The sequence below is a fragment of the Megalobrama amblycephala genome, linkage group LG22 (assembly GCF_018812025.1).
Source record: "Megalobrama amblycephala isolate DHTTF-2021 linkage group LG22, ASM1881202v1, whole genome shotgun sequence".
In the NCBI taxonomy this organism is placed as follows: Eukaryota; Metazoa; Chordata; class Actinopteri; order Cypriniformes; family Xenocyprididae; genus Megalobrama; species Megalobrama amblycephala.
In genome coordinates, this window is record NC_063065.1 from 31,616,155 (window position 1) to 31,904,512 (window position 288,358).

The window sequence follows — 288,358 nt, forward strand, 5'->3', positions numbered from 1 at the left end:
TAGTTTTGTGCATTAATAATAGATAACTACACAGCAGATTATTTGATTATAAGATTCCTCTGATTCTCTTTAAAATCACTTTTTAACTTGTAATAAAATCATTAAAGATGCCCTAGAATTGAAAATTGAATTTACTTTGGCATACTTAAATAATTAGAGTTCAGTACATGGAAATGACATACAGTGAGTCTCAAACTCCATTGTTTCCTCCTTCTTATGTAAATCTCATTTGTTTAAAAGACCTCCGAAGAACAGGCGAATCTCAACATAACACCGACTATTACGTAACAGTCGAGATCATTAATATTTACGCTCCTAATATTTGCATATGCCAGCTCATGTTCAAGGCATTAGACAAGGGCAGCCAGTATTAACGTCTGGATCTGTGCACAGCTGAATCATCAGACTAGGTAAGCAAGCAAGAACAATAGCGTAAAATGGCAGATGGAGCAATAATAACTTACATGATGCATGATAACATGATATTTTTAGTGATATTTGTAAATTGTCTTTCTAAAAGTTTCGTTAGCATGTTGCTAATGTACTGTTAAATGTGGTTAAAGTTACCATCGTTTCTTACTGTATTCACGGAGATCAGAGTCATGTTGTTATTTTCATTATTAAACACTTGCAGTCTGTATAATTCATAAACATCTTCATTCTTTATAAATATCAGTGTGTAATGTTAGCTTTAGCCACGGAGCACTATCAAACTCATTCAGAATCAAATGTAAACATCCAAATAAAGAGTATACTTATGCGATTAGACATGCTGCATGACGAACACTTTGTAAAGATCCATTTTGAGGTTTATATTAGCTGTGTGAACTTTGTAAATGCGCTGTAATATAGTCGAGAGCTCGGAGGCAGGGAGCATGAGATTTAAAGGGGACGCGCGCTGAATCGGTGCATATTTAATGATGTTTCAAAATAGGCAGTTAAAAAAATGAATTAAAAAAAATCTCTGGGGTATTTTGAGCTGAAACTTCACAGACACATTCAGGAGACACCTTAGACTTATATTACATCTTGTGAAAAACATTACTAAATGATTCCATTTTAAATGAGAATTAATTCAAAATATTAATAAAAACTATAACAATGCAAAAAAAAAAAAACACGGTTTAAAGTCCCTTTGTAGCCAATAATAGTATCCCTTAAAAACTCATCTTTGATCATGAAAATAACATATTTAAACATTTTTTCCTGTGATTTTTTTTTTAATGCATCAAAATAGCATGAATGTAACTCTACACTCTTGCCTCATTTATTATACCCAGATCTATGAATATGCTAATCAGCCCCGCCTCCACTCACTCACACAAGCTCAGAGATCCACTTGGTCAACTTTATCGAAGTAAATGGCATCGCTTTTTACAACATCGAACACATGACGGTAATTAATATAATTAGCCTTTTGCTTGACTATGTTATCAAACAGCTTATAATGTGTTGCTAATGATACACAAACCATGTTCAATTCTTCATCTCAGAGTCAGACAGTGTCTTCTAACAATCAGTATCCCTATAAAAGCATGTAGTTCATCATAACATCGTAATATACATCAAATACCTGCTATATTGATAAATCTACATGATTTTTCACATCAACAGAAAGATATACTGGGATAACCTTCTCTTGAGACTCCGTTGCATGGTCAGTTAATGATATGCAAAAGCCCGCCCACACATTGATGTGATTGGTTACAAGGTAGTTTGTGATGTCAGAAACACCAGCTATTTCAAACCACATTTTTGAAACAGTCTTTTTTTCACTGCAGTTTTAAAGAGGAAATACTCACAAATGATGTTGATCATGATGAATTTGCACAAAGTTTGTCTTAAAGCATTAAAAACACCTCATAGACATGCTGTATAAACAACAATAAAACTTGATTTTCACCACAGGCTGACTTTAAGACGAAACAAAAGCTTAAAACCTATAGATTGAAGGTTATATAAAATTGTATTGATGTAGCTTGAAACGCAGAGCGAGTTGCAGAAATTTTGGTCTTGATTTAGTTTTTAGCATTTTGAGATGTTGGTTGATGGTTGGAAATTACTTTAATGGTCAATCCAATCATAGTAATTATTAAGGACACATTCCTGACTCAAAACGCAAACAAACACATTCTTACTGTGGAGTTTGAGCAGATGTGAAGGTTCCTGTGGATTTCAGAGGGATGATTCAGAGTTGAGCCGAGGCGAACAGTAAGGAAGCGTTCAGTGTGAATGTGAAGTTCGAGGTCATCTTGAGTGTAGCGATGGTGGTTTCTGTTCTCACAGACACAGTGATGTAAACATGCATCTGTATTTCCCTCACTGAGCACCAGCACTATCCTGTGTCCTTCGTCTTCAATCACTAACACATTATCATGCCTGACCTCCACAGACACCCCGTCCAAAGTCCCACATGCTTCTTCAATCTTTTATTCACATTTACATTCATATTTCATTTTTTTGTATTGAACCAGTTTTAATTGGTTTACAAATCTGAATAATTCTTTTATAAATTTGACTGATCTGGTTCACAAATTTTGGTCCGTTCATCACACAGAGCGACTGTATGACTTCACAAACGTATATAAAATGAGTGGAAAATTCTCATTTTGTGTTAGATGGAAAAATTCACAGGTTCAAAACTAAATGAGGGTAAATAATGACATGCTCAACCATTTTTGGGTGAACTGTTCCTTTCAAACATTGTTTAAAAAACATGCTGCATCATTTTAATCAATAAATACTATATTTAGACCCCAGATTTACTCACTTCGGCATTTCAATTATGAACAGTAAATGTGTCATAGATGCCTGACATCATGATGGATGACATTTGTGGTTCCCATGATTTCTGAAACACTGGGGACATTAGTCAATGAGGAAACAATAACATTTGCTAAAGGCTGAAAATAAGCTCTGGTATGAATTAGACAGATAGGAAGTCACTAGTAGTTTGCCATCGGTGTGAGACTCTTATGCTGGACCACATTAACCGCTTAATGCTTGTGGTCACTTATCTTGCAAGCTTCCTTGCACATTGTGTTTCACACAAATGTATTCTTCCTGCTCATGTTCCACATTTAAGCTTGTTATAATGGACATTTCATTGTGATAATGCTGTTTGCTCCTCTACAAACCTTAGAAATCCAATTTCAAGGCATTTTATTAAAGGGGTGGTTGATTGATTTTTACTTCTTTAACTTTAGTTAGTGTGTAATATTGCTGTTTGATCATAAACAACATCTGCAAAGTTACGACGCTCAAAGTTCAATGCAAAGGAGATATTTTCTTTTACAGAAATCGCTTTTTAAACGGCTGGTAGGGACTACAACGAGCTTTTTCCCGGGTTGGTGACATCACAAACCCTAATATTTACATAAACCCCGCCCCCGAGAATACGCAACAAAAGGGGCGGAGCCATGTTGGGCTGCTTTAGAGAAGAGGAAGAGTTGTTGTAGTAGAGTGTTGTTGACATGCCGTCATTTTACGCCGGACTGCTTCACAAACGAGGGTCAATTCAACACAAAAGATGAACATGACGGCACATGCTAGTGGATGAGTTGAATCAACTCCACAGCAACTACATCAATTTATCCACTAACCATTCAGAAACGTCTAAAAGTTGTAACTTCTTCCTGAGTCTCTCCATCAGTGTCGACTCCGGTTTGAACAATGTAAGGCTGAACACTTTCGTCATTTTGGCTGCGTGAGATTCTCCAGCTTTGTTGTTGTTGAGCTGTTAAAGCTCCGCCCTCTTCTGGAAAGGGGGCGGGGAGTTGCAGCTCATTTGCATTTAAAGGGACACACACAAAAACGGCGTGTTTTTGCTCACACCCAAATAGAGGCAAATTTGACAAGCTATAATAAATGATCTGTGGGGGATTTTGAGCTGAAACTTCACAGACACATTCTGGAGACACCAGAGACTTTTAAGATCTAAAAAGATGGAGAAGATCCTGCTAGACTGCTCAGACCTGTAAATGTGTAGTAAGAGTAGTTTGAGTTTAAATTACACACAATATTAAGCTGATGTGATGATCACTCAAAATAATGTTTGCATGGTTGTTTAAATAAAACAATGAATTAGAATGTTTAACTTGCAACCATGCATTTTTTATTTATTTATTTTTTTTAAGTTGTGGTGACCTGAATTTCTTTTCAGAGTCCACACCAGAAATACATGATTGGGATTTTTCTCTGGTCTTTTATTTTCATAATGCCGTGGCAGATCATCATGTTCTCCAGCGTTTCAGCACCTGTGCATGCTCCCAAGTGGGCGGATGATGAAAGATCTCGGATGTTCGTGCAAAAGATGGAAATTCAGTCCTGAGTAAAGGTGACACATAACTGCAGACTTACTGAGATCTCACACACTTGTGTCCTGTGAGAACTGTGAGCGAGTGTTTTCTTAATGATGCGTTTGCGCAGCGGCCATCTGATGATGTCAGGGAAACTGTCTTTTTCTCAAGAACTGACATTCACTTCCTCTTTTGGTCAAAGTGGCTCAAACTAACCTACTTATGCTGTATCACATATTACACATAGTATTGCAATAAATGTAAATGGTAGGACTTATATTGCTCCAAACCTGTGTGACTTTCTTCCTTCTGTGAAACATTAAATAGGATATTTTTGAAAAATCTCAGTTTTTTTGTTACATTTTTTATATATTCCTTATTACTAACACTGAAAACAGTTCATTACAGAATTATGTGTTTTCTGGAAGACGAGGATCAAGTCGAGTGATCGCCGTGTTCTAGGTCACTTATAAGTGCTGTTCTTTTCCAAGCGTGCCACATGTGGCTGGATGCAGTATAGGTCATAAACCCCGCCCTCTCCATGTAATCTAATGGGACGCGAGACAAACTAAACAATCAAATTACACTTCAAATGATTTTCCAAAGATGGTTTCTGTCATTTTATGTCGTTTTTATCATGCTGATGTAAGTTCGAGTGTTCGTTTTTTAAATAAGTTTGGTTTTAATTAGTTATTTGATGTTATAAAAATGGGGGTGTGACGTCATGATTGACAGCTGAGATTGACAGCTTCCCTGAGATTCTTTTTCTGAACTTTCAGGAGGAGCTTCAACTAATTTCTACATTTCCATAACTGTTTATTTCATACCGAGTTGTTCTGCAGTAAACTGTACTAACCGATTCTGCAGATTGGGGTGTTTAAAGCATGGCAGTGATGGGAAAAGCCATGTTCCTGAATGACAGATCCTAGGGATTTCATGTAGATGGAGAAGAGAAGAGGTCCCAGCACTGAGCCCTGAGGTACGCCAGTAGATAGATGTTGCGACTTAGACACCTCACCCCTCCACGACACCCTGAAGGACCTACTGAGAGTCAGTTTCTGAGATGGAAGCTGCTCTTGCCAGTATCAGAGCTTCAGTAACCGAGAGCAGGGCAGTCTCAGTTGAGTGGCCACTTTTCCTACTGATACCAAACTTTTGTATATAGATGGTTTCTTTATTTGTTTATCAAGAAATTGTACGACCAGGACATTAACTGATGAAATCCTTCAGCAATATGATCACATTTATTATTATCATATAAAAATATACATGGGAAGTGTTACACACATACTTTAAGACAGACGGACGGACAGACAGGACACAGTAAGGCCCCTCCCACAATGCTACACAGCTGCCTAAGCCAAATAATACTGATTGAAACAAGGGCCCTTAATGTGGTGCAGACAGAAACACAACATGACAATACAACACATTCTGTAAAAACACTGTCAATCATGCAGGCATTAGCTTTAAAAATGACCTTATCATCAGAAACATCTCAAAATAGAACATTTTGCTTCTCTTATGAACATAAAGGTTTTGTTTTTGCAATACTTCATTAAAAAAAAAAAAAAAAAAAAAATCTATACACATACATTTATTTATATATATAAATTTATAAGCAAGGCATATTGTGTTTACCACTTTACGGATAAGCAGTACGATTGTCATATTTGTTTACATGGCTGGGCTCCTCATTTTGTATTTTTTTAATCAACATTACAGGAACAATAAAATATTTCAAACAATATATCATATTAAAAGAAAAAAACCTTTTCCTCAGGCCATTAGAAAACCGTGAAGCTTGTTTCTGCCACGGAATTTTAAAAAAAATTGCGACTTTTTAACTCACAGTTCTGACTTTTTTCTCGTAATTGCGATTTTTATACTCATATTTCTCACTTTTTTCTCGCAATTGTGACTAACTCAATTCTTGAAAATGCAACTTTTTTCTCACAATTCTGACTTTTTTTCTCATAATTGCGATTTTTACACACAATTCTGACTTTTTTCTCGTAATTGCGATTTTTATACTCACAATTCTGACTTTTTTCTCGTAATTGCGATTTTTACACAAAATTCTGACATTTTTTCTCGTAATTGCGATTTTTATACTCACAATTCTGACTTTTTTGTCGTAATTGCGATTTTTACACACAATTCTGACTTTTTTCTCGTAATTGCGATTTTTACACACAATTCTGACTTTTTTCTCGTAATTGCGATTTTTATACTCACAATTCTGACTTTTTTCTCGTAATTGCGATTTTTACACAAAATTCTGACTTTTTTTCTCGTAATTGCGATTTTTATACTCACAATTCTGACTTTTTTCTCGTAATTGCGATTTTTACACAAAATCCTGACTTTTTTCTCGTAATTGTGACTAACTCAATTCAGATTTTTTTTCTTGAAAATGCAACTTTTTATTTCACAATTCTGACTTTTTTCTCGTAATTGCGATTTTTACACAAAATTCTGACATTTTTTCTCGTAATTGCGATTTTTATACTCACAATTCTGACTTTTTTGTCGTAATTGCGATTTTTACACACAATTCTGACTTTTTTCTCGTAATTGCGATTTTTACACACAATTCTGACTTTTTTCTCGTAATTGCGATTTTTATACTCACAATTCTGACTTTTTTCTCGTAATTGCGATTTTTACACAAAATTCTGACTTTTTTTCTCGTAATTGCGATTTTTATACTCACAATTCTGACTTTTTTCTCGTAATTGCGATTTTTACACAAAATCCTGACTTTTTTCTCGTAATTGTGACTAACTCAATTCAGATTTTTTTTCTTGAAAATGCAACTTTTTATTTCACAATTCTGACTTTTTTGTCGTAATTGCGATTTTTACACACAATTCTGACTTTTTTTCTCGTAATTGCGATTTTTATACTCACAATTCTGACTTTTTTCTCGTAATTGCGATTTTTATACTCACAATTCTGACTTTTTTCTTGTAATTGCGATTTTGAAAACGCATTTTTTATCTCACAATTCTGACTTTTTCATGCAATTCACTTATGAATTTTTCCTGCAATTGCGACTTCAACTCACAATTTTGACTTTTCGCAATTGCGACTTTTTAACTCTCAGTTCTGAAATATAATCTCAGAATTGCAAGAAAAAAGTCAGAACTGTGAGATAAAAAGTCGCAATCACCTTTTAAATTTCTTCATTCCATTGTGAAAACAGGCTTCCACAGAAAGCTGATATGTGCTTGAGTAATTGGGTCCGTGAGACATCTAAAAGCAGCAATCGTCTGAACTCGACATCTGTCTCTTGCGCTCCTGTTTCTTCCATTTCCTGTTTCTCTTGACCTTGCGAAACAGCTTCCTTTTGAGAAGGTCCATAATAGTGGAAAAAACGTCCATCTGCTGATGCTGAATTTGATTGTCCTTGACAGTTTGCAGCGTAATCGTCATCGTCGACTGGAACAGTTTCCTGTCAGGTGACCTTGGAAGGTCAGAGGTCAAACAGGCGGTAGTGTTGCGAGGCAACGGGTTAGGAGGAAAAGGGGGTCCCTGTGAAGGACAGGAGGAGAGAGGAGAAGAAGACACAGAGGGAGAGAGAGAGGGAGTCGGCCGCCGCGAAGGTGATGGTGGAGAGCTCGACCTCCGAGTGCAGGAAGGCAGACAGAGGCACGTGGGACACCAGCGTCGGGCTGCCGGAGTTGATGAGCGAGTCGATCTTCTCTGCCTCTTTACTGCAAGCTTCAATCTGTGGATACACAGGAGACCACAGCACACACATCTTTTAGTTCGACTGGGCAGAAATAGGGCATTAAGTCCTTGTAGACAGCTTTAATATTTTTAGGCAAATTGGAGGAACATCTGGAGCACATGATGCAAGCGCATGAAAGCCTGCGCCGGGGAGTGGAGGAGGGGAAAACACAGACGCTCACTAAAATACTAGTGTTGTGCTTGTAATGGACGGCTGAATGAGAACACTGGCTACGAGAAAAAAATGGTGTTAAACAAAGAAGTGCCTAAAATATTATGTGATAAGTGAGATTCATCCAGACAACCGTCATTTTTAAAGGTTAGATCTAAAAAAAAAAAAGAAAAGAAAAAAAGAGGTGGTAAGAGAGTGAATCTGGATAAATTGGGACACTTTTTGAGAAGACTAGAAAAAAAGTCCCAATTATCCTGAATTAACCTCTATAAGTTATTGGCCAAATTAGAGATTTTTTTGTGTTAGAAAATTTTATATTGGTTGATATTAAGTATTCATTTGATTATGCTTATTTATTTATGCTTTTTACTTTTTTGTACTTTAAAAACTAATAATTAATAACACTGTTCAATGTAATCTTTAGCAAACTTCAAAATGAATATCCATTTTTCATACTGTAGATTATAATTTTGTGGTGCATAAATTCACTTTAGCATTTATTTTTTTATTTTTAAAATTATATTAATATCTTATTTATTAAATTAAAAATATTATTGCATTATTTAAACATTTAAATAATTTTTTATTCATTAATTTATTTTGAAAAAATAATATAGAATCAGCTTATTATAGGTTATCCGCAGGGCCTAAAATAAATAAATAATAAGTAAAACTCGGTGTCAATCGCCAGTTGGCTGGTAACATTTTTATGAATTCTAACAATGCAATGTTATGAGAACATTAAAAAACACGGACAACGCTCGGGACAGTTGACGGGTCAGTTCCGCATCATCACGAAAGTTAAACCCTTGACAATTGGAATATTAGTATCAGTATACTGGATCTGTGCATCGGCTCTTAAAGTGACAGCAGCCTAATATTCCTGCTGCCGTCTGTGTCCTTAATGTTTATCAAACAACAAAAGACAAAGAAAAATCCCTCACTGCTCTTGACTGAATAACTTTTGTAACTTTAATAAAGATTAAACTATATTTAATTTATCCAGTGAAGACTATTTTACATTTGACTACTTTATTACATTTCTGTACCAGTTTCATGCTTTGTAAAAATTATTTATGGCCGGTAAATTTTCTTAATGGCCATTGGCAGATGTGGCACAAATTAGTTTAATTAAAATACATTTTACAGCCCTTATTTTCACATTTATAGTAAATACAGCAAGATAGAGTGTGTAAAATGGAATATATGAATATTAATTGCTAGTTTTGGGATAGTCCTGGATGCTGATTGGCCACTGTGCACTAGTTTTTAGCGCAACTCACAATTCTGACTTTTTTTCTCAATTGCGACTTTTTAACTCACAATTCTAGCTTTTTTTCTCACAATTGCGATTAATTCAATTCAGATTTTTTCTTGCAATCTCAACTTTCTCACAATTCTGACTTTTTCTCGCAATTGCGACATTTTAACTAAAAATTCTGACTTTTTTCTCACAATTGCGACTTTTTAAATCACAATTCTGACTTTTTTCTCACAACTGCGACTTTTTAACTCATAATTCTGACTTTTTCTCACAATTGCAACTTTTTAACTCAATATTCTGACTTTTTTCTTACAATTACGACTTTTTAACTCAAAATTTGGACTTTTTCTCGTAATTGCGACTTTTTAACTCACAATTCTGACTATTTTCTCACAACTGCGACTTTTTAACTCACAATTCTGGCTTTTTTCCCACAATTGCGACTTTTTAACTCAAAATTCTGACTTTTTTCTTACCATTACGACTTTTTAACTCAAAATTCTGACTTTTTCTCGCAATTGCGACTTTTTAACTCACAATTCTGACTTTTTTCTCACAATTGCGACTTTTTAAATCACAATTCTGACTATTTTCTCACAATTGCAACTTTTTAACTCAAAATTCTGACTTTTTTTCTTACAATTATGACTTTTTAACTCACAATTCTGACATTTTTCTTACAATTATGACTTTTTAACTCACAATTCTGACATTTTTCTTACAATTGCGACTTTTTAACTCACAATTTTGACATTTTTCTTACAATTGCGACTTTTTAACTCACAATTCTGACATTTTTCTTACAATTATGATTTTTTAACTAAAAATTCTGACTTTTTTCTTACAATTTCAACTTTTTAACTCACAATTCTGACGTTTTTCTCACAATTGTGACTTTTTAACTCAAAATTCTGACTTTTTTCTCACAATTATGACTTTAACTCACAATTCTGACGTTTTTCTCACAATTGCGACTTTTTAACTCACAATTCTGACATTTTTCTTACAATTATGATTTTTTAACTCAAAATTCTGACTTTTTTCTTACAATTTTAACTTTTTAACTCACAATTCTGGCGTTTTTCTCACAATTGCGACTTTTTAACTCAAAATTCTGACTTTTTTCTCACAATTGCGACTTTTTAACTCACAATTCTGACATTTTTCTTACAATTATGACTTTTTAACTCACAATTCTGACATTTTTCTTACAATTATGACTTTAACTCACAATTCTGACGTTTTTCTCACAATTGCGACTTTTTAACTCAAAATTCTGACATTTTTCTTACAATTATGATTTTTTAACTCAAAATTCTGACTTTTTTCTTACAATTTCAACTTTTTAACTCACAATTCTGGCGTTTTTCTCACAATTGCGACTTTTTAACTCAAAATTCTGACTTTTTCTCACAATTGCGACTTTTTAACTCACAATTCTGACATTTTTCTTACAATTATGACTTTTTAACTCACAATTCTGACATTTTTCTTACAATTATGACTTTTTAACTCACAATTCTGACATTTTTCTTACAATTATGACTTTAACTCACAATTCTGACGTTTTTCTCACAATTGCGACTTTTTAACTCAAAATTCTGACATTTTTCTTACAATTATGATTTTTTAACTCAAAATTCTGACTTTTTTCTTACAATTTCAACTTTTTAACTCACAATTCTGACTTTTTTCTCACAATTGCAACTTTTTAACTCAAAATTCTGACTTTTTTCTCACAATTGCGACTTTTTAACTCAAAATTCTGACTTTTTTCTTACAATTGCGACTTTTTAACTCACAATTCTGATATTTTTCTTACAATTATGATTTTTTAACTCAAAATTCTGACTTTTTTCTTACAATTTCAACTTTTTAACTCACAATTCTGGCGTTTTTCTCACAATTGCGACTTTTTAACTCAAAATTCTGACTTTTTTCTCACAATTGCGACTTTTTAACTCAGAATTCTGACTTTTTTCTTACAATTTCAACTTTTTAACTCACAATTCTGACTTTTTTCTTACAATTACAACTTTTTAACTGACTTTTTTTATACTATTAATATTAATGGCTAGTTTTGTGATAGTCCTGGATGCTGATTGGTTACTGTGCACTATGTAGAAGTACCCTGTTTTCTGCAGAACTGCTTACACTCAAAAAAAAAAAAAAAAAAAAAAAATGCTGGGTTAAAAACAACCCAAGTTGGGTTGAAAATGGAAAAACCCAGCGATTATTTTTGCCCAACCTGCTGGGTAGCTTTAACTTTTTAACTCACAATTCTGACTTTTGACTATTAATATTAATGGCTAGTTTTGGGATAGCCCTGGATGCTGATTGGTCACTGTGCACTACATATAAGTAACCTTATAGTCAACACAACCTCTCTTCCTGCGTTGCTCAATTCCAGTGCGATACTACATTGAGATATATCTAAGATGACTTCTAACAGCCCATCATTCAGCACACACAGAAAGACTGCAAAGACAAAAGCTGCGTGATCAGTTGTGATGGTCACACACACCTGCAGTGGCGTCGGCTGCTGATCCACCGGCACGATGAGGATGATGATCTCGGAGTCGATGCTCAGATAGCCGAAGATGTCGCACTGAGGAACAGAGATGTGCAGCCGCAGGATCTTCAGGATGTCATGCAGCGTCACCGGCTGATTTCGGTTCAGCTGAAACACACACACACACACATATGCAGTGTCAACATCAACACAAATACAGACTAAATATAAATATGCATTCATCTCTTAGCACATAAACACCTTGAAAAAAAAGATGCAACTATTACCCACAGTAGGGTAAATTTCATACAGTTTGTTCGTACACTGATCCTATTCATCCTACTGATAATATGGTTTTTGGAGGGAGGCCAGAACCCAAATAATAACATTCACTGATAAAATTTAATAAAAGCAAATATAACACAACGCTTAAAGAGCATAAATATACTAGGTTTGGAGTTTGTGATGAAACCATGTTGTTAAGAAGAAATTAATGTGCATGTGCTGCAATTCATCCTCCAAAAACACACGTAAATGATCAATACTGCCCCCTGCTGACTGACTGATGTCACTGCAACTGAAATCCCTTTAAAACACCAGAGGAGATGGAGTGACACATTTACCTTGGCGAAGATGTTCATCTGCGCTTTGTTCCAGAGGATCTGCAGCATTCCTGCACACACCGGACAGCAGGCGCCTAAAAGAGTTCAAGGAGATTATTATGGATTTATTTCACTTCATTTATTCCGTTTTAGTTTCTTACACAAATGAGAAGTAAACTGACAATCCAAAGGTTTGAGATGAGTGAAGCGGCACTGACCCGGTGGAGTGACGGGACGGCAGCCGTCGGTGGACAGAGGAGCACACGGTACGGCGTTACAGCCCGAGTCAGACGTGAACTCCGACACGGCCCCGACCGCATGACAGCGGCCCTGATAGTCCACGGCCACACGGTCTGAGAAGGCTTCGCACACCGTACTGTAGGTCTCTCCGTTGTGGCCGCACACTTCCCTGGACCTCCTGCAGGCGTCCTGCACACACACACACACACACATACACAACCCATTAAAAGTCTGTTGAACCAATGGGATCACTCAGAGTCCGATTCCTAGAGGGACTCGATTTCTCGACACACCGGCAGTCACAGCCTGCATCTCAAAGTGCATACTATCCATCCTAAATAGTATGTGACATTAGTAATATTCAATACTATTTAGGGCGGATAGCATGCATATTGGGATGCAGGGCCAGTCTTCAGCGTGTCTGCGCCCCCTGCTGGTCATGTGTGACAGTTACTGTGATCACTGCTGGTTACACTACATGTGATGAGATACTGTACTACTGTTCGTACCATCAGGGAAATGTTCAAGAAACAGTGACTAGCAAATGCGATAAATGGATATATAAGCTCAGAGTTCTGTTAAGAGCGGACTTTACATCTCTCAAACTCAATTTTAATACGACTTGAGAAAGAATAAATGCCACATAAGCTTAAACAGGTCACACCTGCTGTATTAGAACAATATCATACAAAACACATGCGACTGCCTCCACCGGCGTCAGTCAACATGAAATGATATTCCACTTCAAGAGTGTTGCATATTTTTGACCTTGCAGTGAAAATAATTAACATTAAACTTAAATCAACAGTCTACATGTCATGTTAGTTTTAAAACCAAACAGGGAATGTTCTGAGAACTTAACATCAGTTATCTGGTCTTTAATAATGTTCTCAAAACGTTATTTATACATCGTTCATGGAACATTTTTTTTCTGAAATGTTTTAGTTGGACGTTTGTTTAACATTTTTAAATGTTGCTACTTGTTCAGAGAACATTCAAAAGTAACATTCCCATAATGTTTGCAGAACGGAATGTTTCCTTAACGCTCTCATAACCAATAAAAAACGTTTAAAGGACGTTATATTTAAAAAACTGAATGTTTTGAATGTTCACGGAACTTAAAGGGTTAGTTCACCCAAAAATGAAAATAATGTCATTAATTACTCGCCCTCATGCAAGTCATCGCGTAAGACCTTCGTTCATCTTTAGAACACAAATTAAGATATTTTTGATGAAATCTGATGCATAGCCAGCAATGACATTTCCTCTCTCAAGATCCATTAATGTACTAAAAACATATTTAAATCAGTTCATGTGAGTACAGTGGTTCAATATTAATATTATAAAGCACGAGAATATTTTTGTGCGCCAAAAAACACAAAATAACGACTTATATAGTGATGGCCGATTTCAAAACACTGCTTCAGGAAGATTCGGAGCGTTATGAATCAGCGTGTCGAATCAGCGGTTCGGAGCGCCAAAGTCATGTGATTTCAGCAGTTTGGCGGTTTGACACGCGCTCCGAATCACTGATTCAACACTAAAGATTCATAACGCTCTGAAGCTTCCTGAAGCAGTGTTTTGAAATCGGCCATCACTATATAAGACGTTATTTTGTGTTTTTTGGCGCACAAAAATATTCTCGTGGCTTTATAATATTAATATTGAACCACTGTACTCACATGAACTGATTTAAATATGTTTTTAGTACATTAATGGATCTTGAGAGAGGAAATGTCATTGCTGGCTATGCAGGAGCCATCGGATTTCATCAAAAATATCTTAATTTGTGTTCTGAAGATGAACGAAGGTCTTACGGGTGTGGAACAGCATGGGGGTGAGTAATTAATGACATTATTTTCATTTTTGGGTGAACTAACCCTTTAATGGGAATGTTATAAACGTAGTAAATGTTCTAAGAAGGTTTTGCAAAATTACGAAGCAGACTTTTACGAATTTGCCACCAAAATATAAAATAGTTATGAATTTTCCTGAGAGTGTTGGTCAATTTAGTATCAACTTTAACCCTGTACAGCTTGAAATAATAGTCAGATTTTTTTTTTTTTTAAATGGAACAATTTTTATTTGATACATTTATGGCTCATATAGTCTGATATAGTGAGAATATGGAGGAAAAACTGTGCATTTTATTCAGAGACTCAAATGGAGCAAAAATATGCTGTTTGCTGCAGATGCTGATATTTATATGAAATCCTGATGCTTGTAATGTAAATCAACGAGATCTGATATAGCAGATACTCTCATAAAATGCATATAAACATCAATATCTGTCAATAACATGTCTTAGTAAGATGATAGTTTTATGATCAAAGCTCTAGTTTTAAAACATACAGTATTTGATATATTTAATATATTTGATAGAGATGAAGTCACATCTATCTGATCTGACCTGACAGTGTCCGCTGTACGCCAGGCTCTTGCTCCGCAGCTGCAGCAGACACAGGTTGGCGTGCTCCAGGTTCTCTGTGTCACAAACCGGATCCAGCTGGTTCTGGTCACAGCCGGACGGGCGGGTCACACACTCGTACTGTGGGCAGGGATAGTCTGACAGGTCCGTCAAACACACCTGACGCTTGGGGATACACCTGTGAACACACACATTTACTGTCATTCTGCTCCTGCTCTTCATTTTATTATCCCTGCCAACATAAATATGTTCTAAGAACGATTCGCTTACGTTCCCATTACGTTATGAAAACGTTCGAAACATTCCGTTTTTCAAATGTTCTATGAAAGAACTTTTTGGTTTTGCAAACGTTCCGTTCTTCAAACGTTACTTTTGAATGTTCTCTGAACGTTCTGAAACATTTAAAAAACGTTTCAGAAAAAAACATTCCATGAACGATGTATAAATGATGTTTTTGTGCAAACGTTTTGAGAACAGAGAGTGCAGATAACTTTAATGTTACTGGAAGAATGTTTGTTCATAACGTTCTGAGAATGTTATAATACTTAGGCTGAAATGACAGTTATTTGAGCTGATTTGTTTTATGAATCCACCGTGCAAAAGTCGAGAGATCACAGTTAACTCAGATCCGCAGAAGTCTGGTTCGCTGAAGTGAGCTCTGCGTCATGAAAGCACCTCAGTCAGATGTTTAACATCAAGGGTTCGCCATTTTATCATCTTGTTTACAAAAGAACAAACATTTCCTTTGAAAAGTGGGCCAAGCAGATGTTACGCAACACGTGTTACATAAGACAGATGTGGAAAGACCTCTGTGGAGACCCTGAAAATGATGAATCTGTGAATTTAAAAGATGCTTTCTAGATGTCTTCAGAGACGAAAATGATCAAAATATCATTATTACTTTTATTAATCATTCACAACAGTTATTTCAGTCGTAGAAATTAATACAATGTTATTTCTGACACTGTTCCTTATTTTAAAAGTCATTTTTTTATTTTTTTAAAACAGTTATTATAAATAGTTTCGTTATATTAATCAATTTGAGTTATTTTAGTACATTAAGGTAAACTAAATGAGAATGAGAAATGTTTAACTACCTGAAATAACATGTTTTTTAATATTTTATTTCAGTTCATGTTTATTTTATTCTAGTTTTAGTGTTAGTTGAAATTTGCAACAATTTAGTTGCAATTAACCCTGATTTTTTAAAATTTCTTATTACTAATATTTTTATCATTATTATTTATTAAACATTGGAGTATTTACATTAATCTATATTTTAATTATTTTTAATGTATTCTTATTAAACTGTAGCATCAATGATTATTATTTATTAAACATTTTTGTCTTTCATCATATTGTTTATGTTAATTTACAGAAATACAGCATGTTGCAGGAAAATTTTATTCAAATACTTTATTATTAATAACTAATGTTTTAATTTCATTATTAATAACACATTGATTAATACATTTTATAATTTTTATTTTATAATTATTTTTTTTAAATTAAACTGGCATTTTGTATAATTTTGCTTGTATTCATTTATTTATATTAATGTGGCAATTTGGAGAAATAAATTATTTTATTTTATTTGCAGTTTGATTGCTAATATTTTAATTTAATATTAAAAATTCATTGACTAATAAGTTTTTTATTTCTATTAACTGTACTATTATCAGTTATTTATTAAACATTGGAGTATTTTATCACATTTATATTAATTTATTTATATTATTGCAGCAATTTATGAATATTAAACCTTATTATTACAGTTATTAATGATTTAAATATTGTAATTTTATTATCATTAATAGTTATTTGATTAATAAATTATTAGATACATTAACCTATATTTTTATTATTTTTAATGTATTCTTATTAAACTGTAGCATCAATGATTATTATTTATTAAACATTTGTGTCTTTCATCATAATTTGTTTATGTTATTTTACAGCAAGACAGAATGTTGCAGGAAAAGTTTATGCAAATACTTTATTATTAATTAATTTGATTGTTTATAACATCTTGATTAATAAATTAAGACTTTTTATGTTTTTTTTTACATGTATTAAATTAAACTGGCATTTTGTATAATTTTGCAAAAGTGGCAATTTGAAGAAATATTTTATTTTATTTACAATTTAATTGCAAATATTTTAATTGTAATATTAAAAATTAATTGACTAATAAGTTTTTATTTCTACTTATTCAAACTGTACTATTATCAGTTATTATTATTATTTATTAAACACTGGTGTATTTTATCATATCAGCCCTGTTAAAATCACAGCCTTTTGATTTAATAACTGCATATTAATTAGATTAATCACACTAATGGATTCAGAAAGTGCGTCTGCAGTCAGTGATGTAAGACGTGTCTCACACAAACACTGAGACACCTGAACAAACACGAGTCCGAGCGGAAGCTGAGAGGAAAACAGAGCTCAAATCCTGTCCAACTCACAGTTTCACGCCGGCAGAACAATGCTAAAGAACGAAGCGTGACGTACCTCAGGTTCCTCGGGCAGGGGTTCGGCAGGCAGGGATCGATGCTTCTGCACGAGCCGAACACAAACTGATTGTCTCTGAAGCCGACGCAGCGTGCCACACACGCGCTGGGATACGTGCGCCCGTTCCCGGCACACACCGGCACAAAATGATCCGCACAGCCGCAGGGAAGACCTGAGGATGAGAACCATGTGCTTCTACAATCATTCGATTTCAAGATCATTGCTTTATTTACTCAAGCTGTTAATAGTGTTACAACCATTTCAAGGCAAAGCTGCATTTATTTGATCAAAAATACAGTAAAAACAGTGAAATGTTACTCCAATTTACTGTAAAACAGCTGTTTTCTGTGTGAATATACAGTCAGTTGTGAAAACCATGATTTATTAATACTTTTATTCATCAGAGACACATTGAATTGATCAAAAGTGACATTTATAAAGTTATAAAAGATTATATTTCTAATAAATGCTATTCTTTTGAACTTTCTATTCATCAAAGAATCCTGAAAAATAAAATGTATGACAGTTTCCACATAAATATGTTTGTTTTCAGCATTGATAATAATCATAAATGTTTCTTGAGCATCAAATCTTCATATCAGAATGATTTCTGAAGGATCATGTGACACTGAAGATGCTGAAAATTCAGCTTTGATCACAGGAATAAATTACACTTTACTATATATTCACATAGAAAACAGCTGATTTACATTGGAATAATATTTCAATATTTTTAATGTATTTTTGATCAAATAAACACAAATACTTCTTTAAGAAATGTTAAAAAATATTAATCTGACTGGTAGTGTATTTTAAAGTTTTATTTGATAACTTAACTGTATTTTGTCTCTGTTATTGTGTATAATTGCTAGCATTATGAACTGTATTTGGATTAATAAATTATTAGATACATTAATCAATATTTCGTACTATTTTAATATATTCTTATTAAACTCAATTTATTATTTATTAAACATTTATATCTTTTATCATATTGCTTATGTTCATTTATAGTAATACAGCATGTTGCATGAAAAATTTATTCAAATACTTAATTATTAATAACTAATGTTTTCATTTCATTATAAATAACACATTGATTAATAAATTTAGAAATGTAGAAACAGCTCACACCTGTGAAGAGCCGGCGGTCCTCGTCGGAGCCGTCGGAGCGCAGACACTGGCGGGACGAGCAGATGCTTTCGCCGGCGAAGCAGGAGCAGGGCTGACAGTCGAGCCGGAACGACGAACCGTGAGCTGAAACATGAGATCAGAACGATGAGTGTGTGTGTGTGTGTGTGTGTGTGTGTGTGTGTGTGTGTGTTCAATACAGAAGAGCACAGGACACCTGAGACGGTGTTTTCCTCATAACTTCACTGATCAGATCTCAAGTTATAAGAATACAGCATGAGCTACTACACATTTTGTTTTCATACAAATAAAAATCTGTGTTGAAAGCAGATCGCTCGACAGCACTGTAAACATCTGTCTCAAATAAAGCTTCAGAAGAGGAGTAAAAATAAACATGAGAGAAAAGCCAATAAACTCATTCAGGTTCAAACCAACAGGCGTAAAATGAGCCGTTCACAAAAGAGAAACGCTAATAAAAACAAGAAAGAGAAAAAAACAAAAAGAACATTTTGCAAACGATGTGCTTTTATTCTAATTAGAAAGCATTAAAAGTTTGATTTGATCTTTTGTATATATATATATAACCCTGATTTTTATTTAAAAAATATATTTCTTATTACTACATATTAATATTATTATTATTATTATTTATTAAATATTTTATTACATTGTTTATATTATTGCAGCAATTTATGAATATTAAACATTATTATTACAGTTATTAATGATTTTAAATATTGCAATTTTACTATTAATAATAGTTATTCGATTAATAAATTATTAGATACATTAATCAATATTTTTTACTATTTTTAATATATTCTTATTAAACTGTAGCATCAATGTTTATTATTTATTAAACATTTTTGTGTTTTATCATATTGCTTATGTTCATTTATATTAATACAGCATGTTGCAGGAAAAGTTTATTCCAATACTTTACTATTAATAACTAATGTTTTCATTTTATTATTAATAACACATTGATTAATGAATTTAGACATTTTATTTTATGATTTATTTTTTTCTTTTTTACATGTATTAAATTAAATTTTGGCGTTTTTTTATCATTTTGCTTATAATATTTATTTATATTCATGCAGCAAGTTGGAGAAATATTTAATTTACAGTTTAATTGATAATATTTTTATTTTAATATTAAAAATTCATTGACTAATGAGTTTTTTATTTCTACTTATTAAACTGTACTATTATCAGTTATTATTATTATTTATGAAACTTTGCTTCTTTTATATTTTATGTTGTGTGTGTGTGTGTTTCCTGTTAGAGTTTCTGTGTGTAAAACATATATTGAGAAAACAGATTTGATGAATTTGTAACTCATGCATCATCACACCAGCAGATGGCAGCGTCCACCTTTCCATAGTCTCAGTTTTCTGCCTCATTGCTCAAGTTAAATTTGCAATAATAATTAAATAGAAACAAACAAAAATTGTATGTGTCTGTAATGTAAAATTATGATGTAAAATACATACAATTTTGAGATTGATACAGTAAAACCGACACCATCGTTACTGTTCGTATCACTGACAGCTGAAATTCAGATATGATAATGAGCGTTTGGTTTCTGACCAATCAGAGCAGAGCAGCTGTCAGAGAGGCGGGGTTTAGAGAGACCGAATCCCTGATGGAAGCGTTTCAGACACTGAGAGAAAAGAGCTGATGCTGCAGTGGATATTATGAGAGAATTAAAGTGTTTTTGATCTTGGATGAACGTGAATCTGCTGTAGGAGAAAACAAAACTACATCAGGAAGCTCTAAAAGCCTCTTACTCTTGCGCTGTCCTGCGATGAGGCAGGTCTTGGTGGTGTCGAAGCATGGCATCTCAGCGCAGTTCTCCAGCCGGCCGCTCTGACCGCAGGTGCAGACCTCGTAGCAGCCCACCTGTCCGCTCCTCGTGGGCACTTGGATACGGGCGTCCATGGGCACCAGGAACTCCGACGCTTCCCCGAGTTTACAGCCTTCGAAACATACAGAAAACACATCTCTTAAATAACTAAATGACTAAAACGAATAAAATAAAAATAAAATGCTGAGTTAAATAACAATGTTAAAATATATAACATTGTTATTCAAATAAAATGAATTAATTAATTAAATAAAAAATATTAATTAAAAAAAATAAATAAATAAATAAAAAATGACTAAAATTAATTAAAAAAATTACTCCAATGAATAAAATAAATGATTATATAAATAATGATTTAAATAATGTTAAAATATGTAAAACTCATATTAGAATACAAAGAATAAATAAAAATGTTGATTTAAAAAAATGTTAAAATATATAAATGATATATAAATTAAAGCTTTTTGATTAAATAAATAAATGATTAAAATGAATAAAATATATTTAAAATAATTAATTCTAATAAGTAAAATGTTGATTTAAATAATGTTAAAATATATAACAATGTTATTCAAATAAAATTAAAAAATACATAAATTAATTAAATAAAAATATTAATTTAAAAACTATTTTAAAATATATAAATGAATGTTTTTTATTAAATAAATGACTAAATTGAATAAAATAAAAAAATTAATTAAATAAATAAGATGTTGATTTAAATAATGTTAAAATGTATAACATTGTTATTCAAATAATATGAATAAAATAAATTAGTTAATGCTTTTGACTAAATCAATAAATGACTAAAATGAAATAAATAAAAATAAATTAAATAAACATATTAATTTAAATGAATAAAAAAATAAACAAATACTAAAATAAACAAATAAATAATTGTGAATGAATAAAAAAAAATTTAAATAAAATTTTAAGTTAAATAATGTTAAAATATATAACATTATTATTCAAATAAAATTAATTAACTAAATTAAAAAATATCTATTTAAAAACAAAATCTTTTTGATTAAATAAATAAATGACTAAAATTAATAAAATTAATAATAAATGACTAAAATGGATATAATAAATAAAAAATTAATTAAATAAATAAAATGTTGATTTAAATAATGTTAAAATATACAACATTGTTATTAAAAGTACATTTTTTACATCAAAATTAATGCTTTTGATTAAATCAATAAATGACTATAAATGACAATAAAAAAATAAACATGTTAATTTAAAATAATAAATAAATAAAAAATACTAAAATAAACAAATAAGTAATTGTGAATGAATAAAAAAGAAATAAATAAAATGTTGAGTTAAATAACAACATTAAAATATATAACATTTTTATTCAAATAAAATCAATTAATTAACTAAATGAAAAAATATTTATTTAAATTTTCTTTAAAAAAAATCTATAAATTCATCTTTTTGATTAAATAAATAAATGACTAAAATTAATACAATTAATAATAAATGACTAAAATGAATAAATAAAAAATAAATTAAATAAATAAAATGTTTATTTAAATAAAACATTGTTATTAAAATGACATCAATTACATCCAAATTAATCCTTTTGATTAAATCAATAAATGACTAAAATGAAATAAATAAATAAATAAATGTTGATTTAAATAACCAAATAACTAATAAAAAAATATATTAAAATAAATGATTAAATAATGCATCTAACAGTACAGTACTATAGTGAGCAAAACCTTTCAATAAAGTAACAACAGAAAGAAAAATGTTTATAATATGAATTTTTATAGTATGAATTCTGTCTTTAGAGATGAAAATAGAATTATTTTTATTTAATTAAAATTTCAGGATTGGGGTCCCTCGCATCTATTAGACTGAAAACCCCTGTCTCAATAAATCACACATCTGATCATCATCTCAGTCCATAAGTGTTTACAGTACCAGGCACGCAGAAGTACGGCAGGCAGTCTTGTCCGGGATGGCAGCCTTTCCTGTTGACCTCGCAGAGGTGATTGCTGGGACACGGGTTGGGGTTGCAGGGATGGATGACTTCTTCAATGATGTTGTCAAAGGGACTGGGAGCTGCAGAACCAGTAAAGAGATCAGATCACATGGACACAATCAGACACGGGGATCGACGATCAGCGCTCACTCACTGAGGTATCTCTGCAGCGGGATGCAGCGCTCCGGATCGTCGGTGGGCGACAGCAGGTCACAGATGCGCTCCGGCGTCTGTCCTTCATGGAAGCGCTTCCGGTCGCCGCACTGGCTCAGGATATCCACACAGTCCGACCTGCACAGATTCAGATCATTCTTGTTAATCAGGGAATATTGTAATTGAGTCATCGGTGTTCCTGATAATCTGGAATCAACTGTGTGACCCTTTATACCTCTATACACCTGAGCTTTTACTTCATATATTTGTGTTGTAATATCAGGACGGCTCTTCAAAGGCAGGATCATAATTCATCAGTGTGTCTGGAATATGTTGGAAGATCATGAAAGCACACGGCGGTGTCACTCCTGATCACGAACACTCATTACCTGAATCATCTTGTGTACTTTAGTTGTAAATCGATGTATTTCTCCCGGTGTCAGAGGCACAGAACGAGGCCAGAGCTCTTCTCTGAGCGTCTGCCAAGCGTGAAACTGTCGTGACCTTTGCCCTCAGACAGAGGAGATGAAAGCGCGCTTCCTGTTGACTGTACACACCATACAGAGCCTCGCGCTCGCAGTGCTTCAGGACCGCTTTCAACTGCCACATGTCCATATGTGCCGTTCTCGTGAGAGGCTTGATGTCCTGCGGCGTCTTTTCCCATTCCAGACATGAATTTGTTGTTTCTGCTTCACCCACAGTGACAGAAACATTTGTACTGTTTTGTTTAGCAGCACATTGTAAGACATTTAACTAGAACACTACTGCAGGAGACGTCTGAATGACAGGAATAAAACAGAAATCAACTGTGTGTGTATATATAATTCATTTATATTTATAAATGGTAGTAACAAACTGCATAGTATGTGTTTCACTAAAAAGAACTGGTTCATTAGAGTCATTTGTTCAGGAATCAGACTATAGTTTTTGTATCATATAGTTTTGATTCAGTAAAAAGAAGTGACTCATTTGAATCATTTATTCAGGAATCAGACTACACTGGTTGCACTATAAAGTTCTGATTGACTAAAAAGAACTGGTTCATTAGAATCATTTATTTGGGAACTGGACAACAATCGTCACGCTTTCTGTTTCATTCACTGGCTGTAGAGTCACTAATGTTGTATAAGCATGACTGAATAAGTTTTATATTTTTTAGTATTATTTTTTTCCCTCACTATTGGAGGAAGAATGCATGTGCGAGAGCTTTCTACAGCGGATGTGTGATATGTGTTTGATTCACTAAAAAGAAGTGGCTCATTAGAGTCATTTATTCAGGAATCAGACTATAGTTTTCGTGTCATATGGTTTTGATTCAGTAAAAAGAAGTGACTCGTTTGAATCATTTATTCAGGAATCAGACTATAGTTTTTGTGTCATATAGTTTTGATTCAGTAAAAAGAAGTGACTCGTTTGAATCATTTATTCAGGAATCAGACTACGCTGGTTGCACTGTAAAGTTTTGATTGACTAAAAAGAATTGGTTCAGTAGAATCATTTAAGGAATTGGACAACAATCGTCAGGTTTTCTGTTTCATTCACTGGCTGTAGAGTCACTAGTGTTGTATAAGCATGACTGAATAAGTTTTATATTTTTTAGTATTATTTTTTTTCCTCACTATTGGAGGACGAATGCATGTGCGAGAGCTTTCTACAGCGGATGTGTGATATGTGTTTGATTCACTAAAAAGAACTGGTTTGTTAGAGTCATTTGTTCAGTTTTGATTCAGTAAAAAGAAGTGACTCGTTTGAATCATTTATTCAGGAATCAGACTACGCTGGTTGCACTATAAAGTTCTGATTGACTAAAAAGAATTGGTTCATTAGAATCATTTATTTGGGAACTGGACAACAATCGTCACGCTTTCTGTTTCATTCACTGGTCACTAGTGTTGTATATGTGTGATTGAATGTGTTTTGTATTTCAGTCTGATTTTTCCTCACTATTGGCGGAAGAATGCATGTGCGAGAGCTTTCTACAGCGGATGTGTGATATGTGTTTGATTCACTGAAAAGAAGTGGCTCATTAGAGTCATTTATTCAGGAATCAAACTACGCTGGTTATGCTGTCTATTTTTGATTCACTAGAAAGAACTAGTTCATTAGAGTCATTTGTTCAGGAATCAGACTATAGTTTTTGTGTCATATAGTTTTGATTCAGTAAAAAGAAGTGACTCGTTTGAATCATTTATTCAGGAATCAGACTACACTGGTTGCACTATAAAGTTCTGATTGACTAAAAAGAATTGGTTCATTAGAATCATTTAAGGAACTGGACAACAATCGTCACGCTTTCTGTTTCATTCACTGGCTGTAGAGTCACTAGTGTTGTATAAGCATGACTGAATAAGTTTTATATTTTTTAGTATTATTTTTTTTCCTCACTATTGGAGGACGAATGCATGTGCGAGAGCTTTCTACAGCGGATGTGTGATATGTGTTTGATTCACTAAAAAGAACTGGTTTGTTAGAGTCATTTGTTCAGTTTTGATTCAGTAAAAAGAAGTGACTCGTTTGAATCATTTATTCAGGAATCAGACTACACTGGTTGCACTATAAAGTTCTGATTGACTAAAAAGAATTGGTTCATTAGAATCATTTATTTGGGAACTGGACAACAATCGTCACGCTTTCTGTTTCATTCACTGGCTGTAGAGTCACTAGTGTTGTATATGTGTGATTGAATGTGTTTTGTATTTTTTCAGTATTGATTTTTTTCCTCACTATTGGAGGAAGAATGCATGTGCGAGAGCTTTCTACAGCGGATGTGTGATATGTGTTTGATTCACTGAAAAGAAGTGGCTCATTAGAGTCATTTATTCAGGAATCAAACTACGCTGGTTATGCTGTCTATTTTTGATTCACTAGAAAGAACTAGTTCATTAGAGTCATTTGTTCAGGAATCAGGCTATATTTTTTGTGTCATATAGTTTTGATTCAGTAAAAAGAAGTGACTCGTTTGAATCATTTATTCAGGAATCAGACTACGCTGGTTGCACTATAAAGTTCTGATTGACTAAAAAGAACTGGTTCAGTAGAATCTTTTATTTGGGAATTGGACAACAATCATTACGCTTTCTGTTTCATTCACTGGCTGTAGAGTCACTAGTGTTGTATAATGCATGACTGAATAAGTTTTGTATTTCAGTCTGATTTTTCCTCACTATTGGAGGACGAATGCATGTGCAAGAGCTTTCTACAGCGGATGTGTGATATGTGTTTGATTCACTAAAAAGAACTGGTTTGTTAGAGTCATTTGTTCATTTTTGATTCAGTAAAAAGAAGTGACTCATTAGAATCACCATTCAGGAATCAGACTACGCTGGTTGAACTGTAAAGTTATGATTCACTAAAAAGAATCGACTCATTAGAGATCAATTGAACATATGCACGGTTACTTCCTGGTTTTTGTTAAGACAGCATGGGCATTTCCGTTGAACTGTTAGCTGTCATTCTGTACTCGCTGTACATCAACACAAACCATTAATGGGTGACTTTTAAATGTTGTATTTATATTTTAATGCAGTTATCACACTTGCCTAATTTGCCAATAAACAGTTTTATTGATCGCAATAAAGATGAAGCTAATGGGAACGTTTGAATAAGAAACGCAGTGTAATTAGACACGAATACACAACATTTTTCCAGCACTTCAAATGTTATTTTTAATGTGATGACCAAAAACATTATTTGTTCATCCTTCAGAGATTGTCTATATTTGTAAAACTGAACGTTTAAAAATGTAGGAAATTCAACATTTGATAGAAAACACTTTAATAATTACCACTTTAACCAGCAGGTGGCAGCAAAGTAGCATTTATTTGCACATATATTAGCCATTTCCTCGAATCATTTTTCACTCAGTTTCACTTTTGAATAAACATTATAAAATCCCTAGGTTTAAAAAGACATTTTGTCAGGACATTTGTCAACTTTTCTTGTGATTGAATTACACAGAAAACGATTGATGATTCAATAACCAATGATTTTGATACATTTTATTCAATGAATCTAACTAAAGTACACAATACATCTTTAATTTACAGTGTGTTGACACATTTTTTCCACACGGAAGTATGAAAACTGATGGTTGAATTGAATTTTGCAGAGGAAGAACACTGAGAGACACGTCTTTTTTATGTCGTCTTATGTTTGAATAACTAAATTAACACTAGGCCTGACTATTTAAGTGACTATATTCTGATTATAAACTAAGTATTACACTATTGATGATGTTAAATCTACCTCAGGACAGTGAAGATACCAACACACCAACAAGTGACATTTCACCGGAAGTTTTCCAGCTGGATTATATTATTACGTTCTGTGCATATGGTCCATTAGACTACAGTATAGTGCAGGCAACATTGTTGGAGTATTTTAATACAGTGTTCACATCCACATTGGCAGAACATGCGGGAACTGTTACCAGAACACTATTCGGATGGGGATTTTTTTTTCAAAAATGGCAGCCCTAATTTTGACCTGCATGTTATTTTCCTTACAATGCAAGCATGGAAGCCTGCTGGAACAGGACCTGGAGGTGTCGGATCACGTGTGACGGTTTCAGGCTTGACTGATGAATCGTGGGTCGCGCCCTGCCATTACTCTCAGTCACAGCTCTTTATTGTGAGCATCACTGATTCTCCTGCAGAGGTGCGTGAGGACGCCTGATCCCCACCGGACAAGAGCGCACGTCTGGCTCTATTCAGAGCAGCGCCATGCAAAGCAAACAGCACCTCATGAACACCAGTGACTAGGCTCTTTCTGATAAGTTTTGGCTCAACTAGAGTGTTTCCAGTGTTTGAGAAGAATTGCACTCTGAGTCAAAGATTTATAGTGCCCATAATACGTATAACATTCAATTCAACCCAACAGGCACTTCTATTTCATGTAATTGGCCACAAAAGATTTGTGCAAAAGCAACATGCTGGTTTAGATCTCACAACCCATCATAAGACAACCTGCAATTACCTGGATATGTTTCACATTCACTGCATTAAAGAAATCTGAACACTGTGAGAGAACACACACGAATCGCGCCACAGAAAACTGGCGTCAACAGGCTGTTTGTGGACAAAAGCGTGGATTACGTGACTTTTATATGGCAACAAAAAGTTTTTTTGGTCTAGTGCATAAAAAAAGATTTCACAAAACCTGCCAATAACAGAACAAAACAGCAGAACAAAAACATTAACTCTTTCCCCGCCAGTGTTTTTTAAAAAGTTGCCAGATACGTAACAGCACCCCCTACTGTATAACAGTGAAAACATTGGCATAAAATTCCATCAATGGTGGGGAATGAGTTAAAAAAACTGGGTTTTGTAAGAAAATGAAGGCCTTTTTAAGGATCAGCAGGATTTGTTGAATTATTTTCATGACAATTTAGCACATTTCCCCCCCAAAATGTCATCACTCTAATGCAAAAAAACTCACTTTAATGATAAATAAATAAATAAATAAATAAATAAATAAATAAGTGCTTAATTATTAAAGTATATTATATATAATAGCTGCAAAGTATTTTACATAATATTATAGTAATATATAAAAAAATACATCTTTTTACAGACTGATTTTACTCTGATTTCATGGTGCAATAAAAATAAAGGGTTCAAAAGGACATTTTTTTGCATAGAAGAAACATTTTTGGTTCCCCAAAGAACCTTTCAGTGATCAGTTCCTAAAAGAACAATTTATTTAGTAGTTTTAAGGACATTTTAATGATGTAAAGAAGCTTTTGTGTAATGGAAAGATGTTAAAGGTTCTTCATGGACCCATGGATGTGTTTAAGAGTGTGTGATGTGTGGAGATGAACACACACCTGCAGATGACGCTCCCTCTGGACTTGCTGTAGCAGGGTTTGATCTGCAGGGCACAGGCTACAGCCTTCCACATCTCCGGCCGGCATTTCCTGATGTCCAGCACTGGGATGTTCATGAAGGGCATCTTGATGGTTCCGTTGGACCAGAGTTTGAAGTCATTCATGGCGCCCTGGTCTGACTGAACGTTACAGCTCCGAAACAGCTCAGTCGGCCTGAGAACAACAAACCCAGAGAGATGTGAGATGTGAGCGCTTACAGCCTTCCATAAACTCTCTCACAGTATGTCAGACATTGATTACATCGATTTACAGAGCAATACAAAGGACACAACTTTGAAGACACATAATTACTGGACGCAACAATAATTATCAAAACGCGAATGAATAATGAATAAAGAATAATAAATGTTTATGGTTTAATCCATTAAAACAACCCAATCGCTGTGTCAAAACAACCCATTCGCTGGGTTAAAACATCCCAATCTCTGGGTTAAAACAACCCAATCCCTGTGTTAAAACAAACCATTCACTGGGTTAAAATAACCCAATCGCTGTGTCAAAACAACCCAATCTCTGGGTTAAAACAACCCAATCTCTGGGTTAAAACAACCCAATCTCTGAATTAAAACAACCCAATCTCTGTGTCAAAACAAACCATTCGCTGGGTTAAAACAACCCAATCACTGGGTTAAAACAACCCAATCTCTGGGTTAAAACTACCCAATCCCTGTGTTAAAACAAACCATTCGCTGGGTTAAAACATCCCAATCTCTGGGTTAAAACAACCCAATCACTGGGTTAAAACAACCCAATCTCTGGGTTAAAACAACCCAATCCCTGTGTTAAAACAAACCATTCGCTGGGTTAAAACATCCCAATCTCTGGGTTAAAACAACCCAATCACTGGGTTAAAACAACCCAATCTCTGGGTTAAAACAACCCAATCACTGGGTTAAAACAAACCAATCTCTGGGTTAAAACAACCCAATCCATGTGTTAAAACAAACCATTCGCTGGGTTAAAACATCCCAATCTCTGGGTTAAAACAACCCAATCACTGGGTTAAAACAACCCAATCGCTGTGTCAAAACAACCCAATCCCTGTGTTAAAACAAACCATTCGCTGGGTTAAAACAACCCAATCGCTGTGTCAAAACAACCCAATCTCTGGGTTAAAACAACCCAATCGCTGGGTTAAAACAACCCAATCGCTGTGTCAAAACAACCCAATCTCTGGGTTAAAACAACCCAATCTCTGAATTAAAACAACCCAATCTCTGAGTTAAAACAACCCAATCGCTGTGTCAAAACAAACCATTCGCTGGGTTAAAACATCCCAATCTCTGGGTTAAAACAACCTAATCCCTGTGTTAAAACAAACCATTCGCTGGGTTAAAACATCCCAATCTCTGGGTTAAAACAACCCAATCACTGGGTTAAAACAACCCAATCTCTGGGTTAAAACAACCCAATCCCTGTGTTAAAACAACCCAATCTCTGGGTTAAAACAACCCAATCTCTGAATTAAAACAACCCAATCTCTGAGTTAAAACAACCCAATCGCTGTGTCAAAACAAACCATTCGCTGGGTTAAAACATCCCAATCTCTGGGTTAAAACAACCTAATCCCTGTGTTAAAACAAACCATTCGCTGGGTTAAAACATCCCAATCTCTGGGTTAAAACAACCCAATCACTGGGTTAAAACAAACCATTCGCTGGGTTAAAACAACCCAATCGCTGTGTCAAAACAACCCAATCTCTGGGTTAAAACAACCCAATCTCTGAATTAAAACAACCCAATCTCTGAGTTAAAACAACCCAATCGCTGTGTCAAAACAAACCATTCGCTGGGTTAAAACATCCCAATCTCTGGGTTAAAACAACCTAATCCCTGTGTTAAAACAAACCATTCGCTGGGTTAAAACAACCCAATCGCTGTGTCAAAACAACCCAATCTCTGAATTAAAACAACCCAATCTCTGAGTTAAAACAACCCAATCTCTGAGTTAAAACAACCCAATCCCTGTGTTAAAACAAACCATTCGCTGGGTTAAAACATCCCAATCTCTGTGTCAAAACAACCCAATCTCTGAATTAAAACAACCCAATCTCTGAGTTAAAACAACCCAATCCCTGTGTTAAAACAAACCATTCGCTGGGTTAAAACATCCCAATCTCTGGGTTAAAACAACCCAATCACTGGGTTAAAACAACCCAATCTCTGGGTTAAAACAACCCAATCCCTGTGTTAAAACAAACCATTCGCTGGGTTAAAACATCCCAATCTCTGGGTTAAAACAACCCAATCTCTGAATTAAAACAACCCAATCTCTGAGTTAAAACAACCCAATCGCTGTGTCAAAACAAACCATTCGCTGGGTTAAAACATCCCAATCTCTGGGTTAAAACAACCTAATCCCTGTGTTAAAACAAACCATTCGCTGGGTTAAAACATCCCAATCTCTGGGTTAAAACAACCTAATCCCTGTGTTAAAACAAACCATTCGCTGGGTTAAAACATCCCAATCTCTGGGTTAAAACATCCCAATCTCTGAGTTAAAACAACCCAATCGCTGTGTCAAAACAAACCATTCGCTGGGTTAAAACAACCCAATCCCTGTGTTAAAACAAACCATTCGCTGGGTTAAAACAACCCAATCGCTGTGTCAAAACAACCCAATCTCTGGGTTAAAACAACCCAATCCCTGTGTTAAAACAAACCATTCGCTGGGTTAAAACAACCCAATCGCTGTGTTAAAACAAACCATTCGCTGGGTTAAAACAACCCAATCGCTGTGTCAAAACAACCCAATCTCTGGGTTAAAACAACCCAATCACTGGGTTAAAACAACCCAATCTCTGGGTTAAAACAACCCAATCGCTGTGTCAAAACAACCCAATCCCTGTGTTAAAACAAACCATTCGCTGGGTTAAAACAACCCAATCGCTGTGTCAAAACAACCCAATCCCTGTGTTAAAACAAACCATTCGCTGGGTTAAAACAACCCAATCGCTGTGTTAAAACAACCCAATCTCTGGGTTAAAACAACCCAATCGCTGGGTTAAAACAACCCAATCGCTGTGTCAAAACAACCCAATCTCTGGGTTAAAAGAACCCATTTGCTGGGTTAAAACAACCCATTTACTGGGTTTGACCATTTTCAACCCAACTTGGGTTGTTTTTAACTCAGCATATTTTAGAGTGTTTTGAAGACATTAGAAAAACTATCATGAAATCAGTTCTGTTTCTAATTTAAAGCAGAATTTAGTTGTTTTGTGGAATTGCCTTCTTATTGCACCCAACTGTTCACTACCATTTGTCACTGAATAAACACACTCCAAAGCTTTGGGAAGAGGGACTTCCTCAGGAAAGCTGATGCAGAGGGAACCTTTCCCCCCACTTTTTATTCCTTCTAATGATCCGGCTCTTTTTATAGAGCTCCAGCGTAGGATGGGTGGGGTAATTGTCGGGTAAAGACCAACGGTTCTTTCAGGGCTGAGGCTGCTGGATGTGGTTAGAAGCTGATTCCTGGTCATTTGAAGGTTTGTTTACAGCTTTTTCTTTTGGGTGTGGTGGTGGATTTATAACAGAAAATAAGAGAAAACCTTGACCAAAAGGAAAACCTTGACAATGATTCATATATATAATCATATGTGTGTGTGTGTGTGTGTGTGTGTGACTTAAATGAAAAAATGAACATATTTTCTACTGGCTTGAAATAAAGGTTCACAAAATGAATAAAATCAACTCATGCTTTTTTGTATGCTATACATGAATCATTCTGTCAGTGAAATAAAATCAAGCCCTGCTGATAACCTCGTCTGGTCAGGATGAAGTTATGTCTTCTGCCCTGGTGGGTCTCAGCACACAGGCTGGTTTATTTGTGTTGAGGTAAACACTGCAGGGCGGCTGCAGACCTGCTGTGATCTGCATCAGGGTAAGTATACAGCACCGCAGGCGTGCTTGACACTCAGGGCTGCGTCTGTCCCCTCCGCTTTCTTCCGTATTTGCCTTTGGCGCTCTTTGAAATCTGCAGGAGTGCCCGCCACCCAATCATCCCCAGGAATCCTTCAAAGAAATCAAAGCCAGCGGTTGTTTTCCTGAACTCCAGATCCCATCATCGAAGCAGGGGTGCCATCATCTCTGGCGCTGCGATTCATCAGACTCAGCCAAAGAAAACAATACCCAGAATATTTCACATTGCACTGGATTCCTTCCTCGCCCTGGGGTTCACACTCACTTTAAGGGATTTATCTATCTTATTTATTTATTTATTTGTCGTCGTGACAAGCCATTTCATCATCTGACTAGGCTTGTTATGACTCTTTCACGAGCTCTTTGTGTAAGTCGCACTCATTGTTTTAAAGGCCTGAATCTCTCTTCACTCAAACTTTTGAGAGGGCTCATGGGATTGACGAGTGCAGTGTGTAACCGTTGGTGGGAAACCAGCAGTCCTATCATAGTGACCCATGCCTTTTTGACCTGAAAACAACGCTGTGTTACTGCTGCCATCATAAATCATGCTGTCTGCATCTGTAACCCACAGAGAAAATGGGTCGGCCGGAGAGAAACAATATGACTGCTGGATGTTCATTTTTTCATGTAACATAGACCTTGTGTTCGGTTACATAATAGCATTCGAACTTATGAACCTACTGAACTCCTGTTTTATAACAATATTACTGGATCAGAAGATATACCTAAACATATGTTCATTAATTATATGCCTATTTATTTTATATAATAGTCCAATAAACAAGATGTTAATATTAAGTAACATACAATTTAGACTTTTTTGCTCCGCAATGAAAACAGCCAACAAAACAAAAACATCTCAAACATAGCATTGTGGTGTTTTGTTCCTGAATGAATCAATGTTCTTGAACAAATTTGTCAAGTAAATGATTCAATGACTCACTCATAAAAATAGTCACTTTTTTGTTCCTGGATGAATCAAAATTGTTGAATCAGCATTTAAGAACAAATCGGTTGAGTAAATGATTCAATGACTCATTCCAGTGTCGTTATTGCAAACTAAAACAGACACTACTGAAAACAGTTTTCATTAATTAAAATAAAGCTGAAATAAAACGTTAGATGGAAAACAATTAAAAAATAGAAAAAATTTGAAATGCTCCCTTGGCAACTAACAAATATAAGTTGACGTTCTAAATAAGCTAAATATAAAAATGACAAGCTACAAGCTTATTCAAAATATAAATAAATACTACAATAACATATAAGCAACACTAAAATAACACTAACTCTTAAAGACATTAACTTGTTTTGTTCCTGAATGAATCCATTTTTTTTTTTTAACAAATCTGTCAAGTAAATGATTGTCCCTTGTTTTGTTCCTGGATGAATCAGCAATAGTTTGAAAAATAGTTTTCATTAATAGTTTTCATGAAATAAGGCTAAAATAAAATGTCAGATGAACAACAATAAAAAATTAGAAATGCTGCCTTGGCAACTAACAAATATAATAAGTTGAAGTTGAAGATCTAAAATGACTAAAATGGAAATAAAAATAAATTAAAGCCAAATATAAAAAAATGACTAAAACTTTAAAATTAAAACTGAAAATATAAAAATAAAAGCTTATTCAAAATATAAATAAATTCTACAGCAACACTAAAATAACACTAACTCACTCTTAAAGACAGTCACTTGTTTTGTTCCTGAATGAATCAATGTTTTTGAATAAATTGGTCAAGTAAATGATTCAATGACTCACTCATAAAAATAGTCACTTGTTTTGTTCCTGGATGAATCAAAATTTTTGGACAAATCGGTTGAGTAAATGATTCAATGACTCATTCCAGTGTTGTTATTGCTAACTAAAAAAGACACTACTAAAAAGTTTTCATTAAATGAAACAAAGCTGAAATAAAATGTTTGATGAAAAACAATAAAAATGAGAAAAAAAAATAGAAATGCTGCCTTGGCAACTAACAAATATAATAAGTTGAAGTTGAAGTTCTAAAAATACTAAAGCTGAAATAAGAATAAATTAAAGCTAAACATATATATAAAAAAGACTAAAACTTTAAAATTAAAATTAAAACTGAAAATATAAAAATAAAACCTTATTCAAAATATAAATAAATATTACAGCAACACTAAAATAACACTAACTCACTCTTAAAGACAGTCACTTGTTTTGTTACTGAATGAATCAATGTTTTTGAACAAATTGGTCAAGTAAATGATTCAATGACTCACTCATAAAAATAGTCACTTGTTTTGTTCCTGGATGAATCAGCATTTTTGGACAAATCGGTTGAGTAAATGATTCAATGACTCATTCCAGTGTTGTTATTGCTAACTAAAACAGAAACTACTGAAAAGTTTTCATTAATTGAAACAAAGCTGAAATAAAATGTTAGATGAAAAACACTAAAAAATAAACAAAAAAAATAGAAATGCTGACAAATATAAGTTGAAGTTGAAGTTCTAAAAATACTAAAGCTGAAATAAAAATAAATTAAAGCTAAATATATATATATATATATATATATATATATATATATATATATATATATATATATATATATATATATATATATGTTTTGAACAAATTGGTCAAGTAAATGATTCAATGACTCACTCATAAAAATAGTCACTTGTTTTGTTTCTGGATGAATCAGCATTTTTGGACAAATCGGTTGAGTAAATGATTCAATGACTCATTCCAATGTTGTTATTGCTAACTAAAACAGAAACTACTGAAAGTAGTTTCATTAATTGAAACAAAGCTGAAACAAAATGTAAGTCACTCGTTTTGTTCCTGAATGTGTCAGTATTTTCGAACGAATCAGCTGAATGAATGATTCACTCAAATAGTCAGTCACCTGTCACCACAGTCTGTCTGGAACAAACACGGAAAAGCGGCGTGACATACGCAGATTTATAGCCAGAAAGGGTTTCCAACCTGTTGTTGAAGTTGGTGCAGTAGGTCAGATCTTTGCAGCCTAACTGGCACGGCTCCCTCACGTCAGCCAGGCAGGTGATGAGGTCCATCTCAACAGGGTTATATTCACAATGCTGGTCAAACTCCTGCCATGTCTGAGTGCCCCAGTTGGTGCTGATCTCCAGACACATATTCCTAACAAACAGTGAAGACATGAAACGCATTAGCCTCAGCACAATGCTGTTCCCCTTCAGAAGGGCTCGGCTGCTGACCTGCAGTGGGATGTGTTGGCTTTCGAGCAGCAATGCAGTTTAGCGCAGTCCATCTTGGCGATAGGTGGGGATTCGGGATCGGTTTGGGTGGGAGGGTGCGCGCTACCCAAGAAGCACTGCCACAGCGGGTCCTGCGGGAGCGGCTGACTGCCACATTCTGTGATCAGACCCTCCATGATCTCCTGCTCGGTGGTCATGGTGCGCAGGATACGCTTACAGGCCATCTGACAGTGAGCCTCCACCGCCCGGTCACAGCAGTACAAACCTGAGAAAAGACACAGAGATACTCAGCAAAGGTTAATTCTTATGTTGCATACTAGCGCCATAGTATGCGAATTGGGATGCAGCCATGCGCGACTGGCGAACAGTTGTTGTGCTTACTGTCGATAGGGCTTCTGATTGGGTAGGATTTGGTGTAGTTGGCCACACAGCCGATGAGCTGCGGACTGATGCTCTGGCAGTACTCTTTGACAGCGTTGATCTGCGAGACCGTGGGCGATGAGTCTGTGCGGAAGATGGCCTGGCAGTATTCACGGCAGTTCGTGTGTCTCCCTGCGTAACTGCAGCATACTGAGCCCACTGCAGGACAAACACACCGAGAGAAGCGCCTCTGAACAACCACCAATAAACCAATGACTGAAATGATCATGATCACATGTTTAAAGATATCCACACATGTGCAGGGCGGTATGAATACAAATAAGCACTTCATTATGCTGTGAGCTTCAGCAGGGTAAAGGTCATAAAGGTCATGACCTTGCCTCCCAGGCACTTAAACAACTCAATCTCATTTCCTGTTAATACTGGAGAACTGACATCATCTGGCAGGAAATGCATCAACTGAGTGACTTTATTACTGATGATCTTCTTATGCAGTTTTGCTTACTTTCATTTTTGGTGATACAGCTGTAGAGTGGCTTCTGCAAGAGAACAAAAAATTAATTAGAATATTGCAATGAAGTTTATGAAACAGTATTTTTTTCTTTATAAAAACAAACATTTTTTTGCTTGTTGATTTCAAAAGACACAAACATTTCAATATCACCCAGTTTTTTTTAAAGACTTAAATATTGTTAGTTAATATTTTATTTTATGTTTATTCTTTTTTATATTGTATTTTATTTTATATTTTATTTTATTATTTTATATTTAATTTGATTATTTTATTTAATATTTTATTTCATTTATTTTATTCTTTTTTATTATTTTATTTTATTCTTTTTATTTATTTTATTTTATTTATTTTATTCTTTTATTTTGTATTTTATTTTTTTTATATATATTTATATTTAATTTGATTATTTTATTTAATATTTTATTTCATTTATTTTTTATTCTTTTTTTGTTTATTTTATTTTATTTTATTTTATTATTTTTATTCTTTTTTATATTTAATTTAATTTATTTTATTTTATTTTATTTTTATATTATTTTATTATTTTATATTTAATTTGATTATTTTATTTTGTATTTTATTTCATTTTTTATATATTTGTTTCATTTTATTCATTTTATTATTATTTTATTTTATTTTATTTATTTTTCACGCAAAGCTGTGGTTTGCACAATGGAGTAATGTTGACTACTTTTTATGAAAATTGTATTTTTTCAATGCACTGTCCCTTTAAGACTGCTTCTCCAACAAAAACATTAGCCATTGAATGCATCAGATACTTCCATCATGATGTGGTATAAAGAGGTTTGGGGCATCTGTAGAAAACAGGCTTTAACTGAATAAACACAAATAAAGCCTGAGTCACATGTCAGACTGAAAAGCAGCTAGACAAACAAACTTAGAGTCATATTGCGCAGCGAGAGACTCTTTGATGGATTCAGAGATAAAGACTCCCTTCATCTGAACATGGATGGAACAGTTGATGAGAGAAACATTCACTGCATCTGTGAGGATATGTGTAGCTGACTGTACTTTAAACTAGATTTATGCCGTTACTTAGGGAACGGACAAACCAAACCGACCCTGCTGCAGTTCACTTAACGGCCACCAGTGTCACTAATAACAAGGGTTTCTCAAATGTATTATGGGTACAGACACATTTTCATTCTGTCTTTAAGCCTGATTCTACATGGAAGTACAAAAATAAAACTTAATTCCTCATGATTGTAACTTGTGTGAAATGTGTGAAACTCACAACTAATATTTTTTTTTCAAAATTACAACACAAAGGCATCTTTATTTCTCACAACTGTGACTTCCGATTTCACACACACATACAAAAAAAAACATTTCAAACTATAATTAGCGATTTTTTAGGTGGAAACTGTTTTTTAATACACACGTTATACAAAAAACACCAACATTTGTGAACTCCATGAAGTACTGACTCTCACCTCTGTGTCTTTCTTGCATACTTTTGTGATGTCATTTTTCGACGATGCCTGAACAGAAGAGAAAAGCATTAAAGAAGCACTGTATTCTCTACATCTGAGCGTATATATTCAGAGCCGAGAGCGTTTATCGGACCTGTTTGCAGTCCTTGCGACACTCGCCGGAGATGGCCAGCTCACAACAGCCCAGCCCGACCCAGCCATCCGACTTCTTTGACGCCCCTGAAAATGTTCAGAGTCACAGTGACCTTTACTATAGATTGAACGAAATACAATAAACGCACACGCTACTTTACAGACTGTCGAAACAACAAGGCATTAATTTCATCTTGACGTGCTTTTCATGTTCTCAGCTTCAAAGCTCTGGAGCCGATTTTAATGGCCATTGCAAGGTGTAGTTTGATTGATGTGAAGTATGATATTTTTGCATCTGGGAGGCATTAGGTCTTCAGAGACTCTAAATCCTCTCTTGTTCTTTTAAGACTGGTACAGGTTGAGAAGACAGGTGGGTTTTGCAGACATCTGGGCTCACGCCTTCACATACCTGGTAATGTGCTGTTGATGCAGATCCAGAGTTCAGTCTGCAAAACAACAAGGAGATGTTCAGCATTACTGAACTGAAAACACCCTCAAATTCTGTCATCGTCGACTCACTCTCATGTCCTTCCAAAGACTTTCTTTTCCCATGGAAAACACAATAGCAGATCATGATTCACCGAAAACTTGTGTCAAAAAACACGAGGGAGTTGATGATAATGTTCATTTTCGGCTCCGCAAGTCTGAGAGCGGATTTAAAATCTGAGGCTCAACATGTCAATATTTGTTTGATTAATTACAATAAAGTTTGAATATTTAAACATTAAATCAATAAAAAACTGATTAATTGAGCACTTAATCTCTTGTTTAGTTAAACTTTTTACTCAAATTGTTATTTATAATGTGTGATCATTTAGCGAAAATGTATTAAATAAGAAAAACACTAAACAAACATACACTACTGTTCAAAAGTTTAGGACCAATACTATTTTTTCAATGTTTTTGAAAGAAGTCTCTTCTGCTCACCATTCGTTTGATCAAAAATACAGTAAAAAAAATGTGAAATATTATTCCAATGTAAATCAGCTGTTTTCTATGTGAATATATAGTAAAGTGTAATTTATTTCCTGTGATCAAAGCTGAATTTTCAGCATCATTACTCCAGTCTTCAGTGTCACATGATCCTTCAGAAATCATTCTGATATGATGATTTGCTGCTCAAGAAACATTTATGATTATTATCAATGTTGAAAACAGTTAAAAAATGGTGATTCTTTCAAAAGAACAGCATTTATTATTATTAATGTAATTATAAATGTCTTTACTGTCACTTTAGATCAATTTAATGTGTCCTTGGTTAATTAAGTGTAATAAAATCTGACCCCAAACAGCTCTTTGAAAAGAAAATATTTGGATCTCCGGTCGCTTCAGTATTATTAAAGCTCTTATTATGTGCAATGGTGATTTTTTACTCGGTGGGGCTCCAAGGAACCTCCTAACATGACTCAGTTTTAATTAAAAGTAGATGCTCATAAGAGCCACAAAATGCATTATTGAGAGCATAAAACCCTTGCGGTGGGATGGTGTCGGATCAGAGCGCTGGGCAGGGAATATCTGAGGGAACATTCGAGCAGAGCCTGGGCTTTGACAAGATAATCAACCCAACAAACAGGATATTATCTGAGACTCACATTCGGCATTAATGTTCTCTGGCGTACGCAAAAACAAACCCTTCAAAAAAATTGCAAGGAGCATAAAAACACTGCGGTTTGTGATGCATCCGAGTAAAAAAAAGTCGAGTTTGAAAAGCTTTCGAACACATTTAAAAGGCTGCAAGAGATTTTCTTTGCTTCCAAAATCCATTTGCATCCATTTGGGCGAATTAGCGTCCAAATAAAATAGGCCTGAAGGCTTCCACTGTGGCTAATTAGAGGCTGGATGTAATTGCATATTGCCGGTGATGGCATTCCAGCTTTGTAAGTAAGGGAAAGAGGGTGGAGGACGTCCATCCCGCCTTCATCCCTGCTTCCTCTGACTGCCAGGTGAAACCACAGCACCAAACAGGAAGCAGCAGCGCTCTCTCAGTTTAAGACTTCCTGTGCTGGCGGGGCGACAGCTTTAATGTAAACAGAGATTTGGAGAGTTGAGGAAATGCCTTACCAAAGACTCCGGGCAGTAACTGGGCAGACGCTGGAGAAGGTGCTTCAGACGGGATTCGCTTCTGATGGTCGAGAGCTGCGGAGAGACAAAAACATGCACATGTAACAATATCTGAATGTTTTTAACTCTACAACATCATGTGACCACTGGAAAACAGCAGATCTGAAAGCACTGAAAGACTCGCTCTGTTTGTATTTCTCAATTTCTGGATACCAATGTATGAACGTCTCCAAATGACGTGACGGGTCAGAATCTGGCAGCCCAATCGTGTCATTCTGTCTGCCGTAAACAAAATCAACTTCTCGAGCCTGTCTTTGGGAGCACGGTCCAGAATGATCTGTTCAATATTGTCGGCAAAGAAGCCGAGATCAGTTCCAGTTAATTATGCTTGTGCAACATTTTACAGAACGACCAGCGTCTGAACGAGGCGCTCATGGTTTGGTCAGTGTTTGCTGAAAGATTCCCTCTGTGATGAAGGAGAATTAGTGACAAACAGGGAGAGAAAATGAGAAAAGAATCTTCATTTTGGCTGCGTGAGATTCTCCAGCTTTGTTGTTGTTGAGCTGTTAAAGCTCCGCCCTCTTCTGGAAAGTGGAGCTCATTTGCATTTAAAGGGACACACACAAAAACTGTGTTTTTTTTGCTCACACCCAAATGGGGCAAATTTTCGCTACTTTTTTTGTAATATCTATTCAATTTTTTTATCATCTGCCACAATAATGTCTAATTTATCTTCATTATTTGGCTTTGTTTATAGCAAATATTTAATTCAATTGCATATTCATGCATATTCATTTGATTACATAAATAATATTATAAATAAACATGCATAATTCCAATTAATTGAAATATATTAATTGGAATAAATTAATTAATCATCATATAATGCAATTAATTTGATTTCATTAAATAAAATAATTTAAAATCAAATTAACAGTTCGACAGCAATATACACTATTAATAACAAATTATTTTTTTGAAGGATTTTAATAATACTCCACTTACAGTAGTGTGCAAAAGTGACGTCGGGAGGGGATATTACTTTTTAATGACCCTATACATTAGATTAAATCATCAAAATATGAGGAAAATATTTCATATTTTTAAATATTTTAAATATAAGGGAAGAACAAAACACTAAACTTGCATGAGTTATTTATCTTACAAAATTATTTGGAGAAAATCTACAGCTACAGGTTTTATTTTAACATAATCAGTTATTAATATTTTGTTGGTTCTCTCTTATTTTTTGCATGTGTTCATAATTTCTTTGTATGACAGTCTGGACAAAAATTATGTTGCACAATGTTTCATTGTGTTATTATTACACTAATAAAACATATTATATACATTAATAAAGCACAGCTACACAATATGGCAACAAAATCTTTAACACATTCTGAATAATATTTGAAGATGTCAATTTCATCATCACTTTTGACCACCACTGTATATGATCCTACAGGATATGAACTGTGGTAAATGCATGCTCACAAGAATATTAAATACTTTATTTAAAATCGTCATATGTCTACGTCTATTTGCATGTATTTCTATAAGATTTAATGTAAAGTTTGCATTGAATGTTTGAACATTGTAATAACTGTACGCTCAGAAGCAAGAACAGCTGCTGCCGCTGCATCAAAGGAGAGCTCTGACTCCGCCCACAAGAGCTGCGACTCCGCCCACAACACAAAGAGCGGCCTCTGCAGATAAACCAACCGTCCAATCCGTTTGGAAAAGTTTCTCTTTTTCACTCTCCTCATGTTTTGTTTTGAGGGTAAATCAATGGCGGGTGCCAGCAGGACTTCTAAAGGAGAGCAGCCTCTTCTCAAAGGGTTGAAGGCCTCGTCTCTTCAAAGCATCGGCCGTCCATTAGGATGAAACGGCCTGGCGATTACCATCCGCGCGTTCCCTCCTCGCTCTGCCTCTAACAAGGTGTCATTATTCTCTCCTCCTAATCTCCTTTTTTATAGCCCCGTCTCCCATCTGATGGGCTTTTAGCTTCCTTTGGCTGGTTCTTTGACACTCCTGCTGTCTTTAATGCCGTTATCTGTATGTTTTGATCATGTGGTGTCGTCTGTGGTCACTGGCAGGCCTTGAACAGGACAGTGTTTCTCTGAGGCGCTGGGTTAGAGAGGGTTAACGCTCGAGCTACTGACTGACCCGTCTTAACTTCATCAAAAGCTCCATTCAGACGTGTGTTTCATGTCCTTGGAGCTCCAGAGTCTGTGAAAGTCGGTTTGGGACGAAGAGCGAGAAACAGGCCGAAAAACAAACACTCCTCACTAGAAGAGACGCCTTTTATTTATTTATTTATTTATTTATTTATTTATTTTCATAATAACCTGGTTGTCTGGAATTATTTGCTCTTTTTTCCATCACTTTCAGAGGAAGAACATCTACTCTAAAATATGCTGGGTTAAAAACAACCCAAGTTGGGTTGAAAATGGACTAACCCAGTGATTGGCTTGTTTTAACCCAGCAAATTGAGTTGTTTTAATCCAGCTAATGTGTTGTTTTAACCAGTGATTGGGTTGTTTAAACACAGAAAATGGATTGTTTTAACCCAGCGAATGGGTTATTTTTAACCCAGCAATTGGGTTGTTTTAATCCAGCTAATGGGTCGTTTTAACCCAGCGATTGGGTTGTTTTAATCCAGCTAATGGGTTGTTTTGACCAGTGATTGGGTTGTTTAAACACAGAAAATGGATTGTTTTAACCCAGCGAATGGGTTGTTTTAATCCAGCTAATGGGTTGTTTTAACCCAGCGATTGGGTTGTTTTAATCCAGCTAATGGGTTGTTTTAACCCAGCGATTGGGTTGTTTTAATCCAGCTAATGGGTCGTTTTAACCCAGCGATTGGGTTGTTTTAATCCAGCGATTGGGTTGTTTTAATCCAGCTAATGGGTTGTTTTGACCCAGCGATTGGGTTGTTTACACACAGAAAATGGGTTATTTTTAACCCAGCGATTGGGTTGTTTTAATCCAGCTAATGGGTTGTTTTAACCCAGCGATTGGGTTGCTTAAACACAGAAAATGGGTCGTTTTAATCCAGCGAATGGGTTATTTTTAACCCAGCGATTGGGTTGTTTTAATCCAGCTAATGGGTTGTTTTAACCCAGCGATTGGGTTGCTTAAACACAGAAAATGGGTCGTTTTAACCCAGCGATTGGGTTGTTTTAATCCAGCTAATGGGTTGTTTAACCCAGCGATTGGGTTGTTTTAATCCAGCTAATGGGTTGTTTTGACCCAGCGATTGGGTTGCTTAAACACAGAAAATGGGTCGTTTTAACCCAGCGATTGGGTTGTTTTAATCCAGCTAATGGGTCGTTTTAACCCAGCGATTGGTCGTTTTAACCCAGCGATTGGGTTGTTTTAATCCAGCTAATGGGTCGTTTTAACCCAGCGATTGGTCGTTTTAACCCAGCGATTGGGTTGTTTTAATCCAGCTAATGGGTCGTTTTAACCCAGCGATTGGGTTGTTTAAACACAGAAAATGGGTCATTTTAACCCAGCGATTGGGTTGTTTTAATCCAGCTAATGGGTCGTTTTAACCCAGCGATTGGTCGTTTTAACCCAGCGATTGGGTTGTTTTAATCCAGCTAATGGGTCGTTTTAACTCAGTGATTGGGCTGTTTTAATCCAGCTAATGGGTTGTTTTAACCCAGCGATTGGGTTAAATGTTTGCCCAACCTGCTGGGTAGTTTAATTTAACTCAACTATTGTTTAAAAATTACTGTATTGTTGCTTAAAATGAACCCAAAATATGTTGGAAATTAACATCTATTAATAAATTTAATGAATAATAATTAAACGATAAACATTTATTAAATTGCTTATTAATAAATGTTCACCTTTTCATTATTATTGTTGCCTCTAATAATTATGTGTCTGATTTATACCAATACCAACATATTTTGGGGTTCATTTCAAGCAAGCAATATAGTCATTTTTAAACAATAGTTGAGTTAAATAAAACTACCCAGCAAACATTTAACCCAACCGCAGGGTTTGTCCATCTTCAACACAACTTGGGTTGTTTTTAACCAAGCATTTTATAGTGTAACCAGCAATTTCATATGAGCACACTGACAGTTTGTTTCAACACAGATTTGTCCTTGAAAGGTCTGAGATAAAGTGTAAACTTTTTTCACATTTCCATTTGCAGAAGCCTTTCTCTATATGGCCAATGCTGCATTAAAGTCTTCATGTGTTTTGGTGTGAATGTTTTGTACCTGTTCACATGCTCCTTTACACTGAGGAAAGAGTTCTGCAGCATGATGGCAGCAGGAGGGATCTGAGAGAGAGAGAGAGAGAGAGAGAGAGAGAGAGGGCAAGTTTAGTCCATTCGATCCAATGTACTCCCAACATATTTCACTTTAAGCCCTGCTGACGGAGAATACCTTTTGTCGGCACTTTGTATTCACCCATAAATAGTCAGTCTACTGTGTAAGTATCTTGAAATGGGCAGTTAGCAGTTAATCATTATGGGATTTCACTTCTCCTCACACTATATATGGACACTGTGGCCTTACTGAAGCTCTGCTTAGATTTAAATCAACATCAATGAAAAGTCCATAAAAACGGCACAATATTAACACGAAGAAAAGTTCTGTATCCATTTCACAGGTGTTTTACCCATATTTTGAATCATACATGGCACTGAATTTTCTGCCAGGATATATTATTTACACTTACAAGCACCTTTTTCATTTTTTGCTTTTCTGCTGATTTTTTCTTACAGTGTATGAATTTCCTGAAAACTCCAAATAAAGATAGAAATGTTCTTCATACTGGTGCCACAAAACTACAGGAGAAACATCCGTTTGACGAACCCAGTGACAAACTTCCTACTACACTGTAAAACTCAGTAAGTTCAGAATACTCAAAACATTTGAGGAAACTAACTAATTTTTTAAGTTAGTTGAACTGAATTTTTTTTGTGGCAAGTGGGGCAGGGCTGAGAGCCAATCTTGTGCAAAAACACACAAAATAACACTTGATTTCAGCATTTATTTATACAGTCTGATGCAAAACATGCTGGAAATTAGAGATCTGCTGCAACTCAACTCAATCATTTTAAGATCAGCTTGCTACAATTAAATTTTGAGTTCACGCATCTTCTTTCTATTAAGTACAATGAACTTTCATTATTATTTGAGCGATGCAAACTCATTTCATTTAATTAATTTCAATGTTTAGTTTTACAGTGAACAATACAGAATGAGACCTGAAGTCAGAATTTCAATATAGAGCAGTTACGAAGCAATTTGACCAGCGTGTGACGTCACATAAAACAGCTGCTTTCAGGCAGATGTTCACAGATAATGATAAACCTGCAATTCAAATATACTAGTGTTGAAAAGTTTGAGGTCAGTAAGATCTCTTTTAAAGAAATGAATACTTTTATTTATCAAGGATGCATTAAATTGATCAAAAGTGACAGTAAAGACATTTATAATGTTACACTCTAAAAAAATGCTGGGTTAAAAACAACCCGAGTTGGATTGAAAATGGACAAACCCAGTGAATGGGTTGTTTTAAGCCAGCGAATAAGGTGTTTTAACCCAGCGATTGGGTTGTTTTAACCCAGCGATTGGGATGTTTTAATCCAGGGATTGGGATGTTTTAACCCAGCGACTGGGTTGTTTTAAGCCAGCGATTGGGTTGTTTTAACCCGGCGATTGGGATGTTTTAACCCAGCGATTGGGTTGTTTTAACCCAGCGATTGGGATGTTTTAATCCAGGGATTGGGATGTTTTAACCCAGCGACTGGGTTGTTTTAAGCCAGCGATTGGGTTGTTTTAACCCAGTGACTGGGTTGTTCTAACTCAGCGATTGGGATGTTTTAATCCAGGGATTGGGATGTTTTAACCCAGGGATTGGGTTGTTTTAACCCAGCGATTGGGTTGTTCTAACTCAGCGATTGGGATGTTTTAACCCAGCGACTGGGTTGTTTTAAGCCAGCGAATAAGGTGTTTTAACCCAGCGATTGGGTTGTTTTAACCCAGTGACTGGGTTGTTCTAACTCAGCGATTGGGATGTTTTAACCCAGCGATTGGGATGTTTTAATCCAGGGATTGGGATGTTTTAATCCAGGGATTGGGATGTTTTAACCCAGGGATTGGGTTGTTTTAACCCAGCGATTGGGTTGTTCTAACTCAGCGATTGGGATGTTTTAACCCAGCGACTGGGTTGTTCTAACTCAGCAATTGGGTTGTTTAAACTCAGCGATTGGGATGTTTTAACCCAGGGATTGGGATGTTTTAACCCAGCGATTGGGATGTTTTAACCCAGCAATTGGGTTGTTTTAACCCAGCGATTGGGTTCTTTAAACTCAGTGACTGGGATGTTTAAACTCAGCAATTAGGATGTTTTAACCCAGCGATTGGGTTGTTTTAACCCAGCGATTGGGTTGTTCTAACTCAGCGATTGGGATGTTTTAACTCAGCGATTGGGTTGTTTAAACTCAGCAATTGGGATGTTTTAACCCAGCGATTGGGATGTTTTAACCCAGGGATTGGGATGTTTTCACCCAGGGATTGGGATGTTTTAACCCAGGGATTGGGATGTTTTCACCCAGCTAATGGGTTGTTTTAACCCAGCGATTGGGTTGTTTAAACACAGAAAATGGGTCGCTTTAACCCAGCGATTGGGTTGTTTAAACCCAGCGATTGGGATGTTTTAACCCAGGGATTGGGATGTTTTCACCCAGGGATTGGGATGTTTTAACCCAGCGATTGGGATTTTTTTAACCCAGGGATTGGGATGTTTTAACCCAGCGATTGGGTTGTTTTAACCCAGCTAATGGGTTGTTTTAACCCAGCGATTGGGTTGTTTAAACACAGAAAATGGGTCGCTTTAACTCAGCGATTGGGTTGTTTAAACTCAGCGATTGGGATGTTTAAACTCAGCGATTGGGATGTTTTAACCCAGCGATTGGGATGTTTTAACCCAGCGATTGGGATGTTTTAACCCAGGGATTGGGATGTTTTAACCCAGCGATTGGGATGTTTTAACCCAGCGATTGGGGTGTTTTAATCCAGGGATTGGGTTGTTTTACCCAACGATTGGGATGTTTTAACCCAGGGATTGGGTTTTTTAACTCAGCGATTGGGTTGTTTTAACCGAGGGATTGGGTTGTTTTAACCCAGCGATTGGGATGTTTTAACTCAGCAATTGGGATGTTTTAACCCAGCGATTGGGATGTTTTCACCCAGGGATTGGGATGTTTTAACCCAGGGATTGGGATGTTTTAACCCAGCGATTGGGATGTTTTAACTCAGCGATTGGGATGTTTTCACCCAGGGATTGGGATGTTTTAACCCAGCGATTGGGATGTTTTAACTCAGCGATTGGGATGTTTTCACCCAGGGATTGGGATGTTTTAACCCAGCGATTGGGATGTTTTCACCCAGGGATTGGGATGTTTTAACCCAGGGATTGGGTTGTTTTAATCCTGGGATTGGGTTGTTTAAACCAGTGGCGTAGCCAGAATTTTATTTTTGGGGGGGCCCATCTAAAAATGAGGGGGCCGCTATATTATATATATATATAGGCCTATATATATATATATATATATATATATATATATATATATATATATATATATTATATATATATATATATATATATGACACTAACAATGACTACAATGACACTAATAATTCTTATTTTCTAAAAGAAATGCTAAATCAATCGGTAGTTATTAATAGAATAACGAGACACAAACCTTTACATTCAATCGCGTTTGGTCCCATTTATATTTGATCACAGTGCATACTACATATACAAACTTTTACTCTCAAAGTGCGCACATTTGTAGAAATACACGTTTACCTCAGATTTCATTAGATAGAATTTATAGAACACGTACGCAGGGTTTCATAATTACCGAGGTCATAAAATGTAGTTTGCTAGGGGGGTACGGGGGCATGCTCCCCCGAGAAAATGTAGATTTCCCTGGTGTACATATGTGCATTTTTACGACGTTAAGACCAACAAATTGGATAACAATAGCTTTAAAACCATGTCAACAAATACATGCATGCATGCACAGTTTTGAGGCAGCTTTAATCGCATGTTTGGCAATTTCATTTTCAAACGACGGTCATTGCTCGTAGCTTCTATTGCGCTTTATTTTAGCTATAATAAAGTAATTATGCAGCGCGCGCCGGCGCATTTGCGCATGCAATTCTTGAGTGCGCGCCACGAGCACAGTATAATGACTGATTGGACAGTCGTGTTATTTTTTTCTGAGTTTTACCGACATAGCCTGACAACATCTCATCTGACCGCAGTTCACTGTTGTTCAACTGAAGCTCCCTCGTCGTCACCTGCACCTTTTCCGCGCTCGTTTGACTTGCGTCTGGCGCTGAGGCGAAGTCGGAATGCGCGTCTAAAAAGTGTCCCGTTTGTTGTGTCGTAAAGAGACAGTTCTATATAAACGCAGCGTTTTACTTGGCAATGTTTTAAAAAAACGATTTTTATTTTTGGTATTTTATATGCTCTGTTGGTGGTTTGTGGAGTAGCATCACCCGGGAGGGATATATTTGTTTTATCCCCACCAGGGATAAAGATAATTCAGCAGAGGCAGGGATACCTAGACCAGACCATAAACCATTTATAAATTAATTTTAAACAATAAAACATTTTATCAGAACCTAAAGTAAATTATTCCTACATATTGTTTTGTTTGATTGTGTAATTTGCTTTTTGAACCGTGGAAAAACCGTTAATTCTATTCTAAAAATTTTTGATTACACTCATGCTGATATTGTACTATTTGATGATCAGTAGTGGTTCGCTAAATATAATAATTCAATAAGCATTTAACTTTTAATATATAACTTTAAAAATATATATTAAATAGATAATAAAAATATCTAGATAGCTGGCTGACTAAAGTAGGCTAAGTTTGAAAATGATATCATTTGTACATGGAGTTATTATATAAAAAGATACTTAATTTCTTTACAATTTATAGGTGTTGTTTTAACAGTCAGTTATGTAAGTTTGATGATTAATAGCTTCTAGCAACATTAAATCCAGGAGAGAAGACAATTCTAGAGAAAAAGCATGTTTGATTTACATATAACAAAGTTTAAAGGGCGCACAGCCGCGCACGCAATATCTGAGCGAGAGCAAATACGCCACGGAAACTGCCTCAAATTAACTATAATGACGAGAAGAAAGCTGTGTGCGCTGCAGTCAGAGGTTCTTGATTCTCTAACGACTTTTTATTGGTTAAAACGAATGGAGAGTTAGGAGCCCGAGCACCCACCGGATTTCACTGCGCGTCCTGGAAACGGGAAGCCTCGGGTGCCGCTTCACATTGTCACTCACCACATAATAACGAACTCTCACGCGCAAAGATAATAACAGCAGAGGCTACGTGCAACATGTGAAATAATCAAACCAATAAGTCTAAAAACAGCTGTTGCATTTTACCACGCAGCATATGCATCAGTGTAACAAATCAACGTAAAAAATAAAAAATCGCTCAGAAATCTGGGGGGGCCTGCATGATAATGAGCGGGCCTAGGCCCCCTCAGACCCCCCATGGCTACGCCACTGGTTTAAACTCAGAGATAAGGTTGTTTTAAGATTTGCAGAAACAGGTGCAAAATATAGTAAATTACCCCCTCTTTAAAGACAATAAAAACATAAATGTCTTTTTTGACAGTCAAAGCCAGCACTAACACTGCCATGTTGTTTTTGAGCAGCAGGTGAAGGAATGTCAGAGATATCAAGCAGGAAAATGTCTCTGAATGCATGTGAGAATGAGATCAGACTGAGCTTCACTCGTATTGTGTTTGCTTATAATAATCACAAGGGAGAGCTGTGGCTTTGAAAACGTAAGAAAAACATATTCTCATCTGTTTATGCTCCTCCGGAAAAAATCATTATCAAAATGAAGCACTTTCATCTCAGCCCAGACTCATCCAGACTCGTTCCTTTCATCAGTGTGATTTGATCTGTTTCTTCTCGTGAGCCGTGTGCACTGTTAAGTGCTCTTCTTCAGTGCTGTAGTGTGCTTCTCTGGATCATCTGCTCTCTGTCTCAGAGCGTCTGGCTTTCAAATGAGCAGAAGTGAGATTCACCAGCACGCCTCTCCTTTCATCCTTCCCTGCGTTTATCGAGATGACACCAGTGCTTTCTTAACTCGTGGAACAGAAGAAAGACGCTGAATGAAAGCAGTCATCTGAGTGGACGGTTTCACGATGTCTATGTTGTGTGTACTGTAACGTCAATGGTTCATTTAACTAAAGAAGCATTTAGTGCATGAAGGTAGTGATCTATTAGAAGAGAACATTTACGTCTTCTTTTGTTCCAACATGGCTGACAGCGGGGCTGTTTGAAGCTGCTGAGGCTGAAGATGCTCATAGATTGGACTGTATTTGTAAGAAGAAAACTTCAATGTCTTCAGTGGGTTTGTTTCCTGTTAGATCGAGTAAAAAAATCATAAATTATTAACTCAAGAATATCATTAATTTTGCTTAACCAAATTACCTTTTACATACTAAACTAACCATGCCTTATCATAAAAAGATCAAATTATCTGATATTTATCTGATGATTATCTTATTGACCTTTAGACACAGTCTATGACATCATTTCCTGTGTTTGCATGTTTCTGCATGTTGGTCACTCATGACTTTGATTAAGCAAAGCTTTTCACAAATAAGCAGTCAGTAAATCAGTTTTATTAAGATTATTTGTAAATATTTGTAACAACAACAATAATATTTTTACCTTTTAAATGTTTTATTATTATTATTTTAAATAATAATAACAATAATTTGTAACATTTTTAAAATTGTATTATTTATAATAATAATAATAATAATAATAATAGCTTTTTAATTTATTATTGTTTAAAAACATATTTTTAAACATTTTAAAACTATTATTTAAAACAATAATAATAATTTATAACATTTAAAAATTATTATTATTGTTGTTTAAAAACAATAATAATAATAACAAGTTTTAACATTTTAAAACTATTATTATTTAAAATAATAATAATAATAATAATAAGCAACATTTTTAATTTATATGATTTAAAATGATAACAATAATAATACCTTTTTAATTTATTATTAGTGTTGTTTAAAAAATAATAACAAGTTTTAACATTTTAAAATGATTATTTAAAATAATAACAATAATAATACCTTTTAACATTTAAAATAATAACAACAATTTGTAACATTAATTTAAAATATTTTTTAAATTATTTAAATGTTTAAATTATTAAATATTTGTAATTATTTGAAATAATAATAATAATTATTATTATTATTATTATTATTATTATTATTATATATTTTTAATTTATTATTGTTAATATTATTTAAAATGCTAAATAATAATAGCAATAATAATAGCAATTTTATAATAATAGCAATTTTTTACATTTTTAAGTATAATAATAATAATTATAATAATAATGCCAAATTACTTTTATTAGTTTTTTTTTTTTCCTCTTCTTTTTTTTCTCCTCATTATTTTAATGATAATGATATCAGGACAGTAGCATCACCCTGACATTTTTACTTTATGCCCCATAAAAATCTATATTTAAAAACAAATTAATGATTTAATTAAAAACATGCTCATCATTGATGAGGTGCATTTAAATTACCGTATATATGAACTGCATTTTTATAGATTTTTTTTTTTTACTAAATAAATAAATAGGATGAAATTGAGCATCATAACAGTGACCCTTTAGCCCAGCCTGGATCGTTGGGAACAGATCCCTCTCCAGCATTAACACGTGTGAGTATTCTGAGCTCCCTGTGTTTCTGAGGAACAGTAATAATGCCACATCAAAGGCATTCCTCTCCTCACTCCTGAACATCCACTTCACCTACAGATCACTAACATCCACTGCTTCTGTTCCCAAGTGTACTTCACTCCATCCTTCTCCAGCAGCGGAAAGGTAAAGCCCTCGCCTCCTCGTGCAAATGGTGTTTGTGAAAGTGCAGAGACACCAGGATCTCTGGCAGGAGCTGAAGACAACTTGAAAGGAAGGCACTCTGACGGCCTCAACCGAGGTGATCAAACTCCAATGAGAAGCAGACGAGAGGACCGGTCATGAGTATGTGAACTGAAGATCCCATGAGGATCCCATCAGGTTCAAAGACTACTCACACACAACTGGAACCAGTCCTGTAGTGCATGAAGGTTGTGGGATCGATTCCCAGAGAATGCATGAACTGATAAAATGTGTTGATTGAGCCAGTTTGCAAAGTAGCCCTCATTCGGATTCATAATCTGTTCATGATTGACTTTTTCAGTATAGAGAGGAGGACAGAATGAGGGATGTTAGTATTTAAAGGGCCGCCGCTCAATTCCACTCCCTGCTCTGGCAAGAAAAGAAAAGCTACTTGAATTCCTTCACAGTGTTTTTGGTCAAAGTGTCGCGCCCTTCAACAATAACAGAGAGGAAGCAGAGCTCTAGTAGACGCATGTGATGAACTAGCTTTGTCATTATTTTCTGAAACTCTGGTTAACCAGAATAAAACTGGTTATTGCTGAGCTTGGCAGCGAGTATATGCTGACATTCAAGCACATGGTCAATGAATAATACACCACTTTACCACATTATGACAGTAATAGCCATTACGATAATACAGTTTTGTGTGAAAACAATTTCTGTTTTTCCTAACATTTAGATTTAAACTTAGTTGACACATTGAGTCACTGACATTCAGCATAAGAGTCTCCAAAATAAAGAACTAAAAGAAAAGGTTTTAAAATACAGTTTTAAAACACACTTGCCACATTCTTAGAAATGTTCTCTTTTTTTAACCTGTTTAAGGTCAAAAGTATTCAAGCTTGTTTCCACCACTAAATAAAGAATAAAAAAGGTAATTGCGGCTTTTTATCTCACAATTCTGGTTTCTTTTTCTCGCAATTTTGAGATATAAACTTGCAATTCTGACTTTTTTCTTACAATTTTGATATAAACTCGCAATTTTGACATCTTTTCTCAGAACTGTGAGAGAAAAACTTGCAATTCTGACTTTCTTTTCTCGCAATTTTGATATAAACTCACTATTCTGACTTTTTTCCTCACAATTTTTACTTCTTTTCTCAGAATTGTGAGATATAAACTTGCAACTGTGAGAATTAAAGTCTGAATTGTGAGTTATAATGTCAGAATTACGCATTATTATCTCACAATTCTGACTTTTTTTCTCACAATTTTGAGATATAAACTTGCAATTGTGAGAAATAAAGTCAGAATGTCAGAATTATGAGATATTATCTTACAATTCTAACTTTTTTCTTGCAATTTTGAGATAAAACTTGCAATTCTGACTTTTTTCTTGCAATTTTGAGATATAAACTTGTAATTGTGAGAAATAAAGTCAGAATTGTGAGTAAAAATGTCAAAATTACGATATTATCTTACAATTCTAACTTTTTTCTTGCAATTCTGAGATTTAAACTTGCAATTCTGACTTTTTTCTTGCAATTTTGAGATAAAACTTGCAATTCTGACATTTTTTCTTGTAATTTTGAGATATAAACTTGCAATTGTGAGAAATAAAGTCAGAATTATGAGTTATAATGTCAAAATTACGAGATATTATCTTACAATTCTAACTTTTTTCTTGCAATTCTGAGATTTAAACTTGCAATTCTGACTTTTTTCTCGCAATTTTGAGATAAAACTTGCAATTCTGACATTTTTTCTCGCAAATTTGAGATAAAACTTGCAATTCTGACAATTTGTCTTGTAATTTTGAGATATAAACTTGCAATTGTGAGAAATAAAGTCAGAATTATGAGTTATAATGTCAAAATTACGAGATATCTCACAATTCTATTTTTTTTCTTGCAATTTTGAGATTTAAACTTGCAATTCTGACTTTTTTCTTGCAATTTTGAGATATAAACTTGCAATTGTGAGAAATAAAGTCAGAATTGTGAGTTATAATATCAGAATTATGAGATATTATCTCACAATTCTAACTTTTTTCTTGCAATTTTGAGATTTAAACTTGCAATTCTGACTTTTTTCTTGCAATTTTGAGATATAAACTTGCAATTGTGAGAAATAAAGTAAGAATTGTTAGTTATAATATCAGAATTATGAGATATTATCTCACAATTCTAACTTTTTTCTTGCAATTTTGAGATATAAACTTGCAATTGTGAGAAATAAAGTAAAAATTGTTAGTTATCATATCAGAATTATGAGATATCTCACAATTCTGACTTTTTTTCCTCGCAATTTTGAGATATAAACTCACAATTCAGACTTTTCTTGCAATTTTGAGATATAAACTTGCAATTGTGAGAAATAAAGTAAGAATTGTTAGTTATAATATCAGAATTATGAGATATTATCTCACAATTCTAACTTTTTTCTTGCAATTTTGAGATATAAACTTGCAATTGTGAGAAATAAAGTAAAATTGTTAGTTATAATATCAGAATTATGAGATATTATCTCACAATTCTGACTTTTTGTCTCGCAATTTTGAGATATAAACTCACAATTCTGACTTTTTTCTTGCAATTTTGAGATTTAAACTTGCAATTGTGAAAAATAAAGTCCTAATTGTGTGTTATAATGTCAGAATTATGAGATATCATCTCACAATTCTAACTTTTTTCTCACAATTTTGAGATACAAACTCGCAATTCTGACATCTTTTCTCACAATTTTGAGATATAATCTAACAATTACGAGAAATAAAGTCTGAATTCTTGACCGGATGCCTGTTTCTTACGGCAAATGTACACTGCACAGGTGGCACAGAAGCACTTCTGAAGTGGCATTAGGTGTCTGTTTAATGCAGCTCAGAGGTGGCATAAATGCATTTACACAGCAATTTTACATAAACTTTATACAGTGCTTAAATACAAGAGGCTGAGGTGGAATAATGAGGTCCAGCGGCATCAAGTCTTTACACAGAATGTTGAAAGGTGGATCTTTCCTTCAGTTCAGACTTCTAAAAATGTTGATGTTACAAAAATGCACATGTGATGATGCCATTTCCCTTTAAGAATTTCAAACTGTTAAAGTTGTTCTCAAATTAGCATAAAATGAAGTCCACGCTGTGGTTAAAGGGAAGGAAAGCAGGGCAATTTGTGGCCTCTTTGTGAGGGTCGCCGGGGTCCGTTAACAAGCTGGGACTTTAATGACACAGTTGAAGGTGCACTGGAGCATTCAGAGTTACAGCTCCGTCTGTGGCCTTTGTGCTCGAGGAGAGGAACGCAAGACATTCAGCCCAGACCATTGCTGTGGAAATTGATAAAAGCCATGGCAACTACAGGAGTGTCCCTGCGTCCCTCGTGGAGAAAACACTGCGTCTGTCGCTTATTGAGTTGAGCAGGGCTTTACATTATACAAGGGGAGGATGAATTGTGCAGTGAACCATACTGCGTCTCGCAGCGAGACCTTTAATGAACAATGACAGTTACACTCAGGCCGGCCGGGATCATAACGCTGAGAGGACTGTATATAATGAGACGCGGCCCATTAGTGGAGCCCGAGCCGCTGAACGTAATATCGGGGGTTATACTGAGTAAAGCAAGCAAAAAATGAAGATATGCTATTCCTTTAGATTCTAGAAGTGTAAAACAGAGCTACGGATCATCATCCAAATCCATAGGAAGAAAACAGGAGCTTGACAGAGAGGCGTCTGGGGTCCAGATGTGACCAAAACAGGCCGTATGGATCTCAGAGCGTCCCAGGGAAGAATCAAAAGACCTTTTTTTCACAGTGATTACATAGAAGAACCATTTTTGGTTCCCCAAAGAACCTTTCAGTGATTGTGCATGATTCAGTGAAAAATGCATGAAATGACGACCTCTTTAAAAATGACAGAAACAGTCCAAGGAAGCAATGAAGTTAGCTCAATATGCAAAAACACCATCACTATTTATTAAAGATATTATTACACTAAATATTCATCACAGTTTATTGCAGCAGGTTGAGGCAGCATCACTTATTTACCAATAAACCAAAACAATAAACACACAGCGGCACAGGGGAATACTAGAACGCAGGAGAATCACAATATATAAACAAACCAAAACGGAGACTTTTGAAAACGATGGCGTGGCTGCCCATGTTCGAACTGCAATCTTTGCTGGCTTTGTTGTAATTATTAACAGGCATGTGGGGTTAAACTAATATTTTTAATACTGCAGCTACCTGCATGCACAAGATTCGCACATGCCCAGTGAGCATTAGCGGTCATGTGACATGCGTTTTCGGTCATGTAGTGTAAACGGAGATTGTTTCTGAAACGCTGTGGAAACGCTAGTGTAGACGAGGATCGTTTTCATTTTAAAATTTTCCTCGTGAAAACGGGGCCTAAAGGGCTAAACAAGGAACAGGTGAATCAAATCAATCAAACAATGAGTCGCTATGGCAACAAATGAGAACATTCTAGAAACCATGGAAACAAAGGCCACATACACACTGCAGCTAAATTCAGTTGTCAGTTCACCTTTTAGTGCATAATCCTGTTCTGTTCACACACGGTTCAGTGACAACCGCATTCAACCACCAAATTAACTCCCAGAAAATGTAGGTAGTGACAACCATAGATATAATAAATACATAGACGCCATACGTCAACGAGTCCGCCATATTGCTCTGGGCAAGACTGCTCAATAAACAAAAGCAAGTAAAAAGCCTTTCTGGACAAAAAGCACAATAAAGTTTACATTTCTCAACTGATTTCGAATACCAAAACATGCAATACGCCAATATGTTGCTATGGTTACCACGATGTCAATCATTGTAGTTTCGGGATTTAAATGCATTTGTCACTCAATGTTACAATATTACACAGTTTATCAAATTAACTGAAAAATGGCTCCATACTAACATACAGTATGACAGTATTTATGCGCCAATGCACTTACAGCGTTCAAAATCTTTAAATGTAGCAAAGGTAATGAGGATGGTTTTAAATGTTCATGAAAAACTGAATTATGACTTTGATGGTGCTAAAATATTTATATGGACCTCTTGCAAGATATGTCCTTTCAAAAGAAAAACTTTAGGAGAAAGTACAAATCAATCAAGTCCATGTTCTCACTGCCGTCTCTCTCGGTTCAGCGTGAGTTTGTTACGCACTTACTTGAACAATGTCTATTGTTAGAGGTCATTAGCGTGAGCAGATGATGTCATAGACCAGCAGTGGCTCAGAGGCCTGAATCTGCATCACATTGACGGAGAGCATAAGGCCTGCTGCCTCTATAGTGCCACGGATGGAGGGGAGTCCTGGATGAGCTCGAAAAATAAACAATGACCAGAATCAACAAAAGCACTGAGTGACAGAGGCCGGCGCGGGGCCTGCCGTAATCCTTTCAAGCTGTAAAGAAGCATGTGCTGTCGCCCAGCGGGGCTCCGGCGGGACACAATACAGCAGCGGACAGCAGAAAAGAGCAGGCTGACTCCGGGTACAACACACTCGCTGAGAGCATGCGGACACACACAGGAAAACCACTGTAGACTTTGTTCCTTGACAGGGTCATGGAAAGACTTTGTCCAGGAGTTCATGCTTTTCTGTGCAGTTTAATGAAAGTAAGCTGTTAACGACAGCCCTGTGCTTCTTTCTCGTGTGTAACGGAATGGATAAAAAGATGAAAAATAAAATGTACAATTCATTGATGCAATTATTTGAATACACCTGTTCTATATTCTACATTATTATATATGTATATATATAGTGCTGGGTAGTAACTGATTACATGTAATCTGGATTACGTAATCAGATTCCATAAAAGTACTTGCAATTATATCATATTATGTTTGCAATTATATTATATTAATTATATATATTATGATTATATTATGTTTTTAAATACTCATAATCACACTTTTTATTGATTATTTTATTGACATGACAGTGGCAGTAAATTATTCATAATTCATTGATTCTCCTTACTGTTTTATTTTTATTGTTTTTAATTTAAAATGATTTATTTTAATTTTAAAAATTTTAATTATTTAATTACTTAATAGCTTTTCATTAAACTCACAAACCCCAATCTGAGAAACCCTAATGTGATATTATATTTAATGCATAAAATATAAATAAATATAATATAATAATTTTGTCTTTTTTTTTATAAGTATTTTTAAATCAAAATGGTATAAGATTATCCTATTCAAATCAATGTTATAAACGAGTTAGGTCAAAAGTAATCCAAAAGATTATATTACCTTCAATGTGTAATGTAATGGATTATGTTACTAATTACAATTTTTGTCATATAATTTTTCATACAATTTGTAAGTAATCTACCCAGCACTGTATATATATATATATATATATATATATATATATATATATATATATATATATATATATATATATATATATAAAATTAAAATTAATAATAATCATATATTATTATAATATATAATCATAATCATTTTTTTAATGATTAATAATGAAATATGATTATATATAAAATTAAAATTAATAATATTCATATATATATATAATAATCATATTTCATTATTAATGATTAAAAAAATATATATATTAAAAACAGAATAGCTGCTTTCATACTTATTAATATCTGTATAACTACAGAAAGTACAAAGAAAATAAATTAATAAAAAAAATCAATGAATGAAACAGGAAATTTATATGATATAATGACTGTGATATATGACTGTTTATTAAGTTTGATAAGTCTCTTAAAAAAATCTGATAATTTGAGATTTTTTATGACAAGGCAAGGTTAGTTCAGATTGTAAAATATCATGTGGTGCAACTGCCCAAAAATACAATGATATACAAAATCATGAAATTGATAAAGAATACTTTATCATATTTAAAAATGTTTTCTTGAAAATAATGATTAAGTTGTGTATACTCACACGTATTCAAGGTGCGAGTAAAAATATGACTTTTTACTTAATGGTTACACCACATGACATTTTTAGAGTCATAAAAACAATATTTTCTTAAAAAAATAGCATTGCAAAATCATATCAAACCAACTTGAACACAAAAAGGAAGTCTCTAAGAACTTGGCACGTGTTATATAAACTAGATTCTTTTTTATCGTGGACACTCTCCTGTGGCATATTACTGGCCACGCCAAAACCACAAAAGAATCTTCCTCTTCCCAAAAACTGCACGGGTGGCGAGTGTTCAGTAAAACTGTACAGTACACACTTTACAGAGACGCATCTCTTCTTTAAGCTCCTCCAGCTCAGCCTGTGATGCCCACATGGAGGACGGCTATCAATCAGGCGGACCGACGCAGGACATCTGCCACAGCAGAGCCTGGCGGTTCCTCCCGGAGCCGGACACACAGAGAGACACTCGGATCTGAGAGCTCGGCAGATGCAGTCTGAGATAAGACTGATTGCAGATCAGGGCTAATTATGATGAAGTCTTAGAGGAGCACAAGCAATGGACAGGACAGAAATACCCATTAGGATTCATTTCAGAACTGATCGGAAGGTTTACAAAATGCCAAAACGAGATGTTAAAGTATTGAAGAAGTTTGTGTTTTAACTTTAAGATCAAGTTCCACGTTTCGGATAAAAAGTATCTAATTAGCAACTAACGTAAATCATTTGCATATTTTAGGTACTTCTACAAAACTGTTCAAAAGTTTGGGGTCGGTAAGATTTCTTAATGTTGCACCAAGGCTGCATTTATTTGATCAAAAATACAGTAAAAACAGTGAAATATTATTCAAATTTAAAACCAGCTCTAAAATGAGCTCCTTCCTAATATCGTGTTGCTGCCAAAACAGCCCTGACCCGTCGAGGCATGGACTCTTCTAGACCCCTGAAGGTGTGCTGTGGTATCTGCACCAAGATGTTAGCAGCAGATCCTTTAAGTCCTGTAAGATGTGAGGTGGATCCTCCATGGATCGGACTTGTTTGTTCAGCACATCCCACAGACGCTCAATTGGATTGAGATCTGGGGAATTTGGAGGCCAAGTCAACACCTCAAACTCATTGTTGTGCTCCTCAAACCATTCCTGAACCATTGTGGCAGGATGCATTATCCGTTTCCGGCGGAGGACAGGGGTCAGCATGGACACCCAGACTGGTCTGCAGCTCAATACGCAACAAACTGATGCACTGTGTATTCTGAAACCTTTAGTTTTAATGTAACAAGCAGAGAACTGTGTGCATTTCTGACAGAATAAAGTCCTTCACGGGAGGCCCCAAAGTAAGGAGTTGAGATTATTCATGCTCAAAATATGGAACGTGTGAATGATTCATTTCAATTCCACTGCCAAACAGTTTGGTAACGGACACTCCCTTTGACTCGGCCTCGTGGTATGGAGACTAAACGCAACATTAGCGATGCAGTGTCCTTGGGTCGTCCTCAAGAATCATCCCTCAGTTCCCACTGGACAAATGTTATGAGCTTATATTAAATTATGTAACCGCAACGTTTGGCTACTTGGGCTTTCGTTGCATTAAACAGCTCATTTCTGAAAACTCATGCATCTGATTTGCATGCAGTGATATTTGTACAATTGTTTGCTGGTGAACTGGTGAAGTCTACACAGTCTACGCTTCCTGCCAGTTCACTTCGGCTCAGAAGCTTGTTTTCTTTCACAGCCGAAGCCGTCTGTCCAGTGAATGCAGGCTGTTACCAGATATGTTTCAACAGCACGGCTGTGAAGAAGACATCACCCTTTGCCCCGTCTTTACAATTTAAGGGGTCGTAGACACATACAATGTTGAATGGTGGATGATTCTTGTCTGTTTTTTTCTGCATTCCTATGTGGCAGAGCCAGTCCTTCAGAATAATGCCTGAGGGTCAAAGGTCATTTCCTGTGCATTAATAATTGAGGACTTTGACATAAACAAGGAAGGATGGAAGGATTGGAAAAAATGTAAAACACTTTCATCATTTTGGCTGATATGAAGACTGAACGCCAAATCCTTACAGCCAGAACATTCCGAACCATTTCCCAAAACTATTGCAATGGTTTTGTCAAGCAGGACATTTGACAATAATTGAGCAGTTTTCAAATGTTTGAATCACATATCTGTGGCGAGCGAGTGAATATTTCAGCCTCGACAGTCTCCAAAACTGGAGATGACAAGCAGAAAAAAAAAACATATAATTGCAGAGCGGCAGAAGATAAACAAACCAAGCAATTGTTGATCTCCGGCTAACAGCGAACGTTCTGAACAAACGTTCTTCCAGTAACGTTCATAGCGTGTGTCATAAATAATAACGTCCTTTAAAGGATTAGTTCACTTGAGAATTAAAATTTCCTGATAATTTACTCACCTCCATGTCATGCAAGATGTTTAAATCTTTCTTTCCTCAGTCGAAAAGAAATTAAGAGGAAAACATTCCAGGATTTTTCTCCATATAGTGGACTTCACTAGGGTTCAACGGGTTGAAGGTCCAAATGTCAGTTTCAGTGCAGCTTCAAAGAGCTCTACATGATCCCAGACGAGGAATAAGAGTCTTATCTAGAGAAACCATCGGTCATTTTCTAAAAAAATAAACATTTATATACTTTTTAACCACAAATGCTCGTCTTGCACTGCTTTGTGATGCTCCGCGCATGACGTAATCATGTTGGAAAGATCACGCGTGACGTCAAACGGCCTTTACAAAAAAAAAAAAAAAAAGATAAAACAACGATGTCGGATGATTTTGAAGTTGGAGGAGAAAATGAGATTTTTTGCGGTACTTCCGCCTACGTCACGCGTGACCTTTCCAACATGATTACGTCATGCGTGGAGCATCACAGAGCAGTGCAAGACGAGCATTTGTGGTTAAAAAGTATATAAATGTTTATTTTTTTAGAAAATGACCGATGGTTTCTCTAGATAAGACTCTTATTCCTCGTCTGGGATCATGTAGAGCTCTTTGAAGCTGCACTGAAACTGACATTTGGACCTTCAACCCGTTGAACCCCAGTGAAGTCCACTATATGGAGAAAAATCCTGGAATGTTTTCCTCAAAAACCTCGACTGAAGAAAGAAAGATTTAAACATCTTGGATGACATGGGGATGAGTAAATTATCAGGAAATTTTAATTCTGACGTGAACTAATCCTTTAATAATGTTCTCAAAACATTTATACATCATTCATGGAACGTATTTTCCTGAAACATTTTAGTTGGACGTTTTTAAATGCTGTAATTGTTACTTTTGAATATTCTTTGAATATTCTGTAACGTTCCCATAATGTTTGCAAAATGATAAAATGGAATGTTTCATTAACGTTCGCACACAAAAAAAGACGTTTTTAAAACATTTAATAAACTGGATGTTTCAAATGCTCTGAGAACGCTCAAAAATATTGTTTTTATAACTTAATAAGAGCGTTCACAAAACATTCTTAGAACGTATTTTTGCTGGATGGGTTACTGATTTTGACAGAATTCCTTTGAAATGCATTAAAGACCGAAATAAACTTCCATAAAAAATCCTACATTAGTGAAACTGACCCTTTGTTCAAACAGTCAGATGTTCCATTGAGTTCAGATCGTTCTCATAATCACCGTCATCAGGTTTCACACAAACATTTACTTTGTAAAAACTGCATTTAAAAATGAAAGAGTTTCTGTGTCTTTCAAATGTTTTTGAAAGAAAGTTTAGTAAGGATTTTAAAGCACCTGATGAAAATAAACACGCTTCATAAAGACATATGGCAGTCATCAATTACACAGCTCTCTGGCACTCGACGAACAGATGAATTTACTACGAAGATATTTACTATGGATAACTTCAATTGCCTTTCACTATGATCAGCTTGTCTCTATTTTTTCAGTATGATCTGATGAATAAAGTCTGAATATCTTCTGAAAGTTCAGAATGACATGAAAGTGCCAGATGGCTTTAAACAACATGAAAGACATATGGGCATAGCATGTGTCCGGCTGTACGCTCGTACATATGTCTGGCAGATATAAGCATGTCTACGATCAAAACGAAAGCACGTGAGAGCCGGATCTTTCTCAACAGATGTTCCAAACTCACAGCGCCACCCCATTGGCTCTTCAAATCCAATAACAAGACATCAAACACGACAGAAAATGGAGCGAGTCCAGTCCGTACAGACCTAATGACAAAATGAGTACATGGCCGTAATTGTTTGCATGTGTTTAGGTAGAGGAGGTGTTCGGAGGAGGAAGGATCATACGAAAGTGTCCTCCAACGTCACATGAGAATAAGTGCGAAAATGTCCAAACTAAACCTTGAAAAGTTGCAAAAGACATTTAGAATTCTGAACATTGTAACCTAAACATGTGCTTCATTCCTTATTTCTCAGGATTCCTACTAGAAGAATGACACTGATTTGAAACGTGACTTTGATTTCTGCCACCTCTGTTTTTCCTGCTCTCGTCCTGAGCCATACTTGAAGGAACCTAAATTGGTTGCAGATGTTTGCGTAGGGGCAAAAAAGCTTCAAATAGGTACAAAACGTGAGACGCCGCTTGATCTACTGGACTTGATTTTTCCTCAAGGCAAACACAACATTTGTAACTGGGCTGTGAGAGGGAAAAACTGGCTGGACACTTGTAAATAAAGGTTCAAAAGGTTAACAGCCAACTTTTGCATGCTCACTTTATCTATGTAAGAGCAAAAGTAGCCTAATGCCTTCCTTCTGTGTCCGACGACTCCGTTATTTACTGGAGGAATCCGAGCACATGTTCACAAACACACACTTCAAAGCACTTCGGCATCCAGATGTCAGCTTGACTTTGTTTGACACTGATAGAACATGAAAGAATTTGGCTTTAAGTTTCTTTTGCTATAAACAACATTAACATTTTGCCAGAGGGAAATTTTATGATTTATTTGCCAATGCAAAAATGCAAAGACTCGCTGATTCTCACCCACAACAAATGGCAACTGTAAAGAAAAATAACAAATGCTTCCTTTTCCAACACCTTCTTTAACACTTTCGTATTCCATTCATTAACATGATATTAACTGTGATAGCATGTGAATTCACTTCAGGTAATGCATTATGCATTGCATTTGTTGGTTTATTTATTTTAATTCTACACTATAAAGAAAACATTGCCACATATGGTGTAGATTGTAAGTAAAAATCACAATTAAGAGTCAATAATAATGCAAAATTAATTCAAAATAAAGTAAATGATGTTAAAGCACCCATAATGGTGACTTTGAATTAAATACATACTATTATCCCACAATGCAGCACAATATAGTCATTTTTGCATTGTAATTCCTAAAAATGACTGGCATCCTGGTATTTTTTACAGTGTGTCATTATATAGCCTAATGCTTGTTTATGAATGATTATTGAAAGTTATTATTATAAAGTGTTACAGTCCTGACAGGATATGACTGAGTCTAAACTCTCATTCATTCATCTCAGATCATACTGCTTTCAAAAACACATTTATTGATGTTGCTTTGAGTTTATTATGAAATCTGAAGCTGTTATTTCCAATCCAGTCGCCCATATACCAGCATGCATAATGAATTCATAAGCTGTCTCGAGCAAGTTATGGGAATATAACGGTACAGTCGAGCGTACACAAAGATCATTATGGACTCAAACAATGATTTAAAATCCATTACCAAATCATAATGCCAGCCACAATTCAATAACTCTTGATACAAACGCTTGCTTCAGAATAACGGTGCAGAATCAACAAGTCCAAACTTGCGATTATGTTGTTCGCTATTATTCATTATTATCATTAGTGCCTCTGCTTTTACCACGTATCAAAAGTAAAAATGATATTTTAAAGGCTAAAACTAGTCGATTCTTGACATTAAAGCAACTAGAAGCATAACGGGAGAAGTAAAAGCGGACTTACCCTGAGTATAAACGAAGGCGCAGAAGTTGCCAGAGAGAAGCAAAATGATTATCTCAAAACACACATACATCTTATTGAAATCCTAAAGTGCATGGTGGACTCAAACGCAAACGAGACGCGAGCTCCATGAGAGCATGTGTGCTAGCAGGAGCGCATGAGAGTGTCCGCGGCGGGTCCGCACGCACAGGCCGCACAGGAGACGCGGAGCGCGGCGCTGGAGCTCTGAGCATGTGCGGCTGATGGAGGCTGGAGGAGGGCTGGGTTAACGGAGCCATGAGAAATCACCGCACTTATACCGTTATGTGCCCGAGGGGTGGGGTGAGGGGGACGGACTCATGAGGGGAAGAAAGAGTCGAACAAAACTTCAAAAGATGAGAGACATTTATTAGTTTGCACTTCGCTAGCTCTAATTAACTGAGGCTGATAACAGACTTCAGAACACAGCTTCAGATAGAAAGAAAATATATTCATTGAAAGGCCTGTATCATATTAGCTAGAGACTGAGAAAATGATAAAAAAATAGACAAGACAGACAGAGAGATAGACAGAGAGAGAGATAGAGAGATAGATAGACAAACAGAGATAGATAGATAGATAGATAGATAGATAGATAGATAGATAGATAGATAGATAGATAGATAGATAGAAAGAATATAGATAGATAGATAGATAGATAGATAGATAGACGGACAAACAGAGATATATAGATAGATAGAACGATAGATAGACGACAGAACAATAGATAGAAAGATGATAGATAGATAGAACGACAGAATGATAGATAGAGAGATAGAACGATAGATAGAACGACAGAACGATAGATAGATAGACGGACAAACAGAGATAGATAGAATGACAGAACAATAGATAGATAGATGATAGATAGATAGAGAGATAGAACGACAGAACGATAGATAGAGAGATATATAGATAGATAGAACGATAGATAGACGACAGAACGATAGATAGAACGACAGAACGATAGATAGATAGACGGACAAACAGAGATAGATAGAATGACAGAACAATAGATAGATAGATGATAGATAGATAGAGAGATAGAACGACAGAACGATAGATAGAGAGATAGATAGAATGACAGAACGATAGATAGATAGATGATAGATAGATAGAGAGATAGAACGACAGAACGATAGATAGATAGATAGACGGACAAACAGAGATATATAGAATGACAGAACAATAGATAGATAGATGATAGATAGATAGAGAGATAGAACGACAGAACGATAGATAGAGAGATAGATAGAATGACAGAACGATAGATAGATAGATAGATGATAGATAGATAGAGAGATAGAACGACAGAACGATAGATAGATAGATAGATAGAATGACAGAACGATAGATAGATAGATGATAGATAGATAGAGAGATAGAACGACAGAACGATAGATAGATAGATAGATAGATAGATAGATAGATAGATAGATAGAATGACAGAACGATAGATAGATGATAGATAGATAGAGAGATAGAACGACAGAACGATAGATAGATAGATAGATAGATAGATAGATAGATAGATAGATAGATAGATAGATAGATGGACAAACAGAGATATATAGATAAACAGAACGATAGATAGACGACAGAACAATAGATAGATAGATGATAGATAGATAGATAGATAGATAGATAGAGAGATAGAGAGATAGATAGAACGATAGATAAAGAGATAGAGAGATAGAGAGATAGATAGAGAGATAGAGCGATAGATAGATAGAGAGATAGAGAGATAGATAGAACGATAGATAGAATGACAGAACGGTAGATAGATAGATAGATAGATAGATAGATAGATAGATAGATAGATAGATAGAGTGATAGATAGATAGATAGAGAGATAGATAGAACGACAGAACGATAGATAGAATGACAGAACGATAGATAGATAGATAGATAGATAGATAGAGAGATAGAGAGATAGAGAGATAGAGCGATAGATAGATAGAGAGATAGAGTGATAGATAGATAGATAGATAGATAGAGAGATAGAGTGATAGATAGAGAGATAGATAGAACGACAGAACGATAGATAGAATGACAGAACGATAGACAGATAGATAGATAGATAGAGAGAGAAATAGAGAGATAGAGCGATAGATAGATAGAGAGATAGAGAGATAGATAGAACGATAGATAGAACGACAGAACAATAGAACGATAGAACGATAGATAGATAGATAGATAGATAGATAGATAGATAGATAGATAGATAGATAGATAGATAGATAGATAGATAGATAGATAGATAGATAGATAGATCAACAAAAAATCAAGATATTGATTTATGAGAATATTCATCACGGTTATGTTAGTTTAGACCTTTTGTGTTTCTCCACCTTCTGTCTGAGTTATGCTGGGAACACACTAAAAGATTTTTGAAAACTTAAAAGATTTTCAAAATGTGAGAGACCATAAACATGAGGACAAAACAATCGTTAACCGTTTTGCTCCTATAGTGTGTCACCGTGATTTTGCCAAGTAAGACATGTTCCTGGATCAACATATTTTGTTAATGTAGTCCTAACCCTATTCCTAACCCTAAACCTAACCCTACCTATAATTTATCCCTAAAATCAGAGGGAAATGACAGACGTAGAAGCACCTAACCCTGGCTTAAGCTTATCCTTGACATAAACGGTAAACTTGCTCTTCAAATCTGATTGGTTGATTGGAATGTTGTTCCAGGATCAACAAAGATGCTGATCCAGGAACATGTTGTACTTGGTAAAATCACGTTCACCGTTGACAAAGACAGCACACCACACACCAACAGATTTTCAACCAGAGTCCCGACTGTGAACACGCAAAATCTCTCGCGACTTCAGAATAAACATGACGGACGAGAGGCAGGGAGAAATTGCATTGATAGTGTTTGGAATGATTTTGGTATGTTTCACTGGACACATTGTATAAACACTCGTTCTGTTGCCACAAATCGACAAGCAAAATCCTCCATCTCTGCTGTCAAAATTCATGACTGTGTTTGTTATGTTTCAGTCTTTTGTCAGCTCGCTTTCTGATTGGATATGGTTTCGTTCCACGTGATAATCTCCAAGTGTGCACGCGTTTGTCCTCGGGGTTCCCCCCACACAGCAGGATTTCTGATCGTAAATATTTAACGTTGAATATTTACGATTCGTGATTGGGGATTCAGTCACTCTTAACACACCTCACACCACAGGAAAATCTGATAAAATAATCTGTAGAACCATCAAGATAATCTGGACATTACCTAGGATTGTCGGAAGTGGAGAAATCGGCCCAAAATCAGCCTGATTATCTTGTGGTATGTACCAGGGTTGCCAAGTTTTCACAACAAAACCCACCCAATTGCTCCTCAAAACTAGCCCAAATCGCATTTCAGGGGGATCTAATTTTCACTACCAACTATGACCAGAATACTCAACCTACAAAGTGACTAGCGGCAAAGATTGCATTTTTTTTATTTTATTTTTTATCATGGTCTTTCCCTGCCATGCAACTCCTGTGCCTTGAACAGTGAAATCACTCCCTCAAGAAACATTTGGATCTTGCCCATCAAACCACCTTCCCGGAGCTCCTCGAGGAAGCTTCGCTGTGTTTGTGGCCCCACAGCCCCACTCCCAACCCAGTGCCCAGCCTAGTACCACCCCACTGCGAGGAACGAGAGCACCTCAGCCGCGATGTTGGAGCCCTCACCAGAAGGAGCAATCACATCTGAGCTTAAGGGGACCCCATCTGACCAGGTGTGCGTGCCGACTGACACATCCATCACCGCGGGAGTCCCTGCGGAGTACAAGGGAATGGAAGCGAGCCCCGCCAACCCTCCTGCAACTGAGAGTGAACACTGCCTGGACTTTATGGACAGTTTGTGTGTGGAGAGCTACATTCCCTGTGCCACTTGATCTCCTCAGAATCTGAATCTTCATCTTCAGTGCTGTTAACCTCACCCAGCCTCCCTCTCCAAACTGGACCTAATTTTTTCATCAGTCTCCGTGTCATTCGTCAGTCTCCTCTTCAGCCACTCCTACCACCCAGTCATCACTACCTCCCATCAGTGGCGCAGCTACCCCTTGGATCTGCTGGGAGCCTTTGCCACCTGGATGTCAGAAGCCCGTGGCTCCGCCTCCACCCTCTGAGGGCTCCACTCCACCTCGACTCGTCGCCCTGGCTCCTGCGCCTCCACTCCTTCCTTCCTCGGCTCCAGCGTGGACAATCAGCCCTTCAGTCTCGCTGGGCTCCCTCGGAACATCGGCTCTACCTGGGTCAGACATCACCACGCCTCTCCGGTCCTCCACCCCTTCGGCTCCGGCGAGCGCCACCCTTCCTCAGGCTCTGCCTCCATCTTCAATCACTCCAGCTCCACCTCTGCTCTCCAGATCCCCACTTCCACCTCAGGGGGTCGTCGCTGCTTCTCCGTCGTGGCCGCCTAGGACTTTGGTCCCTCTCCACCCCATCAGCTCTCCGTCTGCTTGGTGGGCTTCACCACCATCCCCATCTAGTCCTCCCCAAGATGACGTCACACATCCCTACACCATGGCTCCTCCCTTCTGTGACGCTGCCATGGAGCGCATTCGTGGCTGTGGCCTGGGTCTCCATCCGCACGCCCCTGTTCAAGGCCATCCTATGGATCCTTCCACCTTCATCACCTCCTTGGACTTTTCTGTTGGACCACCTTCTGGGTGTCCGTCTACCTCCAAAGCCGCCTCCTGCCATCCTCGTTGGTGCCATCCCTTTGGCAGCTCTTCGCCACCTCCTCACCTTCTCTTTATAGGTTATGTCACGGTTATGTTTGGACCTTTTGTTGTCATAGTTCCCCTCATTATCCTGTATATATATGTTCTTGTGTTTTATTCCTTGGTTTTTAGTCTATGTATCGTTGTGTTTCTGTGTCTGGATTACCTGTGGATTATTAAAGACTGCTTTGAACTTTCATCTTCCTTGTCATGCATGTGATTATCACTACCAACTGTGACAATTCATATTTTGAAGATGTTTATTATTTTTCAAATATTGTTGCAGACAGTGTCGGGTTTGAAGTCATAAAGGCTGAGACCCTCTGGTGTAGAGAGTTCTTAAAAACTACTACTAAGTAAAGCAACAATACATGCACAGAGGACGAAATGAGGCCAATTCTCTCCAATTTAGAAGAAAAACTTTGAATTTAGCAATTTCCAAATCAGAGCGTGAGCAGGGCACAAACACAAAGGGACTAATGTTCAGGCTGTACAGCAGGAGCGGATGAGCAACCCATTATGTTCATCTGAATGCTGGGCGTTTGCTCAAAAAGTGGTTCAACACATGAAAAAGAATAAAACAAACCAGCTAAATCAGAAAAAGCAATTCAACAAAACCATCCTGAGGTTGAGAAATAACACAAATCTAAGTATTGTTCCGCTGAGGGCTTGTGGCATCTGTATATGATTCCCATGACTCTCCTGACTTTTGACCTGTGGTATCCTGCTCCTTAGGCCATTACAGCACAGTCATATTACAACAGATGTCCACTGTTCTTTCCCAAATGCATATATGATCAACACTGGAGGGCAAAATATGATCTTTGACCTTATCACATCAGCACTGATTTGCCACTTAAAAAAATAAATAAAATAAGAGATATGCAAAGATATGCTAGGGAAAAAGTCTGAGATAATATCTTTTGAGGCAAATCCAGCCCCCATTATATTAAATGCATGCGTGCAACACACAATATTGCAGGAATTTTCCTCCACCAAGGTTGACCTCAATGAAGCCATGCACTGTGTTTCTATGCACTGCTGAGAATAAAACATGAACGCTATTATTTTGCTGTTATATACATTTAAATATCTGTTTATCAAGCTAATGACACCCTATTTGAAGCCAGACATAAGTGATATATCTTGAGATAATTACAGTAGGTGTTCCAAGCTAAACTAAAATTGGAGACCATAATGTCTTTTTCTGTCGTGGAGGCAAATAAGTCGTATTTAATTAGCTACTTTATAACTCCAGCGCAGGAGCTGCCATGTGCTGCTTCCGTTCCATCTTATGTTGTGCTGTAATTAATACTCACAATTGAAACATTAAGTCTTTGTTGTGGCAGTGCACGAGATGCAGCTTGAAAGAGCATCAGGAAGTGGCACTAATTCTCCAATGTGGTTCACACATGCCGCAACGGCTCGAGGTCCGCCATATGAAACCACCACTATATTTAGCCAGAAGAACCGTACATGAAAGTCAACTGTCACCTTCATTACCCTAATGAGCAGAAACTCACTAATCACAGAGCAGTACATACACACAGCTGGCTCCATCGGACATGCTGAAATGTCAAAGTCACAGTGATTGGACAGAGATAATAACGGGGTTACTGTACTTATTATACAGCTCCTCACCGAATAAATTATTTGAGTTGATTTTATAATCTTACCTGTACAACTATATAATCCTTCCTCTAAAAGAAATAGTACAAAAAAAAATCTGCCTAGCAACAAGATGAACACTGCTACAATATTTTTAATTATATTATTATTAATAATTATTAAATCTGAAGTCCTCCAAGGTTATACACTGTAATCGATAAGGAGGTGCCAGCTGTGTCTGTATGAAAAAAGTCTGTGAGACCCTCCACCTTTCAGAATTTGTACAGTAAATTGTTTTTTCATTACTTTTTAAAGTCAGTTTATTATAATTTAATTAGAAATTACTCATAAAGCCACACTGACTAAAAATTAATTAATTTTTCCAGTAATTTATTTACAGTCAGTAACACACCCAACCCACTATTTGGCATAACGAATGGTTTTGCCTGTTTTATAGAGAAACATGAGAACAATATAAAAACAATAAGCCTGTAACCATCTCGATCATAGATGGAAAGGACCATTTACAGCCAATACAGGCAATTTATCATAGGAGATATATGGTTTTTAAAGCTTTTTAACAGTTATTGAGGTTGAACCAAAAACCTAGGACTAGTTCACCAAAGTTGGTTTTTTAAATAATCTACACTATTTAACGAACGATTCGATGGACAGTGGCGGTCCCAGAGGCAAAGTTCCTCAGAATGAGGAGTTCTACCATGTGGTATGAATGTCGTGGGCGTGCGCGAAAAATCATGCGATACACAATGCTTTATGCACGTGAAAAACGTGAAGGTGCCCCCGGTGGTCTATTTTTTTCGAATTTCTCACAGGCCTCTAGTGCCGTCAAACAGGTCCAGCGAATTTCGTTCCAGTCGGCCTCTGTTAAGCTGCTCAAACTTCAGTGGCTGACGGCGGCCATGTTTTTTGAGATGTGTCATTGTCCTCATAGACAGTCGTGGAACCTTGGACGAAGACACTGCATGCCAATTTTCAAGTTGATCGGACTAACGGTGAAGTAGTTATAGCCATTTTCATGTTTTTTTCCCTGTTATAGCGCCACCAAGTGGCTGGTCGCCATGTCCTTTTTCATGCAACCACAGAATGAGTTCTTACATAGGTGTGCCAAGTTTGGTGAAAATATCTCGTTCCGTTCACAAGTTATAGCCATTTTAGTAAAAGTGGATCCACTCACTTCAAATGTTTTGGCGGCCCTTAGGGACCATGAAATGGAATTGCGAATTTTTTTGGTAATTATTGACAATCAGACTCCAGAGTATCTTGCTGCACTGGTTTTGTTCAAATCGAGCCAAAAACCTAAGACTAGTTTGCAAAAGTCGTTTTTTCAAAAAATTCAAAAAAAAGAAAATTTTGCTGTAGCGCCCCCATCAGGCCGAATGGGGCGAGCCTTGGTGACGTTGTAGGAGGTGATCACTTTTAGCGGAGAATGCTGATACTTGGAAAATATAACAATTACAATAGGGTTTCAGTGCTACGCGCTTAAACCACTAAGTACATTGACAACAAACAATTACAGATGTACTTAGACAGCACTTCAGTAAATGAACACCAGTGCTTTTATGGTTTTTTGATGGGTAAGTACAGGATTTCCCCTTCCTTTAGAACCAATATAGACTATAGATATTGTCATATTATGTATTACAGTGCAATAACTTAAATATGCACTATATAAATCAACTGCTGGTGGACATGAAAGAGACGAACTGCTGAGCAGAAAGAATAGTTCTTCATAGATGCTTTATTAAAAAGCCTATAAGAATGACAGTGTGACAAACAATGGTACATTCATTCATAATTCCCTAAGTTATCCAGTCAACTATAACTGTGATAACTCCAAGTATTTACTTATTTTAATATAAAAAAAATACCCAATCAGAGCAGTGAACATTTACTTCCAAGTCTTGAATGAGACACGCCCATCAAAACTGAGTGTTTCAAAAAGAGGGTCAAAAACATTATAGAAAATAGATTATTACTTCTAAATTAGGATGGAAAAATCTTGATAACCTTATAAGTGGACCTCTGAGAACATTATAAAATAAAAAGAAAAAAAAATGCAGTTCATGACTCCTTTAAAACTGTGACCTCTTAAAATGACTATTTACACGATTTTCCCCCACAACATTCCATCGTAAGGAGACAAACACTCATACTTTTGGTAAATGATGTGTGTTGGTGTGTGTGGCAGTGCCAGTCTGAGGGTGGCAAACCCTGAAAAACAACCCCAACTCATGCCAACTCCTCTGGCCATCTGTGCTCCGCGTTCAGGAGGTGCAAACTTTCCCAATAAACAGTGTTTCTGTGAGCGTTTCAAGGTTTCCCACTCATGCCCTATCCAGAACATTTGTTCATAAACAGACACAACTTTGAGTTCAGCACAGGTCAGTCACATCAAAATAACAGACACATAAAGATCACATTTGGAAAAAAATGTTTTATTCAACAGACAAAAAACACTTGATTTGCTTTTTAAAAATCTATAAAAAAGGTGATTTGCTTGTGACCTGATCTGCATCTTGTTAAAATGGATGCAATTTCTAAAAACTGCTTCATGACAATAAAAAAAATTGAATGATAATTCATTTCAGCAGTTAAATTGCATATTTATCCGTGACATTCTTGAATCATGTGCGGTCACTGTATAAATAAAACACTGAAATTAAATTAAATACAAACAGAATAACAAAACATAATGACATGATAAAAAAAAGGCTTTTTTTGGAAAATCAACACCAAAAATACAATATGAAAAGTACAGTGCATCAAAATGTCATGGAGAGGGCCGATCTCCCCTGTCCAACGCAGGGATCTGGCCAATATACATGTTACATTCTAGAAAGACGGCTTTGGTTGGACTAAACGTTCCTGTGCCGGAGCCTGACGGGCTGGAGTTCATGTCGTCTCTGTCCAAACTAATGTTCACCTTCTGACAGAGAGGCTTCAGTATCTGTAATACCATCTTCTGTGGCGCTGCTGTGCCTTCTGGAGCTCTTGGATGGTTTTGTGGTCGTTGCTGGTTTCGATGCACAGGACGATGAAGTGGTTGGAGCAGCTGCGCGTTTGCTGGTTCAGTAAGCCGCTGTAGAGGAACGACGCCTGACCCGTGATGGCCATGTCTCCAGCTCTCCAGGACTCACAGTTCAGAGCGTCCAGCCGCCGGCCTCTCTCTGAAGAGCCGTGCCATACCGCCTTCTGAGGCCTGAACACACAGAACACACACATGAGCATAACTCAAGACATGTACGGCTGCAAACAGTGCTCAAAAAGCGCTCAGCAGTGAACGAGGCATACGCAGAACTACTGCTTTCATTTTCTGAAACCAAATAGTTGGTGTTTTTTTTTGAAGGACTAGACTAGAACTGACTAGACCTGTATCAGGGACAGAGCTCATATACACTACTCTTCAAAGGTTTGGGGACAGTAAGATTTTTTTTAAAATAATAATACTTTCATTCAGTAAGGATGCATTAAACTGCTCAAAAGTGTCAGTAAAGACATTTCTGTCATGACAACTCTCAGAGTGTTCGGCATTGTAATGGATATGACAATGTTGATGTGTTTGGTCGGAATAGATATGCTACACTGCTGCTGCTGCTGCTGTTATTGCTGCTGCTTCTATTGGTTATTGCTGCTGCTACTGCTGTTATTGCTGCTGCTGCTGCTGCTGCTGTTTTTGGTTATTGCTGCTGCTGCTGTTATTGATTGTTGCTGCTGTTATTGCTGCTTCTGCTGCTGTTATTGCTGCTGCTGTTTACTGCTGCTATTGCTGTTATTGGTTATTGCTGCTGCTGCTGCTGTTATTGATTGTTGCTGCTGTTATTGCTGCTGCTGTTGGTTTTTGCTGCTACTGCTGTTATTGCTGCTTCTGCTGTTTACTGCTGCTATTGCTGTTATTGGTTATTGCTGCTGCGGCTGCTGTTATTGCTGCTGCTGCTGTTATTGCTGCTGCTGCTGCTGTTATTGATTGTTGCTGCTGTTATTGCTGCTTCTGCTGTTTACTGCTGCTATTGCTGTTACTGGTTATTGCTGCTGCTGCTGCTGCTGCTGTTATTGCTGCTGCTGCTGCTGCTGTTATTGATTGTTGCTGCTGTTATTGCTGCTTCTGCTGCTGTTGGTTTTTGCTGCTGCTGCTGTTATTGATTGTTGCTGCTGTTATTGCTGCTTCTGCTGCTGTTGGTTTTTGCTGCTGCTGCTGCTGCTGCTGTTATTGATTGTTGCTGCTGTTATTGCTGCTTCTGCTGCTGTTGGTTTTTGCTGCTGCTGCTGTTATTGATTGTTGCTGCTGTTAGTTATTGGTTATTGCTGCTCCAGCTGTTATTGCTGCTAATTCTGTTATTGCTGCTGCTGATGATGATATTGGATATTGCTGCTACTTCGATTATTGATTATTGCTGCTTCTGCTGCTGTTGGTTTTTGCTGCTGCTGCTGTTATTGATTGTTGCTGCTGGTGCTGTTGTTGATTGTTGCTGCTGTTATTGCTGCTTCTGCTGCTGTTGGTTTTTGCTGCTGCTGCTGCTGTTATTGATTGTTGCGGCTGTTATTGCTGCTGTTGGTTATTGGTTATTGCTGCTCCAGCTGTTATTGCTGCTAATTCTGTTATTGCTGCTGCTGATGATGATATTGGATATTGCTGCTACTTCGATTATTGATCATTGCTTCTGCTGCTGTGGGTTATTGATGCTGCTGCTTTTATTGCTGCTGCTGCTGCTGCTGTTATTGGTTATTGCAACTGCTGTTATTGATTATTGCTGCTACTTCTGTTATTGGTTATCGCTGCTACTTCTGTTATTGCTGCTGCTGTTATTGATTATTGCTACTGCTGTTATTGCTGCTACTTCTGTTATTGGTTATTGCTGCTGCTGCTATTATTGATTATTGCTGCTACTGCTGTTATTGCTGCTGTTGGTTATTGGTTATTGCTGCTACTGCTGTTATTGGTTATTGCTGCTACAGCTGTTATCGCTGCTACTTCTTTTATTGCTGCTGCTGCTGCTGCTGTTATTGATTATTGCTGCTGCTGCTGCTGTAGGTCATTGATGCTGCTGCTTTTATTGCTGCTACTTCTGTAATTGGTTATTGCTGCTGATTCTGCTGCTGTTATTGCTGCTTTTGCTACTGTTGGTTATTGCTGCTACTGCTGTTATTGGTTATTGCTGCTGCTGCTGTTGCTGTTATTGTTGCTGCTGCTGCAAATCAAGTACGGGACTTGCTACTGCCAATACATACATGACATGACAGCAAGTAAGACATGCTGCTGCTGCTGTAGAATATAGCATACATCAACTAGCAGATCTATGCAAGTGGAGCTGGGGAAGGTGGAGGGCCCTGAAAGAGCACTGCAACTACGACAGCAAACACTGACCAAGTATTTGAAGGATGAGCAATGAGCTCATTGGCTACTGATGCAGCAGGAACCAATCAGCTGTGCCCTACGGAGAATGATGTGATTGCAAGCAGACTGAGTTAAGGACCTGTTAGCCCGTTGAGAGAAGAATCTTGGAAAATAAAATGTATGATAGTTTCCACAAAAATTTGAATAATAATCATAAATGTTTCTCTGCTATTGTCTTATAGGCTAAAATATGTCTTCTGATAATTCTGATATAAAGATTAAACAACAGTTACTGAGAGGACAAATTCAATTTGGACTTGGTTTTTAGCATTTTAATTTATATTTTTAAAATATAATTACAATATTTATCTTAAAGTAATTTGTGTCTTTCTAAATTGAGAACGTACCTCCCTCTAAAACAAAACAGAACTAAACAGAGAAATAGCAAAATATTGTTTGCAGCTATGACATAAACCAAAGGTTACTGGCTATTTTATTAAGTAATAAATAAATAAATAAATGACTTGCTGATCAGTATTATCGTGATATGGAAATCTGATACTGTCACATGCCTAATAATAAGCTACAATACATGCATTTCAGAGACAGCGATCTTAACATGAGAACTGAGGTACGTCATGTTTATTAAACTGCTAACATGGGCTTTATGAAATGTCTCTTCTGTTTCATGCATTCACACAGTAGCTTTCCTAAAACTCAGTCCATGCAGGGCCCAAAAACATCCCACTTCACAAACAACCTTAAAAAGGCTCCAGCAAACCACAATTGCTGCTGCGCTGTCACTGCCTCATCTGGAGCATCGCACCGCGGGCTATATTTACCGGCCTGAAGTATAAATACACATACAGAGAGAAGGAAAAATACAAATACACGGGTGGAGAAATGTGAGTGCGCGAGGTGTAGCCGCTGTCGTCTGGACTGCGGTCGGTGCGCGGAGGCAGGCCGTGTCTGTGTTTGTGTCGCGTCGGGTCTTGGCAATGCTTGAGAGACTCCTGCTTACCACTAAACCATTACTAGAGTTTGAGCAATTAATGAGGTAGAATGATAGGACTGAACTGAGACGATTTATGCAATTGCTTGACTAAAATGTGCATGAAAGAAGCTTTTAAGCACATGATCGGATCAAGAAGTTGTTGAAGTGTGTCAGAATGACTCCGCTCACTTGACGATAATCTTCAAAGCTGCATAATCTGTGAGCGTTTAACACTCGATCTGAATCGGCTGTGATATGTGTACTGACCAGAAGGGGTCACTCATCACGTCCCGCCCGTCGAAGGAATAAAGTGGGATGCCGGGAGGGAGGAGATGGTTGGAGAAGATGGACTCCCAGTTCTTGAACAGGACCTCACCCTACACACACACATGGATATAGCGATAATATAATAATCATAATATATGAATTCAAACCCAAATTTAACTTTACGATTCCTTTACAAAGAAGCATGAGTGATCATGACTAAGAATTATTACCAACAAAGACATTTACCCTGAGGTTGACGACTGGCATGTTGGTTCGGTACATGGGCTGAATGATGTCAATCAGGTCCTGGAGGTGGTGTGAGAGGAAGGCCTTGTAATCGTCTCTGATTCCCATGGCTTGAGCTTGAGATCTGCAAAGCTTATTCACTGAATGGATGGAGCCCAAATTCCCCGTCAACGGCGCGTTGAGAGCCACCAACCTCAGCTGAGAAAACCGCGGAGAAGAACGTGAGGAAACAACAGCATATACCTATAGACAATGCTTGTTTCTAACAGAATAAAACTCGAAATTCTGAGAAAAAAGATATGAACTTGCAATTCGGACTATTTTTCTCAATTTGACTATATGCACAGTTACTTCCTGGTTGTCGTTAAGCCAGCACGGGCATTTCCGGTGAACTGTTAGCTGTTCATTCTGTAGTCGCTGTACATCGACACAAAACCATCAATGGTAGACTTTTTAATGTTATAGTCATATTTTAATACAGTTTTATTGATTTCAATAAAGACGAAGCTAATGGGACCGTTTAAAAACGCTGTATCTGTAATTAGACACACACACGCATTATTTTCCAGCACTTCTAATGTTATTTTTAATGTGATGACCACAAACATTATTTGTTCATCCTTCTGAGATTGTCCCCATTGTAAAACCGAACGTTTAAAAATGTAGGAAATTCAACATTTGATAGAAAACACTTATTTAAAAATAAAAAAGACAATAATTACCACTTTAACCAGCAGGTGGCGGCAAAGTAGCATTTATTTGTGCATATATCAGCCATTTCCTCTAATCGTTTTTCACTTCGTTTATGACTAAATATTAATTATAAAGTAACTAGGTTTAAAAATACATTTTGCCAATGTAAAGTATGAAGTACTCAAAAAATCTCATGAAAAACAATAACTTTTATTGTGAATGAATGACAAAGAAAGCGAACGCCTTTATAATTACAGCAGCTGTCAGTCAGTGCAGCGCAAGATCAATGATTTCAGCACACTTGTGAAAAAACACATTTTATACAATTTATCTAACTAAAGTGCACAATAAATAAATATTTCATTTTTTAAACTTTTTTTTCACATGAAAGTGTGAAAACTGATGGTTGAATTGAATTTAGCCGAGGAGGAACAATGAGGTACATCTTTATTTATTTATTTTTTTATGTCATCTTACATTTGAATAACTAAATTAATGCTATGCCTGACTATTTAAGTGATTATATTCTGATTATAAACTAAGTATTACATTACTGATGCTCAACACACCATCAAATGAATCTCATTCGAGCTGGTTTAAATTAATGTGGAAGTTCTAAAGAACGCTCTGTGCATATAGTCCATTCTCACAATTACATGAGTGTTTGCCCTCATGTGAAATGTGGATTATTGAAATTACTCGATTTTGACCATAGAATATTCTGATATGCAAACATTATAAGCCACAAAAATGCTCCAAAAGTGAAGTAAACAGCCACTTCAACAACACAAACAGACACAGACACAGAAAGAAGAGGCTTGTGTTGGAGAGCATCTCTCTTCATGAAGCCAGACTGGCTGGGATGATCTTCAACAACAGCAGATGGACGGCACCATAATTTAGTCTAAAACGGGAGCGACGGACACCACAGAGACACTTTTGGAGGCCTGATCATTTTGAGGCTTTTGAGGTGCTCAGACCCAAACCATGACAAATCTCAAATATGACATTAGTCTCTGTGGACGACAGCCTGGGAATGTTTGGATGGGGTGAGAGAGCATTCGGTGCATTGTGGGAGAGCCAGAGATACACTGCAAAATTGTAGGATATGAGACAAACTTTATTTTGAGGTTCTACTGCTTCTGTGGAGAAGTTTCCAGAAGTAGCAGCCAAACCATTGGATACGCATGTAGAAACACACACACACACGTTTGTTTTTGTGAATTGTGGGGACAGTCCATAGGCGTAATGGTTTTTATACTGTACAAACTGTATTTTCTATCACCCTACACCAACTCTACACCTAAACCTACCCATCACAGGAAACTGTGCACACTTTTACTTTCTCACAAAAACTCATTATGTATGATTTATAAGCCTTTTGAAAAGTGGGAACATGGGGTAATGTCCTCATAAATCACCCTCTCCTTGTAATACCTATGTCACACACACACTCTCACACACACACTTACTGCTCGTCCAGTGTGTATTTCAGGTGTGTTGCTCAGGTAAGAGTTCAGCATCAGAGGTTCAGCCTGTAGGTTTTACAGAGACAAGCTCAATCCTCTGAGAAACTCTCACACAGTCACTTTTTCCACATTAAAAAAGTTTGTTTTTTTCTGTCCAATAAAATGTGTTTAAAGAGATGAAAAAGTGGTTCTTACATCATCCTGTGAGAGGACAGAGGACGCGTGCGTCTCGATCAGCCCACCCAGCTGTGGAAGGAAAAATGCTCAAGCTGTGAAAAACTGAACACAATCTATAACACTGTGAACTGTATAATTAATCACTTCATTAATGCGAACGCTCACCTGAACCTCTCTCCAGCCTCCCGGCACTTTAATATAAAGTTTACTAGTCTCAGTAACGAAAGATAACGTCCCGTCCTCAACCACATACGACTGTGTCAAGGCACGCAAACTGGCATATTTCTTGACCTGGAAAAAAAGCCATATATGAAGTGAGATAAACAAAATACTGTATTTATCTGCTTTACCACAGTCAATATCTCATGATTGTGGGAAACTACCTTCGGCAGAGTGACATTAAAGCAAAAGACTGATTGATTTAACACATCTGAGTGTTTACTCACGGCGCCGGCGGGATCAGCGGCTCGTCCCGGAGGCCCGGGCGGTCCTGGAGGGCCAGGGATCATCACGCCTGAAACAACACAAGACTCACCCTTACTCCATACATATCAAAGTGTGATCACAGCAGAAGTGTTTGTGAAATGAAAAGCGCTCAGCAGGGATTGACTGTGAGAGTGTGTGAAGGCCATTTGGTCCCTCATAATCTTAGATCAACAAGACATCAAGAAACAAATAAACAGATGTATTGCTTTCTTGACCTTCATGACCCTCACCTTTGAAAGAGATATCAGCTTTATTCCTAAATTCATCTTTCTTTATAAATCACAGTTCATCTTAAAAGAGGACATATTATGCCCTTTTACACAGTCTTGACGTTGTTTTTGTGCTCTGCGTTCTGTACATTGTTTCACCAGTAGGTGGCGACAAGTGCCTATCTTTATTAGTGAGTCATCTGAATCATTCATTTAACCAATTTACTCAAAAACGCTAATTCATTCAGGAATGAAACAAGTGACTGGCTTTGTGAGTGAGTCATTGAATTATTCACTCAACCAATTTGTTGAACACCAATTCACTCAATGAAGAAACGCTGCGTTGGAGACACGCGACAACTGTGGCTTTGTTTAAAGAGGACCTATTATGCCCTTTTACACAGTCTTGATGTTGTTTTTGGGCTCTACTAGATTGAATGTTGATTATTCTCCTCATATTCTGCATTGTTCAGCTCCTCTCTTCCCAGTCAGTAACGCTCTGTTTAGTTCCTGTCTCTAGGAAGCCCCTCTTCTGAAAAGCACAATGTGCTCTGATTGGTCGTGTGTTGTGATTGGTGTTGGGAAATGTCCCGCCCCTTACCATAACTGCCAGTTTCAACACACTACTAACTCACTCAACCAGGCCACGCCCCTTTATTCTGTGTATGAATTATTTAAATGAGGAATATTATGATGTGTTCGTTCCCAGAAGAAAAAAAACATGGAAAAAAAACACCATTTAAGTTCAAGCACAATATGTATAAGCGCATCGACACCAACTAGTGGGACACTTGGCGCTGTTTTTATTTATTGCCATTTTTCGCATCACATAATTCAGTAATCATCATAAATTAGGTATCAATCGAAAGCTTAAAAACACAGAATTCATCCTGTGAAAACTCTTTTGAAACTGGACATTGGAAACGGTGTTTTAAATCCTTTTAGCGGGCTCCTCCCCCTAGTGGCCATTGTCATGTTTCTTATTACAAAATTTATTTTAACTACTTTATAGTCGAAACGTATCTAATTATCGACAAAACACATATCGTCGGAAAGGTCTGAATCTTAATCTTATATATTATTGGTCATAGAAGTGATATTTGGACAGAAATTTATTCATTTGTTACAGTAGAATGCATAAAAAATTCAATGGAATATTGCTGACACCTGGTGGCTATTTTTGGTACAGCGCCTAAACAAAATCTCATGGGAACTTTAATTTTTGGAACGCAACTTGGTTAGACATATGGCTTTGATTTTATATCAATTTTAGAATTTTAAAATATATATTTTATATAAAATAAAAACTTTTTAGTACAGTACATTTGATTTACAGTAAATTTAAACTTCTATAACTTTTTCATACTTAAATTTTTCTTCTTTAAAACAAGACCAAACTTAGGTCTATATTCAAAAGCATTCTTAAATTACAACAATTTAAGTTTAGATTGTGCCTTTTCACGTCTTTGCTCAAAAAAGGGCGTGACAGTATTATATTTAGGGCTGTCAAATGATTAATAAATCAAAATAAAAGTTTGAGTTTGCATAATATGTGTTTGAGCACTTTGTGTAATTAATATGTATATATAAATACACACACATTAATGTATATATTAAAGAGAAATATGTTATGTACAAAATATTTATATTTATATATAATATAAATTATCTAAAAATATAAATCAATACATATACTCGTAAATATTTCTCAAATATATACATGAATGTGTTTGTATTTATATATACATAATAATTACACACAGTACACCCACATATATTAGGCAAACTTTTATTTTGTATGCGATTAATTGCGATTAATCGTTTGACAGCCCTAATTATATTATATTATTTTATATTGATGCATATGGCAATTGCCTGTTTATGTTTACATTTTCATAAACAACTGAATTACTGTTATATGAGTTAGTACGCATGCTCTTTGGTCGGCATATGCATAATAATCAGCTTCTGCCTTTATAAAACCATAGGATAAAATCCATGGTATTTAGGATCAAATCTGATCATATGTGCATTTTATAAACGATGCGTCAGGACTGTCCTGAAGATAACGGAGGATGTGTGAAATGAGAAACGGCAGTGTTTTGAATAATACACAATTCTGTACTTGGGTTAGACTTTTGAGAATGGATTGTGCTTGAAGGTTTTTTCTCACCAGAGCTGAATCGTCCAGGGGGTCCGGGAGGTCCCGGCGGGCCAGGAGGTCCAGCGTAACCAGTCCTCCCGAAACCTGGTGCACCAGGGGGTCCTCGTGGTCCTGGATGACCAGGAGGTCCGGCAACAGATTCCCCTTTAGGTCCCTGCTGACAAAACCCTACATTATTACACACTTCACAGCATTACAACTGAATCATGTCACAAAAACACCAGACATGGTCAAACAAAATCTTTCCTCTGAATAGTAACAGCGTGTGGATTTTAAAATTAAACATTGGAATTAATTTTATGAACTATTCCTTAAAAAAAAAATCAAGAAAATCCATAAAATACCATAATCCATAATTATCAATTATTGAGATTTTCCTGCTCTAAGTCTGTTATTAAAGACTTGAGAATGCCTTGCAATAGCTGAAAAAGAAGTTTATTTGTCACGTGTTTCACTCTAATTTGGATCAAAGTCGGAAAGTGAGCACAAGTAAACGATCTCAGTCGTTATCCTCACACAGTGATTGGCAGGTCATGCGCTTTAGTTATCAGATGTGATGTTTGTGATCAGGCTGCGTGCAAATCATCATGTCAATTAATTCATGAAAATAAAACAGCTTGAATCACACAGAAAGATCAAAACGCGCTTTGAGTTACGAGAGATGTGTGAGGAGAAATCCAGACTGAGACACGGGAAGAGAAAAAAGCGGCATAGAAATGAGAATGAGAGACGGACAGCGGAAAAATAAAAAGATATGAACTGGGTGCATTAACCCTGTGAATCCTGATATATGATTTTTTTTGTTTGTTTTAATGGCACAGTTTATATTTTTATATTTAAAAAACTCATCATCATCAGGCTTTTATGGCTCATTTAGTCTAATATAGTGAGAATATGGAGGAAAAACTGCTCAGACTGAGCAAAAATATGTTGTTTGCTGCAGATGCTGATATTTATATGAAATTCTGATGCTTGTAATGTAAATCAATGAGATCTTTATATGAGCAATATCACACGAGTAGCTGTGCGATATGGCTGTATATCAGCACGGCTGTGGTTTAGCTGTAGGTAATCACAGTGTGCTGATATACAGCCATATCGCATGGCTATGAGTGTGATATTGCGTTTATACAACAGTTCGACGGCACGAGTGTGTAAATAAATGAGAAATAACAACGGAGTGTCTTTAAAACCCTCTTTTGTGCAGAACTACTTCCTTCCACCGCCGGTTCAAATCTCAAGTTGAAAATTTAAAAGTTGAGCCCAAGATTTGTTACTAATTCTAAAACGTCACTTTATAACTAGTAACGAAGTAATGTTGAGTCGCTTTATTGAAACTCGTTGTATTTTGTACAATATTAGAGAGGGAGAGAGCGAGCATTACCTGTGTCTGATATAACATTCATTCTTCAGGTCGATGTCCATAATATTATATCATTATAAAAATCCACTGAGGAAAGCAATCTTTGTATTTGTCCTTTTTACAGTTAAGTGAATTTTCCATAAGCGCTAAAACAACGTCCTTTGTTTACAAAAGTCCCTTTCAATTTAAAAGTCTCTTGCGACTGACTCATTCACTCGTAAAGTTTGCCGCCATCTAATGGTGTATTAATGTAACTTTCACTCAGTCCATATTACACACTAATGGACCCTTTCTCAATACCAAATACAATATATTATTTATATAAAATAATATTTATTGAACAACAATATTTAAATTAACACAATAGCCATTATAAATGACAATAGGAAATAAACAATTGTACGATTCAGTCAAACGTACAAAAGCAGAGCTCTACAGGATGTTAAATATAACCTTAATATTAAATTATTAAATTTAACATAGCAAAATTTGATTTGCTCAGGAACAAGTAACAGATTAATAAGACCAAAGATTGCTCGTTTTATGTCCCCAAAATGAATTATATCTCATGTTTAACCACTATAAGAGGCAGCAGCAAATCCTCCAAGCACTTGCCGAGATGAAGCTGTTCTCAGCGGGTACTCGAGCACTGGAGCTCGCATCTCCGAAAACGTCTAAACAAATAATCAAATCTGCGCTATGAATATATATGAGTCCCATATTTCAGGTCTAAACAGCTACATTCCCACCTAAAAACTCGTTAAACTACATTTCGTGGTACAACAAGTGCAGTATTTGTAAAAAATACGGTGGATTTGCTCGACCGCCATAACAGTCGCTTCAAGCAGAGAGATACAAACTGTGAAAAAGTAGGAGTGCTGTTATCACTAGAATATCGCACGGCTCTCAGCCAATCAGATTCAGAACCAGAAAGAACTGTTGTATAAAACAGCATAGCAGATACTCACATAAAATGCATATAAATATCAATATCTGTCAATAACATGTCTTAGTAAGATGATTTTTAATGTTTAGTTTTATGATCAAAGCTCTGTAGTTTTAAAACATATAAATGCGATACAATGATGATTGAAAGATGAACAAATAATTTGACACTCATGAATTTTCTAAATAAATGATGTCTGGATAATCAAGTAAACCTGCTTCAGTCCAGATGAAATATTACTAACAATATCAAAGTTATTCTTGCGTTTACTTGATAAAAATCAGTGCAGATTTCACAGCAGAAAGAAGGACGTTTGTACAATTATACTTAAAGAGTTTTACTTGATAAAGAGTCAAACACTCAATCAGACAGAAGGACTGGAGTGAAATCAGATCATTAATTAGAGGACTTAGAAATTCATGATCAGATATGATGCAGTAGCTTTATAATGAAGAACTGATGCAATAAGTGGCTCACAGTCACATAACTGAAAGCTCTTTCAGAGGTTTTATATACGGCCACATGTATGTATGTATGCCACTCACCACCAAACCAGATTTCCCAGGATCCCCCGGCATCCCCGCTTCACCTTTCTCTCCTTTCTCTCCTCTGAAGTCTCTATCAGCCTGTCACACACACATTCAGGAGCTCAGGGGATCATTTCTCACAACAAAATGCTGGGAATATCTGTGAGAGTAGATGTGAAGATGAGATGAAACTCACAGTGACTTTGATTCCCAGTGTGTCGCCTATAACAGAACAGATCAGACACTCATGAACACGTGTGATTTGACAATGACACGCATGAAGTCAAGACTTCAAGTACGATAATGTGATGTGATGTGCACATTGATGCGGACGTACTGAAGGGCAATCCTGGAAGACCCGCCTCCCCTTTCTCCCCTTTGGCTCCAGACGACGAGCAGACAACGCCCTCTACAGGTGAGGAAGCAACTACTGAAAACAAATTATACTCGTTATAAAATTGTTCATATATTATATTAAAATAATACATGTTAACTACTCGAATAAAACGAAAATAGTATTGTTGTTATTTTTGATAATATGTTTGGTGCATAAATTACACTTCATCTTTAATTGATAAAAAATTACATGTTTTTACATTTTGTGTTTTTAACAAGAAAAGTGTGACTTTTAATCAATTGAATGCATCCTTGATGAATTAAAACATTAATTCCTTTCAAAAATGTAACTTTTGAACATTAGTGTATAAAATAAGTCACCTTGTGTAGAATCTCCATTAACCTGAACAAAAGTAAAGAAAGAAAGACAGATGTGTGTTAATGTGACTGCTGTTCATTCAGTGCATTAATATCTGGATGTGAATCAAATGCTGGATGAAGAGAGTGGAAAAAGGACAATCATGCTCATGTGATAAAACACACTAGAACGGCCAAAAATGGGAAACCAAACAACAGCTGATCTCCATCTGAGGAACATGATATAGAAAATCACAGCAGGTTTTATATTTATTTACTGAAGTCGAGTTAGTTCAGCGCACACCGACACCATGATCCACGTGACATGCGGCCATAAACACGCCTGCTGTGGATTATGGACCATGCAGACTGAATCATGGGATATGCACATCTCTATGGCCTTCATAGAACGTCTTATCTGTATTATGTGCTGTTATTTACAGCATAGAGCCTTGATGTATCAAACAGATAATGTGTGTTTGCTATTAAATCACTCATATAGTAGTTATGAGCTGATAATGTAGCGCAGCCTTGAAAGGGAACTTTAAATCAATGTTGAGAGATTTACAATTTGTAAAATCTATAAAGGCCAAGAACAAAGTTCTTATGCACTGTCCATAATCCATATCAGCCCTTAAATGCATCTTAAAAATGACAACAGACACACACATGCAGTCATTCCAAATGAACGAACCCATGCCATAGTTAAAGGGGAAAAGGTCAAAGGAAGAAAGAGATTGACATTATGGGACCTAAACACATGGTGCTTCTGCTAATGTCTGTCAAATTATACGTTACATTATATACATTATATGGTAAAAAAATTTAAATAATAAAATATAGCTGCAAGCAGCAACAGAAGCAAACAAGGAACCAAACCAAATTTGCTTTTTTGTGTGTGTGTTCTCAAAGTGTCTCCGTACATATGTGTCAAATTTGGTGAAAATATCTAATTTTGTTTAGTAGTTATAGATATTTATATGGATGAACACATAAAAAATGACCAACACATGATTTTGATTGAATTTTTTTGGCACTTACTATCAAAATTTTGACATTTGGCCATTAGCGTAAACCAGTGATCAATGTTTCAGATTTTCTTACGGTGGTTTCGTCTCGATCAGACGAACGGTTTCGAAGATATTCGCGACAGTTGTTTAAACGCTAAATGACAACGTTGCACTAACCATAAGTCGAAACCTAGCATGTTGGGTATCGTTGGACTCGGCAAGGATTCAGGAATCCAAGGATATGATTCCCGTGAAAATGAGTCAACCACATCCAAAGTTATAAGCATGTAAACATTTTACCACTAGGTGGCGCTGGTCTGAAACTTCTCAGACTCCTTCATGGCATCGTGCCAATAACCCATATCGAGTTTCGTAATGATGTTCAAAATTTTGGCATTTAACTACAAAATTCAAAATGGCGAAATTGAGTTTTTGGCCAAACTGTTCAGAAGTTATCGCTTGTTAAGTCGTGATGTAAGGAACGTCATTTCTGGGTCCAAGCCTCGACTCGTTTCACTTAAGAATGCCATCGACGGTCGTTTATGAGTCCTATTTATACATATTAAACATCAGACATTAATATTTTAACGATTTATAAAAGATGAATCACTGTCTGGCCATCTGGAATTTTGGTATGGAGATAAAGGTTATGATTATATTTTTTTTGCAGTATTACACCACATTGTGCGTGTATATTAGCACCGTTTGTTGTTTTTCTTGTGGTATGAGATTGTGCGTTTGGATGCAGACTTAACAACCAAATAGGCAAAAATATCAATTTTTCATATCTCCGGTCCAGTAGGTGGCAGTATGCCGAAACGCAGCACGTAACTTCTGGTCATGCTTGTGATAACATGGACCAACTTTTGTCTGAATACGATAAAGCGTTGAGGAGATATAGCATTACGTCTTTTTTCACAAGCGTTACATAAAATTTGTTTGCACGTTTTTCAAAAACAATTTGACAAATCGACTTGAATTCCATTTTTTTTTTTTTTTTTGTCGGCATGGTCTGAAGATGATCTGGTTTAATTTTCATGAGTTTGAAAAAGTATGTTTTTTGGAAAATTCAAAATGGCAAAAAATTTTCATGACAGAGCCAAATTTGGACAGTTGGTGGCGCTAGAGGGATTGAGTCAGAGACTCCAAATTTGCTATGCTGACAGTTCAGACTGGCCACTATCAGTGTGCCAAATCTCATAACTTTCCCACAAGCGGTTCTATGGGCTGCCACAGACTTCCAGAGCGTAAGAAGGAGATTAATAATAATACGAACACCAACAATGACAATCGGAGCCTACAAACCTTCAGTTCTTGGCCCCTAATAAATAAAATATTAAGGTAACAATTTATTTTACAGTGTCCTTGTTAGACATGTTAAATGTAGTTACTATAGTCAATCACCAACACATGTAGTTAATTAATATTTCTCAGTACTTGAATATATAATTACACTGTAACAAGGACACCTCAATAATAAAGTGTAACCAACATTAAATATTTTAAAAAATACTACTACTAATAATATCATAATTTTGGTTTTTGCGTAGAAACGACACACTTCTCCTTTAATTACGACAAATAAACCATCATTTAGAGGAGTTAGAGTGAGAGAGTTTAAAAGTTAAGATGATGATGATGAGGAAGATGATGATGACAACATTATACAGCGACTCAATCTGTGCGTCACTTACAGGCTTTTTGCAGTTGGGTCGAGGAGGGACGGGAAACACTGTCTATAGGAAGGTGGAGGTAAAGTGACACTGAGCAACGGCATTACAGAGAGTCTGAATGAGACAGAAGCACAGAGACGGAGACACTTACTCCTCTGGGACAGGTGAACGGTCCTGGACGTCCCGGTGGGCCTGGAGGACCCGGCGGACCCTTTGGGATGAAACATGATGCAGATATTAAAGACGGAGGATAAATGCAAAAGACAGATGCTGTTTACCATCATGAAACAAAGACTTAGAGCTTGTGATGGATAGGATTTCAACACACTGCAAACATCTTAATGACAGCCAGAAGTGACGTGTAAAACCGGCTGGTTCTGAATGATTAAAGACGCTTCGTGTGTTTGTTGTTGTGATGTAAAGTTTGCGCATCTGCCCTAAATGGTTGTATCTCTTAGATAAAACATGAGTATACTCACAGGTAATCCGACAGACTCTCCTTTCTCACCCTTACGGCCGTTAATTCCTGGACGACCCTGAGGACAAACACAATTACATTAAACTGAAGACATTTATAATGTTACAAAAGACTCTATTTCAAATAAATGCTGTTCTTTTGAACTTTCTATTCATCAAAGAATCCTGAAAAATAAATGTATGACGGTTTCCACAACTGTTTTCAACATTAATAAACATCATAAATGTTTCTTGAGCAGCAAATCATCATATTAGAATGATTTCTGAAGGATTACCGACCCCAAACTTATGAACGATGCAAAGACACTGCATGTCAATTTTGAAGTCAGTCAGACCAATGGTACTGTAGTTAGAGGCAATTTTGTTTTGTTCAATTATAGCGCCACCAAGTGGCACAGTCCCACCACTTTTTTGTGTTCTCAGAGTGTCTCCATACATAAGTGTGCCAAATTTGGTAAAAATATCTCATTTTGTTTAGTAGTTATAGACAATTATATGTATGAACACATAAAAAATGACCCACACCTGACTTTGATTGCAATTTTTGCCATTTACTTTCAAAATTTTGACAACTGGCCATTAAAGGGTTAGTTCACCCAAAATTTAAAATAATGTCATTAATTACTCACCCTCATGTCGTTCCACACACGTAAGACCTCCGTTCAGAACACAAATTAAGATATTATTGATGAAATCCGATGTCTCCGTGAGGCCTGAGCAATGACATTTCCTCTCTCAAGATCCATTAATGTACTAAAAACACATCTAAATCAGTTCATGTGAGTACAGTGGTTCAATATTAATATTATAAAGCCACGAGAATATTTTTGTGCGCCAAAAAAAACAAAATAACGTCTTATATAGTGATGGCCGATTTCAAAACACTGCTTCAGGAAGCTTCGGAGCGTTATGAATCAGCGTGTCGAATCAGCGGTTCGGAGCGCCAAAGTCACGTGATTTCAGCAGTTTGGCGGTTTGACACGCGATCTGAATCATGATTCGACACAAAAAATTCATAACGCTCCGAATCTTTTTAGTACATTAATGGATCTTGAGAGAGGAAATGTCATTGCAGGCTATGCAGGACTCACGGAGCCATCGGATTTCATCAAAAATATCTTAATTTGTGGTCTTACGGGTGTGGATTAATGACAGAATTTTCATTTTTGCGTGAAATAAACCTTTAACATATGACCAACGACCTATGTTTCAGATTTTCCTATAGTTTCTCGGTTTCGAAGATAATTCGCGAAAGTTGTTTAAGCGCTAAATAACAATGTTGCACTAACCATAAGTCGAAACCTATCATGTTGGGTATCGTTGGACTCGGCAAGGATTCAGGAATCCAAGGAGATGACTCCAGTGAAAATAACTCAACCACATCCAAAGTTATAAGCATGTAAAAAAAAATCACCACTAGATGGCGCTGGTTTGAAACTTCTCAGACTCCTTCAGGGCATCGTTCCAATGACCCATTCAGAGTTTTGTAATGATACGTTCATGTGTTCGTAAAATACAGCATTTTACTACAAAATTCAAAATGGCAGATGCCCAAAATGGCCAACATGGGAAAATTGGACTCTAATGAGACAAGTTTTGTGATTTTTGGCCAAACCGTTCAGAGGTTATAAGCAAAAAGAGCCATTTTTTTGTATCTCCGGTCCATTAGGTGGCACTGCACTGAAACGCAGCATGTAACCTCAGGTCATGCTTGTGATGACAAGGACCAAGTTTTGTCTGAATACGATAAAGCGTTGAGGAGATATAGCATTACGTCTATTTTCGCAAGCGTTACATAAAATTTGTTTGCGCGTTTTTCAAAAACGGTTTGACAAATCGACTTGAATTCCATATTTTTTTGTCGGCATGATCTGAAGATACATTTTTGTGAAAATCGGAGCAACGGCCTAGTAGGATTTCGAAAAAGTGAAAATGGCGTAAAAATTCTCATGCCAGAACTGAACTGTCTTGAGCAAAGGAATCACAGGAAAAAAAGCCCTTACAGTTCAAAAGTTAGCATAAACATGAGTGCAACTTTGGATGCACTACTGCTCATCTTGTTAAGCATTATATAATGTTTGTTAATGACAGTTGTGATATATTGTATATTGAGTCTGCATGTGGAGGTTTATGTTTTCAGACTTTCAGTAACTCACCGGACGTCCTGGAAATCCAAATTCCCCCTTTGGTCCAGTTGGTCCGATGGGGCCCTGGATTAGATTAACAACACAAAGCACAGATCAGACTGAACACAAACACAACACTGTTAAAGCAGGTGCGCTGCGGGCGAACCCTGCGCCTCTGTGTCATCCGTACGGGCATCTCTGGCCTCACTACTTTTTCCAAAACATTTTGAACAGAAGCAGCTGTACGAAAAACAGCAAAGGCATTTGAAAAGAGAAAAAAATATGAATTGGAAAATGGCAGGAGAGTCAGACTGACTCCAGTCTAGAGGGGAAATAGTGAGTTTAAGGGCTTAGACCAAATTCTTGTTCACAAGTTATGTGAATTTAAACTCTTTAAGCACATTTCTATTGTGTTTTCTATCAAGAGCAAGAAATCTATAATGACTTCTAAAAGCATGTCAATGCAAATTTAGGTTTAAGATAAACTTCTGTTGCAGAAAACGACTATCTTTGTTGCGTTGCGATGTGTAGCTCCGCCCACAATGTAACCTCATTGGTCCATTTTATATAGGAATATTTTAAATGTCAAGTGTGTTCTGATTGGCTGTTGCTTCTATTTTTGTTTTCAGTGTGGACAGAAAAAAATGACTTCAACCAAATAAATGAATTACTAAAGTGATGGAGGAGCACCAGAAATATTGCTAAACAACTATGTTTGATGGGATTCATTGAACACGTTCCCTATAAACTTTCATTTGGAATATTCATAATAAAATATATATGTCAAAGTTATGAATAGATTACAGTCAGGACGTCTTCCTCTCACCTTTTCACCAGGCGGTCCAGGAACGCCACTGTCTCCCTGGGAGAATTTAAGCAAAAAGCAAATAAAATAAAATAAATACTTTAGAAGCATGACAAATCTATCTTAAAAGTCTGTGTTAAAGTGCTGCACTCTGATCTTGAGTAATCCAGTGGTTAAAGGATTGTGAAATGGCAAAAAAAAAAGAAGAAGTTTTCAGTGACCTTTAGTCCTTTTGGTCCCTCTGGCCCAGAAACTCCAGATGCAAACCCCGGCTCCCCTTTCTGACCCTAGAACAGAGTTCAGTGCAGAATACAGATTTAAACACTCACTTAATTAAAAACACACTAACATCCTTATTCATCAACAGCAAGAACTACTTATGATAATGTGTGGAGTGAGAATATGATACACACGCAAACCTCTGCAGCCATTTGAATTACACTCCCTCACACACACACACACACAGGTTTGTTTTTGTGAATTGTGGGGACAGTCCATAGGCGTAATGGTTTTTATACTGTACAAACTGTATTTTCTATCACCCTACACCAACTCTACACCTAAACCTAACCATCACAGGACACATTTTTACCCATTAAATTTTTACTCTCTCATTCTGTATATTTATGATAATGTCCTCATAAGTCACCCTCTCCTTGTAATACCCAGGGATGGGGAGTAACGAAATACATCAAAATTTGAGTAACTGTATTTCATTACAGTTCATTTTAAATGGGTGGTAATCAAATTACAGTTACAATTGAAAAGTATTTTAGATTACCAAAGTGATTACTTTGAATTTCGGGTAATTCATGTAAAAAGCAATTGGTGATTCTCCGACTCTGACAGTCTGAAAAAGCATCAGCTCCATTTCTGCTCATAAGTTTCATTCCTCTTGCAGAATATGCAACATTTTAATCATTTTAACCAAATAAGAGGGATCATAAAAATTGCAAGTTAATTTTATTTAGTACTGTCCTGAATAAGCTATTTCACATAAAATATATTCCACAAGACAAAATGACTGAATTTATAAAAATTGCACCATTCAAAAATGTATATACCCTTGAATCTGAACTGTCCTGATAATCCACGTCAGTTTTCATGTTTTGTGATAGTTGTTTGTGAGTCCATTGTAACTGTAAAAAATGGTAATTGCAACTTTTTATCTCACAATTCTGACTTTTTCCTGGCAATTGCAAGTTTGCATCTTATAGTTCTGAACTTTTTTCTCAGAATTGCAAGATAAATGCAAATTATAAAGTCAGAAATGCTTGATTTAAAACTTGCAATTCTGACTTTTTTCTTGCAATTGCGAGAAATCTCACAATTCGGACTTCTTTTCTTGCAATTCAGACTTTTTTAAATGGGAAATTGCAAGTTTATATCTCAGAATTTTGACTTTATAACGCGCAATTGCAACTTGCAATTCTGCAATTCTGAGAAAATGTCAGAATTGTGAAAAAACTACCTTTTTTTTGTGTGTTACATACTTATCAGTATTCTAAAGTATTTAGATTAAGTTACAAAACTTGGGTAATCTAACGGAATATGTTACAAATTACTTTTTAAAGCATGTATTTCGTAATCTGTAGTGAAATACATTTTGGCCCTGGTAATACCTATGTCATGCCCATGTCATTATACAAATTTGTGTCCTGATATGTCACAAAAACGCGCGCACACACACACTCCCTCACACACTCACTCTCTCTGACACACACACTCTCACAAACACTCACGCACACCGCATTGAAGTAATCAGATATTGAACTTTTGTAATGAAACGTGTTTGATCTTGCAAGTGGAAACTCTCCTCCTGTGAGAGGTGTGTGTGTGTGTGTGTGTGTGTGTGTGTGGTCTGATAGCATGTATTCTGAGGGCTGCATCTGGTAAACCTCAAACAATTAGACTCTTGATTACACACCAATAAAGAGCCGTCACGGTCCACTCTCTCTGCTCTCAAAGCCAGCATGCACACACACACTCATTCACACCTGCTGTATCGTCTCGTCTCTTACCTTTATCCCTGAAGGTCCCTGGATCCCCGGGGCCCCGCTGTCACCCTTTGGACCTCTGGGTCCCTGGTGGAATTAAAACAAAACTTCTTCATTTTGTCATCAAGATAATTAAACATTTTCTGAAGTGCAAAAACCACACAAATATCCAAATGATCCAAAGCTCTCAACTCTAACTACTTCTATTAACTTAAAGATATACTTAAAATATCCTTAATTTCAGATGTTCAGATGTTAATTGTTCCATCACAACATAGAGTCTGTTTCTGTAGCTTGTGAAACAATGTCTGGGTCATTATCTCAAACCACAGGGCACGTTTGGAAGCTTTAACGCTTCGGTATTTGGATTTGTGTATTGTGGCATAAAATCTAAAGATCTGTGAGCATTTGACATTGAACCAGAAAGCTCTCCTCTGAGAAACCTTTCACACTTGAAACAAAAGCAGGCGTAGCTGTTTACGCTCTACGCTGCTCTCTGTTTATTTCGCTTCGCTTATGCCTGTCAATGCCTGTAAATTCCATAATAAAGCAAAGCTAATGTGCTGTAATTGTTTACGATACAATTTCACAAGCAGCTCAACGCAGAATTCAATGACTTATTGTAAATAATGCAATTACACCGTAGAGTGTTTACATTCCTGCGTGTTCGATGAAGCGGCCGTGTGGTTTAGAGGAGTTATTGTACCCAAGTCTCTGCGCTCGTCTTTAATGAGCTCTTCTCTGTGGGAAGTAGTTTAGGAATGAAAATCAGCGAGAGAAAATAATGGTTGGAAAACTATGCCCAGAAGTCACTGGAGGGTTTCAAGCACAAGATGACACCCATATTTTAAGACCTGAAACAGTAAGTGATATTTCATTCTTATTAAGCTTGTATTGAATTTATATTCAACCATACAAAGAGGGAAAATTACTTTACGTTTGTTAATTGTCCCTTCTGGATTTCATTTGGATTTTTTTTTGTGAATCTTCATAATAACTGCTTCTTTAATAATATTAATAATACTGCAAAATGATATGCAGGTGGCAGAAGAAAGCAGACAACATTTCTAAACGGCTTTGACTTGATTCACTGTTATATTCATATTACATTAATGTTTTCTGATTCTGTGTTGTTTTTACTGATTCAATGTTGTATTTTCTGATTCAGTGTTGTCTTTTCTGATTCAATGTTGTTTTCTGATTCACTGATGTGTTTTCTGATTCGCTGTTGCGTTTTTTGATTCTGTGGTGTCTTTTCTGATTCGCTGTTGTGTTTTTTGATTCACTGATGTGTTTTTTGATTCAGTGTTGTTTTTTGATACACTGTTGTGTTTTCTGATTCAATGTCGTGTTTTCTGATTCAATGTTGTGTTTTCTGATTCAATTTTGTTTTCTGATTCAATGTCGTGTTTTCTGATTCAATGTTGTGTTTTCTGATTCAATGTTGTGTTTTCTGATTCAATGTTGTGTTTTCTGATTCAATGTCGTGTTTTCTGATTCAATTTTGTTTTCTGATTCAATGTCGTGTTTTCTGATTCAATGTTGTGTTTTCTGATTCAATGTTGTGTTTTCTGATTCAATGTTGTGTTTTCTGATTCAATGTTGTGTTTTCTGATTCAATTTTGTTTTCTGATTCAATGTCGTGTTTTCTGATTCAATGTTGTGTTTTCTGATTCAATGTTGTGTTTTCTGATTCAATGTCGTGTTTTCTGATTCAATGTTGTGTTTTCTGATTCAATTTTGTTTTCTCATTCACTGATGTCTTTTCTGATTCACTGATGTGTTTTTTGATTCAGTGTTGTGTTTTCTGATTCACTTTTGTGTTTTCTGATTCAATGTCGTGTTTCCTGATTCAGTGTTGTGTTTTCTGATTCAATGTCGTGTTTTCTGATTCAATGTCGTGTTTTCTGATTCGTTGTTGTGTTTTTTTGATTCAGTGTTGTGTTTTTTGATTCAGTGTTGTGTTTTCTGATTCAATGTTGTGTTTTCTGATTCAATGTCGTGTTTTCTGATTCGTTGTTGTGTTTTCTGATACACTGTTGTGTTTTTTGATTCAGTGTTGTGTTTTTTGATTCAGTGTTGTGTTTTCTGATTCAATGTTGTGTTTTTTGATTCAGTGTTGTGTTTTCTGATTCAATGTCATGTTTCCTGATTCTCTGTCGTGTTTTCTGATTCAATGTCGTGTTTCCTGATTCAATGTCGTGTTTTTTGATTCAGTGTCGTGTTTTCTGATTCACTGTCGTGTTTTCTGATTCAATGTCGTGTTTCCTGATTCAATGTCGTGTTTTCTGATTCGATGTCGTGTTTCCTGATTCGATGTCGTGTTTTCTGATTCGTTTTTGTGTTTTCTGATACACTGTTGTGTTTTCTGATTCACTGTCGTGTTTCCTGATTCAATGTCGTGTTTTCTGATTCAATGTCGTGTTTCCTGATTCAATGTCGTGTTTTCTGATTCGATGTCGTGTTTCCTGATTCAATGTCGTGTTTTCTGATTCGTTTTTGTGTTTTCTGATACACTGTTGTGTTTTTTGATTCAGTGTTGTGTTTTTTGATTCAGTGTTGTGTTTTCTGATTCAATGTTGTGTTTTTTGATTCAGTGTTGTGTTTTCTGATTCAATGTCATGTTTCCTGATTCTCTGTCGTGTTTTCTGATTCAATGTCGTGTTTCCTGATTCAATGTCGTGTTTTTTGATTCAGTGTCGTGTTTTCTGATTCACTGTCGTGTTTTCTGATTCAATGTCGTGTTTCCTGATTCAATGTCGTGTTTTCTGATTCGATGTCGTGTTTCCTGATTCAATGTCGTGTTTTCTGATTCGTTTTTGTGTTTTCTGATACACTGTTGTGTTTTCTGATTCAATGTCGTGTTTCCTGATTCAATGTCGTGTTTTCTGATTCAATGTCGTGTTTCCTGATTCAATGTCGTGTTTTCTGATTCGATGTCGTGTTTCCTGATTCAATGTCGTGTTTTCTGATTCGTCTTTGTGTTTTCTGATACACTGTTGTGTTTTCTGATTCACTGATGTGTTTTCTGATTCAATGTTGTTTTCTCTGATTCAATGCTGTCTTTTTAATTCAACGTTGTCTTTTCAGATTCATTGTTGTCTTTTCTGATTCGCTGTTGTCTTTTCTAATTTGTGATTTTCATTTGCACTTCAGGGTCACTGTATAAATATGACTAATATGTTTCTGGTTTGGCATTGATGAAGGGTACGATCGGGCTGTGGACATAAGACAAGAAATTTGGGCAGAGCTTCTTACCAGTGGTCCTTGTGGATCAAAAACCCCTGAGAAGTTGAAGATTCCTTCAGTGTCATTGAGCATTAACTGAGGGTGAGAAAGAGTTCAAAATTCAGCACTGTAATTAGCACCCAGTAATGAATCAAGTGTGGCCTTTGGAGAAATTAAGACATTAATCGACTCACCTCATGCAAGTTGATGACCGGTCCAGGGGGTCCAGGAGGCCCTGGAGGTCCAGGTAAACTAACTCCATCCAGACCTCTCTCTCCCTGAAACACATAAACTATTAACATCAAAGCAGACACTGTCTCTGAGAGAGAGATACGTCAGAAATGTGAATTGCCTACAAACCTTCTGACCCATATCACCTTTCTCTCCCCTTTCCCCCTGAAAAAAGTAAACAAAAAAAATTAAACATTTTTAGATGTTTTTCTTTATTTTGATCAAAAAGGATATAAAAGTTGATGGGGAAAATGATTGTGCAAATTTATATAGCGTATTTTGTTTTGCATGTTTACTTGTGGCCCAGGCAGTCCAGGTGACCCAGGTTGTCCATCAGCTCCTTTGACACCTGGCTCCCCCTAGTGGAGTTGAGGAGAAATGATTTAGCAAAGTTAAAACTTTAAATGTCAAATGTTAAATGAATCAAATGTTTAAATCAAATGTTAAATGAATGTCTGTGTGGCACACATAGTAGAAGTCTTATAATTTTGATATAATATATAAAATATACACTAAATAATAAATAATATAGTTCTGCTGTGCAGAACTTCTATGAATTTGTGATGCTATTGCTATTTGTGATTATATTAATGTTGTTTATGACAGATAATGAGAGCAATTTATTTACGATATATTAAGTGGAATCTTATTATCCTGAATCCAACTTCTGCAGCTTTGTGTATTATGTAATATAAAGCCATCATTATAATGTGTTTTTTACTCTGAATTACACTAAGAGGAAGGGGTTCAAAGCCTGTGACGCAGTGATTCCACTGACCCTCACACATGTGTTGAAGATAGAGAGGCTAATGGGGAACACGTGGGTGGGAACAGCATGCTTCCTTTGGAAAGCGGGAATGGAAACAGTTGTAGAAGTGTGTGTATGAATGTGATGATGCTTTTGTGTGAACCGACCTTCACTGAAACGCCCGGAGGGCCGTCGGCTCCATCTTTCCCCTAAAAGTGTAGAGTTGGGTTCATTTAAACAGAGGAACAAATCTAAGGTTTTGCACATCTAACACTAATAAAGGATTTTTATGACAGATATGCATTCTCTAAATGTTGATTCCCAGGTGTAAGAACTCTGGGAGTGACAGGTAAAATCACAAGGCAGATGTTTTTACAGTATTGACAGATAAAAGCCAGATTTCTTTTTGTGCAGATGTCCATTAGTGCATCTACCTGTGGTCCTGGTGGTCCTGGGAGCCCAGGAAGACCCTGAGGGCGAGAATACACATGAGAATGAGCTACAGTTCGGATGCAACACCCAGAAAAGTCTCTGTGAGTGTAAATGTACGTACGGGTGGTCCTCTGGGCAGCACTGGTCTGAAGCCACTGTTTCCATCGAGACCTGACCCCTCCAAATCCTGCGGCAAAACAACAACAAAAAACAAAAAAAGACATTGTAGCATCTTTCGAAAGGCTCAATTTAAATGCTAAATTCACAGGAGGTTTCACTTTCAGCCACAAGTATCAACTTTACTTTCAAGTGTTTTCAGTTCTTTAAACAAAATCTAATATTCGATAAAAGGAACATATGTGAACAAACAAACACAAAGTTCTACTTTAATAGAACATCCAACACTTGCATGTAAAAAAAAAAAAAGAATAAATAACAAAAAAGAAAAGAGAATAAACAAATAAATAATTAAAAGGATGATTAAATAAAAGAATAAAAAATGTAAAAAAAAAAATCTAATTTTATATAGAATAAAAAAAAAAATACATAAATATAAATAAATAAAATAATAATAGAATAAATAAAAAATAATACATGAATGGCTAAATAACTAAAATAATGAATAAATAAAAAAGGATAAATAATAAATAAATAAAAACAAGTTAAAAAAAATAAAATTGAGTAAAAATAAATAAATAATAACCAACTAAATAAATAAAAGATAAACAAACAAAAGAACAAAAAATAAATACATAAAATTTAATAATTTTAAAAAAGAAACATGCATAAATGCAGAAATATAAATGGTTAACTAAATAAATAAAATAAATAACAATATATTAATGAATAAATAACTAAAATAATGAAAAAATAAAAAAGATAAATAAATGAAAAAATAAAAATAATTTAAAAAAATAAAAAATAAGTAAAAACAATTGAGTAAAAATAATAAAAAATAAATAATAACTAAATAAACAAATAAAAGAATAAAGAAAACCTACATAAATACATAAATATAAATAAATGAATACATAAATAAAGAATAAATAACAAAGAATACATTAATGAATAAATAACTAAAATAATGAATATATAAACACATAAAAAATATAAATAAATAAAGGATAAGTAAATAAATGAAAAAATAAAAATAAGAATAAATAAAAAATAAAGTAATAAATGAATAAATAAATAAAGAGTAAAAAAAAAAAAAAAAAAGCAATAAATAATAAATAAATACATACATCCATACATTCATACTAACCCTACCCCACGCATGCATGCATTCTCAATCATTCCACTGATTTAAACCAGACAAATATACACACAAACTGAAGGTCTGTGAAACACACCATCATGTCGAAGCTGAAGGCTTTTCCTGGCAGTCCGGGGGGTCCAGGAGGCCCCGGCTGCCCTCTGGGGCCCTCAGCTCCCTCAGGCCCTCGCTGTCCCGCGACCCCTGGATCACCCTAAGAGACCAACAAAGAGCAACATCAGTTCTAAAGTTACGTAATAAATCTCAGACTTGTTTGCTAATGTTGTTAACTCATAATTTAAGGAAGTCACAGCATCAAAGTAGCTTCTCCAATCTGAAACATTACGATGATCCAAATGAAATTACCTTTGGTCCAATGATTCCAGGTAAGCCTGGTTCACCCTGCCAAAAAAAACACAAGATGTGTTCTGTCAATGGAAAATGGATGGAAAAGAGCATCTTCAACAGTTTCCATATTTCCTATAAAAACATCTTACTTTTTGCCCTTTTTCTCCGTCTTTCCCTGGTTCACCGTCTCGTCCATTCGCACCCTAAAGCGACAGAAATCACCACATAAGCACCTCCTGCACTTCACACACACACATTAAGATCAAATATAACACCAGCAACAGATAACAGTCGTCATCTGAAGAGTGTTTTCACACTTCTCAAATCCCATTGTCATTTCTTCACTCAGGTGTCAGCCTTTTGTTGACCGCTCTTTAATGATTTTACATTGCAAGGTTAACACAAGCTGTGGCTTTAACCCTCTGGTCCTCTTCGTTTAGGGGTCACACTTAATGACCAAAGCCTTGAAATGTAGCTTTTTTTTGTTTTTCAGGGAAACCTGAAAAAAAGAAAGTGTATTATTTTTAATGGGGGTAAATGGCTAATAAAAATTGTGTAAATATTGAATAGTATATAAAATCCCCTCAAAATTTGAAAATAATAATCAAAAAATATTATTGAACAAAAATATATGACATTGGTTTCCATGAAAAATAAAAAAGTTACATTTCAAGGCTGACCATCCTCTGGTCCTCTTCATTTAGGGATCACACTTGGCTCCTTCGAAACCTTGAAATGTAACTTTTTTTTGTTTTTCAGGGAAACCAATGTAATATATTTTTATTCAATAATATTTTTTTTATTATTATTTAATATTCTGAGGGGATTTTATGGTACTATGCAATATTTACACAATTTTTATTAGCTATTTTTCACCATTAAAAAATAATACACAATTTTTTTCTAATATTTTTTTTAAATAATTTTTCAATTAAAGCAGTTTTCCGTGTTAAAATAGAGACAATTGGATTTAAAATCCAATTTTTTGAAGGAAGATTAGTGCCATCTGGTGGGGGTAAACAAAAAGAAAAATTATGTAATGACATGGTGTAACCACTAGATGACAGTATAGTTCTATATAAAGTAATATTTTTTATACATAAATACTTATTTTTATTAAGTAGTGGGTTTGGATTTATACTTAGACATTCTCAAAGACTTTTTGTCAAGGATTTAGATTTTTTTTGTTTGAAATGTTGATTTGAAGTGTCAGTTTTTGCATTAATTTTACTACAGTCAAACCTCAACACAGAGGATTCTGTTACACATAACACCAAAATTCAATAAAAAAATGTAACAAAAATGAACAGGTATGTTTTATCACAGCTTAATTAATCTGATTTCAACCTCTTATTTGACACTTTTGGTTCAATTTTACCATATCGTTACAGCCACACCAGTTCATTTGTGTGTATAATAGTGTGTTGTGTGTGTGTGAGTGTGTGTTTGAGTGGGTGTGTCACAAATTTCACACATTTGCAAAAACTTGCTTTATATATATATATTTCCTTTGTCAGCCATTTTTGAAGGAGCCAAGGAGCTTTTAACATATCCGAATGCTAATGCCACAAAAGTCACCAAGTGTCATCCCATTCCGATGAGGCAAAACATTTTTAAAACATAAAATGTTTTGGTCATTTTTGACCGAAGAGGACCAGACAGTTAAACAGAAAACAGGTAATTAGTTGAAGTTTAGCGTTAGGCCGCATTTCAAAAGGCAGCTTCCCCCATCGTAACATGTTCCATGATTCAAGCTGAGCAGATGAATATCAGTTCATATGAAGAAGAAATGAAGCCCAAACTCCTTCATCTTCACCCAATATTAGTCCATCACTCTCCTGCAGGCTGATCTGAGCTTGATTCACAGCTTTATGGGCCAGTGTTCATCTGAAAACTTTATTGGTTTATTACGCTATCTGATTTTCACCCAAGACAAAACATTTGGGAGCAATTACATCAATCTGGAGGTCTGGATAACTGTGTAATGTCATGTTTCACAGAGCTGTAATAACCCTTAAAACGGAGCGAGAACAGCAATGCCAAAGCATCTATAAAGGCATTTAATTAAGTATCACTAAATGAACAGTCTCTGTTTTAAGAGCACAGTGCTTTCAGTCCATACAGATTTTATTCAAAACAATGTTATCTTCTCAAAATCATGTTTCCATTATAGTTACACCCTGACAACCATCCGTCGAAGAATCTACTACAAAAGCCCCTTATACAGTCAAACTAGTTTTCTGCATTATGTTCGCATGACACTTCCTCACACAACACCTCATTTTGACGTGATTCCCCGTTCTGAAGCGTGAGTGTGATGAAAGCAAAAGCGTTAAGATTATGTGTCTGGAACACGATGGGAGGAAACAACTGCCTTTTTTGCCCATGGTTTCATTTTACCATCTGGGACCAGGAGCTCTACCTCGGCTGAGTCCAGCTCAAATCCAGACCCACTAACCCAGTCCTCAATCACCTGCAACACAGGGTACATGCGTCGGCCGTGAAATAAAGGACTGAGCTAGTTAATCAGGACTGCTGACACCTGCTGAGATGAACAGTTCTCATCTTGTTCAAACCTGTATGACTTTCTCTGACAGATGCTTGACAGAATGTTCATGCTGCTCTTTTCCACACAATGAAAGTGACTAAGGAAGTCAAGCTACAAATGACCAGAAACACTACAAAAGGTGCCATATAAGTGGACAAACATGTTTTGTAAAGAAGTCTCTTCTGCTGACCGAGAGTGCACTTATTTGATCAAAAATACAGTAAAACAGTGAAATATTATTCCAGTGTAAATCAGCTGTTTTCTATGTGAATATATAGTAAAGTGTAATTTATTCCTGTGATCAAAGCTGAATTTTCAGCATCATTACTCCAGTCTTCAGTGTCACATGATCCTTCAGAAATCATTCTGATATGATGATTTGCTGCTCAAGAAACATTTATGATTATTATTAATGCTGAAAACAGTTTATGTTTCTGTGGAAACCGTGATACGTTTTATTTTTCAGGATTCTTTGATGAATAGAAAGTTCAAAAGAACAGCATTTAATTGAAATAGAATATTTTGTAACATTATTGTAACATTTTGGTCAATTTAATGCATTTTAAATTATATATTCATATGATATCCTTTAGGACTCAATATTTGTATATATTTTATGGCTTCAGAAGTCTTAATTTACAAACACAATGTACAGACTACTTTTAGTTGCTTTCAGCTTAAACCAGCTAAGACTAGACAACTAACCTAGGCTGGTTTTAGCTGTTTTTTTTACTGATTCAGCCGGTTTTAGCAATTTTTCGCTGATTTTAACTGGTTTTTAGCTGGCTTTTTTATTAAATCAGCTGGTTTTAGGTGTTTTTTAGCTGGATTTTTTCCCCTTCATGTTGGCAATATGTGAAATAATGGTAAAAACATGCTAGCAAAATGTTAATCATGCTAGAAACATGTTAACTACATGCTAATCATGCTAAAAACATGCTAGCAACATGCTAATTGTATTAAAAACATGCACGCAACGTGCTAGAATTATGCTAGAAACATGGTAATCATGCTACACACGTTAATATAGTTGCGTCCCATATGACGCACTATACACTATGTACTTATACACTATGTACTCATCTATGTAGTGCATGAATTGTATAAGTGTATTTTGTCATTTAACAACAGAGTCTGATACCCCCTCCCTCTCTGCTACATAATTAAAGCTGCGACAGTTGAGTGCATGAAGTGTCCAACATTCCACACTTCATTTTTTTCCATTAATTTAGTGCATCATCCGGTTTTTAAAGTGCACTTTTTCTTTTTGTAATTTTAAACTTAAAAACGTCACAGAATAGTGCATAAGTACACAAAATGGGACACACCTTATGCTAATCATGCTAGAAACCTGCTAATAATGCTCACATGTTAATAACATGTTAATCATGCTAGAAACTTGCTAGAAACTTGCTAATAATACTAAACACGTGTAAATAACTTGCAAATCATGCTAGTAACATGCAAATAACATGCTAATAATGCTAGTAGCATGTTAACAACATGCTAGTAACATGCTAATCATGCTAGAAACATGCTAGCAACGTGCTACACATGCTAGCAACAAGCTATTAACATGCTAATTATGCTAGAAACATGCTAGCAACGTGCTACACATGCTATCAACAAGCTAGTAACATGCTAATCATGCTAGAAATATGGTAGCAACCCAGGCTTTTAAAACTACTAAACTAAAACTTAAACCAGGGATCGTCAACTGGCGCCAATCATCTTCAACTGGCCCGCGGCGCCCCAATCTCCCTCCTCCTCTTTTCTTGGTATTTTTCTTGGTATTTTTTACCAATAAGACCCCCCAACCCACCTCAACTTTTTGATTTGATAATCCGGCCCTCGAATGAAACTACTTGAAGAGCCCTGACTTAAACTATTTCAAACTATTGAAAACCTTCAAACTTCAAGCTTTTAAAACTACTTCTAACTTTCTGACTAGAGTTTTTCAAGCCAACGTAAAGTTTGTCTACGAACTTTACTCATCTAGTTTTAAAGTGAACTATTCCTCTAACTTTAGCTTAGTTTGAATGATAGCTCTATAACGTCTTGCTTAAATCCCAGAGGTTGTTATTTCTATGATGCAGCACAGTACAAGAAGCTTTACTCACTGGAATTCCAGGTTTACCCATCTCCCCATCTGCTCCAGGAGCTCCTGGGGGCCCGACTGGCCCTGGATGAAGGCCAACAGAAGGCCCAGGAGGGCCCGGCCGTCCTGGTGGCCCCGGTGGACCTGGAGGACCCTGGTGGGAGTCCAGCAAAACACTTGTCTTGCAATTCATATCTTACACATTCATATAATGACTACCTCATGTCTCATTTTGTTCAGTGTTAAATCATTTTACGAGTTGACTTACGGCCGTTCATTCCACATGGAATCCAGCTCCTTTGATTAATTTAATCCAGGAGCCAAGAGGTCGCATCAGCAAAGACAACTTCATTTTCACAGACTATAACTCACCCGTATCACCTCTGTGTCACTGTCCAAGTCCACGAAGCTCGAGCCCGAGCCATCAATGCCGTCCTGCACATGGGAAAGCCTCAGTGAGCTCACTTACAGTCCATCTGCTGTTATGGAATTGTTCAGTGACGTACACTATTATATAAATATGTACATAATAATGCACATACCGGATACTTAAATGTCCCTGGACGTCCTGGCGGCCCCGGAGGTCCAGGCGGCCCTGCAATGCCCACACCAGGATCGCCCTAGTGAACAAAACATCAGTGGAAAACAGTGCTGTGATTGGTTGAAAATCATCACGTTATAGAATGCATCCCAGTGTTTCCCATTCATTTCTCCCATTCAGATTTTAAAAAGGTCTTCGTTTAAGAGTTATAACAAGCCATGAACTGAACCAACCAGCTAAGATAGAATGGAGAAATTAAATGAAGTTCTGGTACTCTAGAGGTTTGCTAGTCGCAAAAATATTCAGCAAATGTGTGTCCTACCTTGTCACCTTTGAGACCCGGATCTCCAGGAAGGCCTGGGAATCCCGGAGGTCCAACCTCTCCCTGCATGTGATGAAAAAAGAACAAAACAAAGCAAATGTTCAAACTGATTGTTGTTATTTTGGGTCCAAAGGAAAAGAATAGGGCCTTTTGTGCATATGTGTGCAGGAAAGCCTCAGATCTAACGGAAGGAAAGCGTGGTCACGACCCCTGGACTGGGGCTTAATCAGGTGCACGGACAGGTGCGCACGCTCCCACTCGAACACAGCCGCAGATGAAAGCCTCACACACCCAACAAGCTGCTGACCGTGCCTCACAAATAATGAGGCTGCGTTGATTCATGTTACTAAATCATTTCCATGTATTTTCTCTGTGAGGCAAGCATCTGGTGGGAGTGAGTTTAGACGGGCAAGACATAAATTAAACATAGAGTCTATAGTGTGCTAATGAAGCAACAATTTAGTATAAAATGATGAAGTGGCACATACATGTTACACGTCTAATCTGTTTTGTAGTTCTGCTCCCTGTGACCCAGTTTTCCTGATTTGTCATTATTTACACCTGGTGTCTAGTTAATTATCTCATTAGTTCCCATGCATATAAGTCATCAGTTCTCCCTCAGTGTTTGTTGGTTCTCGTTTATGTTGGTGTGTAATTCTTTCCTGTCTATTTAAAGTCTATTCCGTAGTGTTTATCTTCGTCTTTGCGAGCTTTATTACCTGGACCGTTACAGAAGAACCGACCTAAACAGAATCATTGCAGTGTTTTTCCCTCCAGTTTGATTTAGATTTTTGTAATCCCATGGACCTTCCCGCAGTCCAGCTTCTCTGCTTGGAGCAGGGAGACCGTCCGCTGGAAGAACACACTCAGAACTTCATCCATCTGGCGTGCCTTACACACTGATCGCTCGCGCCGTGTTTTTTACCATGCCAGCTGGTGTCCAGTGGACAGTCCAAAAGGGTATTTTGCCACTTTCGTGGAGAGGGTGCTGGTGAACAACAACTCCCGTTTCACCATCAGCCCCATGGAGGATGACTCCGCCACCAGCCCCACTCCATCACCGCCAGAGACCAGCCATCCACCACCAGCAAACAATGCAACGGGGATGTTGCATGTGCCCACCACAGACCGCGGAGACCAGCCCGCCGCGACTGATGATCCCGAACCGAGGAAGAGGTTGGAGAGAGTCATCGCCCGGAGTCCAATCCACAACAAACATCTGACCAGGTGCGCGAGCCGTGTGTTGTGCCGAATTTCGACTCCCTGCCAAATTATTACCCCCTCGTTGAAGTCACTACCTGATTGCCAAATCCTAACCCCACACCTAATCCTCCACCTACCAATACTAGGAGTAACAATTTGGCAAGGGTCAGAATTCGGCACAAGACACTGGAAACACTGCGGATCATCAAGGAAGTACTTGTGGAGCTTGGCGGTTTGGAGGGAAGCCACACCCCCACCCCCACCGCGGTTAGTCAGTTGAGCCTGGAGATTATTACGAGGAACTAAAGGACATTTTTGAGGTAGATCTTATTTATTTTTTGGAGGGGTTATACCCAGTGCACTTGTAGCTCCTGCACCCCCTCTATCTCCAGCATCCCTTGTAGCTCCAGTTTATCCAGTTTATCCTCCAGCGCCCCGTGTCTCCAGAATACACGCCCAGCCACCTTCTCCCACTTCCTCAATCAGCCTCGCCTCCGCTGATGTCCTTCTGCCTCTTTGCAGCTCCCATATGTATTGAAGACCTGCCCAGTGTCTACAGGCCATCAGCTCCACCCAGCACTAGGCATGTGACGGTATCAAATTTTCATGTTGTGATTAATTGCTGAAGCTTTTATCACGGTATACGGTATTATCAAGATACCGAAATAAATTGCAAAAAGTGCTGTCATAGTATAACAGATTTAAGAACTCTTTTTGTAATAACAAACTGAATGAACTCTGAATGTTTAAATACAAAAAATATATAAAGTAAAATTTACAAACAGATTAAAGTGCAAAAGAATTGGGCTATAAAGAACAACAGGTAACACTTTACAATAAGGTCTCATTATTTAATGCATTAACTAAGAACTGCATTTGTTACAGAAAGTATTATTTTTTTGTTAATGTTAGTTAAGAATTACAACTGATCATTGTTAGTTTTACCTCAGTTCCATTAAACAAGTTCTTTTGATTTTAGTAAAGTTATTAAACAGTAACTAAGAAATTAACATTAACTAAGAATAATTAATGCTTTATAATTATTTTTCATTGACAGTTAACTAATGTTAACTAATGAAACCGTATGTCTCAAAGTTTTACTGAACAATAACAAATAATGAGAACATTTCTAATCATTAGGGCATGTTGTAGTCCAGATTAAAATATGAAAATGTTTAAGTTTGAAAATAAATAGTAGAAATAGAAATAGAAAATAATATTAAGTATTTGGTGCTGTGATGAACAACATTGAGATTACAAAAAACTGAATGGCTGTTTGAAGCATCTTAAAAACTAGCACAGTTGGTTTGTTTGTGGGGTTTCTGGGGTAACCGCTGCATTTCTGCTGTTCCATCAGCGCCCTCTGCTGTCAGAGAGTGAACGTGCACTTTCATTTAGTGCGTCTCCTTTCTGCTATGTGCTTCTCATGCACGTTGGGCTTGTTTACATCTGAGCACGTGTCCCTTTGACGCCGCATACAGCGGTGTTGTGCATTTTATACGGTTGATGGGGAAAGTATTCTTAAATGCATTATAAATATTTAAAGGTGCCCTCGAATGAAAAATGTAATTTATCTTGGCATAGTTAAATAACAAGAGTTCAGTACATGGAAATGACATACAGTGAGTCTCAAACTCCATTGTTTCCTCCTTCTTATATAAATCTCATTTGTTTAAAAGACCTCCGAAGAACAGGCGAATCTCAACATAACACCGACTGTTACGCAACAGTCGGGATCATTAATATGTACGCCCCCAATATTTGCATATGCCAGCCCACGTTTCCAACATTATAAAAGGCATTAGACAAGGGCAGCCAGTTAACGTCTGGATCTGTGCACAACCAAATCATCAGACTAGGTAAGCAAGCAAGGAAAATAGCGAAAAATGGCAGATGGAGCAATAATAACTGAGATAATTCATGATATCATGATATTTTTAGTGATATTTGTAAACTGTCTTTCTAAATGTTTCGTTAGCATGTTGCTAATGTACTGTTAAATGTGGTTAAAGTTACCATCGGTTATTACTGTATTCACGGAGACAAGAGAGTCATCGCTATTTTCATTTTTAAACACTTGCAGTCTGTATAATTCACTTCATTCTTTATAAATCTCTCCAACAGTGTAGCATTAGCCGTTAGCCACGGAGCACTATCAAACTCATTCAGAATAAATGTAAACAATATAACAGTATACAATACTCACATAATCCAACGCATGCATGCCGCATGCATGACGAACACTTTGTAAAGATCCATTTTGAGGGTTATATTAGCTGTGTAAACTTTAAGGCACTGTTTAAGGCAAGCGCGAGCTCTGTGGGCGGAGAGCACGGGATTTAAAGGGGCCGCAGCATAAAATCGGCGCGTTTATAATGATGCCCCAAAATAGGCAGTTAAAAAAATTATCAAAAAAAAAAAATCTATGGGGTATTTTGAGCTGAAACTTCACAGACACATTCAGGGGACACCTTAGACTTATATTACATCTTTTAAAAACATAATCTAGGGCAACTTTAAATAATTGGTAATAAATTGTTATTTACGGTATTTTGAAGTGCCCACGATAACAATATTGTGCATATTCATTATCGTGATATATATCGCATTACCGAATATCGGCACAAGTCTACTCAGCACAGAGAACCCCCTGGTTCCACCTCTAGCCTCTGGGCCCATCGCTCCACCTCGACCTGTCGCCACTTCGGCTCCGCCTTGGCTCCTCTCTCCCTCGGCTCCACTAGAAACCATCAGCCGTACGGCTTCTCCGGGGACCCTCGTCCCTCCGGCTCCACCTTGGTCAGCCGTCGACCTGCCGGCTCCATCTGGCTCCGCCTTCATCCTCGGTCCCCGGCTCAGCCTGTCCTCTGGTTTTCCGGCTCCACCTCAGAGTCTTGTCACCGTGGCTCCACCTCAAGGACCATCAACGTCACATGGGCTCATCAGTTCCACCTGGTTCTCTTTCAGTGGTGGCTTATTCTCTGTCGGTCGTCCCCAGGGTGTATACTATCAAGTCGAGTACACCATGTTTCCTCCTGGGGCCTCGTCCAGGCTGGACTCTGGCATGTCATCTGGCTCCTCCTTCTCCTAGCTCCCCACTGGCTCCTCCCCCTTTCCACTCCACCATGAACTATTTTTGCTATTTTCCCTTGCTCCACACCCTCCCTTCACAGTTGTACTCTGTTTTCTGCGTCGCGAGGACATGCCTTTCCAGAAGGGGGCAAACTGTTACATGTCTAATCTGTTCTGTAGTTAGTGACCCAGTTTTCCTGACTTGTCCTGATTTGTCATTATTTTCACCTGGTGTCTAGTTAATTATCTCATTAGTTCCCTTGTTTGGTCCATGCTTATAAGTCATCAATTCTCCCTCAGTGTTTGTCGGTTCTAATTTATGTTGGCATGTAACTCTTTCCTGTCTCCAGAATATTTGTCATTAAAGTCTATTTCCTAGTTTTTATCTTCGTCTTTGTGAGCTTTATTCCACGAACCGTTACAATAAAAGGTTTGATGCTCAGTTTTGTTTTTCATTGGACATAAAGTGTACATTTCTCAAGCATTTCTGTATTTATTTCCACTTCTTACTAGCAAAAAGTTACTCAAGCACAAAAATCTTACTGACCTCAAACTTTTGAACAGTAGAGTATATCAATAATAAATGCTTGTTCTTTTTTCATTTTTGATATTTAGTTGTTTTGTATTTCATAACTCTACCGTATGCATCTATACAGAAACTGACTTTCACAAATCGTGGATCTGAAGTGAAGATACTTACAGCAGCTCCATCTTTCCCTGGATTTCCCTGAAAGACAAAAACAACCTTAATTCAGCATATATGTCCATTCTCTTGTGTGTTCAGCTCACTAAGAATATGAAAGATTACATGGAATCTGGAAGACGTGTGAACATTTGCTTATGAAGGACATTTGTGAAGCACGAGCGCTGTATTCTTCATCACGGTCCGGTCAGGGTTACTCACCGCCTGGCCGTCTTGTCCTGGTGCTCCTGGAGGTCCAGCCGGCCCCTGTGGGCCCCGGGGCCCTGGTTCCCCTGGACTCAAAGGTTTTCCAAGTGGACTGATGGGAGCTGGTGGTCCGGGTGGTCCAGGCGGTCCTTCTGGACCTCGATCTCCTTTTTCTCCTTTCTGCATAGTAATGACCTGTGAAACAACAACAGTCAACGGTTATTATCACGAGAGAAAGCGTGAAAGACAAGAGAATAAATCAGATTCTGTGACTCACATTTCTGTCTTGAGAGGCTCCCTCTGATCTGATAGGCTCTGAAAAACACAACAGATATGATGGATCTGTTTCTGTCACACTTTAAATAACATAAATAATAAACGCAGCAGTAGCATATAAAAAATCTGCATAAACAAATCAAATGATTTGCAGGCTCTTTGATTGCTTGTGATGTAAAATATCATCTAGTGAATGAATTATTGCTCAAAAGACTGTTGAGGATTAAACTATATGAAAGAAAGGGAAAATTGAAAATGATTTGACAATGTAAACGCTTGAATCGGTCTGCTGCGTTCACCTTTTGGACTGTTGAGAAGCACGTCGTCCCCAGAGCTCTCCGCCCAGTCTTCATCATCTGTTTGCGTGTAGAATGTGGGAGTTTCAGTAGGTGGCGCTCTCACTGGACTGCTCTCAACATCCTCCGGCTGAACGGCAAATAACCAATGAAAATACATCAAACACAGTCTGGCAATCACAAAATAACCCTGTAGCAGTGAACAACCCATCACACAAACATTTAAAGACCCTGTGAAATCAAGATCTTGTGGCTTTTAAAGATAGATAGTAGCATATAAAATTTATATGACAAAAAATAATAAAATAATGCAATTTTGGCCCAATATATATATATGCTATGTACAAAAAAGCGACAAACGCAATGCAAAAGTATCACTCAGCATTAGATGAGATTTCCCTGTTCCCCACAGCTTCTGTAAATGTGTTCGGTTGAATCTGTCTCCCCCTGCTGGACAGAGCGCAGCCGTCTGTAATCATCATCTGCTAATTGTGTGTGTGTGTGTGTGTGTGTGTGTGTGTGTGTGTGTGTGTGTGTGTGTGTGTGTGTGTGTGTGTGTGTGTGTGTGTGTGTGTGTGTGTTTATGCCTACACGGACGCCAGCAGAACTGATAGCTTAGAAGAGGACATGAAACATTTTACTTTGAAACAAAAGAGTATGCAATGATAACCATCAAATGCTGCTGTCACCCACCATGATATATTCTCTCTCTTCAAGCACTTTCTTTACTTGTGTCTCTGTGTCATCATAGATGTCATCACCGCTTCCGTAACCCGACTCCTGAAACAGCATTGAGACGTGGTTTATTTCCTGTTTATTTGTGATTCATTTTAGTTTTCTTTTTAATGCATTTGAAACCAAATCCATGATTTAAAAAACAGATTTACAATCCATTTGTTGTACTCCATAGCAAAACATCAATCTGCGCTGTGCTGCTGCAGCCACAGGAGGGCGCTATGACTCCACTGTACCAGTGACATCAGCACATACACACTGACACTTGTGCTGCAGATGATAAAGTACAAGGTTTTGGGGTTTGGAAAAGCTTTTGAAGCATTAGAAACACACAGTCCAATCCATTTTGAATTAAATTATTTAAAGCATTACATTTACCATTATCTAAAATGTAATTAATCTAGCATAAAATATAGCTGCATTAGTTTCGAACACATCAAATGTATTTTAAATTTGATCAAAAATACAACAAAAATTGTGAAATATTTTTAAAATGTAAATCATCTGTTTTCTATGTGAATATATAGTAAAGTGTAATTTATTCCTGTGATCAAAGCTGAATTTTCAGCATCATTACTCCAGTCTTCAGTGTCACATGATACTTCAGAAATCATTCTGATATGATGATTTGCTGCTCAAGAAACATTTATGATTATTATTAATGCTGAAAACAGTTTATGTTTCTGTGGAAACCGTGATACATTTTATTTTTCAGGATTCTTTGATGAATAGAAAGTTCAAAAGAACAGCATTTATTTGAAATACAATCTTTTCTAACATTATAAATGTCTTTACTATCACTTTTGATCAATTTAATGCATCCTTGATGAATAAAAGTATTAATTTCTTTTTTTTTTTTAAATGTACTGACCCCAAATTTTTGGTGATATATGTCATAATTGTGACTTAATCTGTTTAAATGGTAAATATATATATAAATGTGATATATATATATATATATATATATATATATATATATATATATATATATATATATATATATATATATATATATATATATATATATATATATATATATACAGTACAGTCCAAAAGTTTGGAACCACTAAGATTTTTAATGTTTTTAAAAGAAGTTTCATCTGCTCACCAAGGCTACATTTATTTAATTAAAAATACAGTAAAAACAGTAATATTGTGAAATATTATTACAATTTAAAATAACTGTTTTCTATTTGAATATATTTCACAAAGTAATTTATTCCTGTGATCAAAGCTGAATTTTCAGCATCATTACTCCAGTCTTCAGTGTCACATGATCCTTCAGAAATCATTCTAATATGCTGATTTGCTGCTCAAGAAACATTTAATGTGTACAATTGTACAAAATATTTGTGTACAATATTTTTTTTCAGGATTATTTGATGAATAGAAAGTTCAAAAGAACAGTGTTTATCTGAAATCTAATCTTTTGTAACATTATAAATGTCTTTACTGCCACTTTTGATTGATTTAATGCATCCTTGCTGAATAAAAGTATTCATTTCTTTAATTTCTTTTCAAAAAAATAAAAATAAAAATTCTTACTGACCCCAAACTTTTGAACGGTAGTGTATAATGCTACAGAAGCTTTGTATTTCAGATAAATGCTGTTCTTTTGAACTTTCTATTCATCAAGGAATCCTGAAAAAAAAAGTACACAACTGTTTTCAACATTGAAAATAATCATAAATGTTTACTGAGCAGCAAATCAGCATATTAGAATGATTTCTGAAGGATCATGTGACACTGAAGACTGGAGTAACGATGCTGAAAATTCAGCTTTGCATCACAGGAATAAATTACTTTGTCAAATATATTTAAATAGTACACAGTTATTTTAAATTGTAATAATATTTCACAATATTACTGTTTTTTACTGTATTTTTAATTAAATAAATGTAGCCTTGGTGAGCAGACGAAACTTCTTTTAAAAACATTAAAAATCTTAGTGGTTCCAAACTTTTGGACTGTACTGTATATATACACCATATATATTTAGATCCTTTGTACATCACGATGGGAAATAAATATTTTCATTTTGTTTTCTATATTGATATTAATACAATCGTAGTTATTATAAGAAAAGGCCTTATTTTGTGCCACATTCATATATTATATTTGACATAAAGTGTTTTTTGTCTATTTAAAAGTTCACAGTCGTACAGAACATCAGCACAGATGTGACGACACAACACACTCACGTAAGGCTCGTCCTCTTCACACTGCTCGTTCGGCGCTGTGGGATCTGCCGTCAGAACCAGCTGCTGGATCGAGCCCTGAAGAGAGAGAGAGAGAGAGGTCATGCACTCATTTCTCCCAGAATCTAATCAGCCTGAAACTGATTATGAAATGAATGTGGAAACTCAGCCACCGCGGCTGTAAATCACAGTACATACACACACATTCACACACACAACACAACACACAGAAACACAACACCAGTCCACTCCGCCAGAACTCAAGCACTGCTCACAATCTCAAGAGTAAACGTTTCATTCATCTGAGCATGAGAGGTCATCGTCAGTCCTGCTTTAAAGACTCGTGTTTTCTCAAAGATCTAACGAGATGAAGTCCTGATTAACAGAGGCGAGGTTGGAGAGCTTCATGTGCAACACATCCAGAGGACAAGCACCTGTTTCCCATCCGCTACAGCTGAAAGTGTGGGAAAGAAAGTAAGGAAGGAAAGTAAGGAAGGAAGGAAGACCTGATAGACTGCAAAAAGACTAACTATAATGCATCAAATTTCAAAATTTGGCATAAATATTAAGAATTGTCAGAAGCTATAGCGCCCCCTATCGCTGATTAGATGTTAGGCAACATTTTAATAAACCTTCATTAAAGATTATGATTTCACTTTTTTAACTTTAGTTAGTGTGTAATGTTACTGTTTGATCATAAACAACATCTGCAAAGTTACGACGCTCAAAGTTTAAAGAATTCTCTGTTTAAGGACTACAACAAACGGCTGGTAGGGACTACGACAAGCTTCTTCCCAGGTTAGTGACATCACTAACCCTAAAATTTACATAAACCCCGCCCCCGAGAACACACAACAAAGGGGGCGGGGCCATGTTGGGCTGCTTTAGAGAAGAGGAAGAGTTGTTTTTGTAAATGCCGTCATTTTACGCCGGACTGCTTCATAAACGAGGGTCAATTCAACACAAAAGATGAACATGACGGCACATGCTAGTGGATGAGTTGAATCAACTCCACAGCAACTACATCAATTTATCCACTAACCATTCAGAAACGTCTAAAAGTTGTAACTTCTTCCTGAGTCTCTCCATCAGTGTCGACTCCGGTTTGAACAATGTAAGGCTGAACACTTTCGTCATTTTGGCTGCGTGAGATTCTCCAGCTTTGTTGTTGTTGAGCTGTTAAAGCTCCGCCCTCTTCTGGAGCAGCAGCTCATTTGCATTTAAAGGGACACACACAAAAACGGCGTGTTTTTGCTCACACCCAAATAGGAGCAAATTTGACAAGCTATAATAAATGATCTGTGGGGGATTTTGAGCTGAAACTTCACAGACACATTCTGGAGACACCAGAGACTAATATTACATCTTGTGAAAGGGGCGTTATAAGTCCGCTTTAACATTAGTTAATGCATTAGGCAGCCAGATTAAATAATAAATGATGATAATAATAATAATAATAATAACAATTTAAAGCACTGACACCGAAAACAATAAGTAGGCTAGTGATAAATATTGTATCATGCAATCATTATATCATTAAAATCTAGACGTCCCCATCAGCTCAGATCTCTCACACGTCCACAGCGTCTGCTTCTCCATCAGTTCTGTTCATTTCAGACGGACTCAGAGAACATTGAGATCATTCATTCAAACATCTGATCAGCTCTGCTATCTTCTTCTATTGAAAGTGTCGTTTTCAGTTTCAGACTCATTCTAATGTGTTTGCCTGATGAAACAGGAGAACCGAATGAGAGCAAGCAAATGTTCCCATGATTATCTCCATAAAGCAGGAGAATCCAGTTCCAGAGATAAGAAGCAACACACTCCATCATTACGACAGTGAGTTTCTGACTCTCTGATGTTTCATCACAGGGTTTTGTAACTGGTTAAAAAAACCAGTAAAATCTACTTTTGGGAAAGCTTCAAATAGTGTCTCTCAAAAGTTCATCTCCAGCAGTCTTCTCAAAGAGTGAACTTAGAATTGCTCAGATTAAAAGGTTTTCACTTAATAATTTAAATTCTTTCAGTGTTCTGTAATTTTGTGAACATAAAACAAAAAAACTACAGTTCAAGTGATTGGATGATGTATTTATAGTGTCACGTGAAACTGTTTTACAGACGGACTGCAGCTGTACGAGCCATTGCTGTCAAACACTCGTTTATTCAGACGGACAGATGAACAGCCTGCAATGTTGACTCAGCAAATGCAACTTACATCCACACACTCAACAGTCTCACTCCGGCCGGCCGGCCACACACACACATGTGCTTGTTTGTGTCTCTGTTGCTGGAGTATTTGTGTATAAACAGTAAAGCACTCCGATCCACAGAAAAAAATCGGCCACTAAACTGATTAACTCTAAACAAAAGATGGAAAACATCCATTCCATTAGACGAAAAGCATCTAAGTCTCACATCCGGGTAGAAACATGTAATGACAGGATGTTTCTGCAAAGCAAAACACTACAAACCTAGACAGAAATTCTGCACCAATAGTCACAATTTCTCAAGTAAATGTGTCCTTGCCAGACATGATGCAATAAAGATGCGCAGTAACACTTTATTTCGAAGGTCCCCTTTAGGCATTCTGTTGACCATAAGTAACGTCACACCAACATGTTTACTAACTCTCATTAGACTGTTAGGTTAGGGTTCGGATTTGTAGAATAAGTTGACAGGTAGTTGCAAAGTTACTCATAGGACCATCAAAATAAAGCCTTATAGGCCTTAAAATACTCCAAATAACTGAATATAAAACATCAAATGGAAACAGGAAACATAAAACCAAACATAAAGTTAGGTTTGAAACATTTTTAAGTGATATAAAATGTACTGGAAACAATGTATATTCCACAGCAGATTGAGAACTGACATTCTATGAACACATGATGCGGAGATGAAGATGTGTTCGGCCAACGACTGCATCAGAGCTATGAAACATCGACACAGCACAGCTAATGCAGTCTGATTTATAAACTCTAAGAGTAGGCCAATCCTGCTGTGTGTGTGTGTGTGTGTGTGTGTGTGTGTGTGTGTGTGTGTGTGTGTGTGTGTGTGTGTGTGTGTGTGTGTGTTCTGTCTCTTGGCATGTACACTGAACTACAGTGAGACAGCCGTGTGTCTGGCCTCGTTTCCAAACATATTCATCTGGTCAACAAAAAAGAATGAAAGATCGCATTTTGCAACCACTTAACACAACTGTTATGCATTTTTTAATCTCCAAAGCAAGATTTTTGACTACCGGCATGAAGTCTGGTGCACATTGTAGATGTTTCTAGCCAAAAACGGACTGATGGATGAAGTCCTTCCTATGTCTAGTTACTGTTTTGCTTTATCTAATACTGTGTCTTAATTAGACGTGATGTGATTCCAGCAACAAACAATCTGTCTGACCAAACCAGATGCAAGACTATGTGCCGCGACCAAATCAATCAAAACTCACAGCCAATTAAGAGATAGTGTGGGCGGAGTCTCTATGCAAACACACTGCACTCGCAACCAAATCAATCAAAACTCACAGCCAATCAGAAGAGCGTGTGGGCGGAGTCTCTCTGCAAACGCACTGCACTCGCAACCAAATCAATCAAAACTCACAGCCAATCAGAAGAGTGTGTGGGCGGGGTCTCTATGCAAACGCACTGCACTCGCAACCAAATCAATCAAAACTCACAGCCAATCAGAAGAGCGTGTGGGCGGAGTCTCTCTGCAAACGCACTGCACTCGCAACCAAATCGATCAAAACTCACAGCCAATCAGAAGAGCGTGTGGGCAGAGTCTCTCTGCAAGCGCACTGCACTCGCAACCAAATCGATCAAAACTCACAGCCAATCAGAAGAGAGTGTGGGCGGGGTCTCTATGCAAACGCACTGCACTCGCAACCAAATCAATCAAAACTCACAGCCAATCAGAAGAGCGTGTGGGCGGAGTCTCTATGCAAACGCACTGCACTCGCAACCAAATCGATCAAAACTCACAGCCAATCAGAACAGTGTGTGGGCGGAGTCTCTATGCAAACGCACTGCACTCGCAACCAAATCAATCAAAACTCACAGCCAATCAGAACAGTGTGTGGGCGGAGTCTCTCTGCAAGCGCACTGCACTCGCAACCAAATCAATCAAACCTCACAGCCAATTAGAAGAACATGTGGGTGGAGTCTCTCTGCAAACGCACTGCACTCGCAACCAAATCAATCAAAACTCACAGCCAATCAGAAGAGCGTGTGGGCGGAGTCTCTCTGCAAGCGCACTGCACTAGCAACCAAAATCCTTTGATTTATTTCCAAGATCTAAGGTGAATTATCCATTTTCTGTCCCTAGTCACTGTATACTTGCATTGCATGGAAAAGAGCAGCTTGGACACTGTGCTAAACATCTTCTTTTGTGTTTTATGTAAGGAAGAAAGTCATACAAGTTTGAAACAACATGATCAGAGTAACTGAAGAAGTTCTGTTTTGAATGAACTATCCTTTAAAAGTGTTTTCTTCCTTTTTGAGAGAAGAGGACAGGGGGAAAACATAAATTCATGCACTTTAGGATCCAAAGAGGGGAAAAAAATTAAAATACAAGTCAATTCTCATGTCTCCAGTCGTATAAGACTGCCACGTTGTCGGTCTTGTGGCGAGGCTGATGTTGTCCAATGTTGTTCAGAATGTGAACGAGCCACAAATCAATGTCTTGGCATCTCTGCTGTGAGCGGCGACGGTTATATGGCACATCTGTGTCATGACGTATCTTGAACTGCTTGTGTTAATGTATGCACTTTCATTGGTTTAGAGACCATGCATGTCAATTATTGTTTTCCTTTATGAAAAAAACAACCATGCACAACCATGATCATCCCAACATTCCTGTAATAAACTGTTTAATGTGCTATGTAAGTTTATTGTGGTTTATAGTATTACACAGTGAGGAAGTTCAGTTTAAAGATAATCAGACACAAGCCAGTCTACACTACAGGATCTGCTATGAAGAAGCTGCATTAAGTTCAACAGCCTCTAACGGGTTAGTTAGTGATGTTAGACAGACAGATATGATCATTAAACATTTTAGCTTTGTTCCAAACCTCGTAAGCAGCCAAACCAGGGCATTAAATACATTTAATATTTAAGCTTGTTCTATCCAAAAATATCTCATGTAATAATGATACAAATCCAGTATCAAAGCGAGTGATTTGGGTGACTCGCCAGCCCAATCACCGCAGTTTGAGGAGCTAGTGGAGGTTGTCGCTCGTGCCATGTGTACTCCAGTGCTTCCTTTAATCAGCTCCACAACCTCAAGTTCAATGTTTGCCATTCTTTCAGGATCTCCACACTGAGGTGGAGCCGCAAGATCCTGGAAAAATCCATATTCATTCAGGCTTTCGAGTCCCACGGTTCATAATGCCAGGGTCCATATGCCAGAATCCATATTCATCCAGGCTTTCGAGTCCCACGCTTCATAATTATTCCTCTATCGAGGGACTCAAGGAGAACAGGGTTGAAGAGATGTTGGCATCTTATCTATCCCCTGATGCTGCGTCATCCCTGAAAGCCCTGACATTGCCCACCAAGACTTGCCACATAACATCATCACTGGTGGGCAAGGCGTATATGGCAGCAGGTCAGACCTTATAGGCATATCAGGCCGACCTGTTGAGGGACTTAGACGAGGGTGAAGGTGTGGGGCCTGGCACAGTGGCCGTACTGGCTGGCCCGAGTTTTGTTTTCAGGACTGGTAGCCCTCTCAGATGGCCTCCCATGGGAGATTCCCATCAGGAGGGACCTCCGAACACAGGTAGGAGGCTCGATATTTCACCCTCGGCCGGAGATGTGGAAACTGTGGGTCTAGCCCTTGAGGGGGATCAGCTCCTAAACACAGGTCTCTCTGCTGCGGTAGTAGAGACTATACTCAATTCTAGAGCTCCCTCCACAAGGAAACTTTATGCTCTGAAATAGAGAGTATTCACTTTATGGGGAAGGAGGTGTCTATTTGACCCAGTTAACTGCCCGGTGGCTTCAGTGCTGGAGTTCTTCCAAGACCGTTTATCTGCTGGTCTTTCAACATCCACATTTAAGTTGTACATGGCGGCCATATCTGCCACTCACGCACCATTAGATCATCATCTTTAGGGAGACTCATCTTATGACTCGTTTCCTCCTTGGTACCTCCTTGAGGATGAGGCCTACGGCTCAAGTCAGATTTCCAACCTGGGATCTGACTGTAGTTTTGGAAAAGTTATCCTTGGCACCCTTTGACCCGTTGGACACGGCATCTGACAAATGTATGGCTTTAACGATGGTGTTTCTGTTAGCGATCACATCCCTTAAGAGAGTTGGAGACTTACAAGCTCTTTCGGTTGCCCCATCCTGTCTGGAGTTTGCTCCGGTTGGAGTCAAAGCTATTTTGTACCCGAGACCTGGTTATGTACCTAAAGTACCCACTAATGTGGCCCGGTCTGTAGTCCTTAAGACCTTTCTTCCTCCTCATGTGTCGGCTGATCATGAGAAGCTACAATTACTCTGCCCTGTTAGGGCACCTAGAGGTGTATGTAAGAAGGACCTCTCAATGGAGAAAAATGTATCACTTGTTGGTATGCTTCAGGCCCAAACCTACCAAACCTACTATAAGCAGGTGGATTGTCAAGGCTTACAAGGTGCACAGGCTGCCTTCACCTCTGCCTCTCAGAGCACAATCCACACGAAGTATGGCATCTTCTAAGGCTTTCCTGCAGGGGGCATCCCTCCAAGATATATGTCACGCAGCGGGGTGGTCCTCCCCGCACACCTTTATAAGGTTCTATAGCCTGGACCTGCCGGCCACTCCGGGGTCCCAAGTGCTCATGTCCTGAGCTGTACCTTAATTGCTTCACACTAGGACAGGCATTTTGTCAACATGGCAACGTGGGTATATCATCCCCGAAAGTGTCGTAATACGGGAGTGGCTTGCTTCAGTCGATCAGATGTCTAAAACACCTGTGATGCTGGCTCCTTTTATAGATTCTGCATTCCGCCAGCACACGTCACGGGATGACGTTGCACCGATCAGAATTGGACTAAGTTGCACACGTGCTTCAGGAGTGCTTACGCTGAAGGGATTCGCCGAAGTGTCGTAATATGAAGCAGCGTCTCATTCCCTCAAACCATGGTTACATGCATAACCTGAGACGATCAGTTTCCAATTTAAATATGTATATGTTTTTATTTCATAAAAATGTAATGGTTAAACAAAAAGCATGGATAAATCACCAGGGGGCAGAAGATGCCATTAGTTCATGTCAGTTCAGATCCATTAAACAATGTAAACTTTTGATTTAGTGATAATTTTTGTGACTAATATAATAGTAAATGTTGAAAATCATATTAGCTAAGATATATTTTTTTTATTGTTAGTTCATGTTAACTAATGTAGTTAACTAATGTTAACAAATGAAACCTTATTGTGAAGTGTTGCCAAAATCAACCGTGAGTGTTTAGTTGAGTTTCTAGTGCTTTCCACTCAGAGATTTATACCTAAAACAAGTGCTTCAAATAACCAAACAGTCACTTAAGCTGCAGCTCTAAAGGCGAGAGTTTGGATCAGAACTGGTGTGTAAATACTCCTTCCCAACAAAAGCCATCAGGTAGAAACTCACCACGAATCGCTCAAGCCGAGTTCCTCCAGCATTCCCGATGAAGATGCCGGAGCTGGGCTGGAAGGAGAGTCTGTCATGACTCCTGCGGAAGGCCACGCGATGGTGCTCCTCACAGTCCATGTACAGCTTCACCTCTTCTCCCTGAACGGCCAGTGTAAATCTGGCCCATCGTCCCGTCAGCTCACTCATCTTGAACGAAGCCGCCTCTTGTGTGTGCGCGTCGCCGGGTTCGCTGTAGTAAAGAACCACACGCTGCGATCCATCCTCCACCGGTGCCAGCGCCACTCCCAGCTGAACGATCTTCTGCAGCGCGTCAGTGATGGCGAACAGGACTCCTCCACGCCGAGTGATGGGTTTGGCCGTGACGATGATGGCGAAGTCGCGGAAGAACGGGTCGGGGATGAAGGAGCGAGTGAGGCGGCCCACGTTAGCATCCGGTCCGAAGCTGTACGCAGGGAAGCCCTCGAAGCCAGTGATGAAGGCGACCGAAGGAGGCAACGGCACACCGATGAGCTCCGTCAGGTCCAGCTGCCCGCTAGAGCCGCTTTCTGCACAGAAACAGACCGAGAGCAAATAACATATTAATACAAGGCCATTCTACAACCTCAAGCCACATGAGCCAGTGAAAACATGTCTAGAGAAATAAAATAATAAGCCTAGGTGAATATGTTGAGCTGTGGTGCTTGTTTGAGCTAAATTTGCTTGAGGAATCAGAGTTTGACTCCAGCTTTTCCGATCCCATCCACAGACAATGCATGCTTTACAAAACAAAATAAGATACATTATTATAAGCTCCTGTGTAAAAGTATCTTTCCTTCTCTAGCATTTCTTCAAAGTCTCAGTCCAGCTAATTCATCTCAAAATTATACTCACTCCATGCATTTTCCTGTTTATGTGCTGAGAGGCAGCCAACAGTCCTGCAGTTTTATTACCACACACACTTTATCCGGGGTTGTAAACTCCCTCCAGGCCTCCCTGCAGGTCCTACATCTTCATTCCCCTAAACATCAATCGGCTTCTGTTTCGAGGAAAGAACTCTCTGTTTCCTTTGCAGATGAGAAACCAAAACAGCCCCGTATGACCAGAACTAATGTACCAGACCCTGCGCTAATCACAGATCAGCATCATTTACATTTAACTAACAACCCGAGCACATCAAACTAAAGCCTTATCAGCAGATGCTTGAATCATAAGTCCTCGTCACTGCTGAAGACCTGGATCCACACATATGGTCTTGATTAGAGTCGAGGAGACCTGCACAAACAATTGCAAGCTCTGTAACGAGACACAATCATCTGGAAGCTGTTAGCGTGGGCTAATAGAACTGCTGCGAAGAACGTGCCTGTAAATTTGGACTTGTACCTTGAGGGCACACAACAGCCCAAATTAAGATCCACCACTGCTGTCTAACTCACACTACAACTTAAAGGTAGAACTATGGGTTTCTACTAATGCTAAAGTATACTAATGCCAGTTTAGCTCATCTCAAAAAGCATTCTGTCCCAAATGGAGTTAAGGAATTTCCCATTTCAGGTTCATTAGCTATGTTTCCATCCAAAGCGGCAAACTTATGCACAAAATTGGAATATTTGGTTTGAACAAAATCGCCACTTCCTGGGATATTGGTGCAAAATATCAGAATAAAAATGGATGTTGCCGCAATCTGGCTCTTTTTCCCTCCATCATAAACGAGTTGCATCTCAGAGTGATGAAACACAAAAAAAGCTGTCACATTCTTTTGCATTCGGATGCTGGTGTTTGGGAACGCAATCATGTGAGACGCTTCTGGAGGGAATTAAACCAAATCATTCTGATGACAGACTTTGGCTCAGGAGTTTCAGAACGACCAAACCAACATTTGAGTTGGTCCGCTGGATAGTTATCATCTGAGGGCAGTCACCTGAGGTTTTGAGGGATTTATTCGGTAAATGTGTTGTAGTTTGGATGGAAACAGCTATTGTTAAGACTGTTTTAATTAATGATATAAAACAATCTAAACACAAATTTATAAGTCAGTGTTTATACACAAGATTTCACTGCAGCTGGGCTAAATAAAAGCAATAAAGAGACTATGAAGTCAGAAAGCTGGCAATGGGACCTCATTGACACCAAATCCAACTTTGGTTACGGTCACTGAAGAGTCTTGTAATCAACTTGTATATGATCAGACGCAGTGTGCACACAGGAACACATATAGGCCTAGACATTTTATCCAACATTGTTCATGTTGTTAGTCAACAACACAAATGCTGAATTTCAGCTCAGAGACTGTCGCTGGACTCAACATCTGCAGGGTGGAGCTGACGCCCGCTTGAAACCAGGATTCCAATCAAGGTTGGGATCTCGACTCCAACACAACTATATACACCAGTGAGAAGCATGAGGGAACGGTACGTTTAGATGAGAAAGGACTTTGCAGGTCAGATATCATGTTCAGGATTATTGTTTGGAAGTTCAAACATGTAGGGCAGAACATTTATCTGTCAGTTGTTGATTGGATTGTGGAGAGTAAAGACGTAAGATGTAAGACACGTGTGAAAGATTATATACACTGTAAAAATTATTTTTCTTTTTATGAAGAGGAGTTAAAAGGCATTATGATGTGCACTTGAAAGGTTATGTTAAATTTTTAGTCAGGTCAGTGTTGTAAACACTCAATAATGACACCAACAATCTGTTCATAATTTACTGACATGCGCAAATTTGGCTGTTCATGAATCAAAGACTCTATAGATGTTCCCAGTTTCACTAGTGTGTTGTGCAACTAGTGGAAACACTTAGCAAGTATAAAGACATTTGAGTATTTATTGCACTTTTATGAACAGAGAGGTGACTCCAGAGCAGATGTGCCGACAGCTGAGTGGCCTGAGGATCGGACAATCCAAGGCTTCTGGATGAATGGATGAAGGTTTAAGTTATTGAGCTCTCAGTGTGTCGAGGTCAATGTCAGGATGAGTAACAAGGAGCACATTATTGCTTCTTTGGAATGTTTTCCGTGGAATGGACCAAAGGTTGAAGGCCTGTCTGTGTGCAGATGTGTTTATCACATGACCACAGGACTCAAAACCACCAGGCGAGCTGATGATGCTGATCATCATGGTGCTCATCATGGCTCCCAGTAGTGATTTTCTGGAGCGCATTACAGTATATGAAGTGACAGTGGAAATGAGCAAAGGCAGCAGAATGAAGGGATCTCAGCAGTCCAAAATGAGGTATTCAATTTGGCAAACCAGCTGATTTTGGGAGGAGTGTTAAGTCATTATTCAGTGCCCTGAATCGATAGAGCGTTCCCATGAGCCTCGAGCTGAATGAAGGACGTGCCTTCCGTCATCTGTGAGGATTGTCACTTGATGAACACCAAATGTATAACAAACAATTCATGAGTTAGTATAGCATATAAAATAAGTGAATAAAGTCCAACGAGCAAAACAGCATATGTTTTTGGTAAAACTTGGCGAATCATACTGTTTATTATGGGTTTAGCAATGCTGACCTTCGCTTCAGGACACAGAGAGACGAAGCCAAATCGGCCTTATCACAGTCTGAACAATTATGAACTTCTGCCACTCCCTTCATAAACCAGCTCAAGAGTCGATGCCAACCAGAAATATCTGCCATTTACCAGCATTTCCCTTCTTCACCCACTTTAATCCAGACACAAACAGTGGATTTCCTTCCAGCGGCCTTTGATTTCAGAGTGTGTTCAGTAGGGAATCTGTGAAAGTGTTATGGTCAAAGATTATGATTATTTGAACAAATTCTAGTACTAATTCAAAGAACTAGTATCACAGATTACAGATGCTGTAAAATCTGTGAAATGATTGGCTGCAATGACATTTCAATCACACACTGTACTACTACAGGGCTAAAGAACAAACACACACAGCTTTCATTTCTACCACCAAGGCATAAACAAGCATGCATTCTGGGATGTCTGTGGTTTTATACATTGCTGAGGTTGACTTTTCCAGCGAGGAGCTCAATGAAGCCCCAGTCAGCCTTGAGTTTCAATGAACTTTCACATAATAACATTACTAGGAGAGCAAACTAATTCACCACACATGTTCCATATGGCCTCTGCTTTATCATGACTGCGTCATAAATTAGCAACAGTTACAGAATATCAACAGTAAAACTCATGAAAAATGAAAAGTTGTTAAATGACATCATTGAATGACGTCCTAATCTAATGAACTAGCAGTTCTGAAATATTTTGTTTCTCAGAGACTGATAATAAAGTATCCACTAATAAGTTCACACAAAGCACTGAGCATCAGCATCTCTTCTCTTCTCTGATGACGAGGGCGGAGCAACCTGTCACTCACATGAGATCTACCAATAGCAAACCACAACTATCCAATCAATTCCCCAACGGCAAAATTAAGCCCCGCCCAACATTTGTTCTTGTTCCAGAAGCATTTCACTGGGATATACATCATAATAGAGAAGAAAAGTCTTCCCTTTCATAGAAATAGCAGTTTTGACATATTTATCCATTTTTAGTGCATCACAAATCCTACGATTTTATCAAGTGCCCTTTCAGTATCAATTGGTGTAATGCTTTTGCCTGGAAGTGCGAATGAGAATGCTAATTATTTTCATATTTTCTGAAGTAAATGTATTGCTGACATTATATCAGGTGGTTGCCAGGGTCGTTGATATGCAGTTGCTAATAGATTTTATGTGGTTGCTACTCTTCTGGATGGTTGTTATCGTGGCCCAAATCAAAAGTACCAGTTTAAGTCTAGGGTATTTTTTTCTAGAACCATGAATGAGAGTCAAATTTTGGAAAATATTGCAAAGTTTAACAGTTCCTGCAAAACAACGCCTCCTGAAATGTCATTTATGACGTCTGCTGTCGTATGGAATAATAACACACTTTGTGTTCATTAGATGTGAAATCATTCACTGAATGGCAGTTCTGTGCAGAACTGTGCCATTCTGATAAATAAATGGCCTTTAACTGAGGAAAAGATGGACAGTCACTCACATCACATGACCACTGGACCAGCAGCAGAACTGATGAGATCGGCACAAGCGTGTGAATCAGTGTGAACGCCACACAATCACAAGTGCAATCTGAAGAGCATCTTGTTGCGAGTTTATATCTCGCAATTCTGACTTTATATCTCGCAATTCTTTATATCTCGCAATTCTCACTTTATATCTCGCAATTCTTTATATCTCGCAATTCTGACTTTATATCTCGCAATTCTCACTTTATATCTCGCAATTCTTTATATCTCGCAATTCTGACTTTATATCTCACAATTCTGACTTTATATCTCGCAATTCTTTATATCTCGCAATTCTGACTTTATATCTCGCAATTCTTTATAACTCGCAATTATGACTTTATATCTCGCAATTCTTTATAACTCGCAATTCTGACTTTATAACTCGCAATTCTGACTTTATATCTCGCAATTCTGACTTTATAACTAGCAATTCTGACTTTATATCTCGCAATTCTGACTTTATATCTCGCAATTCTTTATATCTCGCAATTCTGACTTTATATCTCGCAATTCTTTATATCTCGCAATTCTTTATATCTCGCAATTCTGACTTTATATCTCGCAATTCTGACTATATATATCTCGCAATTCTGACTTTATATCTCGCAATTCTGACTTTATAACTCGCAATTCTGACTTTATAACTCGCAATTCCGACTTTATAACACGCAATTCCGACTTTATATCTCGCAATTCTGACTTTATAACTCGCAATTCTGACTTTATAACTCGCAATTCTGACTTTATAACTCGCAATTCCGACTTTATAACACGCAATTCCGACTTTATATCTCGCAATTCTGACTTTATAACTCGCAATTCTGACTTTATATCTCGCAATTCTGACTTTATATCTCGCAATTCTGACTTTATAACTCACAATTCTGACTTTATAACTCGCAATTCCGACTTTATAACACGCAATTCCGACTTTATATCTCGCAATTCTGACTTTATAACTCGCAATTCTGACTTTATAACTCGCAATTCTGACTTTATATCTCGCAATTCTGACTTTATATCTCGCAATTCTGACTTTATATCTCGCAATTCTGACTTTATAACTCGCAATTCTGACTTTATAACTCGCAATTCTGACTTTATATCTCGCAATTCTGACTTTATAACTAGCAATTCTGACTTTATATCTCGCAATTCTGACTTTATATCTCGCAATTCTGACTTTATATCTCGCAATTCTGACTTTATATCTCGCAATTCTGACTTTATAACTCGCAATTCTGACTTTATATCTCGCAATTCTTTATAACTCGCAATTCTGACTTTATATCTCGCAATTCTGACTTTATATCTCGCAATTCTTTATAACTCGCAATTCTGACTTTATAACTCGCAATTCTGACTTTATATCTCGCAATTCTGACTTTATAACTAGCAATTCTGACTTTATATCTCGCAATTCTGACTTTATATCTCGCAATTCTTTATATCTCGCAATTCTGACTTTATATCTCGCAATTCTTTATATCTCGCAATTCTTTATATCTCGCAATTCTGACTTTATATCTCGCAATTCTGACTATATATATCTCGCAATTCTGACTTTATATCTCGCAATTCTGACTTTATAACTCGCAATTCTGACTTTATAACTCGCAATTCCGACTTTATAACACGCAATTCCGACTTTATATCTCGCAATTCTGACTTTATAACTCGCAATTCTGACTTTATAACTCGCAATTCTGACTTTATAACTCGCAATTCCGACTTTATAACACGCAATTCCGACTTTATATCTCGCAATTCTGACTTTATAACTCGCAATTCTGACTTTATATCTCGCAATTCTGACTTTATATCTCGCAATTCTGACTTTATAACTCGCAATTCTGACTTTATAACTCGCAATTCCGACTTTATAACACGCAATTCCGACTTTATATCTCGCAATTCTGACTTTATAACTCGCAATTCTGACTTTATAACTCGCAATTCTGACTTTATATCTCGCAATTCTGACTTTATATCTCGCAATTCTGACTTTATATCTCGCAATTCTGACTTTATATCTCGCAATTCTGACTTTATATCTCGCAATTCTGACTTTATAACTCGCAATTCTGACTTTATAACTCGCAATTCTGACTTTATAACACGCAATTCTGACTTTATATCTCGCAATTCTGACTTTATAACTTGCAATTGCGACCTTATATCACGCAATTTTGAGGAACAAAGTATGAATTTTAAGATGTAAACCTGCAATTGGGAGAAAAAAGTCAGAACTGTGAGATAAAAAGTCACAATTATACCTTTTTATTTTTTATTCAGTGACAGAAACAAGCTTCAATAGTAAAGAGAAAGACTACACAAGAAATCACACAATCAGGTTTACATTTATAATAAAAATATATATATGCATGGTGCCCCTGACCAAATAAACAATTATTATTTCTAATACAGTGACTTAATAAAATGAAATCATTGTGACAGAGGAAGCAGGAGATTCTGTATCTGTTTGTTATGACTGATGATGATTGATAACGTTTGGCAGAAGATCCTCTTTTTTAGCAATACTGCAGTTGTTCTGATCCTTTGCTAAAACTACAAACCATCTCTCGAGTCAGATTCAGTTTCCTCCAAGTTTCTGATTAATTGACCGCCAGCTGTGTACGGAGACAGAGTAAAAAGAAGACAATAGACCGATATCAGCCGCTGAGGAACCGAAATAATACAGATGCTGTGGAATTAAAGGGAGCGTGTTTACTGTGGCACACGACGAGGCGCTGACGGCAGGACATCAGACACGGCTGATTAGTGCACATCTGTTTCTCTGTTCATTATGTGGATCTGTCACGACTCCCTTCAGATCCACAGAGAAATCATTCCACTAAGATCTGTTTATACCTGAGCCAGGGTCGCTGCACTAATATTAGCTTGATCTGAGGGAAACCACAGGGCAGTCCTGCCAAAATCATGTATGGAGTGAAAATCATTTTAAATGTTTCTGAAAGAAGTCTCTTCTGCTCACCAAGGCTGAGTTTATTTGATTAAAAATACAGTGAAATATTATTCCAATGTAAAACACTGTTTTCTATGAATATATAGTAAAGTGTAATTTATTCCTGTGATCAAAGCTGAATTTTCAGCATCATTACTCCAGTCTTCAGTGTCACATGATCCTTCAGAAATCATTCTAATATGCTGATCTGATGTTCGAGAAACATTAATGATTATTATCAATGTTGGACATGAAGGACATGTTAGCAGCAGACGGACACTCCTCGAGCTGCACATTCTTGTACAAATTTTCAAGAAACAGAAGCAGCGTCTCCATCCTGAATGCTGAGACTGCAGGCCAGCGTTCCACAGGCCGGTCAGTAGCCACTACCCGGCTAAATCAAGCCTTCTGGATTAAAACAGTAACATCAGTTTTCAAACACAATCCTCTGCCCTAACACTCTCCAGATCTCTGTAGCGTCTCCTTTATTGGAAATCCTGTCAAGCTCCAGAGTCCAGGGCTAATAATGGAAGATAAATGCACTTCCATCTCAGTCTAGAAGAAGATCAGGTGACGCAGATATCATGCCCTCGGTCATTTCTGATTCTCAGTTCAGACACTGACAGGTACAAACATGTAATTTCTTGCTTATAAAGTGATAAAATAAAGGAGAATTTGGGGGATTTTTTAGAGGAATTTTGAAAGTCTTGACCAAGAGACATGAGACTAAAAGTTTAAGACCTACAATTTGAGTTTGAGGATTCAAAATTATGTCCCTGCTTTGACTGTAAAGCTGCTTTGAATCAATCTGCATTGTAAAAAGTGCTATATAAATAAAGGTGACTTCACTCACCTGCTTTCTTTCCTGCTTATGAGGGAGTTTGTGACTTGTGCCGTGGCCAAGTTAAACATCGACTGGCCGGCTGAGAAGCAGGAAGTGTGTCATTATAAGTGCTTCCTGCCTAGTAAATCGCAACCCCCATGTCGAGGCCTGCCGATCTTTGCAGACCTCCACACCAAGGCGTCGAGGTCCTGGAATTAACCTTTCTGAAGGCCCTGATATACTTGAAACGAAATTGAAGAATGAACTGATGTGTCGTCATTTCGAACAAAATCAGGCCAAAACAAAGTGCGAACACTCAGGAAAAGTTCGCTCCAGCTGCAAAACACCTTTGTACTACCATTGGTCCGTAAAGATAGTGGTGTGTGCTGAGGCTCCGCCTTCTTTCATGTGGAACTCTTCTGACTCATTTCATCTGTTGAGTCCGTCGAGGTAAGATCTCCGCAGGTGGAAACATGAACACACTGGATAGACGCTTTATAGTAGAAAATTAATTTGTGCTTCTGATGAAATGAGGCACTGTGGGCGCCGTCAGATGTTCAATAACAGTATATCGCTGCTCACGTATTTTGAACTTCATTCCTAAAGTTTACATCTTACATATTTCAACTGAGCATCTTGCTTTATTAATATTTATTATATATATTTTTTAAATAATCAACTTTAACAACATATGGGTAGATCCCTTGAGTGCAGCTAATGACGCTTTGAAGTGACGCTAAAGGGAGCGAGGATATATCATTTCACTTGATTCAATTCCTCCGTCCTCGCATCTTTTCCTTGTGTCCTTTCCTCGCATCCTGAAAGGGTGGAGCTAAGATGTGAGGAAAGGAAACGAGGATGCACAAATAAGAATTGAGAAGCACCCTTAGATTCTGTGAATGCACAAGCGCTCTTCTTCATGAGCACTTGAGTGTGCGGTTAAAAACTAGCCTAGAGCGCCATCTGCTGTTAAAAACTAAGCTCAGAATAGATTGATAGAGAACTGCGATGCATTTGGAAAATCTCTGAATCAATCCACGAAACAAGAAGCATCGATTTATTGTTGCAGCCCTAGTTCCCATAGTGTCAACATTCTGGCGCAGCGTCTCGTTCCCTTCTCAGGGAATCTGGGTTACAGTCATAACAGAGAGGTTTAAGAGATATAATATGGTAATGAGCCAAATACTTTTTAAACAATACTAATAAACTTGCATTTGCTTATTCAAGGAATGAATTACATGAAATCCAGTGAGTTTAAGAAATGTCAAGATAAGATCATGGAAAAAAATGTTTTTTAAAATTATAAAATAAAACAAATGATAATATGATGAAATTATGATAATATCAATAAATTAAGCTACTTTTATAAAATAAATACAGCATTAGTTTCCTTCTAGGTCAGTAGTACACTCAGGATTGTGGACAGAGTGATTCAGAAAGCCAAAAGAAACTGGAGTTCATTTCTGACTCGTCATTTACATTGGCAAAGAAATCATGGAAAATCCAAGGAAAGTTGCAGTCGATGCCATGTAGGGTCAGAAAGCACTCGAATACTCTCACTGCACCACTAATGCACAGACAAACAGATCAATACAAACACTGACAGCCAACATAAAGCTGAAGAACCAGCAGCTCACGGTGGAGGCAGTATATGGTGTAGCTGATGTAAACATCACTCCGGCTATACGGCCAACAGCTGTGTTTAAGCAGCTGTGAGCTCACAAACTCGAAACAAACTGTTATAGGAATAGCAGTCGGACCCAAATTACTCTCAACTTTGGAAGCCTGTTTCCAAAATGCAAAGCTTTTAAGCTTAAGTGTGAAGCTTTTCAAAGGAACAGGAAGAGGAGAAAAAGAAACTGTAAAGAATAATGGAAGGAAAATGGGAACTGACTGTGATCTTACGTAACAGGCATGACAGTTTTCAGGAAATCCTAAAAACGCTGGATCAAAACTGGCATGAATTGCAACAATGAAAACTGAAGCAGACATCTTATATTCCTTTCCAGGGGAAAACGGTTACGTTTCCAGTGATGTATGAGGCGAGAATCTTCAGCTGCAGTGAAGCTGTCATTCTTTAGGCTGTTCTTTATGAAGATAGTCATCCTAGTTCTGAGTTGACTGAAAAAAATTACAAAAGCATAGAGGGGGCCAAGACACACTGATTATACTTCATGAATCAATCCCAGACCCACTTATCACTGCACAATTGACCCTTCGCAAAGACCCGCCCCCCCCAGTTCTGTTGCTTTGTCCAACATGTTGCATGTCGCCACACGCAGTGAAAAATACATCGCAGAGCAAAGAGGACACTGACAACACATCGACAGACAAGACCGAGCAGGTTACTTATGATATTAAACAAAGTCCCAGCTTTCAAATTGTGACATTTTTTTAAGAAATTCAAACAATAAAAACCGTTTTGTGGCTCTTTAATGTGTCGTGACAGATCGCTGTATAGCGCCTCGTGAACCGATCATCTCTTCCTACTAGTTCATTTATAGCATCAAATAAACATGCATGAACATCAGAAGGAATGTTGTTTCAAACGCTGAAAGACGTCAATACACACCATTTTTCAAGTTCAAGTCCACCGAGGTTAATCTTCTAACTCCTGACTGCTTTGTCAGACTAAATGGCGGATTTGGCATTATGATTGGTTAGATCGCTTGTCAATCAAACTCCCGGCAAAGGGTCAATTATGATACAGATGATAAAAATTCTCTCTGCAAACCATTCATACAACACAAAACAGAAATTAGCCAACTGTAAGTAATATACAGGTGCTGGTCATATAATTAGAATATTGTGAAAAAGTTAATTTTTTTATTGTAAATTATTTTTAAAAATGAAACTTTCATATATTCTAGATTCCCTACATGTAAAGTAAAACATTTCAAAAGTTTTTTTTTAAATTTGTTGATTAGAGCGTACAGCTCATGAAAGTCCAAAATCCAGTATCTCAAAATATTAGAATATTTACATTTGAGTTTCATTAAATGACCATCCCTACAGTATAAATTTCGGGTATCTCTTGTTCTTTGAAACCACACTAATGGGGAAGACTGCTGACTTGGCAATGGTCCAGGAGACAATCATTGACACCCTCCACAAAGAGAGTAAGTCACAGAAGGTCATTACTGAATGGGGTGGCTGTTTACAGAGTGATGTATCAAAGCATATTAAATGCAAAGTTGACTAGAAGGAAGAAATTGGGTAGGGAAAGGTGCACAAGCAACAGGGATGACCACAAGCTTGAGAATACTGTCAAGTAAAGCCAATTCAAACACTTGGGAGAGCTTCACAATGAGTAGAATGAAGCCGGAGTCAGCGCATCAAGAGCCACCACACTCAGACATCTTCAGGAAAAGGACTACCAAGCCACTTCTGAAACAGAAACAACGTCAGAAGCATCTTACCTGGGCTAAGGAGAAAAAGAACTGGACTGTGAACAGTGGTCGAAAGTTCTCTTTACAGATAAAAGTAAATTTTGCATTTCATATTGAAATCATGGTCCCAGAGTCTGAAGGAAGACTGGAGAGGCACAGAATCCAAGCTGCTTGAAGTCTAGTGGGAAGTTTCTGAAGTCAGTAATGATTTGGGGGGCCATGACATCTGCTGGTGTTGGTCCATTGTGTTTTATCAAGTGCAAAGTCAATGCAGCCATCTTCCAGGAGATTTTGGAGCACTTTATGCTTCCATCTGCTGAAAGCTTTATGGAGATGCTGATTTCCTTTTCCAGCAGGACTTTAGCACCTGCCCACAGTGCAAAAACCACTTCCAAGTGGTTTGCTGACCATGATATTACTGTGCTTTACTGGCCAGTCAACATGCCTGACCTGAATCTATGGGATATTTTCAAGAGAAAGATGAGAAACAGTCGATCCAACAATATACAGATGATCTGAAGGCTCAATAGTGCCTCAGCAGTGCCACAGGCTGATCACTTCCATGCCACACTTCACTGATGCTGTAATTTGTGCTAGGAGCAAATCATTTGCTGTAATATGTGCTGCCGACCAAGTATTGAGTGCACAAATGAACATACTTTAAAGAACTTGAACTTTTCTGTTTTGCAAATCCATTTTTTGATTGATCTTAGGAAATATTCTAATATTTTGAGATACTGGATCTTGGACTTTCATGAGCTGTACGCTCTAATCATCAAAATTTAAAAAAAAACTTTTGAAATGTTTTACTTTGCATGTAGGGAATCTAGAATATATGAAAGTTTCATTTTTTCAATAAAAAACTGAACTTTTTCACAATATTCTAATTATATGACCAGCACCTGTATGTTCAGTGCTATATTGGTTAATGGCCAATCAGACTTTTTTAATCATAATGGTTGATAATGTATATTTAATTGTGATTGCTAATTTCCCCTATTTTAATATTTAGATTAATTTTACCATCATCTATCACTCACTTAATTTTAATCATTTTCTCATAATATCCACTGCAGCATCAGCTTTCAGTGTCTGAAATGTTTTGTTTGAACATTCGGTCTCTCTAAACCCCGCCTTTCTGAGAGCCTGCTCTGCTCTGATTGGTCAGACAGCCTAGTCTGTTGTGATTGGTTGGAAAGGAAACACTCATTATAATCTCATATCATAATCTCAGCTCTTCCTCAGATTCCTCAGACTTGATTCACAGTGATACGAACAGTAACGATGGCGTCGGTTTTACCGTATCAATCTCATCAAAGTGGAGAAAACAGTGTCTTCTCGACATGAACAACACGAACCAAACTCTTCCAGTCTCAGATACAACTACAGTGAATGAGGGCGGGGCAAAGCAGCCAATGGGCGGATATTATGCAAATGAGTTACAAACCTACATAGGTTCAGCAGGAAGTGAGACTGAATTACCGACGACTCGTTTCGGCAGTTTAGAATCACTTTCTTTTAGGAGACAATAATCTTTAAAACTTTGCAGACTGTTTACACTCACAAACAGCTTTATTACACACTACATGAAAGAATAGGGGTACTTTGATTTATTTAGACAATATAGTAAAGAATTTTAATATCAGCAATTGACCAATTATCGACCAAAGAATGACATAATAATCCTTCATCCAAAGGTCTCTCTCGTGCCAGCTGTGTAACAACAGCTGATTATAATTTCTGAAAAGTCAGAAATGAGAAAACTACACACCACTGAGGGACACTTAGCAGTAAACCACTTACACATCTGCTTGTGCCGGGAGATTTACACACACACACACACACACATACAAGAACAAGGCTTTTCTAGCTTAAGGAGGAGCAATAACTTGGAGCGCTTCATGTGATTAAATTTCTTCAATCCCTGAGTACGTTGGGAGGGTTTCCCAAGAACTTCTCAATTACAAACAGGCCTTGCGAAGCCTATGGCATCCTATGAGCCTCATTTTCCACATCACCCAACCTGTGCTCATTCATTCTTGCTCTGTTTAGGGAGGCGTCTGTCTCTAGATCACAAGCTCCATCTGCATCTGTAGTTTTATGGTTTTACACATTACAGCTAAGTGCACTTGCGAATGACAAGGTCCAAACGTTATGACTTTACACAGTCGCTGGGAACATCTCAAAGGTATAAGCATGACATGCTCCACCAAATGACAAATTGAGTTTGAAACATTATACTCAAATAGAGTGATCTAATTATAAAATGATTATATATATGAATTTCTTTTCTAGCCTCATAAATCTGATTGCTCAGTATTTAACGAGAGACCTGCTGTTGCTGCTCTTTGATGATTGATGAACTTAAGCTTGTGTTTGAACTCCACGTGTGCATCCACATATAAATCAGAAAATCCAGCTGTACAAATCCAAACCTGAGGGTCTACAAATGATCTGGAAAGCATTTGACAGGTTTGTGGCAGTTATCTGGTTATATATGAGGCATTACAGCACAGACACTTCAGGAAAAATAGAAACAGGAACTCGTAGAACATTTTTCATTAGCTTTTCATAAGGGAACTTTTCTGCTTCTGCACCCTGATGTTTCCAGGAAAAAACACTGGATCTGCACAGTTCAAGTATCTTCAAATGAAAAACAACTTAGTTTGTTAATCTTAGCTGGTTAAATCTGGAGTTTAGCTGTGTTAGCTATAAAGGCCACCTGGTTTTTCATCTTGACTAGTACAAAACCCCCCAAAAAACATCACATTTGGCAAATACTTTTGAGGAAGAGATCTGATGAAGATTTCAAATCATACTTGTAGGAAAAGTATATCATGCTCACTAATCACAACAACCACAAAAACCAGCTGAACTCAGCAAACGCCATCAAACAAAGCCCTACTGTGGCTCTTTTCTCCATTTCTCAGATTACCCCTCGCTCTAAATCCAGTAAATCCTCCTTATGACACTTGCTTTCACCGGCTTCTCCAAGCTTGCGTTGCTTCTTTTAATCGTTAATCTCTTCTATACTGTTTGAAAAGCAACACTAAACTTTATGAGCTTTGAGAAACACCGTCATCGCCAGAAGTCAGAGGGAAAAAAATAAATAAAAGGGATAGTATATAAAATGTAAAACGTGTCATATGAGATATGATATTTTCCAATATAATGTAAGTGAATGAGGACTGAAGTGTTCAAGGTTCAAAAAGGGGATGAAAGTACTAAAAAGTATCATAAATGTGCACCAAGTCTTCTAAAGTCACTATAATGCTCCTTTCACAAGATGTAATATAAGTCTCTGGTGTCCCCAATTTTCAGCTCAAAATCCCCCACAGATCATTTATTATAGCTTGTCAAATTTGCCCCTATTTGGGTGTGAGCAAAAACACGCCGTTTTTGTGTGTGTCCCTTTAAATGCAAATGAGCTGCTGCTCCTGCCCCCTTTCCAGAAGAGGGCGGAGCTTTAACAGCTCAACAACAACAAAGCTGGAGAATCTCACGCAGCCAAAATGAGGATTGTCAGTAACGGTGTTCAGCCTTACATTGTTCAAACCGGAGTCGGACACTGATGGAGATAAATGATCATTAGCCTATATGCCATAAAAACAATGGATCATCTGACCGTCTCTGCAAGTGACTCGAAGTAATGAAAATAAGCGAACTGTGTTGAACCCTGCGTGGGGTCAGAGCCTCTGCTGCCATCACAAACACGCCGCCGGAGATATGTGATGAATGGAGGGATCATCCGGTCCGCTGTCAGCCACTGTTACCAAATATACAGCCGTTTGCCAATCTAACATTGGGATACAGCCAAGAGCTTTACAGTAAACACTGCTGCTTTTCCAGTAGTGGAATCTCTGTGTGCTCAGTTTAACTAAAAATAAATCCCTGGATTTTAATATGCCGTTTTGGACATGAAGCGATTTAAGCCCAATAAAACTCAGCATATTAGCTTTTTAATTATTTAAACTAAAGAAAACACATTTAGGAAATGAAATGGCCTGGACATGACCATAAAACACATTTTATTTATTACATATTACAAATTGCACATAGAAAAAGCATCAAATGGCTACTAAATTGGAACACATTTCAAGTGCTTAGAAAGCAATCTGCCCATTTATTTTCTCAGTCTTACAGAAGCTTTTATTGCTCTTTCTCTTAATCTGATGTCCTCGACTAGATGCCTGGGAACTTTTGGGAAAATTGTCTTTGATTTGGCCTCTAGTCTCAGCTTCCAGAGGCCCAAAGAGTTCCTTATGAAAGAGCTAGTGTCTTTTTTACTTTTATAGGGCCACCAACAGCATGTCGGCTCTGAATCAGCGAAAATTCCCCCGAGGATGCAACTGCGCAGATGATCTAAGGACCTCGAAGAAGAGGCATATGGTTTCATCACCCTTTGCCATCCAGGCTTGAGAACCAATGGACCACTGACTTTTTACAACTATAAGCATTAAAGTTGTTTTCAAACTTATTTATATGATAGCTTTACTTTTCTGAGGTTTGAATTTGAGAATAATGTGAAATTACAGTCAATTCTGATTTGCTGCCACAAGCATGTTTGAAGCTGGAATGAAAACAAGAAAGAAGCTTTCATTTCATTAATCTTATTTTTCCAGTTGAAAAAGGCTCAAATCATATATCTGACCTCAATTCCATGACTCTCAGTTTGGATGGAAAACAACTCTTAGAAACCATGAGCTTTTATATAATAACTCACAGTGCTGGCTCTCAGTTATTGTAACTCTGAGACTGGCAAGAGCTTACAAATCCTCAGTACTCATCTTTCTGAATCGGTCTGCTGGTTTGACACAATTAACCACCAGATCCTCTGTCAAACCTCATGACGAAGGGCATCTCAGAAACTGCCTTTCAGGTAGGTGTCATGGAGTGTCTAATTCGCAACATCTAGCTACTGGCGTACCTCAGGGCTCAGTGCTTGGACCGCTTTTCTTCTCCATCTACATGAAATCACAAGGATCTGTCATTAAGAAACAAGGCTTTGCCTATCACTGCTATCCAGCCAGATGATCCAACAGTAGCTGCTCGCATCTCAACCTGCCTGACAGAAGGACCACCACCTTCAACTCAACCTTGCGAAGAAGAACTGCTTATGGTCTCAGCCAACCCAACACTTCATCACAACTTCTCCATTCAGCTAAGTTCGTCATCTATAACTCCTTCCAGGACAGTCAGGAACCTTGAAGCTGGGATTGATGATCAATTAAGCTTCACAGACCACATTGCTACAACTGCCCGGTCCTGCAGATTTGCCTTATACAACATTCAGAAGATCCCAGACCCTTCCTACCGGAGCATTCGATACAACAACTCCTTGTCAAGCTCTTGTTCTATCCAGACTGGACTACTGTAATGCTCTCTTGGCAGGCCTTCCAGCATGCACTATCTCACGACTTATCTCCAGAAGCTTGTGTTCTGCAAGTGAACGGCGCCTTGTGGTGCCATCCCAGAGAGGCACAAAATCATTCCCTGCTGGTGGAACGACCTGCCTAACTCATCCCGAGCAGCTGAGTCTTCAAAAAACAGCTACAAGACATCTTTTTCCTCAACACTTGACCCGTTAATATTAGCACTTACTTTATTTCTATTGCTTCTCTATTTTTTTATTTGACAAAGCCTGACAAAGCACTTGTCCTCTTGCTGATTTGATTGCTTCTATTGTTCTCATTTGTAAGTCGATTTGGATAAAAGCATCTGCTAAATGAATACATGTAAGTGGAGTAATGATGCTGAAAATTCAGCTTTGATCACAGGAATAAATTACATTTTATAATATATTCACATAGAAAACTGCTATTTTACATTGGAATAATATTTCACTGATTTTACTGTATTTTTGATCAATCAAATAAATGCAGCTTTGCTAAGCAGAGAGAAACACTGACAAATCTAACCAAACCCAAACTTTTGAATGTCCAACAAAATCAAGCTCTTAGTCAGAATAATTCACATCCATGTCGTCAGCTCAATAAAACTGTTTTCATCCCCAGGAGAAAATGTAGATTTGCTCTCACAGGAGACGAAGTGTTGTAAACAATGTCATTAACATTGCATGCTGGAGTGTTGTTCCATGCACATTAAATCCTCGACAATTATGAACTGACAGACATTTCCACTGGGTTATTGACCTCAACAGAGGAAGTCCTAAATACCGGAGTGGCCTTTGAATGTTTGAATTAACCAATCGGACATCATCTCAGCAATGAAGCCAAGAAGGACTGAGGACAGCGTAAACTTTCCCCCAGTCTGAGGTAATCTATTGAACACACATCGCAGCAGAGCCACTAAAAAACACGCGGAATGAATCCCTGCTGCGTAGATTTTATGATGTTGGCTGGTATGCATTTTACCTCACGAATGAAGGATGTGATAATGAGATTTTTAAGCTGCCCTTGCAAGACTTTACTTTACGTGATGTGTATATGAATCAGTTTTGCATTTGACTGCATGTTACTTCTGGCGCGTTTTGTGTTTGTCTGTTCTACACAAAAGAAATTAACCTTATCTTAAATGCCAATGGTGGCTTTCTCCATTAAGCTTTTAACACTCTAATCAAGATAGCGGGAAAGCTGTGATTAGCAGATCTGTTTGGGTTTGGAGTGAGAGGTTTGGAGGAGAAAACTGCAGCTGGAGCTGGGTCAGGACAATCAGCCAGCCAATGATGTTGTGTTTGTGGGAAGGCGACATGCATTACAGTGATGTTGTACCTTAGAAATGTGATGCAGCTGCAATTTGTCTGAGTGTCTAACATTTTGACACTTTACAAGACAGCAGGTGTTCGCTCTGTGTCCAAAGAGCCAGAATATGAGCTTATGCTGATCAAAGCCAATCACAGACATATCTGATGAGTGCGTGAACACAGTGGCCAATCAGAGGTGTCCACTCAACAGCGCTCAAAGCATCATATTTTTAAAAATTTTAGTACCGTCTTGGGGGTCGGTACTTTTGACAACACTAATAACGATACAAATATAGTTCTAAAAATCTTTCTAAATGTCAAAGAATATAAGAAAGAGTCCACAGCGCAACAATAACGATAACGACACAGTGAAACAATATCGTTGGAATCACTTTCAGAACGATTTCTTCCAGCTGATAAATGATAAAAACACTGACAGCCAATCAGAGTCCATCCTGCTTTAAAGAGCTCCGGCACTGAATATGCAATATGAATTCATGCGAATTAGCCACCAATTCATCAAAACGTAATGTTGTCAGGAGATCGTGTTGGTATTTCACAAGTCTGACACACAAAAATATACTTTTACTAATTTAACTTGCCTTTGAACACTGAATGACTGCGTCAGAAACCTTCAATATTCACCATTAAATACATTTTAAACAGGAAATTAAAAGTAGTAGGAGCTCATTGATGCATCTGTTCACACTATCATTTATTTCACTTCCTTCACGTAACAACTCTATAAATGTCAACTTTTATTGCGTTTTTCCAGCGTTGCTGTGAAGCTGTATGGCTATACATTTGAAGGCAGGAAGGTCATATCCTGTCTTTGTTGGCAATGTTAAAAACATTTATTCCACTAGACCTCCTATTGTCCAGAGCTGAGGAGAAATTTCCACTGACTCATTTCTGACTCACTATACAAAAAGTTACACAACAACAGTTATGTATTCCATACGTAGCAACCAACAGAGTTTAAAGTCCTCATGAAATCAAAATGTACAATTATTGTTTGTTTGTTTTTTATATGGAATATTGCGCATCATCATTATAATATAATCGTTTTAAATTCATGTTCCGCATCTTGAATCAGAATAACTTCTCCTCCCTCTTGCAGCATCTCTTCTCTGATGAAGAGGGCGGGGCAACCTGTCACTCACATGAGATCCACTAATAGCAAACCACAACCATCCAATCAATTCCACACAGACACAATCAAGCCCAATAAACACCAACAACTCCTTTTTCACACAAATGATGATTACAAATGTCTTTTAATAAAGGGTTATTTTCACTCGGTTCCTTGCCTGACAACATGTTTTGCCATAGTGCATGATTTGTAAACTGATACACTGTGCTGTTTGCATCATATAAGCAGCTCCATATGTTTGGCTTTTCTGACTAAGTAAATTTGCTTGGTCGCTCACCTAATACAGCACTGTTCTTGTGATGTGAATCGCTCAGGTATGAGTCCTGTGAAACATGACTTGCAGAATCAGCTGAAATGGTTGTGTTTTTATTGCATGTTTGCTTTTGTTAACATCTGTCTGGTTTAATGCAATGCATGAATCTTTTTAGCGACTTTCACCAGACATTTCATTTCTGAACTGCCATGATACAACAACCAACATAATACAGTGTTGCCAGATTCACATTCACCTGTTTCACTTTGAAAGTGTCAAGAAGTAATGTAATATCATTTCACCGCAGGCACGTTTTTCCATTGAGTCTGGGTTGAAATAAACAGTGTCTCTCATGCTCTCTGAAAACCTCTACACTCAATCATCTTGGTGTCTGAGTCATGAAAGTCCAGCCTAGTGAGTCTTTTACTTAACAGTCAACCTTTTAAGGGCGATAAATGCAAGTCAAAAGAGGCTAAATAAAGAATGATGCCTTGAATAACCAGCTACAAAGAAGCATTACATTTAATAGCTAAGAAGTATTCTATTGAAAAATAGCATCTATATTGTGTCTTTCAAACAACGTCTCTCTTTAAAAACTCATAAGAAGACAACAAAAACATGTATTCACCTGCACTCTAAAAAATGTTGGGTTAAAAACAACCTAAGCTGGGTTGAAAATGGACAAACCCACTGATTGGGTTGTTTTAACTCAGCGAATGGGTTGTTTTAACCCAGCGAATGGGTTGTTTTAACTCAGCGAATGGGTTGTTTTAATCCAGCGATTGGGTTGTTTTAACTCAGCGAATGGGTTGTTTTAACCCAGCGATTGGGTTGTTTTAACCCAGCGATTGGGTTGTTTTAACACAGCGATTGGGTTGTTTTAACTCAGCGAATGGGTTGTTTTAACCCAGCGATTGGGTTGTTTTAACTCAGCGAATGGGTTGTTTTAACCCAGCGATTGGGTTGTTTTAACTCAGCGAATGGGTTGTTTTAACCCAGCGATTGGGTTGTTTTAACCCAGCGAATGGGTCAATATAATTCAGCGAATGGGTCATTTTAACCCAGTGAATGGGTTGTTTTAACCCAGTGAATGGGTTGTTTTAACCCAGCGACTGGGTTGTTTTAACCCAGAGAATGGGTTGTTTTAACCCAGCGATTGGGTTGTTTTAACCCAGCGATTGGGTTGTTTTAACTCAGCGAATGGGTTGTTTTAACTCAGCGAATGGGTTGTTTTAACCCAGCGATTGGGTTGTTTTAACTCAGCGAATGGGTTGTTTTAACCCAGCGATTGGGTTGTTTTAACCCAGCGAATGGGTTGTTTTAACCCAGCGAATGGGCCAATATAATTCAGCGAATGGGTCATTTTAACCCAGTGAATGGGTTGTTTTAACCCAGAGAATGGGTTGTTTTAACTCAGCGAATGGGTTGTTTTAACCCAGCGATTGGGTTGTTTTAACCCAGCGAATGGGTTGTTTTAACTCAGCGAATGGGTTGTTTTAACCCAGCGATTGGGTTGTTTTAACTCAGCGAATGGGTTGTTTTAACCCAGCGATTGGGTTGTTTTAACCCAGTGATTGGGTTGTTTTAACACAGCGATTGGGTTGTTTTAACCCAGCGAATGGGTTGTTTTAACCCAGCGATTGGGTTGTTTTAACCCAGCGAATGGGTCAATATAATTCAGCGAATGGGTCATTTTAACCCAGTGAATGGGTTGTTTTAACCCAGCGACTGGGTTGTTTTAACCCAGAGAATGGGTTGTTTTAACCCAGCGATTGGGTTGTTTTAACCCAGCGATTGGGTTGTTTTAACTCAGCGAATGGGTTGTTTTAACCCAGCGATTGGGTTGTTTTAACTCAGCGAATGGGTTGTTTTAACTCAGCGAATGGGTTGTTTTAACCCAGCGATTGGGTTGTTTTAACCCAGCGAATGGGTTGTTTTAACCCAGCGAATGGGCCAATATAATTCAGCGAATGGGTCATTTTAACCCAGCGACTGGGTTGTTTTAACCCAGAGAATGGGTTGTTTTAACTCAGCGAATGGGTTGTTTTAACCCAGCGATTGGGTTGTTTTAACCCAGCGAATGGGTTGTTTTAACTCAGCGAATGGGTTGTTTTAACCCAGCGATTGGGTTGTTTTAACTCAGCGAATGGGTTGTTTTAACCCAGCGATTGGGTTGTTTTAACCCAGTGAATGGGTTGTTTTAACCCAGCGATTGAGTTGTTTTAACCCAGCGAATGGGTCAATATAATTCAGCGAATGGGTCATTTTAACCCAGCGAATGGGTTGTTTTAACCCAGTGAATGGGTTGTTTTAACCCAGCGATTGAGTTGTTTTAACCCAGCGAATGGGTCAATATAATTCAGCGAATGGGTCATTTTAACCCAGCGAATGGGTTGTTTTAACCCAGTGAATAGGTTGTTTTAACCAAGCAAATGAACCCAAAGAACAATAAACAATAAACATTTGTTAAATTGCTTATTAATAAATGTTCACCTTTTGATTATTATTGTTGCCTCAAGTAATTATGTTTAATTTCTAACCTATTTTGGGTTCATTTTAAGCCAGCCATATAGTAATTTTTTAATAATAGTTGGGTTAAATAAAACTGCCCATTACGTTGGGCAAACATTTAACCCAATCGCTAAGTTTGTCCATTTTCAACCCAACTTGGGTTGTTTTTAAGCATTTTTTAGGGTGTATCTATATTTTCCCAAGGTCAAAGATCAGTAGGGCTGCTCCATTTACTCAGACATCTATATGTCGAAAGCAAACAATGGGAATGTGTTTTTCTAATGCTGTGATGTGTCATCAAGGCCATGGAACCATCCAGTCATGCTTTCCTGTTTTGGTTTGTGTCTCATGGACATTTCATCCGAGCTCAGCCTTCATTCCTGCCCGGATGGCAAAAATATTCCTCATCCCGGGGAACATTCCTGTTGTCATGACATAATAGGAAAAGGAGTACAAACACTCTCCATCATCTATTTTAAAGATCTTTTCATGCTTTTTGGAGAAATTAGAGCTTAAATACTGTATGTCATAGATCAAGTGTCTCTATATGTGAATGGGGAGGATGGTTTATAATATACATGCTTGTTATGAAGTCCACTTGCTATATCTACACTGTGATGTACACAGCAGCAGCCTATTTGTCCTAGGAATGGGTCCAGCGAACCGCAACAGCTTGTGTGTGTTGATACGAAGCATACTAGAGATGGCACAGGCCTCTCAGGAAGGACAGCTTGGATTGCTCAGCGACAGATGATAAACAGGCATCATTAAGACTTCTTCACAGTGGCCTTAAACATATCTCAGCTAAATACGGTCATCCCGTTCTGGATGCTGTTCTAGGAGAGTTCTTTGACTGAGTCTCTCATGTTTAAACAGCCAATAAACCAGTAGACCATGCCACTGTCTCTCTCTTCCAGCATTGGCTCTCAGGTCTCCAGCCAGTGAGGGAAAGGATGAGACGTCTTTTACCATTCTTGTTTGGACACTGTTGCACATTTCCTTTGATGGAGTTTTATCCGTCGCCTAATATTTTCCAGAAATTGGAGGCAGACGTGTCAGAGTGGAAGAAGAAAAATCTCCTCATGCCGTCAATCCGAACCTTTCACATAACACAGCGTCATAAAACATTCCCTTACAGCAACTACATTATGCAACACACATCTGACTGAGCGCAACATACACACCCAGACAAACATCGCTGCAGATTATATGAAGGAAAATCTAAATATTCATGGTAGTGTCCAAATAGTATTGGTCTTCACATTATAAATAAAAGAGAGGAAGAAAGACTGTCAGGCAGCCGGGTTTAATTATTTGATCTCTTAATTGGCAAAATTCAGACACTTGATTCTGTTCTACTCACAAATGGCGATCTCTATCTTCTCCAAATGTCTAAGGAAGAGCGTAAAGCCAAAGAATAGGAGGAAGTCATTTTTATGATATGGTGAGAGTTTAGCCGGTTAATTACTTTACCTCATTAAATCAGTGAAAGAGCCTGTCAAGAAACCCTAAAGAAATGTGATTGTATGACAGACTTCAGACTTCAAATGGGTTGTTTTAACCCAGCAGTTGGGTTAAATGTTTGCCCAACCTGCTGGGTAGTTTTATTTAACTCAACTATTGTTTAAAAATGACTATATGTCGTGACTTAAAATGAACCCAAAATATGTTGGAAATTAAATATCAGACACATAATTACTAGAGGAAACAATATTAATCAAAAGGTATGCAATTTAATAAATGTTTATTGTTTAATTATTATTCATTAAACTTATTAATAAATGTTCATTTATTAAACATATTAAAAAATGTTAAATTCCAACATACTTTGGGTTCATTTTAAGCAACAATACAGTAACTTTTAAACAATAGTTGAGTTAAATAAAACTTCCCAGCAGGTTGGGTGAACATTTAACCCAACCACTGGGTAAAAAACAACCCAATCGCTGGGTTTGTCCAATTTCAACCCAACTTGGGTTGTTTTAACCCAGCATTTTCAGTGTATAATCAACAAATTAAAGGTTAGACAATTAGACAAGGTGTTGACCAATTATCGGTCTAGCCGATTATCGGCGCCGATATTAAGCATTTTTATAGTTATCGGTAATTTTCAAAACTGATTTGCCGATAAAATAATTTAATTTTGAAATGCTCTGTTTGGCTCTGATGCAACCAGCTCTTCTGGAATTAATTTGTTGCTTGTTGTTGTTTACGTCTTTAAATTTTACAAAACGTTTACAGAATGCTGCAGCACTTTTAATGTTATTATTATTATTAATGTTATTATTAACAGTTCTCAGAATTAAAGATATGTTTAAAAGTCAGAGCCCTTGTTATTCTTAATTTTGACATTAATTTTCATTTTTACACCATATCGGTTCAAAACATCGGTTATCAGTCTACTTGATCTGTAATAATCGGTATCAGCATCAGCCCTGAAAAACACATATCGGTCGACCCCTAAATTAGTCTGGTTTATTTTTGGTTTTAATAACTTTTTCTGGATACTGTACAGCTAATACACTCTTAAAAATATAAAGTTTTGTTATTGGCATCGATGGTTCCATGAAGAACCTTTAACATCCATGAAATCTTTCCATTGCACGAAAGCTTCTTTATAGTGGAAAAAGCTTCTTCAGATTATTAAAATGTCTTTTGAACTAAGAAAAACATGGTTCTTTTAAGAACTGAAAATGGTTCTTCTATGGCATCGCTACAAAAAATCCCATTTTTAAGAGAATAAACCCCTCATTGACATTAGGAGGCCATGACATATAAAAGCCAATGTAGGACATCTGGTCAGGATGCCAAGGTTAAACTCATAAAGAACTTCAAAAACCTGAACCTCAAATGAACATCTCATTCAAAAAGATGTTCCCTTTCACAGTACAGTAGTTTTCCCAGGAGGTCTTCAGTCCAGGACTGAACAGCTTCAGTGGAAAAGCAGTCGAGAGTCTCGAGATCTCAGGTTTGTTTTCTGAGAGTGGGTCAAGGTTTCGAATGTTTTGAGACAATTCTTCAACAGTTGGATCCATTACAGAAGGTTGGCCTCCATTCCTGCGGTTAATACAAGCTGTCAGCATCCACACTAGGGCCGATTCTGAAGTTAAGGAGATAAGTAACTGTAATACAAACTAAACAAGAACAGAGGAACCAAAACTACAGGAAATCAAAGCCCTGGAGAACACGACTAAAACTCTCCATTTGCATCTTTGTGCATTGAGCCAGGCTAAAGTTGGGTCAGAGTGATATGAAGACCTCTTGAGGGAAATTCAGTGGGAAAAGGTGTTTGAATCCAGGTAGATTTTACACTCTAAAAAATGCTGGGTTCAAAACAACCCAAGTTGGGTTGAAAATGGACAAACCCAGCGAATGGGTTAGATGTTTGTCAATTTTCAACCCAACTTGGGTTGTTTTGTTTTTAGCCCAGCATTTTCTGTACTGTATTACATTTAACTGGCACATTAAACAAGAGAAGTCAAGCAGTCAATGAAAACTCTGGACACAGCAAGAGACCTAGAGCAAGAAGCCAAACGCTGTTTAAGATGTGAAGTTTGTGCATCAAACAAACATTTGAATTAGAAAAGCAGCTGCTCTCTTACAATACATTCAGAAGGGTTGTTTCTGTGGCAACAGCTCTATTTCCTTTGTGTTTACAGCTGGGGCTGGAAATATTTGTCCCAAATCAGTCCGTCTGCTGGCCGAGCTCTGCACAATGATCTATCATTATATATTACAGGAGTTCTTGTGAAATTTGAATCACAAAAGATCTCAGGAGCATAATCTCATGCCACGCTCTTACAAGGAAAGTTCACCGAAAGATGAAACTTTTGTCATCTTTTACTCGCACTCATTTCATTCCATGTTTTGGAGAATGTTTCAATGATTTTTGTTCATGCAATAAAAGGCAATGGGATCTAAAACAACATTAGACCCAAATGACTTTGAATGTGAAGGTGACGACAGAATTTTCATTTTCAGGTGCACACTTTTTGCCTGCATTTGGTGTAATGTGTCAAATATCAGCTGATTTCCAAGCAGAGAGTTATTAAAGCCAAGCAATTCCTCAGAACATATTAAGTTCATCATGAACATAACCCGAGGTCAAGAATGCAATCCTCTGGCACACGTCCCATCTGGAGTGAGAATGAACAGCTCTGCATTATTTTACAGATGGAACACAATATAGCTTTTGTGGACATGATGTCATCCTTAGGGAAAGATTTCTTGGGCTTCGCCGCTTGTCATAATGGCAAATTGCTTGCTGTTTCGACCGAACAGAGTAACTGTGCCAACTATCTGTCAGTATGAGGGTAATTGAGGTAAAGAATGGGGGTTTATCCCACTATGGCACCTTCTGTGACCTTGAGCTCCCTCACAAAACTATGAGCCTCACCTGGATACAGTAATGGAGTCATTGTGCCTTAAAACTAATAAAGAAAAACTATATAGCACAAAATTAACAGAAATCCATCTGGACTTCATAATGAATCATTGCACCAACAAGAAATACAGAGAAACAGCCTGTCTGTAATGAGGGATTATGGGTCTGGTATCACCCTGAAGGGGTTTGGTTTTTAATTAGGCTACTACACAGCTACTTACAAAGTACATGTGCAAATCATTGATTTGAGACGAATCTTAATTGTAGATTTGATTAAAGTTTACATTAACAGAAACATTCCATTGCAAAAATACGGAGCTCCTCACATGATGTGCAAGAAAAAAAGTAAATCGTGTGCTTGATTTACAATTTCGTTCCCTCCATTTGCTAAATCTTTCGCACGATTTACTATTTCGTTCCCTCAATTTGCTAAATTGTGTGCTTGATTTACTATTTTGTTCCCTCGATTTGCTAAATCATGCGCTCGATTTACTATTTCGTTCCCTCGATTTGCTAAATTGTGTGCTTGATTTACTATTTCGTTCCCTCAATTTGCTAAATTGTGTGCTTGATTTACTATTTTGTTCCCTCGATTTGCTAAATTGTGTGCTTGATTTACTATTTCGTTCCCTCGATTTGCTAAATTGTGTGCTTGATTTACTATTTTGTTCCCTCGATTTGCTAAATCATGCGCTCGATTTACTATTTCGTTCCCTCGATTTGCTAAATTGTGTGCTTGATTTACTACTTCGTTCCCTCAATTTGCTAAATTGTGTGCTTGATTTACTATTTTGTTCCCTCGATTTGCTAAATTGTGTGCTTGATTTACTATTTTGTTCCCTCGATTTGCTAAATTGTGTGCTTGATTTACTATTTTGTTCCCTCGATTTGCTAAATCATGCGCTCGATTTACTATTTCGTTCCCTCGATTTGCTAAATTGTGTGCTTGATTTACTACTTCGTTCCCTCAATTTGCTAAATTGTGTGCTTGATTTACTATTTCGTTCCCTCAATTTGCTAAATTGTGTGCTTGATTTACTATTTTGTTCCCTCGATTTGCTAAATCATGTGCTCGATTTACTATTTCGTTCTCTCAATTTGCTAAATTGTGTGCTTGATTTACTATTTCGTTCCCTTGATTTGCTAAATTGTGTGCTTGATTTACTATTTCGTTCCCTCGATTTGCTAAATTGTGTGCTTGATTTACTATTTCGTTCTCTCAATTTGCTAAATTGTGTGCTTGATTTACTATTTTGTTCCCTCGATTTGCTAAATCATGCGCTCGATTTACTATTTCGTTCCCTCGATTTGCTAAATTGTGTGCTTGATTTACTATTTCGTTCCCTCGATTTGCTAAATTGTGTGCTTGATTTACTATTTTGTTCCCTCGATTTGCTAAATCATGTGCTCGATTTACTATTTCGTTCTCTCAATTTGCTAAATTGTGTGCTTGATTTACTATTTCGTTCCCTTGATTTGCTAAATTGTGTGCTTGATTTACTATTTTGTTCCCTCGATTTGCTAAATCATGTGCTCGATTTACTATTTCGTTCTCTCAATTTGCCAAATTGTGTGCACTATTTACTATTTCGTTCCCTCGATTTGCTAAATCTTTCGCACGATTTACTATTTCGTTCCCTCGATTTGCTAAATTGTGTGCTTGATTTACTATTTTGTTCCCTCGATTTGCTAAATCATGCGCTTGATTTACTATTTCGTTCCCTCGATTTGCTAAATTGTGTGCTTGATTTACTATTTTGTTCCCTCGATTTGCTAAATCATGTGCTCGATTTACTATTTCGTTCTCTCAATTTGCTAAATTGTGTGCTTGATTTACTATTTCGTTCCCTTGATTTGCTAAATCTTTCGCACGATTTACTATTTCGTTCCCTCGATTTGCTAAATCATGCGCTCGATTTACTATTTTGTTCTCTCAATTTGCTAAATTGTGTGCTTGATTTACTATTTTGTTTCCTCGATTTGCTAAATTGTGTGCTTGATTTACTATTTCGTTCCCTCGATTTGCTAAATCATGCGCTCGATTTACTATTTCGTTCTCTCAATTTGCTAAATTGTGTGCTTGATTTACTATTTTGTTCCCTCGATTTGCTAAATTGTGTGCTTGGTTTACTATTTCGTTCCCTCGATTTGCTAAATCTTTCGCACGATTTACTATTTCGTTCCCTCGATTTGCTAAATTGTGTGCACGTTTTACTATTTCATTCACTCGATTTGCTAAATCATGCACACGATTTTCTATTTCATTCCCTTGATTTGCTAAATCATGCACTCGATTTACTATTTCGTTCCCTCGATTTGCTAAATTGTGTGCACGATTTTCTATTTCATTCACTCGATTTGCTAAATCATGCACACGATTTTCTATTTCATTCCCTTGATTTGCTAAATCATGCACACGATTTACTATTTCGTTCCCTCGATTTGCTAAATCATGCACACGATTTACTATTTCATTCCCTCGATTTGCTAAATCATGCACACGATTTACTATTTCATTCCCTCGATTTGCTAAATCATGCACACGATTTACTATTTCGTTCCCTCGATTTATTAATCACATGCATGATTTATAAATCGAGGGGACGAAATAGTAAATCGTGCACACGATTTAGTAAATCAAGGGAAAAAAATTGTAAATCATGCACACTATTTAGCTTACTACTTTTTTCCTGCATGTCATGTGCGGGGCTTCATACAAAAAAAGTTGAAAACAATGTTAAAGTATTTAAATTACCTCATAAACAGAACAGGGTTTCATTTCTGTTGCCCCCTGGTAAAGTTCGACTCATTTTCAGGAATCGATTCAGTCGAAGTCGCTTCGAAAAATTGCCATGACGCAATTACGTCATCCAGTTCACACGCTCGAAAACACCTAAATAACTCTGTTGTATAAAGTCACATGTTGCGTTTTTCCCCCCAAAATGTGTTTCAGTTCATATAAACAATCAATTAGAAACTAAATATAATTAGTTATTTCATTCAACAGTAGGCTAATAAAATTATTTTGCATCTCTCGGCTGAAAAAAAAAAAACACATGCACAATTTTTTTTGCGCGTAATAAAATGCTGTTACTTAATAAAATCATCTCCGTTTCGTCGGAAGGACAGATTCAATCAACTCACAAACAAATCTATTAGTCCTTTACTTTTCGCCCCATCAGTCAAATTTCTCAGCTGCTCTTCCTAATCCTCTTGTACACGCAGAATTGTGCATAAAACCAATGTTTGGCTTCCCACAGGACAGGTTCAAAAGACACGATTCATTCGCAGTGAGTTTCAGGCCGATTCTAGATCGGTACTGCAACCAGATTCATTAAGAAGATCCGACTCAAAAGAACGAGTCGTTCATTAATCGGACATTAATACACCATTAACTGTATTTTCTGCAGCGTATGCTATATATATTTGTATAACACATAAATGGGCCTGGTTTAATTTCTCACAGTGTTAATGAAGTGCCATACCTGAGTCGAAGGAAAAGGCGCTCGCGGGAGGACAGAAGCAGCTCACAGTAATAATGATCCTCCAGATCCAGACTCTGCTGATCAGAAACACAGATGAAGATGAGCTCAGGCCAGATGTTTCTCAAAATGAAATGAATGAAATACAGAAAGCACATGGCAGTGGAGGAAAGTTCATTCACCTGAGCGATGAAACTCTTGCGCGAGCCATGTCTCGGGTTCAGAAGGTGTCGGTCCCGTTAGAGACTCGTATCTCTCTCTCTCCGCACACCCACCGGGACTGAGAGCAGCTCCACGTGAACAAAGGCAGTCTCAGTTCGGACAGACTCCCTCAAACTCTGAAATACGAGCCGTGGAGCAGCACCCCACCTCCTCAACCTTCCACATCCACTGATTCAGATTTAAATCCCTCAACAAACATCACACCGTTCGTCTGTGATCTCATGCTCTCTCCTCTTCTCATGATTCTGCTTGACTGCAATCTATATAGATGATGTCCTTCATGAGACAGAATAATGTGTTTTTGTGTGACCAGAAGCCAAAGCATGAGAGATAGTCTATATAAAATACAGTAGTCCCAAAAATACACAAAAGCATCATCTTAAAAGTTTTTCTCAGAAGTAACTTTATTGACCTTCTTACACCAAATACTTAATGTAGCCTATATATAGAGAGCAAATGTCCACACATGATCTGATCACAACTATAAGGTCAATAAAGCATGTTTTTGTATTTGGTACCTTGCATTTTTTGCTGTTTCATGAATATTTTTTGTGCTTTTTGTACTAAAATTTGCTTCAAAAGTATTAAATAGCACATATTTAATCGCTTACTTTAGTGTGACAACACGCCTCCACTGTCACTTTGCCTGTTAAATTCACTTTATATTATACAGATAAAAATGCTGGGTTAAAAACAACCCAAGTTGGGTTAAAAATGGACAAACCTAGTGATTGGGTTGTTTTAACCCAGCGGTAAGTTTTATTTAACTCAACTATTGTTTAAAAATTACTGTATTGTTGCTTAAAATGAACCCAAAATATGTTGGAAATTAAAAATCAGACACATTATTACTAGAGGCAACAATAATAATCAAAAGGTAAACATTTATTAATAAGCAATTTAATAAATGTTTATTGATTAATTATTCTTCATTAAACTTATTAATAAATGTTCATTTATTAAACATATTAATGTTAATTTCCAACCTATTTTGGCTTCATTTTAAGCAACAATACAGTAATTTTTAAACAATAGTTGAGTTAAATAAAACTACCCAGCAGGTTGGGTCAAACATTTAACCCAATTGCTGGGTTTGTCCATTTTTTGTCCATCTATACATGAGTAAATAATAAATTAAAATAATAAACAATAATACATTGAATAAACTTAACCTACACTCTAAAAATGCTGGGTTAAAACAACCCAAGTTGGGTTAAAAATGGATAAATCCAGTGATTGGGTTGTTTTAACCCAGCGATAGGGTTAAATGTTTGCCAAACCTGCTGGGTAGTTTTGTTTAACCCAAATATTGTTTAAAAATTACTGCTTATTGTTGCTTAAAATGAACCCAGAATATGTTGGAAATGAACATTTATTAATTTTAAGCTTGCCATATAGTCATTTTTAAACAATAGTTGGGTTAAATAAAACTACCCAGCAGGTTTGGCAAACATTTAACCCAATCGCTGGGTTTGTCCATTCCAACCCAACTTGGGTTGTTATTAACCCAACATTTTTTAGAGTGTACTGTTAGAGTAAAATGTTAATACTAATTTTTTTTTATAGTATCTTCCCTAAATTATTATTTGTTAAACCTTGGTTTGATATAATACATTTCAGAGTGACTCACTTCTCCAAATACTTTTTGGGCCTTAAAAATTGCATTAAACATACATAAATTACATAAAAGAAAAGAAAAAGAAAGAAATAGGGGAGTGATGACTGAGAGTTAAAGACGTCTCATGCATCATCACATTAGAGAATGAGGGATTGACAGATGAACAGAAATGAACACTCATGCCTCTTTATACTTCTGCAAACATCACACTAAATCATTGTTTCAGTGAATGTTACCTTCCAGGACTGAAATGACTTGCTAGTGAAGCGATGGCAGCACAACCTCAGCTGGAAAGACGCACTCACTCACTGACGGATCTGCTCAATTATTCACCGTTCACCAAAGACCACAGAATATCTGCCAGTCATTCATAAACCTGCTGAACCTCTGATGTCACGTCTGCATGTCCAACCCAATGGACTTAAATATGTTAGTAATATATTTCCAAAAGGGTGGACATGCATTATTTTTTTTTTTTTTAAAAAGTAGATGGAGTGATTGCATGCATTCATTTAGTAGAGTCATGTGACAATTAAATCATTTTAATAAATGTTAATTTCCAACATACTTTGGGTTTATTTTAAGCAAGCAATACAGTATTTTTTAAACAATATTTGAGTGCATGTTGGGTCAAACATTTAACCCAGTCACTGGGTTTGTCCATTTTCAACCCAACTTGGGTTGTTTTTAACCCCAGTGTAATAAGTGAAATGTTGTAATTCTCAGAGGATCTGCATGAATTTAGGTTTTCTTCCAGTTTTGAGAATGACAGGGGTTTTCCCAGAATTGCTGCCCAATTTTTAAGGGCGTTACACCATCTATAGCAACAAACAGCAAACACATTTTGAGATACATGAAGCATAGCTTAAACGTAAATATGTGTTTAAAAAAGTACCAAAAAATGATTTGTTAAAATATAATTTAATATGGAGCATCAAAGGTAAGTTATGTTAATGTTCTTTTCTATACAAAACAAAAAGGGCAGAACACACAATAAAAAATGACCATAAAAATACCCATATAATCATCTGAACAATATATTATCTATATTATCTTATGATATTATCTTCATGCAAGGAACAGACTGAACTATAAGTAGTTATTCTGTGCACCGCAACGCTCAAATGTCGTTAAAACGCGTCAAGGGCGGTACGGTAAATTGCTCAATGGCAGATTTCTTTTGCAATACACCTAAACTTTTACGAAAATTGTCTCAATTATGCACACCCTTTTATCAGAAACATCTAACTGGATGGAAACCAAGTGTGCCGCACAAGTCCTGAAAAGTGAAGTCAAAACGTTTCGACCGCCCCCATGTGGCTGGATGCAGTATAGGTCATAAACCCCGCCCTCTCCATGTAATCTAATGGGACGCGAGACAAACTAAACAATCAAATTACACACTTCTTTCATTTTAGGTAGTTTTTATCACGCTGATGTCAGTTCAAGTGTTTGTTTTTTTAATAAGCTTGGTTTTAGTTAAATCAAAGTCCCTTTAAGACAAGTCATTTCACTCGGCGGCCATCTTTGAAACGCCTCTCGGGCATCCTGGGCATCATGCAATCTCTTTGAATGGGGAAACATCAAATTCTCCAAAACTGTTCGCCAACCTTACGATTAAATTTCATATTTGAAATCACCAATGAAATCTAACAACAACCGGCTCATAAATTTAGTTTCTAAACGCTCGAATCATGACAAAAAAAAAATATTTTTCAGGCTGGATCAAGCTAATGCGCATGCGCAGACCTAAATGCGCGTCTCTTCGGAGGCGCGCGTCTGACTGTTTCTATAGAAACCGGTGATTCTAACGGCCGCTGAAGTGACGCGATGACTTTACCAGTCTGCGATTGGCTCTTATTTAGAAGGCGGGGCTTATTCCGCCATATTGCGCGTTTCACTTTCTCCCATTAAAAACAATACGAGTGACACGTCTTGTGTTATTCTATAGTCTTTGGTTAAATTTGATGATTTAAAAACAGTGTGACGTCACGATTGACAGCTGTGATTGACAGCTTCTCTGAGAGAAGCAGTCACTGAGGCACCAACAGACTTTTGTCGGGATTTTTAGGAGGAGACTGGAGCTTTAACTTTAATTTGCGACTGGCTTTTATAGGGAATGGGAGATGAGACTCTGATTGGTTTATTGCAAGTTACTCCCAAAACACCCATGACCCATTAAGAAAATAGGGACAACCCTTTTAGACCATGCACCTGGAGCGCCAACCATTTTACGCGTTGTTAAACTAGCAAAAGCGCACCTGCGCCGTGCGCTTCAGATCATGTGCTTAAATCGTTAAAATAGGGCCCTTAGTTTCAAACGGCTTCATAAGAACTGAACTCCAGCATGATGTGACTATATAAAGAGCAGCATGAACATGCTTCTAAACATCTTCTTTTATGGTCCACAGGAGAAAGAGACTCGTACAGGTGTGCAACGATGTCTAGTATAGAGTCTAGTATAGTCAGGTTAAAGGAATTTAGCCAAGAGCATGAGCTCAGTGTGAGGGAAGACCTTGAACAAACCACTGACTGGACGTCTCTTTGACTCAGAGATGATTTCATTTAGTCTGGGATCTTCAGTCATCACATGCCAGGAGGTTGAGCGAAGATAAAAGCGAGATGACATTCCTGCTGCCCAGCAGCCTGATACAGCGGCGTCGCGGATCCTGATAAACCTCACGAAGCTTCGAGAGCGTTCCTCAAGACACCACACACCTCTGACAGACTCGAGAGCTGCTGTGTTCAGAGCCGCGTGTTTGGTGTCATGGATGCCCGCTTGTCTGTTCCAGGTTAAAGCGCCTGTCTGCAGACGTGTTGCTGACTCGGCGCCGATCAACACTTGACTTGATCTGCGAGTCGTCGTATCGGCAACACAGAACATCTGGGAGATTCTGCAATTGCTGGCAGAGTCTCATGGGTTTGTGTCTCAATGATTTTCTCACTCTTAACACAAACATATGGAACCTGGCTAGAATCGAAATACTACCCTATCAGTTTCTGAATGTCTTCAAAACGAAATGTCTTTTTAATCATCAAACTATTTTGCTGAGCACATGTGGCAAGGCCTTCTGGGATTGAGAAAGTAGGTTAACTTGCTGGAGGAACGATCTCCATGGTAATATGGTGTTGTTGTATGAAAATACTTGCGCGAGAGAGGCTGAGAAGGGCAGCGTGGGACTGTGTGTGGCTCGTCTGAAGCTCAAGGTCCGGCGTGACTCAGCTTGACTCAGTCCTGAGAATCGAAAGCATTCCTGGACTGGACAGATGTTTAAAGAGATATTTTAGAGGCCATTTTTTGGACATTTTTATTTGATGAGTACTCAAAACAAGTACACTTCAGCATATCCTTAAACAAAAAGTTTGTCCATTTTCAAGCCAGCTTGGGTTGTTTTTAACCCAGCATTTTTTAGTACATTTAAAATATATTAATTTTAAACTTAATATCGAAGTACACACTACAGTTACAGTGCTTTACAGTCAACATCAAAATAAGTGTACTTCAAATCATGACAAAAGATTATTAAAGTACTTTAGTGTGTTACGAAACATGGTCATTAACATGTGCTCTGTTAAGTGGCCTTTTATCTACAAGCACAGTTTTTTAAAAATACACTTTAAAGATTACTACAAGCGCACATTCATTACAATTAAGGCACACTTCATGCGCACTTGAAGACTTACATTGGCCGACAAATGAAGACTTGAAAACAACAGCAGCCTATAAAACATATAATACATTGATCAAATCATCTAATAAATCATCGTTTGACGAATCATCTGACGACTGAATCACATGTGTGGCTGTTTAAGTGACTCAGAATAGAGAGGTTTACTTTAGCTGTGTCTGACTCCTTTAACATCCCTCCTGCCGTGTGCTGAGATTAGAACAGAAGAACACGATGAACGTGCAGTCTTTGATTGCTGTGCCAGTGGACACACACACACACACACACACACACACACACACACACACACACACACACACACACACACACACACACAGATATTCACAGGTTTCACAGGCGCTGTGTTCTCAGCTGCCATTGGTAAAGCCAGGATTCAACATAGAGATCTTTACATTAGCACTGACAGGTATGGAAGCTTGTTTCCACCGCTAAATAAAAAAAAGTGTAAAAAGTAATTGTGACTTTTTGTCTCACAATTCAGTTTTTTTTTCTCAGAATTGCAAAATTTAAAGTCGCAGTCGCATTTCTCGTTCCAACTTTATATCCGACTGTATATCAAGCAATTCCGACTTTATAACTCGCATTTCCAAATTTATAACTCCAACTTTATTCCATTCTGACTTTATATCTTTATATCGACTGACTTTATAACTCGCAATTCCGACTTTATATCACTTTATAACTCGCAATTCTGACTTTATATCACGCAATTCCGACTTTATAACTCGCAATTCCGACTTTATAACTCGCATTTCCGACTTTATAACTCCAACTTTATAACTCGCAATTCTGACTTTATATCATGCAATTCTGACTTTATAACTCGCAATTCTGAATTTATATCACACAATTCCGACTTTATAACTCGCAATTCCGACTTTATAACTCGCAATTCCGACTTTATAACTCGCATTTCCGACTTTATAACTCGCATTTCCGACTTTATAACTCGCATTTAACTTCAACTTTATAACTCGCAATTCCGACTTTATAACTCGCATTTCCGACTTTATAACTCCAACTTTATAACGCGCAATTCTGACTTTTTATAACTCGCATTTCTCGCAATTCCGACTTTATAACTCCAACTTTATAACTCGCAATTCTGAATTTATATCACACAATTCCGACTTTATAACTCGCAATTCCGACTTTATAACTCCCACTTTATATCTCGCAATTCAGACTTTTTATCATGCAATTCTGACTTTATATCACGCAATTCCGACTTTATAACTCCAACTTTATATCTCACAATTCCTACTTTATATCATGCAATTCTGACTTTATAACTCGCAATTCCGACTTTATAACTCCAACTTTATAACTCGCAATTCTGACTTTATATCACACAATTCCGACTTTATATCACGCAATTCCGACTTTATAACTCCAACTTTATAACTCGCAATTCTGACTTTATAACTCGCAATTTCCGAATTTATAACTCCAACTTTATAACTCGAAATTCTGACTATATATCACGCAATTCCGACTTTATATCACGCAATTCCGACTTTATAACTCGCAATTCCGACTTTATAACTCGCACTTCCGACTTTATAACTCGCATTTCCGAATTTATAACTCCAACTTTATAACGCACAATTCCAACTTTATATCACGCAATTCAGACTTAATAACTCGCAATTCTGACTTTATATCATGCAATTCCAACTTTATAACTCCAACTTTATATCTCACAATTCCGACTTTATATCACGCAATTCCAACTTTATAACTCCAACTTTATATCTCACAATTCCGACTTTATATCACGCAATTCAGACTTAATAACTCACAATTCTGACTTTATATCATGCAATTCCGACTTTATATCACGCAATTCCAACTTTATAACTCCAACTTTATATCTCACAATTCCGACTTTATATCACGCAATTCAGACTTAATAACTCGCAATTCTGACTTTATATCATGCAATTCAGACTTTATATCACGCAATTCCAACTTTATAACTCGCATTTTCGAATGTATAACTCCAACTTTATAACACGCAATTCCGACTTTATATCACGCAATTCCGACTTAATAACTCGCAATTCTGACTTTATATCATGCAATTCCGACTTTATATCTCGCAATTCCAACTTTATAACTCCCACTTTATATCTCGCAATTCTGACTTTATATCTCGCAATTCAGAATAACTCGCAATTCTGACTTTATATCTCACAATTTCAACTTTATAACTCCCACTTTATATCTCGCAATTCAGACTTTTTATCATGCAATTCTGACTTTATATCACGCAATTCAGAATAACTCGCAATTCTGACTTTATATCTCACAATTCCAACTTTATAACTCCCACTTTATATCTCGCAATTCAGACTTTTTATCATGCAATTCTGACTTTATATCACGCAATTCAGAATAACTCGCAATTCTGACTTTATATCATGCATTTCCGAATTTATAACTCCGTCTTTATAACTCGCAATTCCAACTTTAAAACTCCAACTTTATAACACGCAATTCTGACTTTATATCACGCAATTCCGACTTTATATCACGCAATTCCGACTTAATAACTCGCAATTCTGACTTTATATCATGCAATTCTGACTTTATATCTCGCAATTCCAACTTTATAACTCCCACTTTATATCTCACAATTCTGACTTTATATCACGCAATTCAGAATAACTCGCAATTCTGACTTTATATCATGCATTTCCGAATTTATAACTCCGTCTTTATAACTCGCAATTCCAACTTTAAAACTCCAACTTTATATCACGCAATTGTGACTTTATAACTTGCAACTGTTACTTTATATCATGCAATAACTGATTTTATAACTCTGACTTTATATAACAATTATTAGTTTTTACTTGCAATTCTGAGCAAACTGCAATTAACTTTTTTATTTTATTATAATGCAATTCCTACTTTTTAACTCTGAATTTATAATTCGCAATTCTGACTTTTTTTCTCACAATTGTGAGTTTATAATTGTGAGTTTGTAACTTCCAATTCTGAGAAAAATGTCGCAATTAACTTTATTTTATTTTTTTTATTCCATTATTCCACCCAGCTAACAGGGAACGTTCTGCCAAGGTTCTTTCAACGTCATAAAAATACTTTCTTCCAGTAAAATTAATAGAACATTCGTTCAAAGTTATCTGGTCATTATTAATGTTCTCAAGACATTTTATTATACATCTTACATGGAATGTTTTTTTCTCTTTTTTTTTAAATGTTGCTACTTGTTTCAGAACGTTCCGAGAACATTCAAAAGTAACATTCCCAAAAGTAACGTTCCTCTGACATTCATATAACCAACATTCAGAAATGATGCTTTCATAACTTAATGGGAACGTTGGCAAAACGTTCTTAGAACATATTTTTGTCAGCTGGTCAGTAACTCCAGTGAAGGAAGTGAGCTGCCCAGTCGTCACGGAGATAGATTTGTGTTTGAAGTCAGTTGCTGAATTCTCTAGGCCAATACGTATCAAAGGACTGATTAAACGGACCAAACAGAGATAATAATAGCTGTTAAGGGTTTTTCCTGTAAAGGTCACAGCAGTAGACGGCGGAGGAGGTGCAGCGCTGGAGGTCTGTTGATCTGCTCCCTGGGAGAGAAGACTTTACGTTTGCACACTGCTTTTCACAGTCACTTCACCTCACACACACACACACACACACACACACACACAAACTGTAGTTGAACACTCAGAGTTGTGCTGCTAAATAAATCCCAATTTTCTGAACATTAAAGGAGACATGCACTTCTGAGGGGATTTGCGCAGCTTTTATGACTAAGACGTTTTGCCATTTAAAACAGCCTTTTGTAATGTTGCATTAAGTTACTCCACAGAGGAAAGATCCAGCATGTTGTGATCCATGAACAGAGCTGAATATCATACACTTCTACTCAAACATGTGTATAAACATGGAAACCTGGACTGTTACTGGGTTCCATGAAAGCTCAAATGAAGGTCAGATCCAGCATAGCCTGGAAAATACAAAAAAATGTTATACTCTAAAAAATGCTGGGTTAAAAGCAACCCAAGTTGGGTTGAAAATGGACAACCTTTGACCCACCCTGCTGGGTAGTTTTATTTAACTCAACTATTGTTTAAAAACGACTATATGTCTGACTTAAAATGAACCCAAAATAGGTTTTAAATTAAAAATCAGACACACAATTACTAGAGACAACAATGATAATCAAAACGTATTAATAAATGTTAATTTCCAACCTATTTTGGGTTCATTTTAAGCAAGCAATACAGTCACTGTTAAACAATAGTTGAGTAAAAATAAAACTACCCAGCAGGTTGGGCAAACATTTAACCAATCGCTGGATTTTCAACCCAACTCGGGTTGTTTTTAACCCAGCATTTTTTTAATATTCCACAGCAAAAGCAATATGATGATTCAAGACATTCTGCATATCATTATACAAACTCATATTGGGAAAACTTCCCATAATCCAACTAAACAAAGCAAGACTTTGTGTTTGTGATCACGCCCTGTTTTATTCCTCCCTAAATCTTCTCACTTATGTAAATGCTTTATATTTCCAAGCTTTTAATACTTTTTCATGCAATACTTTTTCATTTTTCCATGTGGATTTTATGGGATTATTAGGAACTGGTTACAATTACAGAGTTACACTTATTTTTACATTGTACATTACAAACATTGCAAAAATGAAATAATCCGTGCACGACTGACGCTGTCTGAACTCAAACGCTCATCAAGAGATGATCTTCACATCAACATCTATTGAAAATGCTGTCGTTCAGTTCTAACGCTTGTTGTTCCTGCGTGATCGGTGTGAAAGATGCCAGGAGAAAACACAATGAAGCAATTACTTCAACTCGCTACCTCAAACATTGCGAAACATTCTGGCATTCAGGTTGAAAATGCAAAGTGTGACTTTCTGTTGTGGAGGCAGGGTGATATCAGTGTCAAAGGAACGCCAGATCTTCAGCAATCATAAGATTGAGAGCCTGCAAATGAGGCCGTTTCACCCTTAACATGAAGTGAGATGTGTCTGGCTGGACTTCAGCAAGTTTCCTCTCTAACACGAACACTCCTCCTCTCTCATCTAAACCTTTGAGCAGATGATTGGTGTTCATCAACATTTGCTTCTCTGCTTTAGACTAGCATTGCATGAAACCACAAACTCCATATGATCTGTGCATTTAGCTAAAGGCCTTGCGTGAATGTTGTTGCAAACTGCGTATTGTGACCGAAACAGATCTGTGATACCTGGAGAAAGCCACATGCTCCCGTTCAGTCCCTCGGCTGCCACAGGAACCACTTGCAGAGTTAAACAATATTTTTAAAACACATTTACCAAATTTTATTTTATTTTCTGGTCAGAAATCATGATTAAATCACAATTATTTACTTTTTCTTTGGAAAAACAAAATATGTTTTTTAAAGCTTTGAATATCTAATGGAAATCAAAATAAATTAATATAAAATGTGTTTTAGTATATTTTTTAATTACAATATTTGAAGAATTAGTTTTAATACAATTTTTTTACATTTTTATTTAATTATAATTTGACTTTTTTAACTGTAGTTAGTGTGTAATGTTGCTGTTTGATCATAAACAACATCTGCAAAGTTACGACACTCAAAGTTCAATGCAAAGGGAGATATTTTCTTTTACAGAAATCACTTTTTTAAGGACTACAACAAATGGCTGGTAGGGACTACAACAAGCTTCTTCCCAGGTTAGTGATATCACTAACCCTAAAATTTGCATAAACCCCGCCCCCTTTGTTGTGTGTTCTGTTGTGTGTTTGTCATGTTGGGCTGCTTTAGAGAAGAGGAAGAGTTGTTGTAGTCGAGTGTTGTTGTCATGCCGTCATTTTACCCGGACTGCTTCACAAACGAGGGTCAATTCAACACAAAAGATGAACATGACGGCACATGCTAGTGGATGAGTTGAATCAACTCCACAGCAACTACATCAATTTATCCACTAACCATTCAGAAACGTCTAAAAGTTGTAACTTCTTCCTGAGTCTCTCCATCAGTGTCGACTCCGGTTTGAACAATGTAAGGCTGAACACTTTCGTCATTTTGGCTGCGTGAGATTCTCCAGCTTTGTTGTTGTTGAGCTGTTAAAGCTCCGCCCTCTTCTGGAATGGGGGCGGGAGCAGCAGCTCATTTGCATTTAAAGGGACACACTCAAAAATGGTGTGTTTTGCTCACAAATAGGGGCAAATTTAACAAGTATAATAAATGATCTGTGGGGGATTTTGAGCTGAAACTTCACACACACATTCTGGAGACACCAGAGACTTGTATTACTTATACTTTAAGCTTTATTTACCCAGGATAATCTCTCTGAGATTAAAAATCTCTTTCACAGGAGTGTGCTGGCCAAGAATAGGCAATACAATCAGTTGCAATCACAAATTTACAGAACAAAATAACAACAAAAAACTGAAACACTGTAATTTCAATTTCAATTGGAGTAAATTCCAATCAAACAGAGCTGCATACATAAAAGCCCCTTTTCCCAGTTCAGTTCGGACAAATGGAACAGAAAGAGTATAACAATTTTGAGACCGAAGGGAATATTTCCCAACACTGTTCTGTTGAATGAGACATCAGAGGTATAAAGGCAACAACCCCAGAATAGTTTTATAAATAATTAGATACCAATGAATTTTCCTTCTAATGGACAGAGAAGGTTTACAATCCAATATAAATCTTAGAGCGCCATGATAAATGGCATGCAAAAAAGAGAGAAGATAAGCAATTTGATACACTACATCAAAAGGTAGCAGAAACTCATTTTTTTCTTACATTAAATGAAAAACAAAACTTGTTTCTAAAATAAAACCCAAGCTTTATTTTAACAATCAACAATGATGCCAAGATATTTATACTCGTTTACTAACTCAATCACATTTCCTTGTAAGGTCTGGAGAGGAATAAGATTATTTACTATTTTTTTCAAGCTTAAAAATAACATATGCTTGTTTTTTATCATCATTCAAAACAAGTTTTAGTGACTGAATGACATCAAAAGCCAATCAAAGCCAATGCAGGGCTTGCTGTTTAGAGGGTGCACTACAATACATGACTGTAGCATCTCAATAAAAGTGAAAATTTGCATCCTGAATATCACAATCATGACTATTAATGTAGATAGTGAATAAAAGCGGCCCCAACACAGATCCTTGGGGAACACCTTTAACAATCTCCAACAACGTTTACCTTCATTAAGTTCTTCCACTTAAATAGTTTTAAACAGAAAATAACATGATTCAATAAACCAACACTCTTTAATCTAAGGACCAATATTTCACGATCCACTGTGTCGAAAGCCTTTGATAAATCAATAAAAAGGGAAGCGCATAATCACCTTCATCCACAGATTCCTGATCGATTATTAGATAGGACTTTGTTTACATTCTGTCAGCTGTTCACTAATAAGACTTTCTAAAAAAATTGAAAGGACAAAAAGCTTTGAAATTGGCCTGTAATCATCTAATATAGTGGGATCTCCCCCTTTTAATAAGGGAACAACAAAAGCTGATTTCCAAATTTTTGGAATAACAGCAGTATCTAATGAAAGATTAAAAAGAAAAGTTAAACGGTTAGTTCACCCAAAAATGAAAATAATGTCATTAATTACTCACCCTCATGCCGTTCCACACCACACCTTCATTCATCTTCAGAACACAAATTAAGATATTTTTGATGAAATCCGATGGCTCAGTGAGGCCTGCATAGCCAGCAATGACATTTCCTCTCTCAAGATCCATTAATGTACTAAAAACATATTTAAATCAGTTCATGTGAGTACAGTGGTTCAATATTAATATTATAAAGCCACCAGAATATTTTTGGTACGTCAAAAAAACAAAATAACGACTTATTTAGTGATGGCTGATTTCAAAACACTGCTTCAGGAAGCTTCAGAGCGTTATGAATCTTTTGTGTCGAATCAGCGGTTTGGAGCGCCAAAGTCATGTGATTTCAGAGGTTTACCGGTTTGACACGCGATCCATAAAAGAAGATTCATAACGCTCTGAAGCTTCCTGAAGCAGTGTTTTGAAATCGCATAGCAACCACTTAGCAACCACCCTGAGTACCCTAGCAACAGCATAGCAACACCATAGCAACCACCCCAAGTACCCTAGCAACAGCATAGCAACACCTTAGCAACCACCCTGAGTACCTTAGCAACCGCATAGCAACACCTTAGCAATCACCCCCAAGTACCTTAGCAACTGCATAGCAACACCTTAGCAACCGCATGGCAACACCCTAGCAACCAACTAGAGTACCTTAGCAACCGCATAGCAACACCCTAGCAACCACCCCGAGTACTCTAGCAACCCCATAGCAACACCTTAGCAAACACCCAGAGTACCTTAGCAACCTGTCAAAACTACTAAACTGAAACTTTCAAACTAAAAACTTTCAAACTGAAAACTTTTAAAACTGCTTCAAACTTTCTGGACCGGCTTTTTCAAGCCAACTTAAAGTTTGTCTCGATGAACTTTTTTCATCTAGTTAAGCATTTACTCTCTATCAGAAATGCTAGTAGAATCCATATTTAAACAAAGGAAAATTAGAAGTATTTTTGTTGCCCACTATTTATATTCTGCCAAAATTTAAGATTGAAAACAACATTTTAACGTTTATTATTTTACGTAGAAAGTGGGTCTTTATGCATGAAATTATATCGCTGGCATTACATTTTTGGAGCTGGATCTTTCGCATTCAGCATCAGAAATTTTGAAAACCTGTTTGCAAAACGAGAACATGATGGTTCAGTGTGGTTGAAGATCTCAAATGCTCCATCTTTCCCTCCATCTTGCTCATATTTCCTAATGAAACCATACAATGACGCTCCATGTGGTTTTCTCTTGAGGATGTTCTGGGTGTTTGGGAGCAGGTTTGGCTTTAGTCGTGATGACTGACATCATTCCCAGAGGACTGAGACTGATGACCAGATCACATGGCATCTGATGTGTGTGAGAGCAGCCAGAGAGACTGAAGTGAGTCTTCTGAAGAGGACCTCCTCCTAACTCAAACACACCAGCGTTCATAGTTCCCTAGAGTGCACAGTGACCTCACACATCAGAAGAACAACAGCGATCTCACGGCCTGAAGCAGCTCTGGCAGCTTCATCTGCTCACATGACGTCACTGAAGAGCTTCTGCACGCGCAGCGTTTGATCCTCAACAGCTCGTCTTTGTTTCTGACCAGAAGAGCGAGTGCCAAGATCTAAGGTAAGATTAAGATTAAGATCAAGATTAAGGTAAGAAGTCCTGCGAGGTGAAACTGTTTATTAGTGGTGTCTGCCGGAAAACGAAGCACACTATTACTATTCTGTGGGCTTATACATATATATATATATATATGTATATGGGAGAGGTGTGCTATGACTGACATCATGCTAACAACATGCTAATCATGTTAGCATCATGTTAACAACATGCAAATCATGTTAGTATCTTACTTAGCATCATGCTAGCAAAATGCTAATCGTGTTAACATCAAGCTAACAACATGCTAGTCAGGACATCATAATGCTAACTACATGCTAATCATGTTAGCCATTTTGTTTAACATCATGCTAACTACATGCTAGTCATGTTATCATCATGTTAGCAACATGCTAATCATGTTACCACCATGTTAAACATGTTTGCATAACTCTAGCAACATGCAAATCACGTTAGTATCTTACTTAGCATCATGTTAGCAAAAGGCTAATCGTGTTAACATCAAGCTAACAACATGCTAGTCAGGACATCATCATGCTAACTACATGCTAGTCATGTTATCATCATGTTAGCAACATGCTAATCATGTTACCACCATGTTAAACATGTTTGCATAATGCTAACAACACACAAATCATGTTAACATCATGCTAATCATGTTAGCTTAGGTTAGCAAAATGATAATAACGTTAACATCATATTAACAACATGTTAATCATGTCGGCATCTTGTTTAGCATTATGTTAACATCTTGATTAACATCATGCTAGCATAATGCTTGCGACATGGTAATCGTTAGCATCTTGATTAGCATCTTGGTAACAACATGCTAATTGCATGATAGCAACATGCTAATCATGTTAGCATCATGTTACCAACACAGTAGTAGCTGCGCATGGCCAAAGACTATAGAATAACACAAGACGTGTCACTCGTATTGTTTTGAAAGGGAGAAAGTGTAACGCGCAATATGGCGGAATAAGTCCCACCTTCTAAAGCCAAGAGCCAATCGCCGACTGGTAAAGTCATCGCGTCACTTCAGCGGCCGTTAGAATCACCGGTTTCTATAGAAACAGTCAGACGCGCGCCTCCGAAGAGACGCGCATTTAGGTCTGCGCATGCGCTTGATCCAGCCTGAAAAAATAAATTTTTTTTGGTCATGATTCGAGCGTTTAGAAACTAAATTTATAAGTCGGTTGTTGTTAGATTTCATTGGTGATTTCAAATATGAAATTTAATTGTAAGGTTGGCGAACAGTTTTGGAGAATCTGATGTTTCCCCATTCAAAGAGATTGCATGATGCCCAGGATGCCCGAGAGGCATTTCAAAGATGGCCGCCGAGTGAAATGACTTGTCTTAAAGGAACTTTGGCATGGCAAGCACCACTCACATTTTCTTCAGAAAATATACAAATCTAGTTTTATTTGAAATTATGTTCACAATGGTTGGTTAACACACATGAGGAGGTCTGTGTCATTCTGAATGGGCCTGAGATCTCTCTCTCTCTCATGTAATATGAAGTGGTGTGTTGATTATCCCTGCATCTCCCTGTTCCTCGACACAGAACACAGAATCCCGCCGGACCCTGATTCACCAGTCGGAGTGTGAGAACATGTGAAGCTCATGGAATCAAGCTGCCGCCGACATTCAGGGAAATGCTATAAAAATGATTTATTCAGGGAATTAACCTGACAGATTCATCCAGCTGCCCAGCCAATTGACAAGCAGCGCTTCATCGTCACGGTAACAGGAAGTGGAAATGACCTCCTCCTCCTTCACTGACCACAGTCATTCCATTACACGTGTTACACGGGAATAAACACAGGGACATTCAGCTCATGCCAGCTTGTGCTTCATGTGTACATGGAAACCTTCCGCTGCAGTCTGACTCTGAGCTGCTGGAAACCTTGATGATGACATTATTTATAAATTAATGAAAGAAAAAAAATAAGAAATTAAATAAAAATAATGTAAAAAATAAAAATATATTAAATAAATTTTTTTTTTTTAAATCTTTTCAAAGATTGTTGCCTTAATTTCCAGTGTCTTATTCAATTTGTTTGTCACGCTGGGGTTGCAGTATTCAAACACACGACAAAGAACTTTTAATAGAGAAACCTGAACTAAAATCAGGGGAAATCAACAGGAAAACAAATAAACAAAGCTAGACAAAGAACAGAGTGAAACTAAGGGCTTAAATACAAAGAAAACGGGCTAATTAAACAAACACAGCTAGTAAACAATAATTATAATTAAGGTGACCACTAAGGAGTGGCGGGAAACTAAACAAAGGAACAAAAGAACCAATGAATATCAAACAGAGTTCAAAACAAAAAGATATGTGACATTATTGTTATTACTTGAAAATATTTCAAGACATGAATAATTGTTAAATAAAAATAACACACACTACCAGTCAAAAGTTTGGAAACAGTGCTATTTTTAATGTTTTTGAACAAAGTCTCTTATGCTCATTAAAGCTGCATTTATTTCATAATAAATACAAAAACAATATTGTGAAATATTATTACAATTTGAAATTATGGTTTTCTATTTTAATATACTTTAAAATATAATTTATTCCTGTGATCAAAGCTGAATTTTCAGCATCATTACTCCAGTCTTCAGTGTCACATGATCCTTCAGAAATCATTCTAATATGATGATTTATTATCAGTGTTGGAAACAGTTGTGCTGCTTAATATTATTTCATAACCTGTGATACTTTTTCAGGATTATTTTATGAATAAAAGGTTAAAAATATCAGCATTTATTTAAAACAGAATTTTTTTTGTAACAATATACACTACCGTTCAAAAGTTTGGGGTCAGTATTTTTTCTTTCTTTTTTTTTTAAAGAAATTAATACTTTTATTCAGCACGGATGTGTTAGATTGATAAAAAGTGATAATAAAGATTTATATTGAATAATGCTGTTTTTTTTAAATAATTAAATAATGAGACCTTATTGTAAAGTGTCACCTGTTGTTCTTTATGGTCTAATTCTTTTGCACTTTAATCTGTTTGAAATTTTACTTTATAGATTTTTGGTGTATTGTATTATTGTATTTAAACATTCAGAGTTCTTTTTGATATTACAAAAAGCGATCTTAAAGTACACATAAAATAAAAATTGACCTTATTTATTTTGTTAGCTTAAATTGCTAGTTTTGTGGTGAACAATTAATCCGTGCAAGTCAATCCACACAAAAAAATTGTTTGGCTTTGTAATATTTAATCAAAATCTGAAAATGCTCCTCCACTCTTATCAATACCGTGATAAAAGCTTCAGCAATTAATTGCAACATGAAAATTTGATACCATCACATGCCTACCTTGGACCCATTGTCAGACCCTACGCTGGTGCACAACAATGCCCGGCCTCATGTGGCGAGAGTATGCAGGCAGTTCCTGGAGGATGAAGGAATTCCATGCTCACCTGACCTAAATCCAATAGAACACCTCTGAGACATTCTGTTTCCGTCCATCCGACGCCACCAGGTTGCACCTCAGACTGTCCAGGAGCTCAGTGACGGTCCAGATCTGAGGAGGAAATCCATCCGTCGTCTCATCAGGAGCATGCTTCGATGTTGTCAGGCATGCATACAAGCACGTGGAGGTCATACAAACTACTGAGTACCATTTTGAGTTGCTGCAATGAAATTTCATCAAAACGGACTAGCATGCTGCATCATTTTTTTACTTTGATTTTTGTGGCATCCTTTCATTCCTAACTCATTACACAGTCCATATCAGTATAGATATCCAGCATGACCCAGGTAAAAACAAGTACACTTCAATAATTCTACTTAAAGTGCTCTATTTTCATGCACTAATTTTGTACTTAATATACTAAAAATTCTTCTTTAGTACTCCTTAAGATAATCTTAAGAACATCTAAGTGTACTCAACTGTGCTATTTTGAGACACCATACTAAAATGTGCTTTTAATATACTGTCTCTGTATTAAAACAATGTATTTAGTTACCACTTGCAGTACACTAAGTGCAATTTGTTCACTATTAAGGATGTTTTGCATATTAATAGTATCTGACCCCATTCACTGCAGTGTGTTCGGAGCAGCAGAAGTGTTGTTTCCGTGTTTTCTCTCTCTCAACACAGTGTGTTGATCAGCAAATCTACACCTCCATCATCATGACACCAGCAAACACAGACCTGATCAAACCGTAAGGAGCTTGGAGCTCTCGACAGACAATAAACCTCTTTCTTCTGAAGGTCAGCGTCTCTGCGGGGCGCACTGGGATTCATCCCAAAACAGAGCCGGATCCATCCCGGTCCCTGAAGAGTCTCAGCTGCGTCCTCTTCCCTTCTGAGAGAAGAAAGACTAACTTCAAAGGTGCAAGAGACATACATTTACACACATTTGGGCTTATTTGAATGCTTTGTGTTTGTAGTTTTTCAGAAGAAAATGTGAGTTGTGTTAGCCTGTGAAGTCCCCATCACAATAGTAAGGTGTTGTGGATGTTTTTGTGTGTTGCTATGTTGTTGTTAGGGTTTTAGGGATGTTTCTAGGCTTTTACAGTGGCTCTAGATACTATATGACTTCTACAAATGAAAATCAATAGGATTTTTGGCCGTTTTATTGTCTACCAAGAAAAAACATACTTAGAGAAATAGAAAAACGTTTGCCGCACACAAGTTACACGTAATACTAGTAATAGAGACACTTGCCTTAAACACCAATAATAACTACTATAATGTTGGTCCATTCATTTTTCTCTGATTGAGTAAAATGTAGATTAAAGATCATATTTATGGTTGTTTGGTGAGTTTTCACAGGTGAAATCCAGTAATTTTAATAGGAATAGAAAGTAGGAAATTTCACATAAAGATTTCCACATGATTTTGCAATTGGTTGAAGTTGGTGATGCAGATTCACCACATCATGATACATGTTTTACAATACATTATGGACATTTTTACCTGTGAAATTTCAGTGAAATTTGGCAAATATGACCGCACTTTAAGGCTGAATATCTGTGGATGTTTTAGAAGGGTTAGTTTGGCAATAGACCACCAGGCATGTTAACAAACGCCATCTGAGTCTATAGACAGACCAGCTCACAACACACACACACACACACACACAAATCAATATGTTACAGATGTAAGCTACATATTTTTATTGCTATTTGGTATGTATAATTTTTATTCTTGTGTTGTTCGAGGAATTGAAAAGCTTTTGTGCTTCGTGTTTTCAAAGTATACAGGCATAATGCAAAAGGGTTTATGTTTTTGGTGTAGTTTGGTCTAATTAGGATGGATTATCTTGTGTTTTTATAGAGTTTGGTCTATTTCATTAATAATAAATACGGGATGTTATTGTTTTAGTGAAATTCTGTTTCTCAGATCATACACAACATTTTCAACTAAAAATGGAAAAATGTTTACGCATCTTGGCTGTTCATTTACACAGTAACAGCATTTTGTGGGCCGGAAAACGTAAACTTTTGCCAACGGGATTCAAAGTTTAAGTTTCTGAAAACGATCCCATTATCATCTCTGTGTAAACTACAAAAACACGAATTTGCTAAAACTTTGACAGCATGCATATGCATGTTTAGTCTATAAACCGTGTGTACGGTTGCCAGATTGCAAAGATTAAGAAAAACACTGTGCAGAAAATGCATCCTTTAAAGAGAAAAGCTCTGATTGGAGGATTTAAACTCTTGAGATCTGGCAAACGCAAGCATGAAAGCTCGTTGAAGCTCGTTAAAATCAGCCTGTAATATTTTTTCTGCCATTTTTTTTTGTTGAAGAAAATATAGAGAGATTTCAGTAAACTGCATTTTAGTCTAGTCTTTTTTCGTTGGGAATAATGCATGTTGATATAGTCACAGTTAGTGTTTAAAGTCAGCATGAAAGGGAAGTTGCACTGAAATGGTTTCTCAAACAAGAACAAATGTAGGGCGGGACTTGATTTTGTCCGGGAATTGATTGGATGGTTGTGGTTTGCTATTGGTGGATCTCATGTGAGTGACAGGTTGCCCCGCCCTTATCATCAGAGAAGAGAAAAGATGCTGCAAGAGGTAGGAGGCGCTATTACACATCTTCTGAAGCAGTACAGATCAAAACACAGGCAAAAAAGAAGAGGAAAAAAGCAATAAAAGCTTTGCTTATGCACACTGTAGTCTTTGGAAGAAAAAAAAAATAAAATTTTCTCAGCTTTTTGTTCAAAATGTTGCTTTTTTTATGAAACTTACCAACATTTAAGTGTTGATCAAATGCATGTATGAATGCATGAAGCTAGAATAAAATATTTTGTTTTTTGTCGTTTGTTTAAAAGCAGAAGCTCTGTTCTTTCTTTTGATATACTGCATGTTCAGATATTCATACAACAAAATATTCTGGTGGCCATGAAAGTTTTGTGAAAGTGATCAAAAACGCTGGCACTGGCAGGGAAAGAGTTAAAGAGTTAAAAACAGCTTCAGTCATGTCACATTTGGCACACTTTGAGAACACTGACCACAATCGCAGAATTAATAACAGTTGCAATGGAAACTATTAAGGGCTTAAACATTCTCAGATGGGAAGACTGGAATATGTCTAGACCCTCAAATAGTGAAAATTTACTCGCATCAATATTCTAGTATTGTGAGGCAGTGTGTGGCATGTAAACACAACACAACTTTCAAAGCATGCAAAGGCCTCATGGGCAAATAAAAAGTTTTAATCTGGGCTCAATTCAGCCGTTAAACTGCACTGAACGACACATTAGTTATGACGAGAGATTGTACTTCACTGCAGGTCATTTGATGCCCAAATACTGTAAGTGAGGAACTATTCATTTACAGTAGGATTATTCTGTGATGAACGATTCAAACATGAGCGTCTGGGACCAATGGACATGTTAACATTGGAAGCGTTGGAAAAACACTGTCTTCTCAAATAATAATGGACAATATTAAACATGAAAAATACGTTTTTTTTTCATCTTCAATGGACTGGCAAAGAGGTGGAAAATAAATTCTGGCTTAGGCCAAACACTGAAGTCAATGTGACTTTATATTTCACAACTGCAACTTTACTTTATTTCTCATTCTTAACTTTATCTCACAATGACATTTTTTATTTTTAACCCTTTCGGCAGAGTTTCAGACCTGAATTACAGTAACATTCATTATTCAGACCGTCTGACAGCTGAATGAGAACAAACCCTCCTCTCCGTTCTGTGGGATGAAAGTCTTTTGTTCTTTGTGTTCTGAAGAAGATGTGAGCTTCTACAACTGCGTCGGCTAAATGAGAAAATAGTTTGTGTAACTTAACGCTAACGAGTTACAACTGGGAGTACAAACTCACAAATCACTTTGAGCGATTCAGCGTGGAGGAAATGAAAGCAAGTTGTTTGTTCCTGTTAGTTCCGTTGGGTTAGAAGATGGAGGCCATTAAGATGAAAGCGTTTCAGGATCTGCGTGGATGGCTGTCATGATACGAGACACCGGGCAAATACTGGAACATCCGCTCAACAGAACGAGCCTTCAAGTGTGTGCAATGCAAGGTTTCAAGACATTACAAGCAGCAATTACAAACGTACTTGGCAGAAGCACACATTCTGTTCACAAATCCTCCTTATTTTCAAGCACTCAAAGGGTTAAGTGAGCATGACTGTAGAATAGCCCGTAAAACGCTCACATGCAGATGCAAACGGCTCTTCGGCAGCTTCAACGGGAGCCTGCAGTGCGGATGTTCTCTGGTTTCCAGAGCAGAGGGAGTGAAACTCAGATACTGGCCCTTAAACGAATGTAACAACGAATGTGACACTCACGAGCTAAATACATCCATTTCAACGCAGATCTGCTGGGTTTTACGGGCATAAAGAGCGCCATTCAACAGCCTGAGATGAATCGCTTTCAACAGGAGGAAATATGAGCCCTCAAAGGTCAAAGGTCAAAGCAAGATATATAGATATACATATGATGCAGACACAAAAAAAATGAACAGGTGCGCACTTCTCTGATTGGATCTCTGAGGAAGAAAACATCCATCAATCCTGACAGAGATATGCTGGAAGAAAAGGGAATGCCAACACAGATCAATGAAGAGATTTCTGAAACTAATACGCTGCAAAAATACCTTTTTAATCAGCATTGTCTTGTTTTTCCAGTAAAATATCAAAATATTCTTTAATCAAGATAAATATGTTTATGAAATTAATATTTAATACAAGTGTTTTATATTATGTTAATGCATAATATATATAAAAATATTTACACAATTTATAAAATATATATAAATTAAATTTATTTTCTCATCCCAATGCCAAAGTTTTTCTTGCATCAAGCAAAAACCTTACTTTACCAAAATATATTGAAACTCAAATGTAGTACCTGCTCAGACAGTACACGATTTTTATAGTTATTGCGGCAAATAAAACAGAAGTCTCTGAATCGGGTCTCGTTTAGAACGTTTAATGCCTGATCAAAAGTTGTTATTGTGATGTCTTGACTAATTATAACCTATTTCACTATTGTATGATGTTTATTTATGGAAGAGAATTAGGGCGAAGCAATGATAAAAAAATAAAACCATCTCGAGATTAAAGTTGTTGAATTTCGAGAAAAAAGTCGTTAAATTTCGAGAAAAAAGTCGAAATAAAATGTTGAGAATAAACTTGTTAAATTTCAAGAAAAAAGTCATTAAATTTAAAAAAAGTCGTTAAATTTCGAGAAAAAAATCTTTAAATTTCGAGAAAAAAGTCGAAATAAAATGTTGAGAATAAACTCGTTAAATTACGTGAAAAAAGTCGTTAAATTACGAGAAAAAAGTTGTTAAATTTCGAGAAAAAAGTCGTTAAATTTCGAGAAAAAAGTCGGTAAATTTCGAGAAAAAAAGTCTAAATAAAATGTTGAGAATAAACTCGTTAAATTTCGAGAAAAAAGTCGTTAAATTTCGAGAAAAAAGTCGTTAAATTTCGAGAAAAAAGTCGAAATAAAATGTTGAGAATAAACTCGTGAAATTTCGAGAAAAAAGTTGTTAAATTAAAAAAAAAAGTTGTTAAATGTTGAGAAAAAAGTCGTTAAATTTCGAGAAAAAAGTTGTTAAATTTCAAGAAAAAAGTTGTTAAATTTTGAGAAAAAAGTCGAAATAAAATGTTGAGAATAAACTTGTTAAATTATGAGAAAAAAGTCGTTAAATTTCGAGAAAAAAAACGTTAAATTTCGAGAAAAAAGTCGAAATAAAATGTTGAGAATAAACTTGTTAAATTACGAGAAAAAAGTCATTAAATTTCAAAAAAGTCGTTAAATTTCGAGAAAAAAATCTTTACATTTCGAGAAAAAAGTCGAAATAAAATGTTGAGAATAAACTCGTTAAATTACGTGAAAAAAGTCGTTAAATTACGAGAAAAAAGTTGTTAAATTTCGAGAAAAAAGTCGTTAAATTTCGAGAAAAAAGTCGTTAAATTTCGAGAAAAAAAGTCTAAATAAAATGTTAAGAATAAACTCGTTAAATTTCGAGAAAAAAGTCGTTAAATTTCGAGAAAAAAGTCGTTAAATTTCGAGAAAAAAGTCGAAATAAAATGTTGAGAATAAACTCGTGAAATTTCGAGAAAAAAGTTGTTAAATTAAAAAAAAAAGTTGTTAAATGTTGAGAAAAAAGTCGTTAAATTTCGAGAAAAAAGTTGTTAAATTTCAAGAAAAAAGTTGTTAAATTTTGAGAAAAAAGTCGAAATAAAATGTTGAGAATAAACTTGTTAAATTATGAGAAAAAAGTCGTTAAATTTCGAGAAAAAAAACGTTAAATTTCGAGAAAAAAGTCGAAATAAAATGTTGAGAATAAACTTGTTAAATTACGAGAAAAAAGTCGTTAAATTTCGAGAAAAAAAGTCGTTAAATTTCGAGAAAAAAGTCGTTAAATTTCGAGAAAAAAGTCTAAATAAAATGTTGAGAATAAACTCGTTAAATTATGAGAAAAAAGTCGTTAAATTTAAAAAAAAGTCATTAAATTTCGAGAAAAAAGTCGAAATAAAATATTGAGAATAAACTCGTAATTTAACGAATTTGTTCTCATAATTTAACGACTTTTTTCTCGAATTTAATGACTTTATTCTCAACAATTTATCTCGACTTTTTTCTCGAAATTTAACGAGTTTTTTCTCATAATTTAACGAGTTTATTCTCAACATTTTATCTCGACTTTTTCTTGAAATTTAATGAGTTTATTCTCGTAATTTAACAAGTTTATTCTCAACATTTTATTACGACTTTTTTCTTCGAAATTTAGCAACTTTAATCTCGAGATGGTTTTATTTTTTATTATTGCTTGGCCCTAATCCTCTTCCGTAGTTTATTACATTAACAACATGCTTGAAATATAAAATGAATGCCTATGTATTGCACAATAAAAACAAAATGGAAACAGTAAAAATAAAAAAATCCCATCATGACAATTACGGTGGATTCAGTGTCTAGATTATAAAACACAACTGAACGAGGGGACAAAAATTATTTTAACCGATCTTTTCAGTGTTATTAGATCTAAACACTGGACAGGAAAAATAAACTGGGCAAATTTTTCATGCACACAAAACATCGCAAACAAAAACAGATGTGGATTCCCTTTAATTCTTGTACGTAATAAGTGCAACTGATTTATTTTTTATTAAATTATACATTCAATATAGAAAGTTTATGTACGGCATATTACATTTAACATTTCACAATTGCACTAGTCTTTCACATGCATTTGTAATCAGAGTCAGTATGATTTGTTCTTTGTCCTTTTAGAAGCTCATTTTCAGTTGGTCTTTATTTTTTCAGTTGGTTTTCAACTTAATTATAGATGTATTCTATAAGAAGGCATTTTATTTTGATTTATATAATCTCTATTGGAAGGATATTTTACTGGAAAACAGGCCATTTTTGTTTATTTTTGTTCAATAAACAATGCTAGAGCTGTGTTGTGTCACCACCAGATGTTCAACATAAAATGGTTTGTCCATTCAAAGAGCCAGAATAGCTGTTTCCATCCACCTGTTTTTATGCGCATTTTGGAATATTGCATAAAAAAAAAAAAAAAAATACGCTGGATGCATTTCTACTGAGGCAGAGGCCTAAATATTTCCACGCTTACCAGAATTCTTCAACAGGACGTATTAAACGTATTATTGTTACAGAGGCTCAAACTGATTACATTTGGAGTGAATCATGAAACTATGGTGCAAAACGCCTCGTTTACAGTAAAACAGCCAACATTTCTTGTACTTTTTCTTCATTAGTTGCACTGACTCCTCCAAACATTCACTGTTTAACAAGCAAAGCATCTGCTACGAGAGCAGAATATGTTGCAGTCTTGATTTGATTTGCCTCAAAGACAATCTGGGACATTTGGAGACGTTCCCTTGAGATCTTCAGAAGGTTGACACTCAAGTTACAAAATAACAAATATTCAGACAGACTGTTGTGAAAGCATTAGGCCACAGAAAACAACCTCCATATTTCTCTCAAATGTGTTTCATATCTTTCATGCGCAGGCAAGAAGGCTCCTGAAGCTAGTTTAGATACTACTGGGTCAAAGGTCAGAAAACAATCCTCACATGTGCATTGAATGCTGGATGGAAAACGAAGATGTTACGGCAAACTGTTCATTTTGAAATTTTCACTAATTCTTCCGTTTTTCCACTTAATAAACCAAATATGACTCTGAATCACAACAAACGGATTCTGCCGTCCATATGTGTGGGTCTGACAGAAAGACGAATGTTTTGTGCTGAAAGACTCGACTGTAGATCAGGAGCACAAGATGTTGTTTACTCATTTCTGACAGCTGTAACTGTAAAAATGCAATTGATCTGCAAGTTACGTAAGCCTGTTTCCCATGGAAGCTTGTTTCCACCACTAAATAATAAATGGTAAAAAAGGTATTTGCGACTTTTTATCTCACAATTCTGACTTCTTTTCTCAGAATTGTAAGATATAAACTTGAAATTGCAAGTTATAAAGTCCAATTTTGATGAAAAAAAGACTTTATAACTCACAATTGTTTATATCGCAATACTAACTTTATAACATGCAATTGCGACTATATCTTGCAAATTCTTTCAAAAAGACTTTATAACTCGCAATTCTGACTTTATATCTCGCAATTCTGGCTTTATATCTCGTAATTCAGACTTTAAAATGCACAATTCAGACTTTATAACTTGATATCTCGCAATTCAGACATTAAAACTCGCAATTCAGACATTAAAACTCGCAATTCAGACTTTAAAACTCGCAATTCAGACTTTAAAACTCGCAATTCAGACTTTAAAACTCGCAATTCAGACTTTATAACTCGCAGTTCTGACTTTATATCTCGCAGTTCTGACTTTATATCTCGCAATTCTGACTTTATATCTCGCAATTCTGACTTTATAACTCGCAATTCTGACTTTAAAACTCGCAATTCTGACTTTAAAACTCGTAATTCTGACTTTAAAACTCGCAATTCTGACTTTACATCTCGCAATTCTGATTTTATAACTCGCAATTCTGACTTTATAACTCGCAATTCTGACTTTAAAACTCGCAATTCTGACTTTAAAACTCGTAATTCTGACTTTAAAACTCGCAATTCTGACTTTACATCTCGCAATTCTGATTTTACAACTCGCAATTCTGACTTTACAACTCGCAATTCTGACTTTAAAACTCGCAATTCTGACTTTAAAACTCGTAATTCTGACTTTAAAACTCGCAATTCTGACTTTAAAACTCGCAATTCTGACTTTATAACTCGCAATTCTGACTTTATATCTCGTAATTCTGACTTTATATCTCGTAATTCTGACTTATAACTCGCAATTCTGACTTTATATCTCGCAATTCTGACTTTATATCTCACAATTCTGACTTTATATCTCACAATTCTGACTTTATATCTTGCAATTCTGACTTTATAACACGCAATTGCGACTATCTTGCAAAATCGGAGTTTATAACACGCAATTGTAAGTTCATATTACACAATAACTCACAATTGCGACTCTATATAACTCGCAATTCTGACTTTATAACATGCAACTGTGACTTTATATCCCCAGTGAGATATAAATGCAAGATACACTACCAATCAAAAGTATTTTAGTAATATTTCACAATATTACTCTTTTAATGTATTTTTGATCCAATAAATAGTAAGCATAGAGACTTCTTTCAAAAACATTAAAAACCCTAATGACTCCAAACTTTTGAATGCTATATATTGCAAGGCATCAATCCTATGCGAGATATAAAGTCCAAAAAACAGTAACTATGAGTCACATGACTGAACCAACCAATGAGAAAAAAGGACTGAAAATATTACTGAAATAAATGACGTTTTTTATCAGAGTCGAACATGTGTGATGATGGTAAAACACTGAGTAATTGAGTTCAACAATAAATTCCCAGTCAGACAAAACTACTGCAAACCGTCTCCTCCACAGAGCCAGAATCATCCGTCATGTACCTGCTCTCAAATCTCAATTGTTTTACTCATTGTTCACTATTGTGAGGAGAAATATATGAGTCATTGGCAGATGTGAGGTTACTGTGTCAGGATGAGGAAACATTGAGTCTGGGATCATTGTGCGCATTAGCTATCAAAGAGACCAAAGAAAACACCTATACAGCTTTTAAAAAAGGAATTTCCTTCCTGCAATAAAACAATAGTTATAAATGGGTCAAAACACCAATTCCTGCCATCACGGCAAATCAGGATAAATACAGTATTTCTTAATTACCATATTCTCAAATATAGAATTACTAGATCAAAAAAAAAAAAACAAACAAACAAAAAAAACACCCTGAGTCGTCTATGAAGTTTCTGAATTCACCTTAAAATTAAATCATTGGAAACAGGAAGTGAGAAAAGAAGCTGAAGGTCAGAATAGTTGTCACTGGAAGGTTTTTGCTTGAAAAGTATATCCTGAATCAATCTTTCTTCTTGCTTTCCATTTTTTTATTGCTATTTACTCATGAACATTTTGCCCCTGAATCATCAAGTTTATTTGTAGAAATCCCCTGATGTTTTAAGTAAGGACATGGCTGCTCGCCAAATAATATGTGGATGTGAACTCGACATGAGTTGAATGATTTTACACTCTTATCTGAATATTTCCGCTAAAAATAAAACAGTCCACTACCGGCCTAGCAACAATATAACAGTAATATTAATACTTGCGTCTTGCGAGGTCGTTTCCACCAGAAAACATAACAGAGAAATGCCGTTTTCTTCGTGTGGACCGAGTCCGCGGAGTGATACCAGAGACATGAAAGTAGCGCCGGTTTGAATTTCGCGGGCAAAAAAGGATGACGCGTTTAACAGTCAATAGGCCTTTATCACAGTACGCGTGCACTGCCAGAGAGAGGAATAATCAGACTGATTTCATTTTATTTGTAATGTTATTTTGTTTATTTTTGCAACATATAACCACCCATTATTGTCTAGAAGCACAATGCTATCCAATATTGCACTAAAACACAGAGGATATGATTCGTTTACAATAATCGAACCTGTTGAATAATCGTCTATGGCCTGGACATATTCCTTTATTTAAACAACTTCAATTTGATGCCAGCATCGTACAGTAAGTCCATGAAAAAAGCGAATATTTTTGTTTAATACAATAGCCTACATTTCTCCCAAACCTTTTCATCTACCCAAAATAGACTTTAGTTGTATTCATATTTTAAGCTTTGTCTAATTAAAGCTCTTTAAAGTGATTTGTGATTGTATTTGTGCAGTTCTGTAAGGTGATAAGACTCGAAGTATTGCGCATCACACACAAAATGGCTTCCGCGCTCCCCTTTAAATAGCGAAATATGCGTCAGAATATTATGACGCCTTTTTTCTTTGTTTCACCATACTCAATTAATTATTGTAAACAGAGGTTGGTGTCTTTAGAATAAGTATCTGTGCTAAATTTTACAAAAATAAATCACAACATTCTATGGGCAGCGGAAGTTTTTTTACGCTCCTAATCTAAGCTTCCGTTTTTCGAACGCGGAAATGTGATAAAGGCCTATTAAATCTCAATCATAAATTTCGAAAAGTTTTTTACATTTTCATTTTAAAAAAATGTATGTACATTTATACAATATACTTAGTAGGCCTATTACCTTTTCATCAAATTACAAAAAAAAAAAAAAAAAAAAAACTAGTTAAAGACTGCCCTTATCAATCTTGCTCTATTTTTTTCTTCTTTTTGAAAGTTCTGAAAACACTGTTGTTGAGTTTTTCTTTTGCTATTTGAGAAAACGGACACACACACACACACACACACAAAATTTAATGTATTCTCTCATTCACCGCCATATAATTTTACCCAACTATTACTTCGAAAAACAGACATGTGAAAAGATCTATAGAGATGCAAGAATCAAAGCTTCCACCGAAGACACTTTCAGCAGCGTCTGTTGGTCAAATTTCGCCGAGCAACTGTAAATGTGAACGAACTTTTTTCTCGGAGCGGATTGATATACAGCGCTGCCGTGGACGAAGGAAATATCTGTCCGCTAGATGTCGCCACTGACCAATCAGAATCGAGTATTCCAGAGAGCGATGTAATAAAAACTATAAACAATATGAATTAACGTCGCGTTTTCAAACCGATAAATGCGTGTTAAGATGGTTTATGGCTGATGCAAATGTTTCGTACTGTGTGTCTAACACCATTTCAACAGAAAAACATATTTAATGAGCTCCATTGCTGCTTGATCACTGACATTTCACTGGACTGGAATAGCAGGGAGTAACTGGTTCTCACACAACTGGACACAGACTTTTCCAATTCAGCAGATCCGAGTTCTGAATGAGTCAGACTTACAAGAGTGAAGAATGAAAGGGATCTTCCAGCACCTGCACTGACGGATGGAAAAACTGAAGGGGTTCTCCTGAGGACACACACAGAGCTTCTGAGCACTTTCATCAAGAAAGACTGATGTCAGCAAAATGCTGTGCTGATCAACCACACCAAATCACATCTGATGCAAATGTTGCACAGCATAAAGTGATGCACAATTAGATCAAGATTTCTAGGGCATGACATGAGGCACTTCGGATTTGTTTAAAAAAAAAAAAAAAACCTAAATATCACATTTTTTGCTTGTATGATATGAGTAACTTTGGGGGATTCTGGAAACGAATGCATCACAAAACTAAACGAGTTTCAGAGGCTAATATATGAAGATCTGTCGCCCTCGTGTGGACACGCAATGTAACGCAGACAATGAAACATGACCACACGACTCTTTCTGTCCACCTTATTAAGAGCGGATCTTTTTAATTTAATGTGGTGTCATCCGTTTCAATTTAATTAACTGTACAAAACCAGTCATTATGCTGCTTGATGTTTCAAACATATTTATCATATTTTAAATTATTATATGAATTATTAACAGGTTTGCAGCTCGAATTTCACCGCTTACTGCATGTTGTTATTAGGCGTGCTCGTCTTGAAGCGTTGCTGCGCAGAACGCTTGTGAAGTAAATTCAAATAATTTACTCAGTATGCGATTTTTCTTAGCTGTTGCATCAAATGAATCAGAAGTTTCACACATTCCCAGGAAATGACGGGTGATAAAATATGAGATGAGAGGGAAAAATGCGCGTTCTCCCGAGAACCGTTTCATTCGCTCACAAAACTAGTGACGGTGTCGTGAGAAATTATGAATCTTTTGTGTCGAATCATGAATTGGATCGCGTGTCAAACCGCCAAACTGCTGAAATCACGTGACTTTGGTGATCCGAATCATGATTCGACACAAAAGATTCATAACGTTCCGAAGCTTCCTGAAGCAGTGTTTTGAAATCGGCCATTACTAAATAAGTCGTTATTTTGTTTTTTTGGCGCATCAAAAATATTCTCGTGGCTTTATAATATTAATATTGAACCACTGTACTCACTTGAACTGATTTAAATATGTTTTTAGTACATTAATGGATCTTGAGAGAGAAAATGTCATTGCTCAGGCCTCACTGAGCCATCGAATTTCATCAAAAATATCTTAATTTGTGTTCTGAAGATGAACGAAGGTCTTACGGGTGTGGAACGGCATGAGGGTGAGTAATAAATGACAGAATTTTCAGTTTTGGGTGAACTAACCCTTTAAGTGCACAAACAATATGCTTGAAATATAAAATTAATGCATATGCATTGCATAATAAAATAAACTGGAAACAGATATTGGAAGCAAAAAACACCTAATATAATATAAGCTAAGCTAGCAGGCTAATCGGGTAGATGTATGCTATGCTAGTACATAAGATTACTAAAAAAACATTAAGAATGAGAAATGCTTGATTTCACAACCTATAGCTTCAGTTATATACTAGTATATGAACAATGTCCTTTAAAAGACATTAATGGTCAATATAACGCATTTTAAACGATATAAACCATAACGTGATTTAGGCGAAATATAATAAGGTGCTAAAAATACCACCCATTAAAAGTCTGCTGAACCAATCGGATCACTCGGGGGGGGGGGAACTCGATTTCTCACCTCAACGGTTTAACGAGAATACAAACGAATACAAACTTAGTTTTCAGAGTTATTAGATCATAAACACTGGACAGGAAAATTAAACTGGGCAAATTCTTCATGCATACAAAACATGGCAAACAAAAACAGATGTGGATTCCCTTTTATTCTTAAAATTTTATGTACAAGTGCAACTGATTTATTTTTTATTAATGTACATTCAATATAGAAAGTTTATGTACGGCATATTACATTTAACATTTCACAATTGCACTAGTCTTTCACATACATTTGTAATCAGAGTCAGTATGATTTGTTCTTTGTCCTTTTAGAAGCTCATTTTCAGTTGGTCTTTATCAACTAGTATAAATAGTCTAGTGCTTTCTGGGGAAGTTATAGAGGACAATGATGAGAGACGGGGAAACAGGACAGACTGCAGCCAGTGCGCTTCTCACATAATAATCACAGTTTCACAGGCTCCTTCTCGAGAATACAGAAATGCAAGGCTGCATTTTATCAAATGGAAAATGCAGAGGACTCGTTGAGATGCGGACAGACATCGCTTGAGACACGGGCTGAATGTAAGACGCAGGAAGACGAAGACGTATCAGATCCATTCATCAGCTCACTCGAAATGAAGAAAACAAACAAATGCATAAAAATATCTCAATACAAAAGTAAACTATTTTGCTCTCCATGGAAAGAAAAGATTTACGAGATGCAACAGAATATAAAATGAAAGAGGAGGAAGTGTTGATGTATTAAAATGAAGGAATCACTAAAGACCAGAGGAAACGACCAGCCCTCCATTCCCTCTCTCTGTCTGTCCGTCACTCCGTCGTCTGTCCTTGAGGATCAGGTGCTGCTCCAGACAGGCTCGCTCATCTCTGTGTCCGGCTTCGTCTGATGTTCTGTTGGTCTCATTCAGCCCAAGTCTCCGATGTCGTTGTCTACGGGCGGCGGGACGCTGGGCAAGACTGTGGAGCCGGTGCCTGCTGTCAGATAACCCGCCACTCCTGGACCTGAACATCAACATCATCATCAACACAAACCACAACTCAGCTCATTTTCAGTCGTGTCAGAAGACTGACGCTGCATTGAACATGCCTATGCTACTTGGATCATGTTTTTAAATAAATATAGGTTTGAAACAATGTGAGGGAAAAGGGCTGCATGATTTTTCTGATAAAAATTGTGATTAAAAAAAAAGAAAAAATCCTGCACAATTTGGCCAAAATGCTATGATTATATATCAATATTGCTATAAAATAATAATAACAACTAGAATGTACATTTCCTGAAGAAAATGTGAATGGTGCTTGCAGTGGCAAAACTCGGCATTCGGTTGCTAGGGTATTTCTAGGCAATTGCTATGGTGTTCTGGGTGGTTGCTAGGCGGTTGCTATGGTTTTGCTAAGGTACTTGGGGTGGTTGCTAAGGTGTTGCTGAGTGGTTGCTAGGGTGTTGCTAAGGTACTTGGGGTGGTTTGCTAAGGTGCTGCTAGGGTGTTCTGGGTGGTTGCTAGGAAGTTGCTAAGGTACTTGGAGTGATTGCTAAGGTGTTGCTAGGGTCTTCTTGGAGGTTGCTAGATGGTTGCTATGGCAACCTGGGTGGTTGCTAGGGTGTTGCTAGGCAGTTGCTAAGGTACTTGGGTTGGTTGCTAAGGTGTTTCTAGGGTGTTCTGGGTGGTTGCTAGGAGGATGCTATGGTAACCTGGGTGGTTGCTATGGTGTTACTAGGTGGTAGGTAGTTGTCACAGATAGTTACTATGGAGTTTTTATAAAGTTCTTAGCATGTTTTTAGCCTGATTTAACACTTTAACACTAATCACTATTAGCATGTAGCTATTCAGCATGTAGTGCGCCGAAGTTTTGTGTGAAAGAAGAATAATAATAAGTATGCAAGAGAACAACAACGATGCTTCCCAAGAGGCAAGCACCGTTAACAATAGCAACATTAATAATTAAATATATTTATACAACAGTTCTTTCTGGCTCTCGAATCTGATTGGCTGAGAGCCCTGTGATATTCACCCAGTATCAGCACTGGAACCGTTTCACCGTTTGTATCACTCCGCTTGCAGCGACTGTCATGGCGGTCGAGCAAATCCACCGTATTTTTTATAAATACTACTGATGTTGTGTCACGAAATGTAGTTTTAAGAGTTTTTAAGGCGAGAAAGTAGTTATTTAGACCTCAAATATGAAACTCATATATAATCATAGCACTTATTTTACAATTTGTTTTGAATCTTTCTCAGATGTGAGCTCCAGGCCGTCAGCGGTCGTTCAGTGCTCGTGTACCCGCTGAGAACAGCTTCATCTCGGCCAGTGCTTCGGGAATTTACTGCTGGCTCTTATGAAGATAGTGATTAAACAAGATATAATTAATTTGGGGTATATTAAACAGGCAACATTTGGTCTTAATTGATTTGGGTTAAGGGGAAAATTAAGTTTCATAACTTTATATTTAGGCTATATTTAACTTAAATCCTGTACTGGAGCGCTACTTTTGTAAATTTGACTGAATTGTTTGCTTGTGTTTATTTATGTGCTTGTGTTTGTCTTTTATAATGACTATTGTTAATTATGTTTAAATGTTGTTCAATAAATATTATTTTATATAAATAATATGGCGTATTTGGTTTTGAGAAAGGGTCCGTCAATAGTATCAGAGAAAGTAACATTATTACGCCATTAGATGGCGGCAAAGACTCTCTTTATGAGTGAGTCAGAACAATGAAGTTGTTTTAGCGCTGTGGGAAATCCCCTTAACTTTTAAAAGGACAAAGACAAAGATCGCTTTCCTCAGCGGACGTTCAAACTGATTTTTTATAATGGATATAATAGACAATGCTATCAGATGCAGGTGATGCACTCGTTTAATCGACCTCTGTCTCATAATAATCTACAAAATACAATAAGCTTCAATGAAGCGACTCAACATTCCTTTGTTACTAGTTCTAAAGTGACGTTTTATAATTAAAAAAGGATCTTGGGCTCAACTTTTAAATTTTCAACTTGAGATTTGAATCTGTGGTGGAAGGAAGTAGTTCCTCACAAAAGAGGGTTTTAAAGATACTCAGTTATTGTTCTTATTTATTGTTGTATAAATGTAATATCACACTCGTAGCCGTGCGATGTGGCTGTATATCATCATGCTGTGATTACCTACAGCCGAACCACAGCCGTGCTGATATACAGCCATATTGCACGGCTACTCTTGTGATATTGCTCATATATATTTTATTAATAATAATAATCATTGATGATGATGGTGATCACTACTAAATAAAAAAATATGAAAATTACAAAAAAATAATATATAATAATATTGTAATATTTAATTGAAAAATTAATTTAAGTATTTATGAAAAAAAAAAAAAAAAAAAAAATTCCTGCCGAACACGGTAACATGCTTCACTGAAACACGCAGACCTTATAACAGAATGGCAGCCATCATGCAGCCCTAGTAAAAATGATGACATTTTTCATTTATGGAACATAACAGACATGGATGAAATGTTTTGTACTGATCACTTGCTTCAGTGGAAAACACTCGACACAACTAACACACCATCAGTGCTGCATGGGAAGGTGGAAATGAGTTTGAAATGCAGTGGAAGGACAGATGAAGACATCAGGAAGGGGAGAGTCTACCTGCTTTAAAGTGAAAGAGAGGAGGGTGGGAGAAGCCCCGCGGGGCGACTAAAGCCCACTGCGCAGCGGACTGCTGGCGGCCAGGAGAGAAGGAGTGGACACACCTGAAGAGTCCGAGGAAGAGAGTAATAATACAGCAGAGAGAGAGGGAGCAAGCAGACGTCAGAACCAGCAAACGCAGAGACAGGACAGAGCAGGTCATATCAGTACTGATGCAGACTATTCATACATAAAGCTGGTCACAGTCTACAGTCAATGACAAAACCAAGCACAAAAACGGGGTACAATAATGCAATGAAGACAGAAGTCTATGGAGCAACTGCAGAGATGAACTCCAGACACACACAGCCGTTAGACTTCAACATGGGACAGAAGCTCATTTACATCTGCATGTCTTGCCCATACACTTCCATTGTAAACACATATTTCAATGTGTCCATAATCTCAACCAAAGCGACAGATTCTTGGAGCAGATGAATGTGAGCTAGACGCACCTGTCAGGTAACCTGCAGTCTGGGAGTCGGAGATGAAGAGGTCGTGTTTCTGGTCTTTGAAGGCACTCCACACAGTGGAACGAGAGAGGATTTCATTTACCTGCAGCAAAAGTACAGCATGACTTGTGTTCTGAATGTGGTACAGTGTGAAGGACACTGGATTGAGCAGATGAACGTGGATTATACCTGCTCTCCGAACTGCAGGCTGCGCGTCATGGATTTCAGCGCTTTGACAATCTGAGCTTTGGTTGCTGAAGGGTTTTCAAGAGTCTCCAACCCAATTCCCTCCAACAGCTTTAAAAGATACGGCACCAGCTCCACTCGAAGAGCCTTAACACAAACATACACACACACACATTAATAATAATAATAAATATAGCTGCAAGCAGCAATTAAGGGGTCAAGCACAACAGAAGCAAATAAGGAAGCTAACAGCAGACAAACAATGTCTTAATGGATTATGATAGCAACTGAGAGAAAGACACTGCATGTCTATTTTGAAGTCAATCAGAAAAACGGTACTGTAGTTAGAGCCAATTTCATGTTTTGTTCAATTACAGCGCCACCAAGTGTCACATTCCCACTGCGATTATTTTTTTTAAGCAAGGCTTTTCATCTCGATCGGACTAACGGGTTCTAAGATATTCGCAAATGTTGTTTAAATGCTAAATCACAACGTTGGACTAACCAAAAGGCAAAACCTAGAATGTTTGGTATCGTTGGACTCGGGAAGGATTCAGGAATCTAAGGAGATGACTCCTGTGGAAAATAAGTCAACCATCCAAAATTGTAAGCATATTTTTTTCACCACTAGGTGGTGCTGGTCCGAAACTTCTCAGTTGTTTGCATGACCCATAGCAAGTTAATGCATTCATAAAATACTTCAAAATTCAAAATGGCCGATATGGAATCCAATTGTATACCATTCGACTCAGCATGACGCCCCAAATCTAATGAAACCAATGATTTTTGGGCAAACCGTTCAGAAGTTATAAGCAAAAATAGCCATTTTTTCTCCGAGCCAGTAGGTGGTACTGCGCTGAAATGCAGCATATAGCCTCAGGTCATGCTTGTGATGACAAGGACCAAGTTTGGTCTGAATACGATAAAGCGCTTTAGAGATACAGCCTTATTTTGTTTCTAGCCCTTTCGGTTCAAAAGTTAAGATGCAAATACAAATTTGGACAGTTGGTGGCGCTAGAGCGATTTAGATTCCAAATTTGCTATGGTGACAGTTCAGACTGGCCTCTATCTGTGTGCCAAATTTCAGAACTTTACCACAAGCGGTTCTATGGGCGGCCATAGAATTCCAGAGCGGAAGAAGAAGAATTAGGCCTACTATTACAATAGATGCCTACGAACCTTCAGTGCTTGGCCCCTGATAATTATTATTATATATCCATACATATTGTGGGATTTTATCCATACATATTGTGGGATCTTCTTGAACCCACCTGTAGAGTGTGTGACTGCATTGTTTACCTGTGCGACGAGTTCGTTCTGCTCTCGCTGGAACATGCGGTTCAGCGCCTCACAGGCCAGTCCTGCCATATCAGCCCTCACCTTCATCCCCGTCATCAGCGGCCCAATCGTTTCGAGAGCCGCCATGGACCGCACACACAGCTACAGGACAAACAAAAATCTTAGTATTATTATTATGAAATGCAGGAATGCATTAGCTACGAACTATGGAAGCTTGTTTCCGCCACAGAATAAGGAAATTTCAACTTTTTCATCTCACAATTTTTAGTTTTAAACTCACAATTGCAATAGTTATAAAGTCAGAATTGTGTGTTATAAAGTCGGAATTGCGTGTTATAAAGTCGGAATTGCGAGTTACAAAGTCAGAATTGTGAGATATAAAGTCAGAATTGCGAGATATAAAGTCAGAATTGCGAGTTATAAAGTCAGAATTGCGTGTTATAAAGTCGGAATTGTGAGTTAAAAAGTCGGATTTGCGAGATATAAAGTCGGAATTGCGAGAAATAAAGTCGGAATTGCGAGATATAAAGTCAGAATTGCGAGATATAAAGTCAGAATTGCGAGTTATAGTCGGAATTGTGTTATAAAGTCAGAATTGCGAGTTATAAAGACGGAATTGCGAGATATAAAGTCGGAATTGCGAGTTATAAAGTCGGAATTGCGAGTTAAAAAGTCGGATTTGCGAGATATAAAGTCGGAATTGCGATATAAAGTCGGAAATAAAGTCGGAATTGCGAGATATCAAGACGGAATTGCATGTTATAAAGTCGGAATTGCGAGTTAAAAAGTCGGATTTGCGAGATATAAAGTCGGAATTGCGAGAAATAAAGTCGGAATTGCGAGATATAAAGTCGAAATTGCGAGATATAAAGTCAGAATTGCGAGATATAAAGTCAGAATTGCGAGTTATAGTCGGAATTGTGTTATAAAGTCAGAATTGCGAGTTATAAAGACGGAATTGCGAGATATAAAGTCGGAATTGCGAGTTATAAAGTCAGAATTGCGAGTTATAAAGTCGGAATTGTGAGATAAAGTCAGAATTGCGTGTTATAAAGTCGGAATTGTGAGATATCAAGTCGGAATTGCATGTTATAAAGTCGGAATTGTGAGATATCAAGACGGAATTGCATGTTATAAAGTCGGAATTGTGAGTTAAAAAGTCGGAATTGCGAGATATAAAGTCGGAATTGCGAGAAATAAAGTCGGAATTGCGAGATATAAAGTCGGAATTGCGAGAAATAAAGTCGGAATTGCGAGATATAAAGTCGAAATTGCGAGATATAAAGTCGGAATTGCGAGTTATAGTCGGAATTGTGTTATAAAGTCAGAATTGAGAGTTATAAAGACGGAATTGCGAGTTATAAAGTCAGAATTGCGAGTTATAAAGACGGAATTCTGAGTTATAGTCAGAATTGCGAGTTATAAAGACGGAATTGCGAGTTATAAAGTCGGAATTGCGAGATATGAAGTCGGAATTGCGAGGTAGAGTCGAAATTGTGTTATAAAGCCGGAATTGCGAGTTATAAAGCCGGAATTGCGAGTTATAAAGACGGAATTGCGAGTTATAAAGTCGGAATTGCGAGTTATAGTTGGAATTGCGAGTTATAAAGACGGAATTGCGAGTTATAAAGTCGGAATTGCGAGGTAGAGTCGGAATTGTGAGTTATAAAGACGGAATTGCAAGTTATAAAGACGGAATTGCATGTTATAAAGTCGGAATTGCGAGATATAAAGTCGAAATTGCGAGATATAAAGTCGGAATTGCGAGTTAAAAAGTCGGAATTGCGAGATATAAAGTTAGAATTGTGAGATAGTCACGATCACCGTCTGCCCCTGTCAAGTTTCGGACTACATTTCCCATCATCCCCCCTGCCAGTCACATGCTCACACTCCTCTCCAATCATCATCTGCCACATCCACCCTTGCACACCACACTGATCACCACACCCAGCTGCAGCTCATTTACAGGACTATAAAGGACTGTCACATACACCACCTCACGGCGAAGTCTTGATTACCTTGTGTGTCATTTCTGAGCGTTTATTCCCTGTCTGTTCTGCCTGTTACCGTTTGGACTGTTACCCTGTTTATCCCTGTCTGCCGCCTGCCTCGACCTCTTGCTTGTATACCGACCTGTGAGTGATATCTGCCTGTTCTGATCATTGCCTGTTCCTTGACCACGATTCTGCCTGTTCCTTGCTGTTCCTGTTCGCTCCTGATTGACCCTGCCTGTACGACCACTCTCACTTTAATAAAAGCTGCAAATGGATCTTACCATGAGTCCGCATTCGTTACAGATATAAAGTGGCAATAACCTTTATTTTTTATTGTGTGGCGGAAACAAGCTTCCACAATGAACAACCAGATTGTGTCCGAATAACAGTAACAGTGTGTGTTTCTGTGCTGCACCTCGTTGTCTGAGAGCACGTGTATGAGTCTGATGGCGCTTTTGGGCACAGCGTTGTTCTTGTGGTTGAGCGCCGTCAGCACACGCGGCAGATGCCCGAGCGGGGGGACCTGATCGGCCAGCTGTGTCTGTGTGCTGAAGAGACACACGGCTGCGGTGGTGACCGTCTCCAGCGCCTCGCCCTGAGAGGATGAGAACACAGCCAATACATAAAGCATCCATCAGCATGCAGTCATGTGTGTCTCCTATAGAGGGCTCACTCACATTGGGGTTGTTTTTCTCCAGCAGTGTGGTCAGAGTGTCCATTAATGACACCAGGAACTCTCTGGGTTTCCGTAAAACCCAGCCAGGCTGAGCGATGAAGATCCGCAGAAACACTCCGCCGACCTCCAGCTCTCCCTGTCCCGCTCCGTACGCTACCGAAAAGTCCTCGGGCAGCTGAGACACACATCACAATATAGAACACTCACACGCCCTGTGATAAAACCAATCTACACCTCCGCTCAAACGTTTGGGGTCAGTAAGATTTTTTTCGTTTGTTTTTGAAAGAAATTAATACTTTTATTCATCAGCAAATCAGCATATTAGAATGATTTCTGAAGGATCATGTGACACTGAAGACTGGAGTAATGATGCTGAAAATTCAGCTTTGATCACAGGATATATATTTACTATAGAATGGTGAGTTATAAAGTCAGAATTGCAAGTTATAAAGACGGAATTGTGAGTTATAAAGTCGGAATTGTGAGTTATAGTTGGAATCGTGTTATAAAGTTGGAATTGCGAGTTATAAAGACGGAATTGTGAGTTATAAAGTCGGAATTGCAAGTTATAGTTGGAATCGTGTTATAAAGTTGGAATTGCGAGTTATAAAGACGGAATTGTGAGTTATAAAGTCGGAATTGTGAGTTATAGTTGGAATCGTGTTACAAAGTCGGAATTGCGAGTTATAAAGACGGAATTGCAAGTTATAGTTGGAATTGTGTTATAAAGTCGGAATTGTGAGATATAAAGTCGGAACTGCAAGTTATAGTTGAAATCGTGTTATAAAGTCGGAATTGTGAGTTATAAAGACGGAATTGCAAGTTATAGTCGGAATTGTGAGTTATAAAGACGGAATTGCAAGTTATAGTCGGAATTGTGAGTTATAAAGTCGGAATTGCAAGTTATAGTCGGAATTGTGAGTTATAAAGTCGGAATTGCAAGTTATAGTCGGAATTGTGAGTTATAAAGTCAGAATTGCAAGTTATAGTCGGAATTGTGAGTTATAAAGTCGGAATTGCGAGTTATAGTCGGAATTGTGTTATAAAGTCAGAATTGCGAGTTATAAAGTCAGAATTGCGAGTTATAAAGACGGAATTGCGAGTTATAAAGTCGGAATTGCGAGGTAGAGTCGGAATTGTGTTATAAAGTCGGAATTGTGAGTTATAAAGACGGAATTGCAAGTTATAGTTGGAATTGTGTTATAAAGTCGGAATTGTGAGATATAAAGTCGGAATTGCAAGTTATAGTCGGAATTGTGAGTTATAAAGTCAGAATTGCAAGTTATAGTCGGAATTGTGAGTTATAAAGTCGGAATTGCAAGTTATAGTCGGAATTGTGAGTTATAAAGTCAGAATTGCAAGTTATAGTCGGAATTGTGAGTTATAAAGACGGAATTGCAAGTTATAGTCGGAATTGTGAGTTATAAAGTCAGAATTGCAAGTTATAGTCGGAATTGTGAGTTATAAAGTCGGAATTGCAAGTTATAGTCGGAATTGTGAGTTATAAAGTCAGAATTGCAAGTTATAGTCGGAATTGTGAGTTATAAAGTCGGAATTGCGAGTTATAGTCGGAATTGTGTTATAAAGTCAGAATTGCGAGTTATAAAGTCAGAATTGCGAGTTATAAAGACGGAATTGCGAGTTATAAAGTCGGAATTGCGAGGTAGAGTCGGAATTGTGTTATAAAGTCGGAATTGTGAGTTATAAAGACGGAATTGCAAGTTATAGTTGGAATTGTGTTATAAAGTCGGAATTGTGAGATATAAAGTCGGAATTGCAAGTTATGGTTGGAATCGTGTTATAAAGTCGGAATTGCGAGTTATAAAGAAGGAATTGCGAGTTATAGTTGGAATTGCGAGTTATAAAGACGGAATTGCGAGTTATAAAGTCGGAATTGTGAGTTATAAAGACGGAATTGCAAGTTATAGTTGGAATTGTGTTATAAAGTCAGAATTGCGAGATATAGTCGGAATTGTGTTATAAAGTCGGAATTGTGAGATATAAAGTCGGAATTGCAAGTTATGGTTGGAATCGTGTTATAAAGTTGGAATTGCGAGTTATAAAGACGGAATTGCGAGTTATAAAGATGGAATTGCGAGTTATAAAGTCGGAATTGTGAGTTATAAAGACGGAATTGCAAGTTATAGTTGGAATTGTGTTATAAAGTCGGAATTGCGAGGTAGAGTCGGAATTGTGTTATAAAGTCGGAATTGCGAGTTATAGTCGGAATTGTGTTATAAAGTCGAAATTGCGAGTTATAAAGACGGAATTCTGAGTTATAGTCAGAATTGCGAGTTATAAAGACGGAATTGCGAGTTATAGTCGGAATTGTGTTATAAGGACGGAATTGCGAGATATAAAGTCGGAATTGCGAGGTAGAGTCGGAATTGTGTTATAAAGTCGGAATTGCGAGTTATAAAGTCAGAATTGCATGATTCTTGCATGATAAAGTCGGAGAATTGAAGAATTGCAGAATTGCATAATAAAGTCGGAATAGTGAGATATTGTCGCAATTGCAGATTATGAAGTCAGAATTGCGAGTTACAAAGTCGGAATTGCAAGTTATAAAGTTAGAATCGCAAGTTAAAGTCAGAATTGTGAGATGAAAAGTTTATTTAGTGGTGGAAACAAGCTTCCACAGAAAACAGCTGTTTTACATTGTAATAATATTTCACAGTTTTTACTGTATTTTTGATCAAATAAATGCAGCCTTGGTGAGAAGAAGAGACTTCTTTCAGAAACATTAAAAATCTTAATTATTGCAAACATTTGAACGGCAGTGTATGTGTTCAGATCAGGGCTGTCAACAAAGTTTTAATCAAATTAATTACATGATATGCTGAATATTCATTAATCACAAATTAATCGCAGGACAATATTTGCAGAGAAAAGCCCCCAAATAATAATTCAAGACTGTGAATCTAAATTCCGATTCAATCCAACACCTCACCTTCCAGTTGACATCAGGATTGTCTTTCTGTTGCTTAAAATGCCTGCAGGAATGAAGGAAGAGTAAATGAGCAGGAGAAATAACGAGGGAATGAGAATAACTGACTGCTATGATTTGAGAGCGTCTCACTCCAGCATCATTTCTCTGACGGTGGTGGAGACGGTCTCTCTCGAGCTGTCGTTCCAGATGAGCTCGGGGTTCTCGTGCGTTCCCTCGAATATGTGCACGGCCGCCTCTGGATTGTCACGCATGGCGTCCATGAAAACAGCCGGCAAGAATCGCATCAGGGTCAGACGCACCTGGTTGAGAGAAACTCAACACTCAACACAGGCAGAGAGTTGATCAAGCTGAGCTTTATTGTTATTAAACACATATGCAGTAACACTCCTACAGCTCCCAGTGTCAAGTTCACATAAACACGGTCACTGCAACTGGTCAGATACGGTGTAAACTGAAGAAGTCTCACCTTGGGTCCCACCAGCTTGTCTGAGGTCATTTTGGAGAAGAGCTCTGCGGTCTGTGTGCGCACCTGAGGGTGGGTGGAGTTACAGAACAGATCTAACAGGTAGATCAGTGAACCTGAGAGGAGAGAGGTCAGAGGTCACAGATGAGCTTCCAATTGCCAATGATGTTTAAATGTGTGATTGAGTCTCAAACAGCTGCAGTAACTAAACCATCAAGCGTTGCACAGAAGAAATCTGCTCTAAAATCAATTAGATTAGAGTATTAGTAAAGGAAATGACATGCTGACCTTTGTTCATGGCCTCTGTGATGATCTTAGTGTTGGAGGTCAGAGCGTAAAGCGTCTCTAGCACCAGCTGTCGGCCTGCGAGGGCACAGAGAAAAGAGAGTCAGGGAAGAAAAACCCTGAACCTTTAAAGTTCAGTATCATCAACTCTGACAGGGATTTATTTTATTAATATTTCATGAATAAATATTAGTATTTCATATTTGAAGATATTTGAAGTTATAAGGCTATGTTTTATTAATAAATATGCATAAATATGTTAAATATTAAAAATATTTACCATAGTTATAGGACTATATTTTATGAATAAACATTCATAAAAGTTTTAAATAATAAAAATGTTTACTGTAGCTTTAGAACTACAGTGCCCTCCACAATTATTGGCACCCTTAGTAAATATGAGCAAAGGTGGATGTGAAAATAAATCTGCATTGTTTATCCTTTTGATCTTTCATTCAAAAAATTCATGAAACTCTAACCTTTCATTTAAGGAAAACAGTTGAAAGTGAAGGGAATGTTTTTCTCCAATACATGTTGGCCACAATTATTGGCACCCCTAGAATTTTGTATGAGTAAAATATCTCTGAAGTATATTCCCATTCATATTTACATTTTTTAGCACACCAGGGTGATCATGAACATGAAATTGTCCAGCCATGACTTCCTGTTCCACAGGAGTATAAACATGAGGAAACACAAAGGCTAAATTCCCTTAATCATTCATCACAATGAGAAAAACCAAAGAATATAGTTCTGATGTGCAGCGAAAGATTGTTGAGCTTCACAAAATAGAAAGTGGCTGTAAGAAAATAGCTAAAACATTGAAAATCCCCATTTCCACTATCAGGGCAATAATTAAGAAGCTAAAATCAACTAAAGATGTTATGAATCTGCCTGGAAGAGCATGTGTGTCTAAATCATCCTAATGCGCGGTGAGGATTGAGCGGACAAAGACTCTCTGAGGATCACAGCTGGAGAATTGCAGAGATTAGTTGAGTCTTGAGTCTTAGAAAGCCTAAAAAAAAAAGATCAAACAGCACCTACATCCCCACAAGATGTTTGGGAGGGTTTCAAGAAAAATCCTCTGCTCTCATCCAGAAACAATCTCCAGTATATTCAGTTGTCAGACACGACTGGACCTTCAAACTGGACCGGCTTCTATGGTCAGATGAAACTACAAAAAAAGCTTTTTGGCAGCAAACCCACCAGATGGGTTTGGTGCACACATGGATAAAAAGTACCCCATGTCCACGGTTAAATATACTGCTGGATCTTTAATGTTGTGGGCCTATTTTTCTGCTGGAAGTCCTGGACATTTTGTTCAGATACATGCTATCATGGATTCTATCAAATACCAACAGATAAAAACCTGACCTCCAAACTCATCAGGCATTATAGGTGAAGACTCAGAGCTGTTCTCTTGGCAAAAGGAGGTTACAAATTTTTGAATAAAAGAGTACCAATAATTGCGGCCAACGTGTTTTGGAGAAAAACATTTATTTCATAATGTGAGTTTCCCCCCACTTTCAATTATTTTCCTTAAATGAAAGGTTATAATTTTGTGAATTTTTTTGAATGAAAGATCAAAAGGATAAACAATGCAGATTTATTTTCACAGCTGCTTTTGCTCATAATTACTAAGGGTGCCAATAATTGTGGAGGGCACTGTATATTTCATAAATAAATATGCATAAATATTAAAAATATTTACCATAGGACTATATTTTACCATAGGGCTATATTTTATGAATAAAAGTTATAAATATTCATAAATATTTCAAATATTAAAAACATTTACTGTAGCTTTAGAACTATGTTTTATGAAAACATTTTCATAAATATTTTAAATATTAAAAATATTTACTATAGTTATGAGTTATAGATCTTTTATTAATAAATGTTCATAAACATTTTTAAATAAGAAAAATATTTACTTTAGCTTCAGAACTATATTTTATGAATAAATATTCATAAATATTTTAAATATTAAAAATATTTACTTTAGCTTTAGAACTGTATTATATGAATAAATATTCATATTTAAAATATGATTTTTTTTACTATAGCTTTAGGCCTATATTTTATGAATATTTATTCATAAATATTTTAATCTACCAAAGTTACAAGGCTACATTATTATGCATAAATATTAATATTAACAATATTTAATATCGCTTTAAAACTATATTTAATGAACAAATATCTAAAATATGATCAAGTATTTACTGTAGCTTTAGAACTATATTTTATGAATGAATATTCAAAAATATTTTAAATATTAAAAATATTTAATATAGCTTTAGAACTATATTTTAAGAATATATATTCAAATATTTTAAATATTAAAAATCTTTAATATAGCTTTAAAACTACATTTTATGAATAAATATTAAATATTAAAAATATTTACTGTAGCTTTAGAACTATTTTATGGATAGATTTTATGAATATAAATAATGTAAATATTCATAAATATTTTTAAATTTTAAAAATATTTACTATAGCTTTAGAACTATATTTTATGAATAGATTTTATGAATAAATATGAATAATGTAAATATTCATAAATATTTTTAAATATTAAAATATTTACTATAGCTTTAGAATTATATTTTATGAATTAATTTTCATACATATTTTAAATATTAAAAATATTCACCATAGATAGTCATATGTTTAAGAGCAAGAAATCAGCTATAAAAACTCTTTATCATGGATTTTATGCCCAAATGAATTAAGGTAAAGACAAAATTAATTCAAAGTGCTTTAAATAGGATTATTAAATAGAAACAGATATAAAAGACAAAGTAGTGTAAATGGCTTTAAATAAATATAGACTTATGAAAAAATATGTATAAAAGCATGTAAATTGAAATCTAATAATGTCACTATGGGCTAAACGCCTCACACAGATTAAAACAGCTTTTCTAATCTACTGATGTCACAGTCGTCATCTCATTTGAGTCTGTATCGTTTGAAACATGTCCATGTCTTACTGGATGGCAGAGAGTGCAGCAGCACCAGCAGATTGGGAAGAACCAGCGATTCTGCGATGTTGATGACACAGTCCTGGTTTGATGTGACAGTATTCACCACCTACAGCCAAACCACAAACACATGTGATCAGAGATAATGTCGCCATCACAGTATTTTCTCAGTACTGTGTATCGAACGACACACGCACCTCCAAAGCAAGCTGCTGAACCTTGCCTGCGCCGTGAACTCTCAGCAGAGAGAAGAGCAGCTTGAAGTGTCCGATGCACTCCATCTCAGAGCCTATGGGACAGATTAAAATCATCAGTATTATAACAAACAAGCCTCTAATCATCTGATCATCCTCTGATGCTCTCAAAGCACCTGGGTTGTTCTTGATGACGTTGCGGAGAGCTTCGAGAGCCATCTCGGCCCAGCGCAGTCTCTGAGCGTGTTGCTGCGACTCCACTTTATTGGTCTGAGTCATGGCGAGGAGAGTGTGCAGGTACTGCGCCTGAGAGCCCACGTAGTCCAAGAGACTCGAGGCCAGCGCTTTCGGATACTGACGAGAGAGACAGACACATTACGGCGTTTCATTGACCTGAACACAAAACGTCATTGTCACAATCTTCTCACCTCCAGAGGAAACGTAGGCTGCTCGTTGTAAACCCGGATGAAGATCTCTCCCACGATCAGCTCCTTCCCGTGTTCACTGAACACGAACTCCGATCCGAAACTCTTGTCACACTCGCCCTACAGACACAGGAGAAACAGTGAGTGAAGAGATGTGATGAGGCGAATGTGAGGAGGTCTGTAAGAGGACGAGCGTCTCACTCTCTTGATGTTGCTCTCCTGCTGCGCCTCCAGGAACTCCATCAGCTCGGCTCTGGTCCCGTTGTTCCAGATCAAATACGGGTTCTCCGAGTTGCTATTCAACAACTTCAGAATCTGATGAACATTGTGAGAAAACAGACGAATATTAAAATATCCCCCTTCAATATGTAAAGCGCTTTGAGTACCCAGAATAGCGCTATATAAATGTAAAGAATTATTCATTTCTATAGCTTTAGAACTATATTTTATGATTAAATATGAATAAATATTTTAAATATTACAAATATTTACTATAGCTTTAAAAATATATTTTTTGAATAAATATTCATAAACATTTTAAATATTAAAAATATTTACTATAGCTTTAGAACTATATTTTATGATTAAATATGAATAAACATTTTAAATATTAAAAATATTTACTATAACTTTAAAACTATATTTTATGAACAAATATTCATAAACATTTTAAATATTAATATTTACTATAGCTTTAAAACTATTTTTTGAATAAATATTCATAAACATTTTAAATATTAAAAATATTTACTATAGCTTTAAAACTATATTTTATGAACAAATATTCATAAACATTTTAAATATTAATATTTACTATAGCTTTAAAACTATTTTTTGAATAAATATTCATAAACATTTTAAATATTAAAAATATTTACTATAGCTTTAAAACTATATTTTTTTAATAAATATTCACAAATATTTTAAACATTAAAAAATAATTACCAAAGTTAAGGTTATATTATTATGAATCAATATTCATAAATATTTTAAATATTAAAAATATTTACATAGCTTTAGAACTATATTTTATGAATAAATATTTATAAATATTTTAAATATTATTTTTTTACTATAGCTTTAGAACTATATTTTATGGATAAATATTCATAAACATTATAAATATTAAAAATTATTTACTATAGCTTTAAAACTATATTTTTTGAATAAATATGAACATTTTAAATATTAAAAATATTTTCTATAGTTTTAACACTATATTTTATGAATAAATATTTTAAATATTAAAAATATTTATTATAGCTTTAAAACTATATTTTTTGAATAAATATTCATAAACATTTTAAATATTAAAAATATTTACTATAGCTTTAAAACTATATTTTATGAATAAATATTCATAAACATTTTAAATATTAAAAATATTTACTATAGCTTTAAAACTATATTTTTTGAATAAATATGAACATTTTAAATATTAAAAATATTTTCTATAGCTTTAACACTATATTTTATGAATAAATATTTTAAATATTAAAAATATTTATTATAGCTTTAAAACTATATTTTTTGAATAAATATTCATAAACATTTTAAATATTAAAAATATTTACTATAGCTTTAAAACTATATTTTTTGAATAAATATTCATAAACATTTTAAATATTAAAAATATTTACTATAGCTTTAAAACTATATTTTTTTGAATAAATATCCATAATATTCATAGTTATAGGACTATATTTTATAAATAAAAATTCATAAATATTTTAAACATTAAAAATTAATTACCAAAGTTAAGGCTATATTATTATGAATAAATATTAATAAATATTTTAAATATTAAAATATTTACTATAGCTTTAGAACTATATTTTGTGAATCAATATTCATAAATATTTTAAATATTAAAATATTTACTATAGCTTTAACACTATATTTTAACAAATAAACATTCATAACTATTTTAAATATTACAAATATTTACTATAGCTTCAAAACTATATTTTATGAATATTTGTAAATATTTTAAATATTTTTTTTACTATAGCTTTAAAACTATATTTTATGAATAAACATTCATAAATATTTAAATTATTAAAAATATTTACAATAGCTTTAAAACTATATTTTTTGAATAAATATTTATATTTTAAATATTTACTATAGCTTTAGAACTATATTTTGTGAATCAATATTCATAAATTTTAAATATTAAAATATTTACTATAGCTTTAGAACTATATTTTAACAAACATTCATAACTATTTTAAATTTTAAAAATATTTACTGTAGCTTTAGAACTGAATTTTATAAATACTGATTCACAAATATTTTAATTATTAAAAATATTTACATAGCTTTAGAACTATATTTTATGAATAATTATTTATAAATATTTTTTAAAAATTTTACTATAGCTTTAAAACAATATTTGATGAATAAATATTCATAAATATTTTAATTATTAAAAATATTTACTATAGCTTTAAAACTATATTTTATGAATAAATATAAATATTTTTAAATATTTACTATAGCTTCAGAACTATATTTGATGAATAAATATTCATAAATTTATTAAATATTAAAAATATTTACCATAGTTATAGGGCTATATTTTATGAATACATATAAATATTTTAAATATTAAAGATGTTTGCCATAGTTATAGGATTATTTTATGAATAAAAGTTATAAATATTCATAATTATTTTTTTATGAATACAAACCACAAATGTACAAACAGGCACGTTTGAACATGTATTTTGTAAAACAGATGCGTGTTGATTTTTCAAATGCACGTTAAGCGACTCAAACTCGCAGTGCTTTCAGATGAATAGCAGTTTTTAAGTTGAAAAGTGTTGAAATAATATTTTCGGGCTTCTTTATATTACTTATTCTTATTTTCTGTTCAGATATCATCATCATCAATATATTTTATTATTTATTAATCCTTTGTGTTTATTTCATTATCTTTGCAGACATCACTAGAGTCGATCATGAAAGCGTTCATCACCTCCGCCGGTGAACTGCCGCCCAGTTTGCGTGAGATGTAGGGTGTCAGCATGGCCGCCAGGCTCTTCCTGATGGCGGGATTCTCTGGAGGGTGTCCCACTCCGTTGGCCTCTCCGGCGGGGCCGTCCTCTGGGCTGAGCGCAGATGTGTAACCCGCGAGCCGCCCCAGGGCCACCAGACTGAGCTTGGCCAGACTGTTGGCCACCTTCTGCTGGTTAGTCTCCTGACTGGCCTGGACGCCGCTCTCCTCTAAGGTGAAGTCGTAGTTGAAGAGGTTGACTAGCAGGTGCCACAGAACGCCGGCCTGGTACAGGTGCGTCTGGAGGAAGAAGTCTACGGCGAAGGAGCTCACGCACTGAACGGTCACTGTGCCCAGACGGGGCAAACCCTAAGAGAGAGCAAACGAGAGCAGAAATGTTTATGGAAATTAATATACACTATATATGTATGTTCTGGTGAGACAAAAAAAACTTGACAAAAAACAAGTGAATTTATAATCTATAATACAGACTTATAACTTAAAAAAATAATTAAATGCAAATTCTAAAATATAGCTGCAAGCAGCAATTAAGGGGCTAGGAAGCTAACAGTACTGTAATTAGAGCCAATTTCATGTTTTGTTCAATTATAGCGTCACCAAGTGGCGCAGTCCCACCGCTTTTTTATGTCCTCAGAGTGCCTCCGTATATAAGCGTGTCAAATTTGTTGAAAATATCTCATTTCGTTTAGGAGTTATAGACATTTATATGTAAGAACACAATCGAAAATTACCCACACCTGACTTTGACTGCATTTTTTTCCACTTACTATCAAAATGTTGACATTTGCATACAGTCAACAATATTTTCTGTTTTCCTACGGTGGTTTCGTCTCGATCAGACTAATGGTTTCTAAGATATTTGCAAATGTTATTTAAAGGTTAAATCACAACGTTGCACAAACCATAAGGCGAAACCTATCATGTTTGGTATCGTTGGACTCGGCAAGGATTCAGAAATCCAAGGGGATGAAAATAAGACAACTACATCCAAAGTTATAAGCATGTAAATATTTTTTACACCACTAGGTGGCACTGGTCAGAAGATTCTCAGACCTAGTTTCGAAACGATACCTTCATGCTGATGCCCAAAATGGCCGATATGGGAAAACTGGATTTCATTCGACTTGTCATGATGCCCCGAATATAACGAGATCACTTTTATAATTTTTGGACAAACCGTTTAGAAGTTATAAGCAAAAACATTTTAGTATCTCCAGACCAGTAGGTGGCGCTGAGCCAAAACGCAGCATGCTTGTGACGACATGGACCAAGTTTGGTCTGAATTCGATAAAGCGTTGAAGAGATAGAGCATTACATCTATTTTCGCAAGCGCTACGTAAATTTCATTTGCACGGTTTTCGAAAACGGTTTGACAAATCTGACCAATCAGAGCAGAGCAGGATCTCAGATAGGTGGAGTTTAGAGAGATCCTTGAACAAACCGTTTTCAGACTCTTTGAGAAATTCAGTGAATTTTTACCTTTGATGCATGTAAACCTATAGTAGGAGACTCAAAAACAAAATTAGGAGCCTTTGAAATTTCATAATTTATACATATTCCATAATTCAATTATATAAATAATGGTGGTTTTCTATGTCCAAAGTATGGGATGTTTCATGGTCTATGACACTGGACAGGACTGTTATTGTTTGTGTAATAAAGCGATGGGTATTCTTACCTTGCCGTAGTAGAGAATGTGACACACATCTCTAATAATGTTGGGAAGCTCAACAATTTTCTCCCTGCATTCCTCGAACTGAGCAGCTACGCTATAGCACCTACAGACGTGCCCGCACACCTGAAAAACACACAATCACGCTCCACATATACTACTGTCCGCTTACTTTTCATTCTCTCAAAGATGTGGTTGTGTTGCTGTACCTGTACTGCCATGTCTTCAGCTTTGCTGGATGCCGTGAGCACAGCCACACAGCGAGACAGAGCCTCCATCAGAATCTGACACAGACACACAGCAGTCATCAATGCGTCACTCAGATCTCAGCCGGACCGAGTTAACTGTGGTTGATCATGTTCTCACCTCGATGCCGTTCTCCCTGCGGAGCTCCTCGGCGTTGAGGGCCGAACAGTTGACGGTGTGGAAGGCCAATTCAGTGGCTGCCGGTAACAGCGGTGAGGTTTTGGAGAAGAGCTGCTCGTCACCCGTCTCCATGGTGATGGTCTTAATTAGCATGGGGTAACCGGCATATTTATACGGCTCCAATTCTGAGAGGAGAGAGAGTTAAATCACTCATTCACTGTGTGAACGTCAGGCAGGAGTAATCTGATTCTGCTTTAAGGCCCCGATTTACTTCAAACTAAATTTTCAAACAAAAGTTCAAAACTTTCTGGAAATGTTTGCTCTGGCGGTTAAACGTCTCCGAACTCTCACTGGTCTGTGTGGTGATGATGTAATAGATGGGTGTGGCTCCAAGGCTCCTCCTTCTTTGAGGTGCAAATCCTCTCCGATTCATTTCTTCTGTTAAGTCCGTCGAGGTCAGACGCGAGTAAACACATGAACACACTTTAAAGTAAAATCTGAAGCTGTAAATATAGCTGCGAGCAGCAATTATTGGGGTTAAAGCGCTTTAAGGCCTTTAAACACGTGTAAAAGGTATTTAGCAAGGATGTAACTACTTAGATCATCGATGGAAAAGACCATTTACAGCCAGTTAACTAAGGAAATGCGTGTTTTTTAAAGCTTTTTAACAGTTATAGCGCCACCTATAGTCCAATCTTCATAAAAGTTTGCATGCTTGTTTTGGATTTCTTTCGAAATTCGTACAGACCTCTAGGTCCATGAGTCAAACATGCACTTTGTCTAATAGGTGCTCAAATTTCATTGGCCGATGGCAGCCATGTTTTTTGAGATGCACCAATGTCCTCATAGACACTTGCGGTTCCTTCGACAAAGACACTGTATGCACATTATCAAGTAAATCGGACTAACGGTTGCGTAGTTATAGCCATTTTCATGTTTTTTTCCTGTTATAGCGCCACCAAGTGGCCAGTCGCCGTGTCCTTTTTCACGCGACCACAGAATGAACTCTTACACAGATGTACCCAGTTTGGTGAAAATATCTCCATTCATAAGTTATAGCTATTTTAGTAAAAGTGGCTCCGCCCACTTCAAACGTTTTGGTAGCTCTTAGGGACCGTGAAACGGAATTTCACGCCTCAGATTTGCTAATCGTTCTGGGAAAATTTTCGGGTATTTTGGATTTTTCGAAAAACCTACTTTTGCAAACTAGTCCTAGGCTTTGGTCCCCATTAGAACGAAACCAGTCAGGGCAAGATTCTCTGGAGTCTGATTGTCAATAATTATTAAAAAAAAAAAAAATAAATAAATAAAATAAAATAAAATAAAATAAAAAAAAGTTGAAATTTCAATTCACAGTCGCTAAGGGACGCCAAAAACTTATTGGCCAGTTATAACTCGTGAACGGAGTGAGACATTTTCACCAAACTGGGTACACATTTTTATAGGCTCAATATTTGCTCACAGTAAAAAAAAAAATAATTGGACACTTGGTGGCGCTATAACATGAAAAAAAACATGAAAACAGCTATAACAAGGCAACCGTTAGTCTGATTGACTTGAAAATTGGCATGCAGTGTCTTTGTCCGAGGTGCCATGATTGTCTATGAGGATATTGACGTATCTAGAAAAACATGGCTGCTATCGGCCAATGAAATTTGAGCACCTATTAGACCAGGTTAACGGAGACTGATTGGAACGAAACTCGGTGGGCATGTTTGACTCATGATTCTACAGGTCTGTTAGAATTTTGAAAGAAATTGGCCACTAGGTGTAATCACGTGGTGTTTCACACGTACACACAATATTCATATCATTTATTAGATATCCTCATACTGAACAACTTTGCCTCAAGAACCACGGCTGTCAATCAAATCGTTCATTGAATATTCACAAAAAACCTAGTTCTGCGAACTAGTCCTAGGTTTGTTGCTCGATCAGAACCAAACCAGTGCAGTACAATTCTCTGGGCTCTCTCTAGATCAATAATTATCAAAATAAAGTTGAACTTTACCCTTTGGGTAGCTATAACAATGTCATTTAGAAAAGAGGCGTGGCAAAATACACTCAAAAGCCTATCAATCTTAAATGAAAACTCGGAACTTCACAAAATTAGGTGATCACGTGACATAAGATTTTAAACAAGCATGCAAACTTTTATGAAGATCAAACTACAGGTGGCACTATAACTGTTAAAAAGCTTTAAAAACCATATATTTCCTTAGTAAATTGTCTGTATTGGCTGTCAATGGTCTTTTCGATCTATGATCTAAGTAGTTACATGCTAAATAAAACATGGTACCTTTTTACGCATGTGCTTAAAGGCCTTAAACCCACTTGAATTGCTGCTCGCAGCTATATTTCTAACTGAAAGCGACACTGTTTTTCATGTTTAATACTGTAAAGCTGCTTATTTTCAAGCAATGTGTTGTATAAAGTGCTTTATAAATAAACCTGACATGACTAGAGTGCTGAATTGTGTTTTTATGTTGTTATTGAGAGTAAAGTGCGAAGCACATATTTACATATTCATCTAAACGTTGCTCTCAGCAGCATCAAGAACAGTATATTGTTGAAAAGGTATTAACCGAAGCGAAGTGAGTAAATCAGGGCCTTTAGCGTGTAAGCTAGCGTGCTCTCTGACCCTGTTTGTGTCTGTTGAACAGGATGCTCTGGGCCTTCAGGATCAGGATGATGTTTTCTGGGTCAGGGCCGTCCACGATACGGGCTGATTTAGTGCACAAGAACTCGTAGGCTTTGTTGACCTTCTCAAACATGTCCTGAACACACACACATTTTACAGTTTGGTTATAGATTCTTACATCGCTTTGTTCACTGATAATCAAACTGAATGTGTTGAATACTCACCCTGCCCTCGGGATTTTTGTCTGGATGGTATTTTTGAGCCAATCTGAAGTAAGCTTTCCTTATTTTACTCTCGTCATGCCTTTAAAAACAAAAGCACACACACGTACTCAAATCAAATCACAAAGATTATAAACATTGTCAGAGGTCATAGTGATATATAAAGTAAAACATGGCCTCTAATAAAAAGAAGCATGTGAAGCAGAAGGTGGACTCACTGTCCTTGTCCTTTAGGGAGGTTCAACACCTCATAGGCGTCATCCACAGACATGGAGGGCGGCTTCTTCTCCACCTCTCTCTTCCACGCGTCCAGAGTGTCCTTCAAAAGCTTCACCTGTAAAAACCAACAAAAGATCAATGCATGATACTGGAAAACGGATAATTCAGCCATTGGGTCTGTGTGCTGATGGGCGTACAGGGTCTCGTATGGGCCAGTTGGGGAAGCGGTTGGAGTCGCACAGGTGTCGGAGGTAATAGATGTTGCAGAAGAGCTCGTTATCCAGCTGAGGGAAGCTGACCACAGGGATGGGGCAGTACTGATACAGAGCTCGAGTGTTGCTCTGCAGACGAGGAGAGAAGTCTGCCAGGTGAGCGGCGATCTTCTCGATCATCATACGCCTACATATGCACAGAAGAGTCCATAAAATACCAGCAGGGTCATAATTATATATGCAATTACTGGAATTAATTACATGCATCATATAAATACGAGTATAAATACAAAATATATATGTATACAATAAATGCATTGTATCAAATGATTAATTTAACCTCAGGTTGTGTTCGGGTCATTTTGACCCGGAGAGGATTTTCCTGTACTCAAAAGTGCTAGTTAGTGTTATTGCATTGGACTAAAATTTACTGACTTTACTCACCCAGAGTCTAACAACTTCCCAAAAATGTTTTGATAATTTTTGTAATTTGTGTTTTTTTTTTTTTTCATTGTTACACTTGTGATGTTCCCGGTCAAAAATGATCGGCCTACAAAAAATTGCTTATAAATCTCTTGTTATATGATTTTAATCACCAAATATTGGATTCAATCTTTTTGTTAACTTGTTTTCTTTCAGTTAGGACAGGTTTTATATTTCTTGTTGGAATTGATCGATCATAGGCCTTATTTATCTGAGCTTATGTACCTCAGTGAAAAAAAGCGTTATTTGTGGATAATTTTATAAATTTTACATAAAATATGAAACAAAATTTGCACTGTTTATCACACTAGTGTGCTTTAATGTTTAACCAGGAATTTTGTTTTGAAATGCTTTTATTTTGTACAAAATGGCACAAAGTCACACTTGAGGTGTTCATGGTCAAAAGTCTGCAGAAAAATCACTTGTTAGCCTATTTTATTACTAAATATTGGATTAAATCTTTTTGTCAACTTCTTTTCTTTAAATTAGGACAGGTTTTGTATTTATTTTTGAAACTGATTGATCGTAGGCCTCATTAATTTGAGCTTATATTGGTCAAAAATGACCCTCCATTGAAAAAATTAGTGTTCAGGAGTGTGTTCATCATGTTCAAAAATAATTACAAAACCTGTCTTAACTGAAAGAAAACAAGAAAACAAGACTGAATCCAATATTTGGTGATAAAACAGCATAAATGAGTGATTTATAAGCTATTTTTGTAGGGTTTTCAACACAGCGCAATGGTTAAATGTTAGTACATAGCAGTCAAAGACACTTAATATAAAGTAGCATCAGTTTTATAGTCATAAAACATTTTAAGACAAATGCAAGTATTACAGAACACATGTGAAGCATAAAAAGATACACAGAAATGTACAAAGATACACACAACAGGAAGTCTAGGAAGAAAAAGAGGCGTTTAACCTCATTTCGCTGCTCCAGATGGCTTCAGGCGTGTCAAACTCTCCCAAGAAAATCTCAGAAAATCGCTCGGCCTCGTAATTCTCCAAGTAACACACCATAGCCTCGGGCAGCATCGGGCCCAAAATGCTCCTCTGAACGATGTCCAGACCTTTAGCCTGCGATCGTCACACAAAAAACGCTCTCTCAGAATTAAGACAAGATTTACTGTGTTATTATGAATAAATTAAAGATTGATTTATGAGAAGCTTTACCTCCTCTGATTTAAAGGCTTGTTTCAGGTGAGTGTACTTCAAGAAACTACAGAGAACACAAGTATATGCACATGACAAGATAGCATTTCTCTATCATCAACTTTAAGGATTTAACATGCATTTCAACAGAAGGTGACTGTGTACCGTGCGACAGGAAGCACGTTGGAGCCGGTGTACATCATGATGAAGAAGAAGACTCCGGTGAGGTAGAGCCGCTGCAGGTTAGGGTTATCCTGCATCACCAGGTACAGCAGGTTGGCTACTTTCTCCACCAGGATGGGGTCAAAGGTCAAGAGCAGCTGCCAATGAGAGGAGAAGGAAGATTACAGTCAGGCTGAAGCGCCCGGGCTGCTCTACACACGGTCAGTATCTGTACCTGGACGATGTGAGGAAGGCAGGTGTTGTCACTGATGAGTCTCTTCACCTTCGGCAAAGGCCTGATAATGGCATTATCCTGGTCCCTAAACACATGAAAGTGTAAGTATTATTATATGGGTGAGTCATATACCTCTCGGATTTCATCAAAAATATCTTAATTTGTGTTCTGAAGATGAACGATGGTGTGGAACGACATGACGGTGAGTAATAAATTCATTTTTGGGTGAACTAACCCTAGCACAGAGAGAGATCAAGGCTGTACCTGCTGGGGAAGTAGGAGCACATGGTGATGAGCATGTTCAGGATGAGCGTGGCCAGGTCGGTCTCGTTCATCACAGCCTGTCCACCGGCCAGCAGGCACCACTTCAGCTGAGGGATGGCCTGCAGGGGGCGCCAGCCGTCCATCCCCTGAGCCCAGCAGCGCGTCTTGGCCGTCAGGGTGCCGGACGCTCCAGAACTCCTGCATCTGTGGGACACATTTAAAGAGGTTAAAGCATGTAAAGTACCTCAAAACGGTCCAGCTCTCCTGTAAAGACATGGCACCTCCTCATAGCTGAAAGGTCCTCTCCTCTCTTTATCTGCGTTACCGAAGTACCACTCCTTCTCGCTCTCTCTCTTCATGTCCGGCGAAGCCTCTAACACGTTACTCTGAAACAAGACCAATGACAGAGAGACATGAGCATCAAGTGACATTCAATGCATCATATATACAAAACGTTTGGACTCAGTAAGAGTTTCTGAAAGAGTCTCTTCTGCTCATCAAAAATACAGTAAAAACAGTGAAATATTATTCCAATGTAAATCAGCTGTTTTCAATGTGAATATATAGTAAAGTGTAATTTATATCCAGTGATCAAAGCTGAATTTTCAGCATCATTACTCCAGTCTTCAGTGTCACATGATCCTTCAGAAATCATTCTGATATGATTATTTGATGCTCAAGAAACATTTATGATTTTTATCAATGTTGAAAACAGTTCATGTTTGTGGAAAACATCATAAATTTTATTTTTCAGGATTCTTTGATGAATAGAAAGTTCAAAAGAACAGCATTTATTGGAAATAAAAATCTTTTATAACATTATAAATATCTTTACTGTCACTTTTGATCAATTTAATGCATTCTTGATGAGTAAAAGTATTGATTAGGGCTAGGTATTGACACATAAAGGCTTTACATTCATATCAGGTACAAAAAAAACTCTACTAATGCTTTAAATTATATAGGCAGTCAGTACATTACTATAATATTGAAGGACTAAATGACACTTCACACAAGGAAGATTTTATAATAATAACGAGCAAATAATTAATGAGTTTATTGTCACCTGAGGTAAATGTGACGTGACATTGTTCTCAAGTTGTTTATTGACGTCTTTCAACGGCTGAAACACTGATTGAGTGATTTCATGAGGCATGATATTGATTTTTGTAAGTTATATACTGTATCTTTTAACATACCTTCAGATGTTCATTCATGTTTATTTTGCATTGTAACTAATATTAAAGCAGAGATGATCAAATCATGTGCCGATTCTCTTGAACGGACCATATGCACAGAACGTTCTTAACTTCCTCTATAAAATAATCCAGCTGGAAAACTTCCGGTGAAATGTCACTTGTTGGTGTGTCGGTATCTTCATTGTCCTGAAGTAGCAGCATCAATAGTGCAATACTTAGTTTATAATATGAATATAGTCACTTATAGTCAGGCCTAGTGTTAATTTAGTTATTCAGACATAAGACGACATAAAAAAAGAGACGTGTGTCAGTGTTCCTCCTCAGCAAAATTCAATTCGGAGATCAGTTTTCACACTGTCATGTAAACAAAAACATCAACACACTGTAAATTAAAGATTTGTTGTGCACTTAAGTTAGATTCATTGAATAAAAAGTGTGCTGAAATCATTGATGAATGAATCAATCACTTTCTGTGTAATTCATTCACAAGAAAAGTTATTGTTTTTCATGAGATGTTGTGACAGTGCTTCCCACACATAGACTTTACTTAGGCGGGCCGCCCACGTATAACAACGGCCGCCCAAGTATATTTGGAGACACATTTCTGCTTTTATTATTATTTTTATCCTCTTATTTTATCCTCTTTATATCCGTGCAAGATAATGAAACCATCCGCGATCGATTAACTAGTCGTTTCGTACCTGCTCGTTACTTGTGCGTCAGAACCGTTTACTCCCGCTAACATTCCCATGTGCGCGGCATTTTGCAAAGTCACAAGGGGGCGCACAACAGCGCTTCAAAGTGATTCTTGATCAATGGAAAGCGCAGATTTATGCCAAGCGATTGCTAATGAACTCAAGTTGATGAGTTATTACAATGTCTACTTTCATGGCCTTTATATAAAATGTTTTATACGGTTGTAAGAATCTGAAGGATCAGCCTGCAATTGTACAGACATTTCAAAATAAGAGTCCCAGTGCATTTCGGGCTTGTTTATAATTAAAAGTCACACGCTAAGTTTTTTTCTTTATCTTTTGGGCATTATTGGTATTTTGGTTACACAATAAATTGTATTTAATTTGATTTCCATTTAATTCATAGTAAATTATTGAAGTCTCCCCCACAGGAAGAAAAGACTAAGAACATTATTTGACACATATATTATTAATTTTATAAATTTTACTATTAAAATCTGTGTCCCATTCATTGAGAGAGACACTATATGACAGCAAGGAGAACACAGGAAAAGGAGAACCATTTAAATGCTGTAATTTTGCATAATTTACAATGCATAATAATGCATAAAATTAGTATGTAATTAAATGTAACATGTTATGTAATTAAAATTAATTTCAATAAATAAAAATACTGTTAAAAATCACACATTATTTGTCTGTCACATGTAGTAGACCATTTTTGTGCCGTGGGTAATTGGAGGATTTTTCGCACGGCTACCACCGCAAGTATATTTCAAACCTGTGGGAAGCACTGTGTGAGTACTTCAAACTTCACCTTGACAAAATGTATTTTTAAACCTAGTGATTTTATAATGTTTAATATTTATTCAAAAGCGAAACTGAGTGAAAAACTATTACAGGAAATGGCTAATACGAGCCAATAAATGCTCCTCTGCTGCCATCTGATGGTTATAATTAATGTCTTTTTTATTTTTAAATAAAATGTTTTCTATCAAATGTTGAATTTCCTACATTTTTAAACATTCAGTTTTACAAATATGGACAATCTCAGAAGAATGAACAAATAATGTTTTTGGTCATCACATTAAAACAGTTGAATTGCTGGAAAAATGTTGCGTGTGCGTGTCTTATTACAGATAACGCGTTTCTTATTCAGACGTTCCCATTAGCTTCATCTTTATTGCAATCAATAAAACTGTTTATTGGCAAATTAGGCAAGTGTGATAACTGCATTAAATACAACATTAAAAAGTCAACCATTGATGGTTTTGTGTCGATGTACAGTGAGTTAAAAGGAAATGCCCAAGCTGGCTTAATGAAAACCAGGAAGTAACCATGCATATGGTCAACTGAGGCAGTCACAGCACCAAAACAGTATTTATTTTTTTAATTTTGTAATAAAATGGGCAGAATTTGAAATCTGAGACTTTGTTTCATATCAAAAGTAACAAAGCACAAAGCTTCTTGCGATTTATTGGATGGCAGGCGCGCTACAATGTTCTGTTCATTCATCAACTGAAAATAGGAGACCAATCGATTCTTGGGATTTAAGAATCAATATTGGTTTGTAAAAATGAGAATCGATTAGAATCGAGAAATTAATATTTTTTTACCCAGCCCTAGTGTACATTGACATTATGTGAACACACACCTGCAGTGGTACGGTGGCCCTGTTGGTGTGAAGGTGAGCGAGCGTCAGCAGGTCCACTAAAATACGCACTCCATTTGTTGGATCAACTTAAATAGTTGCATTCATGTTGACAATTATTAAGTTCATGTTACTTAGAAATGTGTTTTTATTGTGGCAAAAAAATTATGTTGGATCAACTTAAATAGTTGCATTCATGTTGACAATTATTAAGTTCATGTTACTTAGAAATGTGTTTTTATTGTGGCAAAAACCGTCTTCACCTTACTTAAAACATTATGTTGGATCAACTTAAATAGTTGCATTCATGTTGACAATTATTAAGTTCATGTTACTTAGAAATGTGTTTTTATTGTGGCAAAAACCGTCTTCACCTTACTTAAAACATTATGTTGGATCAACTTAAATAGTTGCATTCATGTTGATAATTATTAAGTTCATGTTACTTAGAAATGTGTTTTTATTGTGGCAAAAAACGTCTTCACCTTACTTAAAACATTATGTTGGATCAACTTAAATAGTTGCATTCATGTTGACAATTATTAAGTTCATGTAACTTAGAAATGTGTTTTTATTGTGGCAAAAAGCGTCTTCACCTTACTTAAAACATTATGTTGGATCAACTTAAATAGTTGCATTCATGTTGACAATTATTAAGTTCATGTTACTTAGAAATGTGTTTTTATTGTGGCAAAAAAGCGTCTTCACCTTACTTAAAACATTATGTTGGATCAACTTAAATAGAATCGATTAAAATCGAGAAATTAATATTTTTTTACCCAGCCCTAGTGTACATTGACATTATGTGAACACACACCTGCAGTGGTACGGTGGCCCTGTTGGTGTGAAGGTGAGCGAGCGTCAGCAGGTCCACTAAAATACGCACTCCATTTGAGTCCATGATATCCTTCACGTTTTTCTGTCAGAACAGAAATGGTTGAAGCATGAGCAAAGAAACATGCACAATATTACATTCACAAATATTCAGATTTTTCTTCACACATCACGTCTCATATCTCATCTCACCTTGTTAAGAATAAGTTTGTTGAGGAAGAGGATGAGTCTGTCTCTCTCCAGCTTGTCTGTACACTGGAGATTCACAGGAAGAAGACAGATGACATAAAAACACCCTGAATCTGGTGATGTATGGCTGATACAGTTATCCATACATCAGAAAAGAACAGTCATAAAAGTCATGAGTTGCAGCTGTTATTTCAGTCCAACCATGTTAGTTTGGACAGATCCTACAACCAAACATTCATGGCTGGAGCTGAATACTGACCCGGTCCAACATGCCCACAATGTACTTGGTGTCAGTGAAGGGTCCGATCTCCTCACAGCACTTGCCGTAGACGATAGTGAGCGCTTGCAGACACAGACACTTCATGGCAACTTTGGGAGTCAGCAGGAAACGATGGTAGAGCTCGTTAAAAAACTCATACCTAGAAAGAGAGATGATTCAAATCATTCAGAGCATCTAGTGATGGCTGATGCAAAATAAAAATCTGACACATCGACCAAACTGAAAAACTCGTAGGCCAATTGCGATACTTAGAAACTGCGGTCGACCTCTAGTTACGAAACTCAAGTGAAACGTACGATCTCTTGATGGCACCAGACTCGTCGTTTTCATCTTCCTCCAGCAGCAGACGCAGGTAATAATCGCCGATTTTAATCTCATCAGAAAGGCACTCGTACTTCACCTAAACACAATTCAACATGGAATTATTTACCTTCATATTTGCTTTGAATGATCGGTTCTAGCTATTATTCATATGCAATAAACTCGGTTCATCCAGTCATCAGATGTGCAGACCTCAAACTCTTGGTGGTTCCAGGAGATGACGTTGGTGCTGCCCAGCTCTCGGTCCACGGTGAAGGAGCGCATCTCTCCCTCCAGAGCGTCTCGCAGCTCTTCTCTGGTCTTCAGATTCCAGATGAGATTAGAGCGAGTGTGATCCTGCTGAAACCTGCACACAAACACAAGAAACCAGACAGGAACACACTGAAACTGACTCAAGACTCGTGAGTTTTTATTGTGGCAAAAAAATGCCTTCACCTTACTTAAAACATTATGTTGGATCAACTTAAATAGTTGCATTCATGTTGATAATTATTAAGTTCATGTTACATAGAAATGCGTTTTATTGCATTATGTTGGATCAACTTAAATAGTTGCATTCATGTTGACAATTTTTAAGTTCATGTTACTTAGAAATGTGTTTTTATTGTGGCAAAAAACGTCTTCACCTTACTTAAAACATTATGTTGGATCAACTTAAATAGTTGCATTCATGTTGATAATTATTAAGTTCATGTTACTTAGAAATGTGTTTTTATTGTGGCAAAAAATGTCTTCACCTTACTTAAAACATTATGTTGGATCAACTTAAATAGTTGCATTCATGTTGACAATTATTAAGTTCATGTTACTTAGAAATGTGTTTTTATTGTGGCAAAAACCGTCTTCACCTTACTTAAAACATTATGTTGGATCAACTTAAATAGTTGCATTCATGTTGACAATTATTAAGTTCATGTTACTTAGAAATGTGTTTTTATTGTGGCAAAAAAATTATGTTGGATCAACTTAAATAGTTGCATTCATGTTGACAATTATTAAGTTCATGTTACTTAGAAATGTGTTTTTATTGTGGCAAAAAACGTCTTCACCTTACTTAAAACATTATGTTGGATCAACTTAAATAGTTGCATTCATGTTGACAATTATTAAGTTCATGTTACTTAGAAATGTGTTTTTATTGTGGCAAAAAGCGTCTTCACCTTACTTAAAACATTATGTTGGATCAACTTAAATAGTTGCATTCATGTTGACAATTATTAAGTTCATGTTACTTAGAAATGTGTTTTTATTGTGGCAAAAAAACGTCTTCACCTTACTTAAAACATTATGTTGGATCAACTTAAATAGTTGAATTCATGTTGATAATTATTAAGTTCATGTTACTTAGAAATGTGTTTTTATTGTGGCAAAAAAACGTCTTCAACTTATTTAAAACATTATGTTGGATCAACTTAAATAGTTGCATTTATGTTGACAATTATTAAGTTCATGTTAACTTAGAAATGTGTTTTTATTGTGGCAAAAAAACGTCTTCACCTTACTTAAAACATTATGTTGGATCAACTTAAATAGTTGCATTCATGTTGACAATTATTAAGTTCATGTTACTTAGAAATGTGTTTTTATTGTGGCAAAAAGCGTCTTCACCTTACTTAAAACATTATGTTGGATCAACTTAAATAGTTGCATTCATGTTGACAATTATTAAGTTCATGTTACTTAGAAATGTGTTTTTATTGTGGCAAAAAACGTCTTCACCTTACTTAAAACATTATGTTGGATCAACTTAAATAGTTGCATTCATGTTGACAATTATTAAGTTCATGTTACTTAGAAATGTGTTTTTATTGTGGCAAAAAAATTATGTTGGATCAACTTAAATAGTTGCATTCATGTTGACAATTATTAAGTTCATGTTACTTAGAAATGTGTTTTTATTGTGGCAAAAAACGTCTTCACCTTACTTAAAACATTATGTTGGATCAACTTAAATAGTTGCATTCATGTTGACAATTATTAAGTTCATGTTACTTAGAAATGTGTTTTTATTGTGGCAAAAAGCGTCTTCACCTTACTTAAAACATTATGTTGGATCAACTTAAATAGTTGCATTCATGTTGACAATTATTAAGTTCATGTTACTTAGAAATGTGTTTTTATTGTGGCAAAAACGTCTTCACCTTACTTAAAACATTATGTTGGATCAACTTAAATAGTTGCATTCATGTTGACAATTATTAAGTTCATGTTACTTAGAAATGTGTTTTTATTGTGGCAAAAAAATTATGTTGGATCAACTTAAATAGTTGCATTCATGTTGACAATTATTAAGTTCATGTTACTTAGAAATGTGTTTTTATTGTGGCAAAAAACGTCTTCACCTTACTTAAAACATTATGTTGGATCAACTTAAATAGTTGCATTCATGTTGACAATTATTAAGTTCATGTTACTTAGAAATGTGTTTTTATTGTGGCAAAAAGCGTCTTCACCTTACTTAAAACATTATGTTGGATCAACTTAAATAGTTGCATTCATGTTGACAATTATTAAGTTCATGTTACTTAGAAATGTGTTTTTATTGTGGCAAAAAAACGTCTTCACCTTACTTAAAACATTATGTTGGATCAACTTAAATAGTTGAATTCATGTTGATAATTATTAAGTTCATGTTACTTAGAAATGTGTTTTTATTGTGGCAAAAAAACGTCTTCAACTTATTTAAAACATTATGTTGGATCAACTTAAATAGTTGCATTTATGTTGACAATTATTAAGTTCATGTAACTTAGAAATGTGTTTTTATTGTGGCAAAAAAACGTCTTCACCTTACTTAAAACATTATGTTGGATCAACTTAAATAGTTGCATTCATGTTGACAATTATTAAGTTCATGTTACTTAGAAATGTGTTTTTATTGTGGCAAAAAGCGTCTTCACCTTACTTAAAACATTATGTTGGATCAACTTAAATAGTTGCATTCATGTTGACAATTATTAAGTTCATGTTACTTAGAAATGTGTTTTTATTGTGGCAAAAAACGTCTTCACCTTACTTAAAACATTATGTTGGATCAACTTAAATAGTTGCATTCATGTTGACAATTATTAAGTTCATGTTACTTAGAAATGTGTTTTTATTGTGGCAAAAAACGTCTTCACCTTACTTAAAACATTATGTTGGATCAACTTAAATAGTTGCATTCATGTTGACAATTATTAAGTTCATGTTACTTAGAAATGTGTTTTTATTGTGGCAAAAAACGTCTTCACCTTACTTAAAACATTATGTTGGATCAACTTAAATAGTTGCATTCATGTTGACAATTATTAAGTTCATGTTACTTAGAAATGTGTTTTTATTGTGGCAAAAACGTCTTCACCTTACTTAAAACATTATGTTGGATCAACTTAAATAGTTGCATTCATGTTGACAATTATTAAGTTCATGTTACTTAGAAATGTGTTTTTATTGTGGCAAAAACGTCTTCACCTTACTTAAAACATTATGTTGGATCAACTTAAATAGTTGCATTCATGTTGACAATTATTAAGTTCATGTTACTTAGAAATGTGTTTTTATTGTGGCAAAAAACGTCTTCAACTTATTTAAAACATTATGTTGGATCAACTTAAATAGTTGCATTTCATGTTGACAATTATTAAGTTCATGTAACTTAGAAATGTGTTTTTATTGTGGCAAAAAAACGTCTTCACCTTACTTAAAACATTATGTTGGATCAACTTAAATAGTTGCATTCATGTTGACAATTATTAAGTTCATGTTACTTAGAAATGTGTTTTTATTGTGGCAAAAAGCGTCTTCACCTTACTTAAAACATTATGTTGGATCAACTTAAATAGTTGCATTCATGTTGACAATTATTAAGTTCATGTTACTTAGAAATGTGTTTTTATTGTGGCAAAAAACGTCTTCACCTTACTTAAAACATTATGTTGGATCAACTTAAATAGTTGCATTCATGTTGACAATTATTAAGTTCATGTTAACTTAGAAATGTGTTTTTATTGTGGCAAAAAACGTCTTCACCTTACTTAAAACATTATGTTGGATCAACTTAAATAGTTGCATTCATGTTGACAATTATTAAGTTCATGTTACTTAGAAATGTGTTTTTATTGTGGCAAAAAACGTCTTCACCTTACTTAAAACATTATGTTGGATCAACTTAAATAGTTGCATTCATGTTGACAATTATTAAGTTCATGTTACTTAGAAATGTGTTTTTATTGTGGCAAAAAACGTCTTCACCTTACTTAAAACATTATGTTGGATCAACTTAAATAGTTGCATTCATGTTGACAATTATTAAGTTCATGTTACTTAGAAATGTGTTTTTATTGTGGCAAAAACCGTCTTCACCTTACTTAAAACATTATGTTGGATCAACTTAAATAGTTGCATTCATGTTGACAATTATTAAGTTCATGTAACTTAGAAATGTGTTTTTATTGTGGCAAAAAAACGTCTTCACCTTACTTAAAACATTATGTTGGATCAACTTAAATAGTTGCATTCATGTTGACAATTATTAAGTTCATGTAACTTAGAAATGTGTTTTTATTGTGGCAAAAAAACGTCTTCAACTTAAAACATATTGGATCAACTTAAATAGTTGCATTCATGTTGATAATTATTAAGTTCATGTTACTTAGAAATGTGTTTTTATTGTGGCAAAAAAACGTCTTCAACTTACTTAAAACATTATGTTGGATCAACTTAAATAGTTGCATTCATGTTGATAATTATTAAGTTCATGTTACTTAGAAATGTGTTTTTATTGTGGCAAAAAAACGTCTTCAACTTACTTAAAACATTATGTTGGATCAACTTAAATAGTTGCATTCATGTTGACAATTATTAAGTTCATGTTACCTAGAAATGTGTTTTTATTGTGGCAAAAAAACGTCTTCACCTTACTTAAAACATTATGTTGGATCAACTCAAAATATTGCTTTGAATTAATGTAATTCTCCCAATTGGCTTAAGTTAAAAATTCTAGTGGAAAACGTTAACATATTTTTTTTTTGTTGAACCAATGTTTTTTTTTTAGAGTGTGTGCTTTAAGGGCGATCCTGCATGCAATTCTCAAAACACCCACAAGATGGCAGCGTTTATCGATAAACCTGATATTACAAAACCAATAACTGATAATGGTAAAATGCTTAAATATCAGGAAACATATTGGTAAAACGATATATTGGTCGATCTCTACTCAAGACCCTGATATACTTCAAGATAGGGGTGTGCGAAATTGGGAAAAAAAAAAATTTCAATATTCTCTGAGGTTTAATTGATAGCTGAATGATATTTTGCTGATTCCTTGGCAGGTTTAGGACTTTGGTTTAGGAAGTTTTTAATATTCGTCATATTCTGTGTGGTGGTCAGTTCACAGCAGTGACAGAAATTATTTTTTCAAATACGTTTAAATAGATTTTTACCTTTTATGCAAAAGCAACCTGACGTGACTAAATTGAATCTCAGAGCTCTTTTTTTTTTTTCTGAACTGCTGTTTTCTCATTTTTGTTGTGGTTATTTAGTTATTGAGAGGAAAGCGCAGCAACATTTACATTTTCATCTGAACATATATTTACATATTCATCACTCTCAGCAAAACTGGGATGTTCACTAACAGTATATCGCTGAAAAGGAAATGAAGAACGGTAACTTTGTTGTGAGAATATCAGGGCTTTTAGTTTTAGTAAAAATGTAATTTACCTGTAGTAAAACAGCTCCCAGTTGGACTCGATCTTGATCCGCTGTCGTCTCTTCCTCAGGATGACTGGTTTTTGGTTTGCGTTCTACGATCAGTAAGACAGAATGAATGCAGTGGCTCTCTGAACACAATGTTGGTTTATAAGAACTGCAACTATATTATATTAATAATGGACATATGGATGTAAGGGTAATGCTGATGACACTATAGCTCATATGATATGAAGTTATGATCCTGCTATTAACACATAAACAAAGGTGCCGTCCTGAAAAGAGACACGGATGTCACTGATCTAATGCAGTACACGTGCAACACCAGACTGAAAACCCAAAACATGTTACATGATAAAGTGACTGACATGAGAGAGGGAGGGTCTAACAGAGGTAGAGGCCTCTGATTGGATAATAATACTCACCAGGTTATTCCTGTCCTGCTGCATTGATTGACAGCAGAAAACAGCAGCAGAGGGGCAGAGATAAGAGAGGTTATTGGTCCTGAGATCAACCAATCACACTTCTGCTGAATAATAGCTGTTCATAATGAACATTTTTGAATTTCATTAAGGCTGGCTTTCGGTGGAGAACAATGAAATTGTGCGATTGGAGTGAAGAAAATATGATGATGATCAATTTGAAGCTCATGCTCATGATTCCAAAGCTGTGCTTCATCTTCATATCAACAAAACATCACTGCCCAGAATTATTCTTCTCGGGAATAAACCGAAGATTTGATCAGTGGTTCTCAACTGGTTTGGCCATGTGACACACATTTACTATTTTTTTGTTAATACAATAAAGTTAGTAAGAGTCACCACAGTCATTAAAAAATATACAAAATAACACAAAGTGAAAATAAAGTGCTATTTTAGGGGTTCAGGAAACAAAAGTTATCATGGTAAATACAAAATACAGGCATGAACTATTAATTAAATGTATGGAAACTGATGCTGATGAATAAAATTGATGCATGCAAATCCTTCTCAGCTAACACACGAATTACCGGTTATGTAATTTATTGGTACTTTCTGGTAATTTAATGGCGATGTTGCATGCTCGTAACTTTTTTTTTTTGCTTTTTATTTATACTGAAGAGATGCACCTCTGAGGTACAGTAAGAGGCTTTTTATTTATTAACAAGTTATTAAAATTATTTTAATGACACTGACATATAGCCTGACATCTCACCTGACCACAAATACTGAATCAGAACAACGCGTTCTTCTCAGGCACTCTTAAACTGCATCTGACAGAAGTGTTAACTTCAGGTTTTCACAACAAAACCTGCCCAATTACTACTCAAAACTAGCCCGATAGCATTTCAGGGACAGACAAATTTGCTGAATAAAGTCATTATTTTATTGTTTTTGCGCACAAAAAATTTTCGTCGCTTCAAAACATTAAGGTTGAACCACTGTAGACACGTCGACTATTTTAACAATGTGTTTACTACTCTTCTGGACCTTAAATGTGGTAATTTCATTGCTTTCAATTGAGGATAAAAAAAAAAAAAACCTCTCGGATTTCCTCAAAAATATATTTCTGTTCTGAAGATAAACAACATTTTTGGGTGAACTAACCCTTTAAAGTAGCCCAATTCCATGAGAAAACAGCAGACTTGGCAACACCGGTTAACAGCTTTCATGCACATCTTTCAAATTAAAATTCTCGCATCAGAAAAGCACAGAATGGACTATATGAACGGAGCATTAGCGAATTTCAGCATTAATTTAAACCAGCTTGAAAACTTCCGGTGAGATGTAATTTGCTGGTGTGTTGAGCATCAATAGTGTAATACTTAATTTATAATCAGAATATAGTCACTTAAATAGTCAGGCATAGCATTAATTTAGTTCAATTACTTCAAACGTTCAATTAATTCAAACGTAAGACAGCATAAAAAATAAATAAATAAAGACGTACCTCAGTGTTCCTCCTTGGCTAAATTCAATTCGACCATCAGTTTTCACACTTTTATGTGAAAAAAGCTTCAAAAATTAAATATTTATTGTGCACTTTAGTTAGATGAATTGAATAAAATGTGAGTTTTCACAAGTGTGCTGAAATCATTGATGCGCTGCACAGACTGACAGCTGCTGTGATTAAAGTGAGAGCACGGTGCTCTCATTCATTCAAGCGATTCACAATAAAAGTTATTGTTTTTCATGAGATTTTTTAGTATTATTTCATACCTCACATTGACAAAATGTATTTTTAAACCTAGTTATTTTATAATGTTTAATATTTAGTCATAAACGAAGTGAAAAACGATTAGAGGAAATGTCTGATATATGCGCAAATAAATGCTACTTTGCCGCCACCTGCTGGTTAAAGTGGTAATTATTGTCTTTTTTATTTTTAAATAAGTGTTTTCTTTCAAATGTTGAATTTCCTACATTTTTAAACGTTTGGTTTTACAAATGGAGACAATCTCAGAAGGATGAACAAATAATGTCTGTGGTCATCACATTAAAAATAACATTAGAAGTGCTGGAGAAAATAATGCGTGTGTGTGTCTAATTACAGATACAGCGTTTTTAAACGGTCCCAATAGCTTCGTCTTTACTGCAATCAATAAAACTGTTTTACTGGCAAATTAGATAAATGTGGTAACTGCATTAAAACATTAAAAAGTCAACAATTGAAGGTTTTGTGTCGATGTACAGCGACTAGAGAATGAACAGCTAACAGTTCACCGGAAATGCCTGAGCTGGCTTAAACCAGGAAGTAGCCGTGCATATAGTCCATTACGTTTGTTGTTTCTTTGAACCACCAGTTGAGAAACACTGAATTAGATGACATAATTAAAATGCAAGATGGTGCATTTAATGTCATTTAACACTCTGACCCAATTTAGGTGCTGTTAATGGTTTGGTGTAATATCACAGGATGCACAATATATTGTAACATATGGGTTATCATTAAATAACAGAATTGGATAATGCACTTTTCCCGTGTGTATACATTTGCAGTCATCTAACGCTCAGCTAAAGTTAATTTTTATAAACATGAATGTACAATGTAATAAAGTTAACACTAATAATTTAATATTATTATTTTTTTAACATACTGATTTTAGCTTTTTGGTTTTACCTACGATTTTTAGATCAGTGCATCCCTAAATTACTGAACTTTTTTTACCTGTAAAATTCTGAATAGTCCTATCAAACGGGACTAGATGTTTAGCTGGACACGAGAACTTGAGAATCAGACCTCAAGCAACCCATGTCAAGAAGTGTGCAAAGTTTATTATTAATAAACCAGAGACAGAAGAGCAAGAAAATTATAGAAAGACAACCCAACAGAGTCCGTATCCAAAAGCACTACACATAATGCAAACCACAAAGGACAAGTGCTTCAACCAGAGCAGCAAAATGAAAAACCAGCCCAGCCTTATGCAGTGTGAACACACCTAGCATTTACAAAAAGTCCCAGCCAACAGCCGAAAGCTGACAGTGTGCAACACATGCAGCAGGTGAGAGGTTAAAGGTCACTCACCTCCTTCTGAGCGATGCCCATCTTGTCTCTCCAGTGCACCAGCACTAAGTCGGCCTTCTCTTTGGCGAACTTCTCTACCTCTTTAGCAGCTTTACCTGCTAAACGCTGCCACTCGGGGACTTTATTCCTCCCAAATTGGTCCTGCAAAAACAGTCATTAATTGTTTATGGGACTAAAAGAGGATATGTGAGAGTAATGACTGGTAATCATTCCATACTGTGGCAATCTTGACATTGTCACGTATGTGCATCCTATCGACATCCTTCTCAGGCACGGGGTCAGAGCTGTCCAGATACGCCAACAGACCGGTGGGCTAAAACACAACGACAGACGACATTTGAGCTTTCTGTGGTACTTTTAAAGGAAACAATGAGTAAATGTACAGACTACATGTGCAGCTCACCAGTATCCTCTTCAGGAGGTTCAAGGCAATGGGGTTTTCTGCCGTCCACAATCCCACGAGATGTCGACTCAACTGTCTGCATGACACAAAATGAGTGATTACCAGTATAAGATGGCTGTAATCTCCTGTAGTGAACAGTGAGTGAGCGTGACCTGTTGGTGAGCATCCGCTGGTCAGCGCTGATGGTGAACATGGAGGTGTGGAGGTGTCTGGGTAAAGCACCTTCGCTCAGGGCCAGATCCTGCATCTTAGTGGCGATCTCCTTATCTCCTTCCTGACAGATGACACACACACACACACACACACACACACACACACACACTGTCTAACAGACATATAGAGAACAAAGACAAACATGCTGCAGGACCTGCAAGTCTCACCTCAATGATGGCCTTCATGATCAGACCGGCTCCTTTCACGATGGCCATAGAGGGATGCTGTGGAGAGATGGAAATATACACTAAGTCTGGGGACAGTAAGACAAAAAATTGATACTTTAATAACTTTGACTTTATATCTCGCGATTCCGACTTTATAACTCGCGATTCCGACTTTATAATCCTCAATTCCGACTTTATTTCTCGCTATTCCGACTTTATAACTCGCGATTCCGACTTTATAATCCTCAATTCCGACTTTATATCTCGCGATTCCGACTTTATAACTCGCGATTCCGACTTTATAATCCTCAATTCCGACTTTATTTCTCGCTATTCCGACTTTAAAACTCGCAATTCCGACTTTATAATCCTCAATTCCGACTTTATAATCCTCAATTCCGACTTTATAATCCTCAATTCCGACTTTATAATCTTCATTTCCGACTTTATAATTCTCATTTCCAACTTTATAATTCTAATTTCCGACTTTATAATTCTCATTTCCGACTTTATTTCTCGCAATTCCGACTTTATTTTTCGCAATTCCAACTTTATTTCTCGCAATTCCAACTTTATTTCTCGCAATTTCAACTTTAAAACTCGCAATTCCGACTTTATATCTCGCAATTTCAACTTTATAATTCTCAATTCAAACTTTATTTCTCGCAATTCCAACTTTATTTCTCGCAATTCCAACTTTATTTCTCGCAATTCCAACTTTAAAACTCGCAATTTCGACTTTAAAACTCGCAATTCCGACTTTATATCTCGCAATTTCAACTTTATAATTCTCATTTCCGATTTTATTTCTCGCAATTCCGACTTTATATCTCGCAATTTCGACTTTATAATTCTCATTTCCGACTTTATAATTCTCATTTCCGACTTTATAATTCTCAATTCCGACTTTATTTCTCGCAATTCCGACTTTATAATCCTCAATTCCGACTTTATAATCCTCATTTCCGACTTTATAATTCTCATTTCCGACTTTATTTCTCGCAATTCCGACTTTATTTCTCGCAATTCCGACTTTATTTCTTGCAATTCCGACTTTATTTCTCGCAATTCCGACTTTATATCTTGCAATTCCGACTTTATTTCTCGCAATTCCGACTTTAAAACTCGCAATTCCAACTTTATATCTCGCAATTCCAACTTTATAATTCTCAATTCCAACTTTATAATTTTCAATTCCAACTTTATTTCTCGCAATTCCAACTTTATATCTTGCAATTTCAACTTTAAAACTCGCAATTCTGACTATATCTCGCAATTCCAACTTTATAATTGTCATTTCAGATTTTATTTCTCGCAATTCCGACTTCATAATTCTCAATTCCAACGTTATAATTTTCAATTCCAACTTTATTTCTCGCAATTCCAACTTTATTTCTCGCAATTCCAACTTTATTTCTCGCAATTCCAACTTTATATCTCGCAATTTCAAATTTAAAACTCGCAATTCCGACTTTATATCTCGCAATTCCGACTTCATAATTCTCATTTCCGACTTCATAATTCTCATTTCCGACTTTATAATTCTCATTTCCGACTTTATTTCTCGCAATTCCGACTTTATTTCTCGCAATTCCGACTTTATTTCTCGCAATTCCGACTTTATTTCTCGCAATTCCGACTTTATATCTCGCAATTCCGACTTTATAATTCTCATTTCCGACTTTATAATTCTCAATTCTGACTTTATTTCTCGCAATTCCGACTTTAAAACTCGCAATTCCGACTTTATAATCCTCAATTCCGACTTTATAATTCTCATTTCCGACTTTATAATCCTCAATTCCGACTTTATAATTCTCATTTCCGACTTTATTTCTCGCAATTCCGACTTTATATCTCGCAATTCCGACTTTATAATTCTCATTTCCGACTTTATAATTCTCAATTCCGACTTTATTTCTCGCAATTCCGACTTTAAAACTCGCAATTCCGACTTTATAATCCTCAATTCCGACTTTATATCCTCATTTCCGACTTTATTTCTCGCAATTCCAACTTTATTTCTCGCAATTCCAACTTTATTTCTCGCAATTCCAACTTTATTTCTCGCAATTCCAACTTTAAAACTCGCAATTCCAACTTTATATCTCGCAATTCCAACTTTATAATTTTCAATTCCAACTTTATTTCTCGCAATTCCAACTTTATTTCTCGCAATTCCAACTTTATATCTTGCAATTTCATCTTTAAAACTCGCAATTCCGACTTTATATCTCGCAATTCCAACTTTATAATTCTCATCTCCGAATTTATTTCTCGCAATTCCAACTTTATAATTTTCAATTCCAACTTTATTTCTCGCAATTCCGACTTTATTTCTCGCAATTCCGACTTTATAACGCACAATTCTGACTTTATATCTCACAATTCTGACGTTATATCTAGCAATTCTGAGAAAAAAAGTCTGAATTGTGAAATGAAAAGTCGCAATTATACCTTTTTTATTTTTTATTCAGTGGCAAAAACAAGCTTCCATAGAAAACCGCTGTTTTACATTGTAAAAATATTTCACTGTTTTGACCATAATTTATCAAATGCAGCCTTGGTGAGCAGAAGAGACTTCTTTCAGAAACGTTGAAACATTTTGAACTTTACAGAAGGCAGTGTTTATGAAAGCACATTTTTGAAACTCCATATTTGACTGCAGACCTGGAAGAGCTTGAAGAGCGTCCGTCCGTTGGACGCCACCATCTCCAGCAGCATGTCGAACTGCTGACCCTCCGTCGTCTCGCTGTAGGGAGCGCAGAGGGCAAAGGTCAGGAAGTCCAGCAGCGAGCTGATCACTAACGCTCCTGTGCCGTGATCCTGATGAAACCACAAACAGAGTCGACTCGTTCAACCTTCAGGCACTCAACAGGGTTATTCCTGGCTCAAAGTGAGGTGGACGTGGTAAAATCCTGATCATGCTCACACATGCAAGTGATAAATTCATTAATCTGGTGCAAAATTAAGAGCTCCAACCCATGTTCAGTGTGCAAACTGAACAAAGAAAAAGTCTGTGCATTGACTTGTACCCCTTAAAGGGGACTCAACCCAGATATAGCGCCAGAGTCTACATTGCATTCACACTGGTGTTTTAGGAAGCCAAACAATTAGAATATAACAATAATAATAATAATTGTATATTATTATGTGCTATCTATCTATCTATGTTTATATTGATAATTGTTTATTGTTATGTACACACATGTGACGTACCACATTACTGATGAACTTCTCCAGCAGGTTCTCCAGAAACTTCTTGGAGGAGAGTAGAGAGGCTTTGTTCAGCTGCTCCTGCCGCAGATCGTAATCATCGTGCATCGGCTACACAAACACACAGGCCCCGTTAGGATCTGTTAATGTGCCTGGGAAACCTGTCAGCGTTTCATTATGATAGTGTGTGTTTTACTTACACACATCAGAGCGCAGAGCATGTCTATGGCAGCGTGGGTCACACCGTCGTTGTTTCTCTTCAGCGCTTTAACAGTTTTTACTCCCAATTTTTCTCTAAACCTGCAACACAATCATAAAGCAATTGACCAAAAAAGACAAACAAAAGTGTTACTCGCATTTTTGTAACATAAATATTATATGTATAACATTATAGATGGCCCAGAAAAATAAATAAATGGCTATAGATAGAACGATAGATAAGATAGATAGATAAGATAGATAGATAGATAGATATAGATAGATAGAGTGATAGAAAGATGAATAGATGGATAGATAGAACGACAGAGTGATAGAACGACAGATAGATAGATAGATAGATAGATAGATAGATAGATAGATAGATAGATAGATAGATAGATAGATAGATAGATAGATAGATAGATAGATAGGATGGATGGATGAACAGAGATCAACGGATGGATAGATAGATAAAACGATAGATAGAACAATAGATAGATAGATAGATAGATAGATAGACAGATCAATCGAATGATGGGATGATGGAACAATGGATGGATGGACAGAGAGATAGACAGAGGGATAGATGATAGAATGATAGATGGATCGATAGAACGATAGACAGAACGATAGAACGATATAGATAGAACGATAGAATGACAGATAGATAGATAGATGGGATGATGGATGGACAGAGGGATAGATAGAACGATTGACAGATGAATAGATGATAGAATGATAGATGGATCGATAGAACGATAGACAGAACGATAGAACAATATAGATAGAACGATAGAACGACAGATAGATAGATAGATAGATAGATAGATAAATACACAGATGAATCAATCGAATGATGGGATGATGGATGGAATGATAGATGGATAGACAGATAGACAGTGGAATAGATAGACGGATAGATAGAACGATCGACAGATGGATAGATGGATAGAATGATAGATGGATCGATAGAATGATAGATAGAACGATAGAACGACAGATAGATAGATAGATAGATAGATAGATAGATAGATAGATAGATAGATAGATAGATAGATAGATCAATCGAATGATGGGATGATGGAACGATGGATGGATGGACAGAGAGATAGATAGAACGATCGACAGATGGATAGATAGATAGATGGGATGATGGATGGACAGAGGGATAGATAGAACGATGAATAGATGGATAGAATGATAGATGGATCGATAGAACGATATAGATAGAACGATAGATAGATAGATAGATAGATAGATAGATAGATAGATAGATAGATAGATAGAGATTCTGGCAGTCCATTCAACATTTGTCAGGTTGGACACAAACACTGAATGAACTCTAGATGTGCAGATAGTGGACAGGAACACACAGTCGATTCATACATCTCAGTGTCCCAGAGGAAGACAATAAAATGATAAATGACCGTTGAGAGAGAGAGAGAGAGAGAACGCAGGTGTGAAGCGTTCAAAAAAGAGGAAATGTAAAACAGCAAGACAAGTGAAGATTTCCTTAAAATGGTTTCAGACAGGAAGGCCAATGGAGAGACAGATGTGATGTGAGATATGAGAGAGGGCACACTGAGATATATGGACTAATATTTACATTGTGGGTTCGAGTCCACCCATGAGACCAGACCTTAAAACAACAGAGGGGTTTCATTAAAACCCAGACAAACATGTGCGGTTCAGACACAGAAGAGCATGTGGAGAATAAGACAGCGAGAGTCAAAGCGAGCATGAACTGAGAGGATATTTGACAAGCTTAACAGTGTCTAAAATGTTTGATCATCATGTGTGAACACAGATTGGTCTACAAAGATGGAGTCGTACTTCGGGAGCTGCGTGAAGGCCTGGAAACCGGCTTTAGAGGCCACCAGCCGTCTGATCGCCTGAAACTGAGCCTCCAGCTCCGAGTTCGGCCCCGGCAGGTCCACGTCTTGAGATAAGAGAGCCAGGATGGCGTTGCTGATCAGTTTCTCTTTATTCTCTGAGAACAGACCCTACAAAAGACAGAACAGAAGGACGGGGTCACACTAAAATACTCAAACCCAATGTACATGAAGCCACGAAAGGAGCTGTTTGGACACTTACGTCCTGAGTGACGGCATGCAATACTCCACTGTAAGAGATGTTGGCGTTAAATCTGAACACTGCGTCTGCAAAATTGCAATCTAGAATAAAGAACAAACAAACAAACAAACAAACAAACATTATGAGCACTGACAGGTGAAGTGAATAACACTGATCATCTCTTCATCACGGGTGGGAAATATAGGTAAATATAATCAAATAAAATCCGTTTTATTTATCCCAAATTCCATTTTAATTTTTCTGGATTCCATTTTTTTTTTCTTTTCAGTTTTATTTTTTTGTTTAAAAAATTAACAACAGAGCTTTACTGTTAAAATTAAAACATGGAAGAAAAACTGATTATTCCTTAAAAGATAGTTTTTAATAATGTATTAAATTAATTTATCTAAATTCTTAATATGTTTCTGTCAAGTTAAAATCGAACTTCCTGTATAGGGCCCTATGATTTCCGCGATGCAGAAAATGCAGACGGAATCGCGGAATTCATTCATAAAAACGGAATTTACTATATAACGCGGAATGTCACGGAATTTTTCAAATTTTTGATGAATGAATTAAAAGCAGGTCAGTACACTTAAATTAAATCGCGATACTATGGAAGCCTGTTTCCGCTAAAAAAAGAAAAAAAAAAGAAAAAAAGATTAATTGCAACTTTTTATCTCAGAATTCTGACTTTATATCACGCAATTGCAACTTTATATCTCTTTATATATTTTATATCTAAATTAAATCACGATATAGACTAGTGTCTGTGAATATTAAACCGCAAAAAGACTATTTAAATATGAATCCTGCATGTCTGTGTCTCTGAAATTAATGGCGCGGTTTCATTTACTTCGCGCACAAACACACACACACACACACACACTGAAACACGCGTTACGCTCGTGGAGTTTTCATCTTCTGTCGCCTCACTATATGAGGACATGAGCGCACAAAATTCATCTCCAGAGCTGCTCCGAGTCATTTCATCAGCATTTTACCGCTTTAAGAAAATCTATCGTCATATGGTGCGTTCAAGTCATGTCGGAAAGATCGTATTTATGAGCAGAACTGACATGAACGCCACCACAATGTCGTAAATACCAGTGGGGAGCTCGGGATTTTCTTTAAGCTCCGATCTGTACGAGTTGGGGGCGTGTCAGTCAGAAACATGGCAAAATACCACAATACTTACAGGTATTTAGCAGTGACATTGTCAGGCTTTTCTATTTACAACGAAGTAAGCTGATTCTCAGCAAAAAATATGATAGCATCACAATATAAAATGTAATATGTAACAATAAAGTTTACAATAGCTTCATAAATTAATTTAAAAACATAAAAAAGCAACATACAACTAATGCACATTATTTGCAATTCATTTTCTAGAAGTAAAAGTGTTGTTATTTTGTGTAATTAATTTAGAGAAGGCACACCGCCATCTTACTCTGACGAAAGTGACTTGAACGCACCTACCGTCGCACACACGACTTCCCACCTCGTACATACGAACTTCCCAGGAGGACTTGAATGCACCAATAAACACGCAGAAAATCAAAGCTCTTGGCAACCCGTCAAAATAAAAGTTCGATTTAACTTGATAGAAACATATTACTGTTGTACAGTAGAATTTAGATATGTTTCAATGTAATAATAATAATACTAACACTAATAGACTTAATAATAATAATAAATGATTAAAACTATATTTTTAAAGAACAATCTCTGTTTTTCTTCCATGTTTTAATTTTAACAGTAGGCGTAATGCTCTGTTGTGCAGCACTTTGTTTGATTAAAAAAAAAAAAAATTAATTTCATGATTAAAAGATAAATTAAATTAATGTTATCCGTTCATTTGATTGCAAGAAAAATGTAAATGCACAACAGAATTTCTGAAAAAACAAAAATTCATAAAAATACATTTTTAATTAATAAATTTGTTGTTTTTAAGAATTCAATTAATCAGACATTCTTTTTGATTATTAAAATTTAATTTAATCATTAAAATCGATTCCAAAAAATTTAATTGAAAAAAAAAAAAAAAACGGAATCCAGAAAAATTAAAACGGAATTTGGGAAAAAATAAAACGGATTTCATAGGGCCCTAGATATTTTAAGCAGCAAGTGAACATTTTGTCCTCAGAGTGGTCATGCGTAAGGATTTGAGCGAGTTTGACAAGACCCAAACTGTGATGGCTAGACGACTGGGTCAGAGCATCTCCAAAACTATACGATGAGTTAAAATCACTAAATGAGCTACAGTCCAGTCTAGTGAAGACCGTACTTGGCGGCGCCGCGAGGAATTTCAGGTGAAGACTCTCCACCTCCTCGTCCACAGGCATGCTGAGCAGACCCCAGCGCTGACCCCGCCGCGTGGGCGCCATCTTCACACACACATCCCTGTTTCCAGAAGCCCTCACGCTGTCCAGCAGACTCGCCAGCAGAGAGTCCCTGCAGACAGCACAGAGACGGCTCTAACACACAGGCTTATATCAGGCAGAGAAGAGCAGAAGCAGCGCCTGTGGATGCGCACCTGTCTGTGGAGCAGTACTTCCGGATCTGTCCTCGGATGAACTCGATGCTGAAGATCTGAGGATTCTCCGCATCACAGATCAGAGCGAAAACCTGCACAACACACACTCGACATCAGCTTATTCTGATTAGCAATTTAAACAGAATATAAATACAAATTATTTAAAGGGTTGATGCAATGTTAACCCTTATAGGGTCTTTTTAGACCCCAAACGGCGTTTTCTAAAAGTAAAATAAATGTTCTCTTTGTCCAAATGACATGAAACTTAGTACAGTTGTTAACACTTTCTAGATCGACAAATAAATAAAAAATTGGAGTGATATCTTGTTTTTGTTAGTGTAGAAAAAAAAGTGTCACACTCAGGGTCTTTGGGGTCTTCAGTGACACCAGGCAACAAAATGTAATTTTTTAACAAAATAATTGATTTTTAAAAACAAAATGTTTTTACTCTGTTTGATAATGTTTTTACTTCATATCTGTGCAGTTTTTGGAGGATTTATCATATCTTTTAAATTTATATAAATAAATAAATAAATATTTTTGTTGAGTAGGTTTTTATACAAAAACAGCTTTTTATGTAAAATTCACTTTATAAAAGACCCACATTTCTAACTTTCATTCATGGGGATAACACGGATAATCTGACATGGTTTAGTGTAAGATTTTTGCCCATCTTTTGGAAAATACAGTTTTAAAAGTAAAACAATGATCACTTTTACCAGTAGGTGGCTCCAGAGCTCCACTATTTGCTGTTTGACTGACTGAAAGACATCTTTTCACAAGTATTTTTCAGTTGGATTCATATCTAAATATTATGAAATCACAATTATGATAATAAAAAATACTTTTTGTCAAAGTTTAGCATTATTTTTGTACTGGAAAAAAAAAAGTTTTTCAAAAATGTTGATTTTGAGGATGAATTTTGTCCATTTTCTAAGTGGGGTCTCTTCATAATGTAACCATATTGAAAAACAGAAAAACAAAAAAAAATACTAAACTTTGACAAAAAGTAGCTTTTATTGTCATAATTGTGATTTCATAATATTTAGATATGAATCCAACTGAAAAATACTTGTGAAAAGATGTATTTCAGTCAGTCAAATAGCAAATAGTGGAGCTCTGGAGCCACCTACTGGTAAAAGTGATATTTGTTTTACTTTTAAAATTGCATTTTCCAAAAGATGGGCAAAAATCTTACACCAAACCATGTCAGATTATCCGTGTTATCCCCATGAATGAAAGTTAGAAATGTGGGACTTTTATAAAGTGAATTTTACATAAAAAGCTGTTTTTGTATAAAAACCTACTCAACAAAATATTTATTTATATACATTTTTTAAAATATGATAAATCCTCCAAAAACTGCACAAACGTGGAGTAAAAACATTAATAAACAGAGTAAAATTACATTTGTTTAAAAAAAAATTAAAAAAAAATAAATATATATATATATATATATATATATATATATATATATATATATATATATATATATATATATATATATATATAAAATATATTTTTTGTTACAAAATTACATTTTGTTGCCTGGGGTCTGTGGAGACCCCAAAGACCCTGAGTGTACTTCCTAAACGAAGACCACACAAGGGTTAAATGTCAATTCTAATTTTATTAGACATGTAGTTGCAAAGCTAGTTAGTAGTGTCTAAAGTGACCATCGAAATAAAGTATAACCAATATTAAATAGCCCGTTTTACTCTGAAATACATCACATTACTAAAGTATAATGGATTGAAAATAGTTAATTTGATGTTGTTTCACTAGACCAAGTGTTTATTTCCTGCATTTGTTCTGTTTTAAAAAGACAGACCTCTCCGAAGGGCTTAACGGTGACTATGTTGTAGGAGCCAGGGTCTCTCTCCACCAGACACGTCTCTGTGAGGGCCAAGATCCGCTTCACCGGCTCCTGAGACCAACACAACCACCAATCACATCATCAGAGAGCACATGACATCACGAGCATGTGTGGATTCGGCTGTCGCATCTTACCGCGTGCCGCGGCGAGAGCTTCTGCACGATGAACTCGGTGAGCGAGGTGATGCACTCGTCTGAACCGTACTTCCCCAGACGCTCGCCGAGGAAGCCCTCGAACGTCAGCTGCTCCTTACGGAGGCGTAACGTGATGCCGATGAAGTTGCCGGCGTGCTCGATCGCGCTGCGAATGATCTCGTCACGATGCTCAGACGCAAAAAGATGCTGCAGAGAGCAAAAGAGAAAGAGTGTCAGTAATACGTTAATGCGTGTCAACTCAGTGTTGAACAGGAACTGCACACAGACCAGTCTGCCGAAGCCGCCGTACAGCACGCAGAAGCCGCCCTGGTAGTCGGAGACCTCGGCGAAGCCCTCGACACAGCGGTAGTCATACGAGCAGATCACGCGGTTGGTCTGGGGGTCGATCTGATCGATGCCTCCGGGAGTGACTTCCAAACACACGCTCTTCCGTGTGTCGCTCCAGTGATGCTTGTAGCAGTTATAGCGCTGAGGAAACACCAGCAGAATTAGCAAAATACAAAACACGAACATCATGAAAACATGCACACAGTCGGTTCTGACCAATCCTGAACTGTTTTACTTCATGAGGAGCTACAGAAAGTGAAGAAAATAATTGAGAGTTATAAAGTCAGAACTGTGAGATATAGCCCCGGTTTCACAGACAGGGCTTAGCCTAAGCCTGGATTAGGCCTTAGTTCAATTAGGGCATTTAAATAGCTTTTATGAATGTACACTAGAAAAAAACAGTACTGGTGTACATCTTGAGACAAAACAATGACACTGACATATTTTAAGATATGTCAGGGCAAGTTACTTTCAGTTAAAACAACTCAAACATGCATTTTAGTCTAGGACTAGCTTAAGCCTTGTCTGTGAAACCGGGGGATAAAGCCGCAATTGCGTGTTGTAAAGTCAGAATTGCGATATAAAGTCACAATTGCGATATAAGTCACTATAGTGAGATATAAAGTCAGAACTGCGAGTTATAAAGTCATAATTGCGAGATATAATGTCAGAATTGCAAGATATAAAGTCACAATTGCAATATAAAGTCACTATAGTGAGTTATAAAGTCAGAATTACGATATAAAGTCACAATTGCGATATAAAGTCACAATTACGAGATATAAAGTCACAATTGAGATATAAAGTCAGAATTGCGAGTTATAAAATCACAATTGCGATATAAAGTCACAATTGAGATATAAAGTCAGAATTGCGAGTTATAAAGTCACAATTGCGATATAAAGTCACAATTGCGATATAAAGTCACTATTGCGAGATATAAAGTCAGAATTGCGAGATATAATGTCAGAATTGCGATATAAAGTCACAATTGCGATATAAAGTCAGAATTGTGAGTTATAAAGTCAGAATTGCGATATAAAGTCACAATTGCGATATAAAGTCAGAATTGCGAGTTATAAAGTCAGAATTGCGATATAAAGTCACTATTGCGATATAAAGTCACTATTGCGATATAAAGTCAGAATTGTGAGTTATAAAGTCACAATTGCGATATAAAGTCAGAATTGTGAGTTATAAAGTCAGAATTGCGATATAAAGTCACAATTGCGATATAAAGTCAGAATTGCGAGTTATAAAGTCAGAATTGTGAGTTATAAAGTCAGAATTGCGATATAAAGTCACTATTGCGATATAAAGTCACAATTGCGATATAAAGTCAGAATTGCGAGTTATAAAGTCAGAATTGCGATATAAAGTCACTATTGCGATATAAAGTCACAATTGCGATATAAAGTCAGAATTGCGAGTTATAAAGTCAGAATTGCGATATAAAGTCACTATTGCGATATAAAGTCACAATTGCGATATAAAGTCACAATTGCGTGTTATAAAGTCAGAATTGCGATATAAAGTCACTATTGCGATATAAAGTCAGAATTGCGATATAAAGTCACTATTGCGATATAAAGTCAGAATTGCGATATAAAGTCAGAATTGCGAGTTATAAAGTCAGAATTGCGAGATATAAAGTCAGAATTGCGAGATGTAAATTCACTATTGCGAGATATAAAGTCACTATTGCGAGATATAAAGTCAGAATTGCGAGATATAAATTCACTATTGCGAGATATAAAGTCACAATTGCGAGATATAAAGTCAGAATTGCGAGATATAAATTCACTATTGCGATATAAAGTCACAATTGCGATATAAAGTCAGAATTGCGAGTTATAAAGTCAGAATTGCGATATAAAGTCACTATTGCGATATAAAGTCACAATTGCGATATAAAGTCACAATTGCGTGTTATAAAGTCAGAATTGCGATATAAAGTCACTATTGCGATATAAAGTCAGAATTGCGATATAAAGTCACTATTGCGATATAAAGTCAGAATTGCGATATAAAGTCAGAATTGCGAGTTATAAAGTCAGAATTGCGAGATATAAAGTCAGAATTGCGAGATGTAAATTCACTATTGCGAGATATAAAGTCACTATTGCGAGATATAAAGTCAGAATTGCGAGATATAAATTCACTATTGCGAGATATAAAGTCACAATTGCGAGATATAAAGTCAGAATTGCGAGATATAAATTCACTATTGCGAGATATAAAGTCACAATTGTGTGATATAAAGTCAGAATTGCGAGATATAAAGTCAGAATTGTGAGTTATAAAGTCACAATTGCGATATAAAGTCAGAATTGTGAGTTATAAAGTCAGAATTGCGATATAAAGTCACTATTGCGATATAAAGTCACAATTGCGATATAAAGTCAGAATTGCGAGTTATAAAGTCAGAATTGCGATATAAAGTCACTATTGCGATATAAAGTCACAATTGCGATATAAAGTCACAATTGCGTGTTATAAAGTCAGAATTGCGATATAAAGTCACTATTGCGATATAAAGTCAGAATTGCGATATAAAGTCACTATTGCGATATAAAGTCAGAATTGCGATATAAAGTCAGAATTGCGAGTTATAAAGTCAGAATTGCGAGATATAAAGTCAGAATTGCGAGATGTAAATTCACTATTGCGAGATATAAAGTCACTATTGCGAGATATAAAGTCAGAATTGCGAGATATAAATTCACTATTGCGAGATATAAAGTCACAATTGCGAGATATAAAGTCAGAATTGCGAGATATAAATTCACTATTGCGAGATATAAAGTCACTATTGCGAGATATAAAGTCAGAATTGCGAGATATAAAGTCACAATTGCGAGATATAAAGTCACAATTGCGAGATATAAAGTCAGAATTGTGATATAAATTCGGAATTGCGATATAAAGTCACTATTGCGATATAAAGTCACAATTGAAAACAGTTGTGTACTTTTTTTTTCAGTTATTTTCAAAAAATATATATATACCATATTTAAAACCATAATAATGACCCATTTGAAAAGCTTACTTGATTTTTCTTCTTAACAGCTAATGCTCACTGTAGTGGATCGGTGACATAATGTTATTCATCAAAACAGCATTTCAGTAATAAAAGTGTCCAGATTTCAAATGTGTTCACTACCCTGAATTTTGGAAAATTAATTTTGGACTGATTCTCTCTAATAAAACACAGAAGGCAAATTAAATTACCAAACAACCTTGGTGTTTGTCGAAAAACAGTAGAAATTTTTTACGCAGGTGGAGGGAGAAAAACACTGTTTATATGTAAACCATGACTCAGGATCAGATGGGATTATACTCACTCTTCCGGTGATTTTTCCCTCTGAGAAGTCTGTTCTGAACCTCTGTGGGGCAGAGAGACAAAAATCAGCATTTCAAGAGCCTTTCTGGATCAGTGTGATGAAACCTGATTCTAACGAAGAATGAAGTGTCTTAAAAAAACGAAGAATCGCACGGCTCCTTTCATGAACTGTTGCCTCATTTCACAGCATGCAAATTCATTAGCAATTGAGAAGACGAGATCTCTCACCAGCGCTTCTGTCAGCAGCTCAGTGCGATGTTCAGTGGAGAACTTCAGCGTTTCGGACTTCTTCCCGCTGCCCTTGCGGAAAGTGAGGTTGAACTCGGTTCCCTGGCCTTTCCCAGCCGGAGCGATGCCACAGATATCGCCGTACGGCCACTGGACATGCCAGAGAGATAATATCACACAATATTTATTAAATATATCAATGTTTGACATATTGGCATTTGAAACTTAATATTTATGAGAAAATAATGCACTAATGTTTTATTCATCAGGATTTGACTGGATTATGAAAAGAGGCTATGATACTATTGGTTAACAATTTTTCCCTGCCCATATGGCCTTGGTTATGTCAGAAATGTATTATTAGTTTATTTTTTATTATTAAAAATAATGTAAATAATTTATACTCATCCTCAGCTCTTAATCTGTCAGCAGTACCTGGTTTGTAACTTCTAAGGTGGTGGGATTGTATGTGGTGATGCCATGAGTCCCCACGGAGAACACACGCTTGTACCTGAAGAAACAAAAACAGTACATTCTCTTGTGTGTCGGATACAGTGTGTAACTTAATAGTAAAACTGGTCATCCATCGGGACAGAGAGTTCAGACTGAGCAACATGAAAAACCAGACGAGCTCAAAGATGGCATTGTTATCGGTCCATGTCCAAAAACGCTGTTTCCCCCAGACGGTCTGAAAATAATGATGGCAGTAATTAGAGAGGAACGTGTGTGTATGTGTGAGAGAGAGAGAGTTACAAAACCCTGATCTCAAAATGAAGAAGCAGGAGGAATGAGCCGAGTGAGTAACGGACTCTAATCAGGGCTCTACAGTGTGATCTAGCCAATCACAGACATATCTGTTGATTTCTTGAACACAATGGCCAATCAGAGGCATTTAAGTTAAAATCCACACACCGCTCAAAACGTTTGTTTAGTGCCGAGTTATGCAAGCTCACAAATCCTCTCATTATAACAAACAAAGTACAGACACAAAGTAAATAAGAGATTCATTGTGCAGTGTAGTCAACTTCACCGACTATAACGGATGTTTGTGAGATCGCGATGAACTGAGACAAGGGAGTATGCAAATTTAATACTGATTTTATACAACAATTCAAATAACAAGGTTAATATCAAGTGACTTGCATTTTAGGGAACAGTATTGTCAGATTTCATCACATAGTTTGCATCTCCAAGCAAACAGGTGTTTCGTTTATGAATGAATCTGCGTTTTCAAAATGAGTCTAGTGAGTCAATGATTCAATGACTCATTCATAAAGACAGCCGATGCTTTGCTCCTGAATGAATCAGTTGTTTGAATGAATCGATTGAATTAATGATTCATTAACAAAGACAGTGACTTGCCGCCCCCTACTGGCAATTTTAGTTACATTTTTAAAGTACCATTTCAGTTATTTAAATCATTTAATAAGAGATGCACCGATATATATCGGCCAATATTCGGTATCGGCTGATAAAAGCACATTTTCACACTCAGCAGCCGATAGTTTAAAAACAGCCAATAGTCAGAGACGATATATCCTGTTAATCAAAAGAGGGCAGGAAAATGCACTGAATTTATGCTTTGTGTAAAGAAAATGCTAAGAAACCAGTTCAATGTTCAGTATTAATAGTAATTATATGAATTTAGTTAATGTGTGTTAATATTAATTTGAGTAATGTGCTTGTTTATACCAGTTACTCTGAAACAAGTTGCTGAAATGGAGAGAATAAAGTTTTTATTTGCATTTCTTTCAAAATATAGTCATTTAAAATATAATGATTATATTGTTTGATTGATTAATCTTCCTGATTGTGTCTTATTATTCTTCTAACTCAATTTATAAATATAGAAAAGATGACACATATACTAAAGTTTGGAAAAATGCCCTTACAAAGAAAAGAAAAAGCCCTGGCAAATTATTTTAAAGAGTCAAATATCACCTCATTGTGGGAAGGTTAATTTCTGTCATTGATCAGAAGGTGCTCCTACATTTTTGACTTTCCTAATTTTTTTTAAAGTTGTAATAGTGAAGATCACAGAGTCTTCAGAGTGTTCGCTCAATTATACCCAGAATCCTCCTCTGACCCCAGTCCTGACATCAACAGAAACAACAGATAATGAATGATCCAGAAACACCCAACAAACACCACTGACAGCTTGAAAAAAGCGTCTTCCACCCACAAACATCCTCGTCATTGTTTTATTACATGCAAATGGAACAAAAGACGGCTTGACAGACAACAGTAGCTTAACAGGCAGGAGGAACAACATCACTTTCACAGGAAGAGAAGAGACGAGACGAGATGAATGCAATGCGTTTCAGGTTCACGGACACAAAGATTAAGAGAAGTGGTATTAATCACTTCACTACACACAGAGTCACAGATCTATTACAGAGAAACTTGCCAAGTCAGCAGTTCATTCTTCTAAAGCCTTGTTCAGATAATCAGTCCAAATCCAGTGTTCATATCAGATTATATTTAGTATTACGTGTGAATGGCAAAAAGACATGAAATAGAATTTTTTTAATCAACTGATTTCACACTACGTTCGACGTGGTTTGAAATCCTATTCAACGCACATTTCTGTTTCAGTCTGACCGGATTCCTTATGCCACGTAAAAATGTAAACATGCCAGACGCTGTTGTAGGAAACATGCAGAAACAAGGTTGTGTTGTTGTGAAGTGCAGATATACAGCACAATACCACAATATACTGCTAGTCTCTATAGATCAGATTCCAATCAGATCTTTTAAATTGTTTAGACTAGTCTTTTTTTTTTTTTTCAGCACAACTATAATGATAACGTCACATTGGACATTATTGGAATCACATTCAGAATTCTTGATCAATGATAAAAACATTGACAGCCAATAAGAATCCATCCTGCTTTAATGAGCTCGAGCATTTAAAGCGACAGACGACAAACTGCAGCGCTTATAATAAACAGAATGATGTTGATATTTTAACTGTTAAATTAAATTTTAGTAATCATAAAGCATGTCTAATTAATTGAAATCATGAAACTTATATAATTCAACAACAATTTATTAAAAGTTTAACAAAAATTATTTTTTTAGGACCCTATGAAATATATATAAAATATTATATATAATATATATATAAAATCACATTCCATTTTATTTTTACCAAATTCAATTTTCTGGATTCCATTTTAATGATTTAATTAAATTTTAAAAATCAAAAAGCATGTCTAATTAATTGAATTTATAAAAACGAAAAAAAGAAATTCTGTGTTGTGTATTTTAAATTTTTCTGACAATCAAATGATGGACAACAGAGCTTTACTGTTAAAATTAGCATGTTAGAAAATTTGTGATTATTCCTTAAAATATCGTTTTAATAATGTATTATTATTATTAGTGTTAGTATTATTATTGATACATTGAGACGTAGCTAAATTCTACTGTACAACAGAAATATATTTCTAAACGTTCAAACTTTTATTTTGACGGGTTGCAGTGAAGACCATTGAGTTTGTGTGTTTATGAAACTGTAAAATGCTCATGAAGTGACTCTGGAGATGAAGTTCATGTCCTCATATAGTGAGTGCAGTTTAATATTAACAGACACTAGTCTATATTGCAATTTGATTTAAGTGTGCTGACCTAATTTTTATTTTTTTCATAAAAAAAATTGACAAATTTTGTGACATTCCACATTATACAGTAAATTCCGTTTTAATGACTGGATTTCGTGATTCCATCTACGTTTTCTGCATCGCAGAAATCATTAGGGCCCTACCTTAATTGCTAGTTGTAGGGCCCTATAATTTCCGCGATCACGGAATCGCAGAATCCATTCATAAAAACGGAATTTACTATATAATGCGGAATGTCACGGAATTTGTCAAATTTTTGATGAATGAATTAAAAGCAGGTCAGAACATTTAAATTAAATCGCGATGTAGACTAGTGTCTGTGAATATTAAACCGCAAAAACACTATTTAAACATGAATCCTGCATGCCTGTGTGACTCTGAAATGAATGATGCGGAAGCGCGGTTTCATTTACCGCACGCACGCTGAAGCACATGCGACGCTCGCTGTGTTTTCGTCCTCTGTCGCCTCACTATATGAACGCACGAATTCATCTCCAGAGCTGCTCTGAAAGTCACTTCATCAGCGTTTAACCGCTTCGTTTGAGAAAACTACCATCATAAACACAGAGAAACTCAAAGCTCTGGGCAAACCGTCAAAATAAAAGTTTGATTTAACTTGACAGAAACATATTACTGTTGTACAGTAGAATTTAGATAAATTAATTTAACAATAAATTATTAAATATACTTTTAAACAATAATCTCAGTGTTTCTTCCATGTTTTAATTTTAACAATAAAGCTCTGTTGTGCAGCACATTGTTTGACAAAAAAAGTTTAATTTTATAATTAAAAGATAAATTAAATGGTATACGTTCATTTGATTGCCAGAAAAATTTAAATACACAACAGAATTTCTGAAAAAAAAATTCATAAAAATATATATTTTTTAATTAATAAATATTGTTGTTTTTAAGAATTCAATTAATTAGACATGCTTTTTGATTATTAAAATGGAATTAAACCATTAAAATGGAATCCAGAAAACAGAATTTGGTAAAAAATAAAATTTGAGGGGAAAGAATAAAAGGCTTATCATAGGGCCCTAAAAAAAAAAAAAAAAAAAAATGTAATTTTTGTGTTAAACTTTTATTAAATTGTTGGTAAATTGGACAAGATTCATTATTTCAATTAATTAGACATGCGTTTTGATTACTAAAATTTAATTTAACCATTAAAATGGAGTCAAAAAATAAATAAAACGGAAAAAACGGAATTTGGGAAAAAATAAAACGGATTTCATAGGGCCCTATAGTTGGTCAGACAGTCTTAAATTAGCAGCTACGTTTGTGCAACAGCAGTTTCCTGGACTGACAGTGTCTAAATGTCTAATATGGGAACTAAACTAATTCTGTAACGACCAGAGCAAACACATACTGTACATCACCAAGATGCTTGTGAAGGAACATCAGGTGTGACAAAAACATTATTAAAAAAACAACCCAAAAAATTCAAACAACAACATTCTTCAAAAACTGTACTGCTCTGACAGACAGAGGATAATGTGTTCATTATGTCTTTATGTCGACACTGAGAGCATCTTTTGTGAGTGACGGGAACGTTTTCAACACCATCTCATCCGCTACGCAGCTGACATGCTTTCAGCAAGTGTGAAAGATAGCAGTAATAACAGATACCGCAGTTCACAGTTTACCAGCGTACATGATAAATGATAGCAAATAATACTGGGAACAACAGTCAGAGACTGACTCGTACCCTTATTTCAGAAATAAAAACAGTTGTTTTATATTTTAGTTCAATTTTGATTAGACTGGAAATTTGAGTCTTAATTATTGGAAGTATGCAGCTTACATACTGCAAAAATGGATGATAGTTTGCCATTTCAAACACTTATTATTTCCAGTTGAAGGCCACACCCATCTATCCAGTCTCCTTTCTGTCTCTGTGACCTCGTAGAATAATACTAGCTCCAGTCACAAGACTGGTTAATTATTCATTGTCTGTGGCTTTTAACATCTTCCCCGGGACAAGTGCATCACATACTCCATCACATGACTGGACCCAACAAATCCTCCTATCATTTGATTACATATATCTTCAGCTTACAGTGAAAGTTTAGGCTCTGAGTGTATATATATATATATATATATATATATTATAGTACAGTCCAAAAGTTTGGAACCACTAAGATTTTTAATGTTTTTAAAAGAAGTTTCGTCTGCTCACCAAGGCTACATTTATTTAATTAAAAATACAGTAAAAAACAGTAATATTGTGAAATATTATTACAATTTAAAATAACTGTTTTCTATTTGAATATATTTGACAAAGTAATTTATTCCTGTGATGCAAAGCTGGATTTTCAGCATCATTACTCCAGTCTTCAGTGTCACATGATCCTTCAGAAATCATTCTAATATGATGATTTGCTGCTCAAGAAACATTTAATGTGTACAATTGTACAAAATATTTGTGTACAATATTTTTTTTCAGGATTATTTGATGAATAGAAAGTTCAAAAGAACAGTGTTTATCTGAAATCTAATCTTTTGTAACATTATAAATGTCTTTACTGCCACTTTTGATTGATTTAATGCATCCTTGCTGAATAAAAGTATTCATTTCTTTAATTTCTTTTCAAAAAAATAAAAATAAAAATTCTTACTGACCCCAAACTTTTGAACGGTAGTGTATAATGCTACAGAAGCTTTGTATTTCAGATAAATGCTGTTCTTTTGAACTTTCTATTCATCAAGGAATCCTGAAAAAAAAAGTACACAACTGTTTTCAACATTGAAAATAATCATAAATGTTTATTGAGCAGCAAATCAGCATATTAGATTGATTTCTGAAGGATCATGTGACACTGAAGACTGGAGTAATGATGCTGAAAATTCAGCTTTGCATCACAGGAATAAATTACTTTGTCAAATATATTTAAATAGTACACAGTTATTTTAAATTGTAATAATATTTCACAATATTACTGTTTTTTACTGTATTTTCAATTAAATAAATGTAGCCTTGGTGAGCAGACGAAACTTCTTTTAAAAACATTAAAAATCTTAGTGGTTCCAAACTTTTGGACTAATATATATATATATATATATATATATATATATATATATATATATATATATATAATAACGTTTTTCTCTAATACACATTGGCCACAATTAATCATACTCCTTTATTCAATACTTTTTTTAAACCTCTTTTTCCCAAGATAAGAGCTCAAGTCTTCTTCTATAATGTCTACAGATCATTCCTGCATACAGTCTCTCCAGATCCTTCAGATTCCAGCTCTATGTTGCTTCTTCTCTTCAGTTTTCTTTAGGGTTCAGGGGTCAGGGGACTGGGACAGCCATGGCAGAAGCTTCATTTTGTGCTCAGTGACACATGTTTGTGTTGATTTTGATGTTTGTTTTTGGATCATTGTCCTGATGGAAGATCCAACCACAGCCCATTATATGATTTCTAGCAGAAGCAGTCAAGTTGATTTTTTATCTGTTGGTATTTGATAGAATCCATGATGCCATAGATGTCTAGAACCTCCAGGAGAAAACAGGCCTATAACATTAAAGATCCAGCAGTATATTTAACCGTGGACATGGGCTACTTTTTATCCATGTGTGCACCAAACCCATCTGGTGGGTTTGCTGCCAAAAAAATATTTTTTTAGTTTCATCTGACCAAAAAACCCAGTTCTGTTTAGTTCCAGACGTGTCTAACAACTGAATATGTTGGAGATTGTTTATGGATGAGCGATGAGGATTTTTCTTGAAACTCTCCCGGACAACTTGTGGGGATGAAGCTGCTTTTTGATCATTTTTTGGGGGGCTTTCTGACACTCAAGACTCAACTAATCTCTGCAATTCTCCATCTGTGATCCTCAGAGAGTCTTTGTCTGCTCAAACTCTCCTCCTCACCGCACATTAGGACGATTAGGACACTCGTCCTCTTCCAGGCAGATTCGTAACATCTTTAGTTGATTGGAACTTCTTAATTATTGCCCTGATGGTGGAAATGGGGATTTTCAATGCTTTAGCTCTTTTCTTACAGCCATTTTCTATTTTGTGAAGCTCAACAATCTTTTGCTGCACATCAGAATTATATTCTTTGGTTTTACTCTTTTTGATGAATGATTAAGGGAATTTAGCCTTTGTGTTTGCTTATATTAATATTCCTTTTAAACGGGAAGTCAATTTCATGTTCCTAGTCACCCTGGTGTCCCAAAAATTGTAAATATAAATGGGTATATACTTCAGAGATATTTTACTCATAAGAATTTCAACTTCAATTCACATTTATTTGTATAGCGCTTTTCACAATACATATCGTTTCAAAGCAGCTTTACAGAGAATGCATGTCAACATTACAATTTAGAGAATGCAGTTAGCTAATAATGTAATAATTTAGGTAATTAATTTACAATCACTGTCAGCAATTTAATTTGACTTCAGTTCGAAATGTTTTTGCATCATAAGCATTATGAGTATACTACGATAGTATTATTCTATACTAGAGGTATAAATACAGACAACGAATAAGACAACTTTGGAAATCAGGAACTGAAAAAAGTTTCACAATCTAATCTTGGCCACAAGTTTGTAACCAGTAAAATTTGAAAAAGAATGAAACTGAGCAGTGCGGAGATTGTCCAAAAGCTTAATCATCAGCTCAGATGCGGTGATAACAGCACATGCATGAGGAATGATTCTCACAGATCTCTGAATAACAGCAGGCAGATTATATCATCTCAACTGCACAGCTGAAATATATCAACTTAAACACTTCTAGTGTGGTGAAAACTTACAGAGTCTACAGCCGAGACAACAAGTGAAGGGACGGCTCAATAACACTAACAAAACCACATCTATAATCATTCTTCCGTTCAGTTTTACTGTCTTATGTACTAATATAGAGTAATTACAGCATACATATGTACAAACAATACATGCTGTGCTTGGGTGAAGTTGAGATGCATTAATAACACTCATGGCTTACTGCATTACAGGAATGTAACCGAGCCCAAGAGAGTGGGATCACAAACCATAACAAGGAAAAGCATAGTACTACATGTCTACAGGGGAAGCAGATTTGGTGGACGTGTCAGAGCTCGTTTTACTTTCGATTCTAGTCTCTATTTTTGTCTCAACAGCTACTTTTCTTTTATTAGGAAACTGATACCCACCCATCCTCTCCAAACCAATGAAATCTTGTCTCACATACTCAAAATGATGAAAACAGGGTTGCTGTATTATAAAGAAAGTACTCCAAAACCACACTTAGACATTTTTCTAAAATCTTTTTGTGTGCGTTTTTGTAGAAGAAAGTCCTACAGGTTTGGAAAGACATGAAGGAGAGTAAATGATAACAGAATTATCATTTTCCCTTAACATTATCTACTACTATATCTCTGACAACTAGAGCAGCACGATTAACCGCTAAAAGATCGCAATCTCCATGTCGATTTAATCACACAGGTGATCTTATTCCTAAATGACAACGATTCACCTCTGTCTATTAAACCTTTGACAAGTATGATCACAGCGAACATTCAGATCTGAGTTCTGATCCAGAGAGAGCCGCTGTCATGTTTGGGTATAAACCAGCTTCACAAACAGCCTTTTCAACCACACAGTGTCATTATTTCTGCCTTACAATAATTCATTCATTCATACTGAACACAACTGGAATTGAGCCGAGAAAAAACAGCTATAGGGGAGATCCACTGAGCCAGAGAGGGAAAGATCTAGATCTAGAATGAGAACTGCATATGCAACACTTTCATATAGCTGGAGTTTTGACTTTTGGCATCAAGTCTGGTCCGCGCTGCTGGACGTCGTCTATCCAGCTGATTGGCAGATAAATCTAATCGCCAGTCTTTACTGTTAATATCACCTAAAAATGCCAAATCTCATAGAAAATTAATAAATTCAGTTTCCTTGGTCGCTACAAATCACTGTCAGTGTAAACGCCCCTTGAGAATTAGACTATCTGCATTTCGAGGGAACAAGTTTGAAATCAGGTTGGGTTAAATGTTTGCCCAATATGCTGGGCAGTTTTATTTAACCCACACTTGGGTTATTTTTTCTACCCAAGTCCTGGGCTGAGTCTTTTGGGTCATATTTTTGGGTTATTTTTCCAGTGTTTGGGTAGTTTTTGTGTTACCCAGATCCTGGGTCGGACGTAACAACCCAGTGTTTGGGTAGTTTTTGTGTTACCCAGATCCTGGGTCAGACGTAACAACCCGGCGTTCGGGTAGTGTTTGTGTTACCCAGATCCCGGGTCAGACGTAACAACCCAGCGTTCGGGTAGTTTTTGTGTTACCCAGATCCCGGGTCAGACGTAACAACCCGGCGTTCGGGTAGTTTTTGTGTTACCCAGATCCTGGGTCAGACGTAACAACCCGGCGTTCGGGTAGTTTTTGTGTTACCCAGATCCCTGGGTCAGACGTAACAACCCGGCGTTCGGGTAGTTTTTGTGTTACCCAGATCCTGGGTCAGACGTAACAACCCGGCGTTTGAGTAGTTTTTGTGTTACCCAGATCCTGGGTCAGACGTAACAACCCGGCGTTCGGGTAGTTTTTGTGTTACCCAGATCCTGGGTCAGACGTAACAACCCGGCGTTTGAGTAGTTTTTGTGTTACCCAGATCCCGGGTCAGACGTGACAACCCGGCGTTCGGGTAGTGTTTTTGTTACCCAGATCCTGGGTCAGACGTAACAACCCGGCGTTCGGGTAGTTTTTGTGTTACCCAGATCCCGGGTCAGACGTGACAACCCGGCGTTCGGGTAGTGTTTTGTTACCCAGATCCTGGGTCAGACGTAACAACCCGGCGTTCGGGTAGTTTTTGTGTTACCCAGATCCCGGGTCAGACGTGACAACCCGGCGTTCGGGTAGTGTTTTTGTTACCCAGATCCCGGGTCAGACGTGACAACCCGGCGTTCGGGTAGTGTTTTTGTTACCCAGATCCTGGGTCAGACGTGACAACCCGGCGTTCGGGTAGTGTTTTTGTTACCCAGATCCCGGGTCAGACGTAACAACCCGGCGTTCGGGTAGTTTTTGTGTTACCCAGATCCCGGGTCAGACGTGACAACCCGGCGTTCGGGTAGTGTTTTTGTTACCCAGATCCTGGGTCAGACGTAACAACCCGGCGTTCGGGTAGTGTTTGTGTTACCCAGATCCTGGGTCAGACGTAACAACCCGGCGTTCGGGTAGTGTTTGTGTTACCCAGATCCTGGGTCAGACGTAACAACCCGTCGTTCGGGTAGTGTTTGTGTTACCCAGATCCTGGGTCAGACGTAACAACCCGGCGTTCGGGTAGTTTTTGTGTTACCCAGATCCTGGGTCAGACGTAACAACCCGGCGTTCGGGTAGTGTTTGTGTTACCCAGATCCCGGGTCAGACGTAACAACCCGGCGTTCGGGTAGTGTTTGTGTTACCCAGATCCCGGGTCAGACGTAACAACCCAGCGTTTGGGTAGTTTTTGTGTTACCCAGATTCTGGGTCAGACGTAACAACCCGGCGTTTGGGTAGTTTTTGTGTTACCCAGATCCCGGGTCAGACGTAACAACCCGCCGTTCGGGTAGTGTTTGTGTTACCCAGATCCCGGGTCAGACGTAACAACCCGGCGTTCGGGTAGTGTTTGTGTTACCCAGATCCTGGGTCAGACGTAACAACCCGGCGTTCGGGTAGTGTTTGTGTTACCCAGATCCTGGGTCAGACGTAACAACCCGGCGTTCGGGTAGTGTTTGTGTTACCCAGATCCTGGGTCAGACGTAACAACCCGTCGTTCGGGTAGTGTTTGTGTTACCCAGATCCTGGGTCAGACGTAACAACCCGGCGTTCGGGTAGTTTTTGTGTTACCCAGATCCTGGGTCAGACGTAACAACCCGGCGTTCGGGTAGTGTTTGTGTTACCCAGATCCTGGGTCAGACGTAACAACCCGGCGTTTGGGTAGTGTTTGTGTTACCCAGATCCCGGGTCAGACGTAACAACCCAGCGTTTGGGTAGTTTTTGTGTTACCCAGATTCTGGGTCAGACGTAACAACCCAGCGTTTGGGTAGTTTTTGTGTTACCCAGATCCCGGGTCAGACGTAACAACCCAGCGTTTAGGTAGTGTTTGTGTTACCCAGCTCCTGGGTCAGACGGGTCAACCCAGGGGTTGAGTTATTTATAGCAGGCTTTTTGCGCCCTCTTCAGGAGAGAGCAGTGTAGCTCCGTCAAATTGGTTCATGTTTTATCTAAAAATTTCGTTATTGTTCTGTATATCGTTTTAATTTATTATCCTAAACGAGCATCGCAACGGTCTTTTCGTGTGATGGAAATGCCTGATGCCTTGCATTAAATTTTTTTCAAAAATATACAGAATATAAATACTTAGGATGTTAAAATATGTTCTCAGAATTGTACACTGATCATTTATGGACAGGTTATGGAGTCAGTCAAAGCATTTTTTGGCTACGAGTGAAACACAGGCGGCGGTCTGAAGTTATCAGTTCCCCCGCTGAACGCGAGTCATCTCCGGCACGAGATCCAGCACCATTACAGTGGAAACAGGACAACAGAGACTGGTCCATTACACTTGAATTACTTCTAAATGTTTAATTTTTACTTCTAATATTTGGTTGGACAAACATTTAACCCAACTGCTGTGTTTGTCCATTTTCAACCCAACTTGGGTTGTTTTTAACCCAGCATTTTTTAAGAGTGTAGGATTCAAAAGAAGCAAACAGATCAAAAATTCAGGACAAGAAAAAAAAAAAAAACTAAAATCAATGTGTGATCTTCCCAGTTGTAAATCTCACTGAAGCCTGAGATCTGAAAACACGGTCATGAAACCCAATAAGCAGGTCTGCTCTGAATGAAGTGCTCCACAGTAACGGAGAGCAGAAAGAGGCACTTACTTTCCCCTCCAGGAGTGTTTGGTTGTGTAGAAACAGGCCAAGTCTTTGTTGTCTTTGAGGACGTTCATCTTCAGGCAGGGCCTATGAAAAGAGAAGAAGAGGGTCACCGTCTGTAACTCAAACACAACATCCATCTGATTTACTTCCTGCTCAGAGATGACAAAAGCATGGTATATGATCACGTAAATAAGCTGCCATGGGCAAATCTGGAAACATTTAGCAGTTTCTAGTAGTATGACTGTCAAATGGCAGACTTCTGCACTCAACAAATCAGTTTTGAAGCCAGTAATTAGTTAAAGTTCACCCAAAAATGAAAATTCTGGCATCATCATCATCTATTCACCCTCAGGTCATTCCAAACCCTAAAATATTGACCAGCACACTTCACATGGGACACACAGATTCCACACCTCACAGCCAAACTAGTGTTTGCTTCTGAGCCAGGCCAGAGTTTCACAGACTGAAGCCATGACTGAGGCATTATGGGTAATTCTGACACAAATGAAAAAAAAAATACAGATGCACAATGAACTTTTAACGAGTTTCGATGATGGAAATTACTTTGCGTCAACCATAAAAGTAGGTCATGAGTTTCACTCTGGAATTAAATATAACACAGAGAACATTTATATTGTATTTAGAGAAAAACATACATGCAAACTTGGGTAGAAGAGAGATGAGGAAGACAGAAAAGCAAGGGTCAGATGTACCTAGAGAGCCACAGTGCAAACAAACAAGACAGGGAAAGTAGGAAAAGGAGAGGAGGGCGTAAAGAGGTGTTGATCTGTGAACCGTGTTGAACAGGAGGGCATGAATGTCTCTGTCAGCATTCTGCAACACAGCTGACTGCATCCTTCCTTCCTTCCCCTCCACAATCCAGCACTAAAAGGCCATTACAGGAGCTCAGAAGTGTACTGACTTACAATATATGTGAGCTAATCATTCATCACAGAGCATGTTAACCACATCTCCCGCTGAAGACTAACTGGGGCTTTTCGCTTAAATCTGAGAGCTTTCTGGCCTCCGGTAGTAATGTTATCACCACTTTCAAGGCCCAGAAAGGTAGTTAAGACATCGTTAAAATAGTCCATGTGACTACAGTGGTTCAACCTTAATGTTATGAAGCGACGAGAATACTTTTTGGGTGCAAAAACGAAACAATAACAAATTTATTTAACAATATCTTCTCTTTCTCGTCATTCACCTATGCTGTTGACTAGGGCTGGGTATTGACAATTTTCACAATTCGATTCGATTACGATTTCAATTCAATATCGATTATTTTGGATGTATTATTTCAGTTACAGTACACGGCAAATTTTCTAGAGGAAAAAAAATCTCTCAACTAATGCTGTAAACTACACATGGGAGTCAGTTGGTACTACTATATATGTATATATTTATATACAAACATTTAAATTACACTCAATGATGTTTTTATTATAAATAAAGTTTAGAATTACATAAATCATTTCTACTCCAATTCGTTTGTTTGAAATATGATTTATTCAAACATGCATTAAATATTGAAGAACATTAAAAATTATAATGAATATGTAACGGTGCATAGCTATATTTATCAGAATGTTGCTTTCTAGTGTACACTTTTCTAGCTGACTAATGAGTTTATGGTCACTGAATATGTTTTTCTGAGGTAAATGTGATGTTACGTGACATTGAAGCTGTTTTACTGACGTCTTTCCGAGGTTGAAACACTGATTGAGCGATTACACGAGACATGATACGGATTTCAGTAAGTTGTACTGTATATTTTAACATACCTTCAGATGTTCATGCATGTTTATTTCGCTGTAACTGGTATTAAAGCGGAGGAGAGGATGATCACATGCTTCTCTTTAACTGAGGCGCTAAAGCGATCTGTCACGCCACATTAAACAGCGCCAAAACGCTATTTATTTTTTTGAATCTAATAATAAGATGGACGTCATTTGAAATCTGAGACTTTGCTTCATATCAAAAGTAACAAAGCACAAAGATTATTGCGATTTATTGGATCGGAGGCGCTACATATTCTGTTCATTCATCAACTGAAAACAGACTAGACTAATCGATTCTTAGGATTTAAGTAAAACAATATTGGTTCGTAAAAATGAGAATCGATTAAAATCGAGAAATCAATATTTTTTTTACCCAGCCCTACTGTTGACGTTGTAAACAGCGCAGCAAGAGAAGAAAGTCATTTTTGTTTTGTTTTTGTGCACAAAAAGTATTCTTGTTGCTTCATAACATTAAGGTTGAATCACTGAAGTCACATGATGTCTTTACCTTTCTGGGCCTTGAAAAGTGCAATGATATTGCTGCCTATGTGTGGTTCAAAAACCTTCGGTTTTATCAAAAATATCTTAATTTGTGTTCTGAAAATGAATGAAGGTCTTAGGTGAACTAACCCTTTAAAGCTGTTAACCCAGGGTCAAATTTAAACTTGGATTAATGTAATCCTGGGTTATCTTGTTCCATTGTCTTCATACCGTTATTCCTAAATTAATTAGGCTACTGTGTAGTCAGATTTTGAGATTTTACACTGTACATTGGTAAACTTTGAGCTAAGGTTTTTAATTAGCATATTTGGTCAATAAAACAGTTTGGAGAAGTATCACCATATAAATGCACTCTAGTTGTCTTAAAATTGTAAAAATAAAATTTTTCACCATTTTTCAACCCTGATCTAGAGATATAAATGCTACAGTAACATCTTTCCAAAATGACTAAAGTATAAATGTGTAAATCAATTAACAAGAGAAACTGATTTTGAGAAATAGCTTCTTGTTATAAATGCAAGAAAGTAAATTGTAATCCATTAAAAGGAAGTGCTGGAGGAAGATGCAGTAATCTCAGTCTATGCAACAGGACAAACGGCCAAAGCCAAACTAGCATGGCAACTAAAATTAATGTAATTAACGATAAACCCAGCGATCTGATATTCTGGATTAAAATACTACTAGGCCATCTGTGGCAGAAAGTGACCAAATCTGCCCTACATCTCTCACTGAATGTGTAATCCTGCTAGTGTACTGTACGTCTAATGGAATTACAGCACTCGGATACGATGCATTAATAGCTTAAGTACATTAAAAAAACCCAGTGGCAATTCCTGGATGAGGTCACATGATCAATCTCAACAGCTCTTAGCATGAATCAATACAAGCAGTTTACAGACCGCACAGAAACACACACAATCTTTAAGAGTCGCCCTTCATTCTGCACAGAAGCATTACAGAAACCCATCTCTATTCACACTGTCACCTCTATGTAGTGTCTGTCCTGTACGGTGGAGAGATTCTGCCAAACTGTGGAAACTGATACTTTTTCCACATAATATAAAGTGTTTTTAAAGGGTTTTTATGAATGCAAAGCTCAGCAGACACTGAAAGCAATAAAGGTTCTGATGAATCTGTGGCTCTGTATCTGCAGACTTTCAATAAAACAATGACAGTCATGATTGTGTTACATGACATTTACACTAACATTACATAACTGCTCACAACGAGCTCGAGGGCATTTTGCCTGTCAGTTAATAGACAATCCTACAAAGACTCACACACACTAGTATATGTGGTTTACGGGACTCGTAATGGTTTTTATACTGTACAAAACTACCCACCACAGAAAACTTTCTGCATTTTTTTAATTTCAGAACACTGTTTAATATTTTTTAAGCCATCTGGTTTAATGAAGTGTCCTCATAAACCATGTTTGTTTACATTGTAATACTCATGTCATTATACACATCAGTGCTTCCCACACATAGACTATATACCGCCCAGGTATATTAACGGCCGCCCAAGTATATTTGGAGACACATTTTTGCTTTTATTATTTTTATCCTCTTATACTTTTATATCCGCCCAAGATAATGAAACCATCCGCGATCGATTAACTAGTCATTTCGTACCTGCTTGTTACGTGTGCGTCAGAACTGTTTACTTCCGCTAACATTCCCAAGGGGGCGCCGTTGTGCGTTCTACAGGCTCGCGCAACAGCGCTTCAGACTACTTCAAAGTTATTCTCAATCAATGAAAAGCGCAGATTTATGCCAAGTGATTGCTAATGAACTCAAGTTGATGAATTATTACAATGTCTACTTTACAGCCTTTATATAAAATGTTTTATACGGTTGTAAGAATCTGAAGGATCAGCCTGCAATAGTACAGCCATTTCAAAATAAGACTCCCGGTGCATTTTGGACTTGTTTATAATTAAAAGTCACACGCTAAGCTTTTCCTTTTACTTTTGGGCATTATTGGTATTTTGGTTACACAATAAATTGTGTTCAATTTGATTTCCATTTAATTCATAGTAAATTATTGAAGTCTCCCCCACAGGAAGAAAAGACTGAACATTATTTGACACACATATTATTCATTATATAAATTAATATTAAAATCTGTGTCTCATTCACTTAGAGAGAGACTATATGACAGCAAGGAGAACATAGGAAAAGGAGAACCATTTAAATGCTGTAATGTTACATAATTTACAATGCATAATATTAGTATGTAATTAAATGTAATAGTATGCTATGCAATTAAAATTAATTTCAATAAATAAAAATACTGTTAAAAATCACACATTATTTGTTTGTCACTTGCAGTAGACCATTTTTGTGCAGTGGGTAATAGTTTTTCACCCGGCTACCACCGCAAGTATATTTCAAACCTGTGGGAAGCACTGCACATTTGTGTCCTCATAAACCAAGAAAACACACTAACACTGTTAAGCATGGGAAAAGAAATAAAAACAAATCTGACAAAAAAAATAATAATTTTGATGGCTGAATATATGTAGCAAAAAAGGAAATAAAACAAAGCAACAGTATGATTTAGAAGTTGTCAAACTGTTAACTGGTAAAGCAGTAATCCACCCGAATTCAACCAGTTTCCTGCCATGTGTGTTTGAAATGTACAAAGCCTCTGGTCTCAGAGGATGACAGTCACATGATCAGTCATGTGATCAGTGTCCATGTCAAAACCCAGACCTCAGAAAACCAAATGCCAACTGATTAAACAACCCTGGGAAACAACAGAACTGCCATTATTTCCTTCCACTTCCCAAATTACAACAAACATGACAAAACGCTCTCCTTTTTTTCCTTCTTTTTTTCTTTTCTTTGATGATTAGAAAATTGATGGGAAAACCAAGATAACACAAAGCAAATTGGATGTATAAACCCATTCCTGTAAACATATTCAGTCCAGCTGAGGTTTTTTGGGGCAGCAGAATGTTCAAGAGTATTGTTTATTTACTTCAGCTGCTGGGTAGGAAAAGAGAGACATAAATAAAGTACACAAAACATCACATCGAATGCTTACAAATACATCCCAAAAAATAATACAACTGCAAGTAAGCTGCACTATGATATTACATAGCTAAAATAGATGGATACAAAGTGATCAGCTGAACCGAGCTTAATAATATAACAGGTTACCAGATTGCATATATCGTTTATATGTTGTGAAACAGAAATTGTGCAGAAGTACTAGGCCTATAACTTTTTTACACTTTTTTTGCTTTCACTTCTGCAGTAATCTCTCTTCTTTTAAAAGACACCAGACTCAGGTCTGCGTTCATTAATAAAGTTCAGATCTGTGCTCAAAAGGGTAGACAGTAATTAGCGAGTTAAGAGTAGACCATAGTTAACCCGTTAACTATGGTCTGCTCTTAACCTATTAATGATGGTCTACTCTTAACCCGTTAACTACTGGCTACTTTTAACCCATTAAGAGCGGACCGTAGTTAACAGGTTAAGAGTAGCCAGTAGTTAACAGGTAAAGAGTAGACAGTAATTAACGAGTTAAGAGTAGACAGTAGGCTACAGTAGACCATAGTTAACAGATTAAGAGTAGACAGTAGTTAACGGGTTAAAAGTAGCCAGTAATTAATGAGTTAAGAGCAGACAGTAGGCAACAGAAGACCATAGTTAACAGGTTAAGAATAGACCATAGTTAACAGTAGACATTAGTAACTGGGTTAAGAGTAGACTGTAGTTAGCAGATTAAAAGTAGACCATAGTTAATGGGTTAAGAGTAGATCGTAGTTAGCAGGTTAAGAGCAGACAGGAGTTAACAGGTAAAGAGTAGCCAGTAGTTAACAGGTAAAGAGTAGCCAGTAGTTAACAGATTAAGAGTAGACAGTAGTTAACAGATTAAGAGTAGACAGTAGTTAACAGGTTAAGAGTAGACAGTAGTTAACAGGTAAAGAGTAGCCAGTAGTTAACAGGTAAAGAGTAGACAGTAGTTAACAGGTAAAGAGTAGTAGACAGTAGTTAACAGTAGTTAACAGATTAAGAGTAGACAGTAGTTAACAGGTTAAGAGTAGATTGTAGTTAACAGGTTAAGAGTAGATCGTAGTTAACAGGTTAAGAGTAGACAGTAGTTAACAGGTTAAGAGTAGATCGTAGTTAACAGGTTAAGAGTAGATCGTAGTTAACAGGTTAAGAGTAGACAGTAGTTAACAGGTTAAGAGTAGACAGTAGTTAACAGGTAAAGAGTAGCCAGTAGTTAACAGGTAAAGAGTAGACAGTAGTTAACAGGTATAGAGTAGACAGTAGTTAACAGATTAAGAGTAGACAGTAGTTAACAGATTAAGAGTAGACAGTAGTTAACAGGTTAAGAGTAGATTGTAGTTAACAGGTTAAGAGTAGATCGTAGTTAACAGGTTAAGAGTAGACAGTAGTTAACAGGTTAAGAGTAGATCGTAGTTAACAGGTTAAGAGTAGATCGTAGTTAACAGGTTAAGAGTAGACAGTAGTTAACAGGTTAAGAGTAGATCGTAGTTAACAGGTTAAGAGTAGCCAGTAGTTAACAGGTAAAGAGTAGCCAGTAGTTAACAGGTAAAGAGTAGCCAGTAGTTAACAGGTAAAGAGTAGCCAGTAGTTAACAGATTAAGAGTAGACCGTAGTTAACAGGTTAAGAATAGACCATAGTTAACAGTAGACAGTAGTTAATGGTTTAAGAGTAGACTGTAGTTAGCAGATTAAAAGTAGACCATAGTTAATGGGTTAAGAGTAGATAGTAGTTAGCAGGTTAAGAGCAGACAGTAGTTAACGGGTTAAGAGTAGACTGTAGTTAACAGATTAAAAGTAAACCAGAGTTAATGGGTTAAGAGTAGACAGTAGTTAACAGTAGACCGTAGTTAACAGGTTAAGAGTAGACCATAGTTAACAGTATACAGTAGTTAATGGGTTAAGAGTAGACTGTAGTTAATGGGTTAAGAGTAGACTGTAGTTAACAGGTTAAGAGTAGACCATAGTTAACAGTAGACAGTAGTTAATAGGTTAAGAGTACACAGTAGTTAGCAGGTTAAGAGTAGTCAGTAGTTAACGGGTTAAGAGTAGTTAGTAGTTTAAAAGTAGACAGTAGTTAACAGATTAAAAGCAGACAGTAGTTAACGAGTTAAGAGTAGTTAGTAGTTAACAGATTAAAAGCAGTTAGTAGTTAACAGATTAAAAGTAGACAGTAGTTAGCAGGTTAAAAGCAGACAGTAGTTAACGGGTTAGGAGTAGACTGTAGTGAACAGATTAAAAGTGAACCATAGTTAATGGGTTACGTGTAGACAGTAGTTAGCAGGTTAAGAGCAGACAGTAGTTAACGGGTTAAGAGTAGTTAGTAGTTAACAGATTAAAAGTAGAAAGTAGTTAACGGGTTAAGAGTAGCCCATAGTTAACAGTAGACAGTAGTTAACTACAGTCTACTCCTAACCCGTTAACAGATTAAAAGTAGTTAGTAGTTAACAGGTTAAAAGCAGACAGTAGTTAACAGATTAAAAGCAGACAGTAGTTAGCAGATTAAGACACGCCTCATCTGACATCATCATGGCTGAATCTGTTCTCAGATTAACGATGAAACTGTAAAGGATTCAATGCAGTTAAATTTTCCACTGTGTGGGAATGTGCAAGACTCCAGCAATGAGAAATGCATTCTGAATACATTCATGTCAGCCATAATCTAATAAAGATACTGACACATTATGCTGCTATTATTAAAATAAAACATCACTCTAACCATGACCACCCTTACAAACCACAGTTTCTGTCAAAATACCATAGTTTCCTATTCACAGTACTTGCATCAATACTGAAATGACAGACAGATAGTGAACGCGTTTTACATCCTCTCGTATTATATTGTCTATGGTTTGGGGATATTTTACTGTGGTATTTTCACTGTAATGTTTGCTTATATTACAGTAAAGGTTGACTGTCAGGCGTCACTGGCCTTATCGAGCGCTGTGAATGCAGTGCAGGAGATTGAGTCTCGCCGGTGGGTTTTACCTGGATATATGATATCAGAAGCGGCTCGGTTCTGTCCCTCAGCCCCCCGCCCTTCTTTATGCGTGTCTGCTGCGGCTCAATGATCCCGAACTGAAGCCCAAACTGGCCGACTGCGCTTCCCTCAGTAAGAAACTCAGGACGCCGCCATCTTCCTTCTGCCACCAGCAGGGCACTGCGCATGCGCACGACGGCCGCTTCTCACGCGTGTGTCAGCTGATGGGTTCGTCAGGAAGTAATGATCTAAGGTTTAAAATCTGTTATAATATGATCATCCTCGTGTGATGGACCCATCACAACAGTTAAAAGGCTGCTGTACCCAGGTGAAAAAATACTATAGTAAATACTATAGTGTTTTTGAACCATACAAAGTAAATTGTAGTATACTGTATATATTATAGTATTTACAACACTTTATTACTGAATGCATCAGCATACTGTAGTATTAACTATAGTTAACTGATGAACTGTATTAAATACTATAGTATACTTTACATTAAACTGTAGTGTATATTGTAGTGTAATATACCCTATAGTTGTAGAAAACTTAGTACAGTATTGGTCATTTGTTTATTACTATAGTCGTTATATTACCACAGCAACTATAGAATTACTAACAAATTAATTCAAGTACTTTACTATAGTATTTTCTATAAATTACTATAGTATTTTTTCACCTGGGTATACTGAAAATAATTATATATACATGTGTAAAATATTTAGAATATCTAAAACATAACATATTATTTAAAATATGTAACATATTAAGTTTTTAAGTGAAATGTATTTTATTAAATAAACATTTTTATAAAATTATTTAGATCACATTAATTATTTATTTATTTAAATCAGTTTTCAAATATTTTAATAATATTTTCATTTTTAATTTTAATTCAACATTTTTTAATTATATTTTACTTATTTTTATTTTATTATTTTATTAACTAGTTTTATCAAAATTATTTTATATATTTTTTAATAATTTGTATTAATTTTAATCAAATGTTTTCATTTATGTAGATTCTTTGTGTACATCAAATTTATTTTAATTTAATCTAATTAATTTAATTTTAATTAATTAATTTATTTTATTTTGTTGTAATCAATCTGAGTTTGCACAGCTTTTCCCTGAATGTTTCTGTGGAGCAGCAGCGCTCCCTTGTGGCCCCTGTTGGCCCCGGTCCCCCGGTCTGAGAGAAACCCATAGAAATGTGTGTATTATTGATCTGTTTTTGTTATTTGGACCCTATTTTGTTTTTTGGTTCATTTTTAATTTTTTAAACATCTTGAGAATCTACTGAATTGTTTCATATATTTGTAAAAAACATTATCAAATTCCAGTGGAAAGTCACTGGGAAATGCATTTTACAATAAATAAAATGAGGTTCAGGTTCAAAATGAGGATCAGGTGCCTTCCTGCGCTTTCAATCATTCATCACACTGAATGAATCATAATATGACCACAATTTTACTGCTTTTAAATGTGATCAATTTTATCTCTTCCCCATCAGATAACTTTATTTTTTTATGAATGAGTTCTGTATTTGTTACATGAAGCGTTGAGCAGTATGACACCATCAAAACCGCTTGCTCTATGAGACTGTTGAAGTTTTATGATGATTAAAAAAAGGAGTGGGAGGACTTTTATCATTATAGGGTGGTTGTGTACACACACTGCTGACACACATTTATGTCCAAACACCATGTAAAAGTGAATTTTGCATAATGGTGCCCTTTAAATCATATCCTCACTGGGTTCAGGTCCTTCATTTGTCGAATGTGTGGAACACCTGGACATTCTGCTAAGAAACTGCATTGAAAGACCAACCACATGTTCTGGTTGTGTCATACAAAGCGATTTTGTAAACAAAGCAAAAGGAAGTACTTCAGAGAACCACACATGATAATGTGACTGAATTAATCTAATCAATAAGAAGAAGTCATCGACCCTCAGGAGACAGAGAATGCACTGCTTTTGATCAGGACACTAGTTGCTTCACATCAAAGACGTTGTACACAGAAACAAGATTTATCAGTTGGTTCTTTTATCTTCTTCTGACTTTATATCTCGCAATTCTGACTTTATATCTCGCTTTATAACTCGCATTCTGACTTTATAACTCGCGATTCTGACTTTATATCTCGCGATTCTGACTTTATAACTCGCAATTCTGACTTTATATCTCGCAATTCTGACTTTATATCTCGCAATTCAGACTTTATAACTCGCAATTCTGACTTTATATCTCGCAATTCTGACTTTATAACTCGCAATTCTGACTTTATAACTCGCAATTCTGACTTTATATCGTGCAATTCTGACTTTATATCTTGCAATTCTGACTTTATAACTCGCAATTCTGACTTTATATCTCGCAATTCTGACTTTATAACTCGCAATTCTGACTTTATAACTCGCAATTCTGACTTTATATCTCGCAATTCTGACTTTATATCTCGCAATTCTGACTTTATATCTCGCAATTCTGACTTTATAACTCGATAACGATTCTGACTTTATATCGCTCGCTTTATAACTCGCATTCTGACTTTATATCTCGCAATTCTGACTTTATATCTCGCAATTCTGACTTTATATCACGCAATTCTGACTTTATATCTCGCAATTCTGACTTTATAACTCGCAATTCTGACTTTATATCTCGCAATTCTGACTTTATATCTCGCAATTCTGACTTTATAACTCGCAATTCTGACTTTATATCTCGCAATTCTGACTTTATATCTCGCAATTCTGACTTTATAACTCGCAATTCTGACTTTATATCTCGCAATTCTGACTTTATAACTCGCGATTCTGACTTTATATCTCGCAATTCTGACTTTATAACTCGCAATTCTGACTTTATATCTCGCAATTCTGACTTTATAACTCGCAATTCTGACTTTATATCTCGCAATTCTGACTTTATAACTCGCAATTCTGACTTTATATCTCGCAATTCTGACTTTATATCTCGCAATTTACTTTATCTCGCAATTCTGACTTTATAACTCGCAATTCTAACTTTATATCTCGCAATTCTGACTTTATAACTCGCAATTCTGACTTTATATCTCGCAATTCTGACTTTATAACTCGCAATTCTGACTTTATATCTCGCAATTCTGACTTTATATCTCGCAATTCAGACTTTATATCTCGCAATTCTGACTTTATAACTCGCAATTCTGACTTTATAACTCGCAATTCTGACTTTATATCTCGCAATTCTGACTTTATATCTTTATATCACGCAATTCTGACTTTATATCTCGCAATTCTGACTTTATATCTTTATATCACGCAATTCTGACTTTATAACTCGCAATTCTGACTTTATAACTCGCAATTCTGACTTTATAACTCGCAATTCTGACTTTATATCTCGCAATTCTGACTTTATATCTCGCAATTCTGACTTTATATCATGCAATTCTGACTTTATAACTCACAACTCTGACTTTAATATCTCGCAATTCTGACTTTATATCGTGCAATTCTGACTTTATATCTCGCAATTCTGACTTTATATTGTGCAATTCTGACTTTATAACTCACAACTCTGACTTTATATCGTGCAATTCTGACTTTATATCGTGCAATTCTGACTTTATAACTCGCAATTCTGACTTTATATCTCGCAATTCTGACTTTATAACTCGCAATTCTGACTTTATATCTCGCAATTCTGACTTTATATCTCGCAATTCTGACTTTATATCTCGCAATTCTGACTTTATAACTCGCAATTCTGACGTTATAACTCGCAATTCTGACGTTATATCTCGCAATTCTGACTTTATAACTCGATTCTGACTTTATATCTCGCAATTCTGACTTTATAACTCGCAATTCTACTTTATCTCGCAATTCTGACTTTATATCTCGCAATTCTGACTTTATAACTCGCAATTCTGACTTTTAACTGCAATTCTGACGTTATATCTCGCAATTCTGACTTTATAACTCGCAATTCTGACTTTATATCTCGCAATTCTGACTTTATAACTCGCAATTCTGACTTTATAACTCGCAATTCTGACGTTATATCTCGCAATTCGACTTTATAACTCGCATTCTGACTTTATATCTCGCAATTCGACTTTATAACTCGATTCTGACTTTATATCTCGCAATTCTGACTTTATAACTCGCAATTCTGACTTTATAACTCGCAATTCTGACTTTATATCTCGCAATTCTGACTTTATAACTCGCAATTCTGACTTTATAACTCGCAATTCTGACTTTATATCGCAATTCTGACTTTATATCTTGCAATTCTGACTTTATCGCAATTCTCTTTATATCTTGCAATTCTGACTTTATAACTCGCAATTCTGACTTTATCACAATTCTGACTTTATATCTCGCAATTCTGACTTTATATCTCGCAATTCTGACTTTATATCTTGCAATTCTGACTTTATAACTCGCAATTCTGACTTTATAACTCGCAATTCTGACTTTATATCATGCAATTCTGACTTTATAACTCGCAATTCTGACTTTATATCTCGCAATTCTGACTTTATAACTCACAACTCTGACTTTATAACTCGCAATTCTGACTTTATAACTCACAACTCTGACTTTATATCTCACAATTCTGACTTTATAACTCGCAATTCTGACTATCTCACAATTCTGACTTTATATCTCACAACTCTGACTTTATATCTCACAATTCTGACTTTATATCTCACAACTCTGACTTTATATCTCACAATTCTGACTTTATATCGTGCAATTCTGACTTTATAACTCACAACTCTGACTTTATAACTCGCGATTCTGAGAAAAAAGTCAGAATTGCGAGATATAAACACGCAAAATAGAATAAAATATAAACACTCTCTTCTAACTGCCGTTATCAATCGCTCTCTATTTTTCCTCTTTTTAAAAGTTGTGAAAACACTATTGTGGAGTTTTTCTTTTGCTATTTGTTCAGAGGGAAACAAAAATATATTTAATGAAGTCTGTCATTCACCGCTATAAAAATTTACCCAACTATGACAACTTACGCTTCAGAGATACCCAGAAATGTGAAAAGGCTTTTTTATTTTTCCTAATGTTTCTATCTAAGCCGGCAGAATTCTGTAGATTCTGTGACTCAAAAGTCACATGAGAACTGCATCACACAGGATCTGTATAGATCACATACAGTAGAGCGACTGATGAGGTATAATAAATGCTCTCATCTTTAGTACAGAATTTGAAAAGATTCTGAATTTGTTTAAACCTTTAGTTTTTTATGTGTCAAAGGAGTCAGGTGAAATCAGCAAGACACATGGTGATGGTTGAAATCATTTTTGAAATGTAACGTACATTACATTAAAAACAAATGGTCAAATCCTCTATTCTACATCATTATACTAGGCATGTGATGAACATCTGGTTCCATCATTCAGATCATCAGTAATTCACTACACCATGCAAGAAGAAGCTCACTGGATCACGTGATGTGCCTGTCCCAACGTGAGTTCTGTCATTGTCTGATATTTCTCAACAGATCCATGATCGTGCAGCTGGATATAGTAAAGCCTCAGGAACTCACCGAGACTGAAGGTACAGAGGAAACATCTTGTCTTCTGCGTCGGGTCCACATGAGCAGTGCTGAGAGAGAGTGAAGCGTCACGTTATGAAGCATCTGATCTCGAGCATGTGCTGCCCGTTACTCTAATGCAGTTAGTGAGCTTCTCTGCCGCACAAAACACACATTGACAACACTGAAGACAGACACGGATGGATTTGAAGCACTATGAACTTTTATTAAGTTCACATGGAGTCAATGGGACAGTGGCTATAGTCTGACCTCATTTCACAACTGCAGACATCAAAAATAAACTGGAGGCTGATATGTTTTAAGGGTTAATAATTTAAAAGTGGCAGTCTGTAAGTCCAAAGAAAGAGAAATAGTTATCAAAAAGCACAATGAACTGACATTCAGTTATTTTGAGAAGCACTGTGAAGAGAAACTCCCTTTTGAACACAGATCTCACCTGTTTATAAAGATCAGCAGGCCATTAATGAACATGATTGCCACAGCGCCCTCTACTGTCCTCTCGGTGTCAGTAACCACACACACACTCTTTATATTTATTTTATAATTAGAGATATGGGTTTGATTTCAATACCCCTGTGTATATAGTTATTCATCCTTATTCATCCTATATATATATATACACACACAACAGCTAAATAAAAATAACAATAATATAAAAATAATAATAATAATAATGACAGCAAGAAAATCAGTTTTGTATATATATACAAAACTGATTTTCTTGCTGTCATTATTATTATTATTATTATTATTAATAAACTATTTTAATACATTTTGTATTTCCATTACAGTTTGGAGTCTGGTTGGAAATAATGAAATGAATTTTGTTAGTAATGTTGGTACTAAAGTTGATATTGTTAACTAAAGCTAAAACTATTTGTATTTATTAATTGAAACAAAATGGCTGAAAAAATAAATAAAATATAAATATTAGATAAAAACGTTTCAAAATTTAGAAATGTTGTCTTGGCCACTAACTGAAATCAAATTAAGTTAAAGTACTAAAATTATTGAAAAAAATAAATAAATAAATAATGAAATAAAAGGAAATTAAATTAAATAGAAATATAAAAAACTGATAAAATTACAAAGCACATACAATTACAAAAACTTGCACTAAATAAAATCCATTAAAAAGATTAATAAATACTATAATAGTGTGAAATAAATAATACTAAAATAAAAAAATAATAAATGTTTGTATATCAAAATGTTAATTTTAAGTAAGTAGAAAAATATGTTGTCAGCTTTCAGATAATATTTAATTATATTTAATTAATTTTATTTGGTTTCAGTACAGTGACTTGATAAAAAAAACATCAATTATGTCCAAACATTCAATTATTTAATCAATTATATATCATGAATAACTGTCATCATCATTTCCTTAAATAATAATAATTATAATAATAAAATATTATTTATAATATGACACCTAACATTTTCCTCACACAATATAAATGGTTCTTTATACATGAAAATCTACAGCTGACTTTATATTTTAGGAAGATTGTTGAGCAAACATTTAACCCAACCACTGGGTTTGTCCATATTTAACCCAACTTGGGTTGTTTTTAACCCAAAGTGTGCACCATTTTTTTTTTTTTTTTTTCTTTCTTTACTGTATACTTTTATCAGAGGACCTTTTGTAAAGTATAGAAAAAAAGTCTTTGGGTTATTTTGGGTAAAAGAACACAATGGCCAGCGAGAATAATTTCAAAAGGTTATCGCTTTGGATTTGAATTTAAAAAATAAAAATGAAAACAAACCTTTATCTGATGATGTTTGGGATTCAGGCTATTGTTGCAAGAAAATGTAGACTGAAATAGTTAACAGTTGTGTTATTAACCCATTAGCTTCAGCCATAAATTGTGTAAAATAGGAATTATATATGTTGTTAGAATGCTATCCTTTGGCTCAATGTGTGAATGTTTAATATTTAATCAGCACTGTGATCTGTTTATATAAAGTGTTAATTATTGTGTGTTGTCATTGACAAATAAATAAATACACAGTTCATATTACAAACTTTTTTTTATACATCCATTCATTTGAAGCATGTATAAACACAATATATTAAATATGTGAAATGACACAAAATTCAGTGAACATGTGGCATAATTCATCCCAATCCACGCACAGCTTTTTCGGTGGAGGAGACTGATCCACTCCAGCACTGTCCTGTTGAAGAAACACACATAATCATGTGACTCTGACCAGATTTACTGACTGATCTTCCATTTCAGTATGAGGGGTCTGAGATGAAAAAGGATATGATTATCATCCCCGATTAAATTAGCTATTAAAATGTTTAATTTCTAAATCTAAGTAAAACTGAGAGTCTAACCAGAGCTCTTTTCCGGTTCAGACGGGAACAGGTTCTCTGATGCAGTTGATGATTTTGGCTCCTCAGATTAGGATTCAGCTGCACCTTGTTGTGAATTTCCACATTTAGTTTTTGTAGTAGCATAGTTGAAGGCAATGTTTGATTTTTTTGAATAAGTAAAAACAAGAGATAAAAGGGACTCACAGAAGCATCTGAGCTCCATGGATACACCGCTTCCTCCGACTGGTGTGTGTGTATGTGTGTCTTTAAGAGAGGAAGAAAAGAACCTTTTACTTCACCCTGTCTAGATTTGACTATTTTATAAACCAGAAAGTAAAGAACCAATTCCAACATAGACTTTAACCCTTTAAAGTCACCCCCACTTTTTTTTTAGACGAGAAAATGCACTATCCAAACTTAAATGGTTGTAATTCAAGAATACTTTGGAGTATAGACATAAGGCTGGTCTTGTTTTAAAGCCGATTATTGTAGATGTGAAATAACTTATGTAAGTGAAACAGAAAAAAAGTTATAGAAGTTTAAGTTTATGAAAATGTAAAATGTAAAAATATAATATTTTATATAAAATATATATTTTACAAAACAAGTTTTACTCTAAAGCTGCAAGGAAATCAAAGCCAAAAATCTGAACAAGTTGTGTACCAGATTTCAGGTTGATATCTCAAAAAATGAGCTTTCAGTAAGATTTTGTTTGGGCGCAGTACCACACTTTTTCACTAGATGACAACCAAGCTCCATTGGTGACCATATAAAGGCGCCTCCATTTCAATATATGGTTTGAGTGATCTGAACCATATATTTCCATTATTTTCATACACTTTATGAAGTAGACATCCTATATAGAAGTAGTATGGGAAGTTTGGCAGAATTTGATATGAATTCAGCCTCTAATAAACATAAAAATAACATGTATGTGGGTTATAGATCGCCGCCACAATCATAAATGTATTTTTTTTTTTCTATTAAAAACATTTTCAGACCTTTTTTTCTCAAAAAATTGAATGGATGTTATCTTTGAACTCTTGGCATGAAAACAAACATGTTTCAACCAATCTTTAATAATTTTTCATGTTCATCGCTATTTCAAAATTAAGGTCTGAACATGCCTTATAAGTATGAAAATATGCTTGTTGCAAATTGATAAATTACTGCTCCTCTGTAATTTATGTAAACTAGAGATTCTAAGCTTTCAAATGATATATAGTTTGTCAAGATTAGTTTAGGTTTAGTATAGAATATTACTGTTTTAAATATGTAATGGCAAACGTCCCACCTGTGGGACGGTGACAGTTAAGACAACATTTCACAAGTTCACACTTAAAAATAATCAGAGAGAGTAAAAGTATTAGTCTATGTCTGAGGAGAGGGCTTGGTATTTTGGCCTGAACCCAGAGTACTGTCCTGGTATCTTTGGTTAGGAAAGTAACCAGGTGAGTGTGATGAGATGGCACTGGTGGAGGGATGCAAAAAAAAAAAGTGTGGAGTAATGTAGTTGAGTTGACTAGTATTAATATAAGATAATGGTGAAGTGGGACAGCACAGCACAGCACAGCATGATGTAAGTGTCTTTTCTGTATGTGACTAAACCTGTGGGCAGCTCAATTGACCTGTATGCTAAATTGCAGGATCACTAAAAAGATTATGTATGGGGGCAAGAGGCTGAGAGACATCTTACCAAAAGGATGGAAGGAAAAACTACTACTGAGTCTTGTTCAAGAAGTGATTATAACAAATAATCACTAAACGAGACAGAGAACATGAAAAGGGCATAGAGTGAAAAGAGTCTACCAGAAGGACCCAAATGTATATATATAGATGTAAATGACCAACCAAGGGGAATACCAAATGAAGTTAGGGATAGAAATGAAGTAAAATCAGGCTTTGAGTATAATCGTATGGATAACTTGTGATAAAAATGCAGAATGAATGAATGACATTTATTGTGATCAACAGAAGTTCATCAAACAGACAAACATTAAATTGGTTATTCGTGGACAAAGAATGTGATGTGTGATATTTGAAGCTAACTGTTGTACCCCAAATAATACAGCTCCTGATGGGTCATTCACTGAAGCTGTGAAGAAACTGAATAATAAGGGAAGAAGTCACTGAAAATGTAGGAGATAAGCATTGGGAACTGTTGAACGACGAGAGGCAAGGCAAAGATCCTTTTTAACAACAGTATGAGACATGCAGGAGTTCAACAGGCAGTGTACAGACTTCAACACCGTAGCACCAGTTTCTAAGTTTTGGTCTAACTTTTGTGGTGGTGGCTCTGCGACAGGAAGGATATGTTTTCGGTTTCATCTGTATTCTCTTCCATCAACCCACATGGAAAGAACCTATATGTGGATATATGCGCATATATGAAACTATATATACTGCATATATGTGTATATATGCCACATATAGGCAAAATTGAGGTGCATATATGTGCATATACAGGAAATATAGGTCTCCTGTATTGCTTCTTCATATCCATATATATATGCCCTATACATACAAGATATGTCTTCTATAATGGCAGGATATGGTCATTTTGTAGCTCATATCTCATTTTTGACTGTCATACATGATGCCTAGCTCATATTTTCTATTATCAAGGCAAAAACTAAGAATTAACGAAAAAAATTATGCAAGAACTTATGTATGTGCGAATGTAGCAGTTATGTATTTAGACAATTATTTTGTGATTCCACTTGCCATGACCATATTTGGGGTTTCCTGCCGCCATGCTGACTTGGGGTGTTGACGCACTTTGCTGCTTCCCAGTCTGCATGAGACATCACAGCGGTAGGTCGCACAAAGTTTTTGCGGTGATTCAATTAAGGCCATATTTCATGTAACAGCTGAATTCACATGATATATTTGTATGATTGTAATCCAAAACCCCTCTGTGATGTACATTCAGATGTTTCGTTGATTATTTTTCTTTACTTAAGTTACTTTTAATATCTCTCTTTCTCAGCGTTGTGCGTTGCTGCCGCATGCTGTTTGTATGCTGCACAAGTCCTCATATATTGCCATTTGTGTTATACAGAATAAAGTGAGGACCTGATGGCAAGATTTTTCGCAGTCTGTCTTTGATTACGACACAACGCAGAAAACACACCGCTACACGAACACGTGAAATTGGTCCCACATGGAAAAAACCTATATAAACATATATGTTTCAATATAGGTTTGATATAGGTTTTTAATATATGTGACATATATAAAATTGGCCGTTTTCCTATATTATGTGTATATATATATATGTGTGCATATATGTACATATAATATAGGAAAACGGCCAATTTTATATATGTCACATATATGTAAAACCTATATGTTTCAATATAGGTTTTGATATATGTTTATATAGGTTTTTTCCATGTGGGAACCTCCACTAGATATGATCTTGGTTCATCGCAGAGCCGTTTGACGAGTCCGATTCGGTCATGGCCTTTGGACGTCGCAAGTCTCGCTATCTCTCCTTGTAAGAGTGGTTGTGCTGGACATGTCTTTTGACAACGTCTCTTTTTTGAGATTTGATTCATGACAGCAACGTTATTCTTTGAGGCTGGCACCAGAATGGACTTGCTGATTGGCAGAGATGTGCGCGTCTGTCTCGACATTAATCTCTCTGCTGGTGAACCCAGTGTCTGGAACAATTCTGAGGTTGAGCAAGTTTTGAAACACATCAGAGCCGTCCTGCTTGGATTTCTCCATTAGATATTTTGCACTCCACACTGGCCTCTCGGCTAGCCCGTTAGCTTGTGGATATTCAGGGTAGCCAGCAATGGAAAGACCTCGCTGGCCGAATTAATGCCAAAGGGCATCCTGAGAAATTGGAATCTTCCAAACGGGTGTCAGTAGAGAGGACTTGTGATCCAGTGAAATCTGCCAAAAGGAGCTTTTTGCGTCAAGCACAGAGAATACTGTGGAGTTTGGCCACTTCTTCCACTGTGCGCATGGGGTGATGCAGACGTTTTAGGAACTTGTTTAGGTCCCTAGGGTCAATGCACGGACTTATTTCATCTGAGTTTTTCTTGTGAGTCTCCACCATAGATACAGGAGTGATAACGCCCATAGCGACCATTTTTTCCAACTCTGCTTTTACCTTGTGCTGCATTGCTGCAGGACGACAGGTTGAGCTTCTTTGTCCAGTTTCATGCAGGACAATACAGGAAGCTTTTCCTATTTCATTTTGGAAAGATCTGCATATTCTGTGTTAATCTGCTGGACAAAACTTAAGTTTTCTTTTACACTGACCTGGTGAACTGCATCATTGAGAGAAATGAGGCCCATCTGTAGACAGTCCGAGCAGTGGCTGTACATTTTTTCGCACTGCATATAACTGCAGAGAGTAGGTCTGGTCATTCAGATTGCAAGATAACACGGTTGAACCAGCAGTTTGGATCTCCTCTCCATCATACGCAACAAGCTTCACATGGCTTGACACATGAAGGTTTTCATCTTGCTTTACCTGTGCAAATGTCTGACATGATGTTACATGAGGGTCCTGCGTCGATCTTTAGTTAAAGAGGCTTTCCATTGGTTTGCACTGTGCGAGATATTGCAGTTTTCTTTAACTGTTTTGAGTCAATTTGATGATTGACAGAAACTCCATCTATAAAGAATGAGTCTTTGCTGCTATTTGAAGCTTTTGGTAACATCAATTTGAATTACAGTCTTTTTTAGATTTCGTGTGTACTGAATTTTCACTGATTTGCAGCATTTTTGGAAGTGGTTCCATTTTTTGCACCTGTGACATTGCTGGCCATATTTCTCCCGTTTTGCCTCATGGTTGCTTCCACAATTTCTCCCTCACCTGTATACGCAGCGGGTGCATAGACGATAGCGAAATTTGTCTGGCCCACTTCTGGGCCACATCCTTGCTTCAATTCTGGCCCAGTTTTGGGTGGGTCCCCGGCCCAAAACCAGTCCACACACTGAAAATGGACACAAACAATTTCCCCTAACCCTAACCCAGTCAGATCAATATTATTGAAGTGGCTTTGCAGAGGTCTCGTCTGGTTCTAGTGGTCTTTGCTGAAGATCTGTGCCGAAGACTGTTGTGTTGATGAGGTCTTCAAGGTTTAGCTTGGTCATGTTCTCTGCTGACATTCAGGGCTGTTGTGGTCATCTCAACCATCTGTTCTGGAAATGGAATGAGACATACAGACTAATTTTAGCATAAATGTCATTCTTTGTACAATGAAACAAGTATATCAGATGCTGTAGGTAGCGTTTCTGGTTATAGTTTACCTTATTTAGCCTGACAATCCATACTGGAGTCTATACTGGAGCTCTAGACAATGCGTATGCACTCTTTTACTGGAGTGAGCGAAGTAATGAAGTAAACAGAATGATTTTAAACTCTGTTTTCCATTTAAACATTTCAATTTCCACATTTAGATTAAATATCTCACTCTCCTTAATGGAGTTAAAGGGTTAGTTCACCCAAAAATGAAAATTCTGTCATTTATTACTCGCCCTCATGTCATTCCACACCTGTAAGACCTTCGTTCATCTTCAGAACACAAATGAAGATATTTTAGTTGAAATCTGATGGCTCAGTGAGGCCTGCATAGGGAGCAGTGTACACTTCCTCTCTCAAGATCCATTAATGTACTAAAAACATATTTAAATCAGTTCATGTGAGTACAGTGATTCAATATTAATATTATAAAGCCACAAGAATATTTTTGGTGCACCAAAAAAACAAAATAACGACTTTTTTAGTGATGGCTGATTTCAAAACACTGCTTCAGGAAGCATCGGAGCACAAATGAATCAGTGTGTCGAATCATGATTCAGATCTTGTGTCAAACTGCCAACGGCTTAAATCATGTGACTTTGGCGCTCCGAACAGCAGATTCGACACACTGATTCATAACGCTCCGATGCTTCCTGAAGCAGTGTTTTGCCTTTAGTCAAGGATGCTGCACTATTGACATTGTCATATTGTGTGTTTTTTTGTTTTTTTTTTGCACTTATTTTACCTTATTTTACTTTATTTTATTTTATTTATCTTAACTTCTCCAAACCTAATTTTACTTTTGTTTATTTTTATCCCCATGTTTTTATTGTATTGTCTTGTTGTCAACTGGGTGGATGTATGTATTTCTCTGCTTGTCACCACTGACTGCAAAATAATTTGCCCCTCGGGGATCTAATAAAGTGTTGAAGCAGTGTTTTGAAATCGGCCATCACTAAATAAGTCGTTATTTTGTTTTTTTGTCACTTTATAATATTAATATTGAACCACTGTACTCACATGAACTGATTTAAATATGTTTTTAGTACATTAATGGATCTTGAGAGAGGAAGTGTACACTGCTCCCTATGCAGGCCTCACTGAGCCATTGGATTTCATCAAAAATATCTTAATTTGTGTTCTGAAGATGAACGAAGGTCTTACGGGTGTGGAACGACATGAGGGTGAGTAATAAATGACAGAATTTTCATTTTTGGGTGAACGAACCATTTAAGCAACGAAATTACATGAAATCACTATCCAGAAGGTACAACATTTTATATTAATTGAAATAGAAATATTTGTAGTGGATGCGCTGTTTTTGAACACTTTTCCTATGGCATGCTGTGTTTTAATGTTTTAACTACAGCGAGGAATGCTTGCATGATAAATCTGCTTTAAATTGTCTTTTAAATAGCAAAACTGTTCTGAGAAAATATTTTCGTGCGAATAACGATCAATGATGCGCACTTCGTCTAAACAGACAGCTTAGCAACATAATGGCATAATGACAGACACTAAAAGAATCGCTCGGTGATCGTCTGACGAGTAGCTGCTGTACACAGTACTGAACAACCTCTGCTGAACACAGGTGTGCTGCTGGTGTCCTGCACAGACAGTAGCCTAAAGATAACCAATTACATGGTCTTTTTTCTCCCAGCTGTTTATGTACACTTACGATATAAACTGCGTTTAAGTACCTAAACACACTCCAATCCGGTCATTTTAACATACTTTTGTGAGTATTTGATCTTTTGGACATTGTGGAAGCCCGTTGCCGCCACTAAATAAAAATAAAAAGAGTAATTGTGACTTTTTATCTCAGAATTCTGACTTTTTATCTCGCAATTGCGAGTTTATATCTCATAATTGCATGATATAAAGTCAGAAATGCAAGATATAAAGTCGCAATTGCGAGTTATAAAGTCAGAATTGCGAGATATAAAGTCAGAATTGCGAGATATAAAGTCAGAATTGCGTGATTTAAAGTCAGAATTGCGAGATATAAAGTCAGAATTGCGTGATATAAAGTCAGAATTGCGAGTTATAAAGTCAGAATTGTGTGATTTAAAGTCAGAATTGCGAGATATAAAGTCAGAATTGCGTGATATAAAGTCAGAATTGCGAGTTATAAAGTCAGAATTGTGTGATTTAAAGTCAGAATTGCCTGATTTAAAGTCAGAATTGCGAGATATAAAGTCAGAATTGCGTGATATAAAGTCAGAATTGCACGATATAAATTCAGAATTGTGTGATTTAAAGTCAGAATTGCCTGATTTAAAGTCAGAATTGTGAGATATAAAGTCAGAATTGTGTGATATAAAGTCAGAATTGCGAGATATAAAGTCAGAATTGTGTGATTTAAAGTCAGAATTGTGTGATTTAAAGTCAGAATTGCCTGATTTAAAGTCAGAATTGCGTGATTTAAAGTCAGAATTGCGAGATATAAAGTCAGAATTGCGTGATTTAAAGTCAGAATTGCGTGATTTAAAGTCAGAATTGCGAGATATAAAGTCAGAATTGCGTGATATAAAGTCAGAATTGCGAGTTATAAAGTCAGAATTGTGTGATTTAAAGTCAGAATTGCCTGATTTAAAGTCAGAATTGCGAGATATAAAGTCAGAATTGCGTGATATAAAGTCAGAATTGTGAGATATAAAGTCAGAATTGCGAGTTATAAAGTCAGAATTGTGTGATTTAAAGTCAGAATTGCCTGATTTAAAGTCAGAATTGCGAGATATAAAGTCAGAATTGCGTGATATAAAGTCAGAATTGCGAGATATAAAGTCAGAATTGTGTGATTTAAAGTCAGAATTGCCTGATTTAAAGTCAGAATTGCGAGATATAAAGTCAGAATTGCGTGATATAAAGTCAGAATTGCGAGATATAAAGTCAGAATTGTGTGATTTAAAGTCAGAATTGTGTGATTTAAAGTCAGAATTGCCTGATTTAAAGTCAGAATTGCGTGATTTAAAGTCAGAATTGCGAGATATAAAGTCAGAATTGCGTGATTTAAAGTCAGAATTGCGTGATTTAAAGTCAGAATTGCGAGATATAAAGTCAGAATTGCGTGATATAAAGTCAGAATTGCGAGATATAAAGTCAGAATTGCGAGTTATAAAGTCAGAATTGTGTGATTTAAAGTCAGAATTGCCTGATTTAAAGTCAGAATTGCGAGATATAAAGTCAGAATTGCGTGATATAAAGTCAGAATTGCGAGATATAAAGTCAGAATTGTGTGATTTAAAGTCAGAATTGCCTGATTTAAAGTCAGAATTGCGAGATATAAAGTCAGAATTGCGTGATATAAAGTCAGAATTGCGAGATATAAAGTCAGAATTGTGTGATTTAAAGTCAGAATTGTGTGATTTAAAGTCAGAATTGCCTGATTTAAAGTCAGAATTGCGTGATTTAAAGTCAGAATTGCGAGATATAAAGTCAGAATTGCGTGATTTAAAGTCAGAATTGCGAGATATAAAGTCAGAATTGCGAGTTATAAAGTCAGAATTGTGTGATTTAAAGTCAGAATTGCCTGATTTAAAGTCAGAATTGCGTGATTTAAAGTCAGAATTGCGAGATATAAAGTCAGAATTGCGTGATATAAAGTCAGAATTGCCTGATTTAAAGTCAGAATTGCGTGATATAAAGTCAGAATTGCGAGTTATAAAGTCAGAATTGCGTGATATAAAGTCAGAATTGCGAGATATAAAGTCAGAATTGCGAGTTATAAAGTCAGAATTCTGAGATATAAAGTCAGAATTGCGAGATATAAAGTCAGAATTGCGAGTTATAAAGTCAGAATTCTGAGATATAAAGTCAGAATTCTCACTTTATTTCTCGCAATTAACTGATGGACAGTGTCTCTGTCTGTAACAATTCCGCATATCTAAAATTTCTGGTATATCCAACGATAGCCGTTAGGGGTGGGCGATATGGCAAAAATATCATATCACGATTTTTTTCAGGAAAATCACAATTCACGATTTTTATCACGATTCTTCATTTTGTTTTTACTATTTTGCAAGTGACTGATCATTACAGCCAAACTAATTTTCCTATTTTAAAAACAAAGCCTTATAAAATTAACAAAATATAAAATAAAATTAAAAATGGCAGACATTTAGGCCAAAGTGGCGAAGATAAAAATCTTTGTCATTATTTTTTATCTGTTATTTTTTATTATTTGTTATTAATTGTTATTAAAGGAAGAAAAACATAGGCTACACATTATACAAATGAAATTAATAAAATGATTTATTTTTTCAGCTACAGTAGGTATATTTAACATTCAAGTAAAAAATTAAATGAACAAATATAAAAATATTACACTACACTTCACTGTATAAATTATACATTAATTCTTAATAAAGATAATGTATTAAAGTTCTCAGTCAAGAGCAGTGGGTGATTTTCTCTTTTAAATATGCCATAATTTACTCTGTCAAGTTGTTTTAAACCCTAATGAGTTTCTATCTTCTGTTGAAAATAAAGTTATTTTGAAGAATGTAACCAGACAGTTGCTGGTCCACAGTGACTATGTTTTTCCTGCATGGAAGTCAATAGAGACCAGCAACTGTTTGGTTAACCCACATTCTCCAAAATATTTTATTTAGAAAGACTTTAATACAGTTTTGAAACAACATTACAGTGAGTAAATAATGACAGAATTTTCATTTTTGGATGAACTATCCCTTTAAGGTCAAGCGACCCTATGGTTAATATTAGGCTGCCTGTGCGCTTCAGGTGTACGTGCTCTGAAATACGCATGTCAGGACAGCGCATCAGCATGTGAAAGAAAAGTTTAACCGGCAATGCTCATGAAATAATGAACTTTTGTGGACTGAAGTGTCCCGCGAATATTCATCTACCGCTGCGTTAAAATGTGATGTGAATGTAGGTCACGTTAAACAGTATATGCTGAAACGGAGGCGCTGGAACTGCAACTGATAGAAAGCACTGCAGCACGATACTATGATATTTCTTCATAAGCAGATCGTGGAGACATTTTAATCATCCACGATCAAAAAACTTACACCCCTAATAGCCGTGCTGCCGTGAAGTCTGAAGCTGTTGGTGTATGAAATGTGCCATTTCAGCTTTGTCCGTTTTATTGCGCCTCCGCAACAGCTGATTCTTATTACTATTATATTGTTATTATTGTGTCAAATTCATTAGTGAATCAATTCTGTTAAAAACAACTTTTATTCACCAAATACTTCCACTGTAAAAATTTGCAGAATTGCATGATTCTACACTTGAATGCCCCTTTTATGGAGCCACCATACTTGATTTGCAAAGTTACAAAGTTGATGAAACATGATCGGTATTAAGCCCACTAGATGGCAGTAAAAGCTGTTTTTTTCTCCTCGAAACACTGTGCTCATGTGCAAGGTTACCGTGGAAACATCCATAGGCCTTCATATGTCCAGAGATTAATCTTTATGTGTCTTCTCCAGTAAAATCAAAATTTCTTTATTGGTAAATCGGCTCTAAAAAGAATCCTTTATAATGTCTTCCATTTTAAGTAATAACAAAGCAGCAATCCTATGGAAGCCCATTTCTGCCACATTATGACTTTAAAAGTCATAATTTAAAAAAAAAAAATCGAAATTATGACATACTATGGCAAAATTATGAGATTAAAAATGACATAGCCTAACTAAATTGAAATTATAACTTACTAAATCGAAATTATGATTTACTAAATCGAAATTATGACTTTAAAAGTCATAATTATGAGATAAAAAGTCGAAATTATGACATACTATATCAAAATTATGAGATTAAAAAGTTTATTTTTTTATTTATTTTTTTTTTTTTTTAATGTTTAACAGAAGAAAAACAAACAAACAAAAAAACAATAACAACAACTGTCATCATCATATAACAATAAAATAATACGCCAGAGTCCAGTCTTTCAGTCCAGATTAAGTGCCAAGTCCTTAAACACATCCACTGTTCTCAAAGCCTTCAGGTTTTTAGAGAATTCAATAGAGTCAAAATACATTTTCATCTCATGTTTAAATCTTAAAAAAAGAGGTTTGCACTTTGAGAATTTACATTTATGAATGTGATACTTGGCTAACAGAAAAATAAGGTTTATAAAATAAATATCATTTTTCTTTTCACATTCATGAAAGCCAAAAATTACATTTCTATAGGTAAATTTGAAATTTGGATTCACATAACATTTAATAAAGTCACAAATGTCACACCAGAATGTTAGTGTGTAAGAGCAATTCCAAAATAAATGTAAAGTAGTTTCAGGTTTCTCTAAACAAAAAGAACAGAGGGTATTAATATCATTCTTAAGTCTTCTGAGAGAACACTTATCTGGGTAAAACCTATGAATTAACTTAAAGGTTATTTCTCTTATTTTGTTAGTTATCAGATACTTGTGAGGTAATGTCCAAACTTTTTTCCAGGGAATGTTGCTCACAAGTCCATTCCAGTAAGAAATTACATATGGCACAGAAACACATTCCTCCTGAAACAAGACTCTAATTTTCTTATTGTTTTTTGATTTAGATAAAGAAAGGCACTGTTTACCTACAAATGTTTTACATAGATCCACCGAGTCACAAAAGGATGAAAAAGAAAACCCTTTAAAAAGCATAAGAACTCCTTGTGGCACTGCATCTGCCACAATCGCAAATTCTTTTGGAGTAACAGGAATTCCATGCTTTACTAAGAACTCAGAATAATTACAAATTAAACCATTCTCATTGAAAAGCTGAGATACAAAATTAATTCCATTTTTAAACCAATTATCAAAGAAAAGAGATTTATGTTTATACAGTAGATCCTTATTATTCCAAATTATATATGAGTGAGGTGTAAAATTGTGTTTAAAAATGAGGGACCAAGCTAATAACATTTGCCTATGAAACAGGGATAATTTGATAGGGATTTTCATTATGTTATAATTACAGGTTAATAGGAATTTTAGACCACCTAGTTTTGAAAAAATAACATTAGGGATCAAATTCCAGATAGATGCAGGCTTATTAATAAAGTTTTTTATCCAATTTATTTTAAAGGTGTTGTTTAAAGTGGTAAAATCAAGAAAATTTAATCCCCCCTTCTCAATGGTGTTCATAAATACAGATTTCCTGACAAAATGAGTTTTATTCTTCCAAACAAAGTTGAGGAGCATTTTATAAATTTTTTTGAGAATGGCGCTATCGACACTCAAAGAAAGAGCAGCGTATGTTAATCTCGATAAGCCTTCAGCTTTGGCTAGTAAAATTCTGCCCTTTAACGACAGATCTCTTTGGAGCCATATACAAAGTTTTTTCTGTGTACTCTCAATCAGTGGATTAAAATTTATGGAGCATCTTCCTAATTCATTCTTTGTTATAATAATACCTAAATATGATACCTGATCTTTAACTTGAATATTACAAATTTCTGACAAACTACACTCTTTGATGGACATCAATTCACATTTAGAAAGGTTCAAGGATAAGCCTGAAGCTTTGGAAAATTGCTGGATATTCTCTAGCGCTAATGGGATTTGGTTAGCATCATGCAAAAAAAGTGTGGTATCATCAGCCAACTGACTGATGAGTATCTGTTTGTTAGCAATAGAGATACCACGAAGACTACTATTAGAAATATAAGATGCAAATATCTGGGAAACTAATAAAAACAAATAAGGAGATATTGGACACCCTTGTCTAATACCACGTGACAAGTAAAACCTAGGAGAAGTACCATATTTTAATTTGATTGTACTATTACAGTTGTAATAAAGAGTTCTTACTGCCTTACAAAAATATTCACCAAAACCAAACTTTTGCAATGATTTAAAAATAAAATGATGTTCTACTGAATCAAAGGCTTTATAAAAATCCAGGAAAAGAATAAAACTATTATGCTCCACCAAACTGCTATAATCAAATAAATCTAAAACTAATCTAATGTTATTCATTATATGCCGGTCCTTCATAAATCCAGACTGAGTCTCATCTATAATGTTATTCAAATATTCTTTTAGTCTTTTAGCAAATACTATGGCAAAAATTTTATAATCGTTGTTAAGGAGTGTGATGGGTCGCCAATTGTCCAAATTTGTATGATCTTTCTTTGGTTTAGGAATTAGCGTGATGATACCCTGCGTTAATGTAGGAGGTAAAGCTTCTTTAGCAATACTTTCTTTAAGAACATTAGTTAAAAAAGGTGAAAGTTCATCAGCAAATAATTTGTACAGCTCGGCTGTAAGCCCATCACATCCTGGGGATTTATTGTTTTTCAAACTCTTAATTGCGCTTAGTACTTCCTCATGAGTAACAATGTCATCACAACACATTCTATCATTTTCAGAGATAACTTTAACATTAACTGAATCCAGAAACAAAGTTGTTTTCTGCTCTGAACATTTTGAAGTATAAAGATTTTTATAAAAATTAGCACTAAAATTAGCTATAACCTTTGGATCTTTTACTATTTTGCCATCAATGCATAACTGCTCAATTGTTGATAGGGTAAAATTACGTTTTTCAAGCTTAAAGAAATATGCAGAATTAAGTTCTCCTTCTTCAAGCCATCTTTTCCTGGATCTTATATAAGCACCCCTAGCCTTCGATAAGTATAAATCATCTAATTTACTTTGTAAATCTGCAACTTCATATTTTTCCTCCGAAGACATACAACTAAAACTACAGGTTTGAGATAATTTCATGATCAGGCTGTCCTCAAGAACCCTTCTCTTTTTTGCTAAGACTGCTCCAACTTTCCTTAAATAAACTCCAATCTCAAATTTTAGAAGCTCCCAATTGATACAAAAAGAATTTTGAATTGTGGCTACTTTCCAGTAGTGAGCAATTAATTCTTTAATTTTATCCTTTACATCTGGTAATTCTAAGAGTGAACTGTTAAGTTTCCACAAAGATGCTTTGCTATGGCCTGGTGCATAATCTGCCGTTAAAGGGGTATTAATAAAGATAGTTTTGTGGTCAGTCAAAGGAGTACAATGAATGCCAACATGTAGATCAAATTTGGACATACATTTTGATATGAGCCAATAATCAATTCGAGATTGTCTTGACCCATTTTTGTTGGCCCAGGTAAATTCTAAATTGTTAGGGTATCTTTTTCTCCAAATGTCCACCAATTCAAATTTAGAGATTAAAAAGTTTATGACTTGCTGCTCATTGTTGATCTGATGCTGACGCGACGCGACCCGACACAACAGGATGAATAGTGAACACATTAAGGAATATTTTAAACAAGGTTTTTCTAATGATGACATTTTGCCTTATTAGCGGAACGGCATTGAAGCTCTGAGCAAACGCGCTCTTGAACGGATTTTAAGCAAGAACACGTTTTGGCGCAGAAAGAACAAAACGGATGTGGCTGCATGATATGGCAGCTTTCATTGAACATATTCTGATGTATTATTATGGAAATATGATCCCCAGAACACCCAACGCTATCTCACGACCAATTTGTACTTATTTTACAAGGTGGCTAATGTCGCACGAATTTGTACGATTTGTCTAAACCCCAGTGACTGTAGGTTTAGGGGTGGGGTTTGGTCATGCTCACCATCTTCATATACTGAGTGGGAATGGCATCAAGGGCTTGTCCTGAAGAATCTCAGCTCCAAACGTCTCATCTGGAACAAGAGTAAACATAATTTTAAGAACTCTAATGATATCTTTACCCCCTGATATTGCATTGGTGATATAATACAAACATATCAGAGGCAATGAGGAATGAGTAAGCTGGCCACATTTCTGTCGAAAATAACTTATATGCTTAAAGTTGTTGACCCCCTGATCCACAGTCAGCATTTATAAGTAAAAAGCATTTAAGTAAAAAATAAAAAATACATACATGTATACAAACAAATAAATAAATAGGCCTACCTTTGAGTGGAACAGTATGGCGTCTGTCTCACTAGCAAACATAACTACAAACAGACAGAGAAATACAATAAAATTGATTAACGGCCATGATATCCTGTTATTATAATAGTTAAATAAATGATTATAACTACAAGCATTATAACTTTATACTTGTCACCTGTTACATCATTTAGCTGATTATTTAGCCTACAGGCCTTTCAAGGACAATCTCACTGAAACAACTGGGGGTTAATGATTTTAAAATGTGAGACTTCTTTCAAAAACATGTAAAAATCTCACAGACCCAGAACTTTTCAACAGTAGTGTACTGAATGATTGAGGTTTTGCTTACTATAGTCATCTGGTTCATGGCCTTTGACAGGAGGTCGCTCAGCTCTGGGGTGCAGGAGGCCATCAGAAGGAACATAACATGCAATTTATCTCAGAGCCAACAATATTTAGTAAAAAATGCCAGGTTTATTACAAGGAAGCTAGAGCTGTGGTGGAAAGAGTAGGCTAATATACATAACTTAAATTATTTTTAAATATTAACAGAATTTATATTTTTAGTATTATAATTCACTATTGTACATGCAGTGTCACTTACGTTTGGATGCAAAAGCTTTTTTTTAACAAATAAATTAAAAAATATCTAATTTTGCAAAAGCTTTAATTTTAATTTTGAGCTTTCTCAGTTCACCTGAGTTTCCTCCTCCTCCTGTCAGCTTTCCCTTTGTTGAAGAGGGGGTTTTCTGTCGCCCCTGAAATTGCAGAACATTATTTATCCATATTTGTTTACCATTACAGATCAAAACAAAACATGTTTGAAATAGTTTCTGTTCATTTGCGCGCTCATGTAAGTGACGTCACCGATTAACGGTACAGCAACTTTTAGGTTAAATAAATAAATAAGTTTACTATCATTTATTAATAATTTGCCAGCAAAACCTTTACAAAACTATTATAAAATCTCATCTACATATAAACATACGATCAAAAGCCCAAACTTTCATTAAACAAGGGCTCAAAATACAGAGTTAATTAGCCAACCGCTTCTGAAAACTGAAGACTTTTTCGAAGACGCTAAACAATTTATTTGAAGTAAATGTTCAACAGAAGTGTGTCGATTACATGTAGGAAATATAGCAGGAACAGTTATACACATTATTTGTGTGATTTTATGGACTATAGGCCTACCTAAAATCGGTGAAAACAACAGCGAGACGGAGTCTTCCTGCTTGACGTTTCCCCGTTTCCATTGTAACTCAGATGTATGTGTGTTTGCTATTTTATTTTATTTTTAGTCTCGTGTAAGTCAGTTCCTGGTTCGCAACCCCCCCAATAGCTTGTTCTCTATTGCTGCATCTCCATGGATGAGACATGCAGATAACTACATACTGTAGTTCAAAGATTATTCAACCTTCATTTAATTTTATGTATACCTAATCAATGAACTTCAACAATTCTGAGTTTGTCTGTTTCAAAAACTAACCAAAAAAGTAATCACTAAACGTTTAACTTTCTATGTCAAAATAAATAATTGCAACAGTTCTATCATACCTAAATTAAACTCAGTACAACTTGAGTTTTGTTTGTATTTTATAAATGAACAAAATTAGCATCTTCTATTACAAATGCACAGTTCTCACATTTATTTATGCATTACAAATTTTTTAATTTTTTTATTCTAAAAATATTTTAGTCCAGAGACATGTGACGCATATATATCTCAAATAGGCCTACATACATGCAAGCACAGTTTTAACGTAGCTTTAATCGCCTTTTTGGTTATTTCATGACTTAATAGACGACAGAATACGTGCATGCTCACGAAATTTTCTTAACCTATTTCAACCATTTTACATTTAATAATCGTTTCACTGTTGAAACATCAACTGACGTTACTTCAACATTTCAACATTTAAATTTTCGGTCAGGTGTTGATCACTTCAGATGACTGGGAAACTCTGGGCCTGATCAGCGGCCGAAAACAGAACCAAACAGCATATTTGGCCGTTTCCGTTCAACCAACTGGTTATTTTCTATAAATAAATTAATTCAACGAAGGTAACCTCTTTTTCTACACATTTTAATGGTATTAATGTATACTCTACATGTTTGACCACATATGAACTATCATTTAGCCTCATCACTAAATAAATTAGCCTACTTTTAGAGCACAAAATTGTTTACATGAGAACAAATTTCTTCATTGATCTACACTGCAAAAAAAATCCCGTTGTTTCTACGGAAAAATACCGGCAGCTGTGGTTACCAGAACAATACTGTAAAAATGACATCAAACCGTAAACATACTTACGGAGTTACATGTGAATTTTAAATTTTAAAAATGTATATTTAACATTGGATTTCAGTAATATTAACATCATTGTTACACACTGTAAAAAAAAATCCCAGTAAAATTTACGGTAAAATAACGTATTTCATTAACTGATATAATGTTAATTTACCAACCTAATGAAGTACTAATATCTGTTTTGTACCTTTATAATACACTGACAGTCACCAAACACAGTGGTGATAAGAGTCACATGATGAATCAAAGCTCATCACAAGCAGCTTTTCCACAAGCTGAGGAGGACAATATTAATATATAGAAGGTGCACACAGTGTCATTCACACACACACTAAACACCATCATGGTAACATGCATGAAATTTAAAAAATGCAATAAACATTAATTTAACAACATTATATGTAACATAAAACCCTAATGTACATAACTGATTAGAAAAAAATGAGAAAAACTAAGAAGAAACAGAGTTATTTCAACGAAAATATATCAAATGTGAAGTGTCACGCAGGGAATTGTGGGAATGTCAATTTACGGTTTTTCACTGTAAATTTTACAATGAATTGTTATTTTTCACTTCCAAAAACTGTGAATTTAACGGTATTTTACCGTAAAATTACATTAAATGTACCGTTAGATCTATTACAGTTATTCA

The 288,358-nt window shown here is 36.3% G+C and overlaps 4 protein-coding genes and 1 long non-coding RNA gene across 13 annotated transcripts in view; all 5 read right to left on the reverse strand.

Moving 5' to 3' along the window:
- LOC125258148 overlaps positions 1 to 2,378 on the reverse strand; it is a 16,918-nt gene extending 14,540 nt beyond the window's left edge. The window contains exon 1 of the mRNA XM_048175009.1: positions 2,139 to 2,378. The gene's annotated coding sequence lies outside the window, so the exon portion shown is untranslated. The remainder of the gene's footprint in view (positions 1 to 2,138) is intronic.
- A 4,881-nt stretch (positions 2,379 to 7,259) lies between these two features.
- Positions 7,260 to 65,530, reverse strand: reck (reversion-inducing-cysteine-rich protein with kazal motifs). Its single transcript, XM_048174469.1, has 21 exons — positions 65,275 to 65,530; positions 44,711 to 44,772; positions 40,473 to 40,547; positions 38,821 to 38,857; positions 38,413 to 38,498; positions 38,280 to 38,327; positions 36,817 to 36,850; positions 36,312 to 36,509; positions 35,931 to 36,195; positions 35,680 to 35,853; positions 28,743 to 28,955; positions 22,920 to 23,056; positions 22,705 to 22,845; positions 20,690 to 20,878; positions 18,900 to 19,022; positions 17,766 to 17,937; positions 15,234 to 15,429; positions 12,802 to 13,012; positions 12,605 to 12,678; positions 11,994 to 12,149; positions 7,260 to 8,031 (listed from the first exon to the last, which is right to left on the reverse strand). The coding sequence occupies exons 1-21, from the start codon at positions 65,342 to 65,344 to the stop codon at positions 7,816 to 7,818; spliced, it is 2,877 nt and encodes a 958-aa protein (XP_048030426.1). The 5' UTR covers positions 65,345 to 65,530; the 3' UTR covers positions 7,260 to 7,815.
- Positions 65,531 to 73,368: 7,838 nt separating this feature from the next.
- Positions 73,369 to 154,449, reverse strand: col15a1a (collagen, type XV, alpha 1a). 9 transcript variants are annotated; one of them, XM_048174356.1, is made up of 43 exons: positions 154,195 to 154,449; positions 154,016 to 154,089; positions 132,358 to 132,361; positions 123,332 to 123,866; positions 115,726 to 115,800; positions 113,483 to 113,569; positions 112,793 to 112,919; positions 112,495 to 112,532; positions 112,233 to 112,412; positions 112,029 to 112,055; positions 107,054 to 107,116; positions 106,733 to 106,810; positions 106,563 to 106,625; positions 106,213 to 106,344; positions 101,694 to 101,747; positions 101,563 to 101,598; positions 101,294 to 101,410; positions 100,063 to 100,128; positions 99,944 to 99,979; positions 99,677 to 99,718; positions 99,058 to 99,120; positions 98,891 to 98,926; positions 98,725 to 98,808; positions 98,561 to 98,626; positions 95,327 to 95,389; positions 93,527 to 93,592; positions 93,327 to 93,362; positions 92,531 to 92,584; positions 90,377 to 90,433; positions 90,049 to 90,108; positions 89,919 to 89,960; positions 87,239 to 87,260; positions 86,859 to 86,951; positions 86,718 to 86,743; positions 86,540 to 86,620; positions 83,695 to 83,842; positions 81,273 to 81,340; positions 80,992 to 81,117; positions 80,845 to 80,895; positions 80,653 to 80,715; positions 78,488 to 78,685; positions 78,242 to 78,351; positions 73,369 to 74,847 (listed from the first exon to the last, which is right to left on the reverse strand). In XM_048174356.1, exons 1-43 carry the CDS (start codon positions 154,221 to 154,223, stop codon positions 74,589 to 74,591), a joined length of 3,735 nt encoding a protein of 1,244 aa, XP_048030313.1. In that variant the 5' UTR covers positions 154,224 to 154,449; the 3' UTR covers positions 73,369 to 74,588. The 9 variants fall into 9 exon arrangements, with proteins under 9 accessions (XP_048030313.1, XP_048030312.1, XP_048030311.1 ...); XM_048174355.1 differs by having other exon boundaries at positions 154,016 to 154,092; XM_048174354.1 differs by lacking the exon at positions 132,358 to 132,361 and having other exon boundaries at positions 86,859 to 86,948; positions 123,332 to 123,879; positions 154,016 to 154,092.
- A 31,949-nt stretch (positions 154,450 to 186,398) lies between these two features.
- LOC125257502 (dnaJ homolog subfamily C member 13-like) lies at positions 186,399 to 262,585 on the reverse strand. The gene is given in 57 exon segments (XM_048173869.1): positions 186,399 to 187,269; positions 190,401 to 190,500; positions 190,587 to 190,730; positions 191,883 to 192,023; positions 194,292 to 194,471; positions 194,554 to 194,727; positions 197,503 to 197,545; positions 197,632 to 197,801; positions 197,969 to 198,081; positions 198,254 to 198,328; positions 201,247 to 201,346; positions 201,435 to 201,526; positions 201,608 to 201,785; positions 201,860 to 201,976; positions 202,058 to 202,171; positions 204,837 to 205,223; positions 206,554 to 206,673; positions 206,757 to 206,831; positions 206,914 to 207,098; positions 209,555 to 209,690; positions 209,779 to 209,857; positions 209,994 to 210,109; positions 210,192 to 210,393; positions 211,614 to 211,768; positions 211,865 to 211,910; positions 212,009 to 212,163; positions 212,241 to 212,325; positions 212,505 to 212,689; positions 212,691 to 212,708; positions 212,786 to 212,890; positions 216,867 to 216,968; positions 217,076 to 217,138; positions 217,332 to 217,491; positions 217,649 to 217,752; positions 217,866 to 218,019; positions 223,374 to 223,456; positions 223,787 to 223,801; positions 226,866 to 227,006; positions 227,083 to 227,178; positions 227,269 to 227,344; positions 227,421 to 227,542; positions 227,649 to 227,705; positions 230,319 to 230,474; positions 230,868 to 230,975; positions 231,065 to 231,164; positions 232,896 to 233,065; positions 233,157 to 233,236; positions 235,423 to 235,589; positions 235,672 to 235,763; positions 237,503 to 237,598; positions 237,682 to 237,888; positions 237,970 to 238,170; positions 241,374 to 241,415; positions 241,601 to 241,750; positions 242,036 to 242,111; positions 254,093 to 254,173; positions 262,383 to 262,585. Coding segments are annotated over 56 exon segments (6,774 nt in total). The 5' UTR covers positions 254,161 to 254,173; positions 262,383 to 262,585; the 3' UTR covers positions 186,399 to 187,171.
- A 7,451-nt stretch (positions 262,586 to 270,036) lies between these two features.
- On the reverse strand, positions 270,037 to 271,131 carry LOC125258231. Its single transcript, XR_007182555.1, has 3 exons — positions 270,480 to 271,131; positions 270,297 to 270,380; positions 270,037 to 270,130 (listed from the first exon to the last, which is right to left on the reverse strand). It is a non-coding gene; the product is annotated as an uncharacterized LOC125258231 (long non-coding RNA).
- Between the last annotated feature and the right edge of the window lie 17,227 nt (positions 271,132 to 288,358).

Excerpts from the sequence above, each read along its gene's own strand:
- reck (XM_048174469.1), bottom strand. The coding sequence starts at position 65,344 with ATGTATGTGTGTTTTGAGATAATCATTTTGCTTCTCTCTGGCAACTTC. Across the intron at positions 38,499-38,820 it reads CATCAACAGCACATTACCAG|GGGCGTCAAAGAAGTCGGAT; the intron begins GTATGTGAAGGC and ends GAACATTTTCAG. Across the intron at positions 22,846-22,919 it reads CCCGCTGCAGAGATACCTCA|CTCCCAGTCCCTTTGACAAC; the intron begins GTGAGTGAGCGC and ends CTGGTTCTGCAG.
- col15a1a (XM_048174351.1), bottom strand. The coding sequence starts at position 154,223 with ATGGCTCGCGCAAGAGTTTCATCGCTCAG. Across the intron at positions 101,599-101,693 it reads ACGGAGAAAAAGGGCAAAAA|GGTGAACCAGGCTTACCTGG; the intron begins GTAAGATGTTTT and ends TTTTTTTGGCAG. Across the intron at positions 90,434-92,530 it reads TTGGATTTCCAGGACGTCCG|GGTCGTCCAGGAATTAACGG; the intron begins GTGAGTTACTGA and ends GTTTGTCCTCAG.